Source organism: Pelobates fuscus, chromosome 5 (assembly GCF_036172605.1).
Source record: "Pelobates fuscus isolate aPelFus1 chromosome 5, aPelFus1.pri, whole genome shotgun sequence".
In the NCBI taxonomy this organism is placed as follows: Eukaryota; Metazoa; Chordata; class Amphibia; order Anura; family Pelobatidae; genus Pelobates; species Pelobates fuscus.
In genome coordinates, this window is record NC_086321.1 from 54,239,016 (window position 1) to 54,489,891 (window position 250,876).

Consider the following 250,876-nt stretch of genomic DNA (forward strand, 5'->3'; position numbering starts at 1 on the left):
CGGTTCATATTGGCGAGATAAAGCATCGGCTTTAGAGTTCTTAGAACCAGGTCTATAAGTAAGCACATAATTGAAGTGAGTCAGGAATAAGGACCAACGAGCTTGCCTGGCGGATAGGCGCTTAGCCTCCCCAATATAGGACAAGTTCTTGTGGTCCGTTAGAATCGTAACAGGATGTAAGGTCCCTTCTAATAAATGTCTCCACTCCTTTAGAGCCATAATGACCGCTAACAGTTCCCTGTCACCGATGTCATATCTGCTTTCAGGACCAGATAGTTTCTTAGAGAAAAAACCACAAGGGTGTAACGGTTTGTCCACCCCTAACCTTTGTGACAGAACAGCACCTACTCCCGTCTCAGAGGCATCGACCTCGAGTAGGAACGGCAGAGTCGTATCAGGATGGACTAAAATTGGGGCAGAAGCAAAAAGTTCCTTGAGAGTCTTGAAAGCAACAAGGGCCTCAGTAGACCAGGTCTTAGTATCAGCCCCTTGTTTGGTCATATTGGTAATAGGCGCAATAATAGAAGAGTATCCCTTAATAAAGCGCCTATAATAATTAGAGAAACCAATAAACCCCTGAATCGCCTTGAGTCCCTTAGGCAATGGCCAATCTAAAATAGATTGGAGTTTGTCAGGATCCATCTTAAAGCCTTCCCCAGAAATCACGTAACCAAGAAAGTCTATCTGAGACTGGTCAAAACTGCATTTCTCCAATTTACAGTATAAGCCATGTTGCAGAAGTTTGTGCAATACCTTTCTGACTTGTCTGTGGTGGGTCTCAATCTCCCTAGAGTGTATAAGTATGTCATCCAGGTATACAATAACACAATCATGTTGAAACTCCCTAAGAACTTCATTAATCAAATCCTGAAAGACTGCCGGAGCATTACAAAGACCAAATGGCATAACCGTGTATTCATAGTGACCATGTATGTACGTAGTGGGGAATCGCGATGCAGCCTAGAACAAAATCTAACCCCATTAAACCCCCCAATAACGACAGACCACTTAGTATGGATGAAACAGGCCACAGCATTTATTATCACAACTAAATTACTGCATAACACATCCATAACTTTATTTATTAAATCTCTTCTTTTCTGTAACCAAAACATTAGACATAAATAAGCATAAATTAACATATATACATATATAACTACACCCATAGTGTTATACAGTGACCCAACCGTCCTTGCCAATAAAAACATGGAGTGGTTCCTAATCACCACTCCCTCTCACCTCCCCCCTTGTCAAAAAAATCCTTCCAATGCCTGCCATCAGCCGACCTTATCCACGCTCGATGGGCACGAGACCTCAGGCAACCTAAAGTTAAACCTTTAGAGCAGGGGAGGTTTGAGACCTTAAAAAACTTGTTCATCTCATTCCATCTACTTAAACGTAACCTCAAACTCAATTGGCAAGGACATACCCCCGCCACAACCCCGCTGTTTTACGCCTAAAATCAGCGGGGGACCCCACCACAACCAGCCATGGCCTGTTCCACCACTTCACGCAGCGCTAGAGTAACAGAGGTCAAGTCCGACCTCCAGCAAGCGCACCCTTCCCTCGAGATAACTAGGCCACCTCCGGCCAAACCCAAAAGGCGAACTGGAAATCTAAAAAAAAGAATTTTTTCATTTTTTATTTTATTTATTTATTTATTTTTTTTATTATTATATTCATGGCCACGACAAACCCAGAAACACATCCAGTCAATGACCGACCGCAGCGCACCAGGGCACTCACCTGCGGGGCGCACTGCCAAAAGGAAAGGGCGATAGCCCCCGAGAACCTTGGGGAAGAAACATAATGCGGAACATGTCCATATTGAAGAGCACCCAAGTCCGAAACCGTTACTGACCCATGTCATGCCACCCAGGGATGACAAAACCCCTGGTACCCCATGAGGCGGAACAGCTGACCTCGTATGAGGAGGAGCCACACCCCCTTCACGTATACGGTGCCAGACCACCGAACCTCCGCTCCCAAAGGTGGAAGATCCAACCACCCGCCCTCGCCTCCTGGCCCAAATTACACACGAACATCCCACCCTCCCCAGTCCAGGGTGGAGGGGGGACCGTACCGCGGAGATACATCCAGTCAGAGACCAGCAAGGCGAACCCAAGGAACCCACCACCCTGACTCCCCCCATTCGAGCCCTCTGAACCATTGGCGCAGGCACGCCCAGCCTGGCGGCGTCCGTAGCCGCCCCCAACCAAAATAAATGCCCCTTGAATTCCCCACCATCCTTATCCAGGAAATCGAGCCCCCAAGAGGAACACCACGACTAAATGGACGCGGGGGTGAAAAACCCAATCTCCTAGAACCAAACAGGGTGAGAAGGCTGAATAATCCAGGGGACTGAACAGCATTCCCAATGAAAAACAGGCAAAGGACGGAACCCTGCACTGTCCCCGATCGAACGGTATAACTCAGACTATCCTGGAACCCATTACAGCATGGAAGGAGCCCAACCATAACCCCGTGCATTCCCTCTACCTCAGGAGGATGCAGAAAGTCAACCCCGCAACATCTAAGAATTCCACCCACTTGCCGGCTACCGTAACATGAACGGGAAGCCGACCCCAGCCAATCGCAGAAATCGCCCCCAACCCCGTAACCAAACATGTAGATGAGCAGTCCCATCCCGGAACCCACAAAGAAACATTCTCATACGTCCCAATCACTCCCACCTTACTGGAGCGGGCCACCACGCCGCCGCAGAGATCAACCCACGGACCAGTCTCATCAGACCGGTGGACCAAGCGACCACCCCTCCACCGCCATATAAATCGACACCGCGCCCTATAATGAACAAGGCAGAGCATCGGCAAACACAATGGTAATAACCGGCAAAAAAAAAAAAACCTGGACCAGCCGCCCCTAGCCCAAGCCACTCCGAGCCAGGAACATAGAAACATAGAAACATAGAATGTGACGGCAGATAAGAACCATTCGGCCCATCTAGTCTGCCCAGTTTTCTAAATACTTTCATTAGTCCCTGGCCTTATCTTATAGTTAGGATAGCCTTATGCCTATCCCACGCATGCTTAAACTCCTTTACTGTGTTAACCTCTACCACTTCAGCTGGAAGGCTATTCCATGTATCCACTACCCTCTCAGTAAAGTAATACTTCCTGATATTATTTTTAAACCTTTGTCCCTCTAATTTAAGACTATGTCCTCTTGTTGTGGTAGTTTTTCTTCTTTTAAATATAGTCTCCTCCTTTACTGTGTTGATTCCCTTTATGTATTTAAATGTTTCTATCATATCCCCCCTGTCTCGTCTTTCCTCCATGCTATACATGTTAAGATCCTTTAACCTTTCCTGGTAAGTTTTATCCTGCAATCCATGAACCAGTTTAGTAGCCCTTCTTTGAACTCTCTCTAAGGTATCAATATCCTTCTGAAGATAGGGTCTCCAGTACTGTGTACAGTACTCTTAGTACAGACCTCACACGTACCGATGAAATCCTTAACATCCTTACGTAAAGCAGGCCACCAGAAATCTTTGGAGATTAAAGCATACGTCTTGCGAATGCCAGGATGCCCAGCTACCTTGCTGTTGTGGAAACATCGTAACACTTCCAGTTGGAGAGCAGGAGGAACGAAGTGTCTATCCCCAGGAGTCTGTTTAGGAGCTAGATGTTGTAACTTCATGATCTCAGCAAGCAACGGAGAATGAATCCTGAGATTCGTGTTAGCGATGATATTACATTTAGGAACTATCGAGGAAAGAACTGGCACAGCTATAGTGGACGGTTCATATTGGCGAGATAAAGCATCGGCTTTAGAGTTCTTAGAACCAGGTCTATAAGTAAGCACATAATTGAAGTGAGTCAGGAATAAGGACCAACGAGCTTGCCTGGCGGATAGGCGCTTAGCCTCCCCAATATAGGACAAGTTCTTGTGGTCCGTTAGAATCGTAACAGGATGTAAGGTCCCTTCTAATAAATGTCTCCACTCCTTTAGAGCCATAATGACCGCTAACAGTTCCCTGTCACCGATGTCATATCTGCTTTCAGGACCAGATAGTTTCTTAGAGAAAAAACCACAAGGGTGTAACGGTTTGTCCACCCCTAACCTTTGTGACAGAACAGCACCTACTCCCGTCTCAGAGGCATCGACCTCGAGTAGGAACGGCAGAGTCGTATCAGGATGGACTAAAATTGGGGCAGAAGCAAAAAGTTCCTTGAGAGTCTTGAAAGCAACAAGGGCCTCAGTAGACCAGGTCTTAGTATCAGCCCCTTGTTTGGTCATATTGGTAATAGGCGCAATAATAGAAGAGTATCCCTTAATAAAGCGCCTATAATAATTAGAGAAACCAATAAACCCCTGAATCGCCTTGAGTCCCTTAGGCAATGGCCAATCTAAAATAGATTGGAGTTTGTCAGGATCCATCTTAAAGCCTTCCCCAGAAATCACGTAACCAAGAAAGTCTATCTGAGACTGGTCAAAACTGCATTTCTCCAATTTACAGTATAAGCCATGTTGCAGAAGTTTGTGCAATACCTTTCTGACTTGTCTGTGGTGGGTCTCAATCTCCCTAGAGTGTATAAGTATGTCATCCAGGTATACAATAACACAATCATGTTGAAACTCCCTAAGAACTTCATTAATCAAATCCTGAAAGACTGCCGGAGCATTACAAAGACCAAATGGCATAACCGTGTATTCATAGTGACCATGTATGTACGTAGTGGGGAATCGCGATGCAGCCTAGAACAAAATCTAACCCCATTAAACCCCCCAATAACGACAGACCACTTAGTATGGATGAAACAGGCCACAGCATTTATTATCACAACTAAATTACTGCATAACACATCCATAACTTTATTTATTAAATCTCTTCTTTTCTGTAACCAAAACATTAGACATAAATAAGCATAAATTAACATATATACATATATAACTACACCCATAGTGTTATACAGTGACCCAACCGTCCTTGCCAATAAAAACATGGAGTGGTTCCTAATCACCACTCCCTCTCACCTCCCCCCTTGTCAAAAAAATCCTTCCAATGCCTGCCATCAGCCGACCTTATCCACGCTCGATGGGCACGAGACCTCAGGCAACCTAAAGTTAAACCTTTAGAGCAGGGGAGGTTTGAGACCTTAAAAAACTTGTTCATCTCATTCCATCTACTTAAACGTAACCTCAAACTCAATTGGCAAGGACATACCCCCGCCACAACCCCGCTGTTTTACGCCTAAAATCAGCGGGGGACCCCACCACAACCAGCCATGGCCTGTTCCACCACTTCACGCAGCGCTAGAGTAACAGAGGTCAAGTCCGACCTCCAGCAAGCGCACCCTTCCCTCGAGATAACTAGGCCACCTCCGGCCAAACCCAAAAGGCGAACTGGAAATCTAAAAAAAAGAATTTTTTCATTTTTTATTTTATTTATTTATTTATTTTTTTTATTATTATATTCATGGCCACGACAAACCCAGAAACACATCCAGTCAATGACCGACCGCAGCGCACCAGGGCACTCACCTGCGGGGCGCACTGCCAAAAGGAAAGGGCGATAGCCCCCGAGAACCTTGGGGAAGAAACATAATGCGGAACATGTCCATATTGAAGAGCACCCAAGTCCGAAACCGTTACTGACCCATGTCATGCCACCCAGGGATGACAAAACCCCTGGTACCCCATGAGGCGGAACAGCTGACCTCGTATGAGGAGGAGCCACACCCCCTTCACGTATACGGTGCCAGACCACCGAACCTCCGCTCCCAAAGGTGGAAGATCCAACCACCCGCCCTCGCCTCCTGGCCCAAATTACACACGAACATCCCACCCTCCCCAGTCCAGGGTGGAGGGGGGACCGTACCGCGGAGATACATCCAGTCAGAGACCAGCAAGGCGAACCCAAGGAACCCACCACCCTGACTCCCCCCATTCGAGCCCTCTGAACCATTGGCGCAGGCACGCCCAGCCTGGCGGCGTCCGTAGCCGCCCCCAACCAAAATAAATGCCCCTTGAATTCCCCACCATCCTTATCCAGGAAATCGAGCCCCCAAGAGGAACACCACGACTAAATGGACGCGGGGGTGAAAAACCCAATCTCCTAGAACCAAACAGGGTGAGAAGGCTGAATAATCCAGGGGACTGAACAGCATTCCCAATGAAAAACAGGCAAAGGACGGAACCCTGCACTGTCCCCGATCGAACGGTATAACTCAGACTATCCTGGAACCCATTACAGCATGGAAGGAGCCCAACCATAACCCCGTGCATTCCCTCTACCTCAGGAGGATGCAGAAAGTCAACCCCGCAACATCTAAGAATTCCACCCACTTGCCGGCTACCGTAACATGAACGGGAAGCCGACCCCAGCCAATCGCAGAAATCGCCCCCAACCCCGTAACCAAACATGTAGATGAGCAGTCCCATCCCGGAACCCACAAAGAAACATTCTCATACGTCCCAATCACTCCCACCTTACTGGAGCGGGCCACCACGCCGCCGCAGAGATCAACCCACGGACCAGTCTCATCAGACCGGTGGACCAAGCGACCACCCCTCCACCGCCATATAAATCGACACCGCGCCCTATAATGAACAAGGCAGAGCATCGGCAAACACAATGGTAATAACCGGCAAAAAAAAAAAAACCTGGACCAGCCGCCCCTAGCCCAAGCCACTCCGAGCCAGGAACATAGAAACATAGAAACATAGAATGTGACGGCAGATAAGAACCATTCGGCCCATCTAGTCTGCCCAGTTTTCTAAATACTTTCATTAGTCCCTGGCCTTATCTTATAGTTAGGATAGCCTTATGCCTATCCCACGCATGCTTAAACTCCTTTACTGTGTTAACCTCTACCACTTCAGCTGGAAGGCTATTCCATGCATCCACTACCCTCTCAGTAAAGTAATACTTCCTGATATTATTTTTAAACCTTTGTCCCTCTAATTTAAGACTATGTCCTCTTGTTGTGGTAGTTTTTCTTCTTTTAAATATAGTCTCCTCCTTTACTGTGTTGATTCCCTTTATGTATTTAAATGTTTCTATCATATCCCCCCTGTCTCGTCTTTCCTCCATGCTATACATGTTAAGATCCTTTAACCTTTCCTGGTAAGTTTTATCCTGCAATCCATGAACCAGTTTAGTAGCCCTTCTTTGAACTCTCTCTAAGGTATCAATATCCTTCTGAAGATAGGGTCTCCAGTACTGTGTACAGTACTCCAAGTGAGGTCTCACCAGTGTTCTGTACAATGGCATGAGCACTTCCCTCTTTCTACTGCTAATACCTCTCCCTATACAACCAAGCATTCTGCTAGCATTTCCTGCTGCTCTATTACATTGTCTGCCTACCTTTAAGTCATCAGAAATAATCACCCCTAAATCCCTTTCCTCAGATGTTGAGGTTAGGACTCTATCAAATATTCTGTACTCTGCCCTTGGGTTTTTACGTCCAAGATGCATTATCTTGCACTTATCCACATTAAATGTCAGTTGCCACAACTCTGACCATTTTTCTAGTCTACCTAAATCATTTTCCATTTGGCTTATCCCTCCTGGAACATCAACCCTGTTACATATCTTAGTATCATCCGCAAAAAGACACACCTTACCATCAAGACCTTCTGCAATATCACTAATAAAAATATTAAAGAGAATGGGTCCAAGTACAGATCCCTGAGGTACCCCACTGGTGACAAGCCCAAGCTTCGAATATACTTCAAAAATACATTGACTACAACCCTCTGTTGCCTGTCACTCAGCCACTGCCTTACCCATTCAACAATATTGGAATCCAAACTCAAAGATTGTAGTTTGTTGATAAGCCTTCTATGTGCAACAGTGTCAAAAGCCTTACTGAAATCGAGGTAAGCAATGTCTACTGCACCACCCTGATCTATAATTTTAGTTACCCAATCAAAAAAATCAATAAGATTAGTTTGGCATGATCTCCCTGAAGTAAACCCATGTTGTCTCTGATCTTGAAATCCATGTGTTTTTAGATGTTCAACAATCCTATCCTTTAACATGGTTTCCATCACTTTCCCCACTACTGAAGTTAGGCTTACTGGCCTATAGTTGCCCGACTCCTCCCTATTACCTTTCTTGTGAATGGGCACAACATTCGCTAACTTCCAATCTTCTGGGACTACTCCTGTTATCAATGATTGGTTAAATAAATCTGTTAATGGTTTTGCTAGTACACCACTAAGCTCTTTTAATAGCTTTGGGTGTATTCCATCAGGTCCCATTGACTTATTTGTCTTTACTTTTGACAGTTGAAATAGAACATCTTCCTCTGTAAACTCACGTGTAATAAATGACTCATTTATCCTTTTTCTTAACTGAGGTCCCTTTCCTTCATTTTCATCTGTAAATACCGAACAAAAATATTCATTGAGGCAGTCAGCTAGACCTTTATCCTCATCTACATACCTTCCTTCTTTTGTTTTTAATCTAACTAATCCTTGTTTTACTTTTCTTTTCTCATTTATGTATCTAAAAAAGGTTTTGTCCCCCTTTTTTACTGACTGTGCTATTTTCTCTTCTGTGTGTGATTTGGAAGCTCTTATAACTTGCTTAGCCTCTTTCTGCCTAATCTTATAGGTCATTCTGTCTTCCTCACTCTGGGTTTTTTTATAATTACTAAATGCTAACTTTTTGTTTTTTACTATTTTGGCTACATCTGTGGAGTACCACAGTGGTTTCTTGAATTTTTTGCTTTTACTGACAAGCCTAATGCAATTTTCTGTTGCCTTCAGTAGTGCAACTTTTAAATAATCCCATTTCTTTTGGACTCCATTTAAATTGCTCCAGTCTGATAATGACTCCTTTACACATATTCTAATTTTGGAAAAGTCTGTTTTTCTAAAGTCTAAAACTTTTGTTTTTGTGTGGTGTGACTCAGTCACTGTTCTTATATTAAACCACACTGACTGATGATCACTGGATCCTAAACTTTCACCTACAGTAATATCTGATACCAAATCTCCATTTGTTAACACTAAATCTAGTATGGCCTCTTTACGAGTTGGCTCCTCAACGACTTGTTTTAGAGACAATCCCAGTAGGGAGTTTAGAATATGTGTGCTCCTGGCACAAGTAGCTATTTTTGTTTTCCAATTTATATCAGGAAGATTAAAGTCACCCATGATGATAACTTCCCCCTTCATTGTCATTTTAGCTATTTCTTCAACTAGTAGATTATCTAACTCTTCAATTTGTCCTGGGGGCCTATAAATCACACCTACACGAGTTACTGTGTGATTACCAAATTCTAACGTAACCCAAACTGACTCTATGTTCGCCTCACTAACCTTTATTAGGCTAGATTTTATGCTATTCTTTACATACAGGGCCACCCCTCCCCCTTTCTTGCCTTCCCTGTCTTTTCTATATAAAGAGTACCCTGGTATTGCTATGTCCCAGTCATTTTTCTCATTATACCATGTCTCAGTAACAGCGACTAAATCTACACTATCAGTTGCCATTATTGCCACAAGTTCATGGATCTTATTCCCTAAACTGCGAGCATTTGTAGACATGACTCTAAGCTTATCATTTTTTAACACACTTGCTACAGGAACCGCAACCAGAGTACCAGAGCACCACCGGGGAAGCGGTTATCGACACACGATAAAGACAGCCAGCACCCCCCCCATGATGGTCCCCAAGGAAAAAACCTACCCACTCGTTCATGAGCTGGGTACCCCATGCCTGCCATGCTACCAGAAAGGGGGACCTCCAAGAACACCAGAGTCCGCCAGAGCCAGCGTATTGGGCAAGAGGCAGCACACCACCGAGAGCCCAAATGGCCCAAAACCCCAAAAACCTGCTGCGGCGGCAAAACAGTTGGAAGCCAGCGGAAAGGACACAGGGGGCCAGATTGCTGTAACGAGTATATACCCCTACACGCAGGATCCAGCAAAACAGAAGACAGCACAGAGGAGAGATACGTCTACCGGACCTTAGAGTGGCCGGACTCGACGTAAAGGAGAAGTACAGAGTCAGGAGCGATCCGAGGTCAAGGGCACAAAGAGACAGCGTAAACGAGAACTAGCCGAATCTGGTACACAGGAATCAGCAAGCCGGCAAACAGTACAGACAAGGATAAAGCGAAAACGAAGTCAGAATACAAAGCCAAGGTCAAGTACGGAGAAACACAACTGAATACAACAAGCACTAAAGGGAACTGTAGCAGAAACCACGATAGGGCAAGGAACTGAGGGAAAAGGGTAAGTATAAGTAGCCTGCAAACTAACGTGATTGGCTCCTGTCACTTCCACTCCCCCAACAGGTAAGTGTATGGGGTGATTGGCATGACAGGAGCCAATGGGAGCCTTTTTGCAATTTAGGCTCCCACTGTCTCTTTAAGAGCGCGCCCGAGATTCGCGGCGCGCTCTTAGCTGCAGGCAGGACACGTGACCGCTTCTCGCGGTCACTGCCCGCCTTCCTGTTAGAGCAGTCGGATGAGCCACGCGCGGCTCGTGCAGCCGCAGGACCGCGCGCGGCTTGAAGAGAGGACCGCGGCCGGCCCCCGGATAAGGTAAGTACCGCTACAGTACCCCCCCCTGAGGACACGCCCTCCGGGCGGGCAGGACCAGGCCTGGCAGGAAAACGCGAATGGAAAGAAAGTACAAGGCGGGGAGCATGAACAGCATCCGCAGAAATCCAACTGCGCTCCTCAGGCCCATAACCCTTCCAATGTACCAAGTACTGAAGCCGACCCCTGAGGAAACGAGAGTCAATAACAGCAGACACTTCGAACTCCTCATGACCCTCCACAGAGACAGGAGGGGGAGGGGGAGTATGCCGGGTATAGCGGTTGCGTACGTAAGGCTTCAACAACGAGGTGTGAAATACATTGGGTATACGCAGATTCTTAGGCAGACCCAAGGCATAAGAAACGGGATTAACCTTATGTATAATGCGATAAGGGCCAATGAAGCGGGGAGCCAATTTCATAGAAGGCACCCGGAGGCGAATATTCCGTGTGGAAAGCAAAACCCTGTCCCCCACAACATAGGAAGGAGCCGCTCTGCGATGCTTGTCAGCCTGAGCCTTCTGGCGGGCAGCAGAGTCCACCAAAGAACGCTGAACCTGCTCCCAAGTATTACGCAAACCAGCCAAATGCTCATCCAGAACTGGCATGCCCTGTGAGGAGAATGCAGCCGGAAGAACAACGGGATGCTGGCCATAGACAACGTAAAAAGGGCTTTTGCCGGAAGAATCATGAGTGGCATTATTCCGAGCAAATTCAGCCCAAGGAAGCAGGTCAGACCAATTGTCCTGATGGTGAGACACAAAACAACGGAGGTACTGCTCCAGAGACTGGTTGGCACGTTCAGCAGCTCCATTAGACTGGGGATGGTAAGCGGAAGAAAATGAGAGGGAAATACCCATCTCCGAACAAAAGGCTTTCCAGAACCTGGAAATAAATTGGCTACCCCTATCGGATACAATAGATAAGGGAATACCATGTAATCGAAACACTTCTTTAGCGAAGATAAGAGCCAGTTCCTTGGAAGTGGGCAACTTGCGAAGAGACACAAAGTGAGCCATTTTGGAAAACCGATCTACTATCATTAGGATGACTGTGTTACCATTCGAAGGGGGTAATTCAACAATAAAATCCATTGATAGATTAGACCAAGGTCTCTCGGGAACGGGTAACGGATGCAACAGCCCACAAGGAACTCTACGAGAGGTTTTCATACATGCACAAGTAGAACAAGCACTTATATAGTCAGTAACATCCTTACGTAAGGTATCCCACCAGAAATACCGAGATACGGCTGACACTGTTTTGGAAATACCAGGATGTCCAGCAGTCTTAGTATCGTGATACAGTGACCGAATATCCCGTCTCTCGGGAACGTCAACGAACAATTTATCATTAGGCCTCTCGCTAGGTGCCATGCTCTGTTTCGCTTGTATGGCCTGCAAGAGGGACGAGGAAATAGACAATATAGTAGTTGCTATTATCCTGTCTGGGGGAATGACAGGAGTGACATCAATCTCCTGTTTGTCAATAGTCTCGAATTGTCTGGACAGAGCGTCCGCTTTAGTGTTCCGGTCACCTGGCCTATAGGTTATTATATAATTAAAATGAGACAAGAACAGTGACCACCTAGCCTGCCTGGAAGACAATCTTTTAGCTTCGCTAAGGTAGGACAGGTTCTTATGATCCGTAAATATGAGGATGGGATCCTTAGTGCCTTCTAACAAATGTCTCCATTCTTTGAGTGCTAAAATGATAGCAAGGAGTTCGCGATTACCCACATCATAATTCCTTTCTGCTTTGGACATTTGTTTAGAAAAGAAGCCACAAGGATGCAATGGCTTGTCAGGAGACTCTCTTTGGGATAAGACAGCACCTACCCCTATATCGGAAGCATCAACCTCAAGTATATATGGCAATGAGGGGACAGGATGCTGTAAAATAGGGGCAGAGGCGAACGTAGTCTTAAGAAAGTCAAAAGCCTGAAGTGCCTCAGTAGACCAGACACGTGTATTGCCATCCTTTTTAGTCATACGAGTAATAGGCGCTACTATAGACGAAAAACCTTTGATAAAACGTCTATAATAATTAGAAAAACCCAGAAAACGCTGGATGGCTTTCAGACCTTGCGGCAGAGGCCATTCTATGACCGCAGCGAGCTTCTGGGGATCCATCCGAAAACCCTCAGCGGAAATCAAATACCCTAAAAACTGGACCTCGGATTGGTCGAATAGACATTTTTCTAATTTGCAATAAAGACCATTAGCAAGAAGGGTCTTCAGAACTGTTGTAACATGTCTGTGATGAGTGTGAATGTCTGTAGAATATATTAAAATGTCATCCAAGTACACAATAACAAATGAGTGAATAAAGTCCCTTAAGACATCATTAATAAATTCTTGGAACACTGCTGGGGCATTGCAAAGCCCAAATGGCATGACGGTATACTCATAATGACCTGACCGAGTGTTAAAGGCTGTCTTCCATTCGTGGTCCTTTTTTATGCGTATCAAATTGTATGCTCCTCTAAGATCTAATTTGGTGAATACCGTAGCATGTTTGAGCCTGTCAAACAATTCTGTTATTAACGGTATAGGGTAAGCATTTTTGATGGTGATTTTATTAAGACCTCTATAATCAATGCAAGGTCTTAAATCACCTTCTTTCTTCGATACAAAGAAGAACCCCGCTCCAGCCGGAGAAGAGGATCTCCTAATAAATCCCTTTTCTAATGATTCTTTAATGTACTCCTCCATGACACGGTTTTCTTGAACCGATAGGGGGTACACCCTGCCCTTGGGAGGTATAGTACCAGGCAACAAATCAATAGCACAATCGTAGGGTCTGTGAGGCGGTAATTTGTCAGCCTCTCTTTTATCAAAGACAGTCTTTAAAGTTAAATACTGAGAGGGTATAGCCGTAGATAAAGGAGGAACAGTAGGAACGTTAATAGAATTCACAGGCGTGACTTCAATAGTACATGACTCATGGCAGGCTTCACTCCATGATTTTATCTGCCCTGTCTCCCAGTCAAAAATGGGATTGTGGGCACGTAACCATGGATACCCTAATACCAACTGTGAAGAGGGAGAGGTGATGACCTGGAACCGAATGGTTTCATAGTGTAGAACCCCTGTGTACATGTGTAGCGGTGCAGTCTCGTGAGTAACAACAGGAGATATCAATGGTCTACCATCTATGGCCTCAACGGCCAAGGGTATCTCCTTCTCCCTGATGGGAATATTGTTTTTCTTTACAAAACCAGAGTCTATAAAATTCTCAGCTGCCCCAGAGTCAACCAGGGCGTATATATTTTCAACTATACAACTCTCTCCCATATGTAAAGAAACAGGGAGAAGCAGTCGGTTAGGAGGCAATGTAGGAGACTTAGAAATCACACCCAAGGCCAGTCCCCTATAAGGTCTTAGGTGCGAGAGTTTTCCGGGAGCAGAGGACACTCCTTTACCATATGTTCTCTCCTACCACAATATAGGCAGAGTCCCTCTCTTCTCCTATGTAATTTTTCATTATCAGAGAGTTTGGCAACCCCTAATTGCATTGGCTCCTCTTCAGATACTTTTACACTCTCCGGTGGATTAACTCTGGGGTGAATAGGCGTAACAAAATGTCTATTCCTGTTCTTGGTATAGAGCCTGTCCCGAATCCTATTATCTATATCGATGAGGTAGTCAATAAGGTCCTCTAAGGCAACAGGAAGTTCCTTAGCCGCTACCTCATCCAATATAGAATCTGATAAGCCTTCCATGAAGGCAGTAGTTAACCCATTATTGGTCCAATCGACCTGTGAGGCAAGGGTACGAAACTGTATAGCGTAATCAGCCACAGACCTAGAACCCTGTTTAACCCTCATTAATGCTCTAGCAGCATTCTTAGACCTTTTCATAGTGTCAAAAGTTCTGCGAAAAGCTGTTAGGAAACTGTGAAAGTTATGCACCATAGGTCCATTAGCCTCCCAAAGAGGGTTTGCCCATTCAAGTGCTTTGTCGGTAAGTTGGTGCATAAAGAACCCAACTTTGGACCTCTCTGTGGGAAATGAACGTGGATACATTTCAAAATGAAACTCTATTTGGTTAATGAACCCTCTGCATGTCTTAGAATCCCCTCCATACCTAGGAGGAGGCGTTAAATGTGCTGCAGCATTAGGCATAGTCGATACTTCAGGAAGCAGGGGTGTAGGAGGGTTAGATGCGGTTGCTGGAATGGTTCTAGCTAAGAGCGTCTGGAGAGCCTGAGCTATTTGATCCATACGGTGATCCTGCTCTACAAATCTAGCCTCATGGGTCGCCATCTGTTGAGCTACATCTGCGGGGTCCATGGCCCTATCGTAATGTAACGAGTATATACCCCTACACGCAGGATCCAGCAAAACAGAAGACAGCACAGAGGAGAGATACGTCTACCGGACCTTAGAGTGGCCGGACTCGACGTAAAGGAGAAGTACAGAGTCAGGAGCGATCCGAGGTCAAGGGCACAAAGAGACAGCGTAAACGAGAACTAGCCGGGGTCTGGTACACAGGAATCAGCAAGCCGGCAAACAGTACAGACAAGGATAAAGCGAAAACGAAGTCAGAATACAAAGCCAAGGTCAAGTACAGAGAAACACAACTGAATACAACAAGCACTAAAGGGAACTGTAGCAGAAACCACGATAGGGCAAGGAACTGAGGGAAAAGGGTAAGTATAAGTAGCCTTCAAACTAACGTGATTGGCTCCTGTCACTTCCACTCCCCCAACAGGTAAGTGTATGGGGTGATTGGCATGACAGGAGCCAATGGGAGCCTTTTTGCAATTTAGGCTCCCACTGTCTCTTTAAGAGCGCGCCCGATATTCGCGGCGCGCTCTTAGCTGCAGGCGGGACACGTGACCGCTTCTCGCGGTCACTGCCCGCCTTCCTGTTAGAGCAGTCGGATGAGCCACGCGCGGCTCGTGCAGCCGCAGGACCGCGCGCGGCTTGAAGAGAGGACCGCGGCCGGCCCCCGGATAAGGTAAGTACCGCTACAATTGCACAAGCCAGCGTTAAAGGAGGCCCAGCAGGAACCCCATACAGTCCCAAGGGCAACCCCAATAGGCAACGCCCAGCGTACCCAGGAGAGCCCATGGGTAGCGCAGCCGAAACCCACAACGCCCCTCCAAACCACCGACGCCTCCTGCCTGACGCCCCAAACCGCAGCCAGGGGGACCGACGTCCCCTTAGTGGAATTGATCCCACTATCCAGGAGACAAGAGCACACATCCCGACCCACGGAACTCCAAAACACTATACCAAGAAAAACACTGCAGCAGCAGAGTGCGCACATGCGACACTGACGGCCCCACACATAAGCGACACCGGGAGCAACTTACATGGAGGCACATAGCCAACTAATCCTGACCGTCAGAAACACAGCCCGGAAACAAACTCGAAGGCGTACCGACAGCAGCCGGAAGACCGAGTCCACCGCCGCCTTCGGCAGCAAGGCCCCAGGGCCCCGCAGCCCCACCCGCGCAGACCGCTGCGCCGAGCCACCAACTCCGACCCAGCCCCCGGAAGGATACGACAATCGAGTAAATAAGGAATCAGGGGATATCAACCCCGCTCCTCCATGGGCACCACATCCCAAAGGGGGGACCCGCAGAGCGGACTCCAGGGGCACCTGAAACGATTGGGAAGTAAGCTAATCGAGGGTTCTTGGTAAAGTGGACCCACACCACCCGAAGGAGCTCTCGCATGGACTAAGGGTCCAGCTCCGAGAGCACCCACGTCCCCCTCCCGACAGATTGCAGAGAGGATGAAAAAACCACCGTGCTGAGGCACCAGGCAAGTCCTCAGTAAAACCAGAGGCCGAAGCCCACCCGGCCCCAGGCCAAGAAGGGTTGCACCGCCAACGAAAGTGCAAAAATGTACCTCCACCAACCCAGCTCCTCCTAGGGACTATATGCGTCCCGAAAGTGTTCTGACCGCAGAACCACGCAGCGCAGTCTCGGGGAGCCCTCTCCCCGACCATGCTATCCAGAGGACAGGGTGCATTCGAATATGCACCCTGGGGGGCAACCGACCACACCCCTAATGTCCCTCTTAGCCAAGGGACCCCCGTGCAGGATGGAACACACTCGTAAAAAAGCCCCTTCCCCCATACGCTCCCTAGTAGTGCACGCAAGCCAAGCGGGCCATATTAGCTCAGCAACCCAGCGTCATGCGAACCTGGGAGGCACCACCGGCGCTATCCGCTGCGCCAGACGCTGCAGGAATGTGTACCTAAACGAATGAGACATACTGAAAACGAAGAGGGGAAAGCGCTGTCCTTGTACCCAGACATTCTCTGTTCATATATATATATTTTCTGTTTGGTAATTAATGTCTTTTCTTTTTTTTTTTTTAGTTGTCTATTTTTTTTTATTTTTTTATTTATTTATTTATTTATTTTTTGCTTTGATTATTCACCACCGTGTACTTGACAGTTAAATCACGGTTGTATGTTCTGTTATATGGCTGACGTTTACCTCATTCCACGCGGTAATGGACACAATTCATTTTTTGTACTGCAAATTACTTATTATTCCTGAATTTTCTCTATTTATTTATTAATTTTTTTTTTAATTTTTTTTATTTTTTTATTATTATTATTATTTATTTATTTGTATTTAATTTTTTTTTTTTTTTTTTTTATTTACCGTGCTAGGAGGACTAGACTGAACAAAGAAGGAACAACGCATGCACGCAAAGCGCCAAAAGAGGGGGGAAAAGTACTCACCAGACGCAGAAGGACAAGGCAAAGAAACAGCAGTACCAGCAACCATAGAAGACAACAGCTGTGATCCAGGCGCCACCTGCTGGACGGTCCACGAACTGCAGCAGAGTCCAGAGGAGAGAGCAGTGGAGAAGAGGAGAGCCCACGCCCCAGAGGAGATGGCCGAGGTAAGTGACAGCAGGGGGGGGGGGGAGGGAGGTCCAGTCTAGATAAGGGGGGGAGGGGGACCAGGCTAGATAGAGGGGGGGGGGGACAGAAAGGGAATAGAGACCCAGTGGAGGGGGAAAGAAAACATAGGAGAGGGAAAAAGGAGGGGAGAGGACAGGCCCACTAGAGGAGGGGGGGGGGAGGAAGCAGAAAAAGGGGACGAGGAGGGGGGACCAGGGGGCCCAAGAAAGGGAAAGCAGGGAGAAGAAGGGGAGACAGAGCCCTGGGAGCCTTCCTCATTGGCAGAGGAGGCTCCCGATAGGCAAAGAGACCCCCCCATCCCGAACGGCGGTACTAAGGTACCCCGCGCGGCCCGCGGGGGCCTACTCACTGCCCCAACCCCCCGCCGGCCGCGGGGGGACCTGGACTGGTGCCGGGCGGCCGCCCGCCGCCCGGAGAGCTGAATCCGCCGCCCACCGCCCCCGGCCCGCAATCCAGCGCTGGCGGCCGGGGCGGATGGTGTGGTAGGGGGCCCATGTGTGTGCCGCGCGGCAGACGCCCCAGGTGGCCGCGCGGCATTAGCAGGCCGCATCCCCGGCCTTGCAGTGAGGGCCCGCGCGGCTGTGGACACAACAGGCCGCGCGGCGGTAGGAGGCCGCATCCCCGGCCTGGGAGTACCAGGCCGGGCGGCAATGGATGCAGCAGGCCGCGCGGCAGTGGCAGGCCTCGTGGCAGAAGGCCGTGCCACGCGCGCGGCCGCAGAAAGGCCGCAAATCCAGGCCCCAGTTGTCAGGCCGCGTGTCTGGGGGGTCCTGTGGATGCCTCGGGCCCGGGTTCCACCTCAGCAACCGGGCCCGAGGAGTGGGATCAGGGGACAGTGCTGCTGCGGCCCCCAGGGGCAGGGACCGCATGGGAGGCAGCAGGGGAGACCGCAGGGGGTGCTCCAGGGGAGGCAGCAGGGGAGACCGCAGGGGGTGCTCCAGGGGAGGCAGCAGGGGAGACCGCAGGGGGTGCTCCAGGGGGAGGTAGGCCGCGGGGGGGGCCCACACCAGTAGCCATACCTCTATTAATGCTTGCCAATTGTTCCCACAGGTGCCGGCCACCAACCACGCTGCAGCAGCCCTGAGGGAAGCCAGAAGCCTCAACCATCAAGCTGTGTAACCTGCAGGCCCAGGCAAACAGGAGCAGGAGGACAGGAAGCTGTTTGCTGGCCCGAATCCCAAGTGGCACTGAGGTAAGACCTCCCCCACACTGTCTTACACAGAACATAATCACACCCACAGACTCTTCCTAACCAATCCCATGCATCTATCCCCACACTCCTACATGTGCCCTTGTCCGCTTAGCTGCGCTATCTCCCCAGGGCCTTAACGGGTATTGAACGCTGTCATCCACTCGTGTCCATGCTGGATTCTCACCAAGTTATACGCCCCTCTGAGATCTAACTTGGTGAAAATTTTAGAGCCCTTTAAACGATCAAACAGCTCGGTAATCAAAGGAATCGGATAGGCATTTCTGATGGTTATCTTATTCAAACCTCGGTAATCAATACAAGGTCTCAGAGTACCATCCTTCTTTTTAACGAAAAAAAAACCAGCCCCGGCGGGAGAAGAGGATCTCCTAATGAATCCTTTTTCTAGATTCTCACGAATATATTCCTCTAGAACTGAGTTCTCTTGAGTGGATAGAGGATATACATTGCCCCTCGGAGGCATAGTACCAGGTAGAAGCTTAATTTTACAATCAAATTACCTGTGTGGAGGTAAGGTATCAGCATTCTTCTTGTCGAATACTGCTTTTAAGTCCTGGTAGAGAGACGGTATCTGTCTCTCTGTAGACTGAGTGGAAGTACCTGGTGTGTTTATTACAGCCAATGGAGAAACCCTGCGTAAACACCTCTCCTGGCAGCCCTGGCCCCATGAGAGTATCTCCCCTAACTCCCAATCGATAATAGGGTTATGTCCTTTTAACCAAGGGTACCCCAGGACTATGGGGACAGAAGGGGACGAAATGAGCATAAGTGATAACTTTTCCTCGTGTAAGATACCAACAGTTAAGTTAACGGGTATGGTCTCACGGAAGATAACAGGCTCAAGTAAAGGTCTACCATCTATGGCCTCAACGGCCAAGGGTGTATCCCTTAACTGGGATGGGATAGTGTGTTTAGTAGCAAAGGCTTGGTCGATAAAATTCTCAGCAGCTCCGGAATCTATCAAAGCCATAATCTTTAGTACTCCCTTCTCCCAAGTTAAAGAAACTGGTAGCAGAAGCCTGTGATCTTTATAATTATGAGTAGAGGACAAAATAGAAACACCCAAGGCCTGTCCTCTAGAGAAACTTAGGTGCGAGCGTTTCCCGAGCGATTAGGACAATTCAGGCGTAAGTGACCTCTGACTCCACAATACATGCATAATCCCTCTCTTCTCCTGTACTGTCTCTCTTCTTCTGAGAGGCGAGTATTGCCTATCTGCATAGGTTCAGGAAACAGTGAGGTAGTGGAATCAGGACTTTGAAATGCGGGAGCTAATTTAAAGGAAGGTCTAAGGTTCCTCTCTCGAGTGTTTTGTCTCTCTCTTAAACGCTCATCAATACGAGAAATGAACGAAATTAAATCCTCCAAATTTTCAGGGAGTTCTCTAGTAGCAACCTCATCAAGGATTACGTCTGATAGCCCGTTCAAAAATACATCTATATAAGCCTGCTCATTTCACTTAACTTCTGACGCCAGAGACCTGAACTCTAGTGCATAATCCACAAGTGTTCGGTTCTCCTGTCTCAGGCGCAACAGTAATCTGGCTGCATTGACCTTTCTACCAGGGGGGTCAAAAGTTCTTCTAAAGGCAGTTACAAAGGCATTATAATTATATACTAACGGGTTATCGTTCTCCCATAGTGGGTTGGCCCATCTCAGAGCTTTCTCAATGAGTAAGGTGATAATAAATCCAACCTTTGCCCTATCTGTAGGATAGGAACGAGGTTGCAATTCAAAGTGGATACTAATCTGGTTTAAAAAACCACGACACTTCTCAGGTGAACCACCATAACGTACTGGTGGGGTAATGCGGGAGGAGGCACCTACAGTGGCTACCTCTAGGCCAGAACTTACAGGGGAGATAGAAGTAGTACGTGTCTCCTCTAATGGATTATTGGCACGAGATAATAACGCCTGTAGCGCTAGGGCCATTTGATCCATTCTGTGTTCCATGGCTTCGAACCTAGGATCAGAGGGGCCAAGCTGACTGTTTGTACTTGCAGGATCCATTGGCCCTGTCGTAATGTCAGGATCGGGACAGGGATCCAACACGCAGAGTACAAACAGGTACAGGATACGTATACCGGACCTTAGAATGGCCGGACTAACGTACGGAGAATATAGAGAATGGTCAGAGACAAGCCGAGGTCGAGGGAACGAGAGGACAGGTAAGCGAGGAACAAGCCGGGTCAAGGATAACAGAGGTAAACAGAGTAAGTCAAACAAGCCGGGTCGGAACCAAAGGGATAACTGAAAATACCAGAGCACTGTGTGACTAGGCAGGCTAGAACCACGACAGGGCAATGAGCAAATGAGAGAAGCACTGTTAAATACCCTGGCTCAGAAGGGTAGACACGCCTCCGACGAGTCCTGATTAGTCTCCAAACAATTGAGTGACAGGTCGTTCCGGGTTGGCGTCATGACGTCGACTTCCGGACGTCATGCTACAAAAGGAAGTGACTCCCTCGCGGCCGGCGTTTATGTGACCGGGTGGACCGCGAGGAACAGGGGAAACAGACCGTCCGGATGGATAGACGTCTAAGTCTCTACCTCTCCCAGAGGTAGAGACTTCAGGTACCCTGACACTCCTCGGCTGAGTCCTCTTGTTCTGCTGCGTCTTGCTCCACATCAACGGCACCCCCCCAGCTCCCCAGGTACTATTCCACATCCCGGATACGGCAGTGTCACGCCGTCTTGGGTTTGACTTGCTTGAAAGCAGAGAGTCACACCGGACAAGCACTCCTGTCCGCCCTGAACGCACAGGTGGAAAAGTGGCTGACTCCGCAGCAACTGGATATCGGCAAAGTGGTGTGTGACAACGGAAAAAATTTGATAGCGGCATTGAAGTTGGGCAAGTTGACACATGTGCCGTGCATGGCACATGTGTGTAATCTGATCGTACAACGCTTTGTGCATAAGTACACAGGCTTACAGGACGTCCTGAAGCAGGCCAGGAAGGTGTGTGGCCATTTCAGGCGTTCCTAAACGGCCATGGCTCACTTTGCCGATATCCAGCGGCGAAACAACATGCCAGTGAGGCGCTTGATTTGCGACAGCCCTACACGTTGGAATTCAACACTCCTAATGTTCGACCGCCTGCTCCAACAAGAAAAAGCTGTTAATGAATATTTGTATGACCGGGGTGCTAGGACAGCCTCTGGGGAGCTGGGAATTCAGTCAGTCGCAACGAAGGCACCATCAGCGACATCATACCATTTGTTTTCTTCCTGGAGCGTGCCCTGCGAAGAGTGCTGGATCAGGCTGTAGATGAGCGTGAAGAGGAAGAGGAAGAGTTGTGGTCACCATCACCACCAGATACAGCCTTATCAGCATCGCTTGCTGGACCTGCGGCAACGCTGGAAGAGGATTGTGAGGAAGAGGAGTCAGAGGAGGATTGTAGCTTTGAGGAGGAGGAGGAGGAGCAAGACCAAACACAACAGGCATCCCAGGGTGCTCGTTGTCACCTATCTGGTACCCGTGGTGTTGTACGTGGCTGGGGGGAAGAACATACCTTCAATGACATCAGTGAGGAGGAGGAACGGGAAATGAGTAGCTCGGCATCCAACCTTGTGCAAATGGGGTCTTTCATGCTGTCCTGCCTGTTGAGGGACCCTCGTATAAAAAGGCTGAAGGAGAACGACCTGTACTGGGTGTCCACGCTACTAGACCCCTGGTATAAGCAGAAAGTGGCGGAAATGTTACCGAATTACAACAAGTCGGAAAGGATGCAGCATTTGCAAAATAAATTAAAAAGTATGCTTTGAACAGCGTATAAGGGTGATGTCACAGCACAACGGGAATCTAACAGGGGGAGAGGTGGAAGTCATCCTCCTCCTCCCACGACCACGCCGGCAAGGACAGGACGCTTTAAAGACGTGTTGTTGATGGAGGACATGCGGATCTTTTTAAGTCCTATGCATCGCCACAGCCCTTCGGGATCCACCCTCAGAGAGCGACTCGACCGACAGGTAGCAGACTACCTCGCCTTAACTGCAGATATCGACACTCTGAGGAGCGATGAACCCCTTGACTACTGGGTGTGCAGGCTTGACCTGTGGCCTGAGCTATCCCAATTTGCGATAGAACTTCTGGCCTGCCCCGCTTCAAGTGTCCTGTCAGAAAGGACCTTCAGTGCAGCAGGAGGTATTGTCACTGAGAAGAGAAGTCGCCTAGGTCAAAAAAGTCTAGATTACCTCACCTTTATTAAGATGAATGAGGGATGGATCCCGAAGGGACTGACACTGGGCGATACATTCGATTAAAAAAGGCCTGATGAAATGAGCTGCCTTGGGCTAAAAATGGTCCACACGCTGCTGTATTTTAGCTCTGAATGACATTTGACTTGCGTGACTTATCCGCCACCAACTAGGGTTCAAGCCGCCATGTTTTAGGGCACTTTCTGCCTGTGAAACAAACATCAATTTTTCTGGCCGCTGCTACAGCAGCAGCTGCAACAATACCAAATTTTTCAGGCATGTGTACATGCCTAATTTTTAGGCCCACTGGTGCAGCACTGTGGCTTCAAATACCAAACCAAAAAAAAATCCTCCAAGATGGCACCAATATACCAGTGCTCTAAGTATCTTCCCACCTTGGCCTAAAAAGGGGAGGTGATTCAACAATTAAAAATCTCTGCCATTTACACGTCCACTGATAGGAGACGCGGAAGGTATTAAACTGATATGAACAATACTAAACTCACCACTCCTATCTGGTGGCACATTAGCTTGCCCGCGCAGTGCCCCAAATTTCAAGTAAGAGGACCGACCAAGCATCTTCTTCCATCTCCCTGTTACATAAATCAATGCCATATCCATAGAAATTGTAGAGAATATCCAGGATAGTTTTACAGGGCCAAATCATGCCGCCTGTTGAAAGAGGTGACCTTGCTTGGGTCCCAGGTGTGCGGTTCCTAAAATGGCTGCCATATACATGTCCTCTGATAGGAGACGCGGAAGGTATTAAACTGATCAGAACAATACTAAACTCACCACTCCTATCTGGTGGCACATTAGCTTGCCCGCGCAGTGCCCCAAATTTCAAGTAAGAAGACCGACCAAGCATCTTCTTCCATCTCCCTGTTACATAAATCAATGCCATATCCATAGAAATTGTAGAGAATATCCAGGATAGTTTTACAGGGCCAAATCATGTCGCCTGTTGAAAGAGGTGACCTTGCTCGGGTCCCAGGTGTGCGGTTCCTAAAATGGCTGCCATATACACGTCCACTGATAGGAGACGCGGAAGGTATTCAACTGATATGAACAATACTCCACTCCTATCAGTAGGTCCGTCCCATTGTGATTTATGCCCCCCACCCACCGCGCAGGGATGGGGGCCGGGGGGAGGAAAGTAGGCCCCCCCATTCTGATTTATGGCCCCCACCCACCGCGCAGGGGTGGGGGCCGAGGGGGGAGGACAGTATGTCCCCCCATTGTGATTTATGGCCCCCACCCACCGCGCAGGGGTTGGGGAGGACAGTAGCTCCCCCCAGTGTGTATCATGGGCTTTGAGGACAGGTGTCAATCCATACCTGCCAAGTGACCCTATGTAGGGGTAACAGTCCCTATTCTGCTCTGTGTCAGTGTGTATCATGGTCTCTGTGGACGGGGAACAGTCTCTATTCTGCTCTGTGTCAGTGTGTATCATGGTCTCTGTGGACGGGGAACAGTCTCTATTCTGCTCTGTGTCAGTGTGTATCATGGACTCTGTGGACGGGGAACAGTCTCTATTCTGCTCTGTGTCAGTGTGTATCATGGTCTCTGTGGACGGGGAACAGTCTCTATTCTGCTCTGTGTCAGTGTGTATCATGGTTTCTGTGGACGGGGAACAGTCTCTATTCTGCTCTGTGTCAGTGTGTATCATGGACTCTGTGGAAGGGGAACAGTCTCTATTCTGCTCTGTGTCAGTGTGTATCATGGTCTCTGTGGACGGGGAACAGTCTCTATTCTGCTCTTTGTCAGTGTGTATCATGGTCTCTGTGGACGGGGAACAGTCTCTATTCTGCTCTGTGTCAGTGTGTATCATGGACTCTGTGGACGGGGAACAGTCTCTATTCTGCTCTGTGTCAGTGTGTATCATGGTCTCTGTGGACGGGGAACAGTCTCTATTCTGCTCTGTGTCAGTGTGTATCATGGTCTCTGTGGACGGTGAACAGTCTCTATTCTGCTCTGTGTCAGTGTGTATCATGGTCTCTGTGGACGATGAACAGTCTCTATTCTGCTCTGTGTCAGTGTGTATCATGGTCTCTGTGGACAGGGAACAGTCCCTATTCTGCTCTGTGTCAGTGTGTATCAGGGGTTTTGAGGACAGGTGTCAATCCATATCTGCCAAGTGACCCTATGTAGGGGGAACAGTCCCTATTCTGCTCTGTGTCAGTGTGTATCATGGTCTCTGTGGACGGTGAACAGTCTCTATTCTGCTCTGTGTCAGTGTGTATCATGGTCTCTGTGGACAGGGAACAGTCTCTATTCTGCTCTGTGTCAGTGTGTATCAGGGGTTTTGAGGACAGGTGTCAATCCATATCTGCCAAGTGACCCTATGTAGGGGGAACAGTCCCTATTCTGCTCTGTGTCAGTGTGTATCAGGGGTTTTGAGAACAGGTGTCAATCCATATCTGCCAAGTGACCCTATGTAGGGGGAACAGTCCCTATTCTGCTCTGTGTCAGTGTGTATCAGGGGTTTTGAGGACAGGTGTCAATCCATATCTGCCAAGTGACCCTATGTAGGAGGAACAGTCCCTATTCTGCTCTGTGTCAGTGTGTATCAGGGGTTTTGAGGACAGGTGTCAATCCATATCTGCCAAGTGACCCTATGTAGGGGGAACAGTCCCTATTCTGCTCTGTGTCAGTGTGTATCAGGGGTTTTGAGGACAGGTGTCAATCCATATCTGCCAAGTGACCCTATGTAGGGGGAACAGTCTCTATTCTGCTCTGTGTCAGTGTGTATCAGGGATCATTAGGATAGGTGTCAATCCATATCTGCCAAGTGACCCTATGTAGGGGGAACAGTCCCTATTCTGCTCTGTGTCAGTGTGTATCAGGGATTTGACTATCTTTATTCAGATTGAAAAATTACAATTCCAGGAAAAATTTAACAAACATTTACAAGAACATGTTATGCACATCATAGAAACAACGTAAACCTCTTTAAAGCCACAAACTTAAGACAAAAAATACGTACACACAATGTGTAAGGGTTTGAAAGAATATTCAGAATCCTTACACGTTTACTTTATCGTTTGTTTGATTTTTGTGAACCATATATAAACTACAAGCAGCGTGAAAACTATAAAAACTCAAGTGGCCATGCTGATCAAATTAAATAGTATGCTTTACACAGCGTATAAGGGTGATGTCACAGCACAACGGGAATGTAACAGGGGAAGAGGTGAAAGTCATCCTCCCCCTCCCACGACCCCGCCATATCTGCCAAGTGACCCTATGTAGGGGTAACAGTCTCTATTCTGCTCTGTGTCAGTGTGTATCATGGTCTCTGAGGACGGGGAACAGTCTCTATTCTGCTCTGTGTCAGTGTGTATCATGGTCTCTGTGGACGGGGAACAGTCTCTATTCTGCTCTGTGTCAGTGTGTATCAGGGCAGGGCTTTGAGGACAGGTGTCAATGTTAGGTGATTTCTGCCCTTTATGGATTAAAAGCAGACTCTGCATCAACTGTGCAATTTTCCATGGGAGTTTTGCCATGGATCCCCCTCCGGCATGCCACAGTCCAGGTGTTAGTCCCCTTGAAACAACTTTTCCATCACTTTTGTGGCCAGAAAGAGTCCCTGTTGGTTTTAAAATTCGCCTGCCCATTGAAGTCAATGGCGGTTCGCCGGTTCGCGAACATTTGCGGAAGTTCGCGTTCGCCGTTCGCGAACCGAAAATTTCGGGTTTGCGACAACACTAGTAACTATGTATGGAGTGAAACTTTGAAGTATGGTGGAGTTATTATAATGGTCCAGAGTAGGTTTTTATACATGTAGACTTTTAATGAAATGGACAGTTTTCGTTCATACCTAGTTGTCCTTAATACGTCAGCCTACGGCAGGGGTTCCCAACCCAGTCCTCGAGTACCCCCTATCAGTTCAGGATTTAGAGATTACTCTGTTGTGCCTAAGGTTATTTTTTTAATTTTTTTTTTCTAAAAACACCTTGGACACAACTTGGTTATCCCTAAATCCTGGACTGGTAGGGGGTACTTGACTGGGTTGGGAACCACTGGCTATGGAATGAAAATAAACCCAGAATAGACCTCTGATAGCGTAACATTTCTGAATAAGTGAATATATTAAAAAGATTAAATGCACTCACAAATAAAGAGCTACCAACAAGCATAGGACCAACAGTGTGTAGCAATATTTTCTTTGCATTAAAGCTGGCATATATACATGTAGAGTAGGTGTGATCCCGATCATGGACTCATGAAATGCACATAGAGAAAATGACAAAAGTGTAGTATTTTTATACCAGGTAGTCTATGTGGTAAAAAGACAAAGCGATACAATCCCACTCTCGGATATAAGTATAATGTCTTCTTCAAAATCGTCAATGGAATATAGAATACGAGCACAGAAGAGAAGACATACATTGCTCTCTGCTCATAACAATGCAAAGAGTAAGATAAAAATCTATATCTACTTAAATTTTGGGAGCATGTATTTGCTCTGTGGTATCAGCATGGGTTGTATAATTCCCATCTTGGATAAATGAAGATAGATTCAGAGAATGTGATGCCAAGGAGTCTTCAGTGTAGATAGAGAAGGCCAAGAAATACTGATGCAGGAACAACAGGTAGATAAATCCACAAAAACATGTAATTGTTAACACTAGTAATCTATTCAATGTTAAAAAACAAAAGAATATTAGATGAGATAAAAGTTAAAGTAATAAAATATAAAAATAACAACTAATTAACAATGCGTTTCGCCTCAAGGTTTAATCAAGTGAAACAAACACAGGTCCTGCATAAAATGCTTTTTATAGGGCATCACAAATCCTAAAAATCATTTCAAATTTTATTGAACAAACTTCCTAACGATAACAGTATTTTTTTTAAACATAAAAAACTTACCATACACTGTTCCAAATTATTACGCACAGTAAGTTTCAAAACACTTTATATGTTGTAAAGAACTGAAAATTGTAATTTGTTGTGTCTGCAGCATATTTACTTAAATCAAAAGTTATTTCAATCAAACTTATAACATTTTCATTTTTTTAACATTTTAACAGGTCACATTACATTTTAACATAGGACCCCTTATTTGATAGCAGCTTCACTAGTCTTGCATCCATTGAACGTGTGAGTTTTTGGACAGTTTCTGCTTGAATTTGTTTGCAAGATGTCAGAATAGCCTCCCAGCGCTGCTGTTTGGATGCAAACTGCCTCCCACCCTCGTAGATATTTTGCTTCAGGATGCTCCAAAGGTTCTCAATAGGATTGAGGTCAGGGGAGGATGGAGGCCACACCATGACTTTCTCTCCTTTTATCCCCATAGCAGCCATTGATGCAGAGGTATTCTTTGCAGCATGAGATGGTGCATTGTCATGCATGAAGATGATTTTATTACGGAAAGCATAGTTCTTCCTTCTGTACCAGGGAAGAAAGTGGTCACTCAGAAACTCCACATACTTTGCAGAGGTCATCTTTACACCTTCGGGGACCCTAAAAGGGGCCGACTAGCTCTCTTCCCATGATTTCAGCCCAAAACATGACTCCACCACCGCCTTGCTGATGTTGCAGCCTTGTTGGAACAGGGTGGCCATCCACCAACCATCCACTTCTCCATCCATCTGGACCATCCAGGGTTGCACGGCACTCATCAGTGAACAGGACTGTTTGAAAATTAGTCTTCATGTATTTTTCTGCCCAATGCAGCTGTTTTTGCTTGTGAGCATTGGTTAGTGGTGGCCGAATAGAAGGTTTATGCACAGTTGCAAGACTCTGGAGGACTCTACACCTTGATGTCCGTGGGACTCCAGAGGCACCAGCAGCTTCAAATGTCTGTTTGCTGCTATGTAATGGTATTTTAGCAGCTGCTCTCTTGATCCGATGCATGGATCTGGCAGAAATCTTCCTCAATGTGCCTTTATCTGCACAAACCCGTCTGTGCTTTGAATCAGCCACAAATCTCTTAGTAGTGCAATGATCATGCTTACGTTTTCGTGAAATATCTAATGTTTTCATACCTCGTCCAAGGCATTGAACTATTTCACTCTTTTGGTCAGCAAGAGAGAGATTCTTTTTCTTAACCATATTGCATAAAAATGGTGCTTAATAATGTGGAACACCCTCCTTTAGTAGTTTTCCCTTAAATTGGGCTCACCTGGCAATCTAATTATCACAGGTGTCCGAAATTTTTTCAGTGATCAAAAGAGCCCTGAGACACAATGTCATCCATGAGTTAAACTGAAAACCAAAATATTTAATCTTTGTGACACTTAAATAGAATTTGCATAATAATTTGGAACAGGGTGTAAATAACTACATTACTATGTAGTTCCACAACCGGTTATTGTTAAACGGACTACAGGGTCCACAATAGACAGCATTATCGAATACGCAATCCTGTGATCGCAAAAGCCTCAGAGCACTCGTGTAATAGACTGTCTGGTTCTCTAAATGTGAAAGACTGAAATTAGTTCTGGTTACAAAAACATGAAACGAAAAAAAAAAATTGGAAACATTTTAAGAATTTCTAAAAGTTACATGGTCCATGGTTCGCTTCGGTCCGTTCACATGATTGAAGGGAATCAAGTCGTGTGATCGAAGTACCAATCAGTAAGAGTAAACTACAGGGTCAATAATGTCCTGCATTAAATGATGGTCGATCATATGATCGCAATAAGAGACTTAAAAAAGGTGGAGAGCAGCACTAACCAGTCTTGCATGAAAAAAGCTGGCTTCAAAAATTAAACAAGCCAAATAGCACAAAACAAAATTCTCTCTCTACATGTTACAGTACTGCATGATCCACAATACTTTACGATTCAGTCACATTTGGGACAGTATTCCCAATCATGTGACCTTACTGCCTTCCCAATCACATAGCCAAATTGTAAAGTATTTTGGACCATGTAGTTTAACTTTACATCATTACTAGGCGCGACCTCTTTTCTAATTTTTGTGTATATTACTTCCAAGAAGATATACCTACGTCATCAAAACTCTATAAGGGCTATTCACTCAAATAAGGATTTTCGGGTAAAGAAAGTGAATTAAAAGTGAATTTCAAATTTAAGTAAAAAATAACCAAACTTTAAACAGACTTAAAATTCACTTTGAATTCACGTTCAATTCCCAGCAATTCTCAATTTAGGAATAACTCTGTATATGCTAAGGGTTAAAGTTTGAGCAGTGTTTTATACCCCAGGATATAAAACCCCACATACTTGTCATTTGAATATCATGATCTATAATAATTTATATTTCATGCAAAGTGTATCTGTCACAGGTTCGTGAGTCTATTGCTGTTATTCCTTCAATCCTTCACTAGTCCTAATTCCAGATGTGCTGAATATAGTGAAAGTATTCCCTTTGTGTAGAGTTTCCCCAATATAATGGACGCAACCAGTCGTATTGTGTAAAAGCAGCAATCTGAACATTATTAGACCACTCTTGGCTTCTAATACAAAATCACACGGGTTTCCTTCCCACAAGCCATTGTGTTCAGAGATAATTGAGCTAGAATTAAGCTAATCCAATTATCTCTCAAATAGAAAAACTTTAATACAATTTTTACATATCACAAAAATGCATGACAACAGCATCGGAATCCCACAAAAATTATATTCCCAAATAGCCCCGATCTGAGCGCACAACATATCCAAAAAAAAAAAACGCTCAGATCGGTTTGGTAAAATGAAAGTTATGTTCGTGCATATATGAACTGGGTGCCTGGTAGAGGTGGTATTGTCAATTTCAAAAGGGGTTCATTTGATAGTATGGGAGGTCAGACCTTACAACCTAAATTCCTGTTTGAAGCTGGGACCCCAGCAGATCTACTCACATAAGTGGCCTGAAAGTCTGGGACATAATTGGGTCAAGACATGATAACTTAGTTTCCTACTGGACACCAAGACACATAGCACAATATATTTTACATAATACAATTAACACAATAGCTTTCATCCAGCTCAACATTTTACATAACTCAACATTAACACAATGTACCCCCATATCCTATATATGTCTTAAAGTCTGTGACCAAGCCCATAGTCTGTGGGCAGGAGGCTAGCTGTTATGCCTCTCCAGCAGCCTGTGACACAGGAGATTCCGTGACAGTATCCATGTTATATTTTTCATAGATACACTTGAACATTAAAAAGAATAATAATAATAATAATAATAATCAAATCGATGTTACAGAGATCTGTTCACATATCAATCATTAATGACATTGAATGGGTTCAATACATCACAAACAAAAACAACAACATGTGTCTCTGATACAATTGGTATTTGTATACATGTTGTACATAGCTGTAACATAGGGATCAAAGTTATGATCAATGACATTGAATGCAATGTGTAATTGCTATTCCCCTGATGATTGTTTGCAATCTCTGAATCTGCTTTAACTAGTTGTCATTAAGTGTTATGGTATCTCAGCCAAGTTCGTGGTAGTCTCAGTAGGTGCATGAATAACAGAGATTGGTTAGATATAAAACACAAAATAAATAAAGGAAAACTAATGTATAAACAGAAAATGTGGTGTTTCAGCCTGGTACTCAGCTGTGTAATAAGAGGGAAATAAATCTCAGTCAGCAATGTGGAGGATCTTGGGCTCACCTCTAATTTTTATTAGGAGTGTTTTGACATACTGTATAGTCTTCGCTCATTCGCTCACCTCTCTAGTTGCTTCGCCTCTCTGCAGTTGGGTGTGCACCATTAACTCTGCTTACATTCAGTGGAGGTTGGCATAGAGGTTGGTTTCCACTTTCTAGCTATTAGTAACTCCGACGCAGTAAGTATATGGTAGGTGAACTTAGCAACAGCTTTTCGGTATTTCCTCAGGGGGCAAGTATAGTAAGAATGTGTATATCGCTGGCCTCATTGGGTGCCGTGTACTTTGTGTGATCATTTCAGCTACTGTGTGCCAATAGTGTCGCAAAGGTGGACAAGTCCACCATATGTGTAACATTGTGCCTATCTTTTTGTTGCATCTCCAGCATATCTTGCTTACTTTAGGATAAAGATTGGCTAGTTTGATAGGTACTAAGTACCAATGGTCCAATATTTTTCTTGCTATTGCCAAGTGGGAAGCGCAGGATGAAAGCCATTTGTTTGCCCTATATGGCGTTTGCCATTGCTCTGGCTTCAGTGTCACGTTGAGATCTTGTTCCCAAGCTTTTGAAAAGCCCATATAACTCCCGAGTCGTTTGTGTTGAGTTGTGAGTAGCAAGGTGATAATACCTTTTTGGGGGGAGTTTGTGTAAAAACATCTTTTCAAAATTTGCCAAGTCTGGGCTCATTTCACTTACTGGTCATGTAGGCATATTAGGTGAGATGATAATCTTGAGTTGCGTGATTGAGAAAAACAGATTCTGGTTTATGTTGTATTTTGTCTCTAGTTCTGAGGGTGCCCTGGAGGGAGTACAATTGGTGCAAGTGATGGACTCCAGCTTTTGCCCAAAGTTTGAAATCAAAAGTGGCATTGTGTGGAGAGTTACCATGGTGTAAAGCTGCACAACTTGTTCCTAGTCACTTACCATATTGATAGTGATAATTTAGTGGTTGGTACAGTGGTCGATGGAGAATTTTGCTCTCTTTTTACATCTATGGTGTGAGTTATGCTATTATAATGCTGTATTTACTCAAATCATCCAATGTACTCAGTTCAATAACTTTGGAAAGATGAAAGGATCGGCTTAGTCTGCTGAGAATAGCACATGGGACCATGAGGTTAGAGCAGAGATAGGCAACCTTCGGCTCTCCAGATGTTGTGGACTACATCCCCCATAATGCTCTTACACACATAATGCTGGCAAAGCATCATGGGAGGTGTAGTCCAAAACACCTGGAGAGCCGAAGGTTCCCCACCCCTGGGTTAGAACAACCACAACAACTGGTGCATTAATATGGAGCTCACTTCATTCAATGTTGAACTGCTCTCCATTAACATCTGAATTTCCTACATTATGGATGAAATGGCTGTGTCGGAAACAGGCTACAACTCGTAAATATATGTATAGTTTACAAGGAATTCACGGTTTACTGAATAAACCTGTTAGTGAGTTCAAATATCTGGAGGAGCAGAGCAGAGCAGTGGGAAGTGAGTTTAAGCCGAATAGAATGTGGCTCAGCACAGAGAATTCACCACCAATCCAGCAGGTGTCCTGTGTGCCTCATTTACAGAAGGAGCTAAATGAACAGTATATTTCCAGTATAGACTGCACAGACATCCGGAGAGCTAAGGGATGAAACTAAGGCATTAGATACTAATTATTGGGCAATATACCAGTTATATTTAATGATCCATATATGAATTGTTAAGTGCATCTAAGAACAATCACAGACAAACTAATATACAGAACTTGGATTCCAATCATATATCACGCTGCATAAATCTAAAGCTGCCTGTTCTGCTATCCAATCTTATAAAAAAAATTATAATTAGAATAATTTAGACACAAATACCATTTTGTAGTGTTTACACACAGAGGCAGACAGACACACACACAGTCACACACACAGGCAGACAGTCACACACACAGACAGTCAAACACACAGACAGTGACACACACACAGGCAGACAGTCACACACTCACACACACACACACACACACACACACACAGGCAGACAGTCACACACACACAGAGTCAAACACACAGTCACACACACACAAACACACACACAGGCAAACAGCCACACACACAGGCAGTCACACACACACACACATAGACAGTCACACAGACAGTCACACACACAGGCAGACAGTCACACACACAGTCACACAAACACACACACACACACACACAGACAGTCACACACACAGGCAGACAGTCACACACACACAGACAGTCACACACTCACACACACACACACACACAGACAGTCACACACACAGACAGTCACACAGTCAAACACACAGACACACACACAAGCAGACAGTCACATAGTTACCTCTGTTAATTAAGGAGGCAGACAGGCAGTGCAGCTCCTGGATTCTGGTTGTTGGGGGAAGCAGGGACTCCTTCCTGCTTCCCCTGCAGCAGTTTTCCGCCGCTTTTAGCTCCGCCCCTGCCGCACGGTAAGCTCCGCCCCCGCCGCAAATTTTTATTTTATTTTTTTATTCCGCCGGCCATGTGTGAGCTGTGTCGGCCGCAGGGCGCCCTCTGCTCCATGGCGCCCTGTGCGGCCGCACAGCTCGCACACCCCTAAGGCTGGCCCTGACAGTAACTACCAATGTGAGTGCAGTGTGTCTCTGTTAGTGACAGTGAGTACCAGTGTGAGTGCAGTGTGTCTCTATTAGTGACAGTGAGTATCAGTGTGAGTGCAGTGTGTCTCTATTAGTGACAGTGAGTATCAGTGTGAGTGCAGTGTGTCTGTGTCAGTGTAAGTGATGTGTATCCTTGTTAGTGTGAGTGTCAGATTGAGTGCAGTGTATTCCTGACAGTGTGCATGCTGTGTGTGCAATGTGTCTCTGTCAGTGACAGTGAGTATCAGTGTGAGTGCAGTATGTCTCTATTCGTGACAGTGAGTACCAGTGTGAGTGCAGTGTGTCTCTATTAGTGACAGTGAGTACCAGTGTGAGTGCAGTGTGTCTCTGTTAGTGACAGTATGTACCAGTGTGAATGCAGTGTGTCTCTATTAGTGACAGTGAGTATCAGTGTGAGTGCAGTGTGTCTCTGTTAGTGACAGTGAGTACCAGTGTGAGTGCAGTGTGTCTCTATTAGTGACAGTGAGTATCAGTGTGAGTGCAGTGTGTCTCTGTTAGTGACAGTGAGTACCAGTGTGAGTGCAGTGTGTCTCTGTTAGTGACAGTGAGTACCAGTGTGAGTGCAGTGTGTCTCTGTTAGTGACAGTGAGTACCAGTGTGAGTGCAGTGTGTCTCTGTTAGTGACAGTATGTACCAGTGTGAGTGCAGTGTGTCTCTATTAGTGACAGTGAGTACCAGTGTGAGTGCAGTGTGTCTCTGTTAGTGACAGTGAGTACCAGTGTGAGTGCAGTGTGTCTCTGTTAGTGACAGTGAGTACCAGTGGGAGTGCAGTGTGTCTCTGTTAGTGACAGTATGTACCAGTGTGAGTGCAGTGTGTCTCTGTTAGTGACAGTATGTACCAGTGTGAGTGCAGTGTGTCTCTATTAGTGACAGTGAGTACCAGTGTGAGTGCAGTGTGTCTCTGTTAGTGACAGTGAGTACCAGTGTGAGTGCAGTGTGTCTGTGTCAGTGTAAGTGATGTGTATCCTTGTTAGTGTGAGTGTCAGATTGAGTGCAGTATATTCCTGACAGTGTGCATGCTGTGTTTGCAATGTGTCTCTGTTACTGGAACTATCAGTCTGAGTGCAGTGTGTCTGTCAGTGAGTATCAGTGTGAGTGCAGTGTGTCTCTGTTAGCGACAGTGAGTACCAGTGTGAGTGCAGTGTGTCTCTGTTAGTGACAGTGAGTACCAGTGTGAGTGCAGTGTGTCTCTATTAGTGACAGTATGTACCAGTGTGAGTGCAGTGTGTCTCTATTAGTGACAGTGAGTACCAGTGTGTCTCTGTTAGTGACAGTGAGTACCAGTGTGAGTGCAGTGTGTCTCTGTTAGTGACAGTGAGTACCAGTGTGAGTGCAGTGTGTCTCTGTTAGTGACAGTGAGTACCAGTGTGAGTGCAGTGTGTCTGTTAGTGACAGTGAGTACCAGTGTGTCTCTATTAGTGACAGTGAGTACCAGTGTGAGTGCAGTGTGTCTATATTAGTGACAGTGAGTATCAGTGTGAGTGCAGTGTGTCTGTGTCAGTGTAAGTGACGTGTATCCTTGTTAGTGTGAGTGTCAGATTGAGTGCAGTATATTCCTGACAGTGTGCATGCTGTGTTTGCAATGTTTCTGTGTTACTGGCACTATCAGTCTGAGTGCAGTGTGTCTGTCAGTGAGTATCAGTGTGAGTGCAGTGAGTCCCTGTCAGTGTGTGAGCAGGTTGCACTCCTCCCATACCTGTGCAGGGAGCGCTGTGAGGTGGAGCTCTGTGAGGTGGAGCAGAGGGAGCTGCCGGCGGCTCTGGAATAGAGAGAGGAGGATCGGAGCTAAAGGTCGCTCGGTCCGGGAGCTGGTACTCAACACATGGCCACCCGGCTCCTACTCTGAGTGGGATCACCCCTCTGGCACACTCACACTGGAGGCAGTGAGTAGGATTACCTGGCACACTCACACTGGGATCAACCCTCTGGCACACTCACACTGGGATCACCCCTCTGGCACACTCACACTGGAGGCAGTGAGTAGGATTAGCTGGCACACTCACACTGGACGTTGTGAGTAGGATTACCCTTTACCACACTCACACTGGCGGCTGTGAGTGAGCTCACCCCTCTGGCACACACTGCAGACTGTGAGTGGGATCACCCCTCTGGCACAATCACTCTGGAAGCTGTGAGTGGGATCAGTAGTAAGGCTCACTCACACAACAGCTGAGCGAGGATGTCTGTGACCGAACTCTACTCTCGGGTGAGTGCCTTTCATACTCATGGCAAGTTAGTGTCACTCAGTCTGGGTGCAGAGCATTGATGTGTCTATAACACTGAGTGCAGAACAAAAAGTGTAATTTACCCTGGGTGCAGAGCATGGCTGTGTCTGTAACACTTAATGCAGAGCATGGAGTGTCATTTACCCTGAGTGCAGATCATGTCTGTGTCACTCAGTCTGGGTGCAGAGCATTGCTGTGTCTGTAACACTGAGTGCAGAGCAAAAAGCGTCATTTACCCTGAGTGCAGAGCATTGCTGTGTCTGTAACACTTAATACAGAGCAAAGAGTGTAATTTACCCTGGGTGCAGAGCATGGCTGTGTCTTTAAGACGGACTGCAGAGCATGGGGTGTCATTTACCCTGGGTGCAGAGCATGGCTGTGTCTCTCAGTCTGGGTGCAGATCATGGCTGTGCTGGGCTAATATACTGGAGTCTGACTGCAGGTACTTGCTTCCTAGTTGGGTACACTGCTGCATTGTTTCTGCTCTGCGCATTTAGAGCTGCTAAATCCCTAATGTTTAGTTTATTTACAGGTTCCCTATTAGACCTGCTGGGTTTCTGATACTAGTTCCTGGTTCTTCTGTATATGTGATGGGATTATGATTCTAGTTCCTGGTTCCTCAATATACCTGCTGGGTTTCTGATTTTTAGTTCCTGGTTCCCCATATTTGCTGGGTTTCTGATTCTAGGTCCTGGTTCCCCATATTTGCTGGGTTTCTGATTCTAGTTACTGGTTCCCCATATTTGCTGGGTTTCTGATTCTAGTTACTGGTTCCCCATATTTGCTGGGTTTCTGATTCTAGTTACTGGTTCCCCATATTTGCTGGGTTTCTGATTCTAGTTACTGGTTCCCCATATTTGCTGGGTTTCTGATTCTAGTTGCTGTTTTTTTTTTTTTTATAAACATAGCAGTTTCAGAGAAACTGCTATGTTTATATTAGGGTTAATCCAGCCTCTAGTGGCTGTCTCATTGACAGCCGCTAGAGGCACTTGCTGCTTTTCACTGTGAAAATCACAGTGAGAAGACGCCAACGTCCATAGGAAAGCATTGTGAATGCTTTCCTATGGACTGGCTGAATGGGCGCGCGGCTCTTGCCGCGCATGCACATTCAGCCGAGGAGGAGAGCTCCCTACCCGGCGCTGGAGAAAGAGGAAAGTTTAACCCCTTCTTCCCCCTAGAGCCCGGCGGGAGGGGGACCCTGAGGGTGGGGGCACCCTCAGGGCACTATAGTGCCAGGAAAACAAGTATGTTTTCCTGGCACTATAGTGGTCCTTTAAATTAAATGATTTGCAATTAAGCACACAATTGCACAGACACACAATCATACACCGTTACTACATAATTACACATAGTCACATACATACACCGTCAACTACAGTTATACATGGTCAATCACAATTAGATGCACATAGTCACATTACAAAGTCACAAACAAAGTAATTAAATCTTCTATCTGGGTCAATGCACCAAAATGTGATGAGGAGTTACTCTGTGTACCCCGTCCTTATCGTCACGCAGGGTGGACTATCCCTATTGCCCCCTGCTGGCACGCTAGTGAAATGGCAATGTTTCCGCCTCAAAATACAGATTAGGGAACAGCGCACAAAATAAATCCAGTTTTACATTTTACGAGGGTACGTAAAATCACCTAGACTAGCCAAAAAACATTGGGATTCAGTTACACCATATGGCGATATTGTATTAAGTCCATCACTACGTCACAGTACCCCAATATCTGTGGATCCTACACTAATTTTAACATGGTAGCTTAACATGCTCGCTGCAGTACATAATGTCTAAACTGCTTTCAGGACCCACTGATATTTGCGTACTGTGATCAATCAGCATCTCATAATAGAGATGCATTGAGTCATTGCATCTCTATGGAGAGCGGTCAGCATTTCCATGCAGATTGTGGTGATGCTGAATTTGTTCTTTTGATCTTTGCAAGGTCTCATCTAGAACAGCCACTAAACACTGACTTTTAACATAGAGGCCAGTATTCACACTGTATTAAGCTGTAGTGGTTCGGTGCCTATATTTACCGTTCAGAGTAAAAAATAGCCAATCTGGCAATTGGCTGAAATTAGGTGTTCTCCCCCATTTGGCTATCGAGAAGTTCACTTTGATTCCCCAAAATTCACACTTATATAAACGAACCTGTTAAAACACAGTTAAAATTGTACGTTTCATCAAAGAGATATTTTTTATGCACCATTACCACTACAAGGCATAGTGGTCTGACACCCCCACACACCCCCCGGTCAAACTGTATTAGAGCTGTTTGACTTTTTACACTACCTGGCCCTACCTTCACTACATCAGCCAAGAGCCAGAAGATCCTCTGCATTAGCCGAGTGTGAGCATGGTGGTTGATGTAGTGGAGGTGGGGAGCAGCTTAAAGGAACACTATAGCATCAGGAACACAAACCTGTATCCTGTTACGTCAATACCTGGTATTGATCCTGAAGAAAGACCCATAGAGAGGACTGAAACGTTGATCGTAATTTTTAATATGAACAAATAAAGATTGGAATTTTTAAACTCTGTGTATATATATATATATATATATATATATATATATATATATATATATATATATATATATATATATATATATGTATGTATGTGTGTCCAGGGGTGGCAAGGGGAGATGGACATTTCTGACACAGAGCAACGTGCTGCCTGACACTAATAGTTTTAATAACTTCTACTGTACATACCCACCATCTTCTTTAAAGTGTTCAGTCACTCTACAGCTGAGACCTGAGACACTCAAACTGTGGCTAGTTAAAAAGTAGCCAAGCTTCAAACTGCAGGACTGGGGCTGTGACTCTGAGGACTGCTCTGATTCTGATTTCAATCTGTTTTAATCTGTAATGATTGTTGCTTCTGTTAGTCATGTCAGATACTGTCAGCGCTAAGCGAGCGGCTCTGGAGGCGCCCCAGCGCCGGGCCATTCCTCAAGGCATCCGAAGGTGGGGGCGCCAAGAGGAGCCCTCTCACAGGGAGGCCAGGAGGCCGAAGCTGTGCCAGGTAAGGCAGAGCAGACAACTGCTTACCTTGATGGCAGGTGCCTGCTCTACCAACAAATGCCGGTGACTGGGGGAGAGGGCTTAGGAGAAGTCAGGCGGCGGGGGAGGCTGTTCTTGCAGCCTCTCACTCCTCCCTTGCGTGCCCTCTGTGATGCTGGGAGCCAGAATATGACGTCATTCCGGCCCCGGCATACTAAACAGCGCGCTGGAGGAGTGAGGATCTGCCCCACACTGGACCCCGGGGAGATAGGGAGGTTGGGTGGGCCTCAATAAATAAAATTGTTTGTGTGTCTGCTTGTGTGTCTGTCTGTCAGTGAGTGTCTGCCTGTTTGTATGTCAGTGAGTATGTAAATGTTTGACTGTCAGTGTTTTGGGTGTGTGTCTGTCAGTGAGTGTCTGCCTGTGTGTGTGTGTCTGTCAGTGAGTGAGTGTATGTCAGTAAGTGTCTGTGCGTGTGTGTTTGTGTCTGTCAGTGAGTGAGTGTGTGTGTGTCTGTCAGTGAGTAAGTGACATGAGGGGGCGACAAAATGGATCTTTGCCTAGGGCGGCAGAAATCCTTGCACCGGCCCTGGCTCCATATTACCACTGTAGACTAATTGTATTACATACTGCAAAGGTAATAAGAAGTCTATCAGTACCCTGCTGCTTTAACCCTGTGTATGCTGTGTGCTAAGAGTTAATAGTGAGTCAGGAGCAGCTGACATGGTTGAAGTCTATCAGTATCTTGATGCTTTAACCAGGTGCACACTGTGTGCTGGGAGCTAATGGAGTAGCTGAAATGTTTCAAAACAGCAGCAATATTTAATAGAAAGGTTATCATAACAGGAGCACTACTGAAGACAAGATCTTGAAAGACAGAGTCAAGAGAGGGCTAGTCTGTAAGTGTGATAATCAACTCGCCGTGGGAAAAAAGATGAGTAAAATCACCTTTTTAGAAGTGATCTAAGGGGGACATAAACAGCCACACAGATACTATACTCTCAGGAATACATTTGTATTCTTGCCACTACAGTGTTCCTTTAAGTTACTATGAATCATTTTATTTTTTTTATATATATATATATATATATATATATATATACCCCCACAAAAAGGCCACTATATTATTATATCCAGTGAACTGCATAATTACTGTATTAAAAGCAGTATTATTGAACTGTGTGAAATAAACTAAACTCCATATTATAGTGCTTAATGTATAGATCTCTGAAATGGGCCCAGGCTTTTAATTTTTATTAAATGCTACCAAAGTACCTGTTAATCATAGTGTCAACAGGACTTTTGTATATCATGCAGTCAGATGTCAAAGGTGAAAGCAATATTATTAGGCAGCCTTTTTTTTTTTATAACCTGAAATTTGAAGCGATATTGCTGCGGAGTTAAATTGATCACTATTAAATTACTGTTCAGGATCATAAATCTTGAAGCAGCAAGAAGATGGGATTAATTAATATTTTTCTGGCTACATTAAACATCCAAACGAGAAGTGAGCGATGCTATAATTTGCAGTGTTATTGCTTGATTTCTTAATAAAATGCTCATCTCGCGAACACATAAAATGACAGGACTGCATAGTCAATAAAATGCCATCTATATGTTGTGCTAGCTATTTTACTTTAGTATCGAAGATTCTAGATTCAATTTACGACTCAGTCCTAGAATGCTACGTGTGTGACCTGAAACATTCTGTTAGTACAGCATAGAGAAGAGTATTAGGACACATTATTATTCAATAATTAGAAAGCTGTGCTGAGCTGGGAACAGCAGACAATGTTTAGGCCAATAGTAAAAAGTTGTTGGTTTTTATGTTTTTTTTTAAATCTCCATCGCAGTTAAGTTGTCATGACTTAGTCACGGTCATGTTGCAAAGCTTTATTCAATTTACTACAATTCACTGATTACATAGTTATATAGGCTGAAAAGAGACTTGCGTCCATCAAGTTCAGACTTCCTCACATTTGTTTTTTGCTGTTGATCCAAAAGAAGGCAAAAAATAAAAATAAACCCCAATGTTAACCATATGATGCTTTTCTCAGTATTTTAACAGTAATATTCAAAATTGAATTAAAATTCAAATTTAATTTAAAATTCTGGGCAAACATACCCAAACTAAAAGCATAGCGGACTTGGAGAGTTTTCTAAATGTAGCCACAAATTTGAAATTCAGTTTGAATTCCCAACAATTCATAGTTTAGTAAATAACCCAACAGTTGCTAAATATACTCTCTCTAAATGTTTGTAATCTACATTTCCCTTGATGACATAAGGCTAGCTGAGTATCTTGGGAGATAACAGTTCAAACACAAGAGGGATGATAAGATGGTCCATCACTGTTACTGTCCTCAGAGCATGATGTACCTGTTATAATTGTGTGTGTGGTTTATGAAGTTCTTACTTGTACATGCAGGTAAAATACCTATTGTTTGTTTCTAGGATGGGCCTATGCTTTCGAGTCTAATTCCCATCACCATGGAAACTTGGCATGATGTACAAATCTAGATTTGGGACAGCTGGCTCAGTTTTGTCTAGTTGTGTAAAATGTTTTTTTATACAGTCGCTTGGTTTGGAGATGTAAATGCAATGGTGTAAAATGTTTCACTTGTGCTCACAGAGTTATCCACATGGAAACTTGTTTTGTTTGTTTATTACTACGGTAGTTAGTTAACCCTTGCATTTCTTAATAACTGAGGAATATGTTTGCTTGTTTCAGTTGTACTGTTAAGGTCTTTAGTGCAGGCAGTTTAAATAAAATAAATAAATAAAAAGGCTATTTGTCCTGTTTCTTAGTATGTTGTGAGTTATTGCTATTACCCAAGTTATATGTACCTATTTAAATCAACCTTGGAAGGATGAATGGTGTAGCTGTTGCTGCTGGGCTTAGAATTGCATCTCTATGATCCAACAGGTGGTTGATTAAAGGGGCACTCTAAGCATCCTTACCACTGCAATAGTTATGGTGCCAGGAGACATTTGGTACTGTCCAATGGTAAACTGCTAAACCGGCTCTTTTGGGTTCTGAACTGCTTTTGGTCCATGCAAGCATGATAAACCAGAATTTCATACTTGCCTACAATAGGTGCCATACCCAACTGAAGGCTCTTAGCCAATGAATAATGTCTTAGCTTGGTATGAGTTGGTATGATAATTTGGCAGTATGAACTTCCACCTTACCCTATCATCTCACACTGGAAACAGTGCAGGAACCCAACATAGACAGGGGAGTGTGACACTGTTCTTGCGAGTATCCCTTTAACAAGCTGAGCATTCTTACCAACATATGTCACTCAGTTTACACACTTGAAAGCTCACAGACGAATCAGTGCTTGCGTCACTAAACATGTAACCATGATACTGTTGAAGAATAGAACATGCATTTTTACTAGTTAGTGTAACCGCAAGCAATATTCTATACATGTAATATTACCTGCCTTGAAACAGGCTGTGGCTAACATACCTCTTTATTGGTGTGTGTAAAATATAATTTCCTTATGTGTTTCACAGAAAGCATTATATATATATTACATAGTTACATAGCTAAAAAGAGACTTGTGTCCATCAAGTTCAGCCTTCCTTACATATGTTTTTGCTGTTGATCCAAAAGAAGGCGAAAAACCTAGTCTGAAGCGCTTCCAATTTTGCAACAAACTAGGAAAACAATTCCTTCTTTCCCCAAAATAGCAGTCAGATGTCTCCTTGGATCAAGCAGCTATTATCCCACTAATTAGAAATGATATCCCTGTATGTTATGTTTTTGCTAGTATTTATCCAATTGCAGTATAAACATCTGTATGGACTCTGATAAAACCACCTCTTCAGGCAGAGAATTCCATATCTTTATTGCTCTTACTGTAAAAAAAAAAAATGTGCTTTGCCTTAGATGAAATCTCCTTTCTTCTAGCCTAAATGCATGACCTCATGTCCTATGTATAGCCCTGTTTATGAATAGATTTCCAAATAATGGTTTGTACTGGCCCCGAATATATTTGTATAATGTTATCATATCCCCTCTGAGGCGCCATTTTATAATACATAAATAAACACAGTATTTGTGAAAACAGTCTAGTACTTCCTGGAACCATATTTCTATTATAATGGCTTGTAAGTGTTAGAGGGGTGTGACATAAAGGGTTAAACTGTACCACGGTTTGATACAGTTACACACATGAAATGATTTTCTTAGTAACTCTGAAGAAAATGATTCAATTAGCTGGGAACTGCGGTAACTCGGCAAGGGAAAAAGTAATTTCAAATGTGCTGGGATCTCCCATAACACTGAATATTGGGAGCAGGTGGGATGTTACTTGGCAGGTGTAGGCACTAAGAGCGGAAGTTTCCAAGCAGTTAACATTTTAATACTCCAGGGATCGCCCACAAAATATTAACATTCTGTAAACAGAGAACACAAGAATTAATTATAAAAAAGCCTTTCATAATGGTTGATCGTGCTGAGATTGCTGCTTTCTCTTGATTATCTCTCCATATCTGCTGTGCTGCCAGATTAGACTTTGTAATTGCGTCAGGTTGTGGCTGGAAACTGATTGTACGTTTACTCTAAACACAGCACTTTTGTGACAGTCCCTCGCCATATTTGCCTCTGGCAAGCTTGATGTATAAGCTGCCTAGGTAACTTATTACCTGGAAGCTGTAAACAGAACTATCTGCCAGAGACTTGCTTTTTTTTCCTCTCCTCCTAATGTTTATTTACACTATACGGTCCTTGCATTATTTTTCAACTCCTATAGTGCTTGCTAATTGCTTGTAGTACTGACAAAATGTTGACATTGAGGTCAGCTTTCGTGTGTTCCATTCCCGTGAAAGCGATCTAAAAGAATATAAGTGTTTAAAATGTATACTACACTAAAATAGTCAAACTTGAGACTTTGTTGCAGCAATAGGTAAATTCATGGGAATATAGGTCAACCATAACTTAAGAGGTGATCGTTGCCTATAAATGCCACGGATAGACATTATTCAATTCTGTCGATAGCAGTGGTATAACACAGCTTGGCATGGCTTCCGTGTCTCTCCTGATGATATAGTAATTTTATATACTGAATATTAGCCGCTAAGTCTGCCAGATACGCCATATTTTCATGGACTCGTTCCACTAGTGTATCCTGTTGGTTGATATATCAGAAATTCAGATACTGTCAGAATGAATGCGATTAACATACTTTTTCTAAATTGCATGACGGCTCATCAGGTTTTGTTTGTTTGTTTGTAAGAGGTCTGTGCTCACACTGGATGACGCAATGTTCCGTCACGTCTCCAGAGTGATCTGAAACCAGAATCAATATCAAATGTTGGAGAGTGAGTCAGTATATGATGCCTATTTGTATGTTTTGCATTTATCATGATTTTGTGTTAGCTTATTGGAAAGACGAGGCAGAGGGGATATAATAGAAACATTTTAAATATATAAAGGGAATTAACACAGTAAAGGAGGAGACTGTATTTAAAAGAAGGAAAACTACCACAACAAGAGGACATAGTCTTAATTTAGAAGGGTAGAGGTTTAAAAATAATATCAGGAAGTATAACTTTACTGAGAGGGTAGTAGATGCATGGAACAGCCTTCCAGCTGAAGTGGTAGAGGTTAACACAGTGAAGTAGTTAAGTATCCATGGATAGGCAGAAGGCTATCCTAGATTTAAGAGACTAATGAAAGTATTTTAAAAAATTGGGCAGACTAGATGGGCCGACTGGCTCTTATCTGCCGTCACATTCTATGTTTCTATTCAGTGGCAGATTAGAGTAGAGGCAGAGGCTTGTTATAATGAAATATAAAGGTCCAGACATCTTTGTAGCAGTCCTCAGCTATAACAAACTTATTATTCATTGAGCTGTAGATATACCATTTCTTATAAATTGGAATATAAATATGAATTGACACGATGAGTAGAAGTTCTCATTTTTATGTTGTTCACTGCTAATGTTAACATGATAAACGCTTGCAACGTCTCGTAGACAAAGGTAGCGTAGCCCAAAAAGTTTTTTTAGTTTTACCGTATTTAAAGAGAAACACAGTAAAACACTCATACCTCTCAAGCGTCATGTATCTGATGGTGGTGATACTGAAGTGAAACTCAAAGGATGCAGCTTTAAGAATACACATACCCTATAGTAATCTCTCACTTTCATCTCTCAACCAAACCCATACCCCCAACATTGGGGTCCTGCGAATTAGGACGCTGGTAGGTGAGGTAAAAGGAGGTAGACTAGTGACGCAAATCATGTCTCTAGCACTGCACAAAGGGATAGAATGCACGCCAGGCTGCCTGCCAATCACACAGGCCTGCTGTTTCAGCTAACTGAGTTTGCCGCAAATATATATATATATATATATATATATATATATATATATATATATATATATATATATATATATAAAATGAGGAGCTTGCTCTATGCTTCCTGTGGATAGTTTCATGGTGTCCCACAGCCCTCACTTTTTTACTCCTCTCCTTCCCTTCTTACTAGCAAGCAGATTTTTCAGATTGCTAGTGCAGATTAAATCCTGCATACGGTAAGTGAGGGGCCGAGCCACAGATACCTAGGGAACCCCAGTTTCTTGTAAAACCTTTAAAGTGATTAACACAGAACTGAGGGTGGACAAGCACCCTACCCACTCCAAAGCGCTATAGTATTTAGCCTGTTGTTTAAGCGTAGAGAGTACATTGCTCAAGAAAGACTGCCGCACTTAATTTAAAGGAACACTATAGGATTAGGAATACAAACCTGTATTCCTGACCCTATAGTTTTAAAAACATTATTTTTAAGCCCCCCTTGCCCCCTTAAATAGGTTAAAAAAACACACCTTAATTCCAGCTACATCCGGGTCCTTCGACACTGGCTGCTTCCCCAATCTGCCTCCTTGGCTGAGATCATCAGAATTCATGATCTCAGCCAATCCAATGCTTTCCCCATAAGAAAGCATTGGGAGGTTAATGTGCATGTGTAGCAAAACGCTGAGCTGCGCCAATCAGCATTTCCTCCTTGAGATACATTGAATCAGTACATCTCTATGAGGAAAGGTCAGCCCCTCCATGTAGACCGTTGTGCAGCACTGACCCAGGAAGCACCTTTGGTGGCCATCTGAGTGACTGCCACTGGAGGTGTCCCTAGACAGTAATGTAAACACTGCCTTTTCTCTTAAATGGCAGTGTTAACATGAAAATGCCTGCAGGCACAGGCTATATACACCAGAACAATTACAATAAGCTGTAGTTCTGGTGACTATAGTGTCCCTTTGAATATTATATTTATGCTGCTTCCTCTAGGACAGGGGTTCCCAATTCATTTTTCCTGTGGAACCCTTTGACATAGTGTATCAACATCTTGAACGCCCCCCATTTTTTGTATGTTCCTGTGTGTGTATCTGTTCTTGTTTGTGTCAATGTGTATGAATCTGACACACAGATACACACACCGTGACACACAATGTGTGTGTGTATGTATATGTGTGTCAAGGTGTGTGTATGTGTTTGTATATGTCAGTGTGTATCTGTGTGTGTGTGTGTGTGTGTGAGAGACGCACAGATACACACACACACACACATACTAGCACACAGATACACACAGAAACACATACCTTGATACACACACACACTCAGATACACACAGTGACATATACACACACGTGCACCCACAGATACACACACTGGCACATACACACATTCAGATACACACACATTGACACACACTCAGATAAACAAACACACTTAGATACACACCTTGACACACAGATACACACACTCAGATACACATGCTCTTTGACAGACACACATACACAAACACACTCACTGACAAGCACACATATACTCTCACTGACAAACACACATACACTCTTTGACAGAAACACGAACACACTACAGACACACATCCAATAATTTTTTTTTTTTTTAATTATTTTACTCCACCCAGCCTCCCTAGTGCTAGCATGGAGTCTCTATGTCCCTGTGGTCCAGTGGGGCTGCTAGGCTGTGCGTGCGGTCCCTGGGGTCCATTTGGGGCAGCTGAGCAGCTGAGCGTGTGGTCCCTGGGGTCCAGTGGGGCTGCTGAGCAGCTCGGCGTGTGGACCCTATGGGGCTGCTGAGCATGTGGGCATTCAGTCTCTGAGGTCCAGTGGAGCTGCTGAGCGGCTGGCGTGCGGGCGTACAGTGCGGGCGGCGAGAGAGCAGTGATCTTCCTGCTCAGCTCCCTCGCGCGCCTTTTAGTGATGCCGGAGCCAGAGTGACGTCATATTACGGCTCCGGCATCACTGCTGTGCGCGCGAGACAGCAGAGCAGGGGAGAGTGCTCTCTGTTTTTATTGGTTTAATGCTAAGCAAGAGTCCCTGGAAGCCCATATGTGCTGCTTAGGCTAATAAGAAAGCAATAGCCCGAGTAGCAATGAGTGGAAGTTATTAGCTGAGAGCATAGCTGACCTCTTTCACCCTATCACAGTGCCCATTGCTAGTATTAACTAGTATGGATAAAGATTGTATAATTTCTGCCTCAAGTGGGGGCTTGGCTGTGGTTGGCCAGGGACCCTCATTCAGTGTTAGACTGCTCTAAAATGGTTTGACATTGAATGAAGGGACAGTGTCGGTGGATTCCATTCATTATAACCAATTCAATAGGATGAAATGCTTCTAATATCTAAAATTCCAATTTAAGACTGGCTTTAAATATTTATATTGCTCTTTTTAATTAAATATTGTTTAATAATGGACTATTTTTTCAATTAAAGTCTTGCCTAATGAGATTTGCTGTTAAACGTGGTTATAAGTTGAGTAGTAATGCAATTGTCCATTTGATATAGGTGTGACACTGCATAGCTTTTCTAACTCTGTTGCTTGTTTTAATGGAATCAAGCAATCAATGAGGCCAATTTAGCTATAATTATTGCAGGACATTAATACCTTGAAGATGAGTATGATGCAGTGGAATTGATCTTAAAGGGACAGTGTGGTTAATCTGTAAATGCTAGTGTTATTTATCACACTAATCAGCATGAACATTTCATTAAACATTCAACCTTCTTTACTTTTAACACAACTTCTATAAATCATCCCCTATGAGTTATCAATTTGAGCTAATTTTTTACTTTGCTGCTGTTTGGTGTGTGTGTGTGTATACATGTTGAAAAGTACCGTACTTTGTACTTTGAAAAAATGTTTTCTTCTGAATGCAACTTTTTCATCTTCCTTGCAACTTTTCATGCAATATAGATAACGCCATAGAAGACAATGGTCTAAAATAGTGAGTTAATGCAACTAATTTTATACATTAAATGCTTCAAGGTTTGACACTTTCTGCACATCATGTTTTGGTTGAAAAAAAAAAAATTGTTACACTTTCTGTTAGTACACACATCTGTCCATTCTTTTACCTTTCTCACTAACAAGGAGGTTTCACTCAAATAAGGCCTGTGGATCTTCTTATTTTGACATGCTGGAAGCTAGATATAGAATACAGGCCATGTGTCTCTGTATGTGGGCCAAGATCAGAAGATGACTATTTATATTGACATCATAGAAAGGTTGCATATTCAAACCCTGAATATGATTACAAATGGTATTGAGTAGACCGTTTCTTCACATCTGTTTAGCTAGGTCCAAATTACTTTCCTTATAAATCTCACAAACAAAGGAGGAAAAGCATTAGTCAACTCTCTAAGCCACAGCAATGGTTTCCGTCACATTACCTCCCAGCAGGATTTAGCACCGTGGGAGATATGTTGGCGAGATATGGAGAGATACACTTTAAACAGCTGTTCGTGTATCATTAGAACTGCTGTGTTAGCTAGACTCTTCACCAGTGGCTCATTAGAGGGAATCTTATTTTGATGTGGAGTTTGAATCCCCACTTTTTAATATGTGAAAATAAATTGCACACTGGCTAAATGATAATGCTTTTCAAAGCACTTAAAGGAAACTATAGTGTTAGGAATACAAAACTGTATTTCTAACACTAAAGTGAGTGTCACACTCTGCCCCCTTGCATTGCGCCCCCACCCCTGGTGGCTAGTAAAGGGTTTTTATACTTACCTGATTCCCACGCAAAGGAAGGGATCCCTTGGAGCTGTGTCTGGCTCCTCCTCCTCCTCTGATGTTGGCCAATGTCTGTTGAATGAACTGTTGCGCTAAGCCCTGCTGTGTAATGCTAACTCATCGGCTGATGCTCTCAGCCAATATGCTTAGTCCTGCAACTCGGAGCTTTGACATAGAGCTTCCAGATCTCTATCAGAAGCAGTGGAGGAGAGTGGGGCCTGCGGGACCCCTGGTAATATGTCAGAGAGCCTTAAAACTGTTTGACTGCTTACATGGAGGTGAGGGGGAGGGCACCAATGCACTCTTGGCAGAGCACAGCGGTTATGGTGCTTGGAGTGTTCCTTTAAGCTTTTAAGTGTGCATAGTTGTCCGTTTCATTTTTTTATGTGTTAAAAAAAAAAAAAAATAAAGAAATACCTGAGTCTCCATGCCTTTAAAACTGACTCCTCTGCTGGTCAAGTATTTCATTGTTAAGAGCGTGTGAATGTAACAATTAGATTTTACTAGAATTACTAGGAATATGTTGTTTTTTTATAGTTCCAGTTAGTTTTTTTTCTCTTCCTACTGTGACAATCCATATTTACTTTACACCAGTAAAAGCTATACTGAAGTTTTTTGGGGGAGTTGAGGAAATCACCAGAGGTAAGTGTAACCCAAATTTGGGTTATCAGTGGCATTAGCTTCCTGAGACGCTCTGTATACAGATGGGTGTTGGGCCTCTTACTACCATGATTTGCTGTGCATACTCACTCTATCTCCGTCTGCGTGCAGGGGAACATATACCAGATTTTATCAGTACAACTTTTAACTAAATACAAAGCTAAATAAACACTAAACTACCTGAATAAAAATAAATAAAAAAGCAGAACTAATAACTAATTCTATGTTGGTTATTAGAATATGTCATTAACTCAGAAGGGAGTTCCTCTTTTAAAGGAAAGCATTGGTAATGATTAATTCTCTTATGATCCCGAATAAAAACATGATATTGCTAAAGTTATTTTTATTATATTTATGCAAATTCTGCAGTGTGATACAGTGGGTGTAAAAAAACTACAATAAATGACAAACATGTTTAAATCAACGAAAGAGAAGGTTCTGCTCACAATTAGCTTACACGTTGGAGGAAATTATGCCTAATTTTAATATCCCTCATAATGTATCAATGAGGTGTGGTTGTTGTGGTACATTGATTTCACTAACAGATCGGCAGGTACCACCGTCTATCGACTTTCTAACACTAGATACTTCATATTCAAGTGTGGAATCTCTAAGCCCTTCTTTTTGTTTGTCCTGCGTTAGGGTAAAAAAAAAATATTTGGAATTGTTCACACATTTTAATGTTGCTTTTTTTGTCCATCTCTGCTTTTAGTATGTCATGTTTTACGTCAATCTGGTTTGTCATTTCCGCTTCAGTTGTCCCAAAGTTTTGCCATAGGATGAGTTTGATAACAAGAATCACATCAGCCCACGCACTTAACAATTCTGTACATTTTATAGTTTGTGGAAATCTGTCTTAAGGCAAAATTTAAGTATTTTATAGTACACAGAGGAATGCTTACTTAACAAAGAGACAATGAATGTCAGTGAACTCACAAACCAATTAAATAGGCTTCTGAGGTTTCTGTTCACTTAGCAAGAGATCTGCAAGAAGTCTAAGGTTGATTGGGACTAGGATGTACAGTCCTTCAGGAGCAACTGATTTTGTTGTTATGGCACAAAAAAAACACCACCACAATTTGCTGCTTATATATCACTTGTGTGTGTATATCTCTGATGGTTGTTTTCCAGTAAGAACTTTTTATGCAACAGTGCCACCAAACTTGGAAGACGATACAATCATTGCTTTGGAATTATGACGCCATAGAAGTATAAAACTCACAAAATTTCGTCACATTCTGTGACCCCTTTATTGGATACAATTCTCTGTAGTTGTATCCCCGGCCGTACTTGAGACACTATCCACAACAATCTTCAAAATATTCCCCTCCCCTCTTTCATTTTCTCTTTTAAGGAGTAGAACGGAGGTGAAGGATATCTAAAGAAACAAATGTGGATACATCAAATCTTAAAAAGAACACCGACATAAAACAGTGTAGTAGCTAATGGGACTAGGGGAAAGTTCTTGGGTTATATCGCAGTGTTGAGTGTGTGACACTACATTGTACATAATTTGCATAGCTGTACGTAGAAAGGAGTCGAGTAGATTGTCAAATAGTAGGATTCTGACAGCAAGGGACTACACTGGGCCAAAAGTAAGTGGAGTGCTTCCAAATGTGGGTTGACACAGCAGGACTAGTGTGGCTAGATCAAAGTCAAAGATTTCACATGACTACTTTAAACACTTAGACACAAAAGTTGAATTGAAAGCATCGTTTATGCGGTGTAATATTGTCATTGCATCTCTGCAAGTTCCGTTTCACACTGACTGTCTCCTCATTGCAGATCAAGTTGGAGGTTTGGGTCATCAGTGCACATCACCGCCAATCAGCAGAGAACAGGGATGTTGAGAAAGTCCCAGTTTAAAATATATGTTTAAATTACAAATAAAAGTAAAAAAAATACTGGGATATAGATGTTGGCACGGCAAGGTGACTAAATGAGGTCTTCAGTCAATGTACGCCTTTCTTTCCCTTGAAGCGAGGTACAGAGGCCGGCACTGTCATTTCATGGAGAAAATTTGCTCAGCGGGAACTTTTAGCAATATCTTTATAATTAAACAGCATGAAAATTCCACACATGGCTTCCTAGATCTTATTAAACTCTGAGTCAGTGCGAATAAATACCAAAGCTATTATTTAAATCACACTTCCCACTGCTTACAAAAAAAGATATAAAATTGTTCTTATTTCTCCAGACTTCGCTAGCTGGCAAAGGAACTACACTGAACACTAATGCAGATACATAATGGATACACATAGATAGAGAATTCATTGGTGCTATTGGAGAAATAGGAATCTGATTATATTTCTCACTATTTAGAAGAATTTGAGGAATATTTTGATTCTGAAGTTTTAGTGCCTATGTAATTGTAAAAACAAAATATGTCACCAACGTAGACAGAAAAAAAAAAAGACAGAAAAACGTAAAACTGCACAAAAGTATATTATATAGCCTGGCTAAGCATGCAGGGAAATGACACAACCTTAAAAAAATATTAATAATATTTATACAAAAAACATATTTCGATTTTTGTATTCGATTAGGCATGATCAGGTGTTTTTTTTTTTTTTTCATTGGACCCAACATGTTGTAGGCAGTATTTATGTACAGGAGCTAGTGTAATTGGTCACCAGCCCCAACCACAACAAAATAAGCATTCTAAATTGTGTTCATATTAGTAGCTATTCATGGGATTGTTATGATCAACTTGCAGAGTTATTATTGCCTCTTTTAAAATTAAGAAAAGTAATTCTTCTAGTTAATAGATGTTCATTTTAGAAAGTGTTTATTTCATTGGATCTAGCTTGCTCAATGTTAAACATTGTTAATACAATGTTAAACAAAAATCTGCACATCAGTCAAGCCATAAGACTTGATTTTCCCACAGAAATCACAAATTTGCAGTGATGTTACTACCACAAAGGATTCTGGGTGGGCATATGCATGTTAGTTTAACAAAGAATCACATTTTTGCCTCATTCCATTTTAAACATGGATTCCTTTGAGTCTGTGTTTGCTGTATATTGGTCATTTAAAAGTCTCCGGTGTAAGAGTTAGTGTGAAGAGTTTGTAGTTGGATCGGAAGTTTAGATAACACTGTGGGGGTTAGGAATACTGTTTTTTCCCAGACTGTCTCATATTGTCTCAATGACAACCATTCCATCCGCGCGACCCCACCCTTGTTTGGATGCAACTCTTTGCTTTCTTTGTTGTGGGAACATGGCCTAGGGGATCGGTCTTTTCTTCAAGATAAGGAGATGAAAAAACGATTTTAAACTGTAAAGGTGATTAGGGTAATCCCTTCCCACCTCTCCCTCTTCGGAAACATGATTGTCTTTCTGAAACAGGACAGTCCACCTCAGCATACAAACCTGACTGATAACTTGGAAAAGAGGCAAGATCATTAAAGACGAACTGTCACTACCCCACTGAATAAAACATTAAAAACTACTTAGAACATGCATCATTGTGTTTTCTTTTACATTTATTGTAAAGATTAAGCAAATTACATCGTAATCCAATTCAGACAAGGTAAAGCCAGGGCCAATATTACAAATGAAGAGGAGAAACAGAAATATTTTTTAATTTCTTCTCTGACTGCTTTCTCTGCCAGATGCCCAGGAAGGATCATATAACAATGATTGACAGGGAGCTAAGATGGTGGTACCCAGTTGCAGGACAGAGAGGTGTGAATTTCTACATTTGCAGGATTATTTACTAAAGCAAGAATTCAAAGTGGATTTGTAGTGAATTTAAAATTTAAAGCAGAGTAGCCAAACTGAAAGCATCGCTGACTTAGAGCATTTTCCCACTTAGAACTATTTCCACCTTAAATTTGAAATTCACTTTCAATTCTCAATTTAGCGAATAACCCTGAAAAATGTATTTTGCATACCTCACAAATATTTGTTAAATTTGTAGAATAAGTAAATCACAGATCAAATTGCCACATTTATTGAATGTGGTTTATCCTACTGTCTAGAATTTTTTTCTTTTTTTAATGGTTTCACTTCACCGAGGTGGGGAATTAAATCCATACTCATAGCTGGTAAAACCCTTGTATGCAAAATGTGCAACTGATATTTCACACGTCCATGCATTTAAAGAGTCACTGAGTAAACATAGAGACATGGGCAGAACAGCACAATCTGAGATAATACACTTGAATTCAATCTAAATGTATTGCTATATTGCTTTATATTACTTACATCATGGAGACTGTGAAAGCATATGGGGAGTGGTGGTAAGAAACTTCATTTACTATTTGTAGCGGAATAGACGCTTGCCAGATACTTTTATTTCCATTTTATTGCTGTCCGTACCTCAGCCTCTCCCCCCCGTGTTATAAACTGTCACCTTTCGTGTGTTTTTCCCTGTTATTTCATGTGGTTCCTCTTTGGCCTTTCGGGAGACTTCATACGAATGGAATCCTTTCATCTCCCGAATGAGGACCACCCCTGTGCCCCATTAGAATGTTGACACCAACCCCTCAAGTGCGAAAACCGCAAACGGAACAATTAGTAAATGCTTCCCCTGGGTGGCCACCATACTCTCTGCTGAACACCTGGCAGAGAGTATGGCCGCCATCTTGTCTCCCGAACGTGGGCAGTGGTACTTGGTTGTCGAGTGCCTGGAACTCTTTTCGCCTAGGCACTCGCACGAAAGCTGGTAAACCTTAGACCGCTGCCCGTTCCATTTCCCGACCACCTAAACCAATGACATTCGGGAGATATGAACTACCGAACAGGGAGAGCATTCGTATCCTGAAATAGAGAGATTACCTTGTATGGTGTTCGCACAAGAACCTCACAAACGGAGACCGGTCAGGGCACCAATTTCCCTGAAACTGTTTTCGGCAAGCGCATCGTGCCTGGCCGGTCAAAACTTTGACACAATGCCATTCCTGTTCTACTGAACCGATCTGAGTGATTCTTGGATATGTTGGTCACTCAGATCGGGGCTACCGTGGAATGTACTTTTTGTGGGGTTTTGGGGTATGGTTAAGGGGTACTTTTGAGGTACAGGCTATTTTGTGTACCTGAGAGATAATTCAATTGGAAGTTTTCTTAGGCAATTATCAGGCACCGAGGATTCTGGGATTGAATCTCCTGTGTCGTCCAGTTGCTGGGGAGAAGGTGGGTGATTCTTGGAGTATTTTACTTGTACCCGACTGTCTCCTTAGATTATTTTACTTGTTCCTGCCTGTACTTTGGTGTAACCAATGGAGGATAGTCCCTGCTAGGACTAGTGCTCTGCTACACTATTCATTGACAAGGAGAGGGGGACCATCTTGAGAGCGCTATACGGACTATAATATTGCCAATTATAGTATTTCCTGTACTTCCCGCTATTTTATTATTGTCTCTCTTTTAGTGTCTTGTTGATTTTGGTAATTGTTTTTCTTTCCAGATTCCTAATTTCTTGAATACTATGGGAACGCTATTAAAAAGTAAAGACTAAAAACATCACGATACATAAAGAAAGTGGAATAAGAAAAAAGGAAAGCCGTGCCTGTAGAGTGGACCCAAAATGTAAAATGTGCAGATTTTTATACAAAGTGCAGAGCAGTATGGCCCAATTAATATTGTCACGGTTACAATTACCTGAATGTCCCTCCCTCGTCTCCGTCTGCAGCTGATGCGGCTCTCCCTCAGCACACGCTGGGGACTCCGGCATGTTCTGCTGCAGGGACAAGCAGCCAATGTCCCTGCGACACATGGGCACAGTGCTGCAGCTCTCTCCATCAAGCCGTGGCCTGCAGGAAGCTCCTTTCCCCAGCCGAGCAAACATGTAGAGACTCCACAACTGGCCAAGATACTAAACGCGCCTCTTAAATGGGCAAAACACCTGATATCTCTAAAAGGGACTAATCACTTCAGCCAATAGTATGTGAGAGGTGGATACCTCTCCACTATATAATCACAGTGTGCTCAGTTATACTGTACTCTTCGATGTGTACACTTCTGTGAATCCTGTTGTTAGGATGGGTTGCCTGACCCTGACCTTGGCTTTCCCTTACTCATCCCTATTTGGTACCTTGCATTTGGCTGACTGCTGCCTCCTGGGTACCACCTGTCAAAACCACAACAAATATAGAATCTACAATGTAATGCTTGAGATACAAAATGTACAAAATCAAGCGCGCACTCTAGCATGGTTAAACACACAACAGGAAGTCCCTCCACATAGGAGCAGGTATAGGTCTAACTTGGATTATTTGTTGTGTGTCTGTTAGAGTGTGTGTGTGTACATACCTGAGACTATTGTTCCATTTGTGGATGTGAGTTTACAGCAGAACACAGGTCTAACATGAACCTCTTCTTTTCATACAAGAGAGCCAATTTACTTATTTAATGTCCATTCTCTGTCCTGATTCACTCAGTGGTTCCCCACCCGAGCTGAGACACACTTATTTAATCTCATATAACTTATCAAGAGGAAAGCAGGCAGATGCAGAGTCCTATGTTTCCCTTAATAATACCCCATATAATAATCTAATCATCAAAGTATCAAAGTAAGAAGGATCTATATTCAGTTATTCTTTACCCATGTGCCATACGATGATTGACTTATTCTTTACCCATGTGCCATACGATGATGGAGTTATTCTTTACCCATGTGCCATTCGATAATTTAGTTATTCTTTAACCATGTACCATACGATGATTGACTTATTCTTTACCCATGTGCCATACAATGATTCAGTTATTCTTTACCCATGTACCATACGATGATTGACTTATTCTTTACCCATGTGCCATACGATGATGGAGTTATTCTTTACCCATGTGCCATTCGATAATTTAGTTATTCTTTAACCATGTACCATACGATGATTGACTTATTCTTTACCCATGTGCCATACAATGATTCAGTTATTCTTTACCCATGTGCCATACGATGATGGAGTTATTCTTTACCCATGTGCCATACGATGATGGAGTTATTCTTTACCCATGTGCCATACGATGATGGAGTTATGCTTTACCCATGTGCCATTCGATAATTGAGTTATTCTTTACCTATGTACCATTCAATGATTAACTTATTCTTTACACATGTGCCATACGATGATTGAGTCCAGGGTTAAGGTGGTTCAATCCTAACAGGTTTATTCACAAGTGAGAATTGCAGGGAATTTAAAGTGATTTCAAACAGAATTTGAACATTTAAGGTCAAAGTAGCTGAACCGGAAAAATGTTCCTAGTCAGTTCTGTTTTCAGTCTGGCTACTTTGGCCTTCAATTTGAAACTCACTTTGAATTGGCTTTTTATTCATTGCTATTCTCACTTTAGTGAATATCCCTGTAAATTGTTATATGCAGTTTTCAGGTTTGCAAGTTTCCTACAAAAATGTAATCGCCGTGTAACATTTAGGGGAAGGAGCAAAGTTTTAGGTGACATAAACGAGGTTATCATGACGAACCAGTAAATAAAATCTGTGTAATATTTTATTTTGGGACCAATGGCTTGTTTCTGCTTTTATTGTCTTATTATATGTGACACTGTAATCCAGAGGCGTAACTACAAACCATGGGGCCCCGGTGCGAAAATTGTCTACCAAATGTCTACCCCCCGCCATTCCCACCATACGTCTTTACTTCCACTCCCATACACTGCGCGGGCTGCTGCCGCAACACACGGAGGCGGGTACCCGGTTTCAGGGGTCCACAGGGTGGCCGGGAGAGCCCAGTTGCAGCTGCGACCCCTGTGACAGCGGTGGTTCCGCCAGTGCCGTAATCACACCATAGTATTTACATTTTTATATATATATATATTTTTTTTAATTCTTTATTTTTGTTGTGCAGGTGGTTACAAGTTTTGACAGACGCCACAATAGCGTATCTTAGGCTTTCGCAGTAGTCAGACAGTGGCATGTTAGTTCGCACAAATATTTTGTTTTACATGCTTAACTGAGCAGGTACTTTAACAGAATGAGGTTAAGTAAATTATTACAAAATATAACAACATTTAGCAAAAGAATGATGTAAGTAGCTGGAAATTGTTAGGTCATCTATGTTAGTCTAGGTATGGTGTGTGAATTTGCTTTGTAGAGTAACAATAGGTGCTTCCACAGTGGAGCAGCAGTGCCCCATGTTTAGTATAGTGTAGTTTAGCGAAGCATATTAGAGACAGGCGTAGGTGATATGCCCTGTGTGGTAAGTAGCGTAACAATGCCTATTAGAAGCAAGCGCATAGCAAATGCATTATGTAGATTACAGTGTAGTCAGTCACATGTAAAATAAGGCAAGGAATAGTAAATTGGTCAGAACAATAAAGTGAAGACATAAGGCTATAATGACAAAGTACTGTCCTGCACATGGAGTAATCTTAACTAAAAAATTAACTAAATTGACGTCGCTTTAACTTTCTGCTCTTGGAATAAAAGTAAGACGCTGTATCCAGCGCAATGGCATCCACATCATACAACACTAAGGGAATCACTTAACTCGCTTAGGACTTTGTCAGTATTTATGTAGATGTCAGAGTAATGGCGACCTGGTCTGTGTCAGGTTTAAGAGCGATCCCTGCATGACATGCTTGTCTGGCATGGACTCGGCTAACGAAGAGTGAATGTTTAGTGCAGACCAATCAGGCTAGATATCATGCGCTGCCTCTCTATACGTGTGACAGGGAAAGAACCAACATAAACATATTAACCAAAGATAGAAATTAAACACGCTTATAACATGAGCCGTAAGACTTTTGGAGTTATAGTTATATACACGCCTATCTGTATTGGTCCAGCGGCACACTGCTGTATATAAGGCAGAGTATTAAGAGAAAATAGAAAAAATAAAAATATAAATAAAATATGGTCTGTCATGGCGGCAGGCTTGATATGCCAGCACAGCTTAAAAAATAAATAAAATAAAGATAAAAAAAAAGGATTATAAATAAACAAACAAAAAAAAAACAAAAACAAAAACAAAAAAAAAATAATAATTTTAAAGCAGTTTGTACAGACGCTTCTTTTTGCTGCCCTCATTAGTGGACGCTTAATTAAAGCTCAGAATATAAGTAACTAGCTAGGCAACAACTTAGATAGCATAAATGACTTGATATACCACTGGAGTTATATTTTAACAGGAAACAGTAGTGGAAACACATAAATAACGTTGTTGGCAGAGATTTGTGGAAGTTCAATTGGGGCATATGAGGCTGGGTTTACACCGAGTACTATGCCTGCTATTGAGTCCAAGTCCCTGTTGGATCAGCCGATGCCGTGTTGGGGCTGAGTGTGTGCCCCCTGCGTCGGTCGGTGTAGTTGGCGCGGTCTCCCCGGTGTGCAGGCGCCTGGCATCCCTGGGTCTCTTATGAGCGTGTTGATCGGCGAGTCAGCTCTCCGGTTTGCAGTCATGCTGTGCGGGGATGGATGCGAACCTCGCTGGACGTCAGTTCCTGGAGCTGGTGAGTAGCTTGTGTGGGATGCCGGCTTGGCAATCTTGTTCTCTCGAGTGTGGGGGCCATTATGCTCTCTCATGCAGTATGGCGTCGCTTCCCGCCCTTGGGTTCGATGGCGTTTGCGGGGTCTAGTTGTCTCTCTGGGTGCTTGTATTGGATGCTGATAATGGCGCCTCCTGGTTGCCGGTCGGATCCAGGTGGCCACTAGTTTCACTGCCAGGTGGCGAGCCATACCACGGTCGCTCAGCATTGACCAGAAGGTCGCACAGAGTCGGTCGAAGTCCCCCAAGGGATTCCTGGTAGTTTGGACTTGCGTGCGTCGCTGTTGGGGCTTTCGCTGGGCGGCCATCTTAGCTACCTCCCAGGGGCCCGGGTAGTGCTGGTGCTGTGCTGGCTCAGTGGGACAGTCACCTCTATGTTTTAGTCTTCGCTTCGTCAGGCTTCAGGTGCCGGGATATCCCTCTCCGGCAGGGGGGGGGGAGGAAGTATGTCGGGGAGACCTCCAGGTGAGTTGCTGCGGTCTCTTATTTTGTCCGGGTAGGCCTCTAGTAGGCCTCAGGTCTATCCCCGAGTAGGAGCCTCCGATATCGGTCGGAATGCTTAGTTCTTGGCTCTTAAGTGTAGGGTCACCCTTCTTCGGGTTGCCTCCCCGTCGATTCGGCAAGCTTTTTCTCCCGTTTTTGGCTACTTAGGAGCGTTTGTTGCACGGAGCTCGTCTCCAGTGCGACCGTTCAGCATGGCGCTTAGCTCCGCCCCTCACATTTTTATATTTTAAAACTGTTACAGAGAAGAAATAAGAAAAAAACAAACAAACCAAAACACCTTAGACATGTAGCCTCTGCTATAATAATGTATTATGCAACTCTGATACTTCTCTACAGTGTTTGCTCTCAGTAGCAGCACAGACTGCAAGTCCTTCAAAATTACCTTCAGATTTCCATAATACAGGAAGCAGCACACAATTCAGTTTATGTACTAATTTGTACAAGTAAGAATGGTAAAAAGTGACATGCATTTGTATATGGTGGGTATGTTTTTAGGAGCATTTTTCTTTAAAGGAACACTCCATGTAGCTCAACCACTGTAGCGAGCTGTAGTGTTTATGGGGCCAGGACTGCCCTGGCTCCCTCCCAGAGTAAGTAATGAGACCACTTACCTGGGTCACCCTGAGTGCCTATGTCTGCAGCCCTGCTTCTGGTTTATAATGCAAGGAGAATCTGGTTAGCTCCAGTGCCATCTGAGCTCTCTCTCTGTATTGGGCTGTTCTTAGTACAGGAGAGATGTCTGTCATCTACTGTACGGGATCCTGGCGAAAGCTCTCCAACCTTACTTACTCATGGCACCATAACCACTACATCAGGCCATAATGGTTTTAATGTTTGGAGTGTTCCTTTAATAAAATACCACTCGCCAGTTATTTTTGCACATGTTTTTCCAGAAATATATATTAATCTTAAAAATACATAAAATACTATTTTCATCAAATAATCCAGTTCATCTTTCCAACCAGGTTGTTTAATAAACCAGGAAATGTTGTTATTGCAAAGTTTAGGCCCAAATAGCAGAGTTGAACATTTTGGCCTAAAATTTGCAATCTTCAGGTCAATTCTAGACAATTCTAATAAAGTTATAAATCTTGTAAAGAGGGTGGGTTTGGCCACTGAAGGGGGATATCAGCCTCTCCTCTCGCTTAATGATGTATATTCCATATTTATCCCCCAATGATGGGCACCCCATGACATTTGGGCACCCTTAGTGCAAGTTCACCTAATGTTGCCTATTCACTGTGTTGACTGGGCACACTGCCATGGCATACCCAGATGCGGGACACCGGGAAAGACCCTGAAATTGGCACCATCGCTTCCAAATCATGACAGTTGGGTAATTTCCAGAGTAGTGATGATTTCACTTTAAAACACCATTGTATCTCCTCATAAAAATTTACATTATGCAATGCTTAGGAATAAGCTGATCCCAGATATTGAGCCGATTACAAAATACCGGGGTTTTGCAGTTTCTCTCCATTCAAGTCACAGTCCAGTGGAATGTTAACACATCTGCAGCATAGTACATCTCAGCATTATTTCAAGTCTCATTGCACATCAAGCAAGTCAGTCTGCTGTGCATCTCTGGGGATTGTTACAGTTATACCTCTCCTAAGCAATTCTTTCAAGCAGGAACGTGTCCGTTAGAAATAAAAACCTGCAAATTCCCTAGTAATAATGAAATAGATTAAAGAGCCAGCACTGACAATTAGATTCTTATTGGCTTTTTATTGTAGCCCAGGTCACCTGGATTCTGTTAAACTATAATCCACTGATACTCTGCCGATCACAGCATTTTATTAGATACAATTGCTGAAGAACTGAAATGGAAATCATTGAGATTTAAAATACTCTTATGTAGCTTAATTTATTTTTTTCACACCCCATTGTACTGCTGTCGGTGCTGTGTCTTAAAGTTGCAGTCAGATCTGCGTAACATTGCGTTTTATGAAGAAATGGATGAATCGTGAAAGGACAAGCAAAACGAGATAATTCTCCAATAAACAGCAGTAGGCTGATCTAACTGCTAAATATACTTGTGCTGTTCCCTAAACTAAGAAATGGGGCGTTAAACATGATCAAACTCATTGCCTCGCAGTAAAATCAACCGCCGAGTTGTCAGTTGAGTGTATATTCACTAAAAGTATTTTAACTGAATTCACTGTTCCCAAATATCTATACATATATGTAATCAACTCAGCCTGGGTCCCAAGGATAGCTAGTCCAAACAAAGGCAGATCACTGGTATTCCAATGCTCAAATTCTAAAAAACTTTTATTGTCTCCATATGGAAGAAAAATCAACCGATAAACATCAAACAAAAATACACAGAGTGCCTTACTAGCAGATGTAACTCCTGGATACACACAGTGATTTATGGATCTCCTCACAAAAAGTTTTTCAAGATACAATACCTGTGTTTACATCCCAAATTGAAATGATTATAGAGGTGGGAGTCACATACCACTGTTTTAGATCAAACCAAGTGTTTGCTTGAGTATCTGCCCCCCTCCAGATTGCTTAAAATAGAATGCGTGCACGCTGAAGTAAATCACACTGACAGTTCAGAAAAATTAAAAACTTCCGAATGTTTAATCAGGGGGGCGGCAGGCCCCTTAGAAAGCAGAAAATACATCGTAAGCAAATTGCAAGATAACAGAGAGAATACATCTTTAATTGGTCAAGTGTTAGGTGTCTGATATAATGCACGTCCTCCACAGTGTGATGTCACCATCATCTCGGGATTTTACTCTGGATGGAGACACCATCTTGTGACACGAGGTGTTCAGTCGATGGGAGGGGGTGCTCTAGCAGCCATTTTGAGTAAATACTGAAAACGGGTATACAAAGTAAATAGACATTTTACCTACATTAATGTCTATCCATAACACCACAACTGTAAAAAAAATGCCTTAAATTGAAGGCACGCTAACGCAAGAACCCAGTATATGTCAGACATCTACTAAACAATGAGTACACATTGGTAACCAAGTAAAGGTCCAACATATACGTGATCTGTTAACTAATAATCCCACATCGACACTAATGGAATAAAGAGCTGAAAAAGTAAACCTGGTACACTTAAAGTATCAGACATTTGTTGTATAGATATTAAGGATACTTTGTTTACTTTTGTGCCCTATATTTGATGTGGGATCACATTATTGGTTAAAGGTACACTGTAGTCACCAAAACAAATTTAGCCTAATGAAGCAGTTTTTTTTGTAGAGATCATGCCAGTTGAAACATCATTGGAAATGGAACGTGTTTTATAAAAAAAGATAAGTTAAAGGGACACTCTAAGTACCAAAACCACTACATTCTAATGTAGTGACTTTGATGCATAGAGTGTGCCTCTTTACTTGGGCAACTTAAAATATTGCTCCCTTATCACCCAGGATACCTTATCCTCTACCAAGTGGGATGTGAGATTGAAATGTTCCTATACGTCCTGGCTATATAGTGGCCACAGTTGTTTCCCCATACTATTGGAAACTGTAAGGAAAATCTATTCCTGAAATACTACATATGTCTGTGCCTGACTAATGTTTTCTCTACATTTTATTTTGTGTTTGTATTTTGCTGTATTTTACTTTTTACTTGCAAAGAACATATTTTGTGCCTCAGGCTCAATCTACCCCTTCTGTAACTCTTAAAATGGCCTCTTCATCTAAGGTTCTGCATCTGCCTTTGTTCAGTTTAGTTTTTTCCTACATCTATAGACAATGAGAGCGTATACCAATAAAAATTATACACACGGCAAAGATAGCTGGACCTAACTGATATAAACAAAAGGCTATTATATGTGAGTTTATTATCTTTCTGTATTCTGGGAGTCAATCTGTTCAGTGGTCTGTCACTAATACTGGCTGTAGGCCGGGATGTTCAGCGGCCGAGCCTAATAAAACACATAGGGACTGTGTACCAAAAATAACTTGCCGTTACTATCTAGTTGTCGTTCCACATACAGATTGTGCCTGAACATCTCTAAATATTTTTAGACACATTTTTTATTATGTAAACTAACAGGCTGTGTCAAACCTGTTCAAATTACAGCCTGAGGTTTTGCCTAAACGAAATAAGATAATTTGTGCTGAAAAATGGTGTTTCATTGATTATTCTCCTGACTGCCGTCTTCCTGGTAGTTCTGCCATGCCTATGATCCAGATGTCTGAGAGAAATAGTGTGAATCATAAATTTCCTATTGTAGTCACATGCACTGTGAAATAGCTAAGGAAAGAAAGTAATTTTTGTTTCCTGTTTTAGTGATTGCTAACTTTAGCACTACAGATGTTTGTGAACTACATTTCCCATAATGCTCAGTCATTTATGCCAAAGCATATTCCTAACTCCTTAAAATTATGGACCACGTTGGTCAAAGCCAAATAGATGCTATCTTGAGGCAAAATGCTAAATGTGGAGCATGGTATCAAAGGAATGCCTCACATTCCGTTTAGAACAGTTAGCATATCCCTGTAGCATTCAGAATACACAGCAATATAAAATGTTCTAATAACCACTTATTAAAATAAATATCAATATTCCTGCTTAAATAAATACTGTCATATAGGAATGGTCTATCTGTGGCTGCATGCACTGTATTCGGTACACTTACCACAAATTCATTTTATTTCAAAAGGCACCTGAGCTCAGGAGAGTGTCTGCTGTTGTAGAGACACCTGATTCACTGCTTTTACTGTGATATAAATATCCCACTTCTGACACCAACAGTGAAACTCTCAGCAAATTGCGAGGAACAGATTCTATGAATGAGGCAACTTTTTTCGATCAGTTCATGATCAGCATGGAGAGTTAAAATGAAACTCCAGTGCGATATTATCTGTTCATATACTCCTCAGACACAACATTGCCCCTCCAAGCTGCATTAATACACACATTTAAAAAAACTAGACCATTCTCAAATAAAAAAACTTATTATCTCATTTTGGCAAAAATTGTTGTAAAAGAAATCCGTAGAGGTACGTGTCTTCTCGCTCCCACAATGCCTACTTTCAAAAATCATCTAAGGTCAGAGTTCAAGGTCATAGGAAAAAATGCTCAACTATTCATTAGTGAGGTCTATGTTTACTGTCAATCCCATCAATTTATCCTAAAATCTGTTCATGCCAATCTCATCAGACTATGCCTTCCCAACAAGCCTAGCCAACATTCCCAAGTTTTCCACATTTCCCCAGGAAGTAGTTTTAGTAATCTGATGATTGGGCAGAAATTGGCAAGTGTAAGTGGCTCTTGGCGTACCTTTCAAGATAAATCTAAAGCAACTGCAGGGAACAATACTCTGTGAGTTTCCATGTCACTTATTCTTAGTAATCCTAATGACACATATGGATGTTAAAGAGTTTCTAAACATTGTATCCAGAAGAAACTGAACAAAGGCAGCTGGTGAAGTATAAAGATGGTCCTGCCCCCTCAGACTTCTCAGGCTCTACACTCTTAATAATAACAAGATGCCATGCACTGCCAACCAACTGAATATCCAGTCATTAATAAAGGGGAGAATGGAAACTGTAGATATAATCATACCACATACTTACCAGTACTCCTTACAATGCCAATACATTTTAAAAAATTATGCAACAAAAACTGGAGGGGGTTGGAGCACCCGGCCCCCACTGAAAATGAATTATACACAGAACTTCTATCTGTAACATATGCAGACAGTAACTTAACAAGTAGTTTTTGTTGAATGAATATTTAACCATCTTGGGTATAGTACGCTTAAACAGTGCTTTGGGAATATTTACTAAAATAGGACTTGACATGAGATTTACACATTTTAGGCCTATGTGGCTGTATTTGAAAGATTCACCAACACAGCAATTTTTGTAGCTCCCATGTAGTCTCCTAATATTTGCTGTGTAGTTGTGTTGTACAGTGCCATTTTTATACGGATGCAAAACTCCTTTATTTTTTAACGCTAGGACTGTTAAAGCAAATCAAAGCTTGTCTAGTGAGCCCCAGTGCCAAGAACAATATTTTACTTCAAACATAACACAAGTTCTGGTTCAGTAAGCTTCCCATTACAAAGCACTCAAAATGTTAACCCATAGGGCAATGCGGTCTTCTCTGGGCCAGAAAAGGTTAATCTTCTCAAATCTTCATCCATGCCTTTTAATTTGACTGATTTGCATACGTTCATAAATTTGCCTAGAAGACTTGGTTGGAACATTTCATACATAATTTGTTGGGTGTAAAAACTTTATTTTGCCGCACATAGGTTTTCATCACGCTGCCCCATAAATTAGCGGTTCTAATTGTCCATCTGTTCCCGCTGTCTCCCAAAATGCATAAACTAATCAAACTCATATGTCTTTTTTATTTGCTTAATTTTCCCTGTCTGAATTTACACACCGTTTACTTTTTCGGAAGTCATAAAGGAAGCCCTTAGAGAATCCACCATACAGTATATTCCATGTGTCACTTTGTGTTGTGCTTTATGCTTGAAAAAATCTAATGCAATGCAGGAAATTGTACCATTTTTGGAGTTATACTCTAAATTCCTGATATAGTAAAAATATTCCTGTGTTTCTATGTATTCTGATTACCTAAATGCAGACTAAAAAAAGTCTATTAACTCTGGTGGTCTGGTAAAGACTATTTCATTTCAAGGGTCCTGCAAACTCAAGATCATACCCAATTTTAGGTGATTAAATAAATAAGGACTCACCATAGCTTAATTCCTAATAAAATGTTACAGGTGGCATAAGTGTAACCTAGTGAAAGCAATGCTCTCTTCCTCATAAAAGTACTGTCACTTGGGAGTTTATTGGATTCTCTAATGGTTTTTCTTGGATGTAGCCAAATCCAGTCAAGAAGAATGACAATTTCTTAAAAAGGAATTGTCACTTCTGGGACAGTTCATAAGTTCTTAAGGACAGTAAGTGTTGAGCCTTGTGAAGTGTTTACACTTCGTTGTGGTACAAATACCGTGTTTCTCCGAAAATAAGACCGGGTCTTATATTAATTTTAGTCACACAAATCACACTAGGGCTTATTTTCAGGGTAGGGCTTATTTATTTACGGTACCGGTATGTACATTGAACCCCCCCTTTAATTAATCCACCCCCCTTTAATTAATCCACCCCCTCTAATTAATCCACCCCCCTTTAATAAATCCACCCCCTCTAATTAATCCACCCCCCCTTTAATTAATCCACCCCCCCTCTTTAATAAATCCACCCCCTCTAATTAATCCACCCCCTTTAATTAATCCACCCCCTTTAATTAATCCACACCCCCCTCTAATTAATCCACCACCCCTTTAATTAATCCACCCCCCTTTAATTAATCCACACCCCTTTAATTAATTCACCCTCCCTTTAATTAATTCACCCTCCCTCTAATTAATCCACCCCCTCTAATTAATCCACCACCCCTTTAATTAATCCACCCCCCCTTTAATTAATCCACCACCCCTTTAATTAATCCACCCTCCCTTTAATTAATTCACCCCCCCTTTAATTAATTCACCCCCCCTTTAATTAATTCACCCCCCTTTAATTAATTCACCCCCCCTTTAATTAATTCACCCCCCCCTTTAATTAATTAAGTCCCAGACATAAAATACCGGTATCTACTCACAGTTCAAAGAGTCCGACCACTGGGTGCCTCACCGCCCGGAATGGATCCTTCCGCTGAAGATCCGTGAAGGCAGACTGACGGCGCTGCGCACGTCGTCATCACGCTGCGCACGTCGTCATCACGCTGCGCGATGCCGCGGCCCGCAACGCTCCTCCCCCTCCTCATAGAAGAAGGAAGTCCCGCCAAAGGTAAAATGCCTAGGTCTTATTTTCGGGGTAGGGCTTATATTGCAGCCCACCCCGAAAATTCGGCTAGGGCTTATTTTCGGGGTAGGTCCTATTTTCGGGGAAACACGGTACATCATGGTTATTTGGCTCAGCATTTCCATATATGAACAAACTTCGTTGCCTAATGATATTCCTCTCATGCGCCTACATGGTCACCTGCTTAGAAAGTACTGTACAAGCTCATGTCCATCTAGTATTCCTTCGTTAGTGCCGAACATAGGCACAGTTAAACAAAATTGCATGTTTTGCCTGTGCCGTGACAGCCTGACATACAATGTATAGAAAAAACGAAAGAAATAGTAGTTAGCTATTGGGTTGTGCCAATATTAGAGCAATGTTATTATCATTTAAAAGCTGCCCCATGCAACTTTCAGCAGAAGATGTTTTCCTAATTATCAGTTGCAGTTACTGGACTGTGTCCCATTCATTTAATTGGACACTAAATTCTAGAAAATGAGGCAGCGCAGCAAAATGCAAGATGTAAAGAGGGAATTTTCTGCATTGGATAATCCGGTAGCTAATGCCCAATTATTAGCAATTAGACCATGTGCTTACAAGTTCATATAACTTTGAAGGAGCCACTTAGACTTTTCTAGGAGCCATGAACTAGAAGAATCTATACATTTGCAAACACAGTGGGTTGGATTTTAGCATTGGCCATTTGGGTTCTGGGATATTTCTAGATATTTCTAGAACTTGAATAGACTATTGGATCTGCAAGTAATATCCCATTTCAGCCATGCCTGCTGCGGAGTTGTCACAACTACCATAGGATGATCATGTTCTAAGCTTATAGAACACAGTATAACAGTTTTTTCATGGAAAATGGACTGTGTGATTCACAAGAAGAATTTTAAAATACAGTATAATTAAACAGATCCTATTCTGGATGTGTGATCTCCACTTTATAACATCAGGTGGTCTTGGTAAAGCATGACAGGTTGTTGAGAAGGCACATATTTATCATCCAATGGAAAAGTAGGGGGCCCGCCCGCTGTCTTTCTGGGGGCTTGTTCTGAGCAGTGGTAGTGTTAGGGTTTTAGCTTCGTACTCATAGTGTCTTTTATTACTTGTTTTAGTTGTTTTGTGAAGAAAAAGAAAGTTTTCTGCAGCATAACTTTACCCCTTTCACCATGCCTCTATTTTACACCATCTCTGACTGATTGGAAGGTACTGTCATGTTACTTGTTACTCCTAGTCCATCTCTGCATCAGCAGAGCACACGTTGTGACACTGTGCGTCACTTCACCTCTAGTCTCTCTTATACCCAAACTGAGACGTTCCATTTCTGACAGGTGTGCAGCATATCCAAGCCTATTAGATACCTGTGTGAGCTGAGCTGCTGATTTGACTCCACCCCACAGCCAATCAATACGTTACAATACCCCTGATCAATGCACAAAATCCCACAGCTCACTCATTTTTAAGATTATATACTCCTGCCTCACAGGACTGGTTTGAAAGATATAAAGCAAGAATGACAATTGCCTCATAATAAATAAATCTTACAGTGCAAATTATCTTATATTATTTTGTACAGCAGAGGAAAATTAAAACACATGTGAGGCAGTGCTTGCAGAGGTACATAAAGCACAGTCTGATCAGGTGAACTGAATAACATTGATTATATTGTTACAATGGCACCTGTCAAGGGTTGAGATGTATTCGGCAGCAAATCATCGGTTACTTCTGGAATTTTATAGGTTCGAAACAGGAGAAATTGGCAAGTAAAAATATCTGAGTGACTTTGACAAGGGCCAAGTAGTGATGGCTAGACGACTGGGTCAGAGCATCTCCAAAACGACACGTCTTGTGGAGTGTTCCCAGTATGCAGTGGGTAGTGCCTACCAAAAGTAGTGCAAGGAAGGACAACCGGTAAACCAGCGCAGGGTCATGGGCTCCCAAGGCTTATTAATGCTCTGGGGAGCGAAGGCTAGCCCGTCTGGTCCCATCACACAGAGGATCTACTTCAGCTCAACTTGCTGGAAAACGTAATATTTGTTCCTTGTTTCAATGGTTTCTATATAGCTGATTCTTTATAGCAATTGTGTGCACATTTCTCACTTCGTGCACAAACTTCCTTTTTAAATTGATGGACTTCTCCCTTTTTTTCCCTTCACCATCGGTCTTTCGCTGTAACTTTAATTTGTGGCAATATAAATGATAGGCTTTCTTTTATGAGTACAATGCTTCTGTTTCTTTTAAAATATTCACAAAAATGCATTATTTAAAAAAAAAAAAAAAAAAAGAGAACGCTATAATAGGGCAATATAGTAAAATATTTACTATATAAACACATTTTCTCACTTGAAGCATGCTCTTTGAAATGTTCAGCTCGTGTTACTTTCTCTTGACTTTGTTCGTTTAAATAAAGATGACACATGTTAAAGTGATGGGCCTCGCCGCCACATCTAGCCAGAGGCAGTGCCAGGTATTAAGTAGTTTGACTCAGTTTCAGTAAATACGTAATCTGCTCTCATTCATGACTTTGTATTTTCCTTTGTAAGGTGCGTGCTATAATTTCACTGGGCGAGGTTTTATCGCTCCAAAAGCACACCCATCAGGTGTTCTGGGAGATCCTTAGTAATACACATCACACCAGCTAATGGTTAACCATTTCTATTCATTTTATTTTGTTCTGAAATAGCTGCTTCTGTTGACAAAAGGTTCTTATTTTTATTTTTAGCTTTTGTTGCAGTAAAGAAGGAATGTATTACTCGAAAATTCTTTTGTGCTGTTAGTATTTTAGGTTTGTCAATTGCAAAGACATTTGCCCGTAATGACGTTATTCGAAAGTTGACAAGCAAGTCTCTTTAAAGATATGCTAGGCATTAAGGAAAATTAAGTCAGTGACGCTGTTCGCAAACAAAATGATCGCTGCTGGGAAATGGCGCAAAATCAAAAGTTAGTTTAATAAAGGTCTGGTTTGCCAAGCATGCTGGGAAAATATCCATTGCTGCCTTGTGATACTTTAAAATAAAGTGTACTTCAGCCCTGGATTACGTCATATCGGTATGGTTGCAGGTTAAAGAAGTATAATAAATCCTGGAAATTATTATTGCCTCTTAAACACGAAGAAAGAATTCTGGAAGCTAGTGATATACGGGGTAGACTTTGCTCTCACCTGGTTGCGTGAGGCTCTGAAGCCGCCTGTTGACATCACTACAGAATAGAGACAAGTCACTAAGGCGGGGAAAGAAATGTTTCTGTGATCCACACTTCATGTTGCAATGATGAGACTTTTCTCCTCTACTTGCCAACTCTTTGAAATATTCCAGTAATTGGTTGATTGGAGAAACATTGTACAATTGTATAATTTTTAACCCCTTAAGACCGCAGGGCGTTCTATGCCGTCCTTATTTTGGTGGCTCCAAAAGCCACAGGGCGGCATAGAACGTCCCTGCGATCTTATGTACTTACCCGGTCGCTGGCGATCCCACGCCGGTGATCGCGGTATGGAGACTCTCTTGGGAGCCCAGGGAGCCCCCCTCCGTCCTCTTCGGCCCCCTTGGGCCATGTGATCGCGAGGTCCTTGTGAGGACCTCGCGATCACATGGACGCCATAGCCGTCCAAGGCATTGCCACCAGGGGGAGTGCCTGTAATGACAGGTACTCCCCCTGCTGTCTGGGAAAAAAAAAAAAAAACAGTTTAAAACAGTTGAAAATTAAATTATATATACTTAGATCATATATTTATTTATTATATATATGATCTAAGTATATATATATACACATATACACACATACACATAAATATACATACACTGTCTACATGTATTTTAATATTAATATATACATAATTAAATATATATATATTAATATCAAAATAAATTTACAATGATATTGATTAAATGTATATATAATTTTAATGATATATATATTTATATATAATAAAAAATATGTAAATACGTTAAAAAATAAAATAAAAAATAAATAAATAAATAAAAAATATATATACATGTGTAAGTTCGTTCTAACTGTATTTTAAAATTATATATATATTGATATCAAAATACATGTAGAATGAAATAATATATATATTTATCTATATACATAAGTATATACATATATATCACTATATATACCTATATATAAATAAAAATCATTGAAAAAAATTATATACATATATATATATATATATATATATATATAATAATTCTACGTGTGTTTTTATGTAATATTTTTACATAATTAGGTCATTTTATTAATTACAATTTGCAGGACCTGCCTGACAACCCAGGCCAAAAGTTCAGGGAATTGAATTTGCTAGCACTGTATTTAATCCTGTAACTTTCCAAGACACCATAACACCTGTACATGGGGGATACTGTTTTACTCGGAAGACTTCGCTGAACACAAATATTAGTGTTTCGAAACAGTAAAATGTATTACAACGACGATATTGTCAGTGACAATGACATTTTTTGCATTTTTCACACACAAATGGCACTTACACGGACAATATTGTTGTGATACGTTTAACTGTTTTGAAACACTAATATGTGTTCAGCGAAGTCTCCCGAGTATAACAGTACCCCTCATTTACAGGTTTTATGGTGTTTTCAAAAGTTACAGCGTCAAATATATGGGCTTGCGTTTCAGTTTTTTCACATTAAAATTCACCAGGTTGGTTATGTTGCCTTTGAGACCGTACGGTAGCCCAGGAATGAAAATTACTCCCATGATGGCATACCATTTGCAATAGTAGACAACCCAGGGTATTGCAAATGGGGTATGTTCAGTCTTTTTTAGTAGCCACTTAGTCACAAACAGTGGACAAAATTGGCATTCAAATTAGTTTTTTGCATTTTCAAATATTAACACTAACTTTGGCCAGTGTTTGTGACCAAGTGGCTACTAAAAAAAGACTGGACTTACCCCATTTGCAATACCTTGGGTTGTCTACTTTTGTAAATGGTATGCCGTCATGGGGGTAATTCTTATTCCTGGGCTACCATATCGTCTCAAATGCAACGTAACCAATCTGGCGAATTTCAATGAGAAAAAAATGAAAAATGTAACAAGCTATATTTGACCCTGTAACTTCCCAAAACACCTTACAACCTGTACATAGGGGGTACTGTTTTACACGTAAGATATCGCTGAATACAAATATGTGTATTTTAGTGCAGTAAAAGCAAACAATATTTTGACATTCACAGTTAGAATGTCACGTATAACTAAGAAAATTTTTAAAAATCGTATTTTCTCGTATTTTTTTAATATTTTATTCATTTATCAATATTTGATGTTAAATGAAAGCCCTGTTTCCCCTGAATAAAATGATATATTATAAGGGTGGGTGCATTTAATATGAAAGAGGGGAATTATGGTTGGACAGACATATAGCGCAAATGCCAGGTTTTGTTTACGTTTTGTTTTGATCACAACTTGTACATTTGGCTGCAGTCTTAAGGGGTTAATGAGTTATTGGGGAGGGAACAATTTATTTTCACAGTAAGAAAAGGACAAACCAGTAGAGAGAGGAAATTACAACGCCGGACGCCACCATCCAACGCATTTCGTTCCAGTTAGTCTGGGAGCTAACTTGATCACCTTCTTCCAGTAACCTCCCATCAGCCCAACAATCAGAGCCGCAACATTGACATTAGTAAACAGTACATGTATAATAGTGTAGATTTTATAATATGAACCAGACTGAACATCTAACTGGAGACACCTCCAGGCAGGATCTCCTGGCTGACAACAAAATACAGATGAGAGTTCTGCAAAATCGGTAAAGTTGGTGAAACCAGCGTCCGGGTCATGGGCTCCCAAGGCGTATTAATGCACTGGGGAGCGAAGGTTAGTCCATCTGGTCCAGTCACACAGGGTATTTACTTTCATTTTCCCATTATAGTTATTTCTCACACAATCGACATTCTGTATTTAAATATACCATTTCACAATTCTTATTAGCAAGGTCATCACACTCATTTACATTATATTTATGAATCTCGGGCACAGGTAAATTTTAGGTTACCATACCTGGGAAAGACCTGAGTTTATTTACTAAAGTCAGAATGGCCCTGTATCGAATGAGTAAAAAACATTCATTGCTATACGGGGTCACTCAGACTGAAAAATTTGGACAACTTCAACAATGTCCAGATTTTGCAATTCAAACTCTGAATGGGGCTATATTTGGTCCAGATTTCAGCCGGACCGCACAACACTGTACCAAATTAATTAAATCTGGGCTCAGAGGCTACAAATCTGTTACTGTTTTTTTTTAAATCCTATTTGCCGACTGGCAGCAGTAAGCTCCAGGCAATGAGATTAAGTGGTTGTAGTGCCTACAGTGTCCTTTTAAACCCCAATTTTCCAAAATGGAATGATCCTCTGTTATTTTTTGTTGATCCTTAGAGATGTTCCTTAGATATTTCATTTTCACAGAAAAGGTTGTGATGACAGCATTGTGTAGTATTTGGCCCATAAAGGGACACTCTAGACCCCAAAATAAATTTAGCTTGCTGAAAAGTGTTATTTGTGAAGAGTGTGTCCTCTTTTTTTAAAAAAATTTGCAAAAATAAAAAATTTCAATAGAAATTGGCACTTTTAGAAATTAACCTGGTTGCACCCCTCTTTCTTTCAAGCAGACAACAGGTCCAGTAACTTCCTGGTTTAAACTCAAGAGACAGCAATTGCCCAGAGCACCTGCCTTACAAAGACCTTTAATTGAGCTACTGGGAAGTCTGCGATTAAATACCCACAAAAAAAGATGGGCTTGTAAAGAGAACAGCAGCTTTTGCCAGTTGTTTGTGGTATACCCCAAATGAAAAAATGCATAATTAAATGCATGCAAGTTTTAATTTGGGGTATATCTATTTATTTTTGTTAATTTTGTATTTGGAGTGTCCCTTTAAGGGGTTAATTAATAATACTTTTTTTGTGTGTGAAAGGTGAATTTTAAATCATATTTGTTATTTTTCATGAATACCAACCAGCTTTAATTAATAATAAAGGAGCACTCTATGGTCAGGAACACAAACATGTATTCCTGACCCTACAGGGTTAAAACCACCATCTAGTCACCCTGATCCTGTCATGCGTCCCTAAATATAGTACAATCTTACTTGTATTCAAGTCTGCAGCTGCTTGCTTTGTCACTTTTTCCTTTTGACCTGCCTGCTGACATCATCAGAAGTGGTAGCCTGATCCAATCACAATGCTTCCCCATAGGATTGGTTGAGACTGACAAAGAGGCAGTTCAGGGGCAGAGCCAGCATGATTCAAACACAGCCCTGGCCAATCAGCATCTCCTCAATGAATCAATGAATCTCTATGAGGAAAGTTCAGTGTCTGCATGCAGAGTGAGGAGACACTGAATGTTTGGATGCATTTTAGGCAGCCATGACCCAGGAAGGATCTCTAACAGCCATCTGAGGAGTGACCAGTGAAGTTATCACTAGGCTGTAATGTAAACACTGCATTTTCTCTGAAAAGACAGTGTTTACAGCAAAAATCTCGAAGGTAATGATTCTACTAACCAGAACAAATTCAATAAGCTGTAGTTGTTCTGATGACTATAGTGTCCCTTTAATATCTTTCTAAGAGGTTATAAAACAAGTCACATTAGATAAATGATGTTCCAGTCGAATATATTCTTTTTTTCTGCATGTTCTTTGGGGCATTTTATTTCACATACCGTAATTCAGAGTTGACCTTTCATTTGGGGCTTAGCTGTACAGACTCAGGCCTTAAGGCCTGATGTAACCTTAAGTGACTTTTGTGTGGCCTTCACTTCAGCCGGCCGAATGTCAAGGATTCTACTTTGTTCCACCGTTGGTGCTTAGCATGCAGTTCTATCTAAGACAACCTTGTTCAAAGCATGGGATTAAAGGTTTTTTTTTTAAGGTATAGTCTGTGCACCATAACCACTAGAGCTTACTGATGTTGTTGTAGTGCTAAGCCCACACCATCACCTTGGGGAGTTCTATGAGGAAATTTTCAAAATAAATGTAATTAGGATTCTGGCATGACGTAGACGTCCTATGACACTTGACACTAAAGTAAGTTGCAGCATTCTAGTGCAGAGTCAAGAGTTCCGATCTGCATGTGTGTGTGTGTGTGTATGTGTTTGTTGTCTCTGCCTGTTACTCTCCAACACATCTGATCTGCTGAAATCTGACCAGCCGTTCAGCACAAAACACTAAAGAGCTTTGGCATTTCCGATTTTCTCCGGTGTAAGAAAGGCAGGATTACTGAGGGAGTGTGACAGAATTAAATTGATTCCTGGCATTATACAGTGCCGGTGGTGATTTGTAGTTAATAAACTGCCTCTCCTATGCACATCACAGCTTTTAATGCCTGGTATGAGAATCTCTGCCTTTACAAGTGAAAATCAAGCTGAATTTTATCTGCTTGCTGCTTTCATAGCTTGTATGTTTTTATTCCTCTTTGAAATGTATATATTTCTTACATTCTCCATGCACAGTGCTGAAAGAACACCGGTGTTCAAAAATAACTTTTATTAGCTGGGAGATAATAATGGCTTTATTCGCTAAATAGTGAGCTGTGCTTACTCATAATGCCTCGGATAGCTGCTTATAATAACCCCTTAACGGTAATAACACTTCCTCCCGTTAAACAGGCTAATGAAGGAGTTTTGGCGGGGGGGGGGGGGGGGGGGTTATAATAATTTTTTTGTTTTTTTGCTTGTTGTTGATCGTGGGTCCCCGTGCTTCTTTTACAATTCATGCTAAGGCACATAATTTGGGACCCTGTCTAAATTTTTCAAAGAACTATTGGTGGGGAATGCTCAGAACAGAGGAGGTATGTAATATTGATAAAAAGTCACAAAAAGTACAAATGGCTCCTGATAATAAATGTATGCTCATTAATGCAGGGAGCCTATATAACAAAATGGGGGAACTAGTGGCAATAGCATAAACTAAACAATATGATAAAATAGGCATAACAGAAACATGGTGGGATGAGACACAAGACTGGGCAGTTAACTTAAATGGGTACACGTTATTTAGGAAGGATAGAAAAAACAAGAAAGGTGGTGGGGTATGTTTGTATGTCAACCATGAGTTAAAGTCAAATCTTAGGCATGTGGAGTGTGATGAAAAATGTGGAAGCTTTATGGGTAGATATCTGCTTGGGGCAAACGAAGGGAAATCAATTATTGGTTGGGATATGTTATAAACCACCTAATGTAAATATTAATGAGGAAGAACAGCTGTTAGAGTAAATTGGGAAAGCTGCAAATCGGGGTAACACGTTAATTATTGGAGATTTTAATTTATTGGAGATTTGAATTACCCGGATATAAATTGGGATAGAGTGACTAGTACTTCAGCAAGGGGAATCACGTTTTTGAATGTGTTAAATGACACCTTGTCTGGATCTCGTTATAACAAACAATGTTGATCTTTTGACCAACATTCAAGTAGGGGAGCATTTGGGAAATAGTGTTCATCATATGGTAATTTTTAAAATAAACTCAAAAAAGCAAAAGCACGTGGGGTATACTAAAACGTATAATATTTTAAAAGCCAATTTCAATAAGATTAGGGCAGCTCTACAGCATAAAAAAGGATATATGGAAACTATTCAAACAAATATTAGAAAGGTACATTTCACAGTATGTACCACTGGGCAATAAATATAAAAGAAACAAAATGTGTACAAAGTGTAGGTACACTGGAAACAGAGATGGGTCTGTTAGTTAATGAAGACCAGGAAAAGGCAGAAATTTCAAATAACTATTTTTCTTCAGTATATATTAATGAGGATCCTATGGCAAGAGATATGCAATTGATTGCTGCAAAAAACTTGCAGATATTGGATGACGCGAGATAAGGTACCACAGCAGTTAAAGAAAATTAATGTAAATAAAGCTCCGGGGCCTGACGGTATTCACCCACGAGTACTAAAAGGACCACTATAGGCACCCAGACCACTTCAGCTCAATGGGTGCCAGGTCCCTCTAGTTTTAACCCTGCAGTTGAAAACAAAGCAGCAAAAGTGTTAATGGTGATTCAGTGTACCCATATGATGGTGATTCAGCGTACCCATATGGTGGCAGCAAAAGTGTTAATGGTGATTCAGCGTACCCATATGATGGTGATTCAGCGTACCCATATGGTGGCAGCAAAAGTGTTAATGGTGATTCAGCGTACCCATATGAGTGCTTTTGAACTAATGAGGAAATGAAATTACATGTTCCAGGCTGTGGGGTGTGGGCCCTGAGGGCTGGGGTCTTTCTAGATCCTCCTGGAAACAGTTTGAAAAAAATTGGAGGAACTGCGACCATAGCTTTGTTGCACCATAACAATAATAAGACATTCTTGAGTCCCTCCATCTTGTGTTATAGCTTTCCGTTATTTTTTTTATTTCTCTCAATTAAACCTCTTTGTTGTAGCCTGTAACATGCTGTTACACACAGTCACAGATAAGATTTGTATTACTGCATTATTACATTCATGTGTGGCAATTCATATATTTACATATTGTTTTTGTAAAGCTTTGAAGATAAGATTTTTGCTTATTTACTGTGTATTATCACTTCCTCGTTAGCAGGTTATGGCCACTGAGAGATTTTTCCCCTTTTTTCCACACCTATTTATTTGCAGCGATTGTGGGTATGGACCCAAGGAATTGGGAAGATTTAATAGGACTGTCTAGATTTTGAAGTCTATTAAGGATTCTCTTTTTTTCTTTTTTATCTACCTCCAGGAAATTTACCGTATCCTGTGTCACTTGCCACAGCTCCTTTTGCCCAGCCATTTTTTAAAAGTGAATCTGTAGATTTTATGTTTTCCGAGGTAAAACTTGTATATTGCTGTGTCTGTGTGCCTTTAAAGGGACATTCCACTGCCCACGAAAAAATTAATTTAAAAATCACTGTTTAATAGATATACACCAGATGAAAACATGCATGCCTTTTTTATTTGGGGGTAAATCTAAAAACGGTTTGCAAAAGCTGAAGTTCTCTTGTCTGCTTCCTTTGCAAGCCCTCCCCTTCTAACCCCACCTAGAACTTCTGTGGCTGTCCAATCACAAACTTCCCAATGTCCTCAAGTACCCCCTCAGGATTTAGGCATTTAGGTATTTCCTTGGTTTGTCTAAAGTGTTTTTTTTTTTTTCTAAAAACACCTTAGACACAACTGAGTCATTCTTAAATCCCGTACTGTTAGGGGGTACTTGAGGACTTGGTTGGAAACCACTGCTCTAGGAAATTGCCTGCGTCTTGAATTTAGCTCCTGAACTAAGAAACCACTAAGTAACAGGACCAGTTATTTGATTGACAGTCAGTGGGATGTAACAAGGATTAATTATAAAAATGCGAGTATAAAAGTTTATTTTTTATTTTTGCAGACCCTACCAAGAGGAGCAAATTGTATGCCTGTCTCAAATTAGCAGTGCTATTCATTGTACTTTAGAATTTCAGCATCAAATTCAAAGGAAATATTTCATAGGAAATCAGGGCAATATTATGGAGCCAATTCACCAAAAGTAACAAAATCACTTTTGAATGAATCTGAATGATGTTCCAATCGGAATCTGTAATGTTACCTGTATGTGACTGCAGCACGTTGCTGAACATGCATCATTTTCACGTCCATACTGAAGCTGTTCTCATACTCATGCTGACGCCACATCTTGGCTTGCGTAACTTTTGACGTTGAGCACTCCCTGAATATTTCTTATAGGGTCCCAAAACTGCAACAAGATATTGACGCACTATTGTGCACATTCTGGGCATGCAGAAATGACACCGAGGCTCAATAGGTATATAACCTACAGTCCATCCCATGTTTTTTGCCCTGTTGTGGTTACGGCTCAATCCCAGTAGAGCATCTGTTTGTGTTTATTCAATGCATCTCTATGAAGAGATGCTGATTGGCCAGGCCAGCATTTTGCCATGCCCCCGCTCGGCCTCATTGACATTCTCAGCCAGTGCAATGCTTTTCATATGGGATGGGATTGGCTGAGATCATCAAGACGGTGGATCGGGGCAGGGTCAGCACTGGGAGACCAGCGTGGCGCTTAAAGTTTTCTTAACCTGAATTGTGGTTGTAACACTATAGGGCCGGGAATACATGTTTGTGTTCCTGACCCTTTAGTGTTCCTTTAAGAAACCATTCACATAAATAAATATGCATTGTCATTATTTGTACTACACTTACAACAATTGTTGGACTTTATTGTTGTATGTAATGTTTGGATGAAAACGTTTTTTTGTGTTACTTGCCTACTTCATAGCTATGGTATTTAGTAAAACGCCAGTGCAATTAAAAATAACATCTTTACATATATATATATATATATATATATATATATATATATATATATATATATATATATGAACACCTCTCCCCTATTCCTGTTTGACTTTCTATGTAATTCATAGCCACATCAAATATTGAATAACTAAGAATAAGAACATCAGAAGTATACAATGCTTGCAGTTTTTAGTCTGGGTTTGTGTCAGCTACATTTTTGTTACACTTTGCACTAACAATGCACAAAATGTAGCCCCCAGAACTAGAACGTCCTCCACGGATGATTAGTTTCTATCTTTTGCTTATACTAGAAGACGGGGCCAAGAAACCTTTATGTGTTTTTTTTTAAAAGTTATTTTGCTGTCAGAGATTAACACTGAACATATCTCCCAACTGCCCTGTCATCCTGGGAAAAGTCCCCTAGTATCCTGTATCTGGGGACACCGTGGAAATGTCCCCATTACAGCTAGCACATTATTAGATACACTGTCACTGCATGCTTTCATGACCATTATGTGCATGGGATGCCCTGATAATATGGCCTGGGATGTAGGTAATGCTGGATATTGTAATTATGTTATTCATTTTTTTAATATGAATATAATATATACTTTACACAAACAGTTTTGACTGTAAGCAATGTTTGATGGTCAGCCTCAACATATCCTGTGTGGCAGGTATATTACAATTACAATAAGAAAAGTCCTGCACTCACTCCCATCACTCCTGGGCGGCAGCAATGACTACAGTACACATCAGCTAATACATATAGTAAAAACCAAAGAAAAAAGTTACCTGCGCTCTCTCCTTAATCCCTATGTGTATTTAAATGAATGGAGGTCATTTAGTTACTCCAATGGCCACTGGAGGGAATGCCCGCCTGCCAACGTCAAGCCAGACCCCCCTAGACGGGTCCTACTCTGACCCCTCACCTTGCTTCCTTGAGCTTCTGGCAAAAATATCTCTAATGAGACAGAAAGGGGTATTTTTTTTATATACACCCCTATATACTTGTTAACTCTTAATAGGGAACACATGGGATGGGCATTGTAAGCTGTAAGTGTTCTGTGTATACCAGGGCACTTAGAATTAATAAGTCCAATGATGTAAGTCTGCACGCTACAACACCTAGGTGGATATCTCTCAAATCAATCCCAACATACATACAAACAGCCAAAAAGAGGAAGATGTGTTAAACACCAACCTCCAATGCTCCACTTATTATGTTGGTGCTTAATACAGGGCAGCAATGTCTGAGTGGCCATCTCAATATTTCCAGAATGATATGAATACAGGGCAGCAATGTCTGAATGGCCAACTCGATACTTCTGGCATGATGGGAATACAGGGCAGCAATGTCTGATTGGCCGCCTTGTTGTTTCCGTAATACAAGGGATACCGTGTAGTGATGGTCAATCTTGATGCCTACTTTGTGACAGGGGTACCATGTAGCAATGTCTGAATGGCCATCTTGATGCTTCTTATAGGACCGGAGTAGTAATGCTTTATTCTCTAGATTGTAAGTTGTTTCGAGCAGGGCCCCCATCCATCTATTGTTCCTGCAACATTTAATAACTGTCTCATTTCTAGTTTCATTTCTCACTTTATAATACTGTAAAGCGCTGTGCAATGAGTTGGCGCTATATAAATACCAATAATAAAAATAATGGTCAGTCTCCGTGCTTCCTGTGTGGCCAGCATACAGTACAGAGATGTTTGATGGTCAGTCTCGATACTCTGTTTATTGAAGCCGTACAGTGTAGTTATCTTTGTATAGACGTAGAATACACCTTGAAGTGTGATGCTGCGCTCTGGATTTCAATAAGATCAGTTGCCCTGTAGCTACAGCATGATTGTGATTAGCGATCCCTGCAGACGGACAGTGTGTTTGTCATGGTTTACAAGCTGAATGTGCTGGATTAGCAGTGATTCCAGATGGCCAGGGATTTAGAATTGCATGTCTTTATAAAAAAATTTTCTTAAAGCCATAATAACCCCTTTTAGTATACCAGGATATTTTTTTAAGCAAAACTCTACTTTAAATGTATATAATATAAATATTGTGTTTGTTGTCATAGAATTAAAGCACACTTATACACAAGGCTTGGCAAATGCCACGAGCCAGGGAACTGAGTTACTGCTGGCACCTTTTATGTGCTTTCATTCCGCATAATCAGATTGTCCCCTACTGGTCTCCTAAATCCCACAGACCCTGTGAGTTCAACAAAGACAATGATGCTTCAGGTGTCCATTATTTATCTCTGTTAAAGAGACCCTGTCACAAAAAAAATATTTTCCATAAATCAGATATATTATTTTAATTTAACCAAATGATAGAATTTTAGAAGAGTAAACTCCAAGCTGAACAGGATGTCTTTTTCCATCATATATCCACCATCATTCATGGAGAATAAAAATGTTTTGTTTTGGTCTTCTGTCTCTTTAAATCTCAGAAATTTCCCATGCTTTATCACACTTCTCTTTGTGTATATACAACAAGCAAGCCTAAATGACAATATATGCACTCTGACAACTTTATCTCACTGAGTTGCAGTGTCCCTGTCCCCTTAGCACTGCGATTTAAAACATTACAGTTTCAGAAAAGCTCTAATGGCTTTCTGCGTGAAACGATGCTGTGAAACGCTGTGAAACGACGTTGGATGTAATCCGCATTAAGTCCCCTACCCATTGCCGACATTGGAGGAGGTGGAGACGGAGCCAACACCAAGGGACTTTAGCGTTAGTAAGAAGTTACTGTTACAAGAGTTCTTTTCAACCCTTTCAATACGAGGGGAGAGGGCTAACATAAGCTTAGGGCAGAGGGCCTCTATAGTGTTAGGAATACAGTTTTGTAATCCTAACGCAAAAGTGTTCCTTTAAATATCTCTTCAACCCAGGGAGGTTTTCTAGCAGAGATTAGTAGGGGTTGTAATTTAAAAGAGCGTTGTGACATGAGATAGGGGTGTAGACAAATTCCTTGTCAGCTGGGATGAAATATAGTTCTAAAGATAGCATAAAAAACAAAAAACTGCTGTAGAGTATTGAGAAATAATGACACACTACAGAAACCCTTTTAATTCTTAGTTGATGTAAAAGCAAATTAAAAGAACAACCAAACACCATCACTGCTACAGCATGCTGTAGTGGTTATGGTTGCAGGCATGCACTAGCGCTGCCCTGCCACTGTAAGTATTTATTTTAGAACAGTTTGACTTCTTACATGGAGTTTGCCGGCACTGCTCCCCATCGCTGTACAGTCTTCAGAAGAGCAGGAAGCTCCAGCCAGGACCATCTGTTAGCTGTCCTGAGCTAACCCCAGCAGTTGGGGTCACTGCTGATCACTCTCAGCCAATGAGCAAATCCCTGCACCACCATGCTTAGATTAGAGCTGGGTGTTTCCGGCTGCAATGAAAGCAGGACGCAGTGCCTTGCGGACCTAGGTAAGAGGTCACTCCTTTAGAAAACAGTTTGACTACTTACATTAAATGGGTACTAGTGTATTTCAGGCACCATAACTACTTTAGCATGCTGGAATAATTATGGTCCTTGGAGTGTTCCATTAATGTATCAGGCCACCTTTAAAGGGAACTGTCACTTCCTGGAATTTTTGACATTCAGTTTACTTATCCCCTAAATTTAGCAAATGTAATGATAGAACTGAGAACCCTCGTCTTGGCTCCTTGTCAATCATTATGATCAATGTTACCTTATCTGACCTAGTCAGTGTTTTTGTTCTCCTCATCATTGGTAATGTGCCCCTAGCTGTGCCTCAGTTAATATGAATTGTGATGTCAGAGATACCAAATACACGTTTTATAGGAAAGCATCACACGAAAAACACACGCTTTATGTAATTTCCTTAGAGGGGACAGTTCTTTAATTCGGAGAGCAAAGGCAAATATTAATCATTTATATAGAATTACGAAAGGACGGGTAAGAGAACAACAATCGCAGCAGCAGCATCGTGCAAACACATCTCTTAATGAGACTGACTCACTCGTAATTACACATCTACGTATTTATTTGTACATAGAGACATGGTTGCAGGTAAGAAAGGCAGAAAAACTGGATCACAGCCTTCTGGCCATTGATAACTTTATTCAAGTAATTGCACAAATGTAGACTGGAATACAAGTCATATTTTTTTTTGTGCTGTGTGTCTGATCCGAGATACCATTTCCATGGTTTCACAAATTCCCCAAATTGTAAAGGTGAACAATGAAGATAAAATTAGAATTGAATAAATAAAGGTTTAATCCACCATGGACTTTTGAAATCTCCTTGAAGTTTTTGTTATTATCTTTATTATTATTTAAAAAGCGCCAACAAATTCCGCAGCGATGTACAATGGGTGGACAAACAAACAAACACGTAATTGCGTAATTGTAACCAGACAAGTTGGACGCAAAGGAACAGAGGGGTTGAGGGCCCTGCTCATTGAGCTTACATGCTAGAGGGAGTGGGGTAATGTGACACAATAGGTAAGGGTAGGGTAGAAAAGTAGGTTGCTAGGATAGTGTTCTCTGAGGGCTTAATGGGTGTTTTTTTTTTTTTTTTGTGACCGTTGCAGGAGAGAAATGAGGGTTTGGGGAGGGAAAGCTGTTAACAGTTATGACTGACAAGTTGCAACTAGTTTTTTCCCTTTTGCCGAGTGGAACTCTACAAACCCAAAGGGGCAATGGTTCCAGTAGAAGACAATACAACTGAATGCCCAAAAAGACAACAAACGTAAAAGAAGGGCAGGGGGCAGGTTACCGATAGCTCTGACGTGGAATAAAATGGCATGTATACTACAATGTGCATACCATTTTAAACCCTTATTAAATTTGCCTTTGTCATTTAATCAATTGCCTCTATAAAAAAAATGCAAACATTCAAACTATTTACAATGAGGTTTTCCAGGGTACCCACGGCACCATAACCACTAAATAATGTTGTAGTGGTTATGGTGCCTGGAGAGTTTTTTTTTTAATTCCCCACAGAGCCGCACCTTGGAAAGTGTTTAATTAATTTCGCTGAGCGCGAGGAAACATCTGAGAATCTAGCTATGCAGACTAGACTATTCAGTGCTTGGTATAAAAATCATTAGGATGATCATTATTACCTGGGTTTTTTAGTTTGTGCAGTAGACTGTCGTGGTCCACCGTGTCAAAAGCCTTGGCAAAATCAAGGAACATAGCACCATTGAAGTCTCCCTGTTCCATGCCAGTTTGGATGTCATTGTTATATCACAATGAGTAATATAACACTCAATTTTCTGCATCACGTGGTTGCTGCTAATGGTATAGAGGAGAGTGTATGAGGTCAGAAGATGGTCTTTTAAAGCTATATGGATTATGAGTGCATGTTGCCCTGTGCATGTATGAATCCGCCATAACAAAATATTTTGATAACATGGTCTTATCCAGAGGTAGCATATCTTATCTATAAAGGAATAAAATACCGATGGGAATAAGGTGGGAATTCCCCTGTGGCGATGACACTTGTGAGAAACTGCATGTTAGGAACCAATACAAAAAGAATGAACTGTCATTTAAAGAGCATGCTGCAATGCTCCGTAAAAGAACCTAATTTTCACCAAAAATGGTGCTTCTTTATTTCCTTTTCGTATTTGTGTCCAATGAGGTGGGAGATTTTCACTTCAAAAATTAGGATTAATGCTGGTTGCCTTTCTCCATGTGTCGCTCCCCTCAGAAATCAGGCTAGCACAAATATTCTATGAATATTCTCAATTAAGTGGTCTAGGTACAGTGTCCCTGTCCATTTAATCCTGTAATGTAAAACATTGGAGTTTTGTAGACAGTATGACAGCAATTAGAGGCACTTCTGCTGCACTGAGTAAGTAAAACTTGGTCACGTGACGTGGAAGCCCCATAGAAAAGCATTGATTAAATCCTAGTGGCGCATACACATTAGGTCCCCAATGCTTCTTTACGAGGAACATTGGATTGTCCATAGAAGTTCAGAGGAAGCCCCACCTCTGAAAAAAGGTGATTAATTATTTTTAATGCACATGGGTGGGGGTTAGGGGAAGTTAAAGAGTTTGCAATACAGGTTTGTATTCCTAACATTAAAAAGTTCCTTTAATGATCACCATCCAATGTACTATGCCGTGAGAACTACAAATAAACATAAAGAAGATAAATACCTTATAAAACCTTATAAAAATCTTACACATGAATGGCATGAAATCACAATGCAATGCATTATACACTCAAACATAGACCTCAATTTAACATTGTTGGTTAAGATTTTCAGAAGATTCCATATTTTTGGATAAACCTTTACAATTAATAAAATATGACAAAAATATATCATATGTAAATATATATATATATATATATATATAAATATATTTGAATTTTTTTTCATAACATTAATAAAAATTGTTTTTTTATAAAATAATATAATTTTATAAGTTTATTAAAAAATATTGTCATTTGAAAAGCTTACCCAAAAATTTTAGATTAAGGCCGTAGTACTTTATGAGAAATAGGTCAATTATATTCACGTCATAACTGTCGTAACAAAACAATAACTCTTTGAATATAAGGCTATTAATATTCACTTAGCTTCTTCATCGGCCACCATTAAACAGTCTGATATATGAAGAGAACTACATTACTATAGTGGCTGCCTATTATTACTATAGTGAGGACTGTGGGCTTCCTCTTACATTTTTAACTATAAATACTTTGTGGTAAGCGACACTTCATGTCATCTTAATTACATCTTTTTATTTCACACGGTAGAAAAGGATGATGTTGAAGCTTATTATTCAGTTAATCTTCATGAAATTATGATTATTTACTAACCAACAATCTACCCTGAGCCAGTTGACATTGGTTGCTTAATATGACACCAAACATGGTACCCTAACATCTATGCTTTTCAGTGGGAAATTCTAAAAAGATTAGCTTTTCCGCTATGAAGACCATCTTTTTTTTTTTTATAGAAAAATTTAGACTCCAGAGACCCGTGGCCCTAAGAATTTATTTGGAAAAGATCTCTTACAAATTCTGAGGTGGAGGGATATTCAAGAAGATATATTTATGTATTATTTTTTTTGTTTTTAAATGTTATTTTTTGCCTGCATTCAGAATTTAGGATTAACTCCGGCCTGAGCTGGCTGGACCTTAGGTTCTCTCCGTGAAGTTACTGACTCAGCATGTGTGACCTTTACCATAAATATCGGCCGTTCGCTGTGCCAGATGACCTTTATCAAGCCTCACAGAAGAGGGAACATGCAAATATCATGTTTATCTCAGGGGTACCAATTTCCTGATTTAGAGAAATGCATATGGTTGTGATTCATCAGACACTGAGTTAAATGTACACTGTTAGGAGAAAGGTGAAATTAGTTTTTCTTTCATAGTTGTGAGTGTTCCACCAACTCAAAGTTCAGGATTTCGACACTGTTTTCAATTATTAATTTTTGTTCTTCTAAGTTTTTGCAATGTTCCTGGAAGATCTGACAGAGACACTTGTAGGATGTCTTAACTTGTGTGGTAAAAAAAACGTATAAAAAAAGTATAAAAGACATTACACTGAGCACATAATTCTTTTTGCACTGTTTAACCTATGGCTTGGGAAAGAGCAGATCCATAGATATAAAACTACAAATACCATGATGCTTTGCCAGTTTTTTCAGAATGGAATAGCCTTTTTACATCTGTGGATTTACCATTTGTTCTGCCTTAGTTTAACACGGGTACATAGACCTCTAAACGATATAAATGTCTGTAGCTGGGATTTTTAAAAAGAAACACAATAAGGGCATACTCTTTTGCACTGTATGACACTCATAGACCTTTAATAGAATAGATGGCAACAGCTGGGAGTTAGACATGAAGACCCAATGAATGTATAATGACTTTTGCACTGTTTAGCACTTAGTTATAGGCCTGTAATAGGACATAAGCGGTAATGGGTAAGAAAAAAAAACACACACTTAGTAGCCAACTCATTTCGCACTTAATTCAGGCCTCTGCTGTAGAGTTACAATGATTGTCATCCTAGCTTGAGCATTTTTTTCCAGGACAAGAGTTCATTATTGTTTTTTATTAATGTAATGGGTGAATCAAATTGTGATCATTTTTTTGTAAGCTTTCTCTCAGCTTTCATTCGGAAAAAGTATAAATAGAAAGCTGATACATACTCTAGCTATGGTCCTGTGCAATAGGTATCGGCACAAAATTATCATATCATATTTTCAGGTTCTTTAACACATCATGGACCTGGCCCAAAATGGTTTTTATTTCATTTAAATCATATGAAAATGTGTTTTGTAAATGAGTGAAGTAGTCATTCATGGGACTAGTTCTATAGCATCCACATTCGCTCTCCTAATAATTTTTTTTTTATATATCAGAATAACATTCAAAATGTTTAGCAAACAGCTGTAAACATTAATATAGTTTGTCTTCCATGCTCTATTGCGTCTGACTCAGCACACACCCACACTGAGCAGTGACAGCACGGGATCGTATAAAATGCGCATGGTACAGTCAATTTACTTAAATTATGTCCAATTTCAGAGGATTTCTGCTTCCCCTGCAGCTAAACAGTTACTGTTGCCATATTTACTATGTATATGCGTTTTCTTTCTTCAATTGTGAAAACGCACCCCTTACCTGCTGGTAAAGAAGGAGGTTAGAATCAGAATATGCCTTATTGTAATATCACAATGATGAAAACTGGACTTATGGAGTTAAAATACAAAAACAAGGGGGGCGGGGCCGGACCGCCGAGCTGGACGGTCGCAGGCAAGCAGAGCTCCTGCACCACAACAATATAAACGACCAAAAACCATGCCTTTAAAATGAACAACAGACCGACAGCAACGAAGCCAAACGCAGAGGGACGGCTGGATCCAGGGAGAGGCTGGCTTCACGAGCTACAGTCCCCTGGAGGAGAAATTGTCGCTAAACTACCTGAGGCCTTTTCCGGCAGTGAGTGGGGCGGACGGCCGCTGCCCCACTATCCTGCAATACAGCACGCAACCGGAGGCACTAATCCGGGCGGATCCGGCCCTGTTCCCTCCCCTACGGACCGGGGGGGTGATGCCGGTCCCCACCTCAAGGCCTGGACGGGGACACAGCGGCTGAAGCTGTGGAGTCAGACCGCGAGATCCAAGATGGCGGGCGCCATGTGCGCAGGGGACGAAGAGGGGACCGGCACCCAGCATTAATACCCATGGCTGACAATGCGGTTCCTACCTTTGGACCTGGCAAGGCAGAGAAGCAAGACCGTTGTCACCTCCACCCGCAGCTGTTTGAACCAGCGACAATTGCAGAGGCATAGGGGGGAAGGAGGTAACCCACTCACCGACCATTGCTACTTGAATGGACTGAGCCTGTCACTGGCGCGGAGACAGACCGACCACACACCCAGTCTGCAACAAAGCCACCCAAGAATCGACAGCACGTTATGGCGCTACATAAGTGGCCTGCGACCTGATACCTGTTCCAGAGGACACTCGACACATGTCACACAGATCGAGCAGAGCAGGTGTTGATTACCAGCGTGTATGTATGTGAGGACTCAGGACCACCAAGAAGATGGCTCCCCGCGGAGGCGGCATGGGGGTCCCGGCCGGCCGGGGTGGTAACAGCATTTAAGCGATCAACCGGACTCTAGCCTGTCTATAACTAAATCATACTTATTGTTTAAACTTACAGCTTTAGCTTGCTTTTATAATATATGTTAGGCACCAGCAATATTCAGAGCATTTAAAATATAGTCAACGCATAGACCCAACTTGAATATACTATATAGCTACTGGTAAAATCGAATGTTTAAACTTGTTACTAATATAAAATGTGCTTGTTCATCTTGTGCCCCGCATGTTGAGCGTGGGAATTGCTGGAGGATTGCTCCTGGGGCACCTCTAGACTGCCTGTACACATATGCACAAGAAAAAGAAAGAATAAAAAAAAATAAAAATACAAAAACAATTATTATTATTGGAATTTATATAGCGCCAACTTATTCCACGGCGATATACAATGTTATAAAGGGGAAAATTTAACAATAAATGAGACAGTTATAAAACGTTACAGGAACAATAGGTTGATGAGGATCCTGCTCAAATGAGCTTACAATCTAGTCCAGAAAGAGGTTAGGTGACCCCAAGCCTCCGTGATACAAGGTCGTTTCTTATCACATGTTTAATTCTGGCATTTGCCCTCTGCAATGTCACCATGTCATTCTTTATCAATGTCTGTCATTTTTAAATTGTGTCCCAGAGCTCTCATCGTGACTTTGTTACCTGTTAGATGTACACAGATTGGGTCATTCAATAAACTATGAATTGTCAGGAATTGCACATTTGTGAGCTAGAACCATTGCTAAGTTTATATAAGTATATTTTAAATTTCGCCTGTTTTGACCTAAAATGTCCAATTCCCAAGTGAACGCTCGATGAATCACACTTTAGTGCACATCCCTGTCAGTGTCCTATCTGAACAAGTAGGAAATTCACAAGTTTGATATAGAAGAAGACAAATCCTATTTCCGACAGTTCCAAATCCTCTTGAGAGAGACTTAAATGTAATTTGCACTTGAAAATAAAAATTGGCTTTTCTCGCTAGCTTTTCGTTTAAAAAAAGTTATAACGAGTTCCAATTGACATGTTTTAATCGTGTTTAAATGTTCTGAATGATAAGGATAGTTCTATGTAGCAGTGTTCTACAACTCCCATCATGCCCTGAAGTATAGCTAAGAATAGAATTTTATGTTGCTCTTAGTTAATTTCTCTTCGTTATAAATCTTTAGAGCTTGCCTATACTTTGTCACTAATAGAGAAAAGGAGAATTTAGTCAAATAAATAAAATATATAAATACTAGTTGTTATTTTTAATATTATTATTATTAAATATGTGTTAACCTCTTGGTAGTTAATATTATTATTACTATTTTATTATTTATATAGTGCCAGCAAATTCCATAGCGCTGTACAATGGGTGGACTAACAACAGACACGTAATTGTAACCAAACAAATGGACGCACAGGAACAGAGGGGATGAGGCACCTGCTCAATGAGCTTCAATGCTAGAGGGAGTGGGGTATAGTGACACAAAGGGTATTAGTAGGGGTAATGAAATAGGTTATGTGTTTTATTAGTGGGATTCACACTGTGATGCATTTAAAGTCTAGTCAAATTAACTTGTGTTCAATAAAGCTATCAGGCTTGGTGTACTGTATGTTTGAGGTAGATTGCTTGTTAGATTTACAGCATCAAGTGTTCTGTTTTGTATTTTTATGACTTTTTTTTTCCAGCCCTTGTAATTGCACCTCCCGTGTAACGCAATAAATTATAAAGTCGGTCGAGAGTTCCAAGTTCAGCTACACATGTAGCATTCTGGGATGGAGCTGTGTGCGAATGCATTCTGGTTTATGGACGTCTGTGTGTATCATGCAGATACCTATCTCTAGGTTTTTAACGCTGTTTGCACAGCCTGTGAGATACCTAATGCACCACATGTACAGGTTCCTCACACCTCCGGGTCCCAGCAGGTCCTTGACTTCGCAGTGTAGGCTCATGCTTTCATTTTTATCTTGTCAGTAAAGTGGAATAATTAAGAGTTTGTTAATACTAATCAGAAATATGATTCAGCTCAAATTCAAGACTATGTGGGATATTTATTAAAATGTTCAGAAAAGTGACGGTTGTATTCAGTCAGTATTTTCATAGTATTATTAAAATCACCTAAAAGGGCACGTTTTTGTACAGGAAATTTCAGCATTTTTCGCACAAATATTCATTGAAGAAATTTACAAAATGTATAGTGGCAGGAAAATTGCACTAGATTTCTGTCCATTACGTCTGCGAAAAAAAGGCACATATTCAAAAAAGAGAGTTAGGGAGCAAAAAAAAACCCGACAGATTTAAGAAATTGTGCCACAAATTCACAGAAAGTCAGACTGAAGCATGTTAGTTACACTTTTATAAATCACCCCTCGTGTGCTGAAATTCTTGAATCACAATGGATAGAAAAACCTTATTGGGAAGATCTGTCTGTAAATGTGAAAAAACATTTAACCCGTAATTTTTTTTTTTTTTTATTCTTTATTTTTTCGAGCGAGGAATAAAGCAGTTACATACATTGTCAGAGGGATGTGGCATAACGCAGGATTGAAGAATCATTCTGACATGCAGGTGGACAGCACGTTTTATATATGTTATAGTTACATAGTCTGGGTCAATGTAGTGGGAATGCGGTCTGGTGGTCTATCGGCTTGTTATGGTGTACCCCTCCATATGGGGGGGGTAGTGTTCTCTGCGAGCGTGAGGAACGGGCTGGATGCGGGTAGCGAGGGGCCTTGTTGTTGCGTATGTGTAGTCATAGTGTGTAGCTATCAGTGTATGCAGAAAAAAACTAATTGTCAAAGTACTGCCATGCCATTGTTGCATTTCAGGTGCATGTTAAAAGCATACTACAACTTCCATTTTTTTTGCAAATTGCTGCATTTAATAAGCAACGGCGAACAGGGGGCAGGGGGACAGTCTCCTTGCACTTTAAACTGTTCAATAAGCATACACTGTGAGAGTGCTTGTCTGTACCTCTAAACCAGCGGTGCCCAAAAGGTAGATCCCCAGATGTTGTAGAACTACAACTCCCATGATACTTTGTCTCTAGAATGACATCATCATGAAAGTTGTGGTTTTAAACCATCCGGGTATCTACCTTTTGGGCAACCTCGCTTTAAACTAATAGGTCTCGTTGTGCATCAGATGATTTCAATCAAAGTCATTCTCTTTCCTTAACTTTCTTGGGATGCAAAGTAACTGTAAGCCTTTGTATAACATTTAAAAGCTCTGATTGATACAAAGAGAGAGGGAAAAGATTATTTCACTAAATAGTTTCTAAAGCTTTCATTCTGTGAAGAAAATACACCTGCCCTACTGTAGGACGATGGAACACAAGGACTCATAGAATTGGAAGATACTGTCTTTGTTCCTTATTTTTTGCGTATACATTTATTATTATCTCTTTTTAATTTCAAAGCGTATGTCTTTATTCACTAAACGAATTGTAAATTATAGTCCAAGATAGCCAATAAAAATAAGTTTGAGTTGAAAAAGGTTTATAATTTTGCTATTTTTAATCTAAAATTTGCAATTTTCTTCTGTTTTCAAGCATTGATTTGATAAAGCTGTACAAGCACACACTCTCGCACCACATGCCAGTATGCCACCATTTATTAACATCCTTTGCCAGGACAGCTCGGCATATGATGTAAATATATGAAAATTATAAAATGTTTTTAAATATAAAAAAATGTGCAGCCCATACTCATTTAGCTATTGACTTGTACCAAAAATGCTGGGCATAATTCAGGGCCAAATTGTCCTCCCTGTCTCCTTGCTTATGTCGCTGTGGGCAGTTGTGCACGAAATTAAGTACGTAGTTTGCTTTCTATGTAAAGAAAAATCAATGCCCGTCTCCGTGTAAACCTAGATTGTAGAGAAAAATATGTATTTTGTACATATTATTTTAAATTGCTATTCTAAGTAAAGTTTAGATGGTAGTATACTCTTGGTTCAAGCCTTCACACTCTGCCCCAACCCAAGTGATGCAAGTAGTATTAGCAAAATTCCAAGGATGAGGGTCAGTTACCATCACAGGTCGTGTTTGTTGCTTTTTACCATTGTGTCAATACCATAGATGTAAAATCTAGATAAAATTAAAGAATACATTTAGAAATAACGTATTATATTATTAGATCATATGTTTGGCAGGCCCAGTCTATAGACAGAAATTCTCTATAAAGTGTCAACTTACCATTTTTCCATTACAGGTAAATTTTAATGACACATTTTAATGACACATTTATGTACGGAGATTGAGTATAATGGCAGAAAGTAACGCGTTACTGGGGGCTGTGATGATTTTGTGTGTTTCGATTTTTTTTTTGTCAGCTTTATGTTTTCATGATGGAAGTAGACAAGTCTATTAAAGTATGCAGACACATCACACCAGGTAGAAATATGTGTGTCCACAGCAGATTCATTGCCTTAGGCAGAACAAGCTACAGGTAAGGACATATGAGAGCAGATGATCGGCCAATAACATTCTTACTCTTGGTTACTTTAGTAAACAAATCATGCAAAATTAGGCTTCTTCACAACTCACTACATGTGCAGGTGTGAGCATAGCCCAACAGACAGATTAGTACATAGCTATCTTAAAGTGAACCTGACATGTCTGATTAATCAGATGTACATAATGTATATAACGTTCCTGCTTGCTATCTCACAGACCCAAATACATTAAAAGAACACTCCAAGCACCATAACCACTACAGCACACTGTAGTGGTTGTAGTGTCAAGAGTGCCCTGATGCTCCTTCTTATGTAATATTGTTTGCTAAAAGTTTAATGTCTTACTTGGAGTCTGCTTCTCTGCAACTAGAAGCTCTCTTTTCACAGTGCTATGCCCTGGTGGTGGAGGTCTTAGCTTGTTGGTTGAGAGCAATTAGCTAATGGTCTCACCCAGTGAGTTGGCACTGCGTGGCAAGTCCTAGGTCAAGAGAGTTAACAGAAGCTCCTAGCCAGAGCTTTAGGCTTCCACATCTGGCTACAGAAAGGCAGTGAGCTGCGCCCTGTGGATCCCAGGTAAGAAGTCAAACTGTTACCAAACGTTTTGTCTACTGCAATCGTGCCACCATAACCACTACAGCATGCTGCAGTGTTATGTTGCTTGGCATGTTCTTTTAATAGTAATAGTTATGGAAAGTAATACATGAACCATGTTAAAAGCAGAAAATGTTTCAGAGCAAAATTTAAACTTTAGAATACATGAGATTATCTTCAACATTGTCCCAAAACAAGGAAAATTAATCAAAATGTAAATTTGTTGCGTGCTCCCATTTTTTTTTTTTTTTTTTTTCAATTCTTCATTTATGCCTCACTCCAACGTGTGGCAGATCAAAGATAAAACACATAATATTCATAATATGTCTTGAAGTCATGACATCATATACTGTGAAATGTACTGTTATGTATATAAAGCATAAAGGGTAGTTGGGGCGAAGATTTTATTTTTATTGTATAAAGGAGTTTGGGTTGAAGAGTGTATTGGCCATGTGGCTCAGCCATGGGGATTAGGAGCCTTCTCCTACCGAGGGAGGTCTCGAATAAGGTGGCTGTTTAAGCACTTGTGTAGCTGATGCGCCCAGAGATAGAGGGGAGTGCCTGCTCCCATTTTTTTAAAGTAGATTGCTCCTTTAAATTTACACAGAAACCAACTTGCAGAACTCATGCATAATTCTTGACTACAGCGTCAGAACATATTTTACATAGCAAATAATTGCTTAATTGCTTCTAGCTCCAAAAATTAACTCATAAAACAAAAAAAAAAAAAACCTTTTGACCTAAAACAGGGATGGCTTTGAACTGACGCAGAACTATAAGTCCCCTGATGCTCTGATAGCCTTTAGGCTGTTTTAAATCTTGGTCTCCCACTGGAACAATTTGAGTCTAACTACACAGCAGTTTTCTCTGTAACAATTACAAATGATTTCACAAGTGCTGACCTTGTGGTGATTATGATAAATCATGCAGCAATACCATGAGCATTTAGATGGATTAAAGACACAGGCTGACGTGCCGCAAGCCGCCGTAAAACGCCAGCAATCCCCAGCTCCCCTCACATCATTTGGGGAATTGAGTAGCATCCTAATTGTAATTATGGACAAAAGGTGCTGACAGCTAATTTTATTTAATCCTTTGAAGGTGACTGTCAGTCTGTCAAATTGGGTATTAAATATTTTGATGATGAAGCTGAGCGGTGTGTGATGTGGCGGATACAAGCTGGTACCAAAACCAGTATCTTTGCTGGCATTGTCAAAGGCTGCAGTTTTACTGAGGAAAGTTTTAACTGTCTCATTCTAGGTTCATTCGAATATATTAATTTTACATATATCTTTAGGTGTCTTATAGGCAAAATAGAATGGTATGTTTGCCTTCCCTTCTGGCACACAAATTCAGGCAAGAAATTCTGACCGAAAAATAATGTTTTTTTTTTTTCACATTCTCAGATGGAAAAATAAAAGTTCACAAGAATAGTCGTAAAGGTTTTTTATTTTGATATTGCCTAAATTTTTTTAGTTGTTTTTTTTTTTTTTAAATGAGGCCACGTACAATTTGCCTTGGCTTGTGGGTGGGTGCCTCATCTCCAGTGTCTAGTATGAGTGCAGCAACTGCCCAGAGCTGTGTTCTCCTTCCACCAACCAGGACTACACAGTTCCTGGTGGCACGCGATTTAGTGACACAGGACATCCTGTTACAATGCCGCATGAATTGACAGGTCCTGTGCATTGATCAGCGAAGGAAGAAACACCGCTATTGGCAACACTCCATGTCACCAGAAGCAGCTTCTGTCCTAGGACAAGAAAACCCTCTTACCTGAAGGCCGCATGTGGCATATGGATGGATGTTGAGTAAACTCTCTCTGGAGTTCAATTTCCACTCAACAAGTCGAGGGAATGGAAATTGCCAGTGTAGATTCAGAGCCTGCATTCCTTCATTACGCTGTTGGAGAAAGTCTCACTGTGCATCTGACTTTTTCCACTATAAATTTATGCTGAGCTCATACAGCTTGGCTCTTTCCTCTGCAAAAGTTAATTACTTCAACACCCTCATAACCACACTCTCCCGCGAACCCAAACGACTATTTCACACATTTAACTCTCTTCTTCGCCCTGCTGTTCCTCATCCACCTACTAACTTGACCGCCTCAGACTTTGCAACTCACTTCACTGACAAGATCTCTACACTCAGAGAAGAGATCTCTCATATTTCTTCTTCCCCTTACAATATTTCCCCTAACTTCACTCCCTCTGCTGTTCTATGTTCATTCGCACCCGCTACATTGGAAGAGGTTTCTGCTCTGCTCCAGTCCTCCCGCCCCACCACCTGCTCCCTAGATCCAATTCCCTCGCATCTCATCCGTACTCTGTCTTCTTCTCTTTCTCCACCTCTAGCTAAAATTCTCAATCTCTCTCTCTCCTCTGGTATATTTCCGTCGCCCTTCAAACATGCAACTGTAACCACAATTCTAAAGAAGCCCAATCTTGACCCTAACTCCCCATCCAACTATCGTCCTATCTCGCTACTGCCTTTTGCATCCAAGATCCTTGAAAGAATTGTGTATGCAAGATTGACAGACTTCCTCGAGTCCAACTCTCTGCTAGACCCGCTTCAGTCTGGTTTCCGCGCTAAGCACTCTGTGGAAACGGCACCGACCAAAGTATCCGATGATCTACTTGCTGCAAAATCTCGTGGTCACTACTCTATCCTAATTCTCCTTGACCTGTCTGCGGCTTTTGACACTGTTGATCATCAACAGCTTCTTCTCATCCTCTGCAATATCGGTCTACAAGATATTGCTCTCTCCTGGTGCTCCTCGTACCTCTCCCAGGCTCTTTCAGTGTTTCTTTCTCTAAATCTGCTTCTTCTCCCCAACTCCTCTCTGTTGGTGTCCCCCAAGGTTAAGTCCTTGGTCCCCTACTGTTCTCCATCTATACTGCCTGTGGCGAAACCAACCTCGCCACTGGGCCCTGGAGAAGCCTGTTTGCTAGCCTCCTACCTGCTGACTATGGCCCCTGGGTTATTTGGGGCATATTGTACTGTATATCGCTGCTACTGGCCCTTTTAACAGCATCTATGGACATATTGGGACTTTTGGGACTACTGTCCCTTTAAGACTGTGATACATATTCTAGTATATTGCCTGTAATATTATATGTGTATATGTGTATTAAGTTTAACCTGGGATATGTATGCAGCATTCATCTGATTGTTCGGTAGAATCACTCCATTTATTATATTGAGTGAAACCACCGAACAACCAGACCACCCAGGAATAAGTGTGCCTCCAATTACAGTTTGCAACAATGTTGCAAACGGGTAATTGGCAATCCGTGTAATGTATTCTTTGTCCTCTGGGTGGCCGCCATTCGGGAAACAAACACGTGGCGGCGGCCATCTTAAACTACCGAACAGCGGTGTTTTGCCGTCGAGTGTCTGGAACTAAAATCGGACACTTGACTAGGCAAACACCGCTGAGACCTCCATACTTCCAGAAATTCGTATGGAAACTACCGAATGACCCGCCGTTCGGTAGAAAGAACCCCACAAACAAGGGAATTCATTCAAACCCTCTCCAGGCTCTATAACACAGGCAATTCGTCTGTTTTCATTCCCTTGTTTGTGACCGACCGCAGGGCCAAAATGCATGGAACTGTTTTCGGATACTTTACCCATGCGGTCGGTCAAATCTTTGGAACCCCATATCTCCCGAACCATTCATCCGAATTACTTGAATTTTGGATATGTTGTCCCTCTGAATAAGGGCTATCCAGCGATGCTGGATTTAAAGGTGTACCCCCGGGTTTTGGGGTACATCCAGAACTTGGCTGAAAAAGTGTACCGGATAATTGAGTTTAATGTTATCTGAGGGGAGGGGATGTGTGGGCTGAACCATGTATGTGATTGGTTATTTTATGCCTCCCCCTGGGTGTGGCCTGTATGTGGATTAGTGTAATAAAAGCCAGGCTGGATGAGCCAGTCCAGAGTTCCTGTTTTAACCTCAAAGTGATGTGTCGTCTCATTATTGGGGGAAGGATTTATTGTATGCTGTTCCAGTTGACTGCTAGGGGTACAAGCCTATTCGTATGGTTCCTATTCAATGGTCTACAGCATTCATACGCTTGGGAGAATTTAAAGGTTTCTTGGATTCGGTGATTATGGTGTCTGGTGGAGTGCTTGGAGTCCTCTGGAAGCGCTAGGAGCATCCATTAACGGAGGTACCCGGTCGGGGTGCCAGGCGATCCGTTACACTGCCTCCCTTGGTAAACTGATTAGCTCCTTTGGCTTCCAATATCATTTCTATGCAGATGACACGCAAATCTACCTGTCCTCTACTGATCTCTCCCCGTCCCTTTTGACTAGTGTCTCTGACTGCCTCTCTGCTGTTTCTAACTGGATGGCTGCCCACTTCCTTAAACTAAACTTGACCAAAACTGAAATTCTGGTCTTTCCTCCCTCAAGTGTTGTTACTTCTGTGTCTGTCTCCCTCCAAGTCAACAGTGCTACCATCAGCTCCACCACACAGGCTCGCTGCCTAGGTGTTCTCTTTCACTCCGACCTCTCCTTCAAGCCTCATGTTCAATCTATCGCCAAATCCTGTAATTTCCATCTCAAAAACATTGCGCGCTTCCGCCCCTACTTAACGCCAGATGCGTCTAAGGTGTTGGTCCATTCCACTGTCCTTTCTCGCCTTGACTACTGTAATCCGCTTCTCAGTGATCTTACGTGCTCCCAGCTTGCGCCGTTACAGTCCATAATGAATGCGGCGGCGAGGCTCATCTTCCTTTCCACCCGCACCTCCCATGCCTCACCCTTCTGTCAGTCCCTACATTGGCTTCCTATAAAATATAGAGCTCAATTTAAAATTCTGGTTCTTGCTTTCAAATCTCTACATAATGCTGCTCCCACCTATCTATCCTCCCTTATACACAAGTATGTCCCTTCTAGGCCCTTACGATCGGCTGAAGACTTACGTCTATCTTCTGTTCGTACTCCCACCTCTAATGCTCGCCTTCAAGATTTCTTGAGGGCTGCACCGTTCCTGTGGAACTCGCTTCCCTCCTCCGTTAGATGCTCACCCAGTCTCCACTCCTTCAAAAAATCGTTAAAAACCCACTTCTTCATAAAAGCGTATCAATTAAACTGTTAATAGCTCCCAACTGGTTCCTCTTCTGCAACTGTCACTAGTCTAATACTATCCTTACCTTTTGTGTCATTTTACCCCACTCCCTCTAGCATGTAAGCTCATTGAGCAGGGCCCTCAACCCCTCTGTTCCTGTGTGTCCGACTTGTCTGGTTACAACTACATGTCTGTTCGTCCACCCAATGTAAAGCGCTGCGGAATTTGACGGCGCTCTATAAATATCATAATAATAATAATAATAATTACAGACACTTCCGAATAAAAATAATATATCAGAGATAAAAATCCATGAATTCTTATTCAAAAGATTTGCATCCTTTTTAAAATTACTTTTAAAGTTAATGTTTAAATTGCAAATGGGTAGTTGTTAAAACACAACACTCCAGCCATAGTAAACTACAACACCCTACAGGCTGGCAAAGCACCGTAAGAGTTGCAGCTCTAGGATGTAGCTGGAGGTTTCTCCTGTTTTTTTTTATATAACCAATTTAAAAGTGTAAAATATGTACCCAGGTTTCCTGGCATAAAGCACTTTCGTAGAAAGCACTATTCGGCTCTGATTTAAGAAGCTCATCACATCTACATATTGAGCTGTAACATATCTTCAACAGAAGTGCTTTCTGTGGCATTATCTGTCTCTTCTAATTTTCCACAAACTCCGACTATTGTTGCTTTATTTCAACAGAGATTAAACTGATTTGATTGCGTAGGCAGTGTTACTGTGTAAATCTAGAGCATCGAAAATCAGCTTTACATCAAGCAGCAAGTAGCAGAATTGCAAACACATTGGGTTTATTAACTAAACCTGAAATTGGATGGTATTGACAAAATAATGTGACATTTTAAGGCCATAGTAGTTATGTGGAGTATAGACCGTCCATTGTCTAAACCAGAAGTCGGTAATCTTCGGCACTCCAGATGTTCTTGACCACATCTCCCCTGATGCTTTGCCAGCATAACGGCTGTAAAAGCATTATAGAAAATGTAGTCCACAACATCTGGAGTGCCAAAGATTGAGATCTTTGAGGATGGTAGTCTCAGAGTGCATGATGTGGAGTCGATCTCGAAGCCCAGGAATTGTATCGTCTGGGAGGGAGTCAATTCCGACTTCTGGCGGTTCACCACGAAACCCAGGGATTCCATGAGTGTCACCGCGAGACGAGTGTGTTGACGTAGCCTGAACTTCTCGGAGCAGAAGAGAAGTATGTCGTCCAAGTAAATGATGCACCGGATGCCCTGGATCGCAGGTGGGCTACCACTGGTTTCAGGAGTTTGGTGAAACACCATGTGGCCGAGCTGAGCCCGAAAGGGAGGCAGGTGAATTGCCAAGGACGGTCGTGCCAAAGGAATCGGAGAAGGGGTCGGCAGTCCGGATGTACTGGGACGGACAGGTATGCGTCCTTTAGGTCGAGCCTGGTAAACCAATCGTTGTTTCGCAGGAGATCTCATAGAAGATGGATGCCCTCCATCTTGAAGTGGCGGTACACCACGTATGCGTTGAGGTCGCGCAGGTTGATGACAGGGCGGAATTCTCCTGTCTTTTTGCGGACCAGAAAGATATTGCTGAAAAAGCCTCCAAAGCCGTGGGCTGTCTGTATGGCTCTCTTGTCCCGCAGTTCGTGCAGTTCCATATCGACTAGATCGTGGTCGTGAGATGACAGATAGATGGGGTGCGGGGGGTGTTCCTGAACGAGGGTTCCTACCAGGTCTATGATGTAGCCCCATACTGATTGTAGAATGATGGATGACCACTCCTTCCAGATAAAACCCCAGCAGGGTATAGTTGGTGACCTTAATAAAACTGGGGCTCACCCAGTTAGAGAGAACTGCAAAGGCTAGTCTCCCAATAAGCAGCGCAGTACTTAGGTACTTGTAATGGGGGCTCACCCCGGTTGCACAGGGTTGGAACCCTTAAGTGCAGCTCACAAAATACACAGGCAGCAGCACTGACCTGACTGACCCAGCCAAATTAATGCAGGAATCTTCTGGTGATATAGCAGGTACAGAAGTCCAGCAATATCAAGGTATGGTAGAAATATATATATCCACAGGCACAGAAGGAGCTTTCAATAAGAGCAGGTGCAGGTAAGTATAGAGGAATACGGGTATTCACAGGTTGAGAAGGATCTGTACACTAAGGGAGGTAAGTACAGCTATCCAACAGGGTATAGGAGGGAATACTATCAGTTTCCAGGCACCCACGCGGTAAAACAAGATGGCCGCATGGATTTTGCGAGGTTCGCGATCCAAAATGGCCGCCGCGTGTGTAGGCCGCAAGCCGGTGACTAGATTTAGGCCGGTCGCGGGTGGATAAGGCCGGCGCGTTCGGAGCCGCGAACGGTCGCGGTCGATAGAGAGGGCGCCCAGGAGGGGCCCTAAGGTATCAGGGCGGAGGGGGAGCTGGGGAAGGCACTAGAGGGTGAGAGGAGAGTCCCAGGGCCGGTCAGGGGGTCCCAGGGCCGGTCAGGGCCGGTCAGGGGGAGGAAACCCACTGCCCAAAGGGGAAGGAGATAGAAAATAAACACTAAGGAAATATATATATTGCAGAAAATAATAAATATTACAGCAAATAAATATAGATGAATAACAGAATAAAGTAATAACAGATAAGTACAATAAAGTATAAGGCTTTGGGGGAGCCAAAAGTCTGACCTGTCTGCGATGGAGCAGTAAAGAAAGAGGAGAAACAGGCAGCATGACCCTTATATACACTATGCTGCCCATTGATTTATTGTTACTCTTTACGTTTTTCTTTACTGCTATGGAGTTTAGTAAAGAGAGTTAATGCAAAATAGGAAGCCTCCTGTCATGTAATAAAATTAGCAATTTCTTTGTCAATTTTCCTAAATTTCTCTTTGATAAAAATGGATGACAATTCATAAAAAGAAGTCAAAAAAAGGAGAGATGTTGACGTGTGCTTGGAGGAAAATGTTTAAGGTTATCCACTAGTATTTTAAAATAATAAAAAAAATGGAAGTGGGCTGGTGGAGGCTAAATAGGAATGTAGAAATAAAAGGCATGAGTGGCTGTTTGAGAGAGGGATGTAAGTCTATTTGGATAAACAAATGACACATGGAGAAAGAATGACGAGGAAATGAAGATAGATTGGAGGTTTATGGTAAAAAATATATGTACAACTAGGAGCTTGTGGGCTTCGATCACAGTAGGTTCACTAGGCGTTTTACCCTTACGAAGTCAGTAAAATTAGTACAGAATCTGTCAAATAATGATAAAATAATAATATTAGCGCTACATTATTTTAGGATTTGTATTTAGTATTCCAGATGAGGCTTTAAAGTGTCTAATTTCTGGGCGTTGTGGGAATATAAGAGTTCTGTACCAATTACAAGAGTTTAGTTAATGGTATCCAAAACTTCTGAAAACATATATATATTTTTTATATATAGTTCTTGGTAAGCAATTCTGAAGGACACTCTTGTCTTCTGCGATTGCCTTCTTCTTATAACACAAAGAGCAGATGAGTCATGAAAGATGTAAAGGGTTTTGGACCATGTTTTTACATCTTAAGTTTCTACCTACATATTCTTCCATCATATAAAGTCTACAAAAAAAAATCACATTAATAAAACCTAATTGCTCATTCTCGTTTGAGCTGAGAAACCTGATCTAATTACACATCGTTAATGTGCCTAACCTCTCACAAGTAATTTTACTTCAAACACTTTAACGTTCGTTAGACGAACATGCTGATATAAGAGGGGGTTTGACAAGAGGGGGAATGGGAGCTTTCTCTTATAGTAACATCCATTTACTGTGACAAGATTGAACGAACATATCAGTTTAAGAGCATATATTCTCCATTAATACATGTAAAGGGTGAAAGTCATCTTTTGAAATGTATATTTACCCATTATCTGACAAGGTTACCGCTGCGTTTGTTGATTGTGTTAACTATCAGCAATGGACTTCTAACAGGGCAAATTTGGCCGTTACTCTGTTGGTGCAATGAATCTATACAGCTATGGCAACTGTGAGCTGTCGCTGTCTACTGGCCTTATGGATACGAGTGTAACATTCTGTAAAGATGTTTTTTTTGTTAATTTGCATATACTCATTTGTGAATATGGATGCCATCATCAAGCACTGTGTCAAGCTGGTTGCTAGCATTCAGAACTGATGAAGTTGGATGCCAGCATTAAGTACTGTGTCGAGCTTTGTGCCAGTTTCTTACATTGGCATTCAGCATTGTGGCAAGTGCCATCGCAATATTCAGCATTGTATTAAGCTGGACGCCAAAGTTCGGCATTGTGCCAAGCTAAACGCTGTTTGTAGCATCATGAATGCTCTGAGGCTGTGCTTGAAAATCACTGTAAGAGGTATATAGCATTCATATACTGTAGTGCTTTTAATATACAACCCCACAGTACACAGCATTAAGACGGGGATATCCCTACCCTCCAGTATGGAAGTATTCCAGAGTGTTACTCATGAAATATGTATGGTACAGCAAAGAAGGAAATGAGGCATGAAACCGAATAAGGAAAGTAAATGCTTTGCTCCTCTGTGGAATAACATAACAACAAAACAATGTGGAATTCTTTTTCCAAGAGCGTCTATTTGACATCAGCTGCTTGAGGTTAGGTTATAATTAAGTCCCTCACACTGTAAAGATTGCAGTTACCATGTGCTTTATATAGCCTACTATTACTCACAATGAGAAAACATGCCCCGTGTTTATGTAAAGAGATCAAACAATTCCAAAATAAAGCAGGCCTAGTATTACTGGGAGTAGGGGTGGGCTCACGTCATTCCCTATTATTATTAGCAATGTAAATGGACATCTGCTTCTCCTGAAATCCCATATATCACTGCTCTGGAGCGTTAGCTAGCTAATTTTTGGTTTAAGTTTACTCGTAACATATTGACCTCTTAGTGATTAACTGGACAAGTTATATAACAGAAATATCTAGACATGTGCAATTCGTCTCGTTCTGAATGTAAATTCGGATGAATTTCAGCAAATCGAAGCAAGTGAAGCATCCGAATGTCCGAATTGCCGAATTTCGGAGGTGCGAATCAAACTGAATTGCCAAAAACAAGAGAGGGAGGGAAAATTATGTGAATGATGACATGAATCTCACACTAACCCTACCCTTATCCCTAACCCTACCCCTAACCCTATGCCTAACCCTAGATGTGTAAGTGGTTGTGGTGGTTAGGGTAGGGGTAGGGTTAGGGTTAGGGAATTGTCGGAAGTGCCGAACCAAACCAGATTTTTTGCCCATGCACATCCCTAGAAATACCCACATCAAGTGAAATTTAAGCTGTGGTTTAAAAAAAAAAAAAAAAGAAAGAAAGAAAGCTTTGCATTAATCACAAGAGCATACGAGTAATCTGTAGACTGATTTTCTTTTAAAATGGTAAAGTTTTCCTGTTTACTTTACATAGAAATCACTATTAGCCAGCATGCACCAGGCCTCGTTATTCTGACACAGGAAGAAGGCTCTGAGTGCTTATCCTTTTAGTTTCTGTCACATCATTTTGAAGTGATGGGACAAAAACTGGAGGATTGCCCACAATCGAATCCTACATTTTTATTTTTTCCAAAATATTTGCACAGGTAAGCAGGATTCTGCAGTGCCAAATCACATTTAGACCCTTCAATGCAAATCATTTGGACACTTGAAAATAGCATCAGGTAATGTTTTTAACACCAACAATTTACTGAATTGCCTGTCATAGTTTGTGTCACAGCTTCCAATCCTTACTTATCTCCCGTGTCATGTGATGGGCTTAGGATAATTAATGTGGGGTCCCAGGTGACTATTAATATGTAAGAGATGGACGTGCCAAGTGGTAGACTCCATCCTCTTAAGTGAGTGCATTCTTGATAATTGATTGCAATTGTATCTGAAACATAGAGGCTGGATCTATATTGAGCCTCTTATGGTACTATCACTGAGTGGAGCATTTATTTCCTAAATATATTACAGTCTATCCATAATGACATGGTCTTGTCTCTTGACGATGATGTACTTCTCCATCACAGTTGTTCATAATGTCCCACTCTGTTCAGAAATATTAACCATCTTTGTTTTTGTTTCCGATGCTGTAAAAAATCTCAATGGACTGACTTTCTTTTTGATACAAGTACTAGGTGGTTTCAACGAAGGCCACACCAATAGGACACCTGCAATATTCTCATCCTGTGTTCTAGTGTCATCTGTATTCCTCATGTCTGTCTGTTGGAGTCAAAGGTCTAGGACAGTGATAGGCAACATTTGGCACTCCAGCTGTCGTAGACTACATTTCCCATAATATTCATACAGCCATAATGCTGGCAACGTATCAAGGGAGAAGAAGCCCACAACATCTGGAGTGGGAAAGGTTGCCTAACCCAGGTCTAGGATATCCAGTCTCTTCCTGTTCTATGTAGAACACACAATGTCATGTTTAATTTTCTAAAGACCCTTTTATGGTGCTTTTTCTTGTTGCTGTCCATTATCCACTGGTTCTGATTATTCTATAAATTGTTCTAAAACTGAATTACCCCCCCCTCCCTCCCCCCTTTTTATGTGTTTGGTACCAAGTATAAATTTGATAAATCTTGTAATCACTCAAAATATTATTGTATTCCTCAGTGTCTTTCTAGTAGTGGACTATTGCGTTGCTTTTCGTTTAGTTATCTTCTGTTTCAAAAAATCATTGATCATGACCACAAGGACTGCTGAAAAATGTATTTAAAATTGTGTACCAGTTGATGCAGTGATCTTTATTCTTATTACCCAATATTAAGTTTAACCTGGCTTACAGAGGTCTAAGGTTTTCGCTTTGTGTTGGTGATATTCTCATGGGGTCTCAATGGGGAGTACCCAATTCATTTTCTTTTTCAAGTCAAGTTCTAACTTGCTTGCAAGTTTCATTATTGCTTTGGAGTTTACAAAAAGCAGGTGAACAGAAAATGTGACATTTTGGAGGTGTTCCGGTAAATGATCTATCTGCTTTTGCTAAATAAGCTTAACCATTTGTGATGAAGTGGTGATCTGATTTAAAAGTGAATATGTGACTCAAAAAAAATAAATAGTTCTTTGTTGAATTAATGCAAAATATTAAATACTTAAAAAAATGTATATATGTATGTGTGTGTATGTGTGTGTATATAAATATATATATATATATATATATATATATATATATATATATATATATGGACTTGGCTCCTGCACTCCAACCTTAGAACCATAAAAATACCCGGTGCTCTGGTGGCTGAGTAACATACAAGGAAAAAAAAAATACCGGCACTCCTGAGGTTTTCAAATACAGTCTTCTTTATTCAGAGAAACCACATCAACATTTCAGCTCCTATCAGGAGCTTTCATCAGGAGTGTCCTGATGAAAGCTCCTGATAGGAGCTGAAACGTTGATGTGGTTTCTCTGAATAAAGAAGACTGTATTTGAAAACCCCAGGAGTGCCGGTATTTTTTTTCCTTGTGTATATATATATATATATATATATATATCATGCTCATAAATAAAAAAACTTCCCATGCATGTTACAAATAAATATGCACATTGTTCCTTCCGCTTAAGCCAATTAAAAAAGTGGTGCCATAAGAGAAGCTGATATATTGTGTTTGACCCAGATGTAGCTGTTGAAACAGAGTTTTCAGAGCATTATATAACGTAATCTTGGTTTTGTGTATTTCAGTATACCCGGGTCTGGATTCCTGACCAAGAAGAAGTCTGGAAATCTGCGGAAATCATTAAGGATTACAAAGAAGGGGATAAAACCTTGCAACTAAAACTTGAAGATGAATCGGTACGTAGATCTATGTGGGTGGCGTATTATATGCGATTCTATCAATGTACCAGAATTGTGAATCTTTGGCAAACCCAGCTTTGGAAATGCCAGGAGGCAGGCACTGCCATGCATTTTTCATAATAATAGGCTTCAAATTCTGAGCTGTAAGAGGTTAGCTATTGCCTCCTCCAGACTTTGTACCAAGTCTCTAGATCAGGCTTCCCCAAACTCCGGCCCTCTAGATGTTGCTGAACTACAACTCCCATGATTCTATAATTTAATAGATAAGCCGAGTATCATGGGAGTTGTAGTTCAGCAACATCTGCAGAGCTGGAGTTTGGGGAAGCCTGCTCTAGATGGTTAATGCTTAACAGTTAGCAATTAGAGGTTGAGGACATGCAGCTAATTACTTGTGAGTATATATGGATAACATTTTAATATGCATTCACATTTCACCTGCTAGCTGATTGCTCTTGGCTTATAAAAGACAAATCTGCTGGCTGCAGTGGAATGAGCCTATCATTGAGATCCCAAAACTCTGATTGTAACATTGCTCAAAGCATATTGTATACCTGCTGCTGTGCATTGTGGGACCAGGCAGCTGCAGCACTAATGCAAACATCACATAAGTATGAAAGGGTCAATCTTAAGCACCATAATCATTACAGCTCATTGTAGTGGTTATGGTGCACGGTGTCTTTGCGCCTTTTCCTCAGTTTCTATGAAACCATTTTGGACCTATTTCACTATAATCACTACAATAAGCTATAGTCCGCATGTTGCTTAGAGTTTCTTAATCAGTGTTTGCTGCTGATGTTTCTAACAGAGTGTATCAGTTAAAATACTGTAAAATATGCGTGAAGGCTACCTTGTCAATCAAGTATTTATTATAGAACAGCCTTCTCGTACAATGTAAAGTGCATAATGATGGGGCAGATTGGTGTAGCAGTATCCCTGGAAACCAATGCAATGTTCTGACTGGATGTTCAATTTTTAGGATGTTGTTTCAGAATAAAGTTATTTATCCCAGCGACAACTTTCTCTGCTGCCCATGAATATTCACTGTCTGTGATCTATAAAGATTTAATTATTATTGTCCTATAATTAATCTATTTAACAACCTGCTCGCAGCTAGGGCTTCAATTAGGAGCGAAAAAGCCAAATTATTACACATCTGACCGTGTCGCACAAATTCGGCCAGGTTTATTATGTATGCAATTAGAAATCTGGAAATTGGCTATTTCCAATTTTACAATGCAGTATAATCAGAACCATTCAGGTCATTTCAAGCAATGCTACCTGCCTATTAAACTTTGGACTAAAACCTCTCTAAAAATCAGCTCTACATATGGAACATTTTACAGGATGAAAAAAGATGTGATACATTTCTTTATTAAGATCATTGCATTTCCTACCACATTGAATGTCTGGGGGGAAGATCCAGTGTACTGGAAGTATGCCAGCATAGTGTGGGGCGTTGATAGGTGGCTGCTTAGGGACTCACAGTAAGGATTATGCCATTTTCACAGTCTAGATGTCCATTCTGTAAAAATTCGGGATCTTCTGGATTACAAATAAATAGGCTTTTGTCTTAAATTTTAAAAATGTAAATAGAGATTGAGGATGGAGAGGTAAGAAGGCATACGCATGGATTGAAATGTAATTTCTACTCGCTCGAGACAGAGCCAAACAAAGTGTCAGCCTGAAACCTGGCAGGTCTTCTCCAAACTGGAAAAAGATGTGCTCGGAATGTGTGGGCCTTAAATGGGTCCCAATTCCTTGTTACTGGGAGTTATTTGCCATTGTGCCATCAATGACAGAATGAATGCCTCTATTTATTTGTAAGTACCATATTATCATCAGTCAGGTGACCATAGCTCCTTCTAATTATACCTTCTAGCATTTTGTATATTCTCCATGTTCCATCACTCCCAAACAATGCCACCACTTATATATACCAGGAGGCTCCCTTCACGAAACAATGCTGTTAACTATGAGAACCATTATTTCATCTTGATATGGCTTCTTCTCGTGTTTTTTTTTTTTTTTTTACAACATCTCCGTATATGCAACCTTGTAATTAACTTACGGTAATCCATCTGGTATCTAAAGCCATAGCAGCAATGGCTTATTGCTTTGTACATTCATTTAAAGGGACACTCCAGGCACCCAGACCACTTCTGCCCATTGGATTCCACTACCCTTAACCCTGCAACTGTAAATATTGCAATTTTCATAAAGTGCAATGATTACATTGCAGGGTTAACTCCTCCTTTATTGGCTGTCTACTAGACAGCCACTAGAGGGCACTTCCTGGTTTCTAGTACAGGTTTTCTGTGCAAGAGCGTCTCTGGACGTCCTCACGCTGAAGCATCCTCAATGCTTTCCTATGGGGAGGTCTAATGCGCGTGCGCGGAATTGCCGCGCATGCTCATTAGGTCTCCCCCGCCGGCGGCCGCACATGCACAATCGGTCTCCCCCGCTGGATGACGTCGGCGGGGAAGGAGCGTGGGCGGACCCGAAACCACCGCCGAGGGACATCGGCGGGGGTCTCAGGTAAGTCACTGAAGGGCTTTTCACCCCTTCAGCAACATGGGATGGGGGGTGGGATTTGTTTTCCTGGCACTGGAGTGTCCCTTTAACCACTCTTACCATTTGCATAGCCAGCTCCCTGGTTTCACAGCCAGTGATACCCTACAGTGACCATCTTTGGGAACCAGTGACTATTTTAAAACTGAGAAAGTGGTTAATAATGAGGGCATATAGTTGGATGCTAAGAGAGAGTAAAGAAAGTCACATTAGAATTCCTATCTAATAAGCAATTTGTCATTGTTTGTTCCAACGTTGGGCACCCTTAGTACAATGCATTTTAAGAGCAGTATAAATTTAAGTATGTTGATTAACTGTGATCGTGATATCACACTAATGTGTACAAACTTCATCTAAGTTGGTCACTATTTCATACTCCATTAATTGGAATGTCATTGCACGTGTCTCTGTATTGTCCTTGAGACTGGCTGTCATTCTTTATAAGTAGAGCCTCAGCAGAAACCAATGCCCGCTCCTGTCACTATAAAGATTTTCGCTTTGATACATAGAAGTGAATTGTCCTTCTACTCCTGTATAGCGCACAAACTGAACTAAATTAATCAAAGGAAGTCGCGCCATGGGATACAACAGCTGTTTTGTGACAATTTAATTAAAATGCAGTTTGTTTGTTTTTATTATGGATTGGGCTTTGATTTGAAGTCATAAAACTTTATTAACCCATCACTGTTCACTACACAAATAAAATGGGGACTCTACTGGAATTTTTTATAACTGTACTGGTATTACTACTGATTGGAATGTTACAAATTGATTTGGCCCTTATCAACTATAGAAGTTAGTCAGTAAACTGGGTCTAATGTATTTTTATTTAATTATATATATATATTTTAACTGATCGCTCTTTAGTACAATCACATGACTTATTCTGCAAGCAAACCATTTCCACTTCTAATTCTAGATTTTTCGTAGAAAGAATAAACTAAATCTCTAGAATGAGTTACAAAAAAAGTTATGCCTGGCTTAAGAAGACATTAGATTTTCTTGTTTTCCTTGTATGCGTGGTGAAATGCAAACATCCATATTTATTTATGCTTTAAATCACAATGACCAAAAGCAAACAAAATGGAAAGGTATCATGTTTCAATACAGTTGGAATCTTCATCTGAATTTTACCTATCGCTTTGTGTAAAGTGAATAAGACAAAGCATCCGTGCGCATGTAGCCATTGATTAAAATCAATATTATGTGTAATATAATATAAAAATACAATACTGTGTTTGAAAAGTTATATTTGTATTTTCTCTCAGGTCATAGAATATCCCTTGGCAGGTTCTCCAACCCAGTTACCTCACTTACGGAATCCTGATATTTTGGTTGGAGAGAATGACCTCACGGCACTTAGTTACCTCCACGAGCCAGCTGTTTTACACAACCTCAAAGTTCGCTTCCTGGAATCCAATCACATCTATACTTATTGTGGTAAGACACTGAGTCCTACTTTATATAGAAAAAGTAATACATAAGGAGCAATTCTGGGGCAACATTTTAAAAGTGGTGCAGTCACCATGGAAACCGATAGAATGTTCTGGCAGATTGAAGGTTCCACATGCCATCAGTTGTTTAATTCTGAAAATGTGTATGGAAATGGTCTATCTGGGGCCTTTTTGTTTATAACAATTTGTAGCCCTGTATTATTTGCAATATTATTCATTAAATTCTGCAAATACATCAATTTACACAATTCATGTAATATATCCTGTTTTTGCCGAAATGTTGCTTATATTTTGTGAGCAACAAAACCTGGCATATTAGAAAAAAAAAAATGACGCAAGGTCTCCAGTCCTGCATTAAATTGTTACAGTGAATCTTTCACAGAGAATTTTAGTAAATCAATGAAGCACAAAAAAATGACCTCTATAATTTGTTAATATTCAGTTAACCATTTCAGTAGTTTCCTAAAGAATGGTAATTAAATATTAGTACTGCCTGTCTACGTTGTTTAAAATGCAATTCCCTGCATCCTCTTCTACATAAATGCCGGACCGTTTGTTATATTTTCTTTATTGATAACTGATGCTGAATATGTTAGGGTACAGATACTTTATGTTTTGTAGTGTCTGTAATTTGTTTTAGTAATTGATGCAGAAATCAGTTAGAAGGTGGGAGGTTGTTAGTGAGCTCCTTGGCAGCTGGGTTTTAGTCTTGTTCCTACAACGTACACTGATCAGCCACAACATTAAAACCACCTACCTAATATCGTGTAGAACCTCTCGTGCTGCCAAAACAGCTCTGATGCTTCAAGGCATGGACACCACAAGACCTCTGAATCTGTCCTGTGGTATCTGGCACTGAGACATTAGCAACACAACCTTCCTTCTTCTTCCAACCTTCCATTGTTCAATGTTCTGATGCTCATGACCCATTAAATGCGTTTTCGGCAATTGAAGAGGGACATTATGGACACTCTAACTGGTCTGCAGTTACACTGCCCCATACACAGCAAATGGTAATGCACTGTGTGCTCTGACATCTTTCTATCATGGCCAGCATTACGTTTTTCATCCATTTGAGCTACAGTAGCTATTCTGTGTGATCAGACCAGATGGGCTTCATACCCTATATGCATCAATGAGCTGTGAGAACCCAGGACCCTGATAATGGTTCACTGGTTGCCTTTCCTTGTACCACTTTTGGTTTTTATTAACCACTGCAAACTGGGAACACCCCACAAGACTTGCCATATTGGAGATGCTTTGACCCAGTCGTCTAGCCATCACTATTTGGTGCTTGTCAAAGAGATCTTTTCGCTTTTCCATTTTTCCTGCTTCCAACAAATGAAATTGAAGAACTGACTGTTTGTTTGCTTGTAACAATATAATCAATGTTATTCATTTAACTTGTCAGTGGTTTTAACATTGTGGCTGATCGGTGTATAGGGCTTACTTTATGTTTTATCGATCTATGTAAAATCTTTGTGTTACAAATTCATTTTTGATACAGATTATACATTGGGATTTATTCACTAAACACTAAATTGAAAAACAAAATGACAGAATCTACACAAAATAGTCGATTTGGAAAAAAAAAATCTCCAGCTCAACTATAATCATATCTTGGCTATTTTAGCCTACATTTTGCCGTTTGTTTTTCAGTTCACTACATTCACAATAGTTGTGTACAGTTCACTAGAATAATTTGTTTTCTTATTGAAATAGTGTAATAGCTTTGGGAACATTAGCCAATGGACAGCCTCTGCACAGTGTAACCTTTTTGTACATTTTAGTGCACATTATAGTCACTCACTCATTCTTCTCATTACTACTATGGGTAAATCTGCCATCACACGCTTAACTTCTACCGGACATTGTAGTAGTTATGGTTTTTAAGCTTAGTCTGCCTGTGAAACTGTTTTGAAGAGCATTGGTAACATAAAATAGGGCTCTTCCCGAATACCATGTCCTCCCTGCATTCATCATGATGACGAAATTGTGTTTCTGTATTGTGAAATGTGAATCTGACTAAGTTTGGATGACAGTGGCACTGCTGTTGGTGCAGTGGAGAAACTGTGTTTGTCAAAGCATGCCAATACGGTTGGAAAGAAAACTTGGTGCTTAGAGGGCCCTTTAACTAAAAGGGAAGGAATAGATTGTAGATGAAAAATGATCTCTTCAGTGCAGTTTGAGGGCAGCATTTGGCTGATTGCGAATACACTTTATTTTTGATATAGCATAATGTTATCTATACACCAAACATTTTTTTAATTCCTTCATCATAATATATTGCTGGGAAAGCAGTTTACATATATGTGTTATTCTGCAGAAAATACCTATAGAAAATTTTTGATGCCTTGTCCTCAATGCAGGATGTGCTCTTAGTGGTCATTACGGACTCGAAATTGAGACATGACTAATTCATTATTTTATTGGTTATTGCAATGTTGTTTTTCCGTAGGGATCGTGCTTGTTGCCATTAACCCCTATGAGCAGTTGCCAATCTATGGAGAAGATGTCATTTACGCGTACAGTGGCCAAAATATGGGGGACATGGACCCTCATATATTTGCAGTGGCTGAGGAGGCGTACAAACAGATGGCCAGGTATGTACATTTTCAGTAGAACGTTCTGTGTGCTGATGGTGTTAGGAGAATGTATGTAACCTGCGAAATTAATTAGAATAATAATAATCATAATAATAATAAAGATCTCACTAAGAGAGGTCAGCTTAACTTCCACTAGTTTTTAAGTGGTGTTCTACATGTTATAAAAAAAATATATATATATTTTTTAAATTTTGTATTATTCTGGTAGATTTCATACTAAATAAAGAATAACACATAATGCATATACAGAGTTATTCAATGAAGTGAGAATTCAAAGTGCATTTCAAATGTATGGTAAAAATAGCCGAACTAGAAGAATTCTCTAGGTCATCTATGCTTTCAGTTCAGCTACAGTCCCTTACATATGTAATTTCCTTTGAATTCTCAGTTTAGTAAATTATCCTGCAACAGGGTTTATTCGGGAAAGTGAAAATTCAGGATGAATTCAAAGTGGATTTTAAATGTGATTTCAAAATAGCCAAAATGAAAAAACTCCCTGTGTCAGCTATATTTTCAGTTTGGTTACTGTGTTTTTAAATTTTAAATTCACTTTGGATTCTCACATTAGTAAATAACTGAAAAAAATAAACATAAGTCAGCTATATGTCCACTTTGCCCACTATTAGATTTGTAATTGACTTTTAAGTCGGTTCTCACTTTAGTGTAATACCTGATACCTGATACCTGAAAGAAAAAAAAAATGGGCCGAATGTTTCTTATCTGCCGTCACATTCTATGTTTCTATAATCTGGATCCACTAACTCTCAACCCACCAATGGTCTTTAACATGTCTACATTGCTTGACAAGTAAATTGCATGGGTTAAAATTTGCCAAGTACACATTCTCAAAATCATATATTGGAACTTTATGACTTCTGTACATATATTTTGTAATTAAGGACCAGAATAAGCCGGGGCCAGTGCAGCGACAGTCTCTGCATGGAGCATTTCTCCTCAATGTCTATATCTGGTAGAAAAATGAGGGCAGAGAGTATCAATACTGAACTGAGCTAAAATAGAAATTGAGAGAGCTTTCAAGTGCGATCCCAATGCATGAAACCACGTGTATTCTGGATACATGTATCCCTTGCAGACAGTGTGATCGGTTACTGAATTTAAGTCCCAACGTTAGTTTAATAAACTTTACAAATGATTGAATAGTGATGGAAAAACATTTCAAATGATTTATCTACAAAGGTACCTATAGACTTTAATAGTGACGTGTGTAGACAAATAATGTGGGATGTTTTTCGAACATTACTGATTTATTTAGAAAGCGTACTATAGTAAGGCCTTCGTTCTGTCAATAGTACAAAAGGAGCATTATTTTATTCCATGAAATAGCATTTTAATTAGAACTATACATGTTTAGTAATGTGGTCCAAAACACCCTTTTTCAGGGCCATAGTTTACGGTCACTGCCGTTTACGATCACTGGATTCTGCCACCCTTGGTAGTAAAATTGCGAGTTTTAGTGAACTGTGTTCTATCTAATTATTTATAAATATTTACTAGAATTTAGTTCTTAGTAGCATACGAGTATAATAACTTACCAAGAAAAAAAATGTGTGATCAACTAAGCAGCCTGGCTTTTTTGTAATTACTTTTGTACATTAATATTCAGATGCATAATAAGTGCTCAGTTTATACAGGGAGTGCAGAATTATTAGGCAAGTTGTATTTTTGAGGATTAATTTTATTATTGAACAACAACCATGTTCTCAATGAACCCAAAAAACTCATTAATATCAAAGCTGAATATTTTTGGAAGTAGTTTTTAGTTTGTTTTTAGTTTTAGCTATTTTAGGGGGATATCTGTGTGTGCAGGTGACTATTACTGTGCATAATTATTAGGCAACTTAACAAAAAACAAATATATACCCATTTCAATTATTTATTTTTACCAGTGAAACCAATATAACATCTCAACATTCACAAATATACATTTCTGACATTCAAAAACATAACAAAAACAAATTAGTGACCAATATAGCCACCTTTCTTTGCAAGGACACTCAAAAGCCTGCCATCCATGGATTCTGTCAGTGTTTTGATCTGTTCACCATCAACATTGCGTGCAGCAGCAACCACAGCCTCCCAGACACTGTTCAGAGAGGTGTACTGTTTTCCCTCCTTGTAAATCTCACATTTGATGATGGACCACAGGTTCTCAATGGGGTTCAGATCAGGTGAACAAGGAGGCCATGTCATTAGATTTTCTTCTTTTATACCCTTTCTTGCCAGCCACGCTGTGGAGTACTTGGATGCGTGTGATGGAGCATTGTCCTGCATGAAAATCATGTTTTTCTTGAAGGATGCAGACTTCTTCCTGTACCACTGCTTGAAGAAGGTGTCTTCCAGAAACTGGGAGTTGAGCTTGACTCCATCCTCAACCCGAAAAGGCCCCACAAGCTCATCTTTGATGATACCAGCCCAAACCAGTACTCCACCTCCACCTTGCTGGCGTCTGAGTCGGACTGGAGCTCTCTGCCCTTTACCAATCCATCCATCTGGCCCATCAAGACTCACTCTCATTTCATCAGTCCATAAAACCTTAGAAAAATCAGTCTTGAGATATTTCTTGGCCCAGTCTTGACGTTTCAGCTTGTGTGTTGTTCAGTGGTGGTCGTCTTTCAGCCTTTCTTACCTTGGCCATGTCTCTGAGTATTGCACACCTTGTGCTTTCTGGCACTCCAGTGATGTTGCAGCTCTGAAATATGGCCAAACTGGTGGCAAGTGGCATCTTGGCAGCTGCACGCTTGACTTTCCTCAGTTCATGGGCAGTTATTTTGCGCCTTGGTTTCTCCACATGCTTCTTGCGACCCTGTTGACTATTTTGAATGAAACGCTTGATTGTTCGATGATCACGCTTCAGAAGCTTTGCAATTTTAAGAGTGCTGCATCCCTCTGCAAGATATCTCACTATTTTTAACTTTTCTGAGCCTGTCAATTCCTTCTTTTGACCCATTTTGCCAAAGGAAAGGAAGTTGCCTAATAATTATGCACACCTGATATAGGGTGTTGATGTCATTAGACCACACCCCTTCTCATTACAGAGATGCACATCACCTAATATGCTTAATTGGTAGTAGGTTTTCGAGCCTATACAGCTTGGAGTAAGACAACATGCATAAAGAGGATGATGAGGTCAAAATATTCATTTGCCTAATAATTTTGCACACTGTGTAGAGTTGGGTAGATCAAGCTATACATTGCCTGGTTTCATGGAAGTTCTATGTGTAACTTTCTAGTTATATGGGGAAGTTGAACTAAGAACCCATTTGTACGGATCGCTAAGGAATTAAAAGGTAGCATCTGGTCAGACTTCTGAATTTATACCAAAACATTTAGGGCAAAGCACAGTCCTTTTCCTTGGAGCAGCAAATAATATCAATTATTAATACTGCTTTGTTATTTTTCAATATCTCGTATTACTATACAGCATCAATCTAACACCAAGATCTGATTCTGGACCACGTGGTAAGACAGCATTTTACATGCATCATTCATATAGACTATTAATGTTTTACTGCACTTCATGGAAAGCTAGCCTGAGATTCAAAGCCTCGGTCTTGCTTTTGATAGTGTTTGCATATTTTTCATAAAATAGATACAGGTTGTCCTCTTGGGGGCACGACGTCGGGGCTCGTGTCTTTAGAAGCTAGAGGAATATGAATTTTTAACTAGGCTCCTTCTGTGAAGTTCAAAGTGTGCGTCTGTTTCAGTAATGTCACAATTCATGATTGGATCTGACTAACTATACATGTGTTCATAAAAATATAATGTGAGGGGACATATGTATGTGGCCACTGTTTTGCTTTTTGATATGTTGGTTCACATGCAGGCTTAAGTGAATACTTGCTAATCTAAACTTGTTCTTAATTTTTAGAATTCACAATGTGTTTATGGCTAATATTCTGAGTTATACATGGTGTTCACCAAAGTCAATAATCGTCTATTGTATATTCATCTAAGTGATCTACCATCGGCTTGCAATAGCAAACTGTGAGACTACCCTGAATTAGGAAGAAGAATATCTCGTTCAGCCTGTTTTTATTTAAAGGAGAGTGACACAATTCTCGAGCAACTCTGTGTCAAAGAACAGGCAATTAGACTTACATCAAGTTATAGCAAAACAGATCGTCCTTTCTTAGACAGTTGAATAATCTTAAAATATTCATTGAAGACCTCCCTAAAAGTGTGCATGTCAACTGTTTTATAACATACAACATCTATCATTTTAACATTCTAACTTCTGGCTACAAAGTGTCCCTTCAATTGGGTGAAGTTAAAAGAAGTTTATATATAAAATACACGTTAAATATCAAGATGTAAATTCACACAGATAGTTCAGACGATTAGCCGATAGAGTAATACTTTGTCCAAAGGCAAGATCACATTCTTTTTCGTTCTGGACATAACAAAACAAAAACATTCTTCGAATTATAAGCAAAACTCAGCAATAGAGGGCAATTTGGTTCAGCGTATGTAGGACAGCGTATGTAGGACAATTTAATATTGGATTTGTTGTTTTTAACAAGAAAAAGAAAAAGAAGACAATATCTATAAATTTGAGAAATTTGTAGAAGTCAAGAACAAAGTACCACATTGTTAAGATCCATTATTAATATAAGTTAGAATAATATCAGCTTGGTAACAATGTTACCATATCAAGATGTCCTTTTATAGCGCTGTGCACAATTAAAGGAAAACTCCAAACACCTAACCCCCCCCCCCCAACGTATCCCCCAATGAAAAAAAACGCATAATAAATGCATGCATGCTTTGATTGGGGATATATCTTACTAAATAGTGTTTCTGGTGGGGTTTTTTTTTTGGGGGGGGGGGAGGGTATTTAGGCGCAGGGGTTTCTCTTTAAACCCTTGTATTTTTAAAAAAAATAAAATATGCATTCTGTAAATTGCCCTTATCTGATCCTATAAACCAAATAGAAACTGAACATTGTAAATTACATTGATTTATTTTAATGTTATTTGTAGATATATATATATATATATATATATATTTATTTTTTTTAAAGCATTATAATCAAAAGAATTACATAATAGGATTGCAGACATTATCTAGTACTATACTTATATCTGAATACAAATATAATCACACCAGATAAGTTATTTAAAACTCTTTAAATCACGGGGGGGGGGGGGGGGATTGGAACTTCTTGGAATGAAGGGCCTAATTGCAGCTTGATTCCCTCAAAACCATTTTGCTCTGCCTATCAATAAGCAATAAATACAGAAACATCCAGTAAGGAAGCTTAATATCATGTGACACCATGTGGCGGGTAGGAGATCCTGCTTTACAGTATCCTTATCATGACCCTGCTTCTGTTCCCCAATGCATAAACTGAAAGCCTAAGATTTAATGTGATTAAATTAAACCAAACAAGCTGCCCCAGAGAATGCATTAGATGCTCGTCATGTTAATTCTTCTTGAAGCTAACGAAGAAAACGTTCTTTAAAATAAAAATTGAACTAAAGAGCATCTGAGGCATCCTGCTCCAATTATAGCAAACATACCATCACGATGAATGTTTTCACATCGTCTTAAATTTTAATATTAAGGTATTTTAAATGCCAATCAGAATGTTTCCAAAATGCTTTCTTGGAGGGTCTTCTTGCCTGAAGTTGGTATAAGTTTAGCCAAGGCATTCACCCATTATCCTCTGTAAGGGCTCGGTTATTTGATATTACTTATTAAGTGGTTGTCAGGAATATTTGTAGACCTAATCATGACCATGGAAGAGTTGGAGTCTCCTAGGAATCTTCCAGAGTTGAGTGTAGAACACTCCGGAATCACAGAGCTGATTTTAATGAGCATTATTGTGGGAGATTTATCGAAGTGTTGTGATCAGAAACAAAGTGGAATGTTATAAAAGTGAAGTAACCACCAATGGAATTAGCTGCTGGTTCCATCGACTCACTTTGGCAACTTCTTAAAGTGAACTTGTCATCCATCAACTGTGTAGGTTACAAATTCAGGTGTACATGAGAGATCACATCCACCATTTTTAAGATAGTATCTAGAAATAAATGAGGCAGAGCTGTGCATCCCCTCTCTTCTCAGGGGACAGGTATAAGTATTAAAGCAGTCCTAAATTTCTATTTTAGAGTTTAAGAGTTTAAGTGGTGCAAGAGATCTCAACAGAATTATTTCACCATTTTTTGTCTGCTTGACTTTGTCTTCATGCTAATAACAGATCACCATATGTGTATCTGTTTAATAAGAGAATTAAATATTTTTACAAGGCGTATTCTACCACTACCTGGAAAATCTATGCAGCAAAATAAACCAACCTACAATCTAAATGAACACTTACAGGGTAAATATTTAAAATGTGCTTGAATGGCGACAAGAGAGAAAAAAGAAGGTAATCAGATAAGGAATAAAGTTGTAAAGAATCAATGAAAATTGAAAGTGAACATTTTAGATAGCAAGAAATAGCTCTAATCTTTTAGCATTGGATTTTTCAACGTAAAGGTACATTGTGTTCAAGGTGTGAATGGATGGCCTTCAGCTCTTCTAATGCTTCTACAATTCAATTTGCAAAAATATATATTTTGGCTTTTAAAAAGATACAAAGATGATGTGCAATTAGTGACGTGATGATGGAGATTCTGGGTTTAGAAAGGTTGAACTTTATGCCTTTGATGGTTTGGTCAATCTAGATTATGATGTAACGATGTAAGAATTAGGGTGTTAAGTGCAGGATACCCACATGTAACCTATTGTTAAAAACCTAATGCTAGGGCACCTCACTATCACTAATCCTACATTAGCAGGAGCTGAAGAGCTCAGAGACCAAAGCTGATCTCTGGTTACATTCTGAGGTCATTCAAAAAATAGCACCATATTAAAAAGTGTTCATTATGCAAAATAGAAACATCTGCAAAATACATATTGCATTCATTACTACATTGTGGAATCTCATTTGTGTTATATAGTAGCATTGTTTTAACATCTATCATCAGGGAGGGCAGACTAAGTGGTTTGATCACCAAAAAAGTAAACTAGGCACCTGACAACCAAACCGTAAAACAAAAAGAATGCATATTTTTACAGAACTAAAAGTTACCTATGGGCTGTGCTCTATATGTATGTATGTTTAGTTGCTTTTCAAAATATTGCCCCATTTTTATGTTTAGACCAATTGTGAAACTGGACAAGGCATACATTGGCATACTATGTAAATGATTGTATCTCATGATGAACACACATACTTGAGACCAATGAAAGAATTGTGCATACCCACATGGCATGATGATAAAAAAAGATGCTCAAATGTACACAAAATATTCTGGGCAGCTATCTGTGAAGACACACAGTGAAAGAGTGGTTTTATATAGATTTTATATGTGTTTGCTGTTGTGGGGGGCGGGGGGGGGGGGGGTCACATCGCCTGAGCTAAATAACTGCATGTGCCTTTGTATCTGTAAGGTGTAATGCTACATTGACTACCTCATTGGATGTAGGTGGAGCTGGGTGTGAATATGAAGTTATGAAAATCATTTCCATTAAAATAGCAAATTAAGTTTTTGTTCTCCCACACAGGGAACATTTTGGCTCATTATGTTTTCATGTGCTTTGCCTCTGGCTTAATTATCTCCTAAAATCTCTCACCATTGCACATCCCAGAGCACACAGCAGACCCGTTATTATGTATGAACGTCCAGTTGCATGATTTGTTTTTCCTAATTAAATAAAAGCCTGACAGGACTGGCATCCTCTGTAACATGGCAACAAAAGAGAAGCGGAGATACAACGGGCAGCGTTCTCTACGGGACTTTTAATGTATCCAGGATGCAAGCTTTCAGTTCTCATAGTCTATGCTTCATTTGTTCTGCGGCCAGGGACACAGCTTGGAGAAAGAATTTTTTTTTATTTTTTTTTAATCGCTTGCATAAATCATCTATGTATGATAAGAAAAATTCTAGACTTTAACTCTGGTAACTGCAGGAATAGAACAGTTCATCACAAGGAAGTCTAGCTTTTTTTTTTTTTTTTTTTTGAGATTGCCATGATTGCTTAGTGAAGGTCTATTACCTTCCAGTTTGTTTTTCTGTCACGAATGCTGTATGACCCAACACACAGAACTATGTAACATATACTAATACAGAAAATGAACAAGGACAACGTACACTATGTCTTAGAATGGCTGGGCTTAACATAAAAGAGAATAGTCAAAAAACAAGCCGAGGTCAGGGACACAGTAAGAGACAGATAGAGAAATCTAGCCACGGGTCAAGGATACCAAAAATAGGGAAAGACACAGTCAAGCCGCAGCGGCCGGCATCTCTTAGAACGCCGCACCGGCTGGGGATTGAAGCACAAGAGGATTGGGCAGCGATCCACCGCAGCCCAGCAAAGGAAATGTTATTTATTTTGGTGTGCCCACCCTGATCATGTGCGGTCTCGCCGGCACGAAAGCCATGTGCTGTGCCTTTTTTTTTTTCCAAATGCACCTCACTTTTGCCTCCACATACTCTCTCGACCAACAACTTTTACCTCTTTTCTAATTCCAGTTCTCTAGGTCTTTATGTGGACTTCACCTGTTTTCTGTTATTCATTTTTTAATCAGTCAAACATTCCTACACATTTCACAGTTTAAAAAGCTATTGCCTGTACAGATATCTGGTGACCAGTTCCTTTACTGAGCTCAACTTTTAGCTGTTCAATCCTCTACTGAAAATTCTATAGGAAAATTCTATATTATCACCAGGCTATTAGGCTGGAATAACTATTTTAACACGTTTAGTTTTTTCTTTCTTTTAAAACTGTGAAACATATGATCTTAAAAGCTACACCATATTTCCTAGGGGGATTCATCTCCCCCCCCCCTTCCCCTGTGTGTTCCTACTTCCATATCTCAAACCTTCTCTGCCAGTCCACACACCTGTAATATTTTATTTCAACATTCCTTCTTACTTGATAATAATAGATGTGTAACCTGCGTATGCTGAGCAGTTAATCAAGGACAGGATTTAAAATCAAGTAGGAATAATATAATCTCTTGCCTATTGTTTCTGTCTTTGTAAACACATTCAACATGTCACCAAGATGTCTCTCATTAATAACACATTTTAATTAAAAACAAATCTTCATGTAAGGTAATTAACATACCTAAATCGTTTTTAGTGCATAGTGACTAATTATTGTTTTATGCTAAAATGCTTGTCAGATACTCAATTAGGTGGTTTCCTACAACTTTTTGTTTAGCATAATTTTATTGTTTTTAGATATTTTGTTGCAGGTGTCAATTTCCAGAATGATTGCCTAGCTAAATACAGGCATTCCTGACTAAGGACCTGCTGGTCCAAAACGCGTAAGGAGTTTTATTAAATGTTTTTTATCCCCCTGTTTTGTTGATTGCTGTCAGGGTACCTGAAGTCTCTACCTCCGAGAGAGGTAGAGACTTAGACGTTCATCCGTCCGGACGCCATGTTTCCTCTGTTCCTCGCGGTCGACCCGGTCACACAAACGCCGGCCGCGAGGGAGTCTCTTCCTTTTGTAGCATGGTGCCCGGAGGCCGACGTCATCACGCCAATCCGGAACGACCTGTCACTCAGTCCGAGACAGACTAATCAGGTTTCGTCGGAGGCGTGTCTATCCTCTCTAGCCAGGGTATTTAAACATACTTCGCCCTGTTGCTCATTGCCCTGTCGTGGTTCTAGCCTGTCTAGTCACACAGTGCTCTGGTGTTTCTCAGTTATCCTTTTGGTTTCGACCCGGCTTGTTTCCTTACTCTGTTTACCTCCGTTATCCTTGACCCGGCTTGTTCCTCGCTTACCTGTCTTCTCGTTCCCTCGACCTCGGCTTGTCTCTGACCATTCTCTATACTCTCTGTACGTTAGCCCGGCCATTCTAAGGACCGGTATACGTACCCTGTACCTGTTTGTACTTTGCGTGTTGGATCCCTGTCCCGATCCTGACATTACGACAGGGCCAATGGATCCTGCAGGTACAAACAGTCAGGTTGGTTCCTCTGATTCCAGGTTTGACGCCATGGAACACAGAATGGACCAAATGGCCTTAGCACTACAGGCATTGTTGTCTCGTGCTAATAATCCTCCAGAGGAGACGCGTCCTACTCCTATTTCCTCTGTAGGTTCAGGCCTAGAGGTAGCTACTGTAGGTGCCTCTTCCCGTGTTACTCCACCTGTACGTTATGGTGGGTCACCTGAGAAGTGTCGTGGTTTTTTAAACCAGATCAGCATTCACTTTGAATTGCAACCTCGCTCCTATCCTACCGATAGGGCAAAGGTTGGGTTTATTATCACCTTACTCATTGAGAAAGCTCTGAGATGGGCTAACCCATTATGGGAGAACGATAACCCGTTGGTATACAATTATACTGCCTTTGTAGCTGCTTTTAGAAGAACTTTTGACCCCCCTGGTAGAAAGGTCAATGCAGCCAGATTACTGTTGCGCCTGAGACAGGAGAACCGAACATTAGTGGATTATGCACTAGAGTTCAGGTCTCTGGCGTCAGAAGTTAAGTGGAATGAACAGGCTTATATGGATGTATTCTTGAACGGGTTATCAGATGTTATCCTTGACGAAATTGCTACTAGGGAGCTACCAGAGAATTTAGAGGACTTAATTTCGTTCATTTCTCGTATTGATGAACGTATAAGAGAAAGACAGAACACTCGAGAGAGGAACCTAAGACCTGCCTTTAAATTAGCACCTGCATTTCTAAGTCCTGAGTCCAATACCTCACTAATTCCTGAACCTATGCAGATAGGCAATACTCATCTCTCAGAAGAGGAGAGACTGTACAGGAGAAGGGAGGGATTGTGTATGTATTGTGGAGTCAGAGGTCATTTACGCCTGAATTGTCCTGTTCGCTCGGGAAACGCCCGCACCTAAGTTTCTCTAGAGGACAGGCCTTGGGTGTTTCTATTTTGTCCTCTACGCATAATTACAAAAATCACAGGCTTTTACTACCAGTCTCTTTAACATGGAAGAAGGAAGTACTTAAGACCGTGGCATTGATAGATTCCGGCGCTGCTGAGAATTTTATCGATCAAGCCTTTGCCACTAAGCACACTATTCCTTCCCAGTTAAGAGAGACCCCCTTGGCCGTTGAGGCCATTGATGGTAGACCACTACTCGAGCCTGTTATTACTCGTGAGACTATATCCATGAGCCTGTCTGTTGGTATCTTACACGAGGAGAGTATATCTCTTATGCTTATTTCGTCCCCTTCCGTTCCCATAGTCCTGGGGTATCCATGGTTAAAGAGACATAACCCTACTATCGATTGGGAGTTAGGGGAGATACTCTCGTGGGGTCAGGGTTGTCAGGAGAGGTGTTTACAGAAGGTATCCCCTTTGGCTGTAATTTACACACCTGACACTACTACCCAGCCTAAAGAGAGACAGATACCTCCTTTGTACATGGACTTAAAGGCAGTATTCGATAAAAAGAACGCTGATACTCTACCTCCACACAGGTCCTTTGATTGTAAAATTAACCTATTACCTGGTACCATGCCTCCTAGGGGTAATGTATACCCTCTATCCACTAAAGAGAATGCTGTTTTAGAGGAGTATATTCAGGAGAATTTAGACAAGGGATTTATCAGGAGATCCTCATCTCCTGCCGGGGCTGGGTTCTTTTTTGTTAAGAAGAAGGATGGGTCACTCAGACCTTGTATCGATTATCGAGGGTTGAATAAAATAACCATCAGGAATGCCTATCCTATCCCCTTGATTACAGAACTCTTTGATCGGTTAAAGGGCTCTAAGATTTTCACCAAGTTGGACCTCAGAGGGGCGTACAACTTGGTGAGAATTCAGCAAGGCCATGAGTGGAAGACAGCGTTTAATACCCGCTATGGTCATTATGAGTATACGGTCATGCCTTTTGGTCTCTGTAACGCACCTGCAGTTTTCCAAGATTTGATTAACGAAGTTCTTAGGGAATTTCAACATGATTGTGTTATTGTCTACCTGGATGACATACTCATACACTCTAAAGAGATTGAGACCCACCATCGACAAGTCAGACAGGTATTACACAAACTTTTACAACATGGTTTGTACTGTAAACTTGAGAAATGCAGTTTTGACCAGACCCAGATAGACTTTCTTGGATACGTGATTTCTGGGGAGGGCTTTAAGATGGATCCTGACAAACTCCAGTCTATTTTAGATTGGCCATTGCCTCAGGGACTCAAAGCTATTCAGAGATTTATTGGCTTCTCTAATTATTATAGACGCTTCATTAAGGGCTACTCGTCTATTATTGCGCCCATCACCAATATGACCAAACAAGGGGCGGATACTAAGACATGGTCTACTGATGCTCTAGCTGCTTTCGAGAGTCTCAAAGAACTTTTTGCTTCTGCTCCAATACTAGTCCATCCGGATACGACCTTACCGTTCCTGCTCGAGGTCGATGCCTCTGAGACAGGAGTAGGGGCGGTTCTGTCACAAAGATTGGGGGTAGATAAACCATTGCACCCATGTGGTTTTTTTTCTAAGAAACTTTCGGGCCCTGAGAGCAGATATGACATCGGCGACAGAGAACTCTTAGCAGTCATTAAAGCCTTAAAGGAATGGAGACATTTATTAGAGGGAACCTTACACCCTATTACTATCCTGACGGACCACAAGAACTTGTCCTACATTGGGGAGGCTAAGCGCCTGTCCTCTAGGCAGGCTCGTTGGTCCTTATTCCTGACTCACTTCAACTATGTGCTGACTTATAGACCTGGTTCAAAAAATTCTAAAGCCGATGCCTTATCTCGCCAGTATGAACCTTCTACTGTACCTGAGCCGGTCCTTTCCTCTATAGTTCCGAAATGCAATATTGTTGCTAATACGAATCTCAGGATTCATTCTCCGTTACTGGCCGAGATCGTTAAGCTACAACATTTAGCACCTAGACAGACTCCTGTGGGTCGACATTTCGTTCCTCCTGCTCTTCAACTGGAACTGTTGCAGTGTTTCCATAACAGCAAGATGGCGGGACATCCTGGTATTCGCAAGACTTTTGCGTTGATCTCTAAGGATTTCTGGTGGCCTGCTTTACGTAGGGATACTAAAGATTTCATCGCTGCATGTGAGGTTTGTACTAAGACCAAACAACCTCATACGCTTCCTTGTGGATTCCTGCACCCCTTAGAAGTTCCAGAGAAGCCGTGGTCCTGCTTGGCCATGGACTTTATTGTCGATCTGCCTATCTCTAAAAAACAGACTGTTATCCTCACCGTGGTTGACAGATTCACTAAGATGGCACACTTCATTCCTCTGCCTAAACTTCCATCTTCTCCCGAATTGGCCGAGATATTCGCTAGGGAGATTTTTCGCCTACATGGGATACCCTCTCAAATTGTGTCTGACAGGGGTTCCCAATTTATTTCCCGTTTTTGGAGGTCCTTCTGTTCGCAACTTGGTATCAAATTGAACTTTTCTTCTGCCTATCACCCTCAGTCTAATGGAGCTGCTGAACGTACCAACCAGAAAATTGAACAATATTTGCGATGTTTTGTTTCCGAACACCAGGATGATTGGGTCGGTTTGATTCCTTGGGCGGAGTTTGCACACAACAATCTCGTTTGCGATTCTACTCATTCAAGCCCCTTCTTCATGAATTATGGCTTTCACCCGTCTATTCTTCCTTCGGCTTCTCCTTCCCAGGGGGTGCCGTCGGTTGATGTTCATGTTGCTAATTTGAGGAAGTTGTGGGATCAAACTCGGCAAATCCTTACGCACAATTCTATGCTGGTTAAGAAACATGCTGATAAACGTAGAAGGGCGGCTCCGCTCTTTGTTCCGGGTGATAGGGTATGGTTGAGCACGAGGAACATCCGTTTAAAGGTGCCCTCCATGAAGTTCGCTCCCCGTTATATTGGACCTTACAGGGTGTTGTCTCGTATCAATCCAGTTGCGTATCGTCTAGCTCTTCCTGATACCTTACGCATCCCTAACTCGTTTCATGTGTCGTTGCTGAAACCTCTTATTTGTAACAGGTTCTCCTCCACAACAGCCCCTCCTTGTCCTGTTCAGGTGGAGGGTCAGGAGGAGTATGAGGTTAACTCTATTATTGATTCTCGTATCTCCCGGGGGAAAGTACAATATCTGGTCGATTGGAAGGGATACGGTCCTGAGGAGAGGAGTTGGGTACCTCAGGAGGATGTTCATGCTCCTCGTCTCCGCAGGGCGTATCACTCTCGCTTTCCATCTCGTCCCGGTTCTTTCCGCCCGGTGGGCGTATCTGAGGGGGGGGGTACTGTCAGGGTACCTGAAGTCTCTACCTCCGAGAGAGGTAGAGACTTAGACGTTCATCCGTCCGGACGCCATGTTTCCTCTGTTCCTCGCGGTCGACCCGGTCACACAAACGCCGGCCGCGAGGGAGTCTCTTCCTTTTGTAGCATGGTGCCCGGAGGCCGACGTCATCACGCCAATCCGGAACGACCTGTCACTCAGTCCGAGACAGACTAATCAGGTTTCGTCGGAGGCGTGTCTATCCTCTCTAGCCAGGGTATTTAAACATACTTCGCCCTGTTGCTCATTGCCCTGTCGTGGTTCTAGCCTGTCTAGTCACACAGTGCTCTGGTGTTTCTCAGTTATCCTTTTGGTTTCGACCCGGCTTGTTTCCTTACTCTGTTTACCTCCGTTATCCTTGACCCGGCTTGTTCCTCGCTTACCTGTCTTCTCGTTCCCTCGACCTCGGCTTGTCTCTGACCATTCTCTATACTCTCTGTACGTTAGCCCGGCCATTCTAAGGACCGGTATACGTACCCTGTACCTGTTTGTACTTTGCGTGTTGGATCCCTGTCCCGATCCTGACAATTGCAAATAAACCTTTATCTAAATATAGGGCAGCAAATGTATTACGTATAGGCCCAGCACCTTTTTACATCTTCGTACTATGCATTGTGATTATAGTAAAGAGCTTTTTCTTCCCATTGCCAACTAGATTGTATCTTAGGGAATGTCCTTGTTATCATTTTGGTCGTTTATCTCTCTAATACTTTCAAAAAGACTGTCTTAAATATAGGCCACAAGAAGGCCATTGGGAGTGCATTTTGGTAGTCTGTTTTGCTCAAAGGCTACAGGAACAAGTTTTGTTTTTATCTCTTGAATGTCTGTCTTTTTTTGTTCTTTTGGTTTTGAGAGCTTGTTCTCTTCTGGAGACTTTCGTGAAGGTTTTGAAATGCTTCCTTGAAACTTCAGGCCATGCATCTAACTAATATAGATAGATAGTGATGGATGGATGGATAGATGGATCTTACGATTATTTTAATGTCTTTAAATATACATTATCATTTTAATTGCTAATAATTGTGGTGGAAATTCACTGCAGTGTTAATGCTATAGAAGTTCCTTTGTACTGTGGTTTTGATGGTTAATGACATCACTCAGAATCAATTAGTCCGCTATATAACAATGAGGCTAATGTTCAATTGTCTGTTATAGCGGCGTGGGACTTTTTCGATAATTTGCAGGTGTTATTAAGTATTTATAATTATAGTGTTCTTCTAAGCAAAGTGAGTTTTTTTAAAAGTTTTTTTATCGTCTATTCTGTTATTTTTTTCTTTGTAAGAAAGAACATAAGCTTGCCTTGGGAATGTTCCTATTAATCTTAAAAAAATGCTAATTTACTGGGGAGAGAAGGCTTCTTAGTTTGTATATTATAACAGCATTAGCAAGAGCTTAGAGATTTAGTCATACAGTAAAAAAAATGGAAACTACATTAAAAAACGAGAACTTAAAGGTTCTCTGCAAAACTACATTTCCTACTGTGAACGAAATTGGCGTTCGGGAATGAAGCTATTGCTCAGGGTGAATGGTCAAATATTCAGGAAGGATGAGACAAATTCTTGGGATTTCAGTGGTAATATAACTGTTCGTCAGGGTCAATGGTTGTGGGCAGATTCTCAGGCTGAATTAGCAGATTCTCTTGGTCTCAGGGTGAATTGGCATATTTCATGAGTCTTAAAGGAACACTCCCAGATGTATAATTACTACTGCTTACTGTAGTGGTTATGGTGTCATGAGTACCCTGATGTCCCCCCTATTTTAAAGGTTTTGCTTGTTATCTGGGGTTCTTCACTACCTCAGCCAGGAAGCTGGAAGCTATCTTTGTGAGCAAAGCATTGCTCAGCTAAGTAAAGTGTCCTCCATACATGTAAATCAAGAAGGGTAGGGAAAAGAAGATCCGCTGTGCGATTTGTGCACTTCTTTCCTCTTTTATATATATATAGACGAAACAGCACTGTATGGGCACAATAAGAAAGAGGAGTATTCTAGAAACCATTAACAGTTTTCCTGTTTGAAGATTTAGAATGCTGTGGTTCTTGATTGGAGACTTGAGCTTTTATGGATACATTTGTTTTTAATTCTAGGACGTTACATTTTTATTTTATTTATAATTTTTTCGGATTGAGACAAGCACCCGTTCTTCTTTCATATTTACAAATATAACACCTGTCATACATGCACTTGGCATTAAAAATGATTAGAGGACAGGGTAGACTTGCAATATTTAATTTGGGAATGAGCACAGGGTTGTTGATGATAAGCTTTAATTTTATACAGAGCAATGCACCAGTAACAGAAGGCCGACCCAATTAAAAGTCTCAGTGACATGCGCACACATGCCCTTAATTATTCTGCCTGTCTGCACCGCAATGGGCATCGTCAAAACAATAACATTCTTTCTCTAAAAGGGCTTTCAAGCAAAAGGGGGGTAGTCACAATCTTATTTGTTTTTTTAATAAATATTGAAAAAAAATATAGAAAGGAAGTACACACTCTGGCCCACCAAATGCTGATGACCTACATTTTCCAGAATTCTTCGAATTAAATAAATGGCCACATAATCATGGAGTTGTAGTTCAGAAACAGCTGAGAGTGGGGGGGGGGGGGGCTGGGGGTGGGGGAGGGTTACGTTTGAGATGTCAGCTTTAAAGTGACATTAAAAAGTTTTTTACCTTGTGTTACACCAAGTCTGAATTATTGTTGAATAATACAAATGCCAGGTTTCCTGGAGCTATCACTGTTTTAAAAAAAGATATATATTTTTATATTTTGTATTTTATTTGTTTTATATAAAATATATTTGCAGAAGAGAAACAAAACACTAGGACAAGAGAACTACTTCATTAGAACATAACAGTATAACGTTTTTATATTACTTTCTAAGCTAGTGGCTTGTTTAGCTCTCTCTTCCTCTTTATCGAAGACAATTTGTTCCAATCTTATATGGGTACATCACTGTAAACATTATTTTAATCTGGCATCAAAGGTAATTGTTTTAATCTCTACAACCACTGACGGAGCTACGGTTGGCGACATTTCCCAGGAATTTTGAGAATGGAGCACAGTTTTACCCAGAAAGATTTATTTTTTATTTTTATTAGATCTCCCTCCTCCTTCGTGGGGCAAAACTGGTTCACAGATTGAACTGACCGCCAGTGTACATTCACGCATGGCTACTTTCCCAGATTATTCTCTACTTCATTGTAGTCACTCAACAATTGGTTGACATAGATGCCTGTTAACGAGACGTCTGTGTCATATTACAAAAGAGGTAAAAGCTGGTCACTACATGGTGTTTCTATTGAAAACTATACATTGCTTCACACTTTACGGACTGAGATTTTTATAGTTTTGATTTATACATCAGTTGGAATATTTCTACCATTATTTTTTTAGTTTACTGTTCCATTCCTTTGTTAACTTATTGTGTGTGTCAGTCGACCAACCACTTCCGACTCTTTTACATCTATTTAAACCACCTGCAGAATTTCAATCGGCAAATAAAATGTAACACTTGATTTAGAACAGTGAAAGAGTGATAAACACATGTCTACTGCAGGGGTTATTCCTAACACACACAAACATATCAACATTTCATTAAAATACATATTAAATACAGAGTGAAATAATAACAACACACACAGACTCAGAAATGTGGTGGAAAAGGCCGTGGTCTTTTATTTAGTTTACAAATCATACCAAACCATAACTTAATCACTTTAAAATATATAACTTGTAACCAAACATCTCCGGTCTTTAAACCCCCAGAGATTTAACACATGAATTACCAGAGTTCCGCCCTATTAGCCAGAACTTAAACAAATAAATCACCAGACTCAGCTAGTCCCTCCCCCTTTAAAATAGGCAGGTTAACCCCAATAAAAAAAACACGACACGGAATAAAATCTAATTATAGTAAGGAAGGGCGGGGAACAGCTCTAATCCAAATCTTCCACAGCTCTAATCCACTCTTTTTCTTCAGCTGTTTTGGTGACAGCTGTTACCGCAGGGCGCCTTATATGTTGCAGTTTTCTCACTTTACAGAGCCCTCGCGGACAAGTGCTCCAATCAGAGCGCTGTCCACACGGACCTCTGCACTATATGTCCGCTGCTGGCAGGTTGTGAGGGCATCGGCAATGGTCTGTGCGATGCCCTTGCTCGCGCATTAACCCTCCGCCGCGCACATGTCAATTGACCGTGTACTGTCTAGCTCTGTGTGAAGAAAACAACAAGGTTATAGTTTGCAATTTATAAAATGTAACATATCTATTGGTTGTATAAAGAATATAAACTTTATATTTTTAAATAGGATTACAGTGCCATGGCCGTATCCCATTATCAGGGCTTGGGGGCCTTGATAACCCACCCGCAGCACTCTGTTTTTCATTGCCGTCCATGGTTGGACTGCATAATGCAGAAGTGCAATGTCCTTATTGTCAGTTTGGATGCAGAGGGAGAACAGGGTAATTTACGGGGAAAGCCCTGTTTTTTTTAGAACAGATTGACAGAAAACTCAGGGACATCAATCAGAGACTCATAGCTCTGTTACCAATACAACAAACTGTATCGTATATGGCCCTTTAAACCAACCCTATTTAAAAAATGTCTTATAACAAATCAGTGTAAAAGAAGAATTTCAGTAGGTAACCATCTCATCGTACATTGTTACAGTGTTTTAGTAGGGATTGGCCACTTACCTGGGTCCCAGCAGGTGCCCCCAACACATCCAATGTTCTGCTACAGGAGAAGCTGGATGTCTCTATAAATAAAGCATAGCCAATTTAGGACCACCCTCCAGGGCCTGGACTGGGAATTAAAAGCAGCCCTGGAAAAAAATTATTTACCAGCCCCATAATGCATCGCGCCAGCATAATGTGCTGATACAGAGTTAGAAAAGATCACTTAAAATTAAAAACTATTACTCCAACATGAAAAAGAGCACTCATAGGCTTAAAAAAAAAAGTGCAGATTTATTTTACGCAAACGTGCCTTTGCATGTAATCAACGTTTCAGTCCAACTACCTTGACATATTAAGGGAACCTTGGTAATGGGACTGAAATGGTGAATGTATGTAGGGCACAACTGTAAAATAATGATGTTATCTTGTTTATTTTGAAGTCCTGTGGGTGCGCTCTTCACTTTAAATATGTTATTGTGCTGGAGTATGCACCTAGCAACAAGACTGGGCCAATATCTGCTCATTACATATGGTACATATTAATGACATTTGAGTTATATGTGTGGTAGGGGGTATCCTCATAATAAACAAACAAATAAAAATCGTATATGGTGAAGTATGTAGAGCTATGAAGCGAGGGTAGGTAAAAACGATAAAACCTGTCGTAAAACCTGGCTCCTCTGATAGCGCTTGAAGTGGTATGATCCCCACTCAAGGATACAGGTGTAAATATAAATTCTTCCATCCGTGTATATGTGGAGATAAACAAACAGAACCACAATAGTGTACACCGTAAAAAGGAGTGTAAGCAGAAATATATAAGTTAAACTTACTCACATGCTAAAGAGCAAGTTCCGGTTTGCTCAATCCAAAGCGCTTGGGTGGTATGATCCCCACCAGGGATATAGCTCCAAAAAATCCAACAGCAGCAAAGTTCGGTGCAATTAAAAAGGTACTTTAATGTTAAAAAAATTATAAAAGTAATACAATATATAATAAAATAAAATAGTGATAAAAAAGTTATAAGCAATACACTTAACGCGTTTCTCCTTGGATAGACCTGCTACCTCCTCCTTCAGTCCTCAGCATTAGTGACAGGTGTGCCGCTGGACCGGTGAGGCTGTCACCCAGCCTGGCGGCTCCAGCCAGATTGTGCCAGATTGTGCCACATGCGCAGGCCCTAGATGCCGCTGCCACCGGGAAATTTCCCAGTATCCCGGTGGGCCAGTCCGGCCCTGCCACCATCATATTTTCATCTAATCTGTAGTAAATGTAACTTGTACTTGAAGGTCTGTCAGTGTTTCAGTGTGGAGCTGGTCATTTTTATATTACATAACAATATGTATTGCACCATTAAGTCGCTGTAAAAAAGTGATCTCAGCAGCAAGTCAAACGATGTGATTCTTGTAAAGATGCTCCCAGCTTTCCACTGAGCAGGAGAAGAGAGGCTATTCTTTCAGATGATATGTCCATCATGCGCAAGAAAAAGAAAAACATAGCTAAACAAATATGTATATTTAAACAACAAGCAAACTGCTGAGCTGATAAAATAAAAAATGGTAAACATAAGGTATAGGCAGTTTTTAAGATGCCATAATGATGTATAGACCATTCGTGATTTCAATTGCAAAAATTATATTGTGTTATATTATCCAAGCTCTGCACAAAGCCTTGCCAGATTCAAGACGATATCTGCTTGCCTTGTACTCAAGCTCCCATCAGACATTTGGAACAGTGGATAAGAGTCTTGGCATTGCCCCATGCCAGATACTGACTACAGTTGCATAATCCCCAGGTTAGGCTTGTAATACGCGGTTGATTAGTAAGGGTAAAAGTTTCTTGGCTTCATACACAACGATATTCCGAACCGGTTCACTGAGCTCAGCAATCTGCATTTAAAGCACATTGTCCGATTACAACATGATATTCTGCATCACATGCATTTCTTAAGAAATAACCCTGTAGTTTGCTGCATCTTACTTATCTCTGAGAAACTCCTACATGGAAACGGATAGCTCAGAGATTTCCAAAAAGAAACATGAAGGCAGTTTAGCAAGATCACTGCCTGCGGCGTTGGACACTCTACAAGCTGTGTTTTAACCATCAATCATTTGGGAATTTTCCATCACTGCTGGCAGAACAGGTTTAAAAAAAATATGAAAGTCCTTTAAGTTTTAAAGTGATGCTGTTTTACATAAAAGAAAAGTTATGGATCCTCTGCCCTAATTAAATGAAACAGGTGGATAAGAGTTTGAGAAAGTAATTTTAATCATTTACAGTGGAGGCAGGAAGCAGTGTCTGGAAGAGGCCAAAGTTTTCTAAAATGGTTTGGCCGCTTACAATGAGGGGTAGAAAGCCAGCACCATAACTACCACAGCATGATGTAGTGGTTATGGTGCGTGGAGTGTTCCTATAAACATGTACTGGTCTGAATTAATGCATTTTAAGCTTGAGATCAATGTACCACTATCAACGAATTAAAGATTTTCTATTTAAAGGGACACTGTAGGCACTGTATGTGCTTTATCTCATTAAACTGGTTATAGTGCCTGGAATCCCCTGGTGCCATGATTTCATTCAGCATTAAACCGTTTTTAATGTTTTAATGCTAAACACTTGTCCCCAGAAGCCCACCCCCTCTGTCCTGCTTTGGCTAATTAAGAAGAATTAGCCTGGGCAGCAATGGGCAGCAGTGATTGGTTGAGAGTGTCAGCTGATTGCTTTTAGCCTATCAGAGTTCCAATTGATGGTATGAAGGGTATGACTACAAGGAAATGTGTAATCTCTGCCTTAGCCACAACTGCAAAAGAGGCCGGACTGTGTGTGGTCATGGACCCTTATTTAGTGTTAAACTGCTCTAAAGTGGTTTTACACTGAGTGGAGGGACAGTGCCAGAGGACTCCAATTCAAAGATATGAAGTGGTTATAGTGTCCTTTTACTATCAGACCATATTGGGAAAAGGTCACTATGCATATTGTAACGTGCCCAAACTTATAAGACAAAGCAAATGATCTGGGCATCAAATAGGTATTGTGCTGTGCACATTCATTCATAATCAGCAGTTATTTGGCACCAGGTGTTGTGAAGAACTGGGATGGGAATTTTACATTTTTGGCCTCAATAAGCCCAATTGAAAACATTCTCTGACTCTCCCTAGTGCTGTTTTTGGTCTAAAATGTGTAACTTCCCATATCCATTCTTAACAGCTCCCAGTCTTGGAAATAACATGGTTAGCCAAATGGTAAATCCTCAGTCCTATGATGCTTTGCTCATCTCTAGGCTGGCAAAGAACCAGGGGGTTGCAGTTCTGTTCTGTTTAGTTACCTCTAGCCTATAATACTCCTTGTCACTCACTCATTACTGGATCCATTTATAGAAGCTTTCTGGGTGGGTATTTGTTGGGCTTCTAAAATGACCGGTATTTGCCTACCGTATAATTGGAAATAATTTATTACAAAACTTCGTGCAGCATGGGAATTAATTTTAGAATGGAAATAATATATATTGTTCCAAATAATCACTGTCAGAGATGTGACTGTTAATTATGTTTCTGAGCTCTTGCAACATTGTGATGTATTGGTGCGACAGTTTTAGATCATTCAAAACTCCGTATTTAGTAGGTCACAATGCAGGTTTGCCATTTGCCAATATTTCAACCCATGCAGTGGTCTTTCTCAAGCCTCATGGGTCCCAAGCCAAAAGGAGCAATGACCATAAATCAACCAGGCACTGCAAAGTTTTGGACTTTGGGTTTGATCAGTGCGGTTTCTGATTATCGGTTAAACGGGTCATTTTGGATCACAACCCATGATTTTGTATATATGGTGCCTGCAGTAATGCAGGATGAAGTCTTGAAACATGATGCTGGTAATTGCTCATTTTCATATTAAACGGGGGATTTATGGAGAATTGTGGAAACTTTATTTCTCTGCATTGCTGTGCCCAGCCCAGGTTCTGACTTGAAATATGTAGATGATAATTTTTAATCATTAGTGGGGAGTTTTAGCAAGTTTTGCTCTCACCACAACTTTTTTTAATAGTTAGCTATATGCTGGTAGAAAGATCTCAACTCCTTGACTAGAAATGTTGCCTGATAAAAACCCGTAGGCGGAAACTGTATAGTCCACGGCTGGACAAAAATATGATACTATATAAAAAAAACAACTGTGCTGCAATTCTAATGGTGTCTGCAGGAATACAGAATGAAGTCAGAAACTTGCTGCCTGTCAGTGTTTATTTGCATGTCATACCGAGAATCATGGGAGAATTTGGGAAACACGATTTCTCAGAACTTCCTAAGTAGGACTCTTCGCAGAGTCTGGCTTGAAATATAGAGATACACAAAAGTTAAGTTGAAATATATATATCATACACCTACAGCCTTGTAAAACCATAATGACTACAATAAACTATAGGAGTTATGGTGCTTACTATATCCCTTATATTGTCTATATTAAACATAGTTATTATCTTTGTAAGGCTCCCTCGGGTACTAGATAAAAAAGCTTGGGGGATTGTGTATAGATATGACATTTTGCTATTCTTTGTATTGTTATTAATGTAATTGGAGTGGCTACTCATAGAAAAAAATATTAAAAAAAAATAACTTAATTTCTCTGCTTTTGTTCATTATATATAGAATGCGCCATATGTATTTATATGTATATATCATTTTTGACAGGGATGAAAAGAACCAGTCTATAATTGTAAGCGGAGAGTCTGGAGCAGGAAAAACTGTGTCTGCCAAATATGCCATGCGGTTCTTTGCCACAGTTGGTGGCTCTGCCAGTGAGACCAACGTGGAAGACAAGGTCCTGGCGTCAAGTCCCATTATGGAGGTAATACATTCAATATTTTAGAACAGGTTTCCTGGCAAGATAAGCACGCAACTTGTACAATGCTGTTATTTTGTCGTCAATTGTATTTCCTATTTAAAGGGAAAATTTAAAGACCATAACCTCTACAGCTCATGGTACTGATTGTGAGCGAAGGCTTTTTGGTCTCCATTAACCTGGTTTGTGTCAAAACATTTTGAGCAATCTGCAGGTAGCTTTGGGTTTATCTACGGTGGCTCAACTTCCCGATCAGATTGTCCAACTTGTCCTAATGGTAATGGTAATGGCCAAACCAGACTTCTGCTGGTGATTTAGCCCTGTTTTTTGCAAACCACTTGCAAATGAAAATTATTTAATACAAATTAGAGGAACATAATTTATGACTCTTCACCCAATAACCATTACAATACTGATAAGGATAATTTAGAACACAAATGAGTGGACTCTCCCATGTTATATTGTGGTTTTTAAATTAAAAAATATAAAAGCCACAGTTTCATATTTACTAGAGCCAAACTGCATCAATAACTGGTCGTACAAAGTGTCTTTTTATCTGTTTATATTAAACACCTTATCCCTTGCCTTGCTAAATATAAACCTATTTGCTAGTAGGCTTGTAAAGTGTTATCTCACAAATATGATAACGTTATTGGCATCGTTCTTTGCCAACAATATTTATATGTCTGTATGAATTTAATGAGTCTGTGTTTCCAAAGTTGACAAACAGCTTATTGAACAGTATTTCTCGAATTGTTTCCTTTTATCTCTTTTTTTTTCTTTTTTTTTTTTTACAAATCTACTCATTTTGCTTCTGTTACCACAATAAAAATCTTCTCCTCCTGCCCTCTCATGCTCGTTCCAGTAATCCTATCATCCATTTGCTTCTTCCACCCATTATCCTCTCTCTTCAAAAATACTTTTTCTACTTCTGCAACTTTTGTCACAGTTTTCTTGCTATCCTGTTACCCTTTTACACATATGCTCCCTTGTACCACCATGCTGTGACGCCGACTGCGTCAAACTGATTTTTTGCATTTTTCTGTCTCATCCTTCGATATAGTGAAAGTGTAAAACATAGAACTTTGTGGCCGTAGATCGTCTTTTCTGTAGATGCAGCTTCATCTTATTGCAAATATTATGCCATTTACATATTCTCGTGGGCAAAAAAAATGGTTAATTTCATAGGCTGCAAATAAATGCAAATTTTACTGTACACATCCCCGCAACACGAATCATTAAATCCCGAAATAATGAAATGTAGATAGTATGTTGAACTAGAAAAAAAAGTTTATTTCCAATTCAACAATTTTAGTCTTAAATTTCAAACTTAAAGAACAAAGTAATCCCAGCACTATTACAGTCAGTATCCAAGACTTTGTAAGTTAATTGTATTACAAGTTCTGAGTTATTATAACAAATGAAATCACCTAATGCGTTTCATCCTGTACATTTTAGGAGCTTAATCATAGACTACAATTTGACATTCATTTGTGAGTTCCTCACAAACTCCCATGTTAGTGAATAAATACAATGGCCGTCTGGCTGCCCTACCCAAATTCTTCCTGATTTTCACAAACATGTTCTGACAAGCGGCTGCTTGTTTCGTTGGGGAAAGGACCTAGGCTGGTTCTTGCTTGATGTATAGTTAAAATAACATACAAAGAAAAAGCGAAATCACACCTTAAATATACAAATATGCATAAAAAGTATATACAATGGAAAAGTGTTTCGTTAAAATTGATGTAATCAAATTATATTAAAAAGAAAAAAAGACAGGGAATTTGATAACAAATTAAAATGATATGCTGCTGATTTGCATATACTTTTCTTGTATATTTTGTATATTTAACACGTGTTCTCAAAAACAGGTGCCTACTCTGCTTTAACACTAAGCATGTACTCGCGGCTCGCCAGGCCGCAAAGGTGTCCATTGTCGGCCGTGAGTTTGACATTCTTTGTTTTAGACCTTTGTGGTAACTCACATAAGAGGAATAAAATAAGAGCTGCTTTAATGGTATTCGATTGGTTCCAATCAGGATACTCAATGAATTCCACCCTGAACACATATAAAAATAAACTAATGTTTGTTTCTTATTCTGTATAGCATACAGTTAGAAGAAATATTGATGCTCAATTCACTATATTGATTGGTGAATACAAAGTTGAAAATTGATGGGATTAGTAATAAAAATAACATATCTACATGATCACCGTCCTTTTTGATGGTGACTTTGATGTTCTCTTGTTGTTTTACAGCACTGTAATGTAACTGTATTGATGGAGGATGAGTTAACTAGAGATAGGCTGACTACGTTTGGAAATGTGAATATGTTTAGACATACTGTTACAGCAGAACTTTACTTCATGGTTAATTACATTTATAACGTTCATATTATTTCATCTAGGCTATCGGAAATGCCAAAACCACCAGGAATGATAACAGTAGTCGCTTTGGAAAATACATCCAGATTGGGTTTGATAAACGATACCACATCATTGGTGCCAATATGAGGACGTACCTGCTTGAAAAGTCACGTGTTGTGTTTCAGGTTAGTATATCAAAACTTCTATATGTGTAAACATACAGGGTTATTCAATAAACATAAGCCTTGGTTTAATTTTTTTTGGCTAAACTTTTAACATTATTTATTTTTTGAAAAATATTTTACTATTTTGATATTTTTTGATATATGTTTCATTTTTTTCATTATATTTGAAAAATATATTTTTTTCTATATTTTAATAATTTGAAAAAAAAATATTTAAAGGTTAATCCAAAAATATGAAATCATTGAAAAGTATATCCAAAAATATGAAATCCAGGACATAATAGTCTATTTTAGTTGCTATGGTTTGCATTCCGAGGCACGGCAAGAGTGTCTTTACGTTTATGGTATGGTGGTTATATCCAACAAGTATCTTTTTTTTTTACTCTCTACTTTTTTTAAATTTAATGTAATTAAATGGCAGACTTAATAATGAGGCCCAATATTCCTTGCAGAAACCTTTTCAGTTCCTCTTTCGATAACATCTCTCCATGGCTGCATGTCCATCCAGAAAACAAAATCTGGACCTTCTGTGTAGGGTAATATCTAGGACAGTCCGATAAAGCATATGTCATAGTGAAAGAATTTCCCTGTCCCTAACTCATTTTAGTATATGTTCATTAAATAATGTGTGTTTTATTCCCGAGGGCATCATAGACCCAGGCTGCCATTAAAAACTATGGAAGAACAAGGATCGCCTTATAAATCACAGCCATAGTGGTTTTAGCTCCCTGTTAGAAATTCTATGCCCACTCCTCGTAGCTTGTTTCTTGTTTATAATATAATTATTGATGCTATTTATGTTTATATCCATAATTAATGCTATAATGTATTTCATATATGTTTGTACAAGGGCAGAGACACACTCAAATGTTTAAACTTTACTCATTCACATCAGTCGAAGGTTAAGTACAGACATAAAAGACCGTTAATTGTTCTCTCTGTATGTAAATGGAACCCAGTGCCACAAACACAGTCCGTATTGTTGCATGCCCTACTGTTGCATGCCCTACGGCCATTTCTGATCCACATTATATGGAGAACTTCATCGAATAGATGTGACAAATCTTAGTCTTTATATAATCTAAGACTCTTTGAAGCATTGCTGGCTCATTGCACGCCATATATACAGGTAATGATGCCAAAAATGCAATCTACTTTCTATCAGATACAAAGACACATTAGTTAAAAAGAGAACACATTTAATTCTACTTGTAGAACGTTACCTTATAACTGTATTATTTGTGGGGGGGGGGGTTTACTATTATTATTACTGGAATTTATATAGCAGCGGCATATTCTGAACGCTTTACAATAATATCAAAGGGCGAGATTTAACAATAAATGAAACAATTACAAAAACTTACAGGAACAATAAGTTGAAGAGGGCCTTGCTCGAACGAGCTTACAGTCTGTAGGAGGTGGGGCGTAGAACCCAACAGGACAGGAGGTAGCAATCAAACAAGGTCTAGTGTAGCAGAGCTGAAGGAGAGAATAGAGTGCTGCCCTTTAGGAGAGAGCAAGGGACAGGTATGTGAGGTAGAGGTTAGTCTGGGAGGCTAGCTTTGCTAAAGAGATGGGTTTTGAGGCACTTTTTAAATGATTGAAGACTAGGTCATGGGCAGAGTGGAGAGGCTGAGAAGGGGCATACCTGCGGATCAGTGAAGAAATATAGGAGGGGCTAGAATTGGTCAGTGCTTTATAGGTGTGGATTAGTACCTTGAATTGACTCCTATAGGATACAGGAAGCCAATGTAAGGACTGACAGAGGGGAGAGGTGTAAAGAGGAGCGACAGGAGACAGCATTCATTACAGACTGTAGCGGGGCAATACGACTTGTGGAAAGACCTATTAGGAGAGAGTTACAATAATCCATGCAAGAGATTTCTAGAGCATAGACAAGCTCTTTAGTAGCATTTTGTGTAAGAAAGGGGCGAATGCAGGCTATGTTTTTAAAGTGGAATCTACAGGATTTGGTAACAGACTGGATGTGAGGCTCAAATGTGAGGCCAGAATCAAGTATAACGCCAAGACAGTGTGCTTGCAAGGATAAACTGATGTGGGCACCACTCACAAGGGAGAGCGAAAGAGGGTGATCAGTATTAGGAGAAGGAAAGACAAGGAGTACAGTTTTAGAGAGATTGAGTTTCAAAAAGCAGGAGGACATCCAATCAGAGATGGAAGAAGGGCAAGCAGTGACACGTTGCAGGACGGCAGGGGAGAGGTCCGGGAGGAGAGGTATATCTGGGTGTCATCATCTTACAGGTGGTATTGGAATCCAAATGAGGTAATAAGTTTGCCAAGAGAGGCAGTATAAAGAGAAAATAGAAGGGGACCAAGTACAGAGCCTTGGGGGACTCCAACAGAGACAGGATGAAGAGAGAAGGTATCATTACAAAAGGAGACACTGAATGAGCGTTGGGAGAGAGAGGAGGAAAACCAAGAGAGGACAGTGTCACAGAGACCGAGTGATTGAAGAGTTTGGAGAAGGAGAACATGGTCAACAGTCTCAAAGGCAGCAGAGAGGTCAAGAAGAATTAGTATAGAGTAGTGCCCTTTTGATTTAGCTGCGATTAAGTCGTTAGTGACTTTAATAAGAGCAGTCTCAGTAGAGTGGAGGGGGTGGAAGTAAGACTGAAGAGGGTCAAGGAGAGAGTTGGAATTGAGGAAGCAAGTATTTCCAGAAGCTTTGAGGGAAAAAGGGAGCAGGGATATGGGACAATAGTTGGAAGGGGAGGACGGGTCAAGAGATTTTTTGTTTGTTTGTTTTTTTAAGATGGGTACTACAGTTGCATGTTTAAGGGCAGCAGGGACAACACCAGAAGAGAGAGCAGTTGAAGATGTGTGTTAAGGAAGGCAGTAGACAAGAGGAGATAGATCTGATAAGGTGAGACAGGACAGGATCAAGCAGGCAAGTGGTGGGTCGAGAGGAATTGAGAACCACAGCCACCTCTTGGCATGACCTATGTTTTAAATGCCCTGTCCACAGACATGTAGGCATACTCACAGGTTGACTCTGCATCAGGACCTGTTTCACTGGCACCTAAAATGTTTCCAGTAGGTCCCTAACACATCACTTTTTATTTGCAGGCAGAGGAGGAACGTAATTACCACATCTTCTACCAGCTCTGCGCCTCTGCCAGTTTGCCTGAGTTTTCCGAATTGGCACTAAGTAAGTAATCTTTCATAACATTGGTCCTCCATGGAGATAAAATGGCAAAAACAAATTGCCCCAAATAATTTTAGGATATCATTATGAGTAATTATGTTTCAAACCATCAGTGTTATTCCCTAAAGTGAAAAATTTAAATAAATTGAAGTGAATCTAAAATTTAAGACCAGAATAGCTGAACTGGAAGCATAGCTGATTTTAGATGTAGTTTTCTGGTTTGACTATTTTGCCCTTAAATTGGAAATTAATTTTAAAATCACTTTGAATTCACACTTTAGTAAATAGCCCCACTTGTATCCACCAAATTAAATTAGAATATTGTCCCATCGATAACAGTTAAAAAAACATAATCGAAATTGTGTTTTACTGTTCCCTACCATAAGAACGCTACATTTAATTTGCACTCAGGATCTTTGGCTAGCCGAGGATCATGGGATTTGTAGTAGGTGAATATATTTTTTATATATATTTTTTTATAGTATTGTTCTTTGAGCAAGTTAGTGATTGTCTGTGTGTACCAAGGCCTATCCTTGTATCAATAAGAAAGATACCTAGAGAAGCTTCCAGTCATAATTCAGTCTTCACGCTCAGCGACTCAGCTTATTGCTTGTTTCAGCGTGTTGTAATCAATACATTTTACTAAACAAGCAGAAATACTTTATTTAAAAAAAAATCAATAAAAGACAAAAGATAAATATTTTCTGCTGATCCCGGATTAGAAATAAAACATATTCAAAGATAAAAATTTATCCATTCTCTATAAAATAAGGTACGGTAATCCTAAAACTGCATTCTATGCACAATAACTACCACAGCCGACTGTATTAATTTTGATGCCAACATGATCTAGGTGCAATGTCTTATTCTGTGCAAAACTGCTTTTGTACATTTTGAGCTTATTTGCTCCTTAGGAAACCACAGAAACCGCAAAGCCATATTGCTATTTACTAAAAGTTGTTGTGGTTTATGGGCCTAAACATCAATCTACAAATATGTTTTTTTTTTAAATGGGGCATGTTGGACCTCAAAAGAATTATGGAAGTTACCATCTTCCTACATGACATGACATGACATGTGGTCCCTACCCCTTCCTTCACTCAGTGGGCAGGTCCCTTGCTGGGCAGGCTCGTGGCTCGCACTGGCCTCTAGCTGGAGTGGAGGGTGAGAAGGATAGGGTTGTGTATTGGAGGGCAAGTGCTCTTTTTAGCCCCCTCTTCCTACCTTACATGAAGAATAAGAAGCAGGTCAGTATATTTCTTCTAGCGTGGGCTGTACACTGGCGACATTGCCACAGTAACCGACCCCGGCAACTGCTCCATCTGATTGAGAATGGACTGGCCGGTAAGGAAGATCTTTGATCTCCCCATCGGCTGTGCCGCTCCTCTCATGGTGGCCTTATGGGAAATCTGCCCATCTACCATAACAAACCCAACATTCTGTTTTTTCTCAAAGGATATTATTTTCATGAATAATCCCTATCTAATTCCCATTCCCTTTGTTGTTCTTTTAGACACACTGAAAGTTCCAGGTGACTATAGCTTATCTATGTTCCACAGTTTGAGAAGCATTGCTGAGAATACCTGGATATGTAACTGTGTTCTGTCTTCCATATCGAGAAATGTGCTATACATAACACGGCATTAGCAGGTTATACAACTGGCTAATTGAGGTCAGGTGTAAAAACAATGTATAGTCATCATCAGTAACCTAAATTATTATTTAGGCATCTGTCATATCCTTACAACCATTTCTCCTTCCTGTAGGGCACATTATTTGTTATCATAGGAACAGAAGCTGCTTGTATCCAATTTGTTCCATGTCGTTGCTTAGCAACGCTATGGTTGTTCGTACACGGCTTGTAGATATATGAACCTGTGAAGCCATGCTTGATGTTTCAGTTGCTTGTATAGCTTTGCTTGGTTTTACACTGCCTTGTGAAGAAAAACGAGAAATCAAAGTGAACTCAAAATAAATGTTACATTTAAGGCCAGAGCATAACTGAATTTTAGAATTTTTCCAGTTTGGCTATTTTGGCCTTATATTTGAAATTTAATTTGAATTCTTACTTTAGTGAATATCCCTGTTGATGTTTCAGGCTCATGTATGGTCACAGTCTGCTACTGAACGACAGTCTCCCTAGGAGCACAAACGGCATAAAATGGCACTGTCATCATCTGTGGACTTTGCAGAATTCGCAAAGAACCCCTACGGTAACATAACTGCTGGGGGTCGAGTGGTTGCGGGGAACAGGTAATGGTGACATTTACTTACCTGATCCTCTCCCTTTGCAGGCACCACAATCTTCCTTCAGCAGGACCTCTAAAGGCCAGGAACTGATGTCACTGCTGTACTCTCATGCATGCACGAGAGTACAGCATTGAGGTCTATGGAGGATCCCGCAAGATCGCAGGATCCTCCATAGATAAAGCCAGTTCCCTGCAGCTGGCACTGGTGATGGCTGAGGGGGGATGGACACTTTTAGATTGCATTAGTTCCACCCAGTGTCTAAAAGTGTCAGGCATAGGAAAAATAGTGAGACAGAGTAGTCCCTAAATTGCCCTAGTATATCTCTTGACAGGGGTCAAATTTCAGGAAATTCCAAAAGTCATGAGTATTTCATAAAGATTCTATCTTTATATAATACTCTTTTTTTATTTTTTATTTTTATTTTTTTAGGAACGTGACAGTGCCACTTTAATAAATACCTATACTAAAATGTTTAATTACCTCTGGTACTCATTCTATCTGAGCTGAAGAATATGTCCAACCAGGTTATTTTAGCATAAAATGTGTTTGTTTTTTTCCCTTGTCAATTCTGTACAACTTCCTTTTTCACTGTTTTGTGTTACATGTATAATTTTATATTTCATTTTTGCTTATATATCTAATGTATTATTCTCACCCATTTTAGTATTATTCTTTAGACAGTGATGTATTTTACCTTTGATGCTGGATATTTTATAGTCCCACAATGTTAGTACATTAATCAGCCACAACATTAAAACCACTAAAAGGTGATGTGAATAACACTGATTATATCATTACCACGGCATCTGTCAACGGGTGAGCTATATTAGGCAGTTTTTGAAATTCATGTGTAAGAAGCAAGAAAAATGGACAAGCGAAAAGATCTGAGTGACTTTGACAAGTGCCAAATAGTGATGGCTACACGACTGGGTCAGAGCATCTCCAAAACAGCAAGTCTTGTAGGGTGTTCCCAGTATGCAGTGGTTAGTACCTACCAAAGTGGTCCAAAGAAGTACAACCACTGAACCGGCGGCGTCAGGGTCATCGGTGCTCAAGGCTCATTCATGCCCATGAGAAGTGAAGGCTAGCCGTCTGGTCAAATCACACAAAAGAGCTACTGTAGCTCAAATTGCTGAAAAGAGTAATGCTGGCCATGATAGAAAGGTGTCAGTCCACACAGTGCATTGCTGAGTATGGGGCTGCATAGACACTCAGAGTACCCATGATTACCTCCACTGTCCACTACCAAAAGCTCCTTCAATGGGTCACGAACGGCAGAATTAGACCATGGATCAATGGAAGAAGGTTGCCTGGTCTGATGAATCATGTTTTCTTTTAGAATAGGTGGATGGTTGGGTACGTGAGTGTCATTTATCTGGAGGCGATATGGTAGTAGGATGCACTATGGGAAGAAGGCAGGCTGGTAGATGCAGTGTTGTGCCCTGGGCAATGTTCTGCTGGGAAACCTTGGGTCCTGGCATTCATGTGGATGCTACTTTGACATGTTTTACTTATCTCAAAGTTGTTGCAGACCACATACACCACTTCATGTCAATGGTGTTTCCTGATGGCAGTGGCTTCTTTCAGCAGGATAATGCACCCTGCCACACTGCAAACATTGTTTAAGAATGGTTTAAGGAACAGGACAAAGAGTTTAAGGTGTTGCATTAGCCTCCAAATTCTCCAGATCTCAATCCAATTGAGCATCTGTAAGATGTGCTGGAACAACAAATCCGATCCATGGAGGTTCCACCTTGCAACTTGTAGGATTCAAAGGACCTGCTACTAATGTCTTGGTGCCAGATACCACAGGACACGTTCAGAGGTCTTGTGGAGTTCATGCCTCAATGTATCAGAGCTGTTCTGGCCTACACAATATTAGCCAGTGGGTTTTACTGTTGTGGCTGATCAGTATATTAAGGTTTAAAATGTGTGTGTTTTTTGTTTTTTAATTATGGACTCAAAAATATCATCTTTACCACCTTTATGATACATAAATCAGACTACATTTGATTCTGCTTGGCTAATGAAATATTCTCAAGTGTCTGGTTGGAGTAGCATTTCGAAAATGTATTTCTTGCGTGATTGTGTGGTATGACGTTCTGATTCAATGTTCGATTTCTCTTATTGTTACAGCACCAGCTGATGATTTTTTTTACACCAGTCAGGGGGGCGATACGGCTATTGACGGCGTTGATGACGCAGACGACTTTGAGAAAACTAGGCAAGCTTTAACACTGCTGGGTAAGACTTGAATTTCAATAACACTTTGTCGGAAAAATTTGTATTGTTGGGAATGATCTAAACGCAATAGCATTTTATAATAACATAGCCTGGGATGACCCCAAATTCACAGACACAAGGGATAAAAACCTTTCTATGATGAAGAATTTTAGGTTTGGGTGGTGACAGGTCTGGTGTCTAACATTTGCAGTGTTATCAAAACAAATTAATATTGTGTGCTTCACCCTTTGAGTTCTTTGTACTTTTTGCTTGAGTGATATTCCCCTACCTCATTGGTACTACAAGCACAGCATCATTATTTTACATGGAATTTGTGTTTAAATATATGCAAAAACAAAATATGTAATTCTTAATTTAAAAAAAAAAACATATGCCACCGCAAAGGAATGAGAACCTCCTAAAATGTTAATTGTTGTAACGATACATTACTCCTATTAAGCTAGTATATTTTATTAAATAGCATTATGTTTGTAACTGTGTTAATGATTAATTGCTGAATTTTAAAGTGATGTGGATAAGGATAGATATAGATAAGTAGATAGGTAGATACATTTATAAATATGTTTTGGAATTATTATTCAGTTCATCTGTACCTAATTGGCATAACTATAACCTACCTCTTTAAAGCAATACTGTTTAACTTTAAAATTTTAAGAGACATACAATGCATGTTAGATTGAATGTCCATGGCAGCAGAACCAGAGTGATGCTGATTGTGTGTATAAGTCACTCTGTCGTAGTTGCCTGCCCTTTGTTGCGCAGAGACTTAACACCTAAGAAAGCTGTTGTGGTACCACTTCCATAAAATGTTCATTTCTGTCTGTCAAAGCAAACAACACACTCTGCAAGTGAACTGGCTGCTAAATACACTTCTGTTGGATGGAGTTTACACAATAAATAACTGATGAGATTTTTTTTTTTCAATACAAAAGTCGATGTTATCTTACGTTATATGTTAATTTTTGACACAGAAGGGGTGGGTGGGATTATTCATTAAATGGTTAGTTTTATCACAGCAGCGGCGTTTAAAAAAAAAACAAAAAACAATGTGGGAATCCTCAAACCCCGAGATTGATCAGGGTGATGAAGAATGGTTCCCTCTTCATCCAGCATGTGGAAGGTGAAGGGGTTAAATAATAGACATTGTGATAAAGCGAAGGCAGAGAGGCCTTTTAACCCCTGGGGAAGTACGTGTAGTTTGTGTTGTAGACAACACAAAGCTATGTTTAGGTATGGGCCCCTGAGGTGGAGCATTTGGAGAGAAGGGTGGGCCAATGCTCCACTCCACAGTTTAGTGGTTTTCCTGGGAGACATAGATCCAGGTCAGAGTTTTTTGGAACTGTCTCCAACCCACTGCTCAGCTGCAGATAATCAGCTGTAGCAGTGGGAATAAACCACCACCTGCTAGGCAGGTAAAGGGGGGATTGCTGGCTTCCTCCCAGGAAGCAGGTAGGAGAGAGGCTGTTCTCTCCAGTGTGAGAGAGAGTCAAGGCTGGCTTGGAGCACTGGGAATGCAGAAAGTGAAGCAGTCAAGGCTGGCTTGGAGCACTGGGAGTGCAGAAGGAAGCAGTCTAGGCTGGCTTGGAGCACTGGGAGTGCAGAAAGGTAAGCAGTCAAGGCAAGGCTGGCTTGGAGCACTGGGAGTGGAGAAAGGAAAGCAACAGGCTAGCTAGCAGAGTGTTGCTATCTAATAAGATTGGTGCGATATGTTTTTGTTAGTTTAACCCTGATAGAGAGGGATATTAAAAGTGATTCAGTGCTCAGACCAGCTAGGTTTTTGTTTAAAGGGGAAACCTGTTATATTTATGTTTTAGTTGTGCTGCTGTGTGGACTTGCCAATAAAGTTGCCTGGATTATATGAAAACCAAAAGACTGTGCATGCTACCTGCTGACAAGGATCACAACATGTGCAATTTGTTTAGTTCCAAATGTAGATTTGGATGAATTTCGTCAATTTGGACATTCGGATACTTCCGAATGTCCAAAGTGCTGAACCGAAATGCGAAGTGCCAAATTTCACAAGTGACGAACCGAAGTGCCGAATTTTGAAAGTGCCGAAGTGCTTCGGATTTCTGAAAACTGGCAAAGCAAGAGTGGGAGGGAAAATTACGTGAATGATGACAGGAATCTAGACCAATAAGCTAATTCCTGTCACTGGGAGCCCTGTAGATGTGTAAGTGGTTGTGGTGGCAGTCCAGGCACCTAACCCTACCCCTAACTATACCCCTACATGTGTAAGTGGTTGTGGTGGTTAGTGGTAGGGATAGGGCTAGGGGTTGGGTTAAGGGTTGGGTTAGGGGTAGAGTTATGGGTAGGGAGCCCTAGAGATGTGTAAGTGGTTGTGGTGGAAAGAGAGGGATGCTTAATTGCCGAAGTGCCGCATTTTTTTAACTTGAATTATGCCCATGCACATCCCTAATAAATGGATATTGGCCCTATAAAGATCTCCTTCCTCTAAACTGTGTGGAGAGTACTGATATACCAAATATAGGCTTGACAAACTGCTCCCCCTATTGGTTAAGTGGAGTGCAATAATACTCCATGTTGGAATCTGACAAATGGCCCTTACTTGTTTGCACCAACAGGGTGATGAGATGGATGGTGATCTAGTTATGGGGTTATGAGGAACCCCAATCCACCTAGCCCAATATAATATTAATATTTAATTATCTGGTCCTTATAGCCTTTTGTCTATACGGTGCATGTCCCACTGACCCTAATGCTGAAACATAACCCTCTCACCACCCCATACAAGAAACTGGACCATGGGTTTTCAAGTCTTCTAGTTCTAAACAGTCAAATAATTCACTCTGGTGGCTATATGTCCCCAAGGTGCAAGAAGTGTGATACAGAAAAGGTAAAAAAAATAGGTTAGCGCTAATAATATAATAGATAGGCAGCAACCTTACAGAGGGTAACCCTCTTACCCTCTGGGATAAGAATGTACAACAGAAAGAGAGAAAGGCTGCACCAAAAATAAAACAGAATAAAAAAATATATATAATAAATAATTATAATTAATAATAAAATTAGTCCCAATATGTATTGAAGAATAAAATGTCTGTTCCACAAGTTCCACTGGTCGGGTGTTTCCTCTGTCTGTATTACTTCAGATCCTCTCGTGATATGGAAAACACAAAGGGAAAGGACCAATCGTGCAGAGTGTACTAAATAAGTGGTGGTAAAAATAATAAGATGTATTACACTCACATTTACATGAGCTATAACCAGCTCAGGGGTAACAGATGTTCAGCAGAATAATCCCTGCTTGTAGGATATAACGAATGCTTGTCCTCTAGGGGTATGATGGTATCCAACTCTCAGGAAAAAGGGAAAAAAAATAGGAACAGCAAATAGTGCTCTCTGATGGTATAATGTGGTATACCATATATACTCGAGTATAAGTCTAGTTTTTCCGCACATTTTTTTGTGCTGAAAAACCCCCACTCGACTTATACTTGAGTCAATGTCTGTATTATGGCAACTTACATTGCCATAATACAGAGCAGGGCCGCCGGGCTCACTACAAGCCCGGCGGTCCTGTTGGGGGCTGGCAGGAAGCATTTACTTACCTTTCCTGCAGCTCCCTTCTCCTGCGTTCTGGTCAGCTCCCCTGTAAATCTCGCAAGAGCCGCGGCGTCAGAGCGTTGCCACGGGTTACCGTGGCAACGCTCCGCGCGGCACGCAGACCGCGAGACTTACAGGGGAGCTGACCAGAACGCAGGAGAAGGGAGCTGACAGGAGCTGCAGGAAAGATAAGTAAACGCTTCCTGCCAGCCCCCCTCCTGCACAGTACACTGGACCACCAGGGGAAAAAAAATGTAAATAATAAAAAAATAATAATAAAATAAAATAAATGTAATAAAAAATATTAAAATTAAAAATAAATAGAATATTAAAATAAAAAATTAGAATATTTAAATAAAAAAATTTAAAATAATAAAAATGCCCTCCCCCCACACAGTACACACACACTACACACACACACACTCTGCATTATATACACACACACTCATACAAACACACACTCTGCATTCACACAAACAGACAGAGTGTGTTTATATAATGCAGAGTGTGTGTTTGTATGAGTGTGTGTGTATATAATGCAGTGTGTATGTTTGTATGAGTGTGTGTGTATATAATTATAAAAATCACAGAATTTCATAGCCCCAAGTTTTACCCTCGACTTATCCACGAGGCATAGCATATTTCACAATTGTTGGTCACAAAACTGCACTCGACTTATACATGAGATCGACTTATACACGAGTATATACGGTAAATAAAAAGAAAAGGAAATATACTCACAAATGGAGTGCAGATCTCACTGCACTTGAAATATAGCGTGGGCGGTATAATCCCCACCTCAGGATATATAAAATGCCAGGAAAGGAAATAATAAAAATGATATAGGTGTAATAAAATAAAAATTATATGAATGGCACAGTCATATAGCCAAACTTAATTTATTATTTAAAATACACAATAAAATCCATTAACGCGTTTCACCACTGGGGTTTTATCAAAATGGAATAAGATTAAAACCTGGCAAGAATAGAATATATATAAGGGCATTGGTACTTTAAAAATTGCGCCAAAAATAGCATCAATTAGCATAATCCAATCAGAGTTAAGCATAATACACATTGGTACCAAAACTTATAGATAACAGTTAAAACAGAGATTGTAATATATAAAATAAACATCTAACATGTCATAGTCATAATGTATTATTTATAAATAAAAAACGAAGCCACCAGCTTAAGTAGTATTTAGTTCAACTTAGACCTAGCGCGTCACGTGACCCGCGCGGCATTATGGGGACTGTAGTGCGCGGGTCACGTGATCGCACACAAGCATGTATGCTGGCCGTCTCAGTGCTGGGCGGAGTGAGCATCTGAGGGGGTGGATACGAACTGCGTCACGTGACCCGCGTCATACAAAACAGTATAGTACACGGGTCACGTGATCGGCGCATAGGCGCTTGGGAAGTGAAGTTCGTAAAACCGGACAAAATAAAAGAAATAGGCTGTAAATGCCTATGAAAACAAACTGTTAGAAACAATGGTGGTTAGAGAATATAAATAAAGAGATAAGGGTAATACATAACAGTAGCAGCATTAATGATCATCAAGGTGGAAAATATGTATATCTAATAGTAGCAGATTACTGAGCATCATATACAGAAAAAATTATTAAAACCAATATATATTAAAAGGCAGCAGGTAATGTATATAAACTTATGCATTAACATATATACATATATAAAAGAGAATAAAATATGAAATTATACAAAATAAAAATAAAATAAAAATGGTGAAGTATAAGAGTAAACATCTCTACTAGGTGGTCAAGTTGGGGGCATCCTAGACTATAATGCTGTAGGTAACAACTATGAATAGGATGGCCCCAAAATGACCACAACTAAAGCAAATGTAGACTTTGATTTATTTAACTTTTTATGAATAATAAACTTTAACTTTTTAACTTTAAATTTAACTTTTTATTCATAAAAAGTTAAATAAATCAAAGTCTACATTTAAGCCTTGGGGGGCTAAAGTCTGTAAGTTAAATACCCACTCCATCTCATTTTTACCTAAAATATTCTTTATAGTGCCACCTCTCCAAGGAACTTTGCATTTTTTTATTCCAATACATCTAAGAAATTTTGGATCTCGATTATGTTTTTCAAAGTGTTTTGACACAGAGTGGTTAGCATAACCATTCTTTATATTTCGGCAGTGTTCTGCTAGTCTGGTTTTAAGGCATCTGGTAGTCATACCCACATATTGGAGGCCACAGGGGCACTCCAATAGATAAATAACATTAGTGGTGTTGCATCCAATAAAATCTTTAATAGTATAGTTTTTATTAGTAACATTGGATTTAAAACTGGTAACTTTGGAATGGATAGCCGGGATTAGTACTTTTGCATACAATACAACGTTTGCATCTATAGAAACCCGTCATTCCATTTAAAAAAGTTGGTTGTTTTTTTAAATTTCTCTAGTGTAGTTATTGGTTAAAATAGATCTAAAATTGGGTGCACTTCTAAAAACAATTTTAGGCTGTGTAGGTAGTGTTTCTTTAAGAAGGTCAACTTGTCTTAGAAGATGCCAATGTTTTTTAATCGTTTTTTAAATAAAACCACTTTTGTTATTATAATTGAAAATTATAGGAAGGGTAGGGGCTTTTGAAATATTTTTGTCTTTATAGGTAAGAAGGTTTTCTCTGGGTTTGTTTCTCACTGATTCTATAATGTTATCTAGTTGTATGGGTGAATAATTTTTTTCAATAAACTGTTTTTTTAAAAACAGTGATTGTTCGTTAAAATCATCAATGTGAGAGCAGTTACGACGCATTCGGAAAAATTGGCTTTTGGGGGCGCTCTCAAGCCATGGCTTGTAATGACAGCTAGTCTGATCAATTGCTGTATTGGTACATACTTTTTAAAAAAAATGTTTTTGTGTGCACTTCTTTGATAAAAATACTTAAGTCTAAAAAATTAATTATATCTCTACTATATTCGCATGTTAAAACAATCCCTCTATTGTTTGAGTTAAGATGTTAAATAAAAGCATTGAGTGAATCTTCCGAACCCTTCCATATAAAAAACAAATCATCGATATATCTAAAATAGGAGACCAGGTTTTGCTCCCGTGCATGTTGCCCCCAAATGGCACTGGACTCCCAGTCAGCCATAAAGAGGTTGGCATAGCTGGGAGCAAACCTGGTCCCCATAGCTGTCCCTCTCTTTTGGAGGTAAAATGAGTTAAAAAACCAAAAATAATTATTATTTAAAATAATATTGATGCCTTACACAATAAAATCAATCTGGGTCTCTGGGATTCTTTTTTCATTAGATAGCATAGTTCTAACGGCATTACAACTAAGTTGATGCGGAATGATAGTATATAAAGAGGTAACATCACATGTAACAAGTAAAAAATCTTGTTCCCAATAAAATCCATTAAAAAATTTAATAATGACATTGAGTCCTTCAAATAAGACTTCATAAGTTTAGCTGCAGGTTGAAGTAGGGTATCAATGTATTGGGATAAATTGCATAGAGGGGAATTGATTCCAGACACTATGGGTCTACCGGGAGGGTGTTGGGCATCTTTATGTATTTTCGGCAGAAAATAAATTACCGGAATTTGGGGATTCTTAATAAATAAATAGTCAAATTCTTTCTTATTTAAAATATTCTCTTCTAATCCCTTTTGTAAAAAGATATTTAGTTTTTGTTGTATATAAGGCGTTGGGTCTTTGGATAATTTTTCATATACCTCAGTGTCATTCAATTGTCTGTAAGCTTCTTCAATATACATAGCACTTGATTGAATAACAAGACCCCCACCTCTATCTGCAGGTTTGATAACAATGTCTTTATCTTCTTGAAGTTGCTTCATAGCTGTTTTTTCTAATCTATTTAAGTTTTAAGTGCCATATTTGCTATACTTGATTTTATTAAAATCTCTTAGTACGGATTTTTCAAACATCACAAGAGGGGCTGATTTAAAATGATAGGGATAAAAAGTAGATTGTGGTTTCAAATCTGTGTTAATGTATGTTGGTTTGTCTGTAGGGATTTGAGAGGGAGGAAGGGGGGGATTCGTATTTGTGTCATGGGAATTGTAAAATATTTTTAGTGTAGCTTTGCGTATAAATTTATTTACATCTAAAAATGCCTGAAATGGTTTAAAAGAATTGGTTGGAGCGTATTTGAGCCCTTTGCTTAAAACTGAAATTTGTGCTGCACTTAAAATTTTTTGTGATAAATTAAAAATGCAGATATCTGACTCTTTGGGGGCAGTTATTGTCTTTCTAGTCTCTCTTTTTTGTTGTCTTCTACCACTTCGTTTACCTCTGGGCTTAGGGCTCTTTTTTTGGCCCTTATTAGGTACGGTGTGTTTGTGAAAGTGTGTGGATGTGTCTGAATCTCTAAAAAATTATCATCACTTTCTATTTCTGAATCGATGGATAGTAGTTGGTACCTGTTTGTATGTGAAATAGGAGTCTCTGAGTGATTCTTGTAATAGTGACTGGGTTTGTGAGTTTTAGGTGAGTGATAATGAATATCTGGGCTCCGTGCATTGTAGTAGTTGTGACGAGAGTCATAATGTGTAGAAGTGTTGTTGAAAGCTCTACGTGGTTTGAACGATGTTGGTTTGTGGTATGAGGATGAAGGTGCATAGCCAGTATTATAAAAGAAGTGTGATGCCATATACTTGGCAAGTACTTAATTTCATTGAATTGGCCATGGTGCAGTAGGCCTGTCATTTTTGTCCTCCAATGTAAAAGAAAATTATATAGGGGGGGCCCTGAACCTAAATCAGGAGTAGGACACGATAGCATTAGGAATACATGGTTTTATTCCTAACGCTGTAGTGTTCTTTTAATGCATTACAAAATATACATAAACAGCCAAACCAAAATAATAAAACAATATGCTTCCTTTTGAATTCCCTTCTTTTTGCACTAATCCCCACACATTTCACCTAAATCTTGAGGGTTGCCGACTCAAAGTAGTAGCTTCACCAATCAAGACTCAAGTTCAACATTGCCAAGGTTAAAGTGCAGATAACACTCTAACTACTTAGCTGTTTTTTTCAGGAATATGTAATGGTCGGTAGCCTTCATTTAAGATAAACCAATCATTATAAAGCTGCATGTTTATTTTTTTGTACTTAGCCTGAGCTAGCTCAGAACAGGGATTTGTATGACTCTAGGCTCACTAACCACCGTGCTGTCTGCCATCCTCAATGCTTGCAATGCACAGAATGCTTCTGGAGTGCCTTTTATTGGCAGAATTCTCCATAATGCAGATGTGTCCCATAATGAACTCACAGAGACAACCCTGGGATGGCTGTGCAAGCATCTAAATATTATAGATAATCAGATAATCAGATATTAACAATATTCAAACACTTTAAGTGTCTTTTTCTCAATTCTATCTATTGATCTATCTATATCTATCCTACTTTCAGCCCATACTAATGAAACTTGCAGTGTTAAAAAAAAATAAAAAATTGTGTGTTAAAATAAAACTAATTATTGTGTATGTTTTCCTAGGGGTCAAGGAGTCTCACCAGATGAGTATATTTAAAATAATTGCTTCCATTCTGCACCTCGGAAATGTAAATATTGAGTCGGAAAGAGATGGGGAGTCCTGTAGCTTACTGGTAAGTCAGGCATAATGTTAACAATAATATATTCTTAGAAATGTTGCTTTTTGCCAGGTTTGTAAATTCCAACTTTAAAGTCTCCAAAATGTGAAGTGCAGCAATTTGGCTATTTATAAATGGAGGTTAAATTAATTATTCCCATTCTGAGTGCTATTCAGCATATACCGGTATTCTATTTTTTTAAAGCTCTAATGGGTTCCCAAGGAACCTACAATATCCATGAAGAAACCAAGGTTGATCTTCTCTCTTTTCTGCACCCATGTAAAAATTTTAATGGAGCACTATTGGTTATGGTGCTTAGAGGGCCCCTTGACCGGTGTATAGTCGCCATATGGGCTGGCGGAACCTTGGACAAAAACCCCCCACATACCTAACCCAATAACACACTGACACCTGGTATATGGGAAAATTTGTCCACAGCTTTATTAAATAATTTATAATATATAACGATAATATTGCTTTAAATAAGTTAACATATAAACATGGGTCATTGCCCCCACCTTCCGCCCCTCTCATCCGTATCCTTCTTTTTAATAGAGGGCAATGACCCCCAACATAACAAATACAAATATGTAACGACATTTTCCAACCTCGCCAACTTGAACCGAACAAGTGCCAACCATAAGTAACCATGGCAGGGGTATACCCGGATACCCCTGCCCCACCAGGTTCTGAGCCACCTCCAGGACTCGAAACCACCATTGACCATAATTCCAATTTTTTCCATGTTCCTCACGTTCCTCATAGGGAGCCTATGTCCTCTCTCTCAGCTCCCTATCCCGCCGCTGTGAAAAAACGGGAAACTCTTATCTAAACATAAATATATAGGGAGGGTGGGCGGGACAAACTAAACCGGGTAGGAAATTAGAAGTGAACCTCACAAAATGGCTCCTCCCTTAAATAGCCAATCCCACATATCCCATAACCCACCTGTCCTGTCTGTTCCTCCTGGGCCCGCCTCCTAACCCCTGTCAAGGCCCTGTTCCGCTTAAGCTGTGCTTTGGCTACATGGGGCTACATGACCGGTGTATAGTCGCCATATGGGCTGGCGGAACCTTGGACAAAAACCCCCCACATACCTAACCCAATAACACACTGACACCTGGTATATGGGAAAATTTGTCCACAGCTTTATTAAATAATTTATAATATATAACGATAATATTGCTTTAAATAAGTTAACATATAAACATGGGTCATTGCCCCCACCTTCCGCCCCTCTCATCCGTATCCTTCTTTTTAATAGAGGGCAATGACCCCCAACATAACAAATACAAATATGTAACGACATTTTCCAACCTCGCCAACTTGAACCGAACAAGTGCCAACCATAAGTAACCATGGCAGGGGTATACCCGGATACCCCTGCCCCACCAGGTTCTGAGCCACCTCCAGGACTCGAAACCACCATTGACCATAATTCCAATTTTTTCCATGTTCCTCACGTTCCCCATAGGGAGCCTATGTCCTCTCTCTCAGCTCCCTATCCCGCCACAAGCTCAGACCTTGACCCCTTAAGCTGTCTGAGCTCCGCCACCCCGAAGAAGGAACGCCCTCTGCATCCCTTCCTGCAGACCCAAGTTCAGCAGGTCGTAACCCACTGCCGAAAGGTGTACACCGTCCGAGCGGTAATACCCATCCAACCCCTCCTCCAGTTCCTGGTGCCGTACCACCACTCCCCCCAGTTTCCTGACAAAACTCGCCATCAGGCTGTTCACCTTACCCCTGCATCTGTCAATGGCTACCGGGTCCCGGGCGTAACGCCACCGCCGCCTCGGAACAATCTCAGACCATACCAGCATCACCCCGGGAAGCAGATCAACCAGCCGGTTAAGATCCTGCTTCATCCATTTTACCAGCCTCCGCTGCGGGGTGAGGCCCAGGTCATTACCGCCTGCATGTAAAACTAGCATATCCGGCCGCGCCCCGCCTGCGACCATACCAAATATTGCCCTGCAGACGTCCCCCCAGCAGAAGCCCCGATACCCCCACCAGCGCACTACGAGCTGGTCCTCCGGAAAGCCCAGCTACTGGCCTTGAGCTCGAGCTGCAGCCCTCTGTCCGGCCCAGAAAATGAAGGAATGACCCACGATCCAAGCGACCCGGCCTGGGGAAGAAAGAAAACACAGGATAAAAACCACCCGTACCCCCCAGGCCGCCCCAATGCCCTTAGTGTTCCAACAAACCCAAGCGTACATATGAGCGGAACCTAACAGATTCCCATCTCCCAATCCGCTTGACTACCTCGTCCCCCAAACCTAGACGTGTGGCCTCCGTGGCCGCCCCAATACGAAAGGAGTGGGTACCGTATGTGCCGGCATCCAATCCCATCCGGCCCAGACCCAGGCTGAAAACTTTCTGAAATTGGAAGCGAGAGAGCGACGAGCCATCCGCGTGGACCAACAGGGACCCGCCAACCGCGGGCCTCTGATCCAAATACTCCGACACCGCAGCTACTGGGCACAGTGCCGAGCCCGGCAGGGCCCCCAGCGTAACGTCCCGGCCCTTACCTTCCACATCCGTCTTGGACCTAGCCAAGTGCACTACCAGCTTCCCATCCAGTATACGTACCCCGGACACCTGTATGCCCCCCGTGGCCGCCCGGGTGTTGCTCACCAACTCCCCGACGCGGAACGCCCCAAAGAAAGCCAAAAGAAATGCCACACGGAATAGCGACACCTCAAATGCATTGAAACAAATGGTGGGCAGCGCCTGAACAAGCCCTTCCAGCACATGCACCGACACCGGGCGCCTAGCGTCGGGGGCCCTCCGAGCCCTCCGATACCCTTTGAGTGCTTGCCGGACAATAAACGCCTTGGTAAGGTCCGCTCCCCCATGGAGCTTGAACCAGAACGCCATCGCAGCCATGTTCCTGTCAATCACCGCCGGGGAGGCGCCCCCCGCCAGTAATTGAAAGGTAAACCACAAGAAGGCATCCAGAGGCGGCTCCCCCCGTACCCCTCGGCCCAGCCCGCCCCAGGAACGTTCCCATGAACTCCAGACCTTACTGTATGCGGCCCATGTGGCCGGTGCCAGCGAAGCCTTCACGAGTCCGCCAAGCAGGACGCTCCTAGCTGCCACATCTCGATCGGGCACGGCTGACCCCTGTCCTGGGCCTCCGGGGCCATCGTTCGAAACCGGGACCACTGAAAACGAGACAGAGCGTCAGCCACCTCGTTCAAGTACCCAGGCACATGGCGCGCGCGAAAGACCACATTCAGGGACATGCACAACAAAACAAAGCGCCGCAGCAGAGTCACCACCGGCCTCGATGCTGCAGACTGATTATTAACCGCGTGCACCACGGACATGTTGTCCGAGAAGAAAACTACCTTCCTGTCCCTCAACCGGTCCCCCCACAGCGCCAACGCCACCACCAGTGGGAACAGCTCCAGAAACGCCAGGTTACGCATGAGGGGGCTCTGCCCCCATGCCTCCGGCCACTTTTCTGCACACCAGCTCCCGCTGAAGTAGGCCCCAAAACCCACGCTACCCGATGCGTCGGTGTACAGCTCCAGCTCAGCTGTCGACACGCCCCCTTGCCGAAAGAACAACGTCCCGTTAGAGTCCCTGAGGAAGGTATCACACACCCCCAAGTCCGCCCGCATGGACGAAGATACCCGGATGAAATGGTGAGGGGACCTAATCCCCGCGGTAGCCGCCGATAAGCTGCGGCTAAACACCCTACCCATGGGTATCACCCTACAGGCGAAATTGAGCATACCGACCAGTGACTGCAGTCGGCGCAGGGTCACTTTCCGTGCCCGACGCACCTCTGCCACCACGCCGCGCAAACCTTCCAGCTTTGCCAGCGGCAGCCGACATTCCCCCCGCACTGAATCTATCTCCAGACCCAGGAAACTAAGGCACTCAGTCGGGCCCTCAGTTTTATCCGCCGCCAGCGGCACCCCAAAGCAGCCCGCCACCCATTGAATAGTACCTAACAAGTGCTGGCACGCGGGAGATCCGGACGGCCCCACACACAGGAAATCATCCAGATAGTGCACCACCGCTTTATCTCCCGCTTCCGTCCGCACCACCCACTCGAGAAATGAACTAAACTTCTCAAAGTAAGAGCACGAAATGGAACACCCCATGGGAAGGCACAAATCCACAAAGTAGCCCCCCTCAAAGAAGCACCCTAACAGGTGGTGACACGCCGGGTGCACCGGAAGCAACCTAAAAGCAGCCTCGATGTCCACCTTGGCCATCAACGCACCACGCCCGGCTCTCTTCACCAGCTCGACCGCCTGGTCAAATGATGCGTAAGAGACCGAGCATAGGTCCCTGTCAATGTCGTCGTTCACCGACTCCCCTTTAGGATAGGAAAGATGGTGAATGAGCCGAAACTTCCCTGTTTCTTTCTTGGGGACCACTCCGAGGGGAGAGACCCGAAGGCCCTCCAGTGGCGGGGCCACAAAAGGCCCCGCCATCCTACCCAACCGCACCTCCTTGTCCAGCTTCTCCCGAACCACCTCTGGAAACTCCACCACGGACTTGAGATTATGAGGGCACGCAGTGCCACCCCGCTCCCGAAAAGGAATGACAAACCCTTGCCCAAACCCCGCTCTAAGCAGCTCCGCGTCTGCCCTGTTACCGTAGCGGTTTAGCCAGGGCTCCATCGCGTCTAGTTTCACTGGGGTTAGCCCCCGAGGTAGTGGGAGACCCTCCGCCGCCAACCGCGGCAGAGGCTCCCGTCCCCCCGGACTTTCCTTTCTTGAAACAACGTTGGAGCCCATGAGCCCCACCGCAGCCCGAGCACTCGTGCTTGAAGCGGCAGGCTGCGCCCCACTTGCACTGGCCCTCATTAAAGAGCCAGCATAAGCCCTTCTGCGAGGCGGCCGACGAGGAGGACTGACCCTTAGCGCCAGCCGCGTGCTGAAAGGGCTGCGCCTTCTGCGCCATCATGAGCTTCATCCAGAGAGGCAGGTCCATCTGGTCCCACCGCATGCCCGGATTCGCCGCCAGCCGCTGCCGGAACTGCTCATCATACCGCCACCATGCCAATCCGCCATAGGTGCGGTACGCCTCCCATATGCCGTCCAAGTAGCAAAACAGGGACGAGCAGGAGCCCGGCGATTTTTCCCCGATTACGCTGGCCAGGATACAGAATGCCCTTAGCCAGTTACCAAAAGACTTCGGTATCTTGCGATACCTCCGCCGTTTCTCCTCCTCCTCTTTCTTTTCGTCCTTCTTGTCCTCCTCCTTGAGGTCAAGAAAGTCCTCCAAGGGAAGAAGCGAGAAGATCTCGCAAAATTCCCCCTTCCAGATTTTATCTTTCACCTCCTGCTTGAGGTGCACCCCCAGCGGGCCCGCGAAGGACACATACGCATGTTGCCTCGCTGCTTCCGTCACCCCACCCGTCAACTCTGCCCGTTCGCTTCCCGCCTCACCCACGCTGGAAGCCGACACAGCTTCCCCGCCCGCAACTGCCGCCGGGGTCCCTAGACCGGGCCCCGCCTCACCTCCCCCTTGCGTCCACACCTGCCCTACGCTACCTTGTGTGCCACCCCCCGCCCCCAGTGAGTGGAGTAGTGACTGCAGTGTTTGTACTAGTGCACTGGACTGTAGCGATTCGGTAGACTCACCGGCCAAGCCCCTGGGGCCGATGACACCCGGGGCTGCGCAGTCCGTCACTGCTCGTCCAGGATGAACGCCATCCGCCGATGTCCCGCCAACCAGGGATCCCACCCGGTGCCTGGAAAACTCAGATGAGGAGCGACTCCGGGACCTGGAAAGAGGAGAAGAAGTCCTGGGCAAGGCGTACTGTTCCCCCACCACCTTCCCGTCCCGAACCGGGGAGCGCCTGCTTGCCGCCAAAGCCTCCCGCCGGGTATCCTCCCGCCGTCGCGCCCCAAAGGCCCTGAGAGCCCTGCCACGTGGACTACGACTCCTACCGTCGCCTTTGGATGCCAACCCCCGTTGATGCAACCTGGGGGACCCGGACCCTGCCGAACTCCCTGACATTGCGCGCCTGCGCCGGGGCCTCCGTCTGCGTGTCCTGGGGGCCCTAACCGGCGAGGGGCTAGCACTACCCGACTCCGAACTAGACCCACCCTCCCCGCTTCCCGCCCCGCGCCCCAACCCCGCTGCAGCCCGACCTACCCCTGCACCTACGGAACCCGGACCAGGGACACCTCCCCCGGGGCCCTCCACGGACGCGGACGGTGACACCCCGCTCCCCGAGACAGTTATCCCCGACCGACCGGACCTCGGAGCCTTTCCTTTCCCCTTACCCTCTACCACCCTCCTAACATCCATCGAACCCGCAGGCACTACCTTCCGCCCCGCAAGCGAACTACCGAGGGACCCCCCACCCTCCCCCACGGAAGTCCGCCCAGTCTGCACTCCGCGAGACCCCTTCGCAGCATCCCGCACCCCCCCCAGGGGCCCTCCGCCCGACCCCTGCTCCCCTTGGGCCGCTCGCCTACCCGCCCCCCCGTCCGCCCGCTCCCTGGAATCGGGCCTCACTCCCCGCCTGCCCACCACGCCAAGGGGACCCCCGGAAGGGGCACCTGCACTTGCCTGCTGTACGTTGGGCCCGTCGTGGACCGTCCCAGTCCGCGTGCTGCAGTCCACCGCCAAGACCGATGGGGGTGCCCTCCTGGGCCGAGACCCCGCCCCGCCAGGCCCCGCACCAGGCCGTCCGGCCGCCATTTTGGATCCAGCTCCGCGCACGGCCCCATCCGTGTTAGGGGGTGGTGCAGCGATGTCCAGGGCAGCCGCCCGTCTCGACTCACCACGCCGAAGCCCCGGCCGCACACTGGGAGGCAGAGCCTCAACCAGGCAGCTCCTGGGCCTGCTACGACTTCCACTGGCTGTCTCCTGCACTCCCGTGCCACCGACCTCCGGTTCTCCTCCCGGGCTCAAACGCCTCGGGGGCCTCCTGGCCCTCGCCGGGCGTGAGTCTCCGGCCTCCTGTCCTGCCGCCGCAGCAAGGACCGGGCCCAGCTGGGCCTGCACCCAATCCGCTCCTTGTTGCCGCGCCGCTGTCCTCATCCCCTCCAGAAGCTTCTCCACGATATCCATGGCCCTGCAGAGGAGACAAAGAGAGAAACCCTACCCAGCAAGTTTAGAGAGCACCGGGATGCACACAAACTAAACCGGGTAGGAAATTAGAAGTGAACCTCACAAAATGGCTCCTCCCTTAAATAGCCAATCCCACATATCCCATAACCCACCTGTCCTGTCTGTTCCTCCTGGGCCCGCCTCCTAACCCCTGTCAAGGCCCTGTTCCGCTTAAGCTGTGCTTTGGCTACATGGGGCTACATTACATTTTCAAGCATGAAGCCAATGGAAGTAGAATGTTGTCTTATTCCAGTTGGATCCTTCATGCTTTATTTAAGTCTGAAAACTTCTTACATAAAAAAGAACGCTTTGCAAGGCACCACGTCTTGAACCTTCTCTGGCTTTGATTATGTTTGTTAAATGGGTTCAAGCAAAACTAAGCAAATTAAATGGACTCATTAGCGCTGTATTGATGTAGTGAGTTAATACAATTTTCGGAAAGTGAATGGGTTCCTAGTGAGCAATATATATAGCTGCAGAGCAGTAGCGATAATGTGGCAGAAACTCGAAAGCCTATTCATTACTGACTCTGCATGTACACAATAAATCTTACACGCTGTAAACATAACATAAATAATGTATTTTTTAATTAATAGAAGAACATTAATTGGATGTGCCACATTGTTTTCTTTAGCTAGTAGCTGTACATGTATCAAAAGAAAACTAACGATTGTCAGTTGTTTTTTTATCTTTATACAAACAACAATTTTATATTTTAACTAGTTATATTATACTTACCTTTGCTTCCAAAAGTTAAGAAACTGATTTATAGAGTGACATAAATGATCCTTTTCTCCAAATGCCTTTGTTAATTAATGCAAGATAATGTAACGTAACCACTTCAACTCAATGACGGAGCCTGTGTGCATTGTGCATAGCTAGTTAGTCCTGCAATGTTAAACAGTCTAACTGCCCCACTACAATTAGTAATGAATGCTGCGCCAGGCTGATCTTTCTAACCCTTCGTTCCTCCCATACCGCACCCCTCTGTCGATCCTTACACTGGCTTCCTGTATCCTATAGGTGTCAATTCAAAACACTAACCCTTACCTACAAAGCTCTAACCGACTCTAGCCCCTCTTACATTTCTTCACTGATTCATAGATATGCACCTTCTAACCTGCTAACCCGCGCTTGCAGGACTTCGTAATGGCCCTTTCTTTGGAACAGCCTGCCTGCCCCCATCAGACTCTCCCATAGTCTTCAATTGTTTAAAAAGTTCCTCAAAACACATCTGTTCAGAAATGCCTATGGACTCCCAGAGTAACTTATCTATACCTATCCAAATCTGTCTCTTGCTCTCCTAAAGAGCCATACTCCACTATCACCTCCAGTTCTGCTACTTTTACACCTTGTTTGGTGGCTGTCACCCTTGCTGCCCTGTTGTGTATTTGTACCCCAACTCCTCTAGACTGTAAACTCATTTGCGCAGGGCCCTCATCTATCTATTGTTCCTGCATCACTGTGTAATTGTGTCATTTATTGTAAAATCCCCCCCCCCCTTTCTTAATATTGTAAAGCTCTGCAGAATTAGTTGGCGCTATATAAATACCAATAATAATAATAAAAGAGCACCCCAAGCACCATAACCACTACAACAGACTAGCATGTTTTAGAATGTTTGACAACTTTCCTAGGTGCAACCAGGCAACTGTTACCACAGACCTTCTTCTGGAATCTGACAATGAGTTAAGCAGGTTTGTTTATTGAATGAGATTGATTGACCCTGAATTTTGATATCCATCTCTAGAAAGGCGATGTTTATCTGAACAATTTCTGTACATTGCTGGGAGTGGAGCACGACCAAATGGAGCACTGGCTTTGCCATAGGAAACTCATCACCACGTCAGAGACATATGTGAAGAACATGCCTGTGCAGCAAGCCTTAAATGCAAGAAACGCGTTGGCAAAACATATCTATGCCCAACTATTCAACTGGATTGTACAACACGTCAACAAAGCACTGCATACCACCAGCAAACAGCATTCATTTATTGGTGTTCTTGACATATACGGGTAAGATAGATGGCTACATAATACTTATGTACCACCAATACTAATTATATTATATAACATCATTTCCTGAAATGTTTAAATAAATAACAACTACAATTACGTAAAATGTATGGTCTCTTGAACGTTTTGCTAAACTATATTTTTCTGCTTGGAACATGTTAGTAGAACACAGTGGGAGTTGTGGTTGAACAACATTTTAAGAGTGTCCTAAAGATAGGCTCCATATTCACCAACAGATGATTATAACGGGATTTTGAAACATAGAATGTGACGGCAGATACGAACCATTTGGCCCATCTAGTCTGCCCAATTTTCTAAAAAATGTCATTAGTCCTGGCCTTATCTGAAGTCTAGAATAGCCTTATGCCTATCCCACGCATGCTTAAACTTCCTCACTGTGTTAATCTCTACCACTTCAGCTGGAAGGCTATTCCATGCATCCACTACCCTCTCAGTAAAGTAATACTTCCTGGTATTAGTTTTAAACATTTGCCCTTCTAATTTAAGACTATGTCCTCTTAAAAGTTACATGTAGTACTGTTTAGAAAACTGAGTTGTATAGTGGTTTTTTTTTTTTAACTGATGAAGGTAATACATGTTTTGCTTTGAATTTTTTGCTGAATAACAATTCTTACATACCCAGCCTGGAGTACAAATTATTTGTAAATTGGAACCCACAGACTTATATTAGTCAAGAGAACACAAGAAAAAAATGTTTTATGGAGAGACCAGATATTTTGGAGCAAGACCGTTCCAAGCTAAAATTTCCATGCAGGCAAAATGGTGGACAGTATGTACCCAAACATTGGAGTATATACATCTGCTCATTATGATCAAGCTTTGTATTAGTTCCGCCAATGATGGCCACATAGACACATCTATGCCCGCATGTTTTTAAATTAGATATACATATTTATTCAAATTATTATCAGTGTGAACTATATAAGTACTTGGAATGGGAGTCATATTATTTTCTGATGTCCTACCTTTTAAGCTCATGCAAAAAATATATAAAAACCTGGGAGATAATTTGCAGAGAAAGTCCCCAAAGAATGTTGAGACAATTTTATCATGAGTGCTTTCAGAGTGGCCTTCTTGACTTAATTAGCATTTTTGCAAGGTGTGCAAGTGAACACAGCCTTTATAGCATCCACAATCCCCTTTTGACATGCTTCCTAGCTTACCCTCACCCTTCCTATTTCTGGATCCATACCTCCAGAGATGGGATGCATATTTATATCTGTATTCAGTTTTTGTTCATATTTTATTGTACTATCTTTCTTCTAAGTCCTGTACCAGCTGTGGGACAGGTTACCCAGAAAGTTTCTGGTCCAGTAGAGTGCTGTTGTGTGTTGTTTTTAAAATGAAAATTGATTGAATACAAATTTCTAATGTGAAACCGGTGTATTTTTGCTGCTCCTAATTTCTCCTGCACCTTCCAGTCGCCTCCCGGATCTCCTCTGAGATTTATTTTGTTGCAAGGATTTATAAATGGCCACTGTAAGTTCCTTAATTGCCTTCAGAGACTATTTTCCACCTCGGGAAGAATAAACCTTTAATTGTTGCTGGTGTTATAAATGGACAGTTAGTATCTTTGCAGCTCGAAGCAGCTTTTAGCTAATTACCTTGGCTCATTCCAGAGCTTAAAACTTTGTAATGAGGAGCCGTGTTAAGTTAGCACTTTCGTTTAGTGAGTGATACTCTGTCACTATTTCTTTACACGGTATTATTTTATTTGTGGGTTCCTGTTTGACCAAGTCCTAAGCGCTATTTACTATACGTCTTAGATATAGTGACCTCTTTATTTTACTCGTCGATAAGTATTGCTCCTGATTACATCACTAGTGTATTTTGATAGGTTTGCATTTTTCTCTGTGTGCTGAGTTAGCTTCCAGCCTTAATTAAGGCAAAACAGAAACAATTTTGTACTAAATCTGGAGTAATCACCATTGAAGTCAACAAAATAATTCTGCTGATTTTTCATTTAGACCCAGATTTGTTGCAGTATTTCCCCGATAAATAGGACCATAGGGAGTTCAGGAGTAAGTCACATTTGCTGAACTTTTATGAAATGTAAGATTAAGCTGAATCTGTGCTTACTTTATGGGGCAGCAAACACAGCAGGCTATCCTGCTATACTGGTGTAAATGACTGTAAACCGGTCTTACTGATGTGACAGTAGAGTCAGGTTTTAATCAGGGTGCCAAAATGTATTTTTCTTTTTCTCACTCCTCGTGATCATCTTGCTCTGTTTAATTCTCTCTGTGTCCCATTGATGTGCAGGGAGATTGATGATGGAGGACTATTTGAGGAGGGAAAGATGGGCAGTTCAGATTTCGAAAAATTAGGTTTTAGAAAATGGGAAGACATCCAGTTAGAGATGTAAGTGAAGCAAATTTGCGATACGTTCTAGGAGAGCAGGAGGGAGGTCAGAGGAGGAGAGGTATATCTGTGTATAGTCCGCACATAGATGGTACTGAAATCCAAAGGAGCTAATAAGTTTACCAATAGAAGCAGTGTAGATGGAGAATAAAAGAGGACCAAAAACAGAGCCTTAGGGAATACACACAAAGACAGGTAGTGGGGAGGAGGTGGCACCCGAGAGAGAGAGGATGAAAACCAGGAAAGCACTGTGTCATGAAGTCCAATCTTGTGGAGGGTTTGAAGATGAAGAGAGTGGTGTATCAAAGGTAGCAGGAAGGTCCAGCATAATTAAGAGAGAGACCGTTAAATTTAGCAGTGATTAAGTCATTGGTCATTCTTGTAAGGGTAATTTCAGTAAATGAAAGGAGTTGAGGCCAGACTGAAGATGATCAAGGAGAGACTTAGTATTGAGAAAGTGTGTTAGATGGGTAAGTACAACACACTCAAGAAACTTAGAAGTGAAGGGGAGAAGTGATATGGGATGGTAGTCTGAAGGAGAGGTTGTTTTTTTTAGACAGGTTTTTCAAGAGCTGGCGTTTTTTAGGATGGTATTAAAAATTGCATGTTTGAGGGAAAGTGGAAGATACCAGTAGACACTTAGAGGATGTAAATATGCATTAGGGATGGGACCATAGATAGAGGGGGTAGAGAGGGCATGTGGTGGGGCAAGTGGATAAGAGACTTTTAGAGACCTCTATCTCAGAGACAGAGGGAAAGTAGTTAAAAGTGTAAGAAGGTATAGAATGGAAGTATTGGAGGAGAGGAGGAAAGAGGGGAGATTACATTCCTAATTCGGTTGATCTTGTCAGTAAAGTAACATGCAAAATCACGAGCTGTGAGGATAGTTAATGGCAGGGATGCAGTGGGGCAATCCAAGGAGTTACGTTAAATTTGGGATCATGAGAGTACTTGGATATGAGTGAGGTAAAATACTCTTGCTTGGCAATGGAAAGAGCAGAAGTATAGGAACGTTGCATGAATTTGTAATGTTGGAAGTCGGTTGTGGTGCAACATTCTGCAGTACGGGAGTATTGTTGGAGAAAGCGGGTGAGCTTGCTGTACCAGGGTTGAAGATGTGGCTGAGGCCTCGAGTGAGCTTTAAATGGTGCCACCATATCTAGAGCAGCACACAGGACAGAATTCTAGTATAAGGTAGCTTGAGAGGGAAAGGGGAGAGTTGAGAGCGGAGGAAGTAGAGACTGTGGATAGAGGAAGAGAAGTGATGTAGATCACTTTCAGTGAATTTTGTAGACATCAACATACTGACATGTTGTTTCATTCTTGCACACCATGCTATGGATTAGTAACCGGTGTGAGCTAAACAACACTGAATTAGATTAAAAGTTACCTGGAGAAATGCTTGGGAACACATGTTTACCAATTATATTCATGGTCCTAATTAACGCTGTAATCAAAGCAAGGCTTAATGTGACATGGAGCCTGCACCTGTGTAATAATGATTTTATAACACAATAAACCAGAATTATATGTCTGTTCTCCCCTGTCTGCTTGGCTTTTTTATGCTTTTATTGTGTGCTGTGTGATGGGGAGGGGGTGAGTTATTAACTTAATACAGAATTGTATTGTATTAAAAACCATAACGTGACAATTAGGCTAAATGTACTTCTTTGGAAACATTTTCCACCTGAGCCTTAGTCACATCGTTGCTGTTTGAGACTAACTTTTGCAATTCAGTTTTTAGTTCATTGCAGTCCAGAGTTAAAGGAACCTGTATTCCTAATGCTTTAGTGTCCCTGTCCCTATTTAAAAACAAGTGCCCCCCACCCCCATATAAAATAATAAAATAAATCATTTCACTTACCTTTGTCCAGTGTTGAGGATCGCTCAGCACTGACTGCATCTCCGCCTCTTGCGACAATGGTTTATATTGAGTATGGTGTTGCAGCGAGATGCGTTCAGCGTCCATCATTTGAGTTTCACGTTTATATCCCTCGACATAGACTTAATCTGTTAGCAGAGATTAATAATTGCTGTTTATGTTCTTTGTATTTCTAATTGTTAAAGGAACACTATAGTCACCTAAATTACTTTAGCTAAATAAAGCAGTTTTAGTGTATAGATCATTCCCCTGCAATTTCACTGCTCAATTCACTGTCATTTAGGAGTTAAATCACTTTGTTTCTGTTTATGCAGCCCTAGCCACACCTCTCCTGGCTATGATTGACAGAACCTGCATGAAAAAAAAAAACTGGTTTCACTTTCAAACAGATGTAATTTACCTTAAATAATTGTATCTCAATCTCTAAATTGAACTTTAATCCCATACAGGAGGCTCTTGCAGGGTCTAGTAAGCTATTAACATAGCAGGGTATAAGACAATCTTAATTAAACAGAACTTGCAATAAAGAAAGCCTAAATAGGGCTCTCTTTACAGGAAGTGTTTATGGAAGGCTGTGCAAGTCACATGCAGGGAGGTGTGACTAGGGTTCATAAACAAAGGGATTTAACGCCTAAATGGCAGAGGATTGAGCAGTGAGGCTGCAGGGGCATGATCTATACACCAAAACTGCTTCATTAAGCTAAAGTTGTTCAGGTGACTATAGTGTCCCTTTAAATAAACAGGTAAACATGAAAAATGAGGGGTCTATAAAACAAAAGGCTTGACTATTACGTATATTTCAGAATTAGTGAAATAACTCCCATTCAACTGACTCAAGCTGTATAAACATTTGTAAAAACTAAATAAAAATGTAGAAAATTATTCAGCTTATCAAAGTGCATTATCCTTAAAGGTAACTAGGTTATTATATTGAACTTGGAGTTTACCGTAAGCTCTGTATTCATTGCCCCTGCACATTAAGCAAAGGATTGTAGGGGAAATATCCCTTCTCCAGTGCTGAATCCCTGATAAACACCCTCATTAATAAGAACAATTTCTCTCCACTACAGATAGAATATCCTCATGTGGATCCCTACTCATTTTACCCATCCGCCTGATCCTCGTTTTTCAATTTTACCATTCTCTTTTTTACATAAAAAATAAACTCCATCTTTCTTCTGTTTGTGCCTGATATTTACTCAGCTTCTATAACCATTAAAATTAGATATTCATGTAACTGATGTCTGTAACATTTATACGGGGTGTGAATATTGCACTGCATGAAATATTAAAGGAGTATAAAGTGTTCTATGGGGCTTTAAGAAAGTGTCACGGGACACATTTTGATTCGGTGATATGATCGTACAAACAGGGAAATAATCGTGTTGCAAAATAAAGTGTTTTAAATGTTTCAAACAATCATTAGCATTTCATATTAAACGACGTGCTAGGTAATACACTGATTGTTCTCTTGTAAATACAGCAAATTGTTTTTTATCTTCAATGTGCAGGTTTGAAACATTTGAAATAAACAGCTTTGAACAGTTTTGTATCAACTATGCCAACGAGAAGCTCCAGCAGCAGTTTAACTCGGTTTGTATGATCTATTTTGCATATTATTTATATTTTCATACAGGATGCTTTATGTAAAATTAAACAAATTGTTCTAAACGTTTTGTGAAAAGAGGCTGAGCGGCCTAAAATCTGAATAAGACAAACAGACTGCTGCAATATGAGGTGACAGCGTCATCTATACAGTTTTTACAATGTTCGTATCATTTGTACAGGAAGCAGAGTGCTGGTTAAACAGTCTGTCTATGGTAAACCCACGCACAAGGGTGGTTATATATATATGTATATGTAAACAGTAATTACGGATCATAGTGCTAAATGTAAAACTAATAGAATATTTCGGCTGATTGTTCCACTTCTAGAACTTAGACTGTCCTAGATTTTTTTTTTTTATCCTACTGACAACGTAGAAACATAGAATGTGATGGCAGATGAGAACCATTCGGCCCATCTGGACAAACTTGTCTTACACACACACTCACACACACTTAATCACACTCAATCACACACACACACACACACTTAATCACACTCAATCACACACACACACACACACTTAATCACACTCAATCACACACACACACACACTGACAATCACACACACTGACAATCACACACACACACACACTGACAATCACACACACTGACAATCACACACACTGACAATCACACACACACACACACAGACATCAATTTCCCACTCCACTACTCCAGTCTGCATTACCAATAATCCATTGATTTCTAATTCTGCTTCTCGTTTAAATTCTCCCAGACTCCTACACAGTGTGAGGGCATTACCTCTGACTGATGATGAAGCGTTTCAATAACAAGCATTTTATTGCATTTTGCACTAATAGGATCATTACATGTTACATTGTAATGGTTTTACTCTCTGGAATTCAAACTTTGATGTCGCTATGAGAGTGATTATAGACTTGTCTTTTTTTTAATTGCAGCATGTCTTTAAACTGGAGCAAGAGGAGTACATGAAAGAACAGATTCCTTGGACTCTAATAGATTTCTATGATAATCAGCCATGCATCGACCTTATAGAGGCCAAACTTGGCATTTTGGACCTTTTAGATGAAGAGTGCAAGGTGAGTCCTGTGTTTCTGTTTTTGTCTTTGTCTTTTAAACCAAAACACGAACAGAGTTATTTACTAAGGAGGGAATTCAAAATGAATTTAAATTTCAGGATAAAAGTAGCCGAAATGGAAACATTTGGCCTTAAATCTGAAATTCACTTTGAACTCTCTCTTCAGTGCTTAACTCTGTAAAGCTGGTGCTTCTGAATCACAGTGGAATGGACTTCCAAGCTAGCATCACCCGTGATCTCCTCTAATCTACGAGAAGCAATGGGGTGTAACTAGCCATGTGCGGCCAAATGTCAAACTCCTCTATAGCAGCATTTAACTCCAGGACCGAGTTTCACTTTTTATCACAGTTACTAAAGGTGTATTTACTACCGCAAGGCCTACTAAATGGCAATGTTTCACAATGCAGAGTTAAAATGACAGGACCACTAAAGTCACTAAGACCACTTCATTGAGAGGAAGAGGTCAGAGATGAAGTGGTCTTAGTGACTTTAGTGGTCATTTAATGGTGAGTTGAAAAACTGAGCCCTGCTTCAGCCTAATAAATTCACCAACTGCTTAGCAGCAAGGAGCATATCTTTCAGCTGAGATGCGTTATTATGGAATTATAGGAGTTGCAGTTTAGCAATCCTTGTATGCTTTTGTTTATAAATCTTTAGCTATTTAGGTATATATCTGCCATAATGTTTTTTAATGAAAATAAAAGATGAAATAAAGCCGCATTTTATAAAAAAAATATTTTTGGAAAACGTTGTTTGGCCAAACTGAACTTTCTCGCTGTGTACAAGTACGTCTCCTGGCTTACCCCTGTAGCAGTCCCAGGGTCTATTTTTGAAATGCCTAACTCTTACAAAATATGGCCAACCCCATAGAGCAAGGTTAAGCCAGTAGATTCATTAAAAATAGTCATTTATTTACATGTATTACCCCATCTGCTACCTTTTGTGTCACTATACCCCGCTCCCTCTAGCATGTAAGCTCACTGAGCATTGCCCTCAATCCCTCTGTACCTTTGCGTCCAACTCATCTGGTTACAATTGCGTGTCTGTTAGTCCACCCATTGTACAGCGCTATGGAATTTGCTGACGCTATATAAATAATAAAATAATAATAATAATGTATGAATTACAAAATAATGCACCCAGCGGCTATAATAAATGTAAACTTTTATTTTAAATAATTATTGAAAAATATAACAGTTTTATTCAATTGCTTTTAGGTGCCCAAAGGAACGGACCAGAACTGGGCCCAGAAGTTGTATGACAGACACAGCAGCAGCCAGCACTTTAAGAAACCTCGAATGTCTAATGTCTCATTCATTGTTGTGCACTTTGCTGATAAGGTAAGTCCAGGCACAAACTTTCATGCTCGCCCTACCTTTAGGACTACCACACAGCACAGACAGGTGCACTTTATCCAAGACGGATGGGTCTACTTAAAGATGAGCCATCTCCAGTTCTGACTGATTTGTTCATGCTTTGATCGCAAACAAATATTTTATTTTCCTGTTTTAGAGTTTGAAATATATGTCTCTAGGGGCACAATCACATAGGATGATTGGAGCTGCTCAGTGAGCTGATAGCAAAAATATCACAGCTGTTCTCAGTTTAATAAAATCCGTGAAGGCTTTGTGCAGCAATGTCCCAAGCCAACAACCACTCATTTGTGTGTCCACATCTCAGGTACCTTCAAGAGCTGGGAGTGGGAGTGGGTGTGGGTGTGGGGAAGATGTAAATTACTCCTTGTGATACAATTGATCCATAGTATTCTATGCGCCATAACCTAAACATCAAGCATAGAATATATTAAAGGATCACTCTAAGTATTATAATAACATAATAGAAAGCTAAAGTGGCATTGTAAGTACCAAAATCTATACATTGTACTGGTTATGGTGCTAAGAAGGTTCAGGCTACATTCCCTTGTGGGCCAAAGCATTTTCAAAACAGGGGTTCCTGAGGCACTATTGGTCCTGCCACTGCTTCCTCGATTGTTCAATTTTCGCATTAGCAATATTAATTTTGTTCATATTTGGATCTCAGTGATTGAGTCTGTCAAGCATGTCAAACATGAACAAAATTGATATAGATAATGTAGAAGTGGAACATATTGAGTGAGTGGGGCCATGCTTGCATGTAGTTGTTATGGTGCTTGCTCTACCCATTTAAGGAAAGGGATCATCAGTTATATCTTGGTTTCTGAGAGCTAACTTCAGATGCTGCAAAACTTTGAGATTTAAATTAGGAGTATGTTTTATTCACTTTTTATTAATTTATAATTTTTTTCACATGCACTAGAAAATACCATCAAATAGAATGGATAAAACCCTCTAGTTTAGAGTATCTGTTATAATGTGCTTTCGGTGCATATTTAGGATTGGTTTTGGCTAATACTGCAATATATTTGTTTAGTAGGTCAGCATTCTGTAAAAATCGGTATTACCGGTAATTGATGTAACACCTTTCTAAAAAACCTCCTATGTGTAATGCTACATAAGAAACACTTTACTAATGATCTAAAGAAATTGCTGAACCTGCTTCTTGTGGGAGGGTAGCATAAACGTAACGTATTTTAAAGTAAATTAATAAACACTGCTGCAGTATTAAAAAGATTAAAGTAAATGGAAAGCAATGCAGTATATGTAAATAGTTATTTACTAGGTGCAATTTACAATGAATTGATTCAGAAGGAATGGAAAGCATCTATTTATTGTACAATGTACACATTAGCTAGAAATTCTCCTAGCCCAATGCACGGGAGAAAATGTATCCTCTTTAATATTAGAACACTATAGTATTACAAATGTGTATTCCTGACACTATACGTGTGAAAACACCGTTTATGTGTCTGGCCCTTCTTGTCCCATGTGAAAAAGGTAGTTTACTCACCTTTTTTTCAGCACTGCATGGGTCTCGTCGCGGCTGGCCCCTCCCATGCTCCGTCTCCTTGGCTGAGATCATCAGTTTGATTTTGATTCCCATAGGAAAGCATTGGCCATGCCACATGAATCTCTATGAGTAACGTTCACTTACTGTGCACACTGTGCAGCACTGATCCAGGAAGCACCTCTACTGGCCGTCTGACTGCCGCTAGAGGTGTTCCTAGGCAGCACTAAACACTGCCTTTTCTCTTAAATTAAAAATGACTGCAGGTAAATACTATGCACACCAAAACAACTATTTTATGCTGCTGTTGTTCTGGTGACTAGAGTGTCCCTTTAACTTGTGTATGTGCATTTACACCTGATTTAGGTTCCCATTTCTTTTTTTATATAACTTTGTAACGTGACTATTGGCTGAAAACAGACCGCAGTCACATTACACAGTAGGAAATTCTAAATAACTGATATACAATACAATTCTGATATACCAGCAAGTGAGGACAATTGTCTTAAATAATCCTTGCATTATCATGCCTTGCTCAAGTGGAGATATAAATTAAAAAAAAAAAATAAAGGGACCAGATTACTATTGTGTAGGTAGGCTGTACCTCATCCTCAGCTTATGATGAAATATAGTCACATCTGGGGTCTGCCAAAATATTTTGTGAATTAGTAAGTCTACATTCTGGGTGTTTTCTTCATGTAGATAACGAGCTAAGTGCATATTGCTTTTATTAAGGTGAATTGTACGTTTCTGCTGTTTTGGTGTGTTCCAAAGAAGGTTAAAATTTCAGGTCTTTGAAAGTTGGGTAACAAAATCTTATCTCATACTGCAGGCAGTGTGACCTTTCAAAATCACAGAGAGAAATGGTAGTTCTCAGTGTGAGTGTTTTTAGTAAATGGCGACTTAAAGGCAAGTCAGCAACAGTCTTTTGTTTGCTGGATGTTATTGATTCTCATCTTAAAGCAATCCGATTCTGCCCTGCTTGTTCTATTCATTATATGGTAATGAACTCTTTAGACTGTCTAGACGGACTAGTACACGTCATAGAACGGAGGGGAAATCAATGGATATCTACTCCATGCAGCTGAGTGAGATGTTAGAATGAGTATATTTTAGATTATAGCAAGAGACAAGAATTAGAACGTGGCACATGCACATCTGTAGATGGACAATAAACTAATACTTTGTGTGTCTGTTTTTTTTGTAGAATATATGAATGCAATATTATAGAGAAAAGTGTTTATATTTATTGAACATTTAATCAATAACTGAATATCATTCTGAAATGCTTTTTAGAATCCTTTTCATTAAGCAGTGAGCAGCTAAAATTTGTCCGAAACATGGCAGGATAAATTCAGAAAATACTCTTCTGTCCTAAGTAGACTCAATCCCATTGATATCAATGACCCGTAACCCTAAAGTATAATGCTCCCAAACACATTGATTTTTACATTGATTTTGACTGTGTGATCTGCTTCTGTTAAGAAATAGTCTAACTAACAAAATGGTATCTAACATGGACATAGGTCAAATAATCACTGGATTGTGATTGGCTATAGTATTGTAATAGAACAGGGGGACACCTATTACATGTATTGTATTCTCATCCTACAGGTGGAGTATCAATGTGATGGGTTCTTAGAGAAGAACAGGGATACGGTCTATGAAGAGCAGATTAATATACTGAAAGCCAGTAAGGTACGTGTCTTTGAAGCTCATACAAGCATACAGAAGCCAATAATTTTTCATTGTGAAGTGATATACAGTGGTGGCAACTGAAATAGGAAGATTTATAAAATAATTCTAGTTTAAATCTTTGCTGCAGAGGGTGATATAAAAATATCAGTACAAGGTGTAGATGATGCACGCATCAAACATTTAATTTTTCTCCTTAATTTATTATAATTATTTTTTTAAGACTTGAGGCTAGTGCCGTGAATTTCCACTTGTGTCAAACTGTTTTTATTCATTAAAGTGGAACTGTCCCCTATATCGCACACTTATGTATTTGTGATGTATGGAAATTACAACCAGATGTAGAAATCGAAACGTCTTTATCCTGCAACTGGTCTTAGTTCCCTGTCAGTCATTATTACAAGCTCTGTCTTTTATATCAGGCAGTCAGGATAAAGCATATAAAAAAAGGTGGAAAAGGAAAGTGGTGTTTTATTTCTCCCCCTCGTTTGCTATGTTTGCTGCTTTGCCTAGTCTGATCTGTATTATGATGCAGTTTGCTAAATCTTTAATATTAATTTGAAAGAAAAACATGCATCTCATAAAAAAAAGGAAAAAAAAGTTCAACACCTTTATAGTGTTATAGGTGATTATCAGTGTTTTATGCAATGGTGTTAATTCCCCTTTAATAGCTTCCCAGTACTCAGCATGTACTGTGGTAGTAGCTGGGTTTCATGTGCACAGCCACAAAGCCAGTTATGTGACATCCCAATCACACATAAGAGATAGTACACAGTTTGTGTGGAACCGCCACGGTCCGTGCTACCATAAGGTGGCACAGGTGACCGCCTTAGGGCACACTGGCCTTAGGGGCGCAATATTCAGGTGATCAGCTGGAGGGGAGGGCAGAGCACAGCGCACCTCCTCCTGCCAATCATTCCATGTAGGGCTCTGATCATTGTGACAGGAAGTTGTTGGGTGGTTTTAGCGAGTTGCTTCCTGTAACATCGGGTAGAGAATACAGGAGATCCTCTCCCATTGTCTTCTTGGCCATTCAGTTAAGGAAGCAGACACGGCAGGAGGGGAGATGGGGAAGATGCCAAAAAGGGGGAGGGGGAAAGGGAGAGAATGAAATGTTATGGGCTAAAAGCTGTAAGCTATACAAATCTCACTGCATTTAGCAGATAACTGTTGTGACAATGGAAATATACTATACATTCAACTTTGCTCATTAGCCCATCAAGTATTTTCAACACTATTGCCATTTAGCGCTGTTTCTGACTGGTTTCCCATATCTGTGTATATATTCTCTATACTTTGTTTTATAAGTGAGGCAAAAAGCAGTTAATATGTACCCAAACCACTTGCAATTAGCTTAAAGGTACACTCCAAGAACCAGAGCCCATATGGGTGCCGTTATAAGTATCCAAACTGATTTTGAATGGTTTCACTTCTTGGAGTCCGATTGGCGTCACTCCCCACTTCTAATACTAACGCTGGAGAGCCAGAAGTCAGAACATCTGTTAGCTCTGCTGAGCCGAGTAATGCAGTGCATTTATTTATATGAATATAGTTCTTCCAAATATCTCTTCTTGGTTGACAATGCTGTCCCTTTAAAAGCATTAACTGTATTGCCAAACCCCGCTTTTATTGAAGCATTCTGGATTAGATGAATGGAGGAATCAGACGGGTAATATTATATGTGAATGTGTCTAGTGATAGCTCTATTAAAATAACTTTAAAATAAATGTTTCCAGCACAAACATGTGTAAAATGTTTAATGTTATTATCTTCTCTCTAAGTATCCTATGGTTGCGGACCTATTTCACGATGAGAAGGATGCCGTTCCACCAACTCCCACCTCAAAATCAAAAATCAGTGTCCGCCCAGCTAAACCTGCCATGAAAAACACCAACAAAGAACATAAGAAAACTGTAGGGCACCAGGTAAAAATCTGTGATTTATACCAAATAGCACAAAGCAATTAGCTGCTTTCTGTATGCATCCCCACTGCCTGGAGAGGGGGGGGGGTATCAACAACAACGAAACTCGTGGAAGCAACTTCTGCAATTTTCTAGAAATGTATATAGATATCAGGTATCAGAAATCATTGTATGAAAGGACCATATTTATTTACAATTTTACGGATGTATCCACGAATAGCCATATTAACCGAAAAATGCTGACCGGATGTACAGCAGATTCAATTTATCGATTGATTGATTGATTTTTGGGAGTATGGAGATATGTATGCTTGTTCTGAAACCCTTTTCTTAATTTTGCCCTATCAGTTGTTTTAGTAATTTGGTATTTAGTATGGCAATCTCGGCTAAAAGATCAACATTTAAAAAAAAAATAAAAAAAATTATATAAAAAAGTTCAATATTTCAGCAGTTTAGTAGATAACTCCCTAATTTGCTTTCCTTATCAAACTATTCGATTCGTTATGGATCCATTTATTTTTGTTTTTCAATTTCGTGTTGTAGCAATTCGTAATTCAGACACTTCCTAACTGCCGAATAGGACAAAATTCTATTTGGTCCTCAATGAATTGCACAAGTCTAATTGTCAGAGTTATTCACTGAACGGAGAATTGTTGACAATTCAAGTTGGGTTACTTTTACAATAACTTTGAAAATCATTTTGATTCCACTTAAAATTGTTGACAATTCTCACTCTAGTGAATAAGTCTGTTAATTTTAGAAGGAGAGTCTTGTGTCCTGAGATGACATGTTTTGTTATTGTAGGAGATAAGGGTTTCTGGAGGGTGAGCAAGTTCCTAAAGGGGAGTTTGAGTTCTCGGGTTTGTGAGATAGAATTCTACAAGGAGAGACTGAGCTCTATGAAGAGCAATCTTTTTTGGGAGGAGAATTGTACTTTGGGAGGAGAAACATATTTTTGGGAGAATAAATTGTGCTAGGGACGGAGTTCCAAGACAAGCAATGTTATAGGTGAAACATTAGGATACCGAAAGATAAATAGATTTTTCGGTGAGCTCTGATTCTAAAATGTGCTCTGAGCTTATAGACCATTATTCGGAGACTACGTGTTGGTATGAGAGATCGGATTCCCAAAACTAGGCTGATAAGTTGGTTAGCAAGGAGACATCGGGGGAGATTTATCATTTAAGTGACACGGGCAGTTTTCCATCTAATATTCAGCAAAATTTTTGACAAAATTTATTAAATCTCTCAGATTTTTTTAATGTGTTGCTATTTATGTGTTCTAACTATCATTTGTGAATAGGTGCCATTGTTTCAAGATACAACAGATTTATGACTATTTCCACCACTTTTCACATCAAAAAATAGGTCTTCTAAAATTGGAATTTCTGCAAAACCACTAAAACACCTATAGTAGAGGGGTGAGGTGCCTAACCCAAATGGAATCTGGACTGGATTCCAAATATACACATTTAAAAATATATATTTGGTATATTTTGCATATTTGGAATACAGACCAGATTTCCTTTGACTTGAGCACCCCACCCCTCTCCTCAAATTTTTGCATTCCTGTTGTCATCTCCAAAAGGACGCCTATAGTAGAGTCTCTAGAAGAAGTTAAAGCATTAAGTATTGCAGTTAGCATGTTCACCTCACATGTTAAAAGTAGTGTAGAACCCATCGATATTGGTGTACAGTGACATAGTGGTGGCCTTACACAATATGCCTATGTGGTGTAACTGAATCACCATATTTGTTTGCTGAGATAGGTGGTTTTAAATAGCCTTCTAAAATTTGAAACTGTATTTTTGTTTTTGTTTCTTAATCTGCATTTTGTGTAGAGTTTGATGTTTACAGCAACACCACTACTGAGAAATGCATTTTCCGGTTTTGCCCCCCAAGGTTCTTTTTTCAGAATTTATTATAAAGAAGACATTTTCTTTTTTAGATCACTTTAATAAATCCGATTAAAATAAGGATGGAATTTAACTGTACACTTTGATAAATATCCGCCATTTTGCTTCATGGGGGAAATGTTTTGTTTTCGGATAAAAGATAAGTAGTGGGTTGATATATTGGCAAATGGGCTCTGGGAAGAGGGACAGATGTATAAATTGAAAAAATGTGCCCTAAGAAGAGAGCCTGACATGTGAGAGTATTTTATTCCAAAGAGGTGACATTTGATTCAGGGAAGGGAGACCTGGTTCTGCTAAGATAGATTGTGTTCTGTGAGAACAGATTGCAATCATGGAGATTATATTGTATTTAAACTGTCATCACCTGAGTTTTTGTGTTACTGAAGTACTGATGTTTTCATCCTTCTTCTGTAGTTCCGTAACTCTCTGCAATTACTGATGGAGACCTTGAATGCCACCACGCCGCATTATGTGCGGTGTATTAAACCCAATGATGAAAAGCTATCCTTTAGGTAAGACGCGTTTTTTTTTTACAGCAATGTGTGATCCTAGCTTTTAAGGTTAATCTGGTAAGTTTGTGGAGCTGGAAGTTACAAATGCTGTATTAACGAACATCATTCTGTAGATGTTTCCCAAACAAGCTTGTCTCATTCACTACAATCCAATGTCCATTTATAATCAGTAATTCTTATATGCAAATCCTATACGAAGCATTTTATAGGCAAATGCATTGAAACCAGACTATTTGCCCGCAGGCTGGCTGCTCACGGAACTAGGATCTGTGCGAGGGCTGAGGAATGTGACCACTGCCTAGACCTCGCTAGCCAACTACGAGAATTAATATTTAAAACATATGGTGGTCTAGGATAATTTCTTCTCTTAACCCCTACCTGAAACACAGTTGGTGGGTTCTGATCCTCTAAACAGAGTGGGTAGCTAGTGGCCTCTTCCTATTAGACGTGGACATGGTCGTCTGCTGCATGGGGCAAGAGTGGGCAAGGGCCGTCCTGGGATTTACCTTTCCTTTGATTTAAATAAGGACTATGAGGGACAGTGACCATACACATTATGGCTTTGTCTCCCCTTCTGTGTAAACTCCTAGTTGTGAGATTGAGCTGGTACTGTGAATAATGAAGATGAAGGGACTTGCTAATGGCACATACCATTGCTGACAGCTGACAGGGGTGGGGGGTGCTAACATAATGATATGGAGGTCAGACTGCCTCCAAAAACACAGGTAGGTAAAAACTGGCTCCCAGTTAAATGAATAAAGTCATTAAATTGTTTTTTTTTTTTTTTATACGCAAAGCAGTGATTGTCTCAGATTTGTGAATAATAATTTCTAGTGCCGGGGCATACTTGTGTTTAAAACATTTTCAGATTGTTTTACTGATGGGAATATAGAAATTTGAAATGGTGGCAATTGCTTCTTTAAAAGAGCACTCCAAGCACTATATCCGCTACACTCTGCTGTAGTGGTTATGGTGCCTGGTGTGCCCTGCGGTCATCCCACAGTAAGTAGTCAAATTGTTTTCTCTCTCAGATAAGACTGGCTGCAGCACAGGACACAGCAGATTGACACTCTGTGCTAAACAGTTTACATTGGACAGTGTCTGGGCACTGTTCAGACCATAACCACTACAATGGGCACCAGTGGTTAAGGTGCCTAAAGTGTTACTTTAATAAATATTTAATATAATATATACTTGTGACATTGGATACGTTGCCAGTAGGTTGTATAAACTATATACTGCATCTAGCTGAAGTCCATTTATCATCTTTAATAAAAAGATATGTTTTTATTGAAAGGGCTCGGAAATGCTGTATCTTGGTTTCAGGCACTGATGGGTGATAAAACTGTTATTGTGCATCAGGTTTTGTTGTGACCTGAGGAGGCAGAGGATGATTTATCCTGTTCTCTGTTTGTGTTCTAAAGCTGTGTAGGAAATTTAATTTCATACTGTCAGAGACACATTTACACCCACTCTTATCTTGCCTGGTGTGGAGACATACTGCTTGGCATCACAGCTGTGAGCTGAACGATGGGGGGGGGTTTATTCACTAAACACCAGATTCTAATGAATTGAAAAACAAATTGAACAATTTAGGCAAAAAATGTTCTCATTTGCTGGAAAAAAATCCAACTTGACATTAGTTGGTTTCAGCAGGAATTTTGCAATTTAGTTTTCAGTTCTGTGCAATTAATTGTTTACTGATTAAATCCCAGCGTTACGAAAACCTGTACAATAAGTGTACAAAATATTACTAATGTCTGTGTGTTTAGCAGTAACGAGGATTTATTAATTAACTAGAGACTTGTTCATAAATTTTACAACTGGGTAAATACACAAAATACATCTATTGTACTTGGCTGATCTCATATTAAAAGAAATGGTAATGTGTTCTTTCAGCACATAAACCTGGGGACTTTGCATAATTTACAAAGACCCCCAATGGTGACATCGCCGCTGAAGGTCCGGTGGCCGGGGGAACGGAACCTGTCCCTTGCGGGTGCCACCTATCCTCTTCTGCTCCTGGCGCTTCAGTGACAAAAGCTGACGTCACTGCTGTACTGCTGCACATAAGCAAGCGTACAGCATCAGGATAAGTGGAGGATCCTGCGGGATCCTCCTTAGACAGAGCCAACACCATGCAGCCATCACTGGTGACGGCTGGGGTTTGACACTTCTAGACGGTGGTAGCTGCTCCCAGTGTCAAGCAGTGTCAGGCGTAGAAAATATCACACTCGCCTTCCTAACCCTGTTACATTCACCCCCCTGTCACACACCCCATACAGCTCATAGTCTCCTCCACACACAACACATTTACCAACTACACACATTCTCACACAAACACAGACTAGGAGGATGTCCTAATCTAGCGCCCTGTCCTGAGCAACCTTATTTGCCTCTGGCGCCACTGAGCAGTAGCCGAGTAGGCAATTAGTTTTATTATTTCAGCCCTGCTATGAGCAAGTGGCTGGACTGCCTTGGCGGGTGTAAGGGGGAGCATGGGGGGGGAGGGGGAAGGGGGACAGAGCTGGCAGCATGAGGAGTGCACTTCTGGCTAAACTGAAACTTAAATTTACACCAAAATCCATAACCTGGAACTCGACTTTGTAATGGCTTCCTAGCCATCCGGTGCTCTCTAGTGAGTCAGAACGCAGCCACCATATGTTCCCAGCTTTCATTCTGACTTGCAGAGGGCAAACTGTGGGGGAGCGATTACTGAGGTCTGCATTTGCCAGTGGTGCAAACCTCACACTTCCACACTGGACCATCCAGGATTAAGGACCCATTAGAACAGAGTTAACCCCTGCTAGACCACCAGGGAGTATGACTCCTCCGCTGCACCACCAGGATCATAGCCCCCGTCAGTTCAAGAAAGTCAAGCAAGAGTTGGCTGCACAGAGCACAAACACACACATTTCATTTTTGAGCTGATTTAATCTAAAAGATGGGTGTCAGATGTTTGGACAGGGGCTGAGAGGGGGGGGGGGGGCATTTTTAATACTTACCGTAGGCGCTATCTTCAGTAGATAAACCTGAATTATTCCATAAATCCATGTGAGTGTGAGTGTCAGTGAGTGTCAAAAGTAAACACCCTCTAATCTCTCACATGATGTTCACTCACATCATCAACTGACTGGTTAAGCGAATGGGTGGCATGCAATGAGATTCAATATGGGTCTTTTCAGAATTCCATAGGGAATGCATAGCACTCTACACTCTCCCCAGTTGTTTGAGATTTCATAATGAGCTATCTCACATCCTCTTTATACATAGAAAATGTGTATTTCTCTATGTGAAAAGCCTGCAATAATTTGGTAATTCATAATCAAGCACTTCATATAATGAGGAAATTAAATTAAAAAAAACATAGGAACGTTGAACCATGGTCTCCTAGCCCTATTAACGAGCTGTAGTGGTTATGATGATTGGAGTGTCCTATTAAGAAATGTGTTACATTTACTGTGTAACTATTACAACTAAATGTAGGGTTTATTCATCATGATCAGAGGTGTAGAAACTACAGTCAGGTGTAACGTGAGAACAACTGGCTCCTTGTCAAATAAAAGCTCTTGACTATTTTACAGTTCAATGAGCACCATTAGTTTTAACAGTCTGCGCACACGATTTATTCTGGGGAAAGCAAATCGTTATGAAGTGAAACCTTAATTCACACCAAAATCCATAACCTGGGGCTTGACTCATATATTTTAAAGGGACAGGCACTCCACTGCCCAAATACACTAGAAATAAAAGTCACAGTTTGATTTCTCGTCTGCAGCCTTCGCAAGCCCTCCCCTTCTAACCAACCCAGACTTTCTGTGACTGTCCAATCACAGACTTTTCAATACAATTAAATGAGAATTCTTTGCAAGGCAAGTGCTCTGGACAATTGCTGTCTCTTGAGTTTAGTTTTACTGAGCTATCCAAACCAGGAAATAACTGGATCAGTTGTCTGACTGACCGCCAAGGGTTGTAACCAGGTTACATAGTTACATAGTTACATAGCTGAAAAGAAACTTGCGTCCATCAAGTTCAGCCTTCCTCACATTTGTTTTTTGCTGTTGATCCAAAAGAAGGCAAAAAAAACAGTTTGAGGCACAATTTTGCAACAAGCTAGGAAAAAAAAGTCAGATTTATCCTTGGATCAAGCAGTTAATTCATAAAAGTACACACAGTGGCGTACATACCAGGGTCGCAGGGGTCGCGGCTGCGACCGGGCCCGGCTGGCCCTGCCCCCCCCCAAGGCTGGCCCTGCTGTCACCCGGCTGGCAGGCTGGCGGGCGGGCGCGCGAGGGAGCACTCTCCCTGGCTGAGTGCTTCCTTTTCAGCTCCCTCGCGCACCGCACTGATACCGGAGCCGGAAGATGACGTCATCTTCCGGCGCCGGCATCCCTACGCGGTGCGCGAGGGAGCTGAAGAGGAAGCACTCAGCCAGGGAGAGTGCTCCCTCGCGCGCCTGCCAGCCTGCCAGCCGGGTGACACCACTGGACCCCAGGGAATCCCCTCAGCACTCCCACAGGTAAGGAGGCTGGGGGGATTAAATAAAAAAAAAGTGTGTGTGTGTGTTAGTGTGTGTGTTAGTGTGTGTCTGCTAGTGAGTGTCAGTGAGTGTGTTAGTGTGTGTGTGTCTGCTAGTGAGTGTGTTACTGTGTGTGTCTGTTACTGAGTGTGTTTGTGTGTCTGTTAGTGAGTCTGTTTGATGTCTGCTAGTGAGTGTGTCTCTGTCAGTGAGTGTATGTTTTGTAAGTGAGTATGTATGTCTGTCACTGAATGTGTCTCTGTCAGTAAATGTGTGTGTCTGTTAGCTAGTGTGTATGCGTCTGTTCGTGAGTGTGTGTGTGTCTTCAGCACTTACCTTTCTCCAGCGCCGAACTCCCTTGGCGCTGGGAATCCCTCCGCCTCTCAGCTCCAAATGCGCGGCAAGAGCCGCGCGCGCATTCAAACCGCCCATAGGAAAGCATTACTCAATGCTTTCCTATGGACGTTCAGTGTCTTCTCACTGTGATTTTCACAGTGAGAATCATGGAAGCTCCTCTAGCGGCTGAAACTGCTCTGAAACTGCTATGTTTTCAGCTGCAGGGTTAAAACTAGAGAGACCTGGCACCCAGACCACTTCATTGAGCTGATGTGATCTGGGTGTCTGTAGTGGTCCTTTAAGTGTGTGTGCATCTGCATGCACTGGCGTACATGCAGGGGTCGCAGCACTGCAACCCCTGCGACCAGGTGCCCGCCGCTATGTGTTGCGGCCCCGGCCCGCGCAGAGGGGGGGGGGGCCATGGATCAATTTTTGCACCGGGGCCCCATGGGTCATGTGTACGCCACTGAGTACACATAAAGCATTTCAACAAGCAGGAGTGCGATATGCAATCTAACTTTAGTCCTGTCTTTGAACAGGAGACTCAACAGTGTCCTATCCATTAAAGGACCACTCTAGGCACCCAGACCACTTCAGCTTAATGAAGTGGTATGGGTGCCAGGTCCAGCTAGGGTTAACTAATTTTTTTATAAACATAGCAGTTTCAGAGAAACTGCTATGTTTATCAATTAGTTAAGCCTTCCCCCTAATCCTCTAGTGGCTGTCTCACTGACAGCCGCTAGAGGCGCTTGCGTGATTCTCACTGTGAAAATCACAGTGAGAGCACGCAAGCGTCCATAGGAAAGCATTATGAATGCTTTCCTATGCGACCGGCTGAATGCGCGCGCAGCTCTTGCCGCGCGTGCGCATTCAGCCGACGGGGAGGAACGGAGGCGGAGAGGAGGAGGAGAGCACTCCGCCCAGCGCTGGAAAAAGGTAAGTTTTAACCCTTTTCCCCTTTCCAGAGCCGGGCGGGAGGGGGTCCCTGAGGGTGGGGGCACCCTAACGGCACTCTAGTGCCAGGAAAACGAGTATGCTTTCCTGGCACTAGAGTGGTCCTTTAAGGAATCAGCCGATGTAACTAAAAATAACCCTACGCTGAGCCCCATATTTAGCAAGTGAATATTCATTATATTTGTTTGATTGGTTTTATTATTTCATTTATTTTAAGCAGGCAGCTTTCCCTTAGCTATAATTAGCACATGTCAGGTCCACTCAGCCCAACTTCTAAAGTTAATTGGGTTAACTTCGTAAATGTTCCTTCACCTTTAAAGCATCCCTTTATTATTATTATTATTATTATTGCCATTTATATAGCGCCAACAGATTCCGTAGCGCTTTACAATATTTTGAGAGGGGGGGATGTAACAATAAATAAGACAATTACAAGAAAACTTACAGGAATAATAGGTTGAAGAGGACCCTGCTCAAATGAGCTTACAGTCTATAGGAGGTGGGGTATTAGAAACATTAGGATAGGAAATATCAAGTAGGAGTGAAGCAGAGCTGGAGGAGAGAGCAAAGCACTATCCCATAGGAGAGCAAGAGACAGGTATGTAAGGGAGAGATTACTCTGGGAGGCCATACGCTTTCCTGAAGAGATGGGATTTAAGGCCCTTCTTAAATGATTGAAGACTAGGGGAGAGTCTGATGGCAGTAGGCAAGTTATTCCATAGGAGAGGAGCCGCCCGTGAGAAGTCCTGCAAGCGTGAGTTGGCCGTACGGGTGCGAGCAGCGGTCAGGAGGTGGTCGCGGGCAGAGCGGAGGGTACGAGGAGGGGCATACCTCTGGATCAGTGAAGAGATATAAGAGGGGCTGGAATTGTTCAGTGCTTTAAATGTATGGGTTAGCACTTTGAATTGACTCCTACAGGATACAGGGAGCCAATGTAAGGACTGGCAGAGGGGCGAGGTGTGAGAGGACCGACTGGATAGGAAAATCAGTCTAGCTGCAGCTGGACTTCATCACCATAAGGTATTACCATTAGCTAAAACTTGAACAATTCTTGTAAGGTTCGTCCACGTCCAGCTAGACTTGTGCATATGTAGGGTTTGCTCCCTAAACACAGAATCCTAGAGAATTGAAACACAACTGCAACTTTTATGTTGAAATTGCCAATTTAGAAAAAAATCGTTCCAACCCGGCGTTATTTACAGATTCCCTATTTTAGCCTGAATTTTGCAAACTGGTGTTCCTAGTCAATAAATCCCAGAGAAAGCTGAAGACGTAGACTTTCCCTGAAAAACCAATGAGAGTTACAGCACCTGAGTGTGTAATAATATGTAGTGCGGACACAGAGAGGGCATTGTTTGCGGACTCTCTCCTCTGACCGTAAGCACAGGCATTCCAGCGGAGTCAGATATCTGGGTTATAATGCCTGGGTGCAGCAGCTCTGAGAAAACCCCACTTATTCTTTTCCCACGGCATGCGACAAGATTCTCTGGACCCCAAGAAAGGATTTCGGGCGTCTATAATGGTAACTTAATAATTTATTGTCTTTGTAGCAACTGTTACAGTTGCGTCTTCTTTGCTCTCTGATTTTTACTACGTTTTTTTCTGAATCTGTAAGCAAGAGCTGGTCCTCTTGAGCTCCTATTAAACTAGGCATCCCAGTGATTGGCCAAGCATCATGGGAATTGTAGTTCAGGAAGAGAGCTAGAAGTCTTGTGCAACAGTCGCTATGATCACTGAGGGGTATTGAGTGACTTTATATGAATTGAATTATAAATCAGTGGGTTTGGCGGAAGTATGACCCCTAAACTATAAGTTGGCAAACCAGGTCATAGAAGCTTTCAAGCGTTGCTAACTTTATTTCTGTCTTGGCATTATATGTTTTTCTTTCTAAAATTCTATTTTATTTTATTTTATTTTTTCGTTTGCCTCTGGAGCTTTCTTTACATTTTCACGGATAAGAAATTCTAGAACATAGTTTTCTTTTTTTATATACAGCCTACACATAGTTCACATTATAAGATGAAATTGTCTGTGTAATAGTTCTGAACTCTTGAAATGCAGCAAAGAATTAAATTGTGAGACCTATTATTATTGAATGGTGATAAATCAGGCAGTTTCAACTTAGAACAGGACGTGACAGCTTCTTGTATAAATGAAGGTTTCAATGTAGGATAATAACTGCTTGATCCAAGGATAAATCTGACTGCCATTCTGGGGTCAAGAAGGAATTTTTTTCCTAGCTTGTTGCAAAATTGGAAGCGCTTCAAACTGGGTTTTTTGCCTTCTTTTGGATCAACAGCAAAAAAACAAATGTGAGGAAGGCTGAATTTGATGGACGCAAGTCTCTTTTCAGCTATGTAACTATGTAAGGTTAGGATAAACATATTTAAGGACCCATTTTTATTTATATAGCCATCAAAGAGGCATAGACGTAGACTTGTTTATAAAATGCTATAAAAAATGTTTGCCACCAGCCCTATTACATAATGTCCCTGGGGCTTGTCCGTGCCAAAAACAAAAAAAACCCTGAAAAAAAAAAAAAAATTTAAACTAATTTTCAGATGTGCTTTTCAGTATGATTTTGCAGTCAGCAAATGGCCTTGTCTTAAAATAAACCCCAGAGGTATTTACTTCTTTCATTTGAGATATTTATATGTGTTACTTTGGGTGAGTATTTGTTTGATGTAGTGTGTGTTTATATTCACCACGTTATAATAGAAAGTCTAGCATAAGATAAATGGCCATATCTGACATCCAGATCTGAAAGTTTGCTTGCGTATCTCCCAGTACAGTGGTTTTGTCTGTTAGTGTTTTTTTATACTAGATACAGGTAGAGTAATAAACATTGTTGCTATGAAAGCCCCCATCACTCTGTTCTACTTAGCTACAGACAGTGTCAGATTTGGATTATATGAAATGCAATCCATCAATCTCCTCTGCAGTTACGGAGATCATTTTATAAAGACTGATTGCTCTGCTGGGTTTGTGTTTGAGACTAGAGAATATTTATGTTGTCTCTTTGCTATCTGTACTATCTGCAATGCACCTAAAAAATAATAATTTATAGAAAATGAAAGATTGCCATATGCTGTTGTAACATTATTTTGAACACAGTGCATCAATTTATAAAGTATCTTTCATAAGAGACAGTGTCCTTCATCCTATGAAACGTAAAGGTACATTCTAAGCACCGTAACCTCTGCAGCTTATTGTAATGTTCATTATTAAAAATACATTTTTATTATGCACACAAATCGTAAAAATTATTAATGTTTTTTGCTAACAAAAAAATCTGAATTGCTTATGATCTCATTGGTGTAACTTTTTTCGGTGAGAGACGAGTGGCATCTTCTACCTGTCAGTGGGTAATGCGAGGAGTTTAGATGCTACTTTTAAGTGTAGCATAATGCTGCTAAGTTTAACTGATAAAAATACTATTTCAGTTTAAAAAAAAAAAAATGTAGCTGGGATTTATGCTACCAGTGCATCCCAGCATGGCGTCCCGCATAGATTGTGCATCTATCATAGTTTGTGCATACTCATCTCATATTGGGAAGGTCCAAGTAAGAATTTAATTTAATGTAAACATTTATTGAAAATAGATTGACAGCTTGTTTAGATCAATATCTCAAATTAAATTGCATTTGTTAGTTAAGTAAATACTTAGCAGCACATTAATGATCAAGCGATCAGCAATACTTTGTAATTCCGGTTGTAAAATATAGCTTATATAACTGTTGTTACAGGCCCAATTAAATGGCAAATCCAGAATCCCACCCCCCCCCCAAAAAAAAAAATCTAATAAATAAAAATCACTGTTTAGTAGATATACTTATATAAAAACTTGTATGTGTTTAATTGTGCCTTTTTTTTTTCTTACTGTGGGTATATCTCGAAACAGCTTGCAAAGGCTAGATCTATTGTCTGCAACTTTTGCAAGCCCTCTTCTTCTGCTACAGCCTGGACTTTTTGTGGCTGTCCAATGAAGATCCATAGGAAGCCTTTGCAAGGCAGGTGCTCTGAGCAATTACCTGACTCTTGAGTTAATCACCAAAGAACTAAGCAACCAGGAAGTAACAGGGCTGGTTTTCTGACTGACAGCTAGTGGGGAGTGATAAGGTTAAGTTATAAATATGTTGAATTTAACTGAAATCTGCACTTTTTGTAAAATAAAAGAGGACACACTCCTCACACATAACAGTCTGGAGTGTCCCTTTAATAAACTAATAATAATAATAATCATAATCCTTCAGATGTTCTCTGCAATGATTTGTATTTTGGCATGTGGTGCAGAAGAACTTAAAAGATGACTTAAATCACCATAACCACTTCAGTGATTTGAAGTGGTCATGGTGCTTGAAGTCTGTATGTGCAGTGATTTACTATGAAACGTCACGCATACAGATATATATAATTATGCTGCCGGAGGTATAACTCCATCCCAGAAGTTCCATTAGTATGTCATTAGCCAGCATGAACACGCGTTCAGATTAAGGGACAGTGCACACACACAAATACATTTTTACATTTTACAAGGCTACTTTAAATCACCTTTCTCAGCCAAGAAATATTGGGATTTAGTTCTACTATATTGCCATATCATGTTAAGACCACCACTACTTCACAGTAGCCTAATATCGGTGGGTCCTACACAAATTTTAACGTGGGCGATAAATTAAATAGTGCTAAATGAATTAATTGCTCCATTGCCGCGGATGTCACCAGGGGGCAACAGCGGGTTGTAGCGGTTCGAATACATAAAATAGCACTTTAAACTCTAGTATGGAAAAGATTTGCACCTTTAGTTCCTATGTTCCAAAGAATTCCATGGCAAATTTTCAACCAAGTTAATGAAAAAATTCAATACTTTGCACCCTTGAAAACAAATGTTAAATGAGTGAATCATAAAGCGAATGTAAAAATAATGCTGACTGTCAGAAATATTCTATTAGCTGCCCACTGCATGAACAATAATTTGCTTTGCATTTCTAATTGCTAGTATTATGTCTGTTCTTTCTAGTTTCGACCCAAAGAGAGCAGTTCAACAGCTGAGAGCTTGTGGGGTCCTGGAAACCATCCGAATTAGTGCTGCCGGCTACCCATCCAGGTAGTGGATTTGAATGAAAAAAAATGTTGCTAGTTTTACAAAGAAATCTGCATTTCATGCTTCAATAGTCACTGTCACTTCCCAGTTTAATTAATATTAGGTTTACTTATTACCGTACTTATCCCCTATAATTAACAACTATTTGTGAGGTGTGATAAATAAAATTATGTGTAGAATTTCACACCTCTTTGTACTGCAGCTGGGTGCCTCCATCTTTGCTCCCTGTAAATCATTGTTAAAGGTTCTGTCGGCTCTGTCTGACTCTGTCCATTTCTCGTTTTCATTTGTAATGTGTATATTGCTTTTGCTTTGTTATGATATACACCTGTGGATCCAGAATGATTAGTTCAAAAATATTTTTTCCCGAATCAGACTATAACCAATGGGAGGGGGGTAATGACTAACACGATATCATTATAAAATCGGTTGTTTTAACTAGAAACATGGGTTAATTAAACATTAAAAAATAAGGTTAAAAAGTTAAATCCTGTATATAACCCTTCCAACTTTAACCTTGTCTGTTGACATGATATTAATTACTGTAGCAACTCAGCAAAAATTAAAGGAAATCTTCCAAAATGAATCTTTATTCCACCATCATAGATGGGCCAGGCCAATAAGGGTCTAATTGACAAAAAGTTGAGAAGTTTACCAATTCAACACTTTTGGATCAAGATTTGAGATGATCTTGAAATTTTCCACAAAAGTTAGGGAATAACCCTGCCTGAGGGAATTGTTCGCCTTTAAAAGTTTCACTACCGAAGGCCGGCGTGTGCAACTGGCGTACATTGTGTCAATAGTGAAACATGTCAAAAAGCATGTTCCATATCGTGCATACATGGCTGATACGCACTTTAACAGCACACAAACCAGGCCTGTACATTAGAATTAGGTGCATTATTAGGGCACCAAATTGCCCTCTCTATGACCTCAAAGTAGACAATGGACTGTACATACTAAAAGACAAAATGATTGCTGAAAATACCATTACATATCAGTTAAACCTTTCATGGCAGGTAATGTGCCAGAATTGTCATGATTCCCCCTTTCTTAATATTTAATTGTTGTTTTCTTTCAGTGTCTTAGTCACTGCTCTTGTCGAACTTTTATCTGCATTTTGTCTGTTTATAGGTGGACGTACCATGACTTCTTCAACAGATACCGTGTTCTGATGACAAAGAAGGATCTTTCCCAAAATGACAAAAAGAACATTTGTAAAACAGTCCTAGAGAAGCTTGTTAAGGTGTGATTAATTGCACTCTCCTTGCATGATACTGAATGGATTAATACTATGTTACTTATAACTGTGTTCATCTACACGTCCACCATCCAAAACCTACTCCAAGAATGCAGCATTAATAGTTATGTCACAACTGGTAATGATATCGCTAGACAGGTCTAGGCCTTAGTATCAGTATATGTTATGTTTTAACAAAACCTCAATCACAGTACCAGTGGAATATCTTAGGTTCCAGCCAACATAGCTACTCCATGTTACAGAGAGGCCCCATATTTGCTCCTATTTCCGGTTGCCATAAATGTGTTCTCTTATTCCTTAAAATAACCACTAATGGCTCCATCCATCCTAACTAAAATGTGCATTGATTGCAAATCACCCAGAAAGCACTGAGTAAGGGATAGTTACCCAGGTAAAATATTATGACCATTATGACTCTGGGTGGCAGGCAGGGTCTACATGATGCTCTCTTTTTTCCGAATGTTTATTATTATTATTATCATTATTATTGCCATTTTTATAGCGCCAACAGATTCCGTAGCGCTCATTGTGAACCTCTGGAAGTAACTTATAATCACTAGAATTATGTAACCGCACTAACACAGCACATACCACAGATATAATACTGTGAATATGATATCAGTGGTCATTGTGCCAAGTTAGACTTATAACATTTACCACCTAGGCTATATAGTAGAGACAGATTTCAGTACTAATAATCTGAGTTTTTGTCTCCATTACTTGTTTAGTGGTTACTAGATGTAATGAAGAATTTTAGAGATAATATTGGTATATATTAACTTTTACTTGATAGGATCCAGACAAGTTCCAGTTTGGTCGCACCAAGATCTTTTTCCGGGCTGGGCAAGTGGCCTACTTGGAGAAACTGCGTGCCGACAAATTCCGAGCAGCTACCATCATGATACAGAAAACTGTACGAGGCTGGTTACAAAGGCTGAAATACAGAAGGATGAAGAATGCTGCTTTAACAATTCAGAGATACACACGTGGATATCTCGCTCGCAAGTATGTTTTCCTACCTTATTATTATTACATAAAAAGCGACCGTAAATTTCACAGTGTGTACAATAGGTGGGCTAGATGACAAGTATTTGCAACACTAGTTGGACGTACAGGAACCGAAGGTGCCGAGGGCCCTTCTCAAACAAGCTTACGTTCTAAGAGAATGGGGTAAAATGACACAAGAGGTAATGGTAGACTAATCTCATCTAATTGAAGTGTAGGTTGCTAGAAAGGGGTCACACTGGAGTCTTTTTAATGAAAAAATAATTAGGTGTGGGACTACACCATATGTCAAGTTGTCCAAAGTTATATTCAGTTTAAGCTTCATTCACTTAAAATACATTTCAACTACATAAGGTATGAACTCAGCAGCAAACCCGAAAGCTTCAAATCCCTACCTACTTAAGCTAAACCCTACTGCTCTTCATATATTTGGCATTTAACAAAGCAGCTCTCTGTAGACTTAACACTGGGTCATGCAGTTCTAAATACAAATGAGTTTTATTTTAACACAGCAGCTCTATGTAGACATAACACTGAATCATGAAGCTCATGCTAGACCTATAATTGAAATAATCAGTTCTCCATAGATTTAATGCTAGACATTGCAGCTCTCCCTAAACTTACCATTGGATCCATCAGTTCTCCATATGCTAGGAATCCAGAATATACTTATATTGAATGCTACAGCTTTTCATACACTTAACACTAAAGCTAGCAAATTTGCATGGTCTCAAGTCTGTTTTGCTTTTTGAAGACTTACCATCCTAACTTACAGCTCTCCATTAGTTTAGCACTATACTTTAAAGCTCTCCATAAGTGTTATATTGAATTCATCATATAGCAGACATATCATTGAAAATGTTAGCTTTTCATTGACTTGACAATTAGGTCTTCTAGTCTTCATAGACTGAGAACTCAGCTGTCCAGCACCCCATAGACTTAATATTCAAATTAGCAGCTCTCCATAAACTTAACATTGAACCTTTTCCGTAGACTTAATCCGAAACCCAACGGCTTTTCACAGAAATAATGGTGAACCTTGCAGCTCAACAACAATCCCAGCCACGTGTGTGCTGTAGCAGAGATAAAACGTTACATTCAAGTTTCCATTAGTAAATGTCCAACTAGATAATTGTTAAATATATCTTGGTAAATCTTCAAAAGGCATCACACCCAAAAAACAAAATGAAGGTAGTCCACGTAAGATCATTTAAAAAAAAACATGAACGAAAGACTATGGGGGACAGAAGAGTGTCTGATAAAATATTTTAGATGTAGTATGTCTTCTGTCAAAAGGGAGGCACTGATATGTTTATAACTCAAATGTTGAACAATTTTAGAAAAGGTATGTTGTTTGTTTATAGGTTGGCAGACCATCTCAGAAAAACAAAAGCTGCCATAATCCTCCAGAAGCAATTGCGGATGATTCGTGTGTATCGTGGCTACCAGAGGATCCGCAAGGCTGCTATTACCATCCAATCCTTCACTCGGGGCATGTTTGATAGAAGAGCTTATCGAGAGGTATTTTACCGCAGTCATTTATCAGCTGCCTCCGCTGCCAAGTAGATATCTCCTAGTTCCATCGGCTAGGGTTCTGCCTGGGCTGTCAGTTGTACATTCCTCCTGCCAGGGAATATCTACGTTGTAATAAAGTTTCGCTGGAAAACATGAGTGTTCTACAAAGTGAGAGACGAACACAATATCTCCTGGCATCTTTTTCAGACAAGTGTTTAGTTTTAGAGAAAAATGTGAAAAGAACTTGATATTGGATAGTGAATCCTATCATGCCCATTGCTCCATGAGATTAGGGGCCCAGGGGTGGCTCATATTTCATAAATGAACTCCCGAGCCCATGGGACAGTGTGAGTTACTACATTTTAATTAGATTAGGTATTGCACTGGATCTTCATTGATTAACAGGGGATTTTCAGATCTACTGATTGATTTTCTATTATTTGGTGGAGAAAGCTTTTCAGTCACCTTGCTTTGAATGGGGGAATTTTCCTTTTGGCTCTGAGGAGGTCCTCAAACCCATTCATTTTGTTAACTCCACATCCCTGGAACATAAGTAAGTGTGGCTCCCTTAATAGGATGTCTTACAGGGTTATTCTCTAAAGTGAGAATTCAAAGTGAATTAAAAATTTAAGGTGAGATAACTGGACTGAAATAATTATCTAATTCCTGTTTGGATGTTTTGACCTTTCATTTTAAATTCACTTTTAATTGAATTCTTACTTTACTCTAGTAAATAACCTTGTTAGAGTGTTTTTGTTTTTGTTTTGAATTTTTTGTTAAGATTATAATTTTAAATCCCTCTAGAATTACTACCCATCATAAAACAGCTGAGTTTGAGCTAGTAATGATAATGGCTTTCAAACATCCCCTGTCAGTAACAAAAAAAGAATCCTACATACCCATCTTAAAGTTGGGTTGTACTTTCATTTGTTTTGATTTTGATTGATTTCAAATATGTATTTGATGTATGGGACATTACATTTATATCTATAAGGAGAGGTTGATTGTGGTTCACAAGCTAGATTTCTTGTTCTCTCTCTTTGTGGAGCACAGCTACTGGTACAGTATAAAGCCACCATCATTCAGAAGTACCTGCGTCGGTGGATCGCCCGAAAGAACTTCGGCAAGTTCCGCAGTGCGGCCATTGTCATCCAGTGCTGCTTTCGCCGGATGAAAGCCAAAAGGGAGCTGAAGCAGCTGAAGATCGAGGCTAGGACTGCTGAGCACTTCAAGAAACTCAGTGTAGGAATGGAGAACAAGGTGGTTCAACTTCAGAGGAAGATAGATGAACAGGTAGGAACAAAAAAGTCAAACATGCTCTGATACTACATTGGAGATTATTTGAACTTGAATTTTATGGTCTCTACCAGAGTTCTAAGATCTTTTGAGCTAAGACTTGTAATCGTTGGATTATGTTTATGGTGTGAAATGTGCCCTGGCACCCTACCAGGGTATGTAAAACAATGGTTTGACAACTTATCTGTCATCTCCTGGGTGCTGGTCTCAAGGCTTAGCCCAACTGAGCTTTTGTTAGCTCCCATGTGCCTAGCCTAGGAGTGTTGGGTGGAGAATATCAGGTAAGTGCTCTCAGTTAATAAGCTAAGCCCTGCACTGTTGGGCTTTGCTCAATGTAGAAAGCTTTCAGCCCTCATGGAGGAGGTGAACGATGCACAGCAGGCTCCAGGTACGTTGTCATACTGCTTGAGCAAAGTAGTGGTTATGGTGCTTGGATTGTTCCTTTAAGGCTATAACTTCAAAAGATAATTGTCTGATCTTAGTCACTGATTTCCGGTTGATTTAAATGAGGAAAAGCTGGCATAGCGATGTGAGGATTTAAATCTGGGGTAGGGGAGCAATTGGCGATGTTAATGGAGTGTGTCTGTGTGTTTCTCTGTCTGTGAATGAGAGTTTATATGAGCATTAGTATCAGTATGCATACATCTATATATAATTAGGTGTGTCTACATGCGTGCTTCTGTTCGTGCATGAGTACACCTATATGCATGTCTCTGTACATGTGTGTTTCTGTCTGGTTCAGTGTGCCTATGTTTCTGTCTATGCATAAGTGTATTTTACAGTGTTCATAACATTTCCATCTACTTCTCTCTTTGTGTAAGTGTGTGTGCATGAATTTGTTTGTGTGAATGTCTCTGTTCATAACTGTCCTTGTATATATATGCATGTATGTGTCTATGCATATGCCTGTTTCATCTGTGCGTGAGGATGCCTGTGTTTCTATCTGTAGTGAGAGTCCTGATATGTATCACCAGTATAGGTGTGCATTTGATTTTGTGTTGAGCTGAAACTTGCCCAGGGCTCCATGAATGTTAAAGACCACCATATACATTTGGTGCAGTGGCACCATTTACAATCCCTCTGCAAAAATTCAGAGCTACAGACAGGAATTATTTTATTGCAGAGTGAAAACCTGTGTTTCAGTAAAAGCAGAGGCGGTGGTGTTCTATAAGCTATTTATTTATTAAACAATAGATTGTGATGCATTTTAAAGCCAGTTTTCTAAATGTAGTTTTCATTTCACTTCTTTGTTTATTACATGTTATAAATATATATTTTGTAAAACAGAGGACACATGAGGATGTTGCCACTATTAATACATATCTGACTACATCATAATATTAAAACTTACATTTTACCATTGCTTCCCGAGTGTCTAAAGTTCCCTGTAAAAATACAATTGATATATTTCTCTAAGGTAGAAGGGTATGAAGGTATGAAGACATTCAGTGTAATTAGCGTTTATTCCACCCAAACCAAAACCGTCCACCGTGGTTTTACTTAGGGAAGATTACCTGTAAAATAACATTTCCCAAGATAAAAGAACAAAATTGTTCTCTGTTAAGATTTACGTCAATAACGAGTTTTCCATTCTCTGAATGTCATGAGTGATTCTCTTATCAGACCTGGTTGGAGGGTCAGAGGTATGAATTGCCTGGGCGCACAAAGGAGACAACGCTATAGAGAGATTCTTCTCCCAGGCTCAGTAATTGATATCTCCTGAACCTTCCCACCCGCTCACTCTTTACAAAGCTTATATCGTTAAACACAGATGGCTCTTTATGGCAGAATTCAGTTTAAAAGACAACAGGGTTAATTCCGTAAATAGCCAAGTGCAGAAAATAAATTGTAAAATTCACGCTAATTAAATCATATACTGTTATAGTAATTCCATACATTGTGAATAACCAGGAAATCACTAAGGAGTTGCAGATCCTTAGACAAAGAAAACTGGAAAAACTCACTTGAAGAATTTTCCCAGTTTGTTTTTTTTGTCCCACAATTTGCTCTTTGCCCAGGGTGGTTACGGAGTATTCGAAAAACACATCTCAATGGTTCATCAAGGCACATCGATTAATATAATGCAAACCTTTGACTCCTTCCTTTTGTCTTTACACACAGCACATAGTATTCCCCATCAAAGATCATGTTTTGCGCTGACGGAGAGGACAGGTGTTAATTATCCGTGGAAACCTATTTCTAGAAGCAGTCATATTAAAGGGTTCCATCCCTGGGGATAATAATACTATATCGTTATTTACTTATTGTTTGGCTGTTTGGAAATTGTATACGAAGTTTAGATATTATATTATTTTTTCCAACTTATACGTATTTACATTGATAATAAAAAAAAAAAAATTATTTATTGTATCTTATTCTAGCATCCCAGAGAGCTAATAACAATAATACAAGAGAGCTATTTATATAACTAATATCACAATAATGAATAGGCAGTGGTGTTTAAAGACTCTAGTTTTCTGTTTGTATGGTCCATCTAGAGTTGGCGTCCTGGGACCCCCAATCGGTTCTTAATCTGTTTCCCTTTTGGGCTCACTGGCAGAAGGAAGTCTTAATAAAATTAATGATGGTTTTGGGAAGAATAAATTTAACCTTAAAGGAACACTATAGTCACCTAAATTACTTTAGCTAAATAAAGCAGTTTTAATGTATAGATCATTCCTGCAATTTCACTGCTCAATTCACTGTTATTTAGGAGTTAAATCACTTTGTTTCTGTTTATGCAGCCCTAGCCACACCTGCCCTGGCTATGATTGACAGAGCCTGCATGAAAAAAAAATAAACTGGTTTCACTTTCAAACAGATGTAATTTAACTTAAATAATTGTATCTCAATCTCTAAATTGAACTATAATCACATACAGGAGGCTCTTGCAGGGTCTAGCAAGCTATTAACATAGCAGGGGATAAGAAAATCTTAATTAAACAGAACTTGCAATAAAGAAAGCCTAAATAGGGCTCTCTTTACAGGAAGTGTTTATGGAAGGCTGTGCAAGTCACATGCAGGGAGGTGTGACTAGGGTTCATAAACAAAGGGATTTAACTCCTAAATGGCAGAGGATTGAGCAGTGAGGCTGCAGGGGCATGATCTATACACCAAAACTGCTTCATTAAGCTAAAGTTGTTCAGGTGACTATAGTGTCCCTTTAAGTAGCTCAGACTATTGAACATTTGTTGTTTCAGTTCTATTTTTGTTTTTGTTTTTTTATGCTCGTCTTCTGTGTGCTGTTTAATGAGCCACAAAAGTTTTACAGTATATTTATATTCCCAATTTTCTGTAATCACTCCACTAGCGGAGGTATTAAATCCCACAGCAAAACAAATATAAAAGAAGATATTGGTAAAAAAAAAAAAAAAAAAAAAGCCTGTAGTGTAATGTTTAATGGGGAACGCACATTAGGATGGCAGCATAGCAAAGGACTGCTGTCAGACACGCAGGGTATACCTGTCTCATACAGAGACTGCAATGCTGCGCAATCCTTTTATCCTGCTGAGTCTCCTGTTTCTTTTACCTGTGACTATTTTTAAGCATTAAACAATACACAATACATTGCCCCCAGCTATCAGAAGACCATTACTGCTTTCAGGATGAGACAGAAAAGAGATGCCTTTCTTTTCAAAATGTCAGTAAAGCAATCAAGCAATTTTTTAGAAAAACCGGAAAGGCGAAAATATACTATTTAACCATGACCCACAAACTGTGCTTACGTGATAGTGCTTTGAGCTTGGTTATTTTGTTACTCATAAAGCATTTAGCGGAGCCTCTTATACGCAGGAGAATTATTTTTAACTTTTAGCTTTTCAACCTTCACCACTTAAAGCAGCATTCTAACACCATAACCATCACAGTTTACTGTAGTAGTTATGCTGCCAAAAGTCTAAGGGCAGAGTGTTTTTGTGTCAGACTGTTTTGGGTCTGCAGATGGCATCCATAGCAAAACCCCCATGTAACCTCACTGATAATGCATTGATAGGCTAGATAGGCCAATCCGCTCCAATACTTGTCCTTGCTGAGACATCAATGATTTGAAAGTGCCCTTTTAAGAATTAAACGGACAGTATAGTCACCAAAATAACTTTTGATTATTGAAGAAGATTTGGTGTATAGATCATGTCCCTGCAATCTCAATGTTTAATTATCTGATGTTTGGGTGTTATATCACATTGTTTATGCAGCCCTGGGTACCTGCATGTGACTAACACAGCCTCCCTAAACACTTCCTGTAACATTTATTGCACATTCTGTTTAGAATGTGTTATTCCCTGCTCTGTTAATAGCTTGTTAGACCCTGCAGATCTCATAAATGTAATTAAAGTTCAATTTATAGAGCAGGAGGCAAAACACTTTTAAAGTTACATTTGATTAAATATAAAACCATTTTGTTTTCATGCAGGTTGTGTCAGTCACAGCCAGGGGAGGTGTGGCTAGGGCTGCATAAACAGAAACAAAAGGGATTTAACTCCTAAATGGCAGTGAATTAAGCAGCAAAACTTCAGAGGCATGATCTATACATAAAAAACTGCTCTATTAAGCGAAAGTTGTTTTGGTGATTATAGTGTCCCTTTAGTTTAAAGCACAATTGTCGTCACTGAAATTTTTCACAACCCAATAGCTAACTAATTTCTGAACATGGCAAACCGAGATATTGTGAGTTATCAATGTTCATTAGGAATGGTTTTTATTATTTCAAGTATGTTCAGATAATATATTAGTTATATAATAACTGTAGTTGTAAACATATCATAGTTTTTTTAATAGAATACTCTGATATAATTTTTGTTGTCATTCCATTAATTTTTTTATTAAAAACTTGGAAATTATTGGATTTCTGCTCAGCATTATATTTGTAGGTGGAAATTATTATTCCGTAAGGGCAGGACAGTCTACGTGTTTTGTGGTACATGCGATAGGTACATTCAGAGGTGTACATTGTCCTGCAAATCACAGCGGTAGCTAAACATGATTTGCCACTCTGAGTCTTTCCTGTTTGTAATGAGCCCTGTCTGTGTTTTTGTCTAGAACAAAGACTATAAGGAGATAAAAGAGCAGCTAGCAACCACAGCCTTAACGCATGCAGTGGAGGTGGAAAAGCTACAGAAAGAACTGGAGAAACAACGGCAGAGCCGGCCGGATGACAACCAGCTCGCCGTGTTACAGGAGGAGATAGAGAGTCTGAAAGCTGAACTTGCTAAGACCTTGGATGAAAGGAAGATCATAGAGGATACATACACCAGCGAAAAGCAGCAACTACAACAGGTATGTCAAATAAACATCAAGCAAATACTATTACAGCATCCATCCAGGTAAGACCATTGTCTATAGACTAAGACAACCACCTTATTTTGTGGTGGGTCATTTGCAAAGTTTGTGCTTGAATGGGGCAGGGGTAGAGTTAGAACGAAGTCTCAGAGTCTTGGGTTGTAGAAGCAGTGTTCTCCTATGAGACCAGCTCACTTCTGCTGTATACTGGCGCCCTCTGTCTCTAACAGAATGCAACTTCAACAACAAACATGAATAAGACATGCTGCTGGCATTGCAATTATCCTAGAACTCCGTCTAGCAAACTGAGGTGCATTCATGGTGTGGAATGTTCTGTTAAAATGTTGATAAAGGGAATAAAGAAAAACTGAGAACTTCTTTGTTCTAGAGTTCCAAGTTTAGATCACATTAGTAGAGTTGGAAAAGTTCTTCAACCCAACTATGTTACCAGGTTTTCTATTATGGGTTAACTGTTGCAATTTGATTGTCCCAATTTGGTTATCCAATTACTATTTAGTGAATAAACACCTAAACGTGTTCAGAAGATTTCTTCATTCTTGCCGTCCTGCATTCCTCAGAGCCACACATTGTCAACAATGAAAGCCTTTATTCTCCTGCCCAGCAACAGCGGTTAATCTAGAAGCGACTGTAAGTAAATCCACAGCAAGGATCAGAGGATAGTGATCATGCTGTTCTTAAAGACATCTCAACTATAAATCTGAAACTGGTCTCAAACACAGAGACTTATTTTAACATGTTGATGGAAAAGCATATCTAACTAATTAGCAAATAGACAGAGCAGTATATAGCAATAGTATATACATCTTACGGCTGATGGGGAAAAAGGCTCAGTCTCTGGAAGATGCCACAGTTTTGTGCATGGGACCATGGCTACAAATACAGCACTGATATTTGCTCCTGGCCGATAAAGTACCAGCAGCTGAAGGGGACCGGCCGGAAGACGATGGTGGCGGCTACGAGGAACAGTTTCAGGTCAGCAAAAAATAACTTTCATTGCCCCATTTGGCCATTGCACTGGAAGTGGAGTATACAGCCATTTTGTGTTATGGTGGCTTTATTGCGACATCAAAGTAACAAGGCAATGTTTAGCACTAAATGTGTTTTTGTCTAGTCATAAATTCAATTGTATACATTATACAAAGTGTTATATACACCGATCAGCCAAAACATTAAAGCCACCTGCCTAATATTGTTTAGGTCTCCCTCGTGCTGCCAAAACAGCTTATATGCTTTGAGGTATGGGCTCAACAAGACCTCTGAATGTGTCCTGTGGTATCTGGCACCAAGACATTAGCAGCAGATCCTGCAAGTTTCAAGGTGTGGACCTGCATGGATCAGATGTCTTGTTCTAGCACATCTCATGGATACTGAATCTGATTGAGATCTGGGGAATTTGGAGGCCAAGGCTCTGTCATGTTCCTAAATCCAATCCTGAACAATTTTTGCAGTGTAGCAGGGTGCATAATCCTGCTTAAAAATTGCGATGTTCTGACACCTTACTATCATGGCCAGCATTACGCTTTTCAGCAATTTGAGCTACAATTGCCCTTCTGTGTGATTGGAGCAGGTGGACTAGCTTTCACTCCCCACGTGCATCCATGAGCCTTGAACAGTGTATTTAATTACAACTTGTAATAGCATGTAATAGCCTATCATATATTATATATAATAATATATCACCCTGCGTTATTTTTTAAAAAGTGATCAATTTGAACAGAAATTAAATTCATTTATACATTGTATATTCCTAAATGCTTAAATAACTGGAATATCTGTAGTGTTTCTCTGAAGAAAATCAAAACATCTCTATTTTATTGTGTGTGTAAGTGAGGGTGGTTTGGTGAAACAGGGGCCCTATGCTCCAGCACCCTATCCTCCAGCACCATCACCAATAATTGGAGGAAACATTGGGAGTGATACATACCATCATTTTATGCAAACTGGAAGTGTTGCAGTCGCCATCTGTGGTCTTTGCAAAAACACCTTCTCTAATTAATAGCACTTCAGAAGGTATTATATTATCTAGTGAAAATTAAGCTGTATGGAAGGAACCAATATATTAGATATGCATTAGGCTTCAAAACCTGCTCAAATCCAAAGAATGGCCTGACTCTTCCTCCACTTTAGTCCACATATCCCAAGGACCACATTGTTCACAATCTCTCTCTTCCCTTTTAAAAAAGATCCCAAATTCTGTTCTTAGTATAGAACCACGGGCTGTCCAGGCAACTGTTTTCAAGTGATAACAATCCAGGAGTGGCTTCACTGGCTCAGAGTCTCACTCACTTTTTCAGGAACAACACCAGAAGTGCCGAAAGTTACCTAGCCCTATATCACTATGTAATGTCAGCCAGACTAAGATAGACAGTCTTACACACAGCGCTCGATTAGTGGAACTTTATATACGGTCTCACCAGCTGAAGGATTACACCATTACAGGATACATAAAAACCCAAAGCCAAAAAAAAAAAAAAAAAACAAAGCCTTCCAGTAAATTACTTTTTAAAGTTAGGATTCAATGCTTTCCTATGGATAAATTTGCCCTATTGCTGAAGGCTATTATTTCTGCATACGTATATCTGGCAAGAAATTGCATTGCAGAATATATATTTAATGTCCCAAAAACAAAATGCATTTCCATCTCAAACGCCTGGATGACCCCCCCCCCCACCCCCCACCCCCCTGTGCACAATTACTTTAGAACCATTACTTTCCAAACATTGTCAAGCTACCAATCTAATTAATTACAATGAGGTAAGTATTATAGTTTGAAGTCTGTAATTATATATATATATATATCTAAACACACATGATTTATTCTCTTGAAAGTTCTTTGAACTTTGTATTAATTAACCATGGTAACCAGCCGTGCTATAAATCATTATTAACATGCTACAACGTACCAGTAGGACTGGCTTCCCTTGCAATCTCCCGAGCAGCATCACTGCCCATCTTAAAAATCTTACAATGAGTGCACTTCAATAGACAAGGAATGTAGATACGAAGCACAGAGGTTGTTCTACAACCAATTGGGTATCAGGACATAACATAGACAATAAGCTCGTTAATAAACCTTTCAAAACTTTGTTTCAGTCATGAGTTGCACTTTTTTATTTTTTATTCTTTTTTTTTTTGCACCGTCAGACAGGTAGTATATCAATAGAGAGGGCTTCCGCAGAAGCCAAATTACTAACTGTTTGCATAGGTTGGGTTACAGAAAGGAAGGTTGGATAGTTAGTAGGTAGTACATACAGTGTTGTTGTTACACTTGGTGGCTTGTGCAAAAGCCATCAATCACAGTGGGGTCACACGCTGTCTGGCAGAGTTTTTGGTTTTAAGTATTGTGGATATGACAGCATGTCTCGTTGTTTGCACGTCGGATGACCGGGGTTAACTGTTTTGGCCGTGTGTGTCCGGGGTTTTCAGCGGTTGGTGTAATCTTCCCATGGTTCCCAGGTTTTGAGGAATAGCTGATAAGTGATGAGTTGCACTTTTAAATAACAAATGACCTGTTTCTTAGCTATACTTATACTGTGTGTTTATGTTTATACCTTACCTGAACAAATGTCAATTTATGTCTCTAATTTTGCTAATTTGCCTTAAATGTTTGTACCAATACATTCTTTTTTTGTGTGAAGTTAAATAGTACAAAACATCCAACTTCGATTTAAAAAAAAAATTGATTTTTTTAAAATAATTTAAGCATAAAACTTGAAACTACTATCTGCCCCCCAGCCCCTCGGTGTTTCTCTTTGTCCCCCCAGCCCCTCTGTGTATCTCTTTGTCCCCCTGGTCCCCCTGTATGTCTCTTTGTCCCCCCAGCCTCTCTGTGTATCTCTTTGTCCCCCCAGCCCCTCTGTGTATCTCTTTGTCCCCCTAGTCCCCCTGTATGTCTATTTGTACCCTTTCTGTATATCTTTTGTGCCCCAGCCTCTGCTGTGTGTCTTTGTCCCCCTGGCTTCCCTGTATGTCTCTTTTTCCCCTTTAGCGCATCTCTTTGTTCCCCCAGCCACAGACACTCTGTCTCTCTTTACCCCTAGCCCTTCTGTGTGTCTCTTTGTCCCCTAGCCCTCTGTATGTCTATTTGTCCCTCGCAGCTCTCTGTGTGTCTCATGTACCTTCATGTAGCGTGTTTGGGTGGCCTGCGGTATAGGTTCTTTGGTTTCCTCTACCCAATCTGACAGGAAGCTGTTCAGTGCTCTCAGTGAGCAGGTTCCTGTCAGACCGGGCAGATGATACAAAAGATCCACTACCACGGTCTGCTCAGACACAATACATGCAGTGGGCAGCAGGATGGGGAGTTGCTGGCCCTAAGCAAGGTGAAAGAATGATTACATGTCTTTTGAAATACCATCAGGGTTGTTTTCTAAAGTGAGAATTCAAAGTGAAATTCTAAGGGAATTTCCAATTTAAGGCCAAAGTAGTAGAACTGAAAGCATAGCTGACTTAACATTATAAGCACCAACACCACTTAATCTCATTGAAGTGGTCTAGGTGCACTTTTCCATTGTCCCCTTTATATTGCATGGTTAAGACTGCCTCTAGTGGCTGTCTTCCAAATGCAATGCTTTCTTATAGGGAAGGTCTATTGCAATTCCCCCTTGGCCCCAGGGGTGAATCTAGAGCTTAAATTCTGGAGGGGCACTGGTAGTGGACTGTAGTGGGGTGAAATGGGCTGTAATGGGGAAACAGTGGCTGTAATTGAGAAGTTATGGGCTAGTAGCTCTTTAGGGGGACAGGGGCTGTAGTGGGGGGGATAGCGGCTGTAGTGGGGGATAGGGACTGTAGTGGGGGTAAGAATTGTAGTTAGGGGCTGAAGTAAGGGGCATTAGTAGGGGTGTAAGGGGCTGTAGTAGGGTTGTTAAGGGCCGTAGTAAGAAGTAAGGGGCTTTAGTAGGGAAGGTCAAGGGCTGTAGTCAGGGGCTTTAGTAGAGGAAGTTAGGGGCTGTAGTAAGGGGCTTTAGTAGAGGAGGTTAGGGGCTGTAGTAAGGGGCTTTAGTAGAGGAGGTTAGGGGCTGTAGTAAGGGGCTTTAGTAGAGGAGGTTAGGGGCTGTAGTAAGGTGTAAGGAACGTAAGGGGCTGTAGTGGGGGGTTAGGTGTGTAGTAAGGGGCTTTAGTAGGGGATGTAGTAAAAAGTAAGGGGCTTTAGTAGGGGGTTACAGGCTGTAGTGGGGGTTTGGGGTGTAGTAAGGTGTAAGGGGGTTTAATAGGGGTGTTAGGGGCAGTAGTGGGGGTTTAGATGTGGAGTAAGGGGCTTTAGAAGGGAGGTTAGGGGCTGTAGTGGGGCAATTAGGGGTGTAGTAAGAGACTTTAGTAGGGGAGGTTAGGGGCTGCAGTAAAAGTAAGGGGCTTTAGTAGGGGGTTAGGGGCTGTAGTGGAGATTTAGGGGTGTAGTAAGTCAGAAAGGGGCTTTAGTAGGAGTGTTAGGGGCTGTAATGGGGAGTTAGGGGTGTAGTAAGGAGTAAGGGGCTTTAGTAGGAGTGTTAGGGGCTGTAGTGGGGGGTTAGGAGTGTAGTAAAGAGACAGGGGCTTTATTAGGGGAGGTTAGGGCTCCAGTGGATGGTAAGGGGTGTATTAGGGGCTGCAGAAAGAAATTGTGTATGCCCCCCACCCTGAGGCTTACCTTGGGTCAGGGAGGGGGGAAGCCTGTTTCCTGTTGCTCTGGTAGGAGATGTGCTGTTTTGCCTGCACCCCCAGTGGGTGCTGACAGGGCCGGCCTTAGGCAATTAGGTGCCCTGTGCGAAAAGTCTTCACGGCGCCCCACCCCCCACCAAGTTGCCTGAATGTAGTAACACACACAGGCACCTGGGACGTGTGTATCGCGAGGCAAACAAGGCATCTGCCTTGGGTGGCACTTTGCAGGGGGCGGCAAAAAAGCCGCCCCAAAATGCCCAGGCAGATCCCTTGCTTGCCTCGCGTCCTGGAGGGCTCAAGAGCTGGCCGGCTGGCCACTTTTGAGCCCCCCTGAGGCTGGCAGCAGGCAGCGAAGGAGCATACTCATCTGAGCTCTTCATGCTCAGCTCCCTTCCGCGCCGCATAATGAAGCCGGGAGCTGGAATATGACCTCAGTCTGGCTCCCGGCAACACTAAGCGCTGCCTGCTCAGCCTGTGCGCCCCCTGTCTGCCTGCTCAGCAGCCACACTGGAGTGCAGGTAAGAAATCCACTCCAGCTCTCCCAGGGAGGCTGGGTGGATTTAAAATAAAATTAAAAAAATATTAGTTTGTGAGTGTTAGTGGAAATGTGTGTGTGTGTGTGTGTGTGTGTGTGTCTGTGAGTGTGTATGCCTAAGTGAATGTGTGTGTGTCTGTGAGTGAATGTGTGTGTGTGTGTCTGTAAGTGAATATGCAGCTCATAACATTTATAGCAGCTCATTAGTCATTTCCTGGAACCATCCAATAAGATTAATCTACCATGTTCTATAAGCAGAATTTTAACTTGCCTAAACAGATATTTTATCTTATTTTAGAGCAAATCAATACACCTGGATAAATATCACAATATGCTAACATGTGATATGTCACATTAAATACATAATTGATCTTTTCCCATCTGCAGATTGGGATGTCATAATTATATATTCTTTAGTAACTAAGATTTCTAAATATCGAAATCTAATCGTGATTTATCCAGTCATATATCATGCTATTAGAAAATTTTAATTAATTTAGATTAATTAAATGAAGCCAGTATAATTACCAGTTGAGTAGATATTTTCACCAGATTAGTAGGTATTCTCAGGAATTTGAATGTCATGGGTCTCTTTCTCTGTCTCCTGACTTAGCCTGCTTCCAACTCTTTGCCCCCGACTGCTCACTCTCTTGCTTTCTCTGCATATCTCTCTCTTCCCTTTGTCTTAACTTTTAAAGGAAAAATCCACTAGGTGATAGACCAATAGAAACACTGGGTGTGTGGTTACCTTCCAGATAACAATTTAAGTATTTGGTCTATAGAGGGCAGTCTCGTCCCACTAAACATACCTATACAGGAAAGAGTTAACTTTTCCTGGTGGCTATTTTGACGTAATTTAGCTTATCTTTATGGTTATTCATAATTTAAGTTTTCTGTCAGTTCAAAAGAGTTTCTTTGGGCTTTCTTCAGACTATGTGTCTCCAATTCCTGCCATAATTTCTAATATGACAGTTCGTAAACTTAGTCTCACCTTTCACTACAATGGAAATCTTGTGAAATTTAGAAAGTAAAATTAATTACTAAGTCTTATCTGGTCACTGATGTCTGGCTTTCTTGTGTGAAGCTAACATTAAGAAGAGTATTCCATCCCCCTTCTCTGTTAGACTCATTGTATCACTCGGTTTGTTTATATAATACATTCCTTAGCTTCTGGCAAAGTGTTTGTTTTACAGAAAGGATAGAAATTTTGTGTTTCTTACATTTTAATTTCTATCATAGCACAAAATGTCTGCCGATATAAATATCCTGACACACACACAGACAGACAGTCACATACACACACAGACAGGCAGTCACACACAGACAGGCAGTCACACACACACACACAGACAGGCAGTCACACACACACACACACAGGCAGGCAGTCACACACACACAGTCACACACACAGACAGACAGTTACACACAGACAGACACAAACAGGCAGTCAGACAGTCACACACACACACACACACACACAGGCAGTCACACACACAAGCAGGCAGTCACAGTCACACACACACAGACAGGCAGTCACACACACAGACAGACAGTCACACACACACACTTACCTCTTTCCAGTGGATGCAGTTGGCTGATGGGGAAGCAGGGACTCCTTCCCTTTTCCTGTGCAGCAGGGGCTTCGGGAGGTATTAGCCCCGCGTCTGCCTCGCGATAAGCTCCGCCCCTGCCGCTTGGTAAGCCCTGCCCCCTCTGCCGCGATTTTCTTTCTTTTTTTTTAATAGACTCTGCTTAAGCTCCCCTGTCAGCCGGCCATGTGCGAGCTGTGTCGGCCACAGGGCGCCCCTGCTCCATGGCGCCCTGTGCGACCGCACAGCTCGCACACCCCTAAGGCCAGCCCACACTTCCTTCCAGCAGCCTCTGGGGAAAGGATCAGTGTAAGGGGCGGTGCCTAAACAGGGGTGGAGCCGATTGCGAGGAGGTGGTGACTGGTGCTGCCAATGCGCTTCTATCTACAGGGTAACAGCGAAGCAGCACCATCGGAAGCCCTCTCATCGTGCTGCACTCTAATCTGGGGAGGCAATTGCCCCGTCCCCCCCCCCCCCCGGATCCGCCACTGCTTGGCCCTGACATTGGAGGAGGTGGAGACACTGGAATAAGGAGAGTGTAAAAAGGGTTTTTAACCCTCTATTTGCCATTGCTGGGGAGGGCAGGGGAACACTTTAGTGTTAGGAATAAAGCTATATATTTCTGACACTAAAATGTTTCTTTAAATGTAAAATTCACCTTGAATTCTCACTTTAGTGAATAGCTCTGTAAGCTGGGGCTTTGGTCAGTTAGAAATTTTTTTTTTCCTTTTAATAAATGGGAATGTATTTCCTAAGTCTGACACAGCCGCTAAGTACCCTATCCAACCGAATGCTTGATCTTCTGAGACTGTTCCTTTTATAGACTGAGTGTTTCAACGTTGCTTGTTTTTATCTCTAGCGAATATCAGACCTGGAAGATGAGAATGCTCACTTAAAAGAAGAAAAAGAAGAACTCAACAGTAAAATCATTTTGCGTTCAGAAGGTGAATACATCGGTCAATGTGGTCAATTAGACTCCATTGTCTTAGCAGCAGAAATGCTTATGATATTTTTAAGGAATTATAACAAATATAAAATCTGTTTATTTTCCTTAACATTCTAACTACAACTATTACTCACTACTAGAGCATCCTGGCTCTGATAGGATAGCTTTATTAGACATTGCTGCCCCCTGTGAGTACATTTTGGAACTACAGGTAATAACATATTTTCATAGAAAATACCAAAATGATACTGCACTCAATTTTATAGAAAAAGGTTGGTTTATTGACACAACATAGAAGTATAGGAAAGCGTGCTAATCTATAAATACTTCTGGTGATTTGGCACTAAGCAATTCAAGTAATGTTTTGCACTTTAAATATGGTGGACTAGTTATGTATATTACGATATATATATATATATCTTTACAAAGGATAGATTAGCACTCTTTCCTATACTTCTATGTTGTGTAAATAAACCAACCTTTTTTTATTTTGCTATAAAATTAAGTGCAGTATCATTTTGGTATTTTCTATTATTATATTGTGGGTCTTTAGAGGTGACCCAGATACCTGCACCTAAGGTGATTGATTGCAAGTACTTTTTTATGTTTTGATTAACATATTTTCCCAGTTTCACCATGGCATATCATAAACATCATCATCACCATCATAAACCTTCTTAATTCTACAAGGTATGTCATGTATCAATTTAGTTCATAATGTAAGCTGCAGCTAAGCTATATAGTTTGGAGATGTGAATTTAATATCAGAGTAACTTTGTTTTATACAATCCACTGGAAGGAACTTGGCTTTGATTTGCTTATCTATTAGTTACATATTAATAATTAGAGTGAATGTATAACCCTCCAGGTTTCCTCAAACTAGTAGACTATGACCGGTAAGTGTGGTCAAAACCTTATTATTCTCCCTTGTGTGTCTCTTTCTCCTCTATACACTTTCTGAAGCAAGAATCAAAATTTGTTTTCCAAAAACAATACAATCCCGAGAAATAGTGGAAATAATGTCATTTTTTTTTCAAATGTACTTTTCCTTGTCTTTTAAGATGAGTCTTCTCAAAGCGTAGTTAAGGAAACCGCGCAAAAAGAGCTTGAGGAGGAGAGGTCTCGTCACCAGAACCTCGTCAAGGAGTATACAAGGCTGGAGCAGCGATATGACAACCTGAAAGAGGAGGTGACCATCATCAAGGTATGGAAACCACCTGCCCTTATTATGTTTACGTTGTGCTTTATAATTGTGGGTGTATCTTTTATCTCTTATCCCTTAACTGGGGGCATTCATGATGACATCAGCGTATTCGTTAAGTCCTAATAGGCGTAGGGGGGCAGCAGTAAAAATGAGATGCAAAGAAAGAAAATATCATCTTAGGACTTATTAGTTAGTAGTGTTAGCTACACATTACACATCTTTGTGGAGGTAAATTAGTACCTGACTAATGATAGACTTTAATTAATAGACTACTCTATCCTAATTCTCCTCGACCTTTCTGCTGCGTTTGACACTGTTGATCATCAACAGCTTCTTCTCATCCTCCATAATCTCAGTCTACGAGATACCGCTCTCTCCTGGTGCTCTTCCTACCTTTCCCAGCGCTCTTTCAGTGTTTCTTTCTTGAGCTCTGCCTCTTCTCCCCAATCCCTCTCTGTTGGTGTTCCCCAAGGGTCTCAATCTACACTACACTTGGTCAACTCATCAGCTCCTTCGACTTCCAGTATAATTTCTATGCGGATGACATGAACATTTATCTGTCCTCCCCTGATTTCTCACCACCCCTCTTGACTAGTGTCTCTGACTGCCTCTCTGCTATTTCCAGCTGGATGGCTGCTCATTTTCTTTAAACTGAACCTGTCCAAAACAGAACTTCTGGTCTTCCCTCCCTCAAGTGTTGCTACTCCCTTGTCTGTGACCCTCCAAGTCAATGGCGCTGCCACCCGCTCTACCTCTAAGGCTCGCTGCCTAGGTGTTCTAGTTGACTCAGACCTCTCCTTCACCCCTCATGTCCAATCAATCACCAAATCTTGCCGCTTCCATTTTAAAAATATTGCATGCATCCGACCCTATTTAACGCCTGATACGGCTAGGGTGCTTGTCCAGGCCGCTGTCCTCTCTCGCCTTGACTACTGTAATCCGCATCCAAGTGGTCTTACGTGTTCCCAACTTGCCCCGTTACAGTGTATACTGAATGCGGCGTCAAGGCTCATCCTCCTGTCTACCCATACCTCCCACGCCTCCCCCCTTTGTCAGTCCCTACATTGGCTTCCCGTAAGATATAGGACTCAATTTAAGATCCTGATACTTGCTTACAAATCTCTACACAATGCTGCTCTGACCTACTTATTCTCACTAATACACAAATATGTCCCATCTAGGCCCCTACGCTCTGCCGGAGACCTAAGTCTAACCTCTGTTCCTACTCCTACCTCTGACGCTCACCTTAAAGACTTCTCTAGGGCTGCACCATTCCTATGAAACGCCCTTCCCCTCTCTGTTAGACTTCCACCCAATCTCCACTCCTTCAAAAAATCTTTGAAAACTTACTTGTTTTGGAAAGCATATCAATTAAACTGTGAACAGCTTTCCCTCCCGGCACCCTGATTCCTCTCCTGAAACTGTCATTGAAACAAAACTAGAAGCCCTCAATGAACACTATCCTACCAATCTACTTTTCTACCCCACCCTTACCTTTTGTGTCACTATACCCCACTCACTCTAGCATTTAAGCTCATTGAGCATGGCCCTCAATCCCTCTGTTCCTGTGTGTCCAACTTGTCTGGTTACAAATACTTGTCTGTTAGTCCACCCATTGTACAGTGCTACAGAACTTGTTGGCGCTTTATTATTATTAATAATAATAATAATAATAATAATAATAATAATTAATGCCTGACTAAGGATAGCACTAATCTCCTTGTACTAGGACACACAAACAATTTAGTTACGTAGAGGAAAAAAACAAGGTGCAAGTGGATAGTGAGAACCGACAACTGCTCAAATAGCTTGCCCTTCGGTGGGTCCCCACACAGATCTCAAGTTGGTTTTAGCTCATCTTGTACCATTACAGATAGAACCTAAGCCATTTGCATATCAGACTGATCCCACTCAGTCTAGATCCAAACCCCCAGACCATTGTTCCAGCCTTGTTAGGCTTTGTCGGTGAGGAATAGTCAATACCTCTCCAGGCACAGTAAGCATTGTCGGGATTACCTTTTTAACTTAGGGAGAGCAAAAAAGTTTAATAGCATGAGTTAGCGAGTTAGTTAAAGAGACATATATCATATACCTCTGCTAATCTGTATATTATGCATATAACATAATAGAGTATAATATATTGTTACTGGAAATATAAACTAGAATAGGAAAACCACGTTGTTCATTAACATTAAAGTGGCAACTGAAAATGTGTAAATTGGCTCCTCACTTGTGGGAGGTGTTTGAAAGAAATTTATTGCACGATACATCTTATACATGTATAAGAAGATATGTAGGTTCTGGGTGAAATATTGATTTGTGTTCTAGGTTATGCTACTCTGTTTGCGAGCACCCACCTTCTCAGGGTTTATGCAGAGCTGAGAAGCTCAGAGGCTGAGTATTGAGAGTCATGTCAGGCACACGTGTGCATTGCGGAATGCGTTATTTACCGTGTGTTAACCATTTCGATGCTAAGAGTTGTTGATGCACCCACATGCATGGAGTGATCCTCACTATAACCCACCTGACAACCCTCACAGCTTGAATAACACTGCCTCTACCTGTAGAGTAATGAGGTTAGGTGGAGGGTAGGCCTTTCATTGCCTGTAATATTGGTACTTTTTATATGCAGTCCATTTGAACAAGTTCATTTTCGATATCGAGCAGAATTTCCTGAAGAACTTCTCTTTTTTTTTTACATTTAGCAGCAAGCACCAGGACATAGGAGGAATCCATCGAACCAGAGCAGTCTGGAATCAGACTCGAATTACCCATCTATCTCCACGTCTGAGATCGGGGATACTGAGGATGTTATAATGGAGGTGGAGGTAATGATTGGTGCAAGTTAAAATGCACCTTGTAACTCAGTCACCACATGGGACCAGCTCATGTCTGATTGGAATCCCTTCCAGTAATTTGAGCAGAACGTTCAAATGGATGTCAATGGAACCTTGCTATTGAACTCGAGTCTGTGAACATAATACTACTGTACCTTAGATACAATAGTTTGCTGGTTCACTTGCTGATCATGGGGCAGTTTCTTGATGGTTGTCTGTCTGTCTGTTTATAGTGTATGTGTGTGTTTGTATTACTGCAGGAGGCAGGGCTGGAGAAAGCCGCTCTGGATATGACACTATTCCTCAAACTACAGAAAAGAGTGAGAGAGCTCGAGTTAGAGAGAAAGAAGCTACAAAATCAACTGGATAAGAAGGAACAGCAAGAAAATAAAAAATCCCAGGTATATTCCACGAAACATGATCCCTGTAGTTAGCTGTTATATATATTCAGGTTTTCTACCTTCCCTGCTATGATGAGGCCTGTCTGTTATACAATGAGGAGAGCAGGGAGAATAACAGGTAAAGAAAGTAGAAAATAGGATATAGTCACTGAACTACAACTGTGAAAGCTAAAAGTAAAGACAAATTATTTAGAATACAAACACGGAAACTAGCCCTGCACTCAAACACTTAAGGCGGCAACAATAGCTATAGCAATGCTCAAAATTTCCACTAGCCATTGATGAGTGAAAATGTAGCTCTTGCTAGGAGACATTCACCCTTGATGAGTCCAACATGGACCCTTCAGGCTTGCAGCGGTGAGTAACTTTTAAAGTCTGGCTAGTAGCGTAGGACTTGAAATTGGAAGTTTCCGTCCAGATGTAAACCAAACAAAGCATAACCAAAAAAGGTAACTTCTCATATTCACTATGGTAACTCCCTAGGTATATTGATGCAACATGGGTTTTTAGTACCATTTACATGTAAGTCTGAATGTGTGATCCAGTGCTTCTCTACGAGAAGTGTATACAACGTTCAGCGGCACCATGCTGTGCATAATGTCACCGAACGTGAAGACTATCAGTTATTAAAAGCCTTCGATGAGGAAGATCAGTCACACAGTGACAAGTGTGGAAGTCATCCTTAACTCAAGGAGCCATTTAGTTGATGCAAAACAAGCTATACAAATGATGTCAGTAACATTTAGATCACAAATTGATGATTCTGGAAAATATATGGGGTTTTTTGTACTTTTGAGACAACAATGGAAATACTTTTTATTTTTCAACCTTATTCTTGATTAAATCCCTTGTGTAATATAAAGATTAACCTTGATGAACATTTTTTTACTTTTTTACAATATATAAATAATTCTGTTTTAACCATTAAATTCTTTCATCTTAATTGTGTTTTCCTCCTTTACAGGCTATAGAAACAGTAGCAGAGATTAATGCAGACCGTGATACTGATATTGCGTACAACAATTTGAAGGTAAATGAAGCAGTAGAATATAATCTAACATCAATATTTGACAGAGCGGTTACACACTTTTAATGTCACACATTTGCATACACTTCCCTTCTTGTACATATAGAATCAACGTTAGGAATACAAAAATTTATTTCTAATTTTAGAGTGCTTTTATAACTCTTTAGATGCAATTTTGTATTTTCATTTTTTTGATACATTAATATTTTGTTATATATTTTTTATGTAAAAAATTAATCATTTTAAACGTTTATCCAAAATTATTAAATCATTTTAAGTTTATCTAGCAACATTAAAACATGGCTTTTTTTTACAGAAAAATGTGGAGTTAGTTGATAGGATATCTGTTGTATTTATTTATTTTTTGCATTGGCTACTTTAGCCTACAATTTGCAAGTGAATTACCACTCTGGGAGTAATGGCCAATGATTATGATATTGTCTTTCTGCCAAAGTTGCGAGAAGTAAAAGATAGCAAAGCATTACTTTATTCAATAAAACATATAAAACTACTTGCGTTACTCCTTCCAACATTGGAACAAATGTAATTCAGACATGGGGTAGTGGGGGTAGTGGGGGTACGCTGGTAAATTAACTTGCATTGACCATGACTCTCATAACGCATGTCACCCATGTCCAGAAAACGCATCAAGACAATATTTGTGATATGATACCTTTAATGACTTTGATCATTTCCCACTATCATAAAATGTGTCTAATAAACTACCTTTAAATATTGATGAGTAGTTTCGTTGCAATCTAACATAAAACATAGGTAGGTTTTATGCTGGTTTTTCAAACTTGACATCTGAGACACATCAAAGTCTTGGCTTCCCGGGGGTTAAACTCTTTGGGATTTTAAAAAGCCTTGGTCTTCCTCCTGCATCTCTCATGGTTAAACTGCCTGTAGGCTTTGGATCTGGCTGCTAGTGCCCACACCTTTTTATTGGGTTATTTAATTAGAATCAAATATATTCTCTTCACGTTTCCATCACATCCATTCTGGGAGCCATATTAATCTGTCCATGCTTCCTCCTGGGAGTTTTCAAAGGGCATCGTTAGTTATGTAGAACCTAAGTAACTGTCTAGAAGGAGCTGAGGCTTTCTCTCTTCTCGTTACGAAGGTCACACAGATTGATAGCAACTGATTAGACTCTGTGATAGAAGTGTAGTCGCTGTAAGTCTGAGAGGTTTCAGATCTTTTTATGAATGCGACTAATAAGACGTTTTGAGTATTGGGACTCCTTTTTTACTTTGAAAGCTGGAATGTTTAGGCCTTATTTTAAATAATTCACGATTTTGTGGATAGAAGGAATTTGTTGTCTATGTGTTTATTGAAGGCATATATTGTTTATTTTTAACAGCTTGCTGCTCTGTGGAAAGCAGCTGTTCTTGAGATAGTTCCCATGAGCTGCGTTATATATATATATATCGAAATGTACATTCAACTATTGAGAACTGCAGAAATGGGCCATCTGAGGACGTACTGGCAATGGCAAATTATTTCTTAAAAGTTAACTTTTCATGGCTATAAATATACATGTGAACTGTTCAGAGAAACTGCATCTGTCACCATCTGTCACAGACTGCATTGAGGGAACTCATTATGTACAGATGGTTTGTTTTGGGATATATTGAGGTGTCATTATCTAAATTGAGGGAGATCGATCTCAGTTATTCAATAAAGTGAGAATTCAAAGTGAATTTCAAATTTAAATCCAAAATAGCCAATCTGGTCTAAAATTCCCCAAGTCCACTGCTTTCAGTATAGCTTCTTTGGCTTTACTTTTTAAATTTACTCCCCCATCAGAAACAGGAGCAACTTCCTGCCTCTGGAAGCTAGTCCCCTTCTCCTCCAGTCACAGCACTCTTATCGCCCACCTGGAGGATTAGGGGGACTGATTATTTTGTGTGTGTGTTTTGAATTGCTGTCTTTGTGTGTGTAAATAAACTGTGAGTAAATGTAACTCTGGTGTGAGTTTGTGTTTAAGTGATATTATGTTATGCATGTGTCAGTGAGTGTGTGTGTAAATAGCTCTTTATATATTAAATTATATTTATAATATATATTAATATAATTATATATGATACCGCTTTTTTTTGTTTTGTAACTTAAAGTGAAACTGTCAGACAAGTTCACGGTAATGTAAATTAAATCCCACCATTATTATAAATTAAATCCCTACAAATGCATTGAATACATTATCCCAGCGATAGATGAGAAATTCAATGTAAAGTGTATGTTTTAGGCAGTATGTCTATTGATGTATGTATTAGGCACTATGTGTATTGATGTATTTATTGGGCTGTGTGTGCATGGTTGATTGTATGTATGATGTATGATCTTACTAAATATCTCCCTGGTGCATCTCCTTTCCCTAAATGTCTCTTCAGTGTAGTTCGGAGTTTAGTTTATAAACTTTTGAGAGAATCTAGTTACATTCATGAGGATCTCTGCTTTGGGCGACAGGAACCTTGCACGGCCCTGTTAGCCTGAGTGCCTAATATGTCATACCTGGTTTTAGGTTAACGTCATGTCACTGTGAGATGTATGTATTATGTTGTGAAATGATGTGGCTGAGTGTTACCATTTGGGTTACAGAGGTCAATATCTACCACTAAACGAGTGAAATGTCAGAAGACACCTTTATATTCCTATTGCTTGAGGAGACATTTTAATGTCTTTCTCTTGAAATGTTCTCATTCAAGCAATTTTACTGAATACAACCTTCGTTTTTTATTGTGTTAAATTCTCTTCCTATCTTCAATCACTATACAGAGGCAGGAACTGGAATCAGAAAATAAGAAACTTAAAAACGACTTGAATGAGCTTCGGAAGGCCCTTGCAGATGGTGCAAGTGAGACTAACTCGAATGATGAGTCCAGCGGGTATACTTTACTGCTGAACCAGCTAAAAACCGCCAATGAAGAGCTGGAGGTACGAAAGGAAGAGGTTCTCATTCTGCGAAGTCAAATTGTAAATGCGTCTCAGCAAAAGGAGGCAGAAAAAAGTGTGGTAAATATCATTCTCTTCTACTGCTTTTTAGAAAAATTTCCATCTGTTCCCCAAATTATTATATCAAGGGAATTAAGCTGGACAAACCTGGTTTCGAGGGGCACTTGGTTAAAAAACAAAAATGGAGAAACTATTTACTACAAGACCAGTTCTTGTGATAATGACTGAAAAAATAATTACAAATGTTTCAGATAAATAGACAATGTAGACGTTGCCTGTATTACTGTGTTTCCCAATTATAAATATTTCATGTCCAATGATATGTGGAGTTCAACTCTTATTAACCTATTCAATAAGTAGATGTATTTAGAGACTACTAAATTCAGATTACAAGCCCTTTAGATACCGCAGTAACTGAGTTAGTTCACACATAGGAATATCCCCCTAATATGTTATGGAATTTTCCACTGTATATGTTATTTAACATTTACCTTATTATCACTATTAATTCATTTTATTTTTCTATGTATCAAGTCTAAATAAGGTTGTGATAAGTAATATTTTCATGTTTTTTTTTTTTTTCATTTTGGAGGCCATTCACTTTTGTTGTCCGTTGAGGTACACTTTTTGTCATTTTATTAAGTTTAATGTTGGGTGCATAAGGTTTTGCCTGGGTTGGCCACTTAGGTCTTATCTTCTAACTATTCACAAGACAAGCATGAATAGACTGGTAAAAAAAGAAATTGATCAATGGTTGTATGGTTGGACAGTGTTAAATTGTAATGTAGATGTTACGTTGAGACACTTGAAACACTTGAAACACAAAAGCAAGAAGAAGTCTAGTTTTCAATATTGTTACTTAATACCAAGGTGATTTCTTTTCATACAGGATTCAGAAGCAAGCTGGGCTAACAGCAATCGTGAAATGGATCAAGATGATGCTATTGAGGCTTATCATGGCGTCTGTGAAACAAACAGGTAACCACATGTCAGACATACTGTGCCCCATTTATAGCATGCATTGTTATATATGAATGCATGTATTGCTTATACTGTATATCCAGAAGCTACAGAGCTGGAGGAGATCTAATTTATCACTCCAGAAGTAATGGACTACATCTCCCATGATGCTCTAATATCCAAATGCTGGCAAAGCATTGTCCACAACATCTGCAATGCTGACGTTTGCCTAACCCTGGCCTAAGGAGCATTGAAATATAAGAAAACCCTTCATTTTCAGAAATTAGTGATTTGATACTGCCCATTATATTGCCCATTACCAAGGAGGACTGAGTTTGATAGTTTTCAGGATAGAGCTGGCCTTTCATAATGAGTCCAGTAATTGTACTGCATCAGTTCTAGCCAATCAGCAGTGTACCAAACATTGATATTAAGGGAAAGATCCCTATGAGTTCTAAAGCTCGTGGTCTTTGAACAGTTAGAGAATTGAAGTCTAAAAGGCTGAATGCTAAAGAAAAAATAATCTATAGTTCAATTCATTTTGTCAATAAAAAAGGCATAGAAAATGGTGTTTACGATTTATTTTCTCCCCAAATCCCTGTGTTTGTGCAACTAAAAGAAAGAAAAACAAAAACGCTTCTGTTTTACCTAAATTAGGTGGAAATAAAGTAATCCTCAATAATAAATTCAATGATAATATACCTGGAACAGCATGACACTTATGAACTGAACATTACTTGCAACGTTTGCACAATATTCCTGTGTTTCTGTATTTCAGAGTACAATAGCATCTACATTGTCTTGCATCACAATGCTGGCATTTATTTTTCCACATGTTACATTGTTTCTGCACTATTTCCAGTTTTATAATGTCCTCCTATAAAACAAACTGCTCTTGCAGTTAACTTGTATAAAAGGCTATTTAATGTAGAACCTGCCTTCTGACTCTCCTTGTGACCCTTGCCTCCTGTCGTTCCTAAACTTTGCTCTCTGTATTCTGCTCTGAATTTTTCTTGTCTTCTTTCTTGCCAACCCTTTTCTTTTCCTATTTTTCTCTGCCCTTTCTTTCTAGAAAGACTGAGGACTGGGGGTATCTGAATGAAGATGGGGAGCTTGGCTTAGCATATCAAGGATTAAAACAAGTTGCCAGGTTACGTTCTGTGCTTACCTTTTCTTTTACTTCCTGTCCATCTTGCTTCGCTTAGCTGTATCTTGACTCAACAACAGCCCTAGGATGTTAGCTGAGGCACAATCATAGCATTCATCCTTGAGGAACCATTAATGATCTTGGGTTTTGTGTTAGAGAACAGAAAACCTAGATTGAGTGGGATGTGGTCGTGTGTTTATAGGCGTTAAAGAGCCTGTATTGTGTAATGAAATAATTGGATGAGATTCAACTATGTCACAATTGCAGAGTGTAGGCCAAAATAGTTGAATTGGAAACATTCTCCCAAATCAAATATTAATATTTGTGCCTAAAATGTGCAATTGTTCTGGACGATCTCCACAATTCCTAGTTTAGTGAATAAATACCATTTGTATTGTCCCCAATGAGTACCTGGCTTGGATTTGTGGTTTTATAAGGGAACCAAGAAGCTTTTAAGCTTTGTGACTTGACTTGTTTTTCCAGATTATTGGAGGCTCAGCTGCAGGCACAAATTAGACAGCATGATGATGAGGTTGAGGTTCTGACATCTAATATTGAAACACTGAAAGAGGAACTGGATAACCAGCAGCAGGTTCTACTCCAAGCTATGCAGTTGTCCCCCGAAGCCCAGATCGAGTTTGGAATCCAGCAAGAAATTAATCGTCTGACTAATGAGAACCTGGTGAGAAAAAATGTCTTCAGTGCTTGTGATTAATCTAACCATGGCTTTACTAAAACTCTAGACTATATTTGTGAATTATTTTTTTAGCATAATTAACCCCAAACAGCAAACATGTTGTACGAAAAACTGTCTAGAAGGTACATGCCAGATAACATGTAACAACTTGTAGGAAGAAACCAAGTAAACCTAAATTCCCCCAAGGTGGGCTTGAAGGGGGGAAACATAGGCTGGGGAACTGGGGGAGGATTTAAAGACAAATCCGCTTTAAATTGAGTCCATAGTGCTAATGCAACCAGTGTGTTTTTCATGGTAATAAAGTGTAATGTAATTCCATTAAGCTTTGACTTCTTTTTCATTTTGACGTGTTCTATGTTGTTAGAACTATAGGTCCATGTCGTAACCAACCAGTGTATAAATTCTAATAAACCACATTATTAGTGGGTAAAGTAGGCATTATCTGGTATTTATTAAATACATGCAAACGTCTATTTTATTTTTTCTTCTTCAAGGACCTAAAAGAATTGCTAGAGAAATCTGAAAAGAATGAGAAGAAGCTGAAGAAACAGTTGAAGCTATATTTGAAGAAGGTTCAGGAGATTGAGGGTATGTTGAACATAGAATGTACTTAGAATGGAGTGATCTTCCCGGTCTGTAAATATATTGTAAATAAAGAGTGTAGTTGCTACAAGGTCTTGTAGACTGCATTTTTGGTGCTGAATCTCAATATGTTTCAGAGCTTCTTCCAAGCTTCTTCTTCACTTAACACCTTTCTGATAGAAATATACAGATAATGCAGGTTTCCTATCAGTGTTAATTATGACAGACAATTTCAATTTAGTTGATTCATAGTCTTTTGACTAAAGAGCCATTTTATTTTTAGTCATATTTTAGTCATCTGAATTGTTTTCGTTTTAGTCTAGTTTTAGTCGATTAAATCGACATGACTAAAATATAATGGGTTTATTTAAAGCCTCTTTCTGTCTCTTTTGCCCCTTTCCCAGCCCTCCTGTGTCTCTGTGTCCCCCCAGCTGCCTCATGTGTCTCATTCTCCCAGCCCCCTCATGTGTCTCATTCTCCCAGCCCCCTCATGTGTCTCATTCTCCCAGCCCCCTCCTGTGTCTCATTCTCCCAGCCCCCTCCTGTGTCTCATTCTCCCAGCCCCATCATGTGTCTCATTCTCCCAGCCCCCTCATGTGTCTCATTCTCCCAGCCCCCTCATGTGTCTCATTCTCCCAGCCCCCTCATGTGTCTCATTCTCCCAGCCCCCATCATGTGTCTCATTCTCCCAGCCCCCTCATGTGTCTCATTCTCCCAGCCCCCTCATGTGTCTCATTCTCCCAGCCCCCTCACGTGTCTCATTCTCCCAGCCCCCTCACGTGTCTCATTCTCCCAGCCCCCTCATGTGTCTCATTCTCCCAGCCCCCTTGTGTGTCTCATTCTCCCAGCCCCCTTGTGTGTCTCATTCTCCCAGCCCCCTCGTGTGTCTCATTCTCCCAGCCCCCTCGTGTGTCTCATTCTCCCAGCCCCCTCGTGTGTCTTATTCTCCCAGCCCCCTCATGTGTCTTATTCTCCCAGCCCCCTCATGTGTCTCATTCTCCCAGCCCTCTCATGTGTCTCATTCTCCCAGCCCCCTCATTTGTCTCATTCTCTCAGCCCCCTCCTGTGTCTCATTCTCTCAGCCCCCTCCTGTGTCTCATTCTCCCAGCCCCCTCCTGTGTCTCATTCTCCCAGCCCCCTCCTGTGTCTCATTCTCCCAGCCCCCTCCTGTGTCTCATTCTCCCAGCCCCCTCCTGTGTCTCATTCTCCCAGCCCCCTCCTGTGTCTCATTCTCCCAGCCCCCTCCTGTGTCTCATTCTCCCAGCCCCCTCCTGTGTCTCATTCTCCCAGCCCCCTCATGTGTCTCATTCTCCCAGCCCCCTCATTTGTCTCATTCTCTCAGCCCCCTCATTTGTATCATTCTCCCACCCCCCTAATTTGTCTCATTCTCCCACCCCCCTCATTTGTCTCATTCTCCCACCCCCCTCATTTGTCTCATTCTCCCACCCCCCTCATTTGTCTCATTCTCCCAGCCCCCTCATTTGTCTCATTCCCCCAGCCCCCTCATGTGTCTCATTCTCCCAGCCCCCTCATGTGTCTCATTCTCCCAGCCCCCTCCTGTGTCTTATTCTCCCAGCCCCCTCCTGTGTCTTATTCTCCCAGCCCCCTCCTGTGTCTTATTCTCCCAGCCCCCTCATGTGTCTCATTCTCCCAGCCCCCTCATTTGTCTCATTCTCCCAGCCCCCTCATTTGTCTCATTCTCTCAGCCCCCTCATTTGTCTCATTCTCCCACCCCCCTCATTTGTCTCATTCTCCCACCCCCCTCATTTGTCTCATTCTCCCACCCCCCATCATTTGTCTCATTCTCCCAGCCCCCTCATTTGTCTCATTCTCCCAGCCCCCTAATTTGTCTCATTCTCCCAGCCCCCTCATTTGTCTCATTCTCCCAGCCCCCTCATTTGTCTCATTCTACCAGCCCCCTCATTTGTCTCATTCTCCCAGCCCCTCATGTGTCTCATTCTCCCAGCCCCCTCATTTGTCTCATTCTCCCAGCCCCCTCATTTGTCTCATTCTCCCAGCCCCCTCATTTGTCTCATTCTCCCAGCCCCCTCATTTGTCTCATTCTCCCAGCCCCCTCATTTGTCTCATTCTCCCAGCCCCCTCATTTGTCTCATTCTCCCAGCCCCCTCATGTGTCTCATTCTCCCAGCCCCCTCCTGTGTCTCATTCTCCCAGCCCCCTCCTGTGTCTCATTCTCCCAGCCCCCTCATGTGTCTCATTCTCCCAGCCCCCTCATGTGTCTCATTCTCCCAGCCCCCCCATGTGTCTCATTCTCCCAGCCCCCTCATTTGTCTCATTCTCTCAGCCCCCTCATTTGTATCATTCTCCCAGCCCCCTCATTTGTCTCATTCTCCCAGCCCCCTCATGTGTCTCATTCTCCCAGCCGCCTCCTGTGTCTCATTCTCCCAGCCCCCTCCTGTGTCTCATTCTCCCAGCCCCCTCCTGTGTCTTATTCTCCCAGCCCCCTCATGTGTCTCATTCTCCCAGCCCTCTGATGTCTCATTCTCCCAGCCGCCTCATTTGTCTCATTCTCTCAGCCCCCTCATTTGTCTCATTCTCCCACCCCCCTCATTTGTCTCATTCTCCCACCCCCCTCATTTGTCTCATTCTCCCACCCCCCTCATTTGTCTCATTCTCCCACCCCCCTCATTTGTCTCATTCTCCCACCCCCCTCATTTGTCTCATTCTCCCAGCCCCCTCATGTGTCTCATTCTCCCAGCCCCCTCATGTGTCTCATTCTCCCAGCCCCCTCCTGTGTCTCATTCTCCCAGCCCCCTCCTGTGTCTCATTCTCCCAGCCCCCTCCTGTGTCTCATTCTCCCAGCCCCCTCCTGTGTCTCATTCTCCCAGCCCCCTCCTGTGTCTCATTCTCCCAGCCCCCTCCTGTGTCTCATTCTCCCAGCCCCCTCCTGTGTCTCATTCTCCCAGCCCCCTCCTGTGTCTCATTCTCCCAGCCCCCTCATGTGTCTCATTCTCCCAGCCCCCTCATGTGTCTCATTCTCCCAGCCCCCTCATGTGTCTCATTCTCCCAGCCCCCTCATGTGTCTCATTCTCCCAGCCCCCTCATGTGTCTCATTCTCCCAGCCCCCTCATGTGTCTCATTCTCCCAGCCCCCTCATGTGTCTCATTCTCCCAGCCCCCTCATGTGTCTCATTCTCCCAGCCCCCTCATGTGTCTCATTCTCCCATCCCCCTCATGTGTCTCATTCTCCCATCCCCCTCATGTGTCTCATTCTCTCAGCCCCCTTGTGTGTCTTATTCTCCCAGCCCCCTCATGTGTCTTATTCTCCCAGCCCCCTCATGTGTCTCATTCTCCCAGCCCCCTCATTTGTCTCATTCTCCCAGCCCCCTCATTTGTCTCATTCTCCCAGCCCCCCCCATTTGTCTCATTCTCCCAGCCCCTCATGTGTCTCATTCTCCCAGCCCCCTCATGTGTCTCATTTTCTCTCCTCCCTCCCCCATGTGTCTTACCCACCAGTGTCAATTTTGGTGGCAAATTTCAATTTTGTTTTAATCATAGTCTTTTTGACTAAAAAATTTTTTTAGTTTTAGTCACATTTTAGTCATCTGAATTGTTTTAGTTTTAGTCTTGTTTTAGTCAACTAAATCTGACAAAAATAGTTATTTGACAAAATTAACACGGTTGCAAATGGTAACTACTGACCTAGTTACAGTATCTTGACCTACTCATGTCCATTAGGATGCATTTCCACATATGCAGAATCTTGACAACATTCTTTTGATTGTAACCATTCTCTGTTTTGGATGGTACATGGGTAGAATTTTGTGGGGATTACATTAAACCATATAAAATTTTGCTGTGCATCCTCCACCATTAATAAATTGATACTGTAGCTAAATTCCTTGTACACATAATATAATGTTTGGTTCTGTGTGCTGCATTTTGCTGCTTATATCTCCAACATTGTATATAAACTGCACAGCCCAGGTTTCCAAAAGGTTAACCGATTGTCATCTGCTTCTGTCCTGCTCCTCAATGTTGTCCACAGGATCTCCAGAGGTCATTCCGACTGAAAAGAAACCTCATGAACTTACCAGGCAGGTCACCGTGCAGAGAATCGAGAAGGATTTCCAGGGAATGCTGGAATATTACAAGGAGGATGAAGCTCAACTGGTCAGAAACCTGATCATAGGTCAGGAGAATGTATTGAAACCCATCCAGTACTCATGAGGTTTTGGAGCTCATCTCTACTAGGCAACTCCATTTGTCTCTCCTGGGCCAGGACGTTTAGTTGGACATAGTTTAGGAAATGTTGTGATAACTGTTTCAGCCTTTACCCATGGATCCTGTACATAGAACAGATCTTGTTCTATGTACAAGAACCATTGGGTAAAGGCGGAAAGGTTGTGGCTGTGAACTGATCCCATCACCATCATCCAGTTAGATTATTATTGACCAATTCTCAGACGTATTACAGAAGTAAAATTGTTATCTGCTGTCATAAATAGACCATTTATCTTATCCCAAGACATGCAGTTTGTCTGTTTTAACACTATTTTACCCTCTCGGTGCTCAGCTAATATATAATCTAATCTAAACAATGCACAATAATGACATTCTATCTAATATTCTGGATACATTGTACTTTATCATTTATGTAACTATAACCCACTACTTTTAGGCTATAAAATCCTCATGTATTTGTTTTATTTACCCTTACAAATGCTGTGGAACATACAATAATTTGTAGATTCTGGCTGGCAAACACCCGTAAAATGTTGGACAGTAGTGGAGTTTGAATAATTGTCAGAAATTGTGTTCCCAAATTCATCTGATTTAATCCAAATTTCAAAGATCAGTGTTTAATGCACAAGCCTTTTAAAACATTTTGTTTGCTTTTATTTGATTTTGCCAATTTCTGCACATTTTAGATCTAAAGCCGGAGCTGATGACTGCCACTGTGCCATGTCTGCCCGCATACATCCTCTTTATGTGCATCCGACATGCAGACGACATTAACGACGACCAAAAAGTGCACTCCCTTCTCACTACCACCATCAATGGAATTAAGAAAGTGTTAAAGGTATGTGTTGTCATCCGAATGCTAGATATTTAATGCACAAAAATGTGTTCTGAATGATGCTCAATACTATTGATAGGAAAAATCATATGGAACTCCTACAGAGGCTCCATGATTCGCTTTTCCACAAACAATCTATTACCAAAATCTATTACCAGGTGAGACACAGTACAGTGTCAAAGAGGTACCCAAACAATTGGGATTAAATGAGCACCCACTTACACAAAGTAGAGAGTCAGGGGTTCCCAAACCCCTGAGCAATAATAATGGCTATATAATCCCAAGGATCTGGGACTATATATATATATATATATATACTCCAATGCCAAAGGCACTAATGTTACCTGCCCTAATTTTAACTCTCTACCTCAAACGTCCATAGTCCTAAATATCTGAAGACAGAAAACAAGGTAACCATGTATATATAAGCACAGCCATCAAGTATTTAAACTCATTATGTGGAAATAAAATAATTGTGTGTAATATTTTTTTTAACTGTACAACAATTTTATAGTAATTTAATCTGATATTTGTATAATCTACTAAATGTTGACATCATACTGATGTATGTATCCAATCGATTATAAAACATGCAATTTAAAAGTTTCAAAGTGATAAATCAAGAGGACGGTGATGATCAGTTGTGATTATAGAAAAAGAGGCAGAGTGGGGTTGGATAACATTAACACAGGTTTGTGGGTCAGGTTCACAACTCAGAACCGCACAGTTTTCTCCTGACTCAGGTAACCTCAGGTAGCAAAGTATGCAACACAGATAACCCAGGAGACAAACCTGATACCCCCAGAGGTGGTTCCTCGACATCACTAGAAATACATGGATTTTTATGACATGCTATTCTGCTTTGCAGTCACTATTACATTATGCCAATATGACACTCTATATGTACACACTGTTATATCTGTTGTTTTCTTGTTGCCAGAAACATAATGATGACTTCCGAATTACATCATTCTGGCTTTCAAACTCCAGCCGCCTTCTTCATTGTTTGAAACAATACAGCGGGGATGAAGTGAGTACAAAATCCACCTATATAAATTACTTTCTTCTAAAACACCGCATGCTAGAAACACTATTCCAATAGCAAAGTTTATACATTGGTGAGATAGCTCAGTGGGCTATCACATGTCACAGGTTCAATTCCTGGCAGAGTTGACTCAGTCCTTCATCCCTCTGAGGGATAAAATGTGTACCATTAAATTGATCGTTATATTAATAGTAACATCCTCAGAATGTACTTGGAAACCAGAGAATATTTGAATGTACCTTTCCTGGTTAAACACTTTGTTGTTATTAAATTAGGGGGACAAAGATTTAAAAATAAAATAAATGGATGTATGGAATAGCCTTCTAGCTGAAACGGTAGAGGTTAACACAGTGACAGAGTTTAAGCATGCGTGATAGGCATAAGTCTATCGTAGATTTAAGATAAGGCCAGGGACTAATGAGAGTATTTGTAAAATTGGGCAGACTAGGTGGGCCGATTAGTTCTTATCTGCCGTCACATTCTATGTATATTTCATGCATCAGTGCAATTAACTGACTGTTCAGAACACTATATGAACCTGATTAAAACACCCATAAAAAATGTTTACTGAAAACCATAATTCAATGGCTAAGACTCCACAGTTAAATCCTGGACAGATCGAATGATTCAAGTGTGGATTAAAAGGAATTTCATTCAGACGAACAACTTGAATGTTTACTGAACACACTTAAAAAAAAATATGAATTAGAAAGGCATAGGGGGATTGTGGGCAGTATATGAAGCACAAGACAGACCATTTAAAAAACAATCAGAAAATAGTAAGTAATGATTGCAGAACATTTGATTTTTGTGTGAAGAGTGTTTCTTTTTTTCCATTTTACAAAAAAAAATCAGATTTCAATAGAAACTAGCACATTTATGAATTAACATACATCTACTCCTGTTACTTCCTGTTTGTTTAGCTCCCTGGAGCAAAACTCAAAAGGGAGGCAATTACCCAGAGCACCTGCCTTGCAAAGACTTCTCATTGAACTGCACTAGGAAGTCTGTGATTGGACAGTCACAGAAAATCTGGGCAGGGTTACAAGGGGAGGGCTTGTAAAGGCTTTAGACAAGAGATCTGCAGCTTTTGCAAACCGTTTTTAGATATATCCAAATTAAAGAAATGCACTCATTTTTTTCATTGAGATATATGTATTAAACAGTGAATTATTTTTTGTTTTTTTTGTATTTGGACAGTGGAGTGCCCTGGATAGCAGCAGTCTTTGCCTTACTACTCTTTCATTATTCATAATTTACATAATAACAGATAATACAGAGCAAGCGTTCTATGAGACTCCAGATATCCGCTTACTGTTAAATGATGGTGTTTGTCTTGTTCCCAGGGCTTCATGACCAGTAATACTGCCAAACAAAATGACCACTGTTTGAGGAACTTTGATCTAACAGAGTACCGGCAAGTCCTCAGTGACTTGTCCATCCAGATCTATCAACAGCTCATTAAAATATCTGAAGGACTTCTACAGCCAATGATAGGTAAGAGGATAGTGCTTAATGGGAGCTTACTGGCTTTAGTGGTAGTTGTGCAAATGTTTCTTATGCTAGAAGAGTTCTAAAATTTAGCAGTTAATTAGCAAATCAATATTTTAAAGTGGAAACCGATAGTTGCTCATCTCTGTGTCTTCTCATATTTTTCATAATATTTTCTTTGCAATTTGTGGCCATTGCAGTAGCCATAGAGTACCTGCGGAAATAGACTCACATGTTCTCCCTTTGCAGTGTCCGCCATGCTGGAAAACGAAAGCATCCAAGGCCTATCAGGTGTCAAGCCAACAGGATACCGTAAGAGGTCTTCAAGTATGGTGGACGGAGACAACTCGTACAGCCTAGAGGCTGTTATCCGGCAGTTAAGTCAGTTCCACAGTATCATGTGTGATCACGGCCTTGACCCGGAGATCATCCAGCAAGTTATTAAGCAGCTATTCTACATGATCAATGCAGTATCACTAAATAACCTATTATTAAGGAAGGATGTCTGTTCCTGGAGCACTGGCATGCAGCTAAGGTACAAAGCCTACTAGATATGTTGCTTCACTGCATTTAAGTGTAGAGTGTCTTGGGCTGTCGATAGTAAGGAGTTGTAAGACATTTCCTCTAGTGTCCTCTAATGTTTTCCTGTTTTATTATACTGTCCACAAATACTGAAATTCCTGCTAGCCTCACAGTGTAATCAAGGTTATTTCAGATAAATGGATATATAGAGGACAAATTGTCACTTATAGCAAGATGGAAGGTTTTATTGACACACACAGTCCAGTTTGGAAAGTCCTATTGACACACACAGTCCAATTTGGAAAGTCTTTTTTAATCTTGAAGGTTTTCTTTATTTTTTTCATTAGTTAGGGATACAAAAAAAAGATCAAATAGAATAGGTTAGCATCATATAAGTCATTACAATACAAATACAAAAACGTATCAAAACACAAAAGAAGGGGGAGGGGTAGGAAAAAAAAAAATATATATATATAATAATAATAAGGAACATCCAAATATCTTCTGTCACTTAACTCCAACTAGAGCACTTAAACAAATGTTATCAATACACAACAATAGATACTAATTGCATTAACATTACCTTAATACTCCGATCTAATCACTTATAAGTTAAAAGTTCACATTTCATATGTAACCAATTAACTCTTTCTAAACATTCTAGGATCACAATATCTTTATAAACAGTATAGTATATTCTTTAAAAACATTGCTCCTCCTCCCTATTTAAGGTTACCAATCTCCACTTGTCCCAAATATCCCATGCTGCTTTCGCAATTTGAGTAGTCTGATATTGCTTATTAAAGCAGCATTCATAAAGCCTCTGCTCATCCAATCCAAGGTATACCCTCTCAATTTTAGGAATTTTATGAGTTTTCTACGCTCGTGCAATACAGCGTTGACCCATTAATACTACATGGAGAATTATTTTTTCAAGGTGTTTGGGTATTTAATATTTGTAAGATCTTGTAGCAAAGTGTGTATCTCCTTCCAAAAGGGATTGGATTCGTGGGCATTTCCACCATATATGTATTACCGATCCAATATTATATTGACACCTCCAACAAGTAGGTAGAGTAGAAGGATACATTTTATGGATCCGCGCTGGAACCATGTACCACCTATAAATCATTTTCTTATTTTGTTCTATGAGTGAGGCTGATTTAATCAATTTCTTAGTATTTATGGATAAATCAGTCCATTGTTCCCTGGAAATCTCAATGTCCAAATCTTCTACCCATTGTTTCCAAGGTGTGGCTTCTGAAAGAGGTGTATAATCTAATAATACTTGGTAACAGGTGGAGATTGGTTTACATAGCGTAGATAATTTTTTATCAATACATAATTTTTCCCATATTGTAAGTTGATCCATAATTATATCCTGGGATAAAGGCTGTATTCCTTGTTTATGCATAAAAGAGTGCAATTGTCTATAGGAGAATTGAGAGGTCAATGTCATAAAGTGATCGAAGAGTCTGAAATTCATGTAACCTTGAATTAGCATAAAAGTGAATTAAATGTATAAGACCCCTCTCCCTCCATGGATTTGCATGAAATGTAGGGATGCAATATATGAGAGCCTCCGTAGGAGTAGCAAGGGAGACTAGTTGTTTACTTAACTTATATCTTTGTATATCCCAAATATTTATTAACAAGGCTGATCCGGAACTGTTTTTAAAGAAGGCCGAAACTGTTTGGGAAGCCATAAAATGTGTGTTGTTTTCATTGTCATTTGTTGTTCCATTTGAACCCACTGAGAAGGATTGTGATTATCAAAATGTGCCATACCAGCCGCTAAAATAGATGCATGGTAGTAAGTGTGAATATCAGGAACCGCTAGTCCCCCTACCCTAGCTGGTGCTCTCAAAAGTTTCAGAGACACCCGGGGGCTCTCTTTGCACCAAATAAAATTAATGAGATCCCTTTGAATTGATTTAAAATAAGAATGTGGTATAGACAGCGGGAGATTCGGAAAAATTTATTGTAGCCTAGGGAGGATGGACATTTTAATTGCAGCTATTCTTTCTGTCCAGGTGAAAAAAAGGGACCTCCATTTAAGCAATGTCCGCTTACACTCCTTCTATACCCTAACCTTTTTACATGCAATCAAATCAGTATATTTCTTAGAAAAGATTGTCCCTAAGTATTTATTATTGTCACACCTCCATTCAAAGGGGTATGTTTTATATAGTGTATTTGTGATTCGGTCAGGTAAATCTATCGCCAGAGCTTGCGTTTTGGTAGTATTTAATAAATAGTAAGAGTGTAACCCATATTCTCTTATTACCTGTACAAGTATCGGAAGTGTATTTATAGGGTTGTTAATATAAAGTCAGACATCATCCGCAAATGCGCTGATCTTATATTCTATACCGTTGACTTGGATACCCTGTATGCCGGAGTTATTTCGAATAATTCGCAAGAGGGGTTCTAATGCGAGCACATACAATAGGGGAGACAACGGACACCCCTGCCTCGTTCCATTGGTTAACTTAAATGAGGGGGACATAAAACCTGCCTGTAATACTTGGGCCATGGGTTCTGCATATAAAGCAAAATCTGTTTGATTATCTGCTGTGGGAACCCATAGGCACACAATTTGGAAAGTCTTATTGACACAGATAGTCCAGTTTGGAAGGTTCTTTTGACACACAACATCCAATTTGGAAGGTTCTATTGACACACAACATCCAGTTTGGAAAGTTCTATTGACACACGCAGTACAGCGTTAAAGGTTCTATTGACACATAACATCCATTTTGGAAGGTTCTATTGACACACAATATCCAGTTTGGGAAGTTCTTTTGACACACCCAGTCCAGGTTTGAAAGTTCTATTGACACACATAATCTAGTGTGGGAGGTTCTATTGACACACACAGTCCAGTTTGGAAAGTTCTATTGACACACATAGTCCTGTGTGGGAGGTACTATTGACACACACTGTCCAGTTTGGAAAGTTCTATTGACACATGCAGTCCAGTTTGGAAGGTTCTATTGACATACAACATCCAGTTTGGAAGGTTAAATAGAAACACACAGTCCAGTTGCTGGATCATATACACTTAAAACTGAAAAGATAATAAGAGCATGCATGCAAAAACTCATACACTAAACTTTGAAATGCAAGGAATTCAAAATGAATTTAAAATTTAGGCCAAAATAGACAAATTGGAAAAGACTGGATGCCAGACTTTTCCTACAGGTCTGTGAATGGTTTGTGCCTCTTCAGATCCTGGGATAGTGTGTTACATTTAATCTGTTCTTATTAAGGTATAACATCAGTCAGCTGGAAGAGTGGCTGCGAGGGAAGAACTTGCATCCGAGTGGCGCTGCACAGACCATGGAACCACTGATTCAGGCGGCACAATTACTGCAACTCAAAAAGAAAACACAGGAGGATGCGGAGGCCATATGCTCCCTGTGCACAGTTCTCACTATGCAGCAGGTTAGTAGACTGTGATCACTACCCAGAACATGTTAGTGTATTGTACTTACACTATGCAGCAGGTTAGTACACTGTGACCATTACATAGAACATGTTACTTACACTATGCAGCAGGTTAGTAGACTGTGATCACTACCCAGAACATGTTAGTGTATTGTACTTACACTATGCAGCAGGTTAGTACACTGTGACCATTACATAGAACATGTTACTTACACTATGCAGCAAGGTAGTACACTGTGATCACTACCCAGAACACGTTAGTGTACTGTACTTAAACTATGCAGCAGGTTAGTACACTGTGACCATTACATAGAACATGTTAGTGTATTGTACTTACACTATGCCGCAGGTTAATACACTGTGGCCATTACATAGAACATGTTACTTACACTATGCAGCAGGGTAGTACACTGTGATCACTACCCAGAACACGTTAGTGTACTGTACTTAAACTATGCAGCAGGTTAGTACACTGTGACCATTACATAGAACATGTTAGTGTATTGTACTTACACTATGCCGCAGGTTAATACACTGTGGCCATTACATAGAACATGTTACTTACACTATGCAGCAGGGTAGTACACTGTGATCACTACCCAGAACACGTTAGTGTACTGTACTTACACTATGCAGCAGGTTAGTACACTGTGACCATTACATAGAACATGTTACTTACACTATGCAGCAGGTTAGTAGACTGCGATCACTACCCAGAACATGTTAGTGTATTGTTCTTACACTATGCAGCAGGTTAGTACACTGTGATCACTACCCAGAACACGTTAGTGTACTGTACTTACACTATGCAGCATTGTTTAATATTATTGCAGGTTAGTGACCGGCGTTCACTGATCATTTATACAGTAAAGTAAGATGAGACTTTTTTCGCAGGCTGCAACAAGATGACAGCTTCATATATACATACTATGGGTGTGGTATAGACATTGTAAGGAAGAGATACTCATAATAGTCAAATTACTGATGAATAATGTTTTATATTCTTTTTTCTTTTTCTTTTTTTTTGCAGATTGTAAAAATACTTAATCTGTATACACCAGTGAATGAATTTGAAGAACGTGTGTCAGTCTCCTTTATCAGAACTATTCAGGTAAAGCACCAAGCACAGGGTGTAATGGAATGGCTACATTGTTATGAAAGGGGGGGGAAATTTACAATAAATTAAACAATTACACAGGGACACAGGAACAATAGGTAAATGAGGACCCTGCTCAAACGAGCTTACAGTCTAGAGGAGGTGGGGAACAAATACACAATAGGGCAGCAAGGGTGACAGCCACCAAGCAAGGTGGAAAAGTAGCAGATCTGGAGGTGAGAGTGGGGTGTGGCTCTTTAGGAGAGCAAGAGACAGATTTGGATAAGTATAGATAAGTTACTCTGGAAGTCCATAGGCATTTCTGAATAGATGTGTTTTGAGGGACTTTTTAAACAATTGAAGACTAGGGGAGAGTCTGATAGGGATAGGCAGGCTGTTGAAGAGATTTTGTTTTACGTTAACTTTTAAAAGGGATACTCTAAATACTATAACAAACATACGGATGTCATTATAGCACTATATAGCATATCGGTGTACTGACAGAGCTTGAAAGCTATGAGTTTCTTCTGTTATTTTGCCATAAAATTCAAGAAATTCCATGCACCCACAGACCACCCCTTCAACCTGTGACATCATAACAAGGAAATCTCACTTCCTCATTAACATTCCACATATTTGTAAAGTGTGATGTCATGCACTTCACAAGAGGCTGAAAACACTGATCTATAGTACTGGAGTATAGGACCTATTTTCTACATCTGCCTTGTCATATCCTTCCCCTTTAGGCAGATATCTGGATCACCAATACACCTGTGCTTCCTGATGCCCATAACATGTTTTTGATTCTTCCCTCTCACTGCTATGTTTAGGGCTGAGTATCATAACTACATTTTGAATTTCTTAAACCTCATTATAGACTCGCAACAAGTAGGAATATTGACACACTACTGAAACATAATCAAGCTGGACTCATGTCATACTGATATTCCTTTTCAAATAGTTTTTATTTAAAAAAAAAATTAAAGTTTACAACAAATTATAATAACAGTATAATGCGGGTAGGGGAAGGAAGGGAAAAACTTGGAAGTGGGAAAGGGGGATATCCATCCATTATAAAGATAAGTGCATTAATGTACAAGGCATATAAATTGTATTACACTCCATAGCAAGTCATTACAAATTATACATTTTTTTAACGTCGGTTTCCCATTGATCCCAATGGTATTTTAATTGTGCAAATACATGTGAGTTGCTTCTGTGAGATAATTCGTATGATTTATTTTCTAGTGATAGCATTAGTACTTCTTTAATTGAAGGTGTGTGCTGAGTTTTCCAGTATCTAGGCAGGCATGTAGTAGCAGCTATCAGAATGTGGCCTGATATTATTCGATTAACGGATTCAGGGAATTTTTTTGAATAAAGCTAATTCGGATGTGAAGCTATCTATGTTACTGTCCACCTTAATGATCAAGTAGTGTATCATTTTCCAATATTTAGTAAGTCTTGGGCAATACCACCATATGTGGGCAATATTGCCCAATCCTCCGCAGTCTCTCCAACATCGATCACTGTGCATATTGTTCATGTTATGCAACCTGGACGGAGATAGATACAGTATTTTAAAATGTTTTTCGTGATGGTTAGAACAAAAAGATAGTCCCTTCAATGCTGAGAAAAAAACTAAACCACTCCTCAAACTCATATTGGGTACCCAGCTCCATCTCTCAAGACAGCATGTGCTTCCATTTAACTGTTGGTTTGTCATTGTGTAGAAGATAACATATAGAAATAGTGCCCTTCCTATTCGGGTCCTGCAAACATAGTTTTTCTAATGGCGATATTTCTAAAGATTTATAACTTTTATCAATGTCTGGTATGTTGTACAATTCTTTCAGCTTCTCGCTCATCAGCACACATTCGTCCTTACATTTATTCGGCAGTCTATGTTTCAATTGTAACCTTTCATACGACAAAATAGAGTTTCCATGGAAAAAGTTATCTATATTATACAGGTGATGTCCCTTTAGTAATTCTAAGTCCAAAGATGGCATGTAATATCTCAAAGATTCAATCGGCTTGGCTCTATACAATTTTACTGAGTGTCTGTTGTCATACTGATATTCCAGCAGGAGAGTAAACCGAAAGAGATCACTAGACAAGTAGCAGTTAAAATGCTAAGCCCAAATCCTAAACGATAGTGTTGCATACATTTTATCTAGTCCATTATTTAATTTACCACGGGTTGCAATTTATTCTGATGGAAATGATTTGCACATGTGACCTCCACAGATTACAAATCGGCTTTACATACAGTTCATAGAACAGGGATGAAGAGATTGAATGGGTTTTAACCTAACATGCCTATTTTATCTCCTCTTTATATACTGCGTTGGTTTTCGGTTTTCCTTCGTTTTGTTTATCATTTATTTTACAAGTGCGGCTAATGCACATTTCTCAATTTGACATGTCATTTCTTTTGCAGGCCCAGCTACAAGAACGAAACGATCCTCCCCAGTTATTGCTGGACTCGAAATTTATATTCCCAGTTTTATTTCCTTTTAGCCCTTCTGCGATAACGTTGGATACCATCCACATCCCTGCTGCTCTTCACCTGGATTTTCTTAACAAAGTTTAAAAAGACAATTTTTTTTTTTTTTATAAAAAATAATCCGTAAAAAAAAACCACAAAAAAAAACCACAAAAAAAAACACACGCACACAAAAGAACAAGAAGATAATATATAAATAAATATCTATATAAGATTTAGGACCAAACTTTGCATTGTATAAACTGGATGCCGTCAAGTTGTAATTATATCTGCAAGTTTAAAGCACTGAAACTAATTTTATTTTTCTTCCACTGTCATAATGACTTGAATTAGAAGTTTGTTTTTTTAAATCTGTGTTGTCCGTGATAGGATTGGCCTATGTTTACGCCAGCACAATGACATGCAGGACGCACGAAACAAAGTGATGTATATGGCTTAAAAAAAATGGTTGATTATTTTAAACACTGTCTTTTGTGCCTCTGTTCTATTTTCTTAGTTTAATGAAGTATGTGTGGGGATTCTTTATAATGCATAGGTTTTCTATCAGTTTCTCCTGGGTATTGACTGTCTGCTTCTAAACACGCACTGGGCAACTGAACAACTGACAACAGGTGACTGAGATATTGTGTCACATGATAATATTGTGTGACTTGACATGTCTGAATTATGAAAGTTCTGCAAGCCATTAAATACAAGGATAGCACAGACACTTATCTATATTGGTTCTTAAAACCCTTCTTTTTGCAACTACCATAAATAAAACCCTCCATGCAAATTGTCTATTGTAGCAATACAGCCAGGGGAAAGCAACGCATCAGGGGAGATGTAGTTCACATCTGGAGTGCCAAAGGTTGCCTACCCCTGATTCTAGAATTTAATATTTAGGACTGCAGATATAGATAGATTGATAGTTTTTTGCCAACATATTCTTCTAGGGCCTGATATTATAACCCAGCAAATATGTTAGGGATACTTTGTTACAATAGCAGAGGGCTACTGAGGCAAATATAGTATAAAAATGTAAATGTTCCTAAAAGTTACATCTGGCAGCTGTGGCTCTCTTCCTGTACTCCCATTCACCTCATAATCTGATCCAGGTATTGGGCAGTGAATTAACCATTCTTTCCCGGAACCAGGTTAAAGATTTACTGCATCAGGACCTTTGTTCAGCTGCCACGACCTACCACTTCTATAGGGCAATGGGTTTAGAGACAGATTGAGATCATGGAATACGTTTCCTGTTACACTGCTGCCGAGTTCAAAGAAGGAAGGAGCCTATGATTGTTGTGTACAGGCTCCCTGCTTGCCCACCACTAGACGCTAAGGAAGGTCTAATACCAACTTTGTGTTTCATTGTCTATCTGATTGTGTTTATGGGAAAGTGCGTCTATGTATGTACATGAGGTAGGCAAGGTGAATAGCTAACTTTATAAGGGAGAGCGATCCCACACTCTGCTGTTCCTAAGACAGCCAAAAAGCTAACCACCTCACTGTCTGTGAATAATGTATGACTCAACCCCACGAAGGTGAAGCACAGGATCGTGCACAGCTGCCCAACCAGCCCAGCACCTACACTGGACCCCCCGGTAAATGATCCACTCCAGCTCTCTAAAGGTGGGGAGGCTGGGTGGATTTTAATTAAAAATAAATAATTTGTGTGTGTATACCTGTGAGTGCTTGTGTCGGTCAATCTGTAAGTGTGTCTGTCAGTGCTTGTGTCAATGAGTGCATATGTGATTGTGTCAAATTAGGGAGTGTGTGTGTGTATGTGTTTCTGAGAGTGTGTGCCTGTCCCTGAGTGGGTGTGTCGCTTTGTATGTCTCTGTCAATGTGCATGTTGGTCGTAAACAAGAAGAGGTGCGGTCTTGACAGGAAGAGGTGGGGCAAATTTAGATGGGGGGTGCTTAAGTTTCATCAAGCTGGGGGCAGCACAAGTCTAAAATACACCACGGAGAAGATATATTGAAGAGACAACTACAAACATTGCAGAAACCAGTACAAACATGTTTGCAGACATACTCTTGTTTGCCTGCGTTTTGAATGCTGTAGACTTTGAGTGTCAAATGGCTTAAAGACCTTAATGACATATTTCCAGTGCTCTGCAATGCGGGGAAGCCATCAAGCTGTTTAATGCTGGCTGTCTAGGGTCCATCACCTCTAATGTGGCAGTACAATGTAGTCGTGTTGTACCTACTTGACTAACTAAAAGTCACCTAGCAAGCCGGAAGTGCCTCTAAGGGCTGTCTGATTGACAGCCACTAGAGGCAGTCTTAGTCCTGCAATACAATTATTGCAGTTTCCGACCATTGCAGGATTAAGGGGACAGAGTCACTGCACCAGACAACTTCAATGAGCTCATATAGTCTGGGTACCTATAGTGGACCACTCCAGAGAGTATCTTTAAAAAGTAATTGTTTAGTAGCAGAGACATAACTAGAAACCAAGGGGTCCTGATGCAAAGATTGCCCAGGGGCCCCCCAACCACTCCATGTGTCTCATTTCCTCCCACCAGCTCATGTGTCTAATCAACCCCCACAGTGTTGTATTTCCCTCCCCCCCCTCATGTCTCATTCCCACCCAAGTGTTTAATTTCCTTTCCCCCCCTTCCAAAGTCCCTCCATATATCTCATTCTCCCCCAGCATTCTCCCCCTCAGCCACAAGTCCATCCATGAGTCTTATTTTACTAAAAAGTACCTCCATGTGTATCACCCATTCCACTCTTGCCCTTCCATGTGTCTCTCTCCCCCCTGCCCTGCAGAGGAAGGGGGGCAGAGGCAAGACACAGGAGCTTGGGGGGCAGGAGAGTGGAAGCAAGACACAGGGAAACCGGAGGGGGGGTGCAAAGGAAAGACAGAAGCGGAGGGGGGCGGAGCTAGCAGCAGAGCTGCATGGATGCAAAACCAGACAGCTCCGACTGCCTCAACTAAATCGCCTGAATCTAAGCGCACACATCCCATCCGTACATCTAACAACCGGCAACCCGCACCGATTGATGCCTTTTTTCCTCCCCAAAAACGCGCCCAGGCGGAGACGCAGGCACGGGGCCTACACCACGTGAGAGATCCCGGACTGGGGTACCCTCCTAGGCAGAACATACGACCGCTGGGACAAAACATACCTGCCCGACTCACCACCGGAACCCGAACTGGTGGCCCAGATGCCCGCTATGGGACGGCGCTCACAGAAGCAACAACCCCCGACAGCTCACCAAGACATAGGAGCCCTGCTCCAGAAACAAGCGCCGCCAAAGATGGCGCCCACGGAGAGCTCCCATGCCGACACACTGGCCGAAAAGCTCGAACAACGGGATCTACTGGAGAGGGGCAAAACACTCCCCACACCTCAGAAGCCGCAGAGGATACCAGTCCCACAACTAAACACGATCTGAAAATTCTACTTCAAGACTTCCACAAGGTATTAGCAGCTGAACATATTGAGAGCTGACATGCAAAACACAACTGACAGAGTGAGGGCCACAGAAGAGGACATAATTGACATCCAAGCAGACCTCTCCCAGGTACACACAGAGGTGCAACAGCTCACTAAGTCCCACCAAGCACTAGCCCTGCAGCTTACCTCACTAGATGACAAACACAGACGCAACAACGTCAAAATCCGTGGCATACCAGCCACTCTCTCACCCGACGAATTGCCTCATTATGTGAGACGGTTGTTGGCAAGCATCCTACCCCAGGCCGTTGCAAAGAAATTAGCAATGGACGGAGTGTACAGAATCTCAGCCCCATCCAGGGCCTCACAAAATACAGACCGAGACGTCATACTGCGGTGCACTACATCCCAAGACAGGGGACGCATCATGGCAGCACTGAAGGGCAAAACGCCACTGCCGTTCGAAGAAGCACAACTGACCTTTTACCAAGATCTGACACGTTCAACCCTGCAATGGCGCAAAACACTGGCGCCGCTCACCACACAACTGAGAGCAGCTAGCGTAAAGTACCGCTGGGGAGCACCAGGAACCCTCATGGTGTCCCACCAAGGACAAACTCACACCCTCACCTCGCTCACCGAGGCACCGTCACTTCTCACAGTCCTAGGACTACCGATACCATCATCCGCTCCGACGAGGCCCACTTCTACAAAGATCGGGGACCCTGCCACGACCAGACCATTCACCCCAAGAGCGGCAACCGAAAATCAACCCACAACCTGACGGCCAGGAGGGCCATATTGACACTGACTGAGAGAAGTCTGAAACCTACCGTGGCAGCTAATGCCCCAGTTATCAATACCTATGATGTTAATGTTTATTTACTACTCTGCTAAAACCTTATAAATCAAACCAGAAGCCCACCACACGAGCTCCTTTACCCCTTGCAGCAACACTACCAGGCGAGACACCCCCTTCCCCCCTTAGGTCAGGGGTACCAATAGAACCAAGTGCGTACACAAGTGGGAACACACGGATCCATCAGGGTACTAACCCCCTAAACTGACAGGGCCTACTAGGCCCACTAAACACTTGGCCCCGCCTTCCCTCAGCGACAAGCCTACAGACGGTGACCAACTAGTGTAACTGGCACGCACCAACCACATCCCATAGAGAATGTCACCTTCCAAACATAATGCCTTCCCACTAACGCTGAGTCTTACCTCCCAAACAACCACCTACCCTCTTGTAACATTCCACAACGCACCACACTTAGTGCACACCTTACAGGTCTTGACGAAACTTTTTCCTAATGTACGTGGTTAAACCTCGTTTAATATAAAAATGTATTGTCATTAGCCTAACTTGCCTATCACTCGGGCCAGTGACAATTGAACTTGCTTAGGTCTCCATGTCTCACGACCTTATCTTAGAAGGTGCCAACCTACTGCCACCATAACAGCTACACGAGGGGGCACTACCGCCTCCTGAGCCCATACGGGGTGGCTGCCACTCGTGCCAGACATATATCACGCTCAGATGATGGGCTACAGGGGCATGTGATACTGTTCCCAATGCATACATGACTTACTGTTTACCATCTTGTCTTATCTTATCATGGTCACATTTACCTTTCATTATTTTTGTTTTAACCGGTTATCTCTTGTCTGACTACTTTATAGCTAAGTATTAAGATTGTCACTGCCCGCTCGGAGATACGAGCAGAGCACGCTCTGGTTAGAAGAAGACCACCTGTCTCAGTGACGCTCCACCCCAATAGGACCTAACGCACTGACCTGAGTCAATAACCAGTATACTACTCCTATTGCAAGTTACGATTACTCTATGTATGTCATACATTTATGTAATACAGTAAATTGGCTATGCTACTCCTGTTAACCTCAATCTACTGTGATTTTGCTCATGTTTAACATAAAAATGTAAAAATGAGGCATCAATATCCTGAAAATGTACTGTACTAACACCGATGTATCAACCCCATGATGTTCCTCACCTGTACATTTCCTATACTTCCTCTTCTGTACCCCATCATATATGCCATAAATAAAAGAAAGACAGAAGCGGAGGAGGGGCGCGGTTGGTGCCAAGAAAAGAGAGGGGGGTGGGGTGGGTGCCAAGAAAAGACAAGAACAGAGGGGAGGCTCGGTGGGTGCAAAGAAAAGAGGAGCAGAGGCACAGAGGAAAGCACGGAGGAAAGACAGAAGCGCGGGAGGATAGCAGAGGCAAGACATAGGAAAATGGGGAATAAGCTACAATAAAGCAGGTAAAACAACAAGAGAAACACTTACGATATTCAAAAGAGAAAAACAGGTTTAGATGCATTCCCTGCCTGTAGTGGATAGTGTGTAGTGTTGTACACCCCTCCCCCACTACTAGAACCATAACCACTACTGCAAGCTGTAGATATCATGGTACTTTGAGAGTTCCTTTAATTGACGCGTGTATTTAATATAATAAGGAATAAAAACTTTGACAGAGAACGGGAAGGTCGACAAATACAAACAAGGACAAGTTATGAAGATCTTGCAAGTTGAGATCACAGATCAGCGTTGGTAGGGAAATTTGATAGAACACCGGAGCTCTCCTGGTACACCTGTGGGGAAAGGAAATAATTTACACATTAATAGTTTCAGTCTGCAGATCCAGGGTGATTATAACATTTCCAGATACGTTAACCCAACCGACAATTAACGGTAACTGCATGAAGAGATACCCAAACCCACATGCAGATACCTGTGAGCGGGTTCTGGGGGACCCCCTGTATGGCAGCTTCTGGTCTCAGATTATAATACAGCACTGCTTCTATCATATGGTTTATTATTATTCAGATTGCGCAGTGGGCTAGTCATCACAGACCGGGGGAAAAGGGGTGTCTCACTGCCCAAAACAGCGCCCTGTATTCAGGGAACCTACCTGTAAACGCAGCCCCTCTTGGCAGCTTCTCCCACAGAGACACTGCCGGCCCACGTGGGGGCTCAGGCGGAAGGGAGGGATTTAAACATGGCGGCAGAGGGCGGAGTTTGGGCCACGTGTGCCCTATATCCACCGCCCAGTGCCCTTCAATCCTGGTTTAACCCACAGTGTGCTGGGAGGTTTTACTGAGCACTGACACAGGGGGGTAATCTGACATTTAATGAATTAATGTCCGGTTACAGGTGTTACCATTCAGAACACAATAAACCCCCTGATTGATCACACAGAGGGCAGGTCAGCTCTGAATACAGGGTTATTATATCCGATACAGTCAGGGTGAAGCCTAATTCTACAACATGATGATAATAATTATAATAATATATATGGAACTGAGCAACTAAACCCAAACCTACTCCCTTAACATAACATATAGCATGGGGCAATCATTATTACACTCAGTGTACTTTAATGTGCCTTTACCCAGGAATTATTAACCCCTTATTGCAGGGATTATTACTCCCCATGGCAGGAGTTAACCCATATTGCAGGGATTATTACTCCCCATGGCAGGAGTTAACCCCCTATTGCAGGGATTATTACTCCCCATGGCAGGAGTTATCCCCATATTGTAGGGATTATTACTCCCCATGGCAGGAGTTAACCCATATTGCAGGGATTATTACTCCCCATGGCAGGAGTTAACCCATATTGCAGGGATTATTACTCCCCATGGCAGGAGTTAACCCCTTATTGCAGGGATTATTACTCCCCATGGCAGGAGTTAACCCATATTGCAGGGATTATTACTCCCCATGGCAGGAGTTATCCCCATATTGTAGGGATTATTACTCCCCATGGCAGGAGTTAACCCATATTGCAGGGATTATTACTCCCCATGGCAGGAGTTAACCCATATTGCAGGGATTATTGCTCCCCATGGCAGGAGTTAACCCATATTGCAGGGATTATTACTCCCCATGGCAGGAGTTAACCCCTTATTGCAGGGATTATTACTCCCCATGGCAGGAGTTAACCCCTTATTGCAGGGATTATTACTCCCCATGGCAGGAGTTAACCCATATTGCAGGGATTATTACTCCCCATGGCAGGAGTTAACCCCCTATTGCAGGGATTATTACTCCCCATGGCAGGAGTTAACCCATATTGCAGGGATTATTACTCCCCATGGCAGGAGTTAACCCATATTGCAGGGATTATTACTCCCTATGGCAGGAGTTAACCCATATTGCAGGGATTATTACTCCCCATGGCAGGAGTTAACCCATATTGCAGGGATTATTACTCCCCATGGCAGGAGTTAACCCATATTGCAGGGATTATTACTCCCCATGGCAGGAGTTAACCCCTTATTGCAGGGATTATTACTCCCCATGGCAGGAGTTATCCCCATATTGTAGGGATTATTACTCCCCATGGCAGGAGTTAACCCATATTGCAGGGATTATTACTCCCCATGGCAGGAGTTAACCCATATTGCAGGGATTATTGCTCCCCATGGCAGGAGTTAACCCATATTGCAGGGATTATTACTCCCCATGGCAGGAGTTAACCCCTTATTGCAGGGATTATTACTCCCCATGGCAGGAGTTAACCCATATTGCAGGGATTATTACTCCCCATGGCAGGAGTTAACCCCTTATTGCAGGGATTATTACTCCCCATGGCAGGAGTTAACCCATATTGCAGGGATTATTACTCCCCATGGCAGGAGTTAACCCCCTATTGCAGGGATTATTACTCCCCATGGCAGGAGTTAACCCATATTGCAGGGATTATTACTCCCTATGGCAGGAGTTAACCCATATTGCAGGGATTATTACTCCCCATGGCAGGAGTTAACCCATATTGCAGGGATTATTACTCCCCATGGCAGGAGTTAACCCCCTATTGCAGGGATTATTACTCCCCATGGCAGGAGTTATCCCCATATTGTAGGCATTATTACTCCCCATGGCAGGAGTTAACCCATATTGCAGGGATTATTACTCCCCAGGGCAGGAGTTAACCCATATTGCAGGGATTATTACTCCCCATGGCAGGAGTTAACCCCTTATTGCAGGGATTATTACTCCCCATGGCAGGAGTTAACCCATATTGCAGGGATTATTACTCCCCATGGCAGGAGTTAACCCCTTATTGCAGGGATTATTACTCCCCATGGCAGGAGTTAACCCATATTGCAGGGATTATTACTCCCCATGGCAGGAGTTAACCCATATTGCAGGGATTATTACTCCCTATGGCAGGAGTTAACCCATATTGCAGGGATTATTACTCCCCATGGCAGGAGTTAACCCATATTGCAGGGATTATTACTCCCCATGGCAGGAGTTAACCCCTTATTGCAGGGATTATTACTCCCCATGGCAGGAGTTAACCCATATTGCAGGGATTATTACTCCCCATGGCAGGAGTTAACCCATATTGCAGGGATTATTACTCCCTATGGCAGGAGTTAACCCATATTGCAGGGATTATTACTCCCCATGGCAGGAGTTAACCCATATTGCAGGGATTATTACTCCCCATGGCAGGAGTTAACCCATATTGCAGGGATTATTACTCCCCATGGCAGGAGTTAACCCCTTATTGCAGGGATTATTACTCCCCATGGCAGGAGTTAACCCATATTGCAGGGATTATTACTCCCCGTGGCAGGGGTTAACCCCTTATTGCAGGGATTATTACTCCCCATGGCAGGAGTTATCCCCATATTGCAGGGATTATTACTCTCTATGGCAGGAGTTAACCCATATTGCAGGGATTATTACTCCCCATGGCAGGAGTTAACCCATATTGCAGGGATTATCACTCTCTATGGCAGGAGTTATCCAATATTGCAGGGATAATGATTGTTATCCCCATTGCAGGGTGCAGAGATCCAGCCTGGACAAAGTTGTGCACACGCTGGGGGAGGGGCAGGATCTGGGTGAAAGTTGAGGGGGAGGATCTGTTGATAAAGCTGTAAAGGAGAGCGGTGCAGGCCGACATTGACCTTACCCAGCCTGACAGCCACACACCCATCCTGACAATGGCCTTGCTGAGAGGTCTGTATGAACTTTCTGACAGCTACAGAAATAATATATATCCCCTCACTGCTACATAGTGTCTGTATATAATATATATATGTCCCCTCACTGCTACATAGTGTCTGTATATAATATAATATCCCCTCACTGTTACATAGTGTCTGTATATAATATAATATCCCCTCACTGCTACATAGTGTCTGTATATAATATATATATGTCCCCTCACTGCTACATAGTGTCTGTATATAATATAATATCCCCTCACTGTTACATAGTGTCTGTATATAATATAATATCCCCTCACTGTTACATAGTGTCTGTATATAATATAATATCCCCTCACTGTTACATAGTGTCTGTATATAATATAATATCCCCTCACTGTTACATAGTGTCTGTATATAATATAATATCCCCTCACTGTTACATAGTGTCTGTATATAATATAATATCCCCTCACTGTTACATAGTGTCTGTATATAATATAATATCCCCTCACTGTTACATAGTGTCTGTATATAATATAATATCCCCTCACTGTTACATAGTGTCTGTATATAATATAATATCCCCTCACTGCTGCATAGTGTCTGTATATAATATATATCCCCTCACTGCTGCATAGTGTCTGTATATAATATATATCCCCTCACTGCTGCATAGTGTCTGTATATAATATATATCCCCTCACTGCTGCATAGTGTCTGTATATAATATATATCCCCTCACTGCTGCATAGTGTCTGTATATAATCTATATATCCCCTCACTGCTGCATAGTGTCTGTATATAATATAATATCCCCTCACTGCTGCATAGTGTCTGTATATAATATATATCCCCTCACTGCTGCACAGTGTCTGTATATAATATATATCCCCTCACTGCTGCATAGTGTCTGTATATAATATATATCCCCTCACTGCTGCATAGTGTCTGTATATAATATATATCCCCTCACTGCTGCATAGTGTCTGTATATAATATATATCCCCTCACTGCTGCATAGTGTCTGTATATAATATATATCCCCTCACTGCTGCATAGTGTCTGTATATAATATAATATCCCCTCACTGCTGCATAGTGTCTGTATATAATATAATATCCCCTCACTGCTGCATAGTGTCTGTATGTAATCTATATATCCCCTCACTGCTGCATAGTGTCTGTATATAGTATAATATCCCCTCACTGCTACATAGTGTCTGTATATAATATATATCCCCTCACTGCTGCATAGTGTCTGTATATAATCTATATATCCCCTCACTGCTGCATAGTGTCTGTATATAATCTATATATCCCCTCACTGCTGCATAGTGTATGTATATAATATATATCCCCTCACTGCTACATTGTGTCTGTATATAATATATATCCCCTCACTGCTACATAGTGTCTGTATATAATATATATCCCCTCACTGCTACATAGTGTCTGTATATAATATATATGTCCCCTCACTGCTACATAGTGTCTGTATATAATATATATCCCCTCACTGCTACATAGTGTCTGTATATAATATATATCCCCTCATTGCTACATAGTGTCTGTATATAATATATATATCCCCTCACTGCTACATAGTGTCTGTATATAATATATATATCCCCTCACTGCTACATAGTGTCTGTATATAATATATATATCCCCTCACTGCTACATAGTGTCTGTATATAATATATATATATCCCCTCACTGCTGCATAGTGTCTGTATATAATATATATCCCCTCACTGCTACAGTGTCTGTATATAATGTATATCCCCTCACTGCTGCATAGTGTCTGTATATAATGTATATCCCCTCACTGCTGCATAGTGTCTGTATATAATGTATATCCCCTCACTGCTGCATAGTGTCTGTATATAATGTATATCCCCTCACTGCTGCATAGTGTCTGTATATAATATAATATCCCCTCACTGCTGCATAGTGTCTGTATATAATATAATATCCCCTCACTGCTGCATAGTGTCTGTATATAATATATATCCCCTCACTGCTGCATAGTGTCTGTATATGATATAATATCCCCTCACTGCTGCATAGTGTCTGTATATAATATATATCCCCTCACTGTTACATAGTGTCTGTATATAATATAATATCCCCTCACTGCTGCATAGTGTCTGTATATAATATAATATCCCCTCACTGCTGCATAGTGTCTGTATGTAATATAATATCCCCTCACTGC

At 41.2% G+C, this 250,876-nt stretch overlaps 2 protein-coding genes and 1 non-coding gene across 5 annotated transcripts in view; 2 read left to right on the forward strand and 1 right to left on the reverse strand.

Moving 5' to 3' along the window:
* Positions 1–35,810: 35,810 nt before the first annotated feature.
* MYO5B (myosin VB) lies at positions 35,811–239,757 on the forward strand. 3 transcript variants are annotated; one of them, XM_063453852.1, is made up of 40 exons: positions 35,811–36,274; positions 107,448–107,558; positions 111,398–111,569; positions 114,042–114,186; positions 137,845–138,001; positions 140,404–140,547; positions 143,635–143,716; positions 148,100–148,207; positions 157,283–157,392; positions 166,214–166,479; positions 172,255–172,336; positions 173,272–173,412; positions 174,629–174,751; positions 177,909–177,992; positions 179,771–179,914; positions 182,242–182,339; positions 193,169–193,255; positions 194,387–194,498; positions 195,307–195,518; positions 196,883–197,039; positions 198,087–198,326; positions 203,367–203,603; positions 212,245–212,329; positions 213,393–213,535; positions 216,244–216,363; positions 216,633–216,773; positions 217,738–217,803; positions 220,579–220,815; positions 221,645–221,733; positions 222,788–222,865; positions 223,346–223,544; positions 224,054–224,147; positions 228,149–228,292; positions 229,032–229,183; positions 230,121–230,210; positions 231,572–231,722; positions 231,966–232,251; positions 235,511–235,685; positions 236,719–236,799; positions 239,228–239,757. In XM_063453852.1, exons 1-40 carry the CDS (start codon positions 36,248–36,250, stop codon positions 239,378–239,380), a joined length of 5,523 nt encoding a protein of 1,840 aa, XP_063309922.1. In that variant the 5' UTR covers positions 35,811–36,247; the 3' UTR covers positions 239,381–239,757. The 3 variants fall into 3 exon arrangements, with proteins under 3 accessions (XP_063309922.1, XP_063309920.1, XP_063309921.1); XM_063453850.1 differs by lacking the exon at positions 222,788–222,865 and having other exon boundaries at positions 216,241–216,363; XM_063453851.1 differs by lacking the exon at positions 222,788–222,865.
* A 5,722-nt stretch (positions 239,758–245,479) lies between these two features.
* On the reverse strand, positions 245,480–245,564 carry LOC134613181 (small Cajal body-specific RNA 18). Its single transcript, XR_010091204.1, has one exon. It is a non-coding gene; the product is annotated as a small Cajal body-specific RNA 18 (non-coding RNA).
* Positions 245,565–248,581: 3,017 nt separating this feature from the next.
* ACAA2 (acetyl-CoA acyltransferase 2) overlaps positions 248,582–250,876 on the forward strand; it is a 22,976-nt gene continuing 20,681 nt past the window's right edge. Inside the window, exon 1 of the mRNA XM_063456801.1 lies at positions 248,582–248,687. Within this exon, the coding sequence (XP_063312871.1) occupies positions 248,672–248,687 (16 nt within the window). The 5' untranslated portion in view covers positions 248,582–248,671. The remainder of the gene's footprint in view (positions 248,688–250,876) is intronic.

What these genes read in the sequence shown, in the direction of transcription:
- MYO5B (XM_063453852.1), top strand. Translation starts at nt 36,248, where the DNA reads ATGTCTGTGACCGAACTCTACTCTCGG. An exon ending in AGTCACGTGTTGTGTTTCAG is followed by an intron (nt 140,548 to 143,634) that starts GTTAGTATATCA and finishes TTTTATTTGCAG; the next exon opens with GCAGAGGAGGAACGTAATTA. An exon ending in TCCTAGAGAAGCTTGTTAAG is followed by an intron (nt 194,499 to 195,306) that starts GTGTGATTAATT and finishes TTTACTTGATAG; the next exon opens with GATCCAGACAAGTTCCAGTT.